The sequence below is a fragment of the Eptesicus fuscus genome, chromosome 20 (genome assembly GCF_027574615.1).
Source record: "Eptesicus fuscus isolate TK198812 chromosome 20, DD_ASM_mEF_20220401, whole genome shotgun sequence".
NCBI lineage: Eukaryota > Metazoa > Chordata > Mammalia > Chiroptera > Vespertilionidae > Eptesicus > Eptesicus fuscus.
In genome coordinates, this window is record NC_072492.1 from 48,354,001 (window position 1) to 48,565,465 (window position 211,465).

Genomic DNA, 211,465 nt, shown 5'->3' on the forward strand with positions numbered 1-211,465 from the left:
TACAAGTATCTGGGGAATTGCTGAGCAAGCCAAAGGGATGGGGGTGGGGGGTCGCTACCCCGCCCATCTCAGAAAAGCCTTCCCAGAGAAGGTGCTGTGGTGGTGATATCTGAGCCGAGTCTTGGAGGACGAGTAGGAGTTCGCTAGACAGAGAAGCGGGGGTGAGGCGTCCCAGGCGCAGGGAACAGCAGCACGTACAAAACGTACAAAGGCACGGAGGAGTGGAGGTGAGAGAGTCGTGTTCCGGGTAATGCTAAGTAGTTGATTCCTGTACTAGGCGGGGTGAGGGCGGGGTGAGGGGGGTGGGGTGGAGTGACAGGAGATGGTGCTTGGAGAAGGAACTCATTTTTCTGTTCCAAAAGCTCTTTCCAATTAAAGGAGAGAACAGAACGTGTCTAATGGTAATGGGCTCTCCGGAAGCCAACAAAATAACGCTGAAGTGAGAATAAGCAAACGTCTGATTCTAGAGAAAACAAGCCCATCGAAAAAAGGAAAATGAATTTTCTTTCACTATTTATTGAGAGTCAACTGCATGCGAGGAGCTATGCAGGGGTATAGATGGACCCCACAAAGCCTGTTTTCAGCGGTTTGTAATCTAGAGGACAGTTGCGTAGACTGAAGGCAAAACAGGGCCCTCTAACTACAAATAGGATCTTGGAGGAGGGGGCCAATTACCTGGTGCTCAAATAATCAGGGCGGATTGGTGTTTGGACTGCAATGTGGAAGCAGGAAAGAAGAGTGATAGAATCAGGCAATGCTTCAGATGGGCCAGAGTTTAGGGTTTGGAGGGAGGAGTAATGAGAGACAAGGCCAACATCTATGGCTTAGGTTTCATTGGCAAGTGATGTGCGACCTCAGGGTTTTTGAGCAGATGTCTGATAGGAGGCTAAAAGAACAAGAGGACTTTTACTTACCACTTGACGTGTACCCAAGTAACAGTCTTTCTACAGAGTAGATCCACTTCCCCATTTTACAGACTCGGAAACTGAGGCTTAGAGCGGTTAGCATCTTACCCAGGGGAACCCAAATATAGTAGACCCAAGATTTAAACAGACACCTTTCTTGTTCTAAAACCCATATATATCCCCCTTCCCACCCCCCACGCCCCCACACACACTATGATACTTTGTTCTAGAATGGTGGCCAGAAAAAAAATAAAAATGAAAGGGAAAGACTTAGTTGCTGAGCAGAGAGGAGGGGGAAGTGAGGGAAGAGTTGCAATTCTTTGTTTTGAGAACAAGAAACGCGTTGGTTGGGAGTAGCTGATTCGGCGGCGGGTAATGGGTGGTTTACAGGGAAGGGGCAGGTGAGGAGGTGATGACCCCATTGTGGAAATGTGGAGTTCATCCTTCCAGGAGACGTGCAGGTAGAAATATCCATTACGCTGCGGGAAAGCTCCGTGCTTCCATTCATTCCCTCCAAACATTAACCGAGCATCTACTCCCCAGACAGCAGGATAACCTGCCACAGAGCGTGCCGCTTAAAGGGGAAGACACGCCTCTAAGAATATGACACTCCTAGTCCTGCGGGCTTTGAGAGCGCACAGTAGGGGGTCTGCCCGGTCCAGGATCAGGGAAGAGAGAGGAGGGAGGTGTAAGCCGAGATCCTGGTTAGGCTGAGAAGGAAAGAGTGTCCCAGGAGAGATACTTATGGAGACAATGTCTCAAGTCCTTGGCAAGACCCTTACGGACCTGGCCTCTGCCTGCCCGCCCTGCCCTGCAGTCTCCAGCCAGCTCCCTCTCCCCCAAAACGACACCACTGTGGTTTCCTGAAGGGGCCACAATCTCTTGAGTGTCCATATCTTTGCATATGCAGTTTCCTCTGCTCAGTTGGCCTTTGTCCCTTTCTTTCGGCCCCCATGTCAGTTTTAGGGTTTCTTTCCCCCAATTCCCCGCTGTACCTCCAATCTCATTGATGCCCCATTGCCTCCCACCCCGTGCTCTGCAAGCTGCCGAAAAACAGGACGACGCCTTTTCACAATTGTATTCCCAGCCCAAGCACAGTGCATGGAGTGGATACATGGATGGATGGAGGGATGGGAGAACAAATAAATCAATAATAGAGGTTGACAAGAGATAAAGACATGGCTGCCTCTCTGTGCAACGTGATATTTGAAGCTAAGGAAGTGGGTGAGATCTCAGAAGAGACTAGATGCCTAAGAGAGAGAGAAAAAAAGTATGCACTTCCTTTTAAAATGCAACCCTGATGAAACAGACTCTGAGTATGCCTGTGTAAAAATACGGGCATATGGGCCAGATTTGGAAGGGGAACATTGAAAAGTAAAAATACGAATCGTGTTGAAATGAAACAAGGGTGGGTGACCAAACAACAAAAAAACCACCACACAACCAAGACCACCTTCAACATCTGTTACACTGTCTTTCTGATTAAAGAATTCTTTTCTACAGACACAGATTCGGCAACTCGAGAGAACGCTGCCCGGGATAATTTTGTGCAGAGAAAAAAGCCACGCTAAGGACAGTAGGATTTTGAATGTGTGTGTGTGTGTGTGTGACTGAGGTTAAATAGCAAACAGAAACTGGAGCAACAGGCAAGTTGTGAAGTAAAAGGTACCCTGGTGTGAAAACCTGTTGTAACTGTAGCAAAACTTGCTAGTGACAAAGTGCTACGGCAGTTACTCCGGAATGCACAAATGAATCACCACCAAGTCCCTCCGTTCCGTTGGGGCTTACGGTTGTTTTTAAGGGTCGAAAAGGGTTTTGCGCTTTGCTTTTGGCGAGTTGTGGTGCTGCCACCTGCTGGTAAGAACTGGGCATTGTCCTGGCCTGTACTGAACCTTGAAAGCCCACAGGAAACTGGCCTGTTGGCCCCCTCCCTTGGGAGCTGCCTCAGGACCGTCTCTGGCGCATGCTCGGAGCCCACGTTTCTCAGTTTCCCTTTTGGGGGAAGAACCAGCTAGCCAGTGACAACCCTACTCCCACCTGCTCAACTCATCTTGGAAGTTTTCGTCTTAGAGTTTCTTTGGCTCAAGTGGTGAGCCAAGACTGCCTACCCCTCTCAGGCTTGGAGGGTGGCCTCTGATGCTGAGCCTTCCCTTCTTCTACCTCTTGACTCCATCTTCACCACCGGATCAGGCCCGCACACCATCCTTCCTTGGGGGCTGCCTACTGATCACCCCCGCCCCCCAAGTCATTGTCCACATTGCAGCCAGAGCGGGCTTTCTAAAATACAGATTGAGCCCTAGCTGGCGTGGCTCCGTGGATGAGCGCTGGCCTGCGGACTGAAGGGTCCCGGTTTGACTCCGGTCAAGGGCACATGCTGACTCGATTCCCAGTAGGGGGCGTGCAGGAGGCAGCCGAACAATGATTCTCTCTCATCATGATGTTCTCTTTCCCTCTCTGAAATCAATAAAAAATATATATATTTAAAAATAAAATAAAATACAGATTGAAACAGAAGGTCACAAGTAAGGTTCAAAGTCCTTAGCATGCCCAGTATGGCCCTCCGTAGCTGGCTCCTGCTGACAGCTCAGCCTCAACATTCACCCATGTCCCTTTGAGCTCTTGTCCCCACTCTTCGGAATGACTTGCGGTTTCCTGGATAACTCCACGATTCTCTTACCCCCAAGTTTTTGTACAAACGGCTCCAGGACCGGAATGCCTCCTCTCCCTGACTTCCCCAACACCACCTAGCTCCCGTCTGTCCTCCAGTTCTCAATTCCAGTGCCACCTCCCCCAGGAAGCCTCCCTGATGCTCTGCTCCCTACAGTGTGTTCTCACAGCTCCCTCAGCAACTCCACCATGGCCGTTCCCAGAAGCCCGTCTGCTCGTCCTTCTCCCCTTAGACGATGAGTTCTTCAAGGACAGGGACCCTGTCCTGTTCTTCCTTGGGTCCCCACACCTAGCCTAGTGCCTGGCAAGAATACACCCCGATAAGTGTTTAACAACCAAGTGACAGGCTGGCTTAAGGCCTGGTAGGAGGATAGAAGGAGCATTAGAGAAAAGTAAATGAAAAAGTAAGGGAGACAAAGGACAGATGAGAAAAGCTGGGAAGAGAAATGAGGGAAGGGAAAGAAGGAAAGAAAAATGAAGGGGTCTGTGTGATGGAGAGAAGTGGCGCTCCTTCACTTTCCTCGGTTACCACTGAGAGACAGGACTGCCAGGATGTCCTAGCTTCTAAAATATTGATCAGTCTCCATTTTTCAGTTATAATTTTGTAATTTCTTTCTTGTCTACCTCCTTTCCACACTCTCGTCCCTCACCTCTTTTTTCTCTTTGGTCATTCCCCAAGTCAGTTTTATCAAACATTATTCAACTAATTTCTTATGGAACACTGTGTGCAAGGTTTAGAACTAGGGACGGTGGTGGATAAGCAGAAAACGGAATTTTTAAAAATATATATTTTATTGATTTTTTACAGAGAGGAAGGGAGAGGGACAGAGAGCTAGAAACATCGATGAGAGAGAAACATCGACCAGCTGCCTCCTGCACACCCCCCACCGGGGATGTGCCCGCAACTAATGTACATGCCCTTGACCAGAATCGAACCTGGGACCCTTCAGTCCGCAGACCGACGCTCTATCCACTGAGCCAAACCGGTTTCGGCAGAAAACTGAATTTTTAACAAGTCCGTGTCCCTAAGGACTCTATAAACGAACAGTGGTTGTAAAGCCTGACTCCAAATAGTGTGATACAACACGACAAGTGCTTTAGGAGCGCGGGCACTCGGTGTTAATGGACTCCAGGAGAGAGAGTCCAAGAAGGCTTCATGGAGGAGGCGGTATCTGGGTTGTCTTGAAGAATAGCTAGCATTCTAATAGGGAGAATCAAGTGGAGTCCCCTTTAGACCAGACAGAGGTTTTTAAAATGGAGAAAAGGGCCAACCATTCTTCTCTAATACAGCAGTTCTTACATTTTAATATACAAGAGCGTCACCTGGGGACCTATGTAAAATGCAAGCCCTCATATCCCAGCGATGTTCTGGGAAGGGCCCTGAAATCAATGCATTTAAGGTAAGCGGCGGCAGGTAATTCTTAGCCTGGTCAGCTTTGGAACAGACTTTGAGCGACAGCGCTTATTGGATCATTGAGTCGTGGGGATTCCGGGGTTTTCCCAGTGTGTCCTCGGTTACAGGGATCAGATTTGCTATGGGCAGGAGAGAAGTTGGGGCCTTGGTCCCCAGGGTTCCCCCTGGGATCTTAAGCTTCCTGCCCGTTGGTGTGGTCAGGGTCTGGGTAGGTGGCGCCTCTCAGCACCACAGTGTAAATAAGAAGTAAAAAGAAAAGCCCAGATAAGCAAATGGACTCTGGCCCCCGACAGCGCTCTGCAGCAATGCCAAGGTCAAGTTCAGAGGAGGCTGGCCCTGCTCTATTCCTTCGGCTTCAGTTTCCAAATCTCTCTTTCATTCGAGCACATTCTGTGCATTAAGGAGACGCAGTCAATTCCACTTTGGCTCTGAGCTAAAATGCAAGTGATATATCCAAAGGGTGGAAATTTCCCCACTGCTCCTACGCCCGCGAGAAAGAAGCATTAGCCGTTTTAATAATAGGACGTTTCTCCAATATTGGTTTTATGATACTTAAAAAGGAAAACATTTCTACTTATGAGACTCTCCCTTAACATTTCCCTTTTAAAAAATTCATTTTGAGCCTTTGATGCCCTTTTGCTTTTGAGATTTATTTTGCAAATTAACTTTTACTTAGACATGAATTCTCTGAATCTGTTCTCCCGTGAAAGATGAAAACACTAAGTTTCAGGCCAGCTGGCAGGTACTGAGCACTAACTTGGGGCCAGGAGAAGTCTGAGAGCAGCTATCCCATTTGGTCCCCACAATAACCATACATGGCAGACATTATGACTAAGCCCATTTTATGGATGGGGCAGTTGTTTCCATAAGGAGGGACAGCCAATGTCACTCAGGAGGAGGGACAAGTCCAACCAGCGTGGCTCAGTGGTTGACCTATGAACCGGGAGGTCGAGGTTTGATTCCCGGTCAGGGCACAGGCCCGGGTTGTGGGCTTGTCCCCAGTGTGGGACGCACAGGAGGCGGCTGATCAGTGATTCTCTCTCATCATTGATGTTTCTATATCTCTCTCCCTCTCCCTTCCTCTCTTAAAAAAAATCAATAAAAACTATTTTTAAAGAAAAGAGGATGGACAAAATGAGGACAGAATCAACCCCTGACCCTGGACGAAAACAGTCCCAGTAGCATGGCGGGGTGAGAGGTTGGAGGAGATGGAAGAAAGAATCGGAGGAAAAGAGAGAATGGGAAGTGAGGGAGGGCAGGCAGCAGGCACAGGCAGCTCTTTGTCCTGAGTTTTGCGTTGACGCAGAGCAGAGCAGAGCAGAGCAGAGCAGAGCAGAGCAGAGCAGAGCAGAGGGAAGAGTGAGCTGGGAGGGCAGGGAAGGGAGTTTAAATATGGGGCCTCTCAGGGCAGGCTGTGAAGGCTGAAAGGAACCATCTCGCAGGGAGGAAACTTCAGGGTGCAGGGGAGAGGTGGGAACTGGGGAGCAGAGTTCTTGCCGCTCACCCACTTTCACGGGCCAGCAGCCACATACGTGGAACTAGATGTGGGCTGTCGGGAGGCGGGGCGGTGGGAAGATGCAGTCTTTCTGTATTCCTGGCTTCTGTTCTCTCAGTAAGAGGGGTGGGCTCGGCACCCGAGGGGGTTTGTTCTGATTAGAGGGTGTGAAAGTGAACTTTTGGACTTTGGGGGTCATATCACTTTAAGAAACATTGCAGACGGTGCTAGGGCCCCACTCAGATTTGTGATTGTAACTTTAAGAGTCTACTCAGTCGGGTCGCATGCTTTTGTTTGTTTGTTTTTTTTGTTTTTAGAGGAAGGGAGAGGGAGAGAGAGCTAGAAACATCGACGACGAGAGAGAATATTGATTGGCTGTCTCCCGCAGGCCCTACACTGGGGATGGAGCCCATAACCTGGGCATGGAGATGGATGGTGGCGATGGTAGCAAAACAAAGGGAATGTACTTAATGCCCCCAAATGGCACACTTGAAATGGTTAAAAATGGTAAATATGGATATGCTACCATGATATAATATTTTTTTAAAATATTGACTACTAACAAATATTGATACCTGACCTAATCTCAGATCAATTAGAACCTCTGGTAGTGGGGCCTACACACGAGTATTTTAATGGACTATGTAATTGCTGAATTAGCACATCCTCTTTCATTCATTCATTTGTTCAACAAGCACACATTGATTGTGCACTGTGAGCTAGGCACTAGGGGTGACCGTTAACTTCCAAGGTCAAGGGTCTGCTCTCATAGAGCGTTTCATCCTGTGGGGAAGGGTGGACAACCACCTGCAAACACATACATATCTAACCACAGTTTCAGAAGCCTGTCTCAGCCACCTCGGGGAGCTTGGACGAGGATGGGGTGTTGGAGGCGGACGGGGGCTGGGAGGATGGACAGACTTGAGATGTTTCCTGCAGGGGGAAGCACAGGCCGCAGCGATGGGGCGTGGAGACCTGCGGTTGCACGTTGCTGATGGGTTGGAAGTGAGCGGTGAGCGAGAGCGAGAAACAGAAACAGAGGATGACCCTGGGGCTTCCAGCCTGAGGAGGGGGGGGATGGAAGGGGTGGGGAGGGTGGAGGGGCCCTCCTGAGGGACACAGGAGAGATGGCTCCAGCGGTGGCCTTCCCGCTCAGTGCCTGTGTGATCTCTGACGTGTGAGAGCCCCTGTTTGTGACTTGGTATCTTCACCTGGAAAAACGGGGACCATAATACATCTTAAAACAGAGTTGTTAAAAAAAAAAAAAAGTATGTTACTAGTAAAAAGGTTGCAGAATGTTTCTTAATCAGAACCTTTTAGGCAGTCACCTCTCCGTTTCCTCTTTCTTCATCTTAGCAATCCCACGTGGATCCATTTCCACAGTGTCGAACACAAATGAAGCCAAGTCTTTTAGCTGCACCCTGATCCCCAACCGTCCAGCGATCTCAAAGCGGTTTAGTAGGTTATCACCATTATTCTTCTCCTAAAGTCTTAAGGCCCCTCTAGAGAGGGAGCATCCCACGGCCATCCCACAGCCACGCAGGATGGACCCCTGGTAGACAAGTGTCTCATCCCATCTCAGGACAGTCACTGCCAAGGCCAGGAGGTCGGGCACATCCAAACCCATTCGGTGGTTTCACGTTTTACGTGAAAGCATGTTCCACGGTTTGCATCAGCAAGTGGATGACTTCAGCTTGCTCACGTTGTCCACCCTCCTTGTCATCGCCAACCACAGGGTAATTCATTAGCGAGGGAAAGAATCAAGAGGCTTCTGTTGAGACCAGAAGTCCATTTCTAGGGCGATTCCTACACAGGCTGGGAAATTGGGCAATTCCTGGGGTTGCCAGTAGAGGTCACTCTAGACGGGCCAGCTCTTCCCCGGGAGGTTGGAGAACTAACTGGAAAGGAATGCTTGGCTTTTGGCTCCAAAAAAAAAAAATTTCGACCTGGCTGCCTGGACTCGCCTTGAGTGCCAGGAAACGTTGGTTGCTAGTTCCCAGCCACGGAGCGTGGAGGAAATATCCAGTTGCCTCCCATACAATGAAACCCCACTTCCCCGGAACTCAAACAGAGCACGGCAGCCTTCCCCTCTCACCCTCCCGAACCCCTGAATCGCTAACCACAAGTTTCCATTCTTTGCGGTTACCAAAGAACAGAAGTAATATTTTCCGATTTGTTTCATGAACCCCCAACGTGGCGTTTTCCTTGCCTTCTTCCCTGAACCACGTCGCCCACCTCTGCCAGGCTGTTATTTGGGTTTTATGGCCCAAGGGCGTAAGGTTATGGACTTCATTCTCTCTTCGCTTCTCAGACTTCTTCCAGGTTTAGATGGTTCGGCTGCAAGGTATCCGGGGTCCTCCCCTCTGGCACAGATCCTCGGCGTCTGAACATTCTGTCTCGGGAGCCTAAGTGGAATAAAGCATGCAGTGTGCTGAAGTCGGGGCCTGGCCCTCAGCTCTTAAAAACGTCCGCCGTCGTTATTATTACTGTTATTATGGCGTCTGGGTTATGACGCTAAGAAAATGGTCAGCCAGGACCCAGAGGAACGTGACTGGTTGCAGGGATGCGGTGTGACCCCCAGGCCCCTCCCAAGGTGGCCGGACAACCTAAACCAGACTGCTCCTGGGCACAACCCCTCCCTGAGCAGCTGGACCACAGGAGGAGGTGAGGTGGCGTGGCATCATGCAGCCCTGTAATTTTGGTGCTAATAGACGCCAGTTACGGCCTTCGTTTTATATGACCACGGAGCTGAGAATGTTCATTGGCAACCAGAATAGTGGCGACTGTATTGCTCCTTTAACTCTTCCTGTTATCAGCAGGACAGTTCGGAAGAACTAACTTGTCCTGGGTGTGGGCTCTGTCTCAGGGCCCGTGCTGGGTACTTGGGCACAATTCAGCTCATCTAACCCAGCTTCGGAGTCCTCGTCCCTAAGGTGGCTAGGTGTTGCGAGGAATACTTGATAACGTATCTTTTCTGCTTTCTTTAGTCTCATTTAAGAATAGTTTTAGGCCCTAGCCGGCTTGGCTCAGTGGATGGAGCGTCGGCCCTCCGACTGAGGGGTCCCGGGTTCGATTCCGGCCAAGGGCACATGCCTCTATTGAGGCCTGATCCCCAGGAGGAGGTGTGCAGGAGGCAGCCGATCAATGATTCTCTCTCATCATTGATGTTTCTATCTCTCTCTCCTCCCTTCCTCTCTGAAATCAATAAAGAAATATATATTTTTTAAAAAGAATAGTTTTAGGATTGCTTATCAATCAAGTCTAATGCTTTCTCCTTTCCCAATCCCTTCCGAGTATCCTTGTTTCTTGTTTCTGTCTAGCTGAGTGTGTTAGGAGACGTCACCCAGTTTCAAAACCGGGTGCCGGGTGCTGTCTCCGTTCTCCTGCTCCGAGCTCCAAAGCAAGCAAGCAAGTGGCTTCGAAGCCTGGCCGGCTGCCTTTCTGGGGCTAGGGATCACTTCGGCTCTGCTCCGCCCTTTCCCAAAACGCCGTGAGCGTCCGGGCTTCAGGACAAGTCAGTTTCTACAAGCATCACCTGGAGCGACGATCAGTGTAAATAACAGCACTGCTTAAGGCCGGGGAGCAGCATTACTCACTGCGCTGGCAGTTAGGGATGGCAGGGGGCCTGGCTCTCGCTTACAGGGCCGCCCCACAGCGGGCTGAAGAGGAATCGGTCGGTCGGGCAAGCGGCTCCAGAGGCCTGTGGGACCCCAGGGGCATGGGACACAGAGAAAGGGATGCTGTCGGGGTCCTCTCTGATGTTCTGCACGGGGCAGGTCCTTGACCAGCCCGGCCAGGTCAGGAGGGACACACACCTGAGTCCCAGGCGTAACGGAGGGGCCGGAAGTGGAATGCAGGTGGAAGATGAAAGAACGCGAAGGGCTTTCCTTTACTGTGAAAGGGACCAAGTAACGAGCGTCGTCGAGCACATGGAGGACGCTCACCCCGATTTTCCTGAATTGCGGGCTACCAGACGAGCCCCAGCTGAGTGACTTCGGGTTTGCTTCGAGTGGAAACTTCTGGACGTAGCGCTAAGTGCTGGAATGTGCTTCCAAGGTCGGGGTGATTAAATGCTCGTTTGTCGGACAGAAGACTGGAGGCCAGGGAGCTGTCTTAGCTCTATATATACACACAGTCACCCTCTTAACGGACTGCAACAAAACCCCCTGTGTGTCCAGTGAACAGGTGCGTCCTAGGACTTGAGCAGGTTTAAATTTACCAAGTCGGTCCTGGATAAATATAAGATCTGTGCATTTTACGGAACAGAAACTGGACTCCGGCGGGCGGCCGGCCGGGGGCAGAATGCAGGAAGGAACCTTGGCCCATCTCACATGGCCCCGGGCCCCGTCTCTCCAACCTGTCCTTGGGACCCTGCGGCAGCTGAGGGCGAAGCTATGTGGCCTAAGTCCCCCGGGGAATGTGGGCAATGTGGGCTTGGCAAGTGGGAATGTCGGGAATGAGTCCACAGTCCAGAGTTCAGATCTCACGGTTTGGCTGCGCCCTGCCCCGACACCCTCCCTTGAAGACGAGGGCTCTGTGCTCCGGGCCCTCTGAATCCTGCCTCTGAATCAGATTGCTTTTCTGAGCCCGTGTGTCTTATTATAGCTGCAAAGACGGCACCCAGTCTGGCTCAGGCTGCAGGGCACTAAATGAGCTATTAAAACACCCCCTAAACTTGGGGTCCAACAAGACCACACGTGCAGTTGTCTTTATTATCAAATTGCTGTGCCTACTGTGTAGCAAGCCATCCCATCGCTGTGTCCTTCAAGACTAATTTCCACCGAAACCGGTTTGGCTCAGTGGATAGAGCGTCAGTCTGCGGACTGAAGGGTCCCAGGTTCGATTCCGGTCAAGGGCATGTACATTGGTTGCGGGCACATCCCCGGTGGGGGGTGTGCAGGAGGCAGGTGGTCGATGTTTCTCTCTCATCGGTGTTTCTAGCTCTCTATCCCTCTCCCTTCCTCTCTGTAAAAAATCAATAAAATATATTAAAAAAAAAAAAAAGATTAATTTCCCTCAGGCCCGGCCGGCGTGGCTCAGTGGTTGAGCGTCGACCCATGAACCAGGAGGTCACGATTCGATTCCCGGTCAGGGCACATGCCTGGGTTGTGGGCTCGATCCACAGTGTGGGGTGTGCAGGAGGCAGCTGATCCATGATTCTCTCTCATTATTGATGTTTCTATCTCTCTCTCCCTCTCCCTTCCTCACTGAAATCAACAAAATGTATTTTAAAAACCCCACAAAACGAATCTCCCTCATAAGTCGTTTTCAATGACGATACTTTCTCGGAGGATGCGCAGGAAACTCATATATTAGTTGCCTCCGGGAAAGGGAACGAGGAGGTAGCAACGGGGGTGGAGGGAAACCTGATTTTCACTGTACACCTCTTTGTTCCTTTTAAATTGTTTATGCAGCCCTGACCGGTTTGGCTCAGTGGATAGAGCGTTGGCCTGCGGACTCAAGGGTCCCAGGTTCGATTCCGGTCAAGGGCATGTACCTTGGTTGCAGGAGGCAGCTGATGGATGTCTCTCTCTCATCGATGTTTCTAACTCTCTATCCCTCTCCCTTCCTCTCTGTAAAAAATCAATAAAATATATTTTAAAAATAAATAAATTGTTTATGCACGTATATTACCTATTCCAAGATAAATCTGATCATTTTTTAAGCATGAGGTTTATAAAACTCTGTGTGGAATTTAACTTAGTTCCTTTTCTTCCAAATCATCCCCCCCCCCTTTTTTATTCAGTTCTCCATTGCCTTAATGATCACAATGACCGCGTGTCCCTTTTACTGTCCACTTCCTGTGTGTGCACCAGCCACGGTGCTCAGCATCTTCTGTTCAGTATCTCAGCTAACAAGCCAACGAGAAGGTTCTTCTGTTACCCAGACAGGGAAACTGAGGCTTAGAGAGGGGTCCCATGCCCTGTAAGCGTCAGATCTGGAATTCAAACGTGGGTTTATCTGACCAGGCCAACTCTCGTCATCCCTACGGACTCCTGCCTCAGCAGCTGCAAGTACATTGAAGTGTTAACTGCTTATTAGGAACTTTCTCACAAATTCCTTTGTCGGCCAAACCCTTAAACCCTGAAAAGGCACAAAAGTGAGGAAACAAAATCGATGCACGTTCTTTGCCTGATAGCAAAGCTGGGTTTTCAGTATTCCCCCCCCCCCGCCCTCCTCCCTGGCCCCCCCCCCTTCATACCGGGGCAGGGGGAGGGGGGCACAGATTACTCTGCGGAATGACTGACTAGCCGGCTCATCAAAGTGTGAGGCCCCTGGTTGCCCCGCAAGGACCGTCTCAGTGGGACGCATCTTAAGCAGCATTCAAATGGAAAAGGGTTTGAGATACCACCAGTAAGTACAGCAGCCCTATTTCTGGCTTAAGGGGGAAGCTCTTGGGCTCAGAGCAAAGCTGTGAGGCCCCACGGAGGGACAGGCCCCTGCATTGCTGGTAGTTCCTATGGACACGAAAAGAAAGGGAGGACTGCAGTGAAACATAACTAAGCAGCCAGCAACTCGAGACAAGGCCGCAGAGGCCAGGTGGAGTGACAGCTGATAATACACTACGCGCTCTCACGAGCCCTTGTCACCCAAAGATAGAAAAGGGAATAAACAGCCATCAACGATTCCAACTTTTGGGGGTAAAAATCAAGGCAGGGATCTGGTAGTTGTCCTTAAATAAAATTGCCTTTTTAAAAAAATATATTTTTATTGATTTCAGAGAAGGGAGAGAGAGATAGCGATAGAAACGTCAATGATGACAGAGAATCGTTGATCAGCTGCCTCCTGCATGCCCCACACTGGGGATCGAGCCCAAAACCCGGACATGTGCCCTGACCAGGAATTGAACCGTGACCTCCTGGTTCATAGGTTGATGTTCAACCACTGAACCACTCCAGCTGGGCTTTATATATATATATATTTTTTTTAATTGATTTTTTTACAGAGGGGAAGATAGAGGGATAGAGAGTCAGAAACATCAATGAGAGAGAAACATCGATCAGCTGCCTTTTGCACACTCCCTACTGGGGATGTGCCCGCAACCAAGGTACATGCCCTTGACCGGAATCAAACCCGGGACCCCTCAGTCCGCAGGCCGACGCTCTATCCACTGAGCCAAACCGGTTTCGGCTGGGCTTTTTTTTTTTTTTTAATATAAAAATTGCCTTCCTTCATGTAGCTTATTCACACAGTTAGGAGGATTTAGAATATAGTTCATATATTTGGCAGTCCAAAAGCATCTTCACATGCATTATCTCCTCTGATTAAGTATCTTCACAGACCCGATCACATTGATCAATCAAGGATCCTCGTCTTCTCTAGTCCTGGTTTCCAACAACCTCTCTGTCCCACTCCCTCCCAACCCCCTGCAACAAGCAACCACGTCCGGTGGGCTGCTTGGAATAGCAGGTTCTGGGAAGCAGCAGCCACAAGGTTCTAGCAGGTTCTGTCTAGGGTCAAGTATTTTTGGACATATACTAGGTCTTATTTTGATTTTACTTAATATATTTTTATTTATTTCAGAGAGGAGATGAGAGGGAGAGAGAAAAACATCAATGATGAGAAAGAATCATTGATCGGCTGCCTCCTGCACACCCACACTGGGAATCGAGCCCACAACCCAGGCATATGCCCTTGACTGGAATCGAACCTGGGACCCTTCAGTCCGCAGGCCGACACTCTATCCACTGAGCCAAACCAGCCAGGGCGACACATACTCGGTTTTAAACCACGAGGGTCATGTTCAGTGCTGGCACTAGAACAAAACTGAAGCGTCATTTCTCCCACCTTCCTTCCCAACGTTTGCATTCCTGACGCTCTTGAAATTAACCACCTGCAAGCGAAGCAACCAGCGGGGAGCCACGTGGCTGAGCAGCACAGGAGGCAGGACAGGGAGGGCCCGAGCCTGGGAGATTTTGTTCTTTCTGAGCGCTCACCCATCTCTGCCCGACAAATCCCCACAGGATGCCGACCTCCAGATCACGCAGGACTGACATGGCCATAATTCCAATCACATGACCCCGGGAGTCTGAGTCCCAGTGAATAGTCAAGACTTCCAGAAAAGATCAGTGCTAGCCGCGTGCTTGGGCGGGTGGAGACTTCCGGGGAGAAAGCGCCTCCTCATGGAGCAGGCTTTTAAAACTGAAATTTGGCCCTAGCCGGTTTGGCGCAGTGGATCAGCCTGAGGACTGAAGGGTCTCGGTTTGGATTCCGGTCAAGGGCACATGCCTGGGTTGTGGGCTTAATCCCCAGTAGGGGGTGTGCAGGAGGCAGCTGATCAATGATCCCCTCTCATCATTAATGTTTCTCTCTGTCTCTCCCCTTTCCTTCCACTCTCTCTCTAAAAAAAAAAAAAAAAAAAAAAATGGGAAAATTAGCAATGGGTGAGGATTAACCAAACATAAAGGAATAAACCTTTGAGATTTTGTTATTCTTTCCTCCAAAAGAGAGAAAGTACACTGAGTTTAAATTTTCCCTCATGAGGAAAAGTAAATACTAAAAAAATAAGATTTTGAGCTTTGGAGGACCATCAACTATTATAATATCTAAGATTTTTTTTTTTCTTCCAAGAACTGGGAACACTGTCCCCGTCGAGAACGTATTTCATAGAGGAAATTCCAATGTTTACCTTTTAGGGAAACAAACTCTCTTCCTAGAGGGCCATGGATGCACCATTCTGAACTTGAAAAATTGTGAACGAGATCAAGCAGCTGGCAGGACAATGCTGTGTATTTTCTCTTGTGTAAAGTTTTTTTTTCTCTTTTTCTCTCATGAGGTCAATTTGGTCTTAACGACTTTTTCCGTTTTTAAACCTGCGGCCTACAGAACGACAGCTTTGGTCAACTTGCAACTCTGGAATAGCCTGGAATAGCCTGGCCAGGGGTAAAACACTAAAGCTACACACTGTACCTTCAAGTTAAGCTCGGCCTGTTCCTTCTAGTCTAGACGCTGGAAGGGCACGTTCCAGTCGGCTGGGGTCCTGGGGGTGGGGGTGGGGGGTTGGGGTGCAGGGTGTGTGTGCGCAGCAGGCATCTGCTCCCTACAGCTCGCGCCCCTCCTCTCAGCCTGCAGGGGAAAGGCAGCTTGCGCTCTCCTGCTGCGGGAAGGCTGCGATGATGAGTGACAAGCTTAGGGCTCATTTTCAGCTTCGACCCACAGCCCTTCACTGTGCGGTCCTGAGCAAACCACCGTTCCACATAGCTTCTAGAATACGGATCTGATGATACGGACTCTGCACATTTCCCAGGGAGGTCCTAGGCAGGAGGGAGGTCATGAGTAAAAAGCTTGGTGAGAACCCAGGGTTTATTACCAGGACGGCAAACAGATCTGAACTTCAGTCCGGTGAGGACATTCAAGGAATACTAAAGTTCACTTGGGTCTCAACAGCCAGCTACCAACACCCATGATAAAATCAAAACAAAACCAAGGCAACGACCTGTGTGCGCTGGCCTTTGCCCCCCCGAGGGCTGCCTGGCCCGGGGCTTTCTCCACGGAGCACGCTTTCCCAGGGAGGGCTCTGTGTCTGTTAGCTGGCCTGGGTCACACAGCCATTACCTGCCAACAGGGGAGCCTCAGGGGCTGCCCTCAGACAAGTCCCAAAGCAACCCCCCTTCTAACCCCCCCCCGGCCCGCTGTGAGGCTTGCTGGTCTTGTGGATTCCACAGCAAGCTGTGACAAGCTGCCTGGGCCAGGGGAAGACCCGCCACAGTGAGTGGATGCGGCCTCTGACCTAAGGTGCCGTGAGAATGGGCTAAAGGTCATGAGACTCCGTGGCACTTGGTCCCTAAAGTCAGCAATTTTTTTGAATAAGAATATTCCATTCTCCCCTAGCTGGCTTGGCTCAGTGGATGGAGCGTCGGCCTGCGGACTGAGGGGTCGCGGGTTCAATTCCGGTCAGGGGCATATGCCTGGGTTGCTGGCTCGATCCCCAGTGGGGGGCGTGCAGGAGGCAGCCAATCAGTGATTCTCTCTTATCACTGATGTTTCTATCTCTCTCTCCCTCTCTCTTCCTCTCTGAAATAAATAAAAATATATTTAAAAAAAAAAAGAATATTCCATTCTCAGCTATGGATAGTACCTCCAGACACTATCCAGCCACCTCACACATTTCTTAATCAGGAAGGGCCATGGATGAAAAGGGTGCAGGTAGCCGAAACCGGTTTGGCTCAGTGGATAGAGCGTCGGCCTGCGGACTCAAGGGTCCCAGGTTCGATTCTGGTCAAGGGCGTGTACCTTGGTTGCGGGCACATCCCCAGTAGGGGGTGTGCAAGAGGCAGCTGATGGATGTTTCTCTCTCATCGATGTTTCTGACTCTCTATCCCTCTCTCTTCCTCTCTGTAAAAAATCAATAAAATATATTAATAAATAAATAAATAAAAGGAAAAAAAGAAAAGAAAAGGGTGCAGGTGAATGGATACAGACCTCCTACTTCCCTTGGACAAGGAGCCGGCATCAGCCTAGTGGGGGTGGGACCTCGCAGAAGGTATTTGCGACTGGCAACAGTTTTTGCTCTGGGGGCATTTGCTATCATTTCAGCTCCAGGGCAACCCCTGACCTCTTCTGTTTTAGGTCAAATGATCAGGCCCTCAGGCCATGCAGGTGCCAACTGTGCTAAGAATCTCAAGGCTGAGGTGTAAAACAAACTGGTCATTTGGGTCAGAGCAGTCCTTCCCTACGGAAGGCTGCGGAGCGGTGCGTTGAAGAACCTAGTGTCGTATCCACACAACCAGGCAGTTTCACTCCTACGTATCTACCCAAGAGAAATGAAAGCACATGTTCGTACAAAAACTCAGGTACACGTGTTCTGAGCAGCATTATTCATAACAGCCAAAGAGCGGAAACACCCAAACGTCCATCCTCTGATGAATGGATAAACAAAACGTGGTCTCTCCATAGCATAGCATGTTACTGAGTATTTAAAAGGAATGAAGGGCCAGTAACATGTTACAACATGGATGAACCTTGAAAATAGTGTGCTAAGTAAAATAAGCAAGTCACACAAAAAATCACCTATTACCTGATTCCATTTAGATGAAATGTTCAGAGTAGATAAATCCATAAAGATAGAAAGTAGACTGGTGGTTGACAGGCTGAGGGAGGGGGTTGGTTGGGGACAAATGGAAGTGACCACTAGGGAGTGCAGGGTTTCTTTTTGGGGTGCTAAAAAGTTCTATAATTGGTTGTGGTGATGGTTGCACAACTCTGTGAATATACTAAAAGCCATTGAATGATACACTTTATTTTTTAATGTATTTTATTGATTTTTTTAGAGAGAGGAAGGGAGAGGGAGAGAGAGAGCTAGAAACATCGATGAGAGAGAAACATCGATCAGCTGCCTCCTGCACACCTCCTACTGGGGATGTGCCCACAACCAAGGTACATGCCCTTGACTGGAATAAAACCTGGGACCTTTCAGTCTGCAGGCTGACGCTCTATCCACTGAGCAAAACCAATCAGGGCGAATGATACACTTTAAATAGATGAATTGTATGGTGTGTGAATTATATCTCAATATAACCATTAAAAAACAACAACAGACAGCCCTGGCTGGTGTGGCTCAGTTGGTTGAGTGCCATTCCACGCATCAAAAGGTCACTGGTTCAATTCCTGGTCAGGGAACAACAACAACAAAACAAAACAAAAAACTCCTCCATCAAAACACCTGGTCTCTGGACCAGACCTCCTGGCTTGAATCCTGCTCTTCATATTTTAGCTGTGTGACCCGGTGTCAAGTTACTTGGACCCTCTGGGCTTCATTTTTCTCCCCTGTGAAATGGAAATGGTAATACTTCTATTCTTATAGGGTTATTTTGAGGCAGTATTATGTAAAGCACTTAGAACAGTGCATCGTATATAGTAAACCCTACATAAGACTTAACTGTTACTGATATTATTATTCTTCACATGTCTCCCACATGTTCCCTAGCTGGTTTTGAGGACCTCAAAAAGCTGAATCAGAATGATGCTTAGAAAGCATGAATTCAGCCCTGGCTGGGTAGCTCAGTGGGTTAGAGCATTGTCGATATGCCAAGGTTTTGGGTTTGATCCCTGGACAGGGCACATACAAGAATCAACCAATGAATGAATGCATAGATAAGTGGAACAACAAATCCACCTCTCTCTCTCAAATCAGTTAAAAAAGAAAGCAAGCATGAATCCAGAGGTGGGTGGATACTCGGGGGCGGGGGGGAGAGGGGGACTTCACGAGACCTTGGAAAGCCTCCATTCACTCATTTGTCAAAGCCTCTGAGTATGTGCCAGGCACTGTTCTCAGTGCTGGGAAGACAGCAGTGACCAAAATAGATATGATTTCCTGTTCAAATGCAGCTTCTGTCCGAGCGGAGGAGACGGACGACGAACAAATAAACAAGAGAACATAGCAGACAGAGATCAGGACTTTGAAAAAAGAAGGAGCTGGGATGGTGATGACAGGGGGCATGCTAGGCTGGGGTTCAGAGGAGACCTCTGAGAGAAGGGGACCTTCTGATTTTGAAAACCTCTTGGGGAGGGGCATTCTGGCTGAGGGAACAGCGAGTGCAAAGGTCCTGAGGCAGGGACATAAGAGGTGTACTGGAGAAAAGGAAAGAAGGCCAGCGTGGCCAGAACATGATGAGCAGCGAGGGGCGCAGTGGTAGGAAACAAAGTTGGAAATACGGGTAGGGATCAGATTATGGAGGGTCTTGTAGGCAACGTGTGACAGCCAGCCACCTAGGTGGTTCCCAATGATAAGTTCCTGAGTGGTCCCCTCCTCCACTGAATAGGGCTGCCTTGTGTAACCAAAAAGATATTATAGAAATGGCTAGTAGCCCAGTGCACGAAATTCGTGCATGGCGGGGGGGGGGGGGGTGTGTGTGTCCCTCAGTCCGGCCTACACCCTCTCCAATCAGGGACTCCTTGGGGGATGTCCAACTGCTGGGATCGGGCCTAAACCAGCAGCCTGACATTCTTCTCGCAATCCAGGACTGCTGGCTCCTAACTACTCGCCTGCCTGCCTGCCTGCCTGATTGTCCCTAACCACTCTGCCTGCTGGCCTGATTGCCCCCTAACTGCCCTCCTCTGCCAGCCAGATCGCCCTTAACTGCCCTCCCCAGGCAGCCTGATCACCACTAACTTCCCTCCCCTGCTGGCCTAATTGCCCCTAACTGCCTCTGCCTCAGCGCCCACCGCTGTGGCTTTGTCCAGAAGGACATGCAGAAGATGTCCAGTCTAATTAGCATATTACCCTTCTATTAGTATAGATAGGGAGATAGAAATGTGGGCGTCATCAGCATGTCTATGGGATTCAGGACCCCAGGACCGGATTTGGCCACCTAGAGAGACGGTAGCAGAGAAGAGAGGAGGCCCTCCCCACTCCTACATCGAGGGACTGGTCAGAGAGGGAGCGAGCAAAGGGGAGCGAGCAGGAGTAAGCAGCGGGTGGGTGCGACCAGAAGAGAGTGGCCACCCAGAAGCCAGTAGAAGAAAGCCTTTCGAAGAGGGAGGGGAGCGAGCCGAGAGGCGCTGTTCATGTTCCCTCCGTGTCCCGACTGTTGACTGACAAAGAGCACTGGGCTGCAGGATGTCCCACTGTTTCTTTAACGCTCTCCACCCTGTTGCAGCGATTGGTCCCCCTCTATAGATCAGCGAATGTCCCGCTGCCCTGGGAGGAAGCCGGCTGCCTCACGCGGTTCTAGAGGACCCGGGAGACAGCCGGTGAGTGTAGTTTGGACACAGCGGGGCACTTCCTTGGTCCTTCCAGATCTAGACGACATTATGTGATATCCCGTTCGAGAGAATCCTCTGCAGGACCTTACGCTCTCATGGTTGCTTCTGGTTCCCAGCTGAACAGGATTCTCCCACAATCCCCCTGGTGTCGTCCCTTATCCAACAGCCACCGACCAGGATGCGAAACATACCTCTGCCCCTTACTGTTTACTAAAGCAACCACTCACACAGGCACCTACACATGTCGATGTTTCTGGGGAGGGTGGGGGGGTTGGGGAGGTGCAAGAATGTACTGCATTGTTGAAATGCGAGCAACTTTAAAATATATATTTTATTGATTCCTTACAGAGAGGAAGGGAGAGGGATAGAGAGTTAGAAACATCGATGAGAGAGAAACATCGATCAGCTGCCTCTTGCACACCTCCCACTGGGGATGTGCCTGCAACCAAGGTACATGCCCTTGACTGGAATCGAATCTGGGACCTTTCAGTCCACAGGCCGACGCTCTATCCACTGAGCCACACTGGTTAGGGCAACACGAGCAACTTTAAATCCCTATCAGGGCATTTTTTCCCCCTTAAAGTGCCTCGGCCATTTTCACAGTTCAGGCTCCGGCCCTGCCTCCTCATTGCTCAGCCTCCCTCTCTGCTCGCTGCTCGTTCTCAGCCTTCGCATCACAGCATTCGGCACCAGACGATTCTTCGGTGTGGAGGTCCGCTCTTCTGTGCACTGTCCGGTGTTAGCAGCGTTCCTGGCCTCTACCCACCGGATGCCAAGCGTGGCCCCCAGCTGGGACAACAAAAAGATGTCTCCAGACACCCCTAAATGGCCCTGGCAAAATCGCTCCCCGTTGAGAAAGAAGAGCTATGCCATATTGGGGTGTGATTTAAATACACACAAACAGACACATTTTAGGTGGATCGTGGGATGAGTTTTGATAAATCTGCAAACCTATGTAACTCGCACGCTAATCGAGAAGAGACATGTCCTTCACCCCCTGCAGTTTCCCTCATGCCCGCCCCTTTGAAGTCAGGCCTCACCGCCCCCATCCCGGTCCGAGAAGTTCACATGAATGGCATCACCCGTTGTAACCTTTTATGCCCGACTTCTTCCCATCGGCCTCCTGTCTGCGGAATGCGTTCCCACTGGATGTGTGTCCACGGTTCATTTCTTTTTACCGCTGCGTGGCGTGCCCTTGGATGGATATACCACCGGCTGTTTGGCCATTCTCCTGTGGACACTGGGGCCGTTTCCCATTTGGGACTATTATTGACAAAGGGAGGTCAGAGCCTGAGCTGAGGGAAATCACCAACAGCCTCAGCATCTTCAAAGGACACCCTCGCTACCCCCTTCTCAAGGGGAGGCAGCCAGGCGCTCAGCTCGTGCTGGGAAGGTGTGCGCCATTTCAGCACTGCTCCTCGGAGGACCAGCCGGTGTCAGGACTGCCTTGTTCTCAGGATTTACAGCCAGGACCTCCTGGGTGGATCATCAAAGGGCTCGAGGAGAGGCGACTTCACCTGCTGCAGCTACAGGAGCGGCTTCTGCAGATACCACTCCCAGCTTAGAGGAAGGGCGCCTGCCAGCCGAGGGAGAATCCATCCACAGCTCAGACCATTTCACCAGGCCTCCCTCACATGCCCGGTCCTCCGTCATCACCCCACATGCCGGCCCGGCCGTGGAGCCCTCTTTCACAGCTTCTGGGCCATCGCCTCCGCCGCTGTCTTCCTCCGAATCTGCCCCCTGTGCCATCCTGCAGCCTTGCTTCTTTGGGAGGAAATCTCCAACAGCCTCAGCATCTCCCAAGGACCCCCTTTCCCATGAGGAGGCCACGTTCCCTGCAGCTCGTGAGTGGAGGGAGCACCTCTCCCAAACCAAGTAGGTGGGGTGGGGGGGGGGCAGCAGCACGCTGTTCCCTGCTTTTGGGCCTATTTCCAGATCAGCGTGCTTCCTTCCCCGTGAAAACTCCTTTTGAGACACCTGCCATCTGGCAATAACTGTGACCCCCATATCTATACTCTGCTCCAAGCTCTGCCATGACCCTCACAGGTAACCCTTATGATAGCTTAGCTTATTCTTTCTCTGGCCACCCCCCCTCCCCGCCCTTTTTAAATTGAGATCTAATTGGCACATAACATTGTGTGCGTTTGTAAGTTTAAGGTGTACCCCCCCGCCACACACACACAATTGATCATTTCATGGTCATTATTTCCTGCTGTCAGATTGCGCAGCAAAGATGTTGTAATAGCCCAACTGGCATGGCTCAGTGGTTGAGCGTCGACCTATGAACCAGGAGGTCACGGTTTGATTCCCGGCCAGGGCACATGTCTGGGTTTTGGGCTTGATCCCCAGAGTGGGGTGTGCAGGAGGCAGCCGATCAATGATTCAATGATTCTCTCTCATCACTGATGTTTCTATCTCTCTCTCCCTCTCCCTTCCTCTCTGAAATCGATAAAAATATGTTTTTTTAAAAAGATATTATAATCATATACATTGAAATAAAAATAATGTATAAATGTATGAGTTTATGCAAACCACAGCATTATGAAATTTTATTATTTTATCTAACTGAATAGGTGAGAAATGGCACCTGTGTTCGTTTTAATTGAATGTTCTTTTCTTACTAGTGAGATAGAAACTTTTCCCCAAAAAAGCAATTCCGGACATTCGGAATTCTTCTTGTGTAAACGGTCACACGCTCTGATCATTCGGTCCATCGTTTCCAAGAGCCTGCAAGTGGTCTGGAACTTTGGCTGCAACAGCAATCGATACTTATCAGCCATTCGAAGAATGTGGGTCCTGACGCTGAGATTCCTGGCAAGGGACTCTAACTCGAATTGTGATGTTCATCTCAGCCAGGTTAAAAGAATTTCAGCCCGGGGACCTGACACGATCACCAGTTCACCCTGCCACCTTTACACAAATGATGAGGCTGAGAGGCGGCCCGGCCCAGGGTGCTGGAGTGGGAGGGGAGAAGCTTGTTGCTGCTTGGATGCGAGTCAGCGTGTCGCTCCTTGTTCAAAAATTCTGAGCAGCCCTGCGGAGTTACGCACGTTTCCTGACTCACCCCTCCTATCTCCATCTAGATAAAGGGAGGCCTTATAAATGCACAGGTATGTCTTCTGCTCTGCTTAGTACTTTGCTCTAAATTGGCCTTTTGAGGCACCTGGAGCTGAACAGAGGCGCTTTGTTTTTATACCTGACACCCTAAGAGATCCCGGCTGTAGAAACCTCCCTCTTTGTCCCTGAACTTTAGTCCAATCAATCACTCAGTTGGCCTAGTCTACCTGCTAAATCTCTCTGGAACATACCTATGTCTTGCCAACCAGGCTGCTACCACCTCAGCACAGGGGCTGTGTTGCTCAGATTCCTGCCAAGCCTCTTCTCTGGGCTTCTCAGAACTGTTCCTGCTTCTCTGCCATGCATTCTCTACTCAGCAGCCAAACTGAGGATTTTGACAAATGCCAGTCAGATCAGGTCACTCTGAAGCTTAAAACCGTCCAGTAGTTTTCTGATGCCCTCAAAAGTGTTTTTTACAAAAATATTTTTATTGCTTTCAGAGAGGGAGAGGGAGAGAGAGATAGAAACATCAATGATGAGAGAGAATCATTGGTCTGCTGCCTCCTGCACGCCCCACTCTGGGGATCGAGCCTGCAACCCAGGCATGTGCCCTGATGGGAATTGAACCTGTGACCTCCTGGTTCTTAGATTGCCGCTCAACCACTGAGCCACACCAGCTGGGCAAGCTCAGAACTCTTAACCTGGTGCAGAAGACACCGCATGAGCTGCCCCTGAGTGCTCCAGCCTTGCTTCTCATACTGCATGCTTCCCCTTTCCTGTTCCAGTTGCATAGGAATCCCCTTTAGGTCCTCAGTCTCCTACCCTCCTTCCCCAGGGCCTTTGCACTCACCGCTCCCTCCATCTACAATGTTTGTCCTTCCCCCCCCCCCCCCACTTTTTAAAAAAATATATTTTATTGATTTTTTACGGAGAGGAAGGGAGAGGGATAGAGAGTTAGAAACATCGATCAGCTGCCTCCTGCATATCCCCTACTGGGGATGTGCCCACAACCAAGGTACATGCTCTTGACCGGAATCACCCAAGATGTCCCTCCAGAGCAGAGCAGACCAGCACAGGCCAGCAGGGAGCCCACCACAGCAAAGTGGGGCAGAGGAGCACAGCACAAAGCAGACCAGCGAGGAGCACGGCAGAGCTGGCTAGCCAGAGGGGGGCCTGGCTCAGGGCTGCCTCACAGCCATGCTGTATCACAATGGAGCTGTTTTGCCCCGAATAAAGTGTCCTTCTTTACCACATCCCAAATTGGGGATTCTTATTGGTGTTGAATTGGTGCCAATGACCATCTGTTAAGTAGGAAAGAACCTTCAAAGCACAGGGAACCTCTTGGGCAAAGGAACGAAGTGGGAGGGTCCCAGATGCATTTAAGACAGCACTTTTCAACTGGTGTGCCACAAGAATTTTTAAAACATGCAATACCTGACCTGCCGGTGTGGCTCAGTGGTTGAGAGTCTACCTGTGAACCAGGAAGTCATGGTTCGATTCCAGTCAGGGCACATGCCCTTGGATGCAGGCTCAGTCTCCAGTAGGGGGCATGCAGGAGGCAGCTGATCACTGATTCTATCATTGACGTTTCTATCTCCCTTTCATCTCCATTCCTATCTGAAATCAATAAAAACATATTTTTAAAAAATATATTTTATTGATTTTTACAGGGAGGAAGGGAGAGGGATAGAGAGCTAGAATGTCGATGAGAGAGAAACATCGACCAGCTGCCTCCTGCACACCCCCTACTGGGGATGTGCCCGCAACCAAGGTACATGACCTTGACCGGAATCGAACCTGGGACCTTCCAGTCCGTAGGCCGACGCTCTATCCACTGAGCCAAACCGGTTTCGGCAATAAAAACATATTTTTTAAAAAATGCAATATCTGACTATTTAGTCAGGGCACTGACCTTTTTTTAAAAAAATATATATATATTTTTTATTGATTTTTTACAGAGAGGAAGGGAGAGGGATAGAGAGAAACATCAATGAGAAACATGGGTCAGCTGCCTCCTGCACACCCCCTACTGGGGATAAAGGCACTGACCTTTTTCTTCTTAGATTGTCAAGTAAAAAAATGACAACAGCCAACACAACAATAGATGTGAATGAATCAAAATTATACCTATTTTTTTTGGCAATAATATAGTTTTTGGTGTGCCACAGAATTGTAGTAATTAGTTTATGTGCCATGAGATGAAAAAGACTGAAACCCACTGATTTAGGGGATGGTGGTGAATCTGTGTGGCTGCAGGACAGTTTAGCCTGTGGGGAGTGAAACCTGGAGCTAAGTCTGAGTTGATTTAGGAGGACTTTAAATGACAGAGAGATATGGACTTGGCCTATTTGCAGAAACAAACTGCAGAGGATTTTTGCGAGCAGGAGAGTGACATGATTCTACCAGCTTTTTTTTTTTTTTTCTACCAGTGTTTTAGACAACAGCGAAAAGAGTTCAAACATACAAGATTAGGTACTCAAATGGCATCTTCTAGTCCAGCTGAGACGAGAGATTTTTAAACTCCATAATTAAATTCACTTAGGGGGAAAGGACTCTTATTTCTCAGAGCCACATGACCCTCTTCCAATTTTATAAACAGATTAAAGAAAAACAACACACCACGCAAAACAAACAAATCTCCAGACTTGGATCTCTGGGAAAACAGAAGTAAATACTGACACAGGCTTGCTTTGTTTTCCCAAGGGAGGTCTCCTAGGCAATTTCTCTAATTATCTAGGGAAAAAAATTTCACTTGCTTTTTCCCTTTTGAGGGGAGAGCGGCAGTGTTACCTCCGATTCGCCAGCTTTAGTTTGGACGCAGTATTAGTCCCTTAGGGACTCTCTCCAAGGTCTCTGAACAAGGTGTCTCTAGGCATTTGTTCCCAGCAACAAGGAGGAAGGTTAGAAGTAGGAGACTGGGGCCCTCTCCAAAGGGCTTATTTGAAAAAGACAAAAACTAAGGCGGTGCCCTAGCTGGTTTGGCTCAGTGGATAGAGCATCGGCCTGCGGACTCTAGGGTCCCGGGTTCGATTCCGGTCAAGGGCATGTACCTTGGTTGCAGGCACATACCCAGTGGGGAGTGTGCAGGAGGCAGATGATGGATGTTTCTAACTCTATCCTCCTCCCTTCTTCTCTGTAAAAAAACCCAATAAAATATATTTAAAAAAAATCAAGGCGTGCTGGGGGCAGGGAATAATTCCGTAAGCATACCCATAGAGGCGGAAGCTGTGCCCGCACCTCTGGTCAGGACCTTTGAACCTTGGTGATACGCCCAAAGATGCACAGTGGTTGCCTGCTCTCCGGCTGGCTTCACTGGGCACTTAGTTCCGCCAGGCTCCCAAAGGGGCGGTTGCAGCTTCAGCCTAGCGTGCCGCGCAGCCAATGAGAAGCCAGGATTCCCCGCCCATCACTAATGCAGACCAATGGGAGGCCAGGACTTTAGCTTGCTCATGGCGTCTCTGTAGTCAGAGAAGGGAGCCAAGCCCCCTTCGAGTTGCCAGTAACCGACATGGCTGCGTCCCTTGGAGGAGGGGACGCGAAGTGAGGAGGGGGCAGGGAGGGGAGTGGACGCAGGCGAGGAGGACAGACCCCCGGGCCCGGGTAAGTACCAGCAGGCCCGTGGCCCGAAGCCAGGGAGCAAGGGGGCGTGGGGCTCCGCCTTCCGCGTCCTCTGTATTCTTGGCCCAGGCGATGGATTGGAGTCTGGGGTCTGCACCCAGGGAAGGGCCTGGGGGATCCCTTCGGAGGGGGTGTCAGGGGACTGGCTCTTGCCTCCAGCTCCTGGTCGTTTCCTTCCCTCAGCTGCTCACGCTTGCCCTCGGCCCTGGCTAGGCCCATGGAGTGTCCCGCGTCAAATCTAAACCTCCCGCCAACAAAGAGACCCTGCCCCCGGCTTGTCGGTGCGTCGCGGCTGGGCCCGGGCCCAGAGGGCTCGCACCGTGGACGTCCCGTGGATGTACCGGCCTCTGCGAGTCCCCGGCCCCCGCCCCACCGCGACCCCAACACACACTGTTGTCTCCCGGGCGCGCGCCCACAGCTGCCGCCCCGCCCTGCCGCTGACTGCGCCCCGGCGCCCCGCTGGATGGGCTTCTCCACCCTGAGCAGCGACGTTGCAGTTTGAAGCATGCCCTGCCTTTTTTTTTTTTTTTTGCTTTTTGCTTTTTTCTTTTCTTTCTACCTTTCCAGACTCTTAAAGACTCATTAGAAACCATCAGAGGACCACAATGCGTGGCATCCTATAAACTGATTTCAGTGCTGTGTTCGCATTCCTCTGCCACGCACCCCTACAGTCCAGTTCTTACAGTCGGTGCCACGGGGCGAGCCCCTGCCTGGAGCCCCGCGTCAGATACGGGGGAAACCCTGCTCCCCTTCCATGGGTGTGTAACCGCAGGCGGCACGCCAGCGTGTTCATTGACGTGGTCACGTGATGCTACATCCCACTCTCTCCGGAGTTTTCGGGTGGCTCTTGGGGGGGGAAAAAAGGAGGGAGCTCTGCATTGACTCTGCTTCCCTTCTAGTACGGGAGTTTGCGTGTTGGGGGAGAGGACAGTTTTCTCAGGCTTTATCCAAGACTCTCAGCTCCCGTGGCATGGCTCAGTTATGCCTGGGCACTCCTAGAGGATGAGGAGAGGGGAGGTTTTTTGTTTTTGCTTTTAACACATGTGTATTTCATGTGCTTTGCATCGTATCTGTGAGCTTTGAACTCTGAGAAGAGGCGAGTTTCAACGTTTTCATTTTAAGTGTTGGAAGAGGCAAAGAGGCAGGGCAGGGGTCACCAAGAGCAAGGGGTGAGATCCGTCGAGATCCTTGAGTGGTTTGTCTACGAGAGCCAGGTGTGAGCAGAGGAACTCACGTTCCCTAACTTCTCTGGGCCTCTGGCAGGGTAGTTGGGAGCTTTAAATGAGATGCTATATAAGGGGTCTCTAGCATGGGGCCTAGCACTTACTAGGTTTTTAATACATTTTTGCATTCATTAATTTTAAGTAACCAGCAGGTAGGTAGTTCATTGGCTGATTGCTTGTATAAATATTTCTTGTGGTCTCTCTCTCTCTCTATTTTGGGCCATAAGTGATTACCATGATTCTCAGGGAAAGGCAGGGAAGGGCGGAGTCAGGGCAAAGTAGCCTCTTCCTCCATTTTCGGGAACCATTATGGTGTCATTAGAGATGTTATTAAGGGGCACGTGCTGTGTAAGAACAGGGCAGGGGCCTAGGAAGGTTGAGAACCCCCGAGGAAAGAAATATCACTGTGGTATGTCTTCCTAGTAATCTTGGCAAGAGAAGAGCTGGTCTTAGTATTCCAACGAGATAGTTTAAATTTCTTTGAAAAAGAAAACAACAATGGCACAAAAGAATCAAATAAAAATGATCTGTGGATTAAAACGTTTTGAAAATCACTGGGAAGATCAGAACACATCAGAACGTAGACTGTCAGTAAGCCTGTAACTGGGGGGGGTAGCATTAACTCCCCAATATTCTGCAAGTCTTATTTTAGCTGCCATGTCAGCTTTAGCTTCCTTGCTCACGGGTTCTTTTTGTCAGAACTACAGAAAGGAGCCCTGGCTGGTGTGGCTCAGTTGGTTGGGCGTCGCCCCGTGCACTGGAAAGTTCAATTCCCAGTCAGTGCCCACGTCCAGGTTGTGGGCTCCGTCCCCGGTAGGGGGCATGCAAGAGGCAGCCGATCTATGTTTCTCATCTGTGTTTCTCTCCCTTCCTCTCTCACTAAAAATCAATTAAAAATCTTAAAAAAATAAATAAAAAGAACTACAGAAAGGAAAACTATGTGTGGTTGGATACCATGGAGTAGTGCATTGACCAGGGAGGTGGAGGACAAACCACCCCCTTGGTAATCAGCTGCCAAATAATTGGGAGTTAACTGCCCTTGAACCCCTACCCCCACCCTGCCCCTTGTTTGTGGTGACCCGACATCAGAAGATTAGTTGGGAGAGCCAGGACTGGGCCTTGAGATGCAAGAAAACAGAAAGCCTTCACATTTCTATTTTGAGAAGTTGCTAGGGAGAGCCAGCTCAGAGTGTTGAGAATCAGCCTTTTGGAAAGCTTAACCCCTTCAGGACTAATGAGAAATGAAGGTGGCAATCCTTGGTTCTCCCCCCCCTCCCCCCCCCAAACCCCGCCATGTTCTTTCCCGCCATGCTCTTTCCTTAATGCTGGGCTTGGGGGGCAATTTCTATAGGGAGAGGGAGGAGTGCTAATGTAAATATTGCCTACACCCGAGGCTTCGTTGAACCTCATTAGGCAAGTCAAGTATGAGCTCTTCCTAAGCAGCTGGAGCCGGGAAGTCACAAAGCCTCTAAACCCTTTCCTGGCGTTCAGATGAGAAGGTTCTAGGTCATGGATGGCACTTCTCCGCTGGTAGATGTGTGTCAACATATTTATTTTCTTTTTTTATTGAATTTGTTGGGGTGACATTGGCTAATGAAATTATATGGGCTTCAGGTGTACGATTCTGTAATACATCAGTATGTCAATATTTTTTTTTATCTTGTTATCGGGTCTGTGTTGTTTCCAGGACAGTGGTTTTCTTTACTTAAAAAGATAGGCGCCTTTAAAGACATTGTTTGCGTCCCGGTTTCCCAGGAGGCCCAGATCTGTTGACAATAGCACAGGTGAACTAAAGGACACCGAAGCTAGGCCATGGCTGTGGCAGGGACGTTTTTCTTCCGAATGGACCTGCCAGCCACATTGTGTGGTTTGGTTGATAATCAGGGGTTGGTGTAATAATAAGCTTTGCCCGAGACAGTAGTAAACAGTGGGTCACATGGCGTGGTGAGTAGGGGAAGGGCCAGATTTAGACTCGCACGAGGCCTGCATCCGCCTGAGCGCATCGCACACTGATGGCTTTGGGTTTTGCTAGCTCCAGAGGCCAAAAGTGACCGAGGAGAGGGCCGCCCAAGGGGAGGAGGCCCTTTCAGGGCCTCGGGGAAACTAGAAATCTTAGTGTAATCAGATGAGTCCAGTTTTCTGAATTTCAGGATCCTCTTGAAAAAGAGACTCATGGTAGAAGTCGTCCTTAGTAGAACAGAAGAATATTGGGAAACACTTGGAAAAGACGCATCCTGGAGAGACTCAGAGGTGTCTTTACACAGAGCATAAAACATCCTCAAGTTGACATGGAGCATCTTTTTAAAAAAATATATATTTTATTGATTTTTTACAGAGAGGAAGGGAGAGGGATAGAGAGTTAGAAACATCGATGAGAGAGAAACACCGATCAGCTGCCTCCTGCACACCCCCCATGGGGATGTGCCCGCAACCAAGGTACATGCCCTTGACCTGAATCGAACCTGGGACCCTTGCAGGCCGACACTCTATCTACTGAGCCAAACCGGTTAGGGAGTCATGGAGCATCTTTTCATATGCTGAAGCCACAGGGTTTCTTAGTTTCTAATCTCTCAGCGTTGGAAAATACCATTAAAAAGTCATCTGTTTCTCACCCTGGCAGGTGTGGCTCAGTTGGCTGAATGTCATCCCATGCGCAGCAAGGTCAAAGGTTCTTGGTCAGGGCACACGCCCAGGTTGCAGCACATGCTCAGGTTTTGGGTTGTTCCCTGGTTCGGGTGCATACAGGAGGCAACCAATCGATGTTTCTCTCTCTTCCTCTCTCTCTACAAAAATCAATAAAAACATTTGAAAAAGTAGTGTTTGTTTTTTTAAAGTCTTCTCTTATTTGCTATCTGATGTATTTCTTATCTTCACAATTTCCCAGCCTCTGCTTAGATCTCTGCAGTGACAGGGAACTCATTGCCTCTTAGGGCAGCCTATTTCTATTTAAAAAATATAGTTCGAATTATGTAAAGGATGAAGCTCATATCGAGTCCCAAACTGCCTCCTTATCTCTTCCCCGAGCTGACCTAGTCCCTGTTTTTAGAGCCTCCCAGAGGAAGCTGGGCCTCCTTCCTCCTGGCAGCCATCACACTCGTCTAGCCCTGCTCCCACCCGAGGGTTGTGGTGTGCTGTCTACTAGTAAGTGTCTTCAGTTCTCCCCACCATTTCTCATGTGATAATTTCTCCAATCTGACTGCTGCTGTCTGGCAGCATGCCAGTTTTGTCAGTGTCCTTCTTACAGTGTGTGACGTACAAATGAACAAAATATTCCAGGTGGGAGCATTTTGGTACGGATAGGTTCCGGAAATCAGACTTAGCCTCTCTTTCCAGGGACATGGCATGTCTGTTAATGAGGCCTAAATGTGAATAAAATTTGGACAGCTGTGCCACTTGTATTGAAATTGCTTTTATAGTAGTCTTACACAATGGCTTTTGAACCTAAATGCAGGACTTCATATTGAAACGATTACAGTTAAATTGAATCTATTAGATTTGGCCCATTATTTCAGCCTGTTGAGATCTTTTTGGATCTTGACTTTAGTCTACTTTCCAGGTTTATGCCATCCAAGAATTTGATTAGCATACCATCTGTTTCCTCACTCAAGTCATTGATCAAATTATCGACTAGGACGCCACCAACATAGAACACTGAGGCTTGTTATTAAAACCCTTACCCCGCCTCCCCCCAAAAAAAACCTTCCCTCATGCCCAGCAGGTGTGGCTCAATGGTTGAGTGTCAACCCATGCACCAAGAGGCCACCGGATTTCCGGCTTGATCCCCAGCAGGGGCTGTACAGGAGGCAGCCGATCTATATTGATGTTTCTCATCTGATGTTTCTATCTCTCCCTCTCCTTTCCTCTCTCCCTAAAATCAATAAAAAAAACCCAAAAACCTTCCCCCAGCAGAACATCAATCCATCCATTAGTACTCCTTGAGCACAGCTTTTGGATGAAAACAATTCCGCCAAATTGCGGTTTTGGTATGTTGGGCGTGGCTAGAATGCAAGCTCAGCTAATGAGGATTGTATTAGAAGGGCGAAGGACAGTCCACCCCTTACCTCACCTTCAGCCTGAACCTTGGGCGCCCACGTGGTCCTTGTTTATGCTGGTTTCCGAGTTTCGCAGCAGGAAGCATCCAGTCCTTTATGTTCATGGCTTGTTTGCTGCCTTCGCTCTAACCAAACAGGTCACATCAGCATCTTCCAAAAAGACCCTGCATTTCTTTGGTGCCTTTGGTGGTTCTCCCTCTTCTCACTCAAGGTTTCTTAAGGGCACAGTTCAGGCCTTGCTTCTTCTGGGAGGATCCCTGGCTCCCCTACCCCGCAGTGATCTCTTTCTCCCAGACACCCCGCAGCACCTATTGGCAATTCTCATTTAGTATTTTAATGCCCACTTGAATTTTTGTTATCCTTTTTCACAATAGCCCCAAACTGGCTGTATTATGTAAATCCCTTGAGGGAATGGACCACATCTAATATTCTTTGAAAACGTGATCATTCCTTACACTTATTAAATATATGCAGTATTTTCTTTTATGAATCATGGTTGTTGTTTTTTTGTTCTAAGAAATCTCTGCTTATCCCAAGATTACCACCCCCCCCCATATTTTCTTCTAGAAGTTTTATGGTTTTAATTTTTGCATTTAGATGTGTGATCTATTTTGAGTTTATTTTTGTGTGTGGTATGAGGTGAGGGTCAAGGTTTTTCTTGACTTTCTTTTCTGTCCCATTGAGCTGTATGTCTCTCCTTACACCAATGCCATAGGTCTTGATTTCTGTAGTTTTAAATTAGTCTTAAAATCATGCAGTGTAAGTCCTCTGTTTTTCTTTTTCAAAATTGTTTTGAAAAAGAAAAGACAAGAATCATTTACCTTTCCATATAAATTTTAGAATCAGTTTGTCAATTTCTACAAAAATGTCAGCTGAGACTTTGAGATTGTATTGAATCCATAGGTAATTTGGGAGATAATTGACATCTTAATACGGAATCTTCCAATCCATGAACATGGTATATCTCTCCATTTATTTAGGCCTTCTTTAATTTATCTCATCAGTAAACAGGTCTTATATATATTTTTGTTAAAGTCATCATTAAGTATTTCATGTTTTTTGAATATTGTGATATTTACATTTTCCATTCTGTATTTCATAATAGCCTATCAACATTTAATTTATGTTTGTATTTTGTATTTTGACCTTGTGTCCTGCAACGTTGCATGTTTATTTTTTATAATGTCTTATTTGTGTATTCCTTAAGATTTTTTATACATACAGTCTAGTCTTCTGCAAATACAGTTTTACTTATTTGATTACCATCTTTATGCCTTTTCTTTTTCTTCTCCTTACCTTTGAGTCCTCATTTTTCACCTCAGCAGTACTTGGATCATATTTCTTGTTTGCTGATAACAGTAATGACAACTATGTATTAAGACCTACCATGGCCCTGGCCGGTGTGGCTCAGTTTTTTGAGCATCATCCCCCACACCAAAAGGTCACCATTTCAATTCCAGGTCAGGGCATATGCCCAGGTTATGGGTTCCATCCCGGTCGTGGTGTGGTTGGGGTGAGGGGGTGAGTGCAGGAGGCAGCCGGTCGATGTTTCTCACATCAATGTTTCTAAAATCAATAAAAACATTAAAAAAATACCTACTATATATCAAATACTGTTCTAGGTCCTCTGCATGTAATATTTTACATAGTTCTTGCTGCACAGCTGTGAAATAGGTATTATTGTTTCCATTCTATGAACAGGGTCATTGGGGCTCAGAGAGACACGTCATTTGCTAAGATCAGTTAGCATTTGATACGTATTGGAGTCAGGATTTGAACCCAGGGGTATTTGGCTTTGTGCTCCCCCTCTCCCCACCCCGTGGGCCAGGCACTGAACTGGCCCTTTAAGGACACGGCTACTGGTTTCAGATCAGACAGTTGAGGACAACTCTCTCCCAGAATCCCATGTATGGCGTGATGGGAAAACAGAGACTCTCAGAAAAATGGCCTGCTCCTGGCTGCCCTCTCTGGACCTCTGTGGTTCCAGCTGGCCGCAGAGTTATTTCCCTCCTTCATTGTTGGCAGGAGTTAAGCACAATTCCCATCCGGTGCCTTTCCCTGTGTGGCAACTACCTCATCCAGCCCCTGCTGGGATGGGGTGTCATGGGGACCTTGAGCTGTACTTGTAAACAGGGCCCGGGCGGCCTGAGTCAGAGCGGCCTTGGGGAGAAGTGGATTCGGCCTCAGGATCCCATTGCAGCCTGCTGCCAAGACCCAGTGCCCCTGCACGGCCAGGCTGCTCCCAGCGCCGCTGGCTGTCTCTGACCCTGGGGCCGGCTCAGCTTTGAAAGCCCTGGCGGGAAAGGCAGGGGTGGGCAGAGACTTGGCAGCGCAGGCCGGGGACGTCGGCACTGACGCCGCCCGGTGCGGAATTGGATGGGACTTCAGAGAGGAGCCGGTGGCAGCCGAGCCTGGGCCTTCTGGCTGGGCTCCTCCGGACACAGCTTTTTTTGTTTCTAGACAGCGCTTTTCTGGATCATTCTCCGGGCTTCTGACGAGCTCTTCTTAACGAGGCTCTGCTGCCGGCCCCAGGGAGAACTGGTTTAGTCAGCGGGTTCACGCTTTCTCCAGGAGCACCTGGCACCAAAGCCGATGACTCAGTGGCACTCTTACCCAAACACGCCCCGGCCTGAGATCATGGAAGTGCGTTGGCTGCAGGATGGGCGGGTGAGGGTCAGGGGTCGCGTGGGGATTGTAGTCAGACTGGATTGCATGTCCTTGAGGACATCTGCCCAGGTGCCTGGTGGCACTGCCCTGTCAGCAAACCACACGAGGGCCCGGCTGTCCACGGGCACGTGTGCGTTGGCATGGGTGCTGTGGTTTCCCAGCACGTGGACATAGATGGGTGCCGGGCTCCTGGGGGCACCTCCGCTGCCCTCCCCACCAACCTCCTGCTTATTCCAGTGGTATCCAGATTTCCGGTTTACCGTACAGCTTACCTTCACTTTCTAAAAAGCTGATAAGCCAAAGCCTTTTCCTGCCTGAGTCAGCGAGTGAAAGTGTACAGATGGGAGGAAACATATACGCCTCCAAAAATGAGAATTAAAAGATGGACAGCTTGCACCCCCTCCCCCCAGCATCCTGGCTGATGGCCCGGGAAGCTGGGCTCTGGAGCTGGGCTGGCCAGGGCCCCTGTGGGCAGGGCACCACCTCTCCATCCGCCGCTCTGTTGTGTAGATGATCATGTTGTGTTTCACAATAGCCACCTGCTCCGGCAACCCGGCCTGATGTGATCTCTTTCTCCTTCCCTCCTCCCCCCACAGATGCCGTGACTGTGACAGAGTCCCCGGGTTTGTACATGTCGGGGCGGAGCCTTCCTTTCGGGGGTGACCACACTCACCTGGGCATGCCTGCAGCACTCGGGGCCCATGGACCTGAAGGAGAAGCGTGCGGTAGGCCACGTTCGGGTCCCTTGTGGGTATTGTCTGGGTGTCTTGTGGACTCTCCCTATTTGTGTTTGCCGGGGAGGTCCTCATTCGGGGGCTTTAAACCACAGGTGAGAGACGGGCGGGGCTCTGGGCCTGGGGGGTGTGAATGCGTCCCCGCAGAGAGGGTGCTGTGCTCGCTGAGAGGGTGCTGTGCTCGGCTGGACAGCAGAGCCTCGGGGAGCCAGTTGGGGACAGAGATGGACCAGGTAGCATGACTGCAGGGAGCAGGTTTCTGATGTGGGTTGGCTCCGAGCCAACCTTTCACTTCTTGCCCTGGGGCGTGCGATTTTGTTTGTTTGCTCTTCGCTAGGGCTCTGTCCCAACCTGCCGAGCCCGGCTGAGTACTGTGGCACCATCTCTGTGGTTAGAGGAAAGCTCCCTGGTCAGACTGCAGACACAGCTGCGCAGTCAGCTGCAGGTGAGCAGCGGGAGGCCAGGCCGCAGGTGCGCCGCCTCCAGGCGCACCGGCTCCGCATCGGGTCGATTTGTCATCGGTCAGTTTCCCTCTCCTGGGCGAAGGCTGCCCTGGAGGAGGTCCTTTCGTCTACTGCCTGGACTTCCGCCACACTTCTAACAGGTCCCTCTGTCTCGGACTCCTACTCGGCTGTCAGAGAAAGCTGTTCAGGACGCAGAGCTGACCTTCCGTCACCCCCGCTTGGAAGTCGCCAGTGGCTTCGTGCCACCTGCTGATACTGTCAGTGTGGTGTACACAGCCCGCCGGAGTCCCCCTGTGGCCATCGGCCCCGCGCCCCCAGCCTCCCCTGCCTTGGGCACACACTCCACATTTAAGCAGTGACCCTAAAATGCTCCCCACCTTTTTTCCTGGCAGACTCCTCCTATTCTTTCTTCAAGACTCAGTGTAAGCATCACCTTCTCTCAATAAATCCTCCTTCCCCTCTCCCGAGGTCCCGCTTTTAGCATCATAGACCTCCGCCATCGTACTTGCTACACTGCATTGAATAATCTGTCCCTGGCTCTTAGCGTAGTTCCTGGAATAGTAGCAAGGGCTTGGTCAATGTTGATTCACTTGAACTTCTGGATGGTGATCTTCCTGCCCAGGAGATCTTGGGAAGTCTGGAGAGGGAGCTGTGGCCGCTGGGGATGCCTGGCTGAGGGCTGACTTGGTCAGCTCCAGGCGCCACGTGGACCTGAGCTTGAGGCAGGTGTGTTCGGCCTCCTGTTCACAGATGCTTGGCTGCTCTGCAGGCTGGCGCAGCCGTGCTCGGCACACGGAGAGCACACTGGCCTCTCCCCGGGCCTGGGTGCGCGGCTGCTGCATGCAGTTGCAAGGGGTGCGCGCTGCTCAGTTCCAGGGAGCACCCCTGCCTGGGTGAGGCCGACTGTCCGCAGCACAGAGGACAGTATTGTGCTCCGGTTCCAGCCTGTTGCTAGTGAACTGGGGGAGCAGGGCTCTGTGACCCAGGGGGCTGGCTTCTCTCTCAAGCGGGAGGGAGAACACTGGAGGGCCCAGGCTGGCTGGTTCTCAGGGGCCACTTTTCCTGGAGGATTTTTCTTCATTCTCCTCTTTCTCTTTCTGGGTAGCTGAGGGCTGAACTCAAAAGCATCAGCACCATCAGCAGCTGCCATACCTATGGAACACTTCCTCTGGGTCGGTAGCACTCTAGCCATCGGGGAGGTGGCCCTGGCTTAGAGGCTTGGAGCCCAGTTGAGCAATTGATAGCACAGGCAGCTGATAGGACCCGCTGGGCTTTCCGCCTGAGCTCCCTTGCGAGTTGTATAACGGGGCCTCCCCAGGTCATCCCTGTGGCCTCTGCCGGTCAAGGCTTCTTGGAGGAGTGGGGGAGGGAGAGCCGATGTTGGTAAGGGGCCTGTCATCCCTGCGATAGCCCAGGATCGGTTTGGCTGTTGCTCATTGATTTTCTGCACCCTGTTCCCCTTCTCTTTGTGACCTACCGTCCTCAGGGTTCCCTTAAGAGCCCCCCCCCCCCCCCCGCCCCGCCTCCAGCCCTCCAGCCCATAGTGGACTTGCTGTAGCAGCAACGGTCTGGGTGTCTGCCTCTTAGATGCAGAGCTGCCCTTTCGCTCGCTGACGTGGGCGGTGTAGGGAGGGTTCCCGCAGAACACGGGGCCGGAGGAATCTGTGCTGCCTTTCCAGGGCTCCACACAGGAGGGAGAGTTTGCTTAGTTGTGGGTCCCAGGGAGCAGGCCTTGGAGAGAGCTAAAGGGGGAGCGGGAGCAGGGGACAGTCCGGCACCTCTCTCCTTGCAGTTTGCGGAGCTGCCGCGGACTCATGGGCAGTGGCCAGGAGCTGCTCAGAAGCTGATCCTGCCTCAAGGAGACTTCCTGCCCTTAACCTCTGGACTGCCGGCCCCTCCTTTTCTTTCCCCGCTCAGCCCCGGGTTTGGCAGGGGCCCTCAGGGAGCTGGCCTAGAGGAGGGGGAGGGGAGAGGCTGGCTGGAATCCCTGCTTCCCTGCAGCTCGAGATGGAGTGTGTCCTCTAGGAACCCGGGCCCCGGAGCAGCAGGCTCGGGCTCAGGCCACGCTCCAGGGTCACTGGGCCGTTAGGCTGTTTCCTCTCCCTCGGGTTGTGCAGCCCCATCCCAAGGGCGGCCTGGACCTGGGCAGCGAAGCTTCCCATACAGTCCCAGGACCTGGGCCCTCCTTCACCGGGGAGGTGCTGACAGCGTCCTGTATGTCCACCTCGGGGCCCAGGGCGATGCTCAGGCGCTGCTGCTGCTCGGGAGGTGCTGCGTGGGAGCCCCGGGTCACTGCCTCCTCTCTCCGCCCTGCGGCCTCCCAGTCCCCGCAGCACTTCGGCAGGTGTGTCTGAATGCCCGGCGTCCATCAGCTGCTGGCACCGGAGAGCGCTGCTGGGGTCCCAGCACCCGCTGGGGGCCGGTGTTGGGTCCCAGATGTGGGTTTCCTCTGAGGCCCTTCCTCTGGGGCTGGCTTTCCCTCTTCCGCTGGATCCTTCCGCTCGCTCCCGGCCCCGCTCTGCCCTGGAAGCCCGGCTTCAGCCTTCCTGGTCCTTCCCCTCCTGCAGGATGTGCTGCTATTAATAACCCGCAGGGCCCTCTCCCCGCTTCCCGCAGCTCTGACTGGAGAGCTGTTGTTGGCCTGGCTCCACGCTGGGAGTCCCAGTGATTTGGGGGAGCCCTCCTGATGGCAGGCTCTCCACATGGGGCTCGTACCCTTGCCCAGTGCCTGGGGCCAAGGAAAGGTAGTCTGGGAAGGAGCCCAGGTGCTCCTTGATGCCGGCTGTTGCCCTGACAACAGCAGCGGTTCCTGCACCGGCCCTCCTTGCCGCCTACCCGTTGGCTGCACGTCTGCCCTCTGCTCGCCCCACAGTGGCCTCCTCTGACGAATGGGCCAGCCTCCGGGGCATCTGGCAGAGCATCTACAAACTTTCTCCTCTCAGCCCCCTCTCTCCTCCCTCCCTCTCCCTCCCCCCCGGCTGCTGTGCAGCCTGCCTCCTCCTCTTCCCTCCCTCAGTCTGCAGCGAGACTGGAAATAGGTTGAATTAATCAGCAGATTGGAGCTCCACTGGGCTGCACGCGCGGTCGCTGCAGCACCAGCTCCTGGCTCACACGCTCTCTAGCTCTCCCCTTTCTTCTCTCTCTCTCTCTCTCTCTCTCTCTCTCTCTCTCTCTCTCTCTCTCTCTGTCTCTCTCTGAGGCTGGTGTTGGAAGTTCTGTAGCTGACTCCTCGTGGCTCATGCTCTTTAAGCAGGCAGAGCTATGGATGCCCCTTCAGGGCAAGCGCAACAAAGTGAGTATGCCAGCGTGGGCCACATTTCTGTTCAAATGCCTTTCCCTGCTTTGTGCGAGAGGCTTTGGGGTAGGGTGGCCCCAAGTCTGGATGCCACAGGGGCAGCTCGGATTACCAGGTAGCTGGGACCATGGAAGGGGCTGGGAATGGGAGCCAGAAAGCCAGTGTGTTTCAGGATCTGTCATGGCTCCCAGGTCACCCAGAGCAGGACCGGAGCCGAGTTTCCCAGTGGGACCTGGGTCTCCTGGGTGCTGGGACCTGGGTCTCCATGCAGAGCTGGCGGGCAGCTCCGGGTCTGGGTGCCGGTCCTCCTCGGGGCCAGGAAGGGCGCTTTTCGCACTGGACCACATGGTGACCTGAGACAGGGGCGACCAGAGCTGGGTCTTGGTGGCTGCGGGCGGGAGAAGATGGTGGAGGTGCCAAGGTCGGCCTGAGCCTGGAGAGTGAGGAAGGGACGGAGCTGAGGCTTTGATTGGCCTGGTTACAGGCAGTCGATTCGTGTCTGGCCAAACGCAGAAGAGATTTATCACGACTGCTGAAAACACCTGGTGTCTGGTGGCCGAATCGCGGCTTCAGTGATTCAGGCTTTGTGTGGCCTCCAGCTTTGGGTCCCCTCCCCACCTGCGTTGGCCACGAAGGCTGTGACGGTGGGGACCTGGCACAGTTCTAATGAGCGGTGTTCTACTGTTGCTGAGGCCAAGGGTCAAGGGCTAAATCCATAACCTGTCTACCTGGGCCTCGGGCTGTGATGCTGCTTGCTCTCAAAACAGGCGCGGCGGGCAGGCAAAGAGCGGCTGTGCTCACCTCTCGGAGGATCCCCAAAGGACAGGGGGTGGGCGCTTGGGGGCTCTGGCTCTCGGCCGCCTGAGAAACCGGAGGAGGGGGTGCAGGAGAGCACAGGTGTGCTGGCCCCTTAGACTGACCCCCACGCTCAGCTCTGGGCCCTGAAGAGCTGGTCCCGTTCAGCAGCAGATTCCGTGTGGTTCTGACGGACAGTCCTTTCAGCACCTGCTGCTCCCGAACCCCTGCCCTGCAGCGTCTCCCTTGGATGAAGGATCAGGGTGATGCGGGTTTGCTGCCCGCCTCTCCTGACCTGGGCTTCCCAGAGCCTCAGGTTGCTCTCTCTTGGGTCCGGTTGAGCCCTGAGCAGTTAAACCAGCGGGACTGGGGTGGTTCTACCTGCAAAGCATCAGTGTAAGCGGGGAAGCAGGGCCTCGCCCCCTCCGGTGGAGAGGCTTCGTGTAGCCGTGGCTCTTGCCCCGGGGACTTCTCTGGAGGTGCCTGCTGGTGCGGTTTGGGGTTTCTGAGCGTCTGCGAAGCCAGAAGTGCCTCTGGGGCCTTAAGGCCGGGGCAGATTTTCCTCACCCTTCTGGGCCCTGGTGGGCAAGAAGCCAACCTCAGAGTGCGCGTGGGCGCCTCGGGTCCCTGTTCTCAAACAAGCCAGACCCATCCCCGCCGTCTCCCTGCTGGTGCCCGGGCACACTGGGTGCCCAGCCTCGCTCATGCTTTGAAGAAGGTTGGCAGAGCCCGCTTGCCCACCAGCCCTTCCTGAACTTCCCGGGGAAAGGGTGAAGGGCTTCCACCAAGGCCTTCCTCAGCCTCGGCCCTCGCACCGTGAGGCAGAAAAGCATGGCCATGGGGGAACGCTGACTGTCCCCGGGCCTGCGCCCCTCCTGCAGGGACCTGGGGTGGGTGAGTGGCTGTGGCAGTTGGGTAAGCGAGGCTGGGCATGGAGAGTAGGCTGGCTCAGCAGGCTGTGTCCTTGCCCAGGGCCAGCCTGTACGGGCAAGCATTTTTGGGGGCGGCATGTAATTACAAAACGCCTTACTTTTCCCTGCCGCGCTGTCTCTAATCGTTAGTCTGGAGCTGGTGCCCCTGGCCAGACACAACATGCGGGGGCGGACGTGCGCAGTCAGCTCTGCAGGCACCTCCCGCCTCCGCTGGCCCTGCCCAGAGCATCTGCCATCCTGCGGCCCAGCCCTCCCGCACCCAGGCCTGGACTGCAGCAGCCTCGGGTTCTAGGAACCTGGGGCAGAGCGCGCGCAAGTGGATGGCTGGGCAGGAGGAGGCCTGGGTTTGGGGTGGCGGGAATAGGCCGCAGGTGTCAGGACAGCCACACAGCAGAGGGAGATTGCTGAGTGCCCAGCTTCTAAAGCCTGGCGAGAGGAGGGCCACTGCCCAGGCTCGCAGGCGGCTCCTCTCAGCCTTCCCCTGGGTCCTCACTGCAGACCCAGCAGCACCCCGGGGGACCTGCAGCCCCTGGGACTTGGGGTTTGTCGGGCCTGGGGCCTGTCCTTTCTCCTGCCCACTCCCTGTCTTGTGGCGTGCAGTCTTGTTACCTCTGCAGGCCGGACCTCCCCTGCCTCCAGGCCGTTTCTGGAAGCTGGCGGAGGCAGAAACATCCTAGGAAGCTCACAGTTACCCAGGCTGGGGTGCGGCCGGGCCCCTGCCCGGAGCGCTGCGTCTTCCCGAGCTCAGATAAGCAGTTGTCCCCTCAGGGAAGAAGCAGCTCTCATCTTCCTCATCCCCCAAAGCCACAGGGAGAGTGGGCTTAGCTGAGCTCTAGGCAAGGGCTCGGGAAGTCTTTGGGCCAGGCTCCCTCTGGGGCCGGCCTCGGCCCTCAGGCCCAGGAAGCTGGCAATAGGCCAGGTGGGGGCTCCACTCTGCAGTAGGAAATGGCCCCCAGTTCAGCATCCTCTTCTCGTCCTGGAGATCTGTGTCCTGTGAGGAGCGAGGCTGCCAACACGGAGACGGGCAGGAGGAGGAAATCCAGAACGTTAGTGGGCAAAGCCAGGGCAGATCCAGGAGGGCAGATGGGGTGATGGGCATGGAGGTGGAGGGCAACAGGCCGAGGCAGCCAGGGCGTCGCCAGCCAGGTGACATTGGTCGGGCTCAGTAGATGACCCCCAGTCCCGGTCCTGGTGCCCCAGGCCTCGGGCTCCCCTCGCTCAGGACGTGTCCTGGTGGAAGCTCACGGTGCTGCTCTTCAGGTGGCCTTGAGATGGACTCACGCCCCCTCCAATCACTGCCTTTCCTGGGGAGGCCGGCTTGTGTTCCTAGGACCCGCCCCCCTCCCAGCTGGGGACCTGCGCATCGGAGGCTACCTGGGGCAGGCCTCACCCCCAGGAGTTCTGATTCAGTAGGTCTCGGGTGGGACCTGGACATCCACGTTGTTAAAAACTCCAGGTGTTGCCGAAACCGGTTTGGCTCAATGGATAGAGCGTCGGCCTGCGGACTGAAAGGTCCCAGGTTCGATTCCGGTCAAGGGCATGTACCTTGGTTGCGGGCACATCCCCAGTAGGGGGTGTGCAAGAGGCAGCTGGTTGATGTTTCTCTCTCATCGATGTTTCTAACTCTCTATCCCTCTCTCTTCCTCACTGTAATAAATCAATAAAATATATTAAAAAAAAAAAAAAAAAAACTCCAGGTGTTTCTGATACAGATCCTGGGTTGACAGCCCCTGATAAGGTGTCAGTGGGATCTGTGAAGCTACCTGTGTGCGCATTCATTCATTCAGTCATTCATCATTCACCATCCACTCAGCAAGTATGCGCTGAGCCGCCGCTGTGTGCTGGGCACTGTGTCAGCAGTGGGCGGGAGGGTGTGGAGGTGGAAGGAGTCAGTACCTGTTGTCCAGGAGCTAGGGGTCTAGTGGGAGAACCAGGCCAGGCAATCTAGAAGGACGGTTCTGAACGAGGCGGACCGTGAGCCAGGCTGCCCAGGGTGCTGTTGGATGCACACACACACACACACACACACACACACACACACACCCGTAAGCGCAGCCCTGGGTTTTGGGAACGTCTCCTAGAGCCGGTGATGTTTGAGTCTTGACAGAGAAGTAGCAGTTGTCTGGGGCGAGGAGTGTGTTCTTGGCTGAGAAAATACAAAGGTGTGTGCACAGGAGCGGGAGGCGCGGCTGCATCAGGAATGGCAGGAGGGAGGCTGGGGAAGCCGGCAGAGTGCGGGGTGAGCTCTGGGCTCTGACTGGATAGTAAAGGTCAGGGGTCAGGTGATGACACACGCCTACTCCGTGGGTGTTGCTGTTGGTTTGGACAAGGTAGAGGCTGAAGGTGGCAGTTGGGGGGGTGGGAAGGGGAGGCGGGGTCTGGACGAGGGGGATTCCAGCTCTGGCCTGGGTGCCTAGTGACATGGTGCCTGCGGGAGGGTGGCCTCGGGCGGAGGCCAGGAGGCGAGTTCAGGTTTTGGACATGTGGACTCAGGCGCCTGGGAAACAGCTGGGAGGCAGTTCAGTCCGGTCAGATGTGGCAGGATGGACTGTGGGGTAGATGGAGGGAAAACAACAGAGTCAGAGAAGGAGGAAACAGCAATGGGGGTTTCAAGCAGGAGAGAGGCGGGGCGGGGGTCACATGGACCGTAGGTCGTCCGCAGTGTCAGCCGGGGACCCTCCTGCCCACCATCCTCGGAGAGACGGGAGGAGGCGTAGCTGGTTCGCGGTCCTTTCTCGGGCACAGCTGCCTTTTTCCCCGAGATCGTGTCCTTCCTGGTGTTGTGTGTTGCAACCCCTCTTTTATGAAACGGTGGTTACGGAAGATGGGTTTTTCTCCCTAAATTTTCCTCTAGGAACAATGAAGTGCTAGTATCTCCCTGTTAGTCCCCCCCTCCCCATGCCCCCGCCCCCCCAATAATGGAATCTGAAGTGGCAGCGGTGAGGCAGACTGGGAGGGCAGCAGTGGCGGCATCTGAGTGGGCTGGGAGGTGCTGGTGGCAGTGGGGAGAAAGTCAAGTGAAAGGTGGGTCTGGGTCAGAAAGCACCGAGTATAGGAAGTTTTGTTTTAAACTTGGCTTTGAAGAGCAGGAGGCTGTGTACTTCACTGTCCTTTAGTTCAGTGGAGATTGGAACGGGCTTACACCCTGAGGGAAGGGCTAGCGGAGGAAGAGGGGAGGATTCGGGAGGAGGGAGGTGGGGCCTGGGATGGGAGAGACCTCCGGGGACATGCTGAGCGCTCTGGCTTCCCTGCAGGGCGAGCCCCCCTTGGCCCTGGGCCTGTCCACGCGGAAGGCCCTCAGCATCCTGAAGGAGCAGCTGGAGGCGGTGCTGGAGGGACACCTGAGGGAGCAGAAGAAGTGTCTCACCTGGAAGGTAGGCCCAGCCTGGCGGGGATGGCAGAGAAGCCTGGGGCCCATTCTCACGGCCCCGAGGCCCCACCGAGGCATCACTGACAATCCGGAAGAAGCCGGGCTTCCTTCCAGAGTGATGTCCTGACCCCTCCTGCTGCGGGAGCCCAGCCGGCTGGACCCAGCCAAGGCCAAAACGAGAAGACAGAGGCAGCCACGGGCTGGGTCGGCGGGTGTCGGGGGAAGGTGGCCCTTCCCACGTCCTTGTCCCGGCCTCTCACCCCTCGGCCCCTGTACCCCCCCCTCCAGGAGATGTGGCGGAGCAGCTTCCTGCACCACAGTAACCGCTGCTCCTGTTTCCACTGGCCGGGCGCCTCGCTCATGCTGCTGGCGGTGCTGCTGCTGCTGGGCTGCTACGGGGGCCAGCCGGCCGGCAGGTACGTGGCTCCTGCCTGGCCTCTCCTACCCCGGGCTCTGGGCCTTCCCTCTCCTGCCTCGGCCGAGTCTGCCGTCCCATGTCCCACCTAAGACATCCCAGGGGAGATGGGCTGCTCCCCCGGAACTGCCCCCACAGCCGGCGCCTGAGCTGTTTAGGGATCCTAGTCCCTTGGCTAGTTGGTGGCGGAACCAGGCTGGACACTCTTTCAGGAGGGACGGGGTGGGCTGTGACTGTGGAGTCCAGGGCCCTGTGTTGGCTGGGCTGGTGCGAGTAGCCCTCACCTTCCCGCCAGCCATGGGGTGGAGCTGGTGAACGCCTCGGCGCTGTTTCTCCTGCTGCTTCTCAACCTCATCCTCATCGCACGGCAAGATCGGCTGAAACGTCGGGAGGTGGAGTGGAGGCTCCGAGGGATCATCGACCGAATCCAAGGTGAGACCAAGGGTCAGGGGAAAGGTGCTTTGTGATGGGTCAGAGGAAGGACTCCCCTCCTGAGCCCCAGCACATAGGCGTTGCCTCTGGTCAGCATCCTGAGGGCTCTGGGCATCAGGCGAGTTAGCAGGATGCCCTGCGCTCCTTTGAGCAGGACAGTGAGAGCCGTGGGGCCGCTGTGGGGTCCGGGCAGGCAGGAAGGCTAACAGCAGCCCAGCGGGCTTGCCGGCTCGCCGTCCGTTGGGAGACTAACCGGGAAGACCCTCTCCCTTGGCAGGAGGACAGTCCAGGTTTTCTCTTCCACGTTGGCCCTGTCTGCTGGCTCTGGGCCGGGGGAGGTGGGATCATGGACCAGGGAAGCCTGAGATTCGGGGCTGGGAAGCGAGCCGGGAGCCCAGGGTGGGGCAGCCCAGCTCCTAAAGGAGAAGGGAACTGCGCAGGCAGGCGGGTTCCTGCTCATCCCGCCGCGGCCAGTGCTTCTGCAGCCCCGGCCGTGGGCGAGGACTGCGCCAGGCTCTTTGGAGACAGGGGTTCCTGCTTCCCGGAGTGTGTGGTCTTGAAGAGAACAGCATCTCCCTCATGAGACCTTCCTCTCCTGGGCAGCGGGGGTCGCAGTCCCGAGTGAGAACGTGGTATGATTCCTCATTGCAGCCTTGTAGGCACTGGGAGTTCAGCGGTGACCGGGAAAGATGGCCCTGCTCTCGGGGAGCTCGTCTTTGCTCAGGAACCATCAGTGGCTCCCTCTTGTTTATCAAAGCCGTTGTCAATGGCTTCCCAGAACCTCTGGCACAAGCTCTGACCTTTTTCTCCAGCCTCTTCTCTTGCTCCTCATCCTCACGTTAAAACCACTCCCCACTCCCCACTCCCCACTTCCCAGCCCACTGAGGACTTCCCTGCTCCAGTGCCTTTGTCCTGCTGTCCCTCGCCTGGCATGCTTTTCCCTCACAGTCTCCGGCCGACAGAAATCTCGCCATTCTTCAAGGCCGATCCTCAGCGCTCCCTCTTCCATGAAGCCACCTCTGATTGCCCCAGCTCTGTGCTCCTGCAGCTCCGGGACTTTCCCTAACACTCTTAGCCCGTGTGTTGGCCTTGTTCAGAGTTATCTGCCCATGTGTCTCACTCCCCCTCTTAGGTGGTGGCTCCTCAAGGCAGGGACTGTGTCCTCACCTTTGACCTTTGCATGGGGCTCAGCACACCCTCAGCAATGGTTGTGAAATGTATCTGAAAGGAACAAGGATACAGAGAATAAGAGCTTCGGTGTTCAGAGGAGGAAGTGCCTGGGCTGAGTGGTTAGGAACGAGGGGAAGTGTTGGAAAGGATGCGGGATTTCAGAGAGGCTTCACGTGTAGGCTAAGCTCTGTGGGGTGCGCTGGTGCCCTGGGTCAGGTGGTCTCCCTCTTTCCATTCTCGTCAGATGCCCTCAAGGATGGCAAGGAGATCAAGTGGCCAGATGCCATGTACCCCGACCTCCACATGCCCTTTGCACCGTCCTGGTCCCTGCACTGGGCCTACAGAGATGGACATCTGGTCAACCTGCCAGTTAGCCTGTTGGTGGAAGGAGACATCATAGCTCTGAGGCCCGGCCAGGAATCGTTTGCCTCTCTGAGGGGGATCAAGGTAGCGCGAGGCTTTTCTCTTCCCTGGAAATGCAGCGGGAGAGTCCACAGGCCGCGGTGGGAGGGTCCGAGTCTTGATCCTGAAGCTTCCGGGAGGCCAGCTCATAGCTTCTTGGGGAACAAAGAAGGGCTGGGACGTCTCTCCACCTTGTCCTATTCTTTCTTCTCTGATCCTCAAACCACCAGGAATCCAGTCCTACAGGCCCCACCCCAGCTGACGCTGCTAACTGATGGGCCCGAACCCCATGAGATGTCCCCACTTAGCTGGAGTTGTCAAGGAAGAGTGGCTCCGATAGCAGCCTTTCATCACCCCCCACCCCCCTCTGTCCCGGCAGGATGATGAGCACATCGTCTTGGAGCCCGGAGACCTGTTTCCCCCTTTCTCTCCCCCGCCCTCCCCCCGGGGAGAGCTGAAGAAAGGGCCACAGAACCCCCAGCAGCACCGGCTGTTCCGTGTCCTTGAGACCCCCGTGATTGACAACATCAGGTAGGGGTGCTGCCCTGCCTTTCTCCTGCTCCCCCCACCCCTGACCTCGCCTCTTCCCCCGTGCCTCTGTGAGCAGGGGGTCGGGGACAAAGAAGGAGCCTGTCCATTCTGAGGCCCCTTAGGCCAGGCCTCTCTGGAGGTTCCTCTCTTTAGCATCTTGTGAGCACTCTGGGCCCAGTGATTGCTCCCCTCCCAGGTCTAACTCTGAGGGCATGGCTCTGGAGGCCCGCACAGGCCACCCTCCCCGGGCCACCTGGCTGGGGCTGAGGAATCGGAGGGAATCGCAGGCCTCAGAGATGCTCAGTGAAGGTGCTCAGTGAAGGTGCGGGTCTCTGGCCTTGCCCTTGAGCATAGGGTCACCTCTTTCTGCAGGTGGTGCCTGGACATGGCCCTGTCCCGCCCCATCACTGCTCTGGACAACGAGAGGTTCACGGTGCAGTCGGTGATGCTGCACTACGCCATGCCCGTGGTCCTGGTGCGTGAGGGGGGGCGCCGGGGCAGGGGAGAGGGAAGTGGGGGAGCCTCAGGGCCAGCCCAGGTGAGTGTGTGAGTGGAGATGGGGGTCCCAGAGTGAGCCAGCCAGTGTCGGGGGGTGAGTGGGCAGAGGAAGGGGAGCCTCAGAGCCTGGGTTCTTCTCTGGGGTTGGGGGGTTAAGGCTGCACCTCTCCTCCTCCCAACAGGCCAGCTTCCTCATCACCAACGCCCTGCGCTTCATGCTGAACGCCCCCGGGGTCACGTCCTGGCAGTACACCCTCCTCCAGCTGCAGGTGACCACCTTCCTCCCTGCATGCTTTCCTCCTTCCCTGGTGGCCGCGTCCCCTCATGTTCCCTGGCTGTGCCTCCCCCTCTGCAGTCAGGGCCCTTAGGCTTCAGCTTAAGAACACCTGCTCCCCCTTCCTCCCTCCCTGCCCCGACAGCTGTCCTGTCCCCTCACCCCAGCCCTGCCCGCCCTCCCTGGGGCCAGCCGCTCTTCCAGAGCCCTCAGTGTGGCTCCCTCTCTCGCAGGTGAATGGCGTCCTGCCCATCCTCCCCCTGCTCTTCCCAGTCCTCTGGGTCCTGGCAACCGCCTGCGGAGAGGCCCGGGTCCTGGCCCAGATGAGCAAGGGCTCCCCCAGCTCTCTGGTAGGTTCTTCTGAGGCATCTGGGGGCACGTGCAAAAGGAACCGGGACGGGAACTACAGACGGAGTGGGCTCTGCCCCAGTGACCAGGGACAGGAGTGGGAGTGCGGGCCCCTTTGCACCCAGAAGAGCCTCCAGGCCAGGCCCCGGGGTGGGGAGTGCCTCGGCTCTCAGCACACAGGGGGACCGGGGGCTGCCCAGATGTTGGGAGCCCTGCTGGTGTGGGACCCCACCTGCCAGCTTGGAGGCCTGTGTGAGGGCAGTGTCCTCCCTGAGCTCCCCCTTCTCTCCGTGCAGCTGGCCAAGTTCTCGGAGGACACTCTCAGCAGCTACACAGAAGCCGTGTCCACTCAGGTACACTCACCGGGCCGATCCTGCCCCAGGTCCCTTCTGGAGCCCTGGACGCCCCACTTTATGACCTTCTAGCCTCCAGTGGGCTCTCAGAGCCCGAGTCCTCCTCCCACACGGGCAGTGTGTCACTACCCTGCCCGGACAAAGGCCTCCGCAGCCCAGCTTCCGGGTGCCCCTGGGCCGTTGCGTCGGGTGTCCCCAGCGGCTCTCTCCTGGGAAAGGTGGCCGAGTCCCAAACGGCCTCATGGCCTTTCTGCCACCAGGAAATGCTGCGCAGCATCTGGGGCCACTTCCTGCGGGTGATCCAGGGGACGTCGCCAACGCTGAGCCACAGCTCCAGCCTGCTGCACAGCCTGGGCTCCGTCACGGTGAGGCCCTGCGGGAGGCGAGGCCCGGCCTCGCAGGCCTGCTTCCTCTGCCCCTGGGTGCCTGTCTGCCACTCACCGGCCCCTGTCTCCCGCCACCTCTCCCTGCAGGTCCTGTGCTGTGTGGACAAACAGGGGATCCTGTCGTGGCCAAATCCCAGCCCAGAGACCGTGCTGTTCTTCAGCGGGAAGGTGGAGCCCCCGCACAGCAGCCACGAGGACCTGACGGATGACCTGTCCACCCGCTCCTTCTGCCACCCCGAGGTGGAGGAGGAGGTGCGGGGCCTCCGGGAGGGCGCAGGCTAAGGGAGAAGGAGGGTCTGCCTCTGAGCAGTGCAGGCGGAGCCCCCACAAGGCAGAGAGGGGACGTCAGCACCCTGCCTCCCTGGTCCGGGCAGCCATCGGGGCCCTGGTCTGAGGCCTGTACCCCTTGTCTCCTCAGCCCCACGAACGGGATGCCCTCCTGGCTGGCTCCCTGAACACCACGCTGCACCTGGCCAATGAGCAGGAGCGCGACGACTGGCCTGCTGACGGCCCCAGGGTCCCCGAGCCCTGCTCTCACCACAGAGGGCACGGCCACAGCAAACACCTGTCCGGCTCGAACGTGAGCTTCAGCAGGGACCCAGAGGGCTGTGAGGATGAGCCCGGCAAGGTGAGGGGGGCGGAGAGCAGCCCTCGGTCAGGCTCAGGGCGTCCAGCCTCCCCTGCTGCAGGGGCCCGAGGGGTGCAGCCAGCCTGGTGGGCGGCGCCTGAAGCACAGCCTCTCCGGTCCCCAGGCTTGGCCTGGCAGGGCACCTCCTGTGGCTTTGTCAGCCCTTGCCCCTCCCTGGATCTCGCTGCTGGTCATGGGTGCGGGGAGGCCCCTTCCTCCTAGGCACGGCCTGCCAGTGGCTCCCTCGGAAATACTTTCCCCGAGAAAAACCCTTCATTGTTTCCTCCTTGGTCTGCTCACCCTCTTCTTAGGTATTGCCCGTGTCTTACAAGATCTAGAAGCAGCCAGGAACTCAAGAAAGACAAGGAGGGGGTTTCTGGGAGGGATGGGGAAGCGTGAGCATGCTGTGGTGGGAAGGGGGGTCTTCTCTCAGGAGCACCCACAGCAGTCCCAGCCTGAGGCCCCCTGTTCCCTCCATGTCGCCCCCAGACGCAGCAGCCTGGGCTGGAGAGCGAGCCCTACGAGGCGGAGGACTTCGTGTGTGACTACCACTTGGAGATGCTGAGCCTGTCGCAGGACCAGCAGAACCCGCCCTGCATCCAGTTTGATGACTCCAACTGGCAGCTGCACCTCACCTCCCTCAAGCCCTTGGGCCTCAACGTGCTGCTGAACCTGTGCAACGCCAGCGTCACCGAGCGGCTGTGCCGCTTCTCCGACCACCTGTGCAACATCGCCCTGCAGGAGAGCCACCGCGCCGCGCTGCCCATCCACGTGCCCTGGGGTCTCTGCGAGCTCGCCCGCCTCATCGGTGCGTGGCCACCAACTCCAGACAGACCAGGCCCGGGCATGGCGTTTACCGAGATCGCCGGGAACCCTTTTAGCTCCTGGTCCTTCCCCTTGAACAGGCAGTGCTGTCTGACCGTGCTTCCCAATCTGGGGACAGAACTGGGTGGGGGGGGGAGGTGGAAGGGGCCAGCCAGCGTGGATTTCGTCCCATGAGGTGGAAGGGGGCGCGGGCGCAGTGGCTGGGCTTCCTCCCAGGGGCCCTGACTGCTGCCCTCCCGCTGCAGGCTTCACTCCTGGGGCCAAGGAGCTCTTCAAGCAGCAGAACCACCTGGCGCTCTACCGCCTCCCCAGTGCCGAGATGGTGAAGGAGAGCTCCCTGGGGAGGCTGTCCTGTGTCACCAAGCGGCGCCCCCCGCTCAGCCACATGATCAGCCTCTTCATCAAGGACACCACCACCAGTGAGCCTCCCGTGCTTGGCTCCCATCAGGACAAACCTTCCAGGAGCTTGGGCCAAGGCTCTGCCCTCCTCATCCCTTTTTGGGATGAGTAGATGAGCACCAGGCAGCTTCTTAAGACCTCAGACGTGGCAGGGAGTGGTTTGGGGAACCGGGCTGGGATGGTGGCGGTCACCGAGGATGGGACTGTCTGAAGGGTGGGCGGCTCAGTGCCTGCATTACAAGCCCAGCGGCGTTCTACACAGGCTCGCTACGGCGGGGCCTGGCCAGCTCCCTCCACCCCAGGCTGGCAGTGCTCCCTGTGAGGCAGCGTGAGCAGCAGGGGTGGCTTGGGGCACTGATGGTCCGGCCTTTTTGTTCACCCCCCTCAGGCACAGAGCAGATGCTGTCCCACGGCACCGCGGACGTGGTCTTGGAGGCCTGCACAGACTTCTGGGATGGAGCTGACATCTACCCTCTTTCGGGCTCCGACAGGTGGGTGAGGGGCCAGAGCGTTCGGCTCAGGCGGTCTGCCTGCCTGCTCACAGACATGGGGCGTCCCAGGACCACTCGCCTCACTTCCACCCTGCTTCCCTGGCAGAAAGAAAGTGCTGGATTTCTACCAGCGGGCCTGCCTGTCTGGCTACTGCTCCGCCTTCGCCTATAAGCCCATGAGCTGCAGCCTGTCCTCCCAGCTCAATGGCAAGTGCATCGAGCTGGTGCAGGCGCCGGGCCAGAGCAGCATCTTCACCCTGTGCGAGCTGCCGAACACCATCCCCATCAAGCTGGGCACCCGCCACAACAGCTGGAGCTCCGATGGTACCGTGCGCGGCCGTCCTGTGGGGGCCAGGAGCGGGGAGGGCTTCCCGGGGGCCGCGGAATCCATCGTAGCAGAGGGGACAGTGGGCACAGCCCTGGACCTGGAACGCCCAGGGGGGCAGTCACTGTCCGGTGACGTGGGGGAGTCCCGTGGTCTCCTGTATAAACTGGGTGCTCCCTCTGTCCTCCTCACGGGTTCCTTGTGACACTCCAGTGGGACAACGTACAGAAAATGGCTTTCTTTGGAAGTTATACAATAGCAGCGGTAGGGCATGAGCCTCTCTGAGCAGACAAAAGGCCAGGTCCCAGACCCTGCGGGAACCGAGGGACTCAGCTCCACTGACCCCCACCCTCCTCTCCGCCAAACACACGGGGTCTTAGGACCTGAGAGACGATGAATTGAAGCCGTTGCCAAGGGTAGGGCCAGCCCCCTGCCCAGACCAGGGCGGGGCTGCTGTCACTCGGTGGGACTGTCCCCGGACTGATGAGTGCCTTTCGTTGTCTTTTCTCTTGTGTCTGTTGGCTCCTCCGTGCGTCCCGGCTGTGTGCGTGCATGGCTGTGTGTGGTCCGCTGGGGCCTGTGTGCGCTTTGATTCGGGTGTGGCCTCTGTGTGTGTGGCCCTGGGCTGCCTCCTGGAATCTGCTGGTTCCCGGGTGTCCTGACTGGGCCGCGTCCTGGCTGGTCTTTGTGCCGTGTGCCTACCTGAAGAAGGGATCGGGGAGGTGCTGGAGAAGGAAGACTGCATGCAGGCCCTGAGCGGCCAGATCTTCATGGGCATGGTGTCCTCCCAGTACCAGGCCCGGCTGGACGTCGTGCGCCTCATCGACGGGCTGGTCAATGCCTGCATTCGCTTCGTCTACTTCTCTTTGGAGGATGAGCTCAAAAGCAAGGTGGGGAGAGCCACCCCCTCTGCCGCCACTGACCCTTGTTCCCACGGGCTTTGGGGCCCATCTGCTCATTGCCGTCTGCCTTCTGCAGGTGTTTGCAGAGAAGATGGGCCTGGAGACAGGCTGGAACTGCCACATCTCCCTCACACCCAATGGTGACATGCCTGGCTCCGAGATCCCCCCCTCCAGCCCCAGCCATGCTGGCTCCCTGCACGATGACCTGAATCAGGGTGAGGGCAAAGGTTTGTGGTGGGGACAAGGTGGGTGTGGGGGACTCCCCCGACCTTGGGGCTATTCTAGAAAGAGCCCCATAGAACCCTCCTGATACATACATTCCCTTGGAAAATGGCTCACACCTCCCTGTGCTAACAGCAGCTGACGGGAGGAGAGGGGACCTGTGGGCAGGAAGTTCCATGCCACCTGCAGGGCAAGGAAAGGCCTCCAGAAGGCTGGCCGCAAGGTGAGGGACGGGCTTTTGTCCCCACAGTGTCCCGAGATGATGCAGAAGGGCTCCTGATGATGGAGGAGGGCCATTCAGACCTCATCAGCTTCCAGCCTACGGACAGTGACCTCCCCAGCTTCCTGGAGGACTGCAACCGGGTACGACAGCGGGGTCTGCACCCCAGGCCCCTGGAAGTGGCACATGGCAGAGAAAGGAGGGTCACGGGACCCTGGTCCCTGACCCTGAGGCCATGGGCATCTCTGCTTTTTCTCCAGGCCAAGCTGCCCCGGGGCATCCACCAGGTGCGGCCCCACCTGCAGAACATCGACAACGTGCCCCTGCTAGTGCCCCTGTTCACTGACTGTACCCCCGAGAGTGAGTACTGTGGCCACAGTGCCTCGGCAGCCTGTTCCCTTCCACTGAGGCTGACAAGGCCTGGGATCCCGTGCGCTCTTGAGGAGATGTGGGTTCCCACGCAGGAGCAAAGGCTCCTGGGCTGGGAGGAGCTGGGGAGTCTAGTGGGCTGGAGCCGTGGGAGTGCCCATTCGGGGAGTCAGAAGTGTCGTAGGATTGGGTAGGATAGTCACAAAGGGGAGTCCACTTCCCTGTCTCCTGTCCTGGGGGTCTCTGCCCAGCGCCCTGCATGGGGCTCCGCCTGCCTGATCTGTGACCGACTCTGCCCTCAGCCATGTGTGAGATGATCAAGATCATGCAGGAGTACGGGGAGGTGACCTGCTGCCTGGGCAGCTCTGCCAACCTGCGGAACAGCTGCCTCTTCCTCCAGAGCGACATCAGGTCAGGCCCCGCCTCTGCCTCCCGGAGGCCCCAGATTGGGTTTCCATGGGGCTGGGGCATATATGATGGCCGACCCTGCCCTGGTTGAGGGGACCACGGGACCTGGGCATGGTGGGGAGAAGAGGGAGCCGGCGCTTGCCCCATGCTGTGGGAGATGAGGTCTCTCGAAGTGCAGCTGATGGGTACGCTTCCCCCTGTGCTGCTCAGCATTGCCCTGGACCCCCTGTACCCGTCCCGCTGCTCCTGGGAGACCTTCGGCTACGCCACCAGCACCAACATGGCCCAGACCTCGGATGGCCTTTCTCCCCTGCAGCTCTCAGGGCAGCTCAACAGCCTGCCCTGCTCCCTGGCCTTCCGCCAGGAGGAGACCATCAGCATCATCCGCCTCATCGAGCAGGTGGGGGCTTGGGCTGGTGGTGGGAGCGGGGGTGCAGGGCATACTTGGGGTGGGGGGTTATCATGACACAGGATCCATCTGGGTTGCCTCCAGGCAAAGCTCTCCCAGGCAGCTTGGTTTGCAGGAGCAATGGGGCATCTGGCTCCTGGCTGAGGTTTGGCAGCTACAGGGTCTGAGCGAGGCCACATCTGTCCTTCGGTCCCTAGGCCCGGCATGCCACCTACGGCATTCGCAAGTGCTTCCTCTTCCTGCTGCAGTGCCAGTTGTCCCTTGTGGTCATCCAGGTGAGCCGGGCAGCACAGACATCGTCCCCTCCCGCCCGCTTCTTTGCTCAAGGGCCAGTCAGGGTCTGAGGCCAGTTGGGAGGCTGGGAGGATGCAGCGCAGCCTAGGGGCCCCCAGCGCCCCTCTGACACGGCTGGGCTTTTGGAGATGACCCCTGAGCAGAACAGTGTCCCTCTAGCCCCAGCTCCGCTAGGCCAGGACGTGAGCGTCCGTCTGGGCCCAGGGCGTCCTCCTGTTCGTCAGAATCTAACCGTGCTCCCTGGGCTCTCCTGGTCCAGTTCCTCTCTTGCCTAGTCCAGCTGCCACCACTGCTCAGTACCACCGACATCCTGTGGCTGTCCTGCTTTTGCTATCCTCTGCTCAGGTGAGAAGCCGGCCCTCCCTCTGTGCCCAGGCAGGCAGGGTGGGAGGTCACCGAGCACCCCAGGAGCCCGGGTTCAGGGAGCATGTGTGTGTGTGTGTGTGTGTGTGTGTGTGTGTGTGTGTGTGTGTTGTGGTGGATGTCCCTTTGTTTCACCCTCCTGCCCACCAACCCTGCCCGCACTCCCGACTCCTAAAAGGCTTCTCATGGGAATTGGGAGACAGAGGGTCATGCGGCCGCCCTTCACCCGGTCTCTGCTTTTCAGCATCTCTCTGCTGGGGAAGCCCCCCCATAGCTCCGTCATGTCTGTGGCAACAGGGAAAAACCTTCACTCCATTCCCAAGAAGGTAGGCGAAGTGGAGCCTGTGAGCCTGGGCCTTTCCCAAGAGGCTGGTCCTTGAGGCAGGGAGTGACCAGGTGGGGCCTCCATCACACCAGAGGGAGGTGGTGGGACAGAGCTGGGGAAGATCCTCGCCGGGGCGGGCAGTCCTGCTCCTGTTCCCCCATCCGGGCTGCCCATTCACTGAAGAGCCTGCTGAATCCGAGTGCCGGAGGGGCCGTGGCCTCCGGAGTGACGGGCCTCCTTCCTCCCGCAGACCCAGCACTACTTCCTGCTCTGCTTCCTGCTCAAGTTCAGCCTCACCATCGGCTCGGGCCTCATCTGCTTTGGCTTCACACTGCAGAGCTTCTGCGACAGCTCCCGGGCCCGCAACCTCACCAACTGCTCCTCCATCATGCTGCCCAGGTGAGTCCCGCCCCGCCCCGCCCACCTCGCCCCCGGCCACCTCCGCAGGGCCCAGGGGGCTGAGGGCACACCTTGCTTTGGCAGCCATGCCGACACGGCTCCAGCCTGGTTTGGTGACTTTGCCAATGGGCTGCTACAGGCTCAGAAGCTCACTGCCGCCCTGATCGTCCTGCACACTGGTAAGGGCTCCCGCAAAGGGGGCCAGTGGTGGCTGGTGGGGTGCCCCCGGGACCAGGCCTTGGCGGTGGCAAGTCTGACTCCCCCTCTGATCCCGTTCCCTCCAGTCTTCATCTCTGTCACCCACGTGCATCGCACCAAGCCCCTGTGGAGAAAGAGCCCCTTGACTAACCTCTGGTGGTCCCTGACGGTGCCTGTGGTGTGAGTGTGGCTCAGCGGGAGGAGCGGGTGGGGGCTCTGGCAGGGCTGTGACCTGAGGGTGGGGTTTGGGCCGGAGATTGAAGGGTGCCCTTCTTGAGCTACTGCTGTACTGAGAAAAGCGAGGAAGGGAGCGAGAGGAGCCAGGCTGACCCGGCGCTGCCCCCTCCTCCTGCAGGCTGCTGGGGCAGGTGGTCCAGACGGCAGTTGACCTGCAGTTGTGGACGCACAGGGACAGCCGCGTCCACTTCGGCCTGGAGGACGTGCCTCTGCTGACGTGGCTCCTGGGCTGCCTGTCCCTGGTCCTCGTGGTGGTCAGCAACGAGATCGTGAAGCTGCACGAGATTCGGTGAGCCACCAGCAGGGCACTCCCTCTGGGCCCGGGCATGCTCCCTAAGCCTGTCACCCCCTGGGCATCATTCCCCTGCCTCCTGGCTACCCATCCCTGCCTCCTGACCCCTGATTTAATCTCCTGCCCCTCCGCCCCCCCAGGGTCCGGGTCCGCTACCAGAAGAGACAGAAGCTGCAGTTTGAAACCAAGCTGGGCATGAACTCTCCCTTCTGAGCCATCGGCCACGGTGGTCACAGTGGCCCTGGTCCCCAGGGGCCAATACCAGACCCATTTCTGAGTCTGGGGAGTTGGTATCATGGATGATTCAGGGTTTGCTCTTGTGCCCCATGGCACTGGAGGCCCAGATGCCCGTGCCAGACCCAGCTGTCGTCTTGACCCCCAGGGCTACTGTGGAGCAGCGAATGAGCCAAGGCCGTGTCAGGACAGCCCTGCCTCTTCCCTGGCCTCACCAGGGCATTCTTGAATGTATGACCTCATGTGCTTAGCAAGGGGCTCCCAGCCCTCTCTTCCTGTGGGCTGTCCCTCTTCAGGGTCCACTAAGCCAGCGCCCTGTGCTCTGGGACCCCTGGGCAGGGCTGTGAACGTGGGGCCAGGGCCTCAACCTTTTTGAAGGAACACTGGCAGCAGCTGTGGGGGGTCCAGTCAACTCTCAAGGTCGCCGTTGAAGGCCAGGGTGAGGGTGTATCCTCCCTGCGCCCTCCATGCTGTCTTCCTGGGACAGGGACCTGGATGTGGCCAAGCACCTCCCTCCTCCCTCTGTTGGGGATCCTCACAGCACCTGACAGTGAGGGCCCCCCTCACCCTGGAGCCTCTGTGCCTGCCTCGAGCTGGCCCCCAGTCAGTCTCGGGGACATGGCCCAGGGCTCCTTCCAGCCCCTGCATAGTTCTGTGAGAATGTTTTTACTGGTGTATATTTTTTACTGGAAATGAGCCTTTTAGGAATGAATGTAGACTGGTTTGTATTAAAACTTATAAATTGCGTAAGAAAGACCTGTGGCTGGTCCATGAGGCAGCCACAAGGGGAGGAGAGGCGGGCTCGAGCCTTCCTCCTTCCACAGCGACAGAGCCCAGGGCTCCCGCCGAGGTCCGCGGCACAGACCCAAACACACAGCGATCACGTGGAATGACACTTTCATTGGCGTTAGTTTGGGTAAGAGGTTAATTTACAGAGCCAGGGCCCGCCAACCAGGTCAGGCTGGGCAGTGGGCACTCTTGCTGTGGCCGGAAGCCCCTCCCCACTGCGTCTTCTCAGGCAGTTATAGAATAAATTCCATTTAAAATATATGCATTTCTCTCTGCTTAAAAAATAACATTTACAGTTGAAAAAGTTTGGACTCTGGGGGTCTGTTAATCCCACTGCCCCCACCCCCGCCAGCTTTGCCTCACTGGGGCAGGCAGGGGAGGAACCGGTGTCTGGCCTGGGCACTGCCCCCTCCGGCAAGCAGGCCCCTGATGGTTTATTTACATGTCCTATGTACACCTGCGGGGACCCGGCCAGACACACCGCTCCGCCAGCCTCTGCACCCGGACAGCACAGCAGGTGGCAAGAGGACCTTGGCACAGGAACTTGAGACACTTGTGGGGGGCGGGGGGGGGGGGGGGGGCAGAGAAGCTCTGCCATCACCTTTCTCCCTGGGCGGAAGCTCTTACCAGGGTCCCTGACCAAAGGGTAGGGCTCTTTGCTCAGGTTATACACTGGGAGGGGTTCCGCTGAGATATCAGGTTCTGCCAAGCTCCCTTGGCCCCCCCGGGGGGCTGCTCCCCTGGAACTGCAGTGCTGACAGCTACTGGCTTGGAGCAGCAGGAGGGACCCTGCTGGGGCGGCAGGAACTTCTGTGCTGGGGCAAAGGCAATGGACGCTGCAGGTGGGTCTAGCTCAGTCCAGCATGGCATCCAGCTGGTCAGCCAGGGCGTCGAACATGGTGCTGATGTCATCCAGAATGTGCTTGGTGGAGGTGCTGGGGGGGCTGCAGGGGGGGCACTGGGTCAGATCGGCCAGTAATCAGATCGCCCGCCAGCCCTGGGCAAGGGCTGTTGGTGAGCGCCTGGCTGGTGCCAAGTGCTTTCCAAGAAGGAAGGTGTCCCTTCCGTACACCCGTGCACTGGGGCTCAAATGACCTGTCCAAGCTCACGTGCCTCTAAGTGGCAGCAGCCAGCTTCCCTGCAGGTCAGACCTAGGTGACTCCCAAGACCTGGGCTCCTCCCATTCCAACAGGGGGTCCCCAGACTGAGGATCTGCCTGTGAGGTCCCTGCCCCCCAACAACCCCAGGACTCCCGGAAAGAGGATATGGGAGGAAACTTTCCCTATGCCGCCACCTTCTCCCCCTCCCTGCCCAGCAGCCCTCACCCCTCTCGCTCCTCAGCGCCAATGCTCTTCTCTGCGGCCCGCAGTGCGGCTGCGAGGGACGAGCTGGTCCGTTCCAGTCTCTGCTGGGCCTGGCCGGAGCCCACAGGCCCCGTGCTCTCTGGACGTGGAGGCGGCACAGGGCGGGGGCCAAGTCGGGGAGCCAGCTTAGGGCCAGAGAATGCCAGCTGGGTGCAGGCCACAGACACAGGCTTGGGAGCTGTTCCTGCAGAGACAGGTTGGCTTGTGACTCAACCGGGCTGGACACAACCCCTGCCAACAGTGCCCGGCCCCGCACCAGGCCCTGCCTCACCTGCTCCGGGCACCTTGATGAGGGCGGCGGGCGGAGCGGGGGGCTCCGGTTCCCCACGCTGCCGATGGCCTGCCGAGTTCTCCGGCGCTGGCCCGGGGCAGGGGGGCTTGGAGGGCTGGCTTGGAGGGCTGGGAGCAAGAGGGGCTGGAGCTCCTTGAGTTGGAAGGCTGCTAGGGTCTGGCTGAGGAGGGCTGGGAGAAGCCACAGGGGACTCGCTGGGGGTCTGGGAGGGCATGGGGACAGAGGGGCTGGGCATGGCGGTGGCCACTCCAAAGGCCAGAAGCGCCGTCTGCAGCGGCTCTCTCTCCCGGCACTTGGGCCTCCGCTTAACAGTGTCTGACTCTGTGAGGTTGAAGTCGAGGCCGGTGGGCACTGGCGTCTCGCGGGATGGGGGACCGGCCGGCTTGGGCCGCTGTTTGATAGTCAGGTTCCCCTCCTCTGCAAACGGGAGCCCCTCCCCTGAACTGCCCCGGGATGGGGGTGTCCCCTCAGGCCCCGGATCCTCCTCTTCCTCCGTGTCTGATGCGGGGCCCGCTGGGGCAGGTGGGCCCGGGGGCTCTGATGGGCCAGCTGGTTCACTCAGTGTTCGCCTTCGGGGCGCGGGGGCCCCCTCTTTGGGCCCGAGGCTTCCATCTAGTGGAGGTGGCTCCGGGGTGGGGCCAGAGACAGAACTGAGGCGCTTTGGAGGAGGTGGGGGGGGGCCTTTGCGTCGGGCCCGAAGGGCAAAGGACTGGCTACGGGGAGCTCCTCGAACTGGGGTCTGGCTAGGGCTGGTCCGGGCTAGGGCACTGCGTCCTGGTCGCCGGGTGAGGGTGGCGTAACTGCCCAAGGCACTGCCCACCGGCCCTTCGGCCTCCCCCTCGGCCTCCCCCTCAGCCGGGCCCGGGCGGCTCAGGCTGTGGGACCGGCGCTTGGGCCGAGGCGGGTCTGGAGGAGCAGCAGGGGGGCCAGCCAAGTACGAGAAGGCTCGGGGTGCACCCGGAGGTGGCCCTGGGGCGGGGCTGGAGGGTGAGCCCTGAGGGCACATAAAGACATAAGCAGGAGGCCCCTGGCCAGGAAGGGGGGAACAAAGCTTAGGGGGCCGCTCTGTGCCCTCCGGAAGGTTCCTTTCCTGTGGGGTGCTGGGGTCTCCACTACTGGGCTGAGGGGCAGGCTGTTCCTGTGAGTGGCCAGACCCTCGTGAGCGAGCTCCAATGCTCTCCTGGCTTGGGGAGCGGGGAGGGGGCAGGGGGAGTGGCTCTGGGCCACCCCCAGCCATGGCTGCCTGTAGCTCTGGGCTCAGCTCGCTGCCCTGAAAGGTGAGAAGGCGTGGGCCAGCCGCAGCAGGTCCGTCCCCATTCTCCAGCCCCTCGATGGCCATCAGCTCTGGGCCCCTGGCCAGGCGGCGGCCGCCCTCGCCTGGGGCCTCCCCGTGCAGCAGGCCGCGCCGCAGCTCGGCCAGACGCTTCACCCCCAGCATGAGCTTCTTCTGATGACCTGAGGGGTGGATACGGGGCGGGGCAGGGTTAGTGGGGCTGCAAAGGGTCACCCCAGTTCCCCTCGAACTCCGTTCTCTCTTCTGGGCCTGGACCCTGAAAACGTTTTGAACACCCTTGGCGGCCGGTGGGTGCCTGGCCAGAGGCCCCAGTGCAGCCGGGGCTCACCAAGCTTGTTGACGCCGATCTCCTGCAGCTCCTCCCAGGTGAGGTCGGCCACCAGCCCCATGGAGTCGTAGCCGCTGCTCAGCAGCTTCTTGTGGTACTGCGGCAGCCCCAGCGCGCACAGCCACTCCAGCAGGTCCGCCTGCGAGAGCACCAGCGCCGGTCGGAGCAGGCCCCCCCGCCAGCCTCGGCCCCCAGCCCGGAGGCGCCACGGCCACCGCTGAGGGTGGGAGCTCGTGCCGGCCGCCCACTCACCGGGATGTAGTTGGGCAGCCACTCGGTGATGCTCAGCTGGGCGATCTCCGAGGCGATCTTCTTCCTGTGCCCAGGCTTGGTCACCCCGATGGCTGTCAGGTCCTGCCCCAGATGGTGCCGTTAGCCCCTGCTCTGCGTGCTGGACCCTCCCGCCCTCCCACAGGGAGGGCATGGGGACAGAGGGGCTGGGCATGGCGGTGGGACACCCACCTCAGGCGTCATGCGGCTGATGGTTGGCACGTCGTAGCCGGCCTGCAGGAAGTGGGCGGTGTAGCCCTCCAGCTGGAACTCACTGAGCCAGTTATAAATGGCCTGGGCGTCCTGAGGTCGGATAGGGCTGACATTAACGAGCCGTGTGCTGAGCAGGGGCCGGGGCCGGGGCCGGGGCCGGGGCCGGGGCCCAGCCAGCCGCCCTTAGGGGCCTGGCCTGAGAAGGGACTTAAGTCCATACTGAGGCCCGTGCAACCCCCACCCTGGGCCCGCAGCCCCCTGCCCAGTGGAGGCCACACCTTCCCCTCCAGCAGCTGCTCCGGCCTCACGTCCTGGGTGAAGAGCTGCTCCCCAGAGTGACAGTTGGCCAGAGGGCGGTGGCTCAGGCTGCCTTTAAGGAGGGACAGGAATGGAATCAGGGGTGGCGGGAGGAAGGGTGCCAAGGCCTCAGCACCTCCCCTGCACCTCTCCCAGCCCATCCAGGCCCCATTTACCTTTCCTACCTGCCAGGGATGGGGGGTGCAGTCCCGGCAGCCCCGGGTCCTCTCCGGCAGAGGGAAGCGGCTGCACACAGGGAAGGAGCGACTCAGCGTTCGGGGAAGTGGCAGCAGGAGGGGGAGCCCTGCCCCCACAACACCCCCTCCCTCGTACCTGGGCGTTCTCGATCAGGAGCCCAGGGCCATGGCCGTTGGTGCCCTCGGAACTCTGCCCGCTGCCAGCACTGCGGATACTGCCCACACTGCCCTCACTACCCACGCTATTCCTGTCACCTGCTGGAAAGGCAGGAGCAAAGGGGTTAGAGTCCCAGTTGGCCCTGCCAACAGCTGACTGGCAGTCAGACGCCCACCCTGGTGCCAGGCTGCCCTCCAGGAGGATGTACCTGGGCTGTCTGGGCTGAGGCCCACCCGAGGGAGCTGGCCATAGGTGAGAGGGTGCAGGGAGTCGTCAGCAGGGGGCTGCGGTGTCCGAGAAAAGTTCGGGCGCAGGGGTGTGGGTGCAGAGGGGAGGCGGGGCGCAAGGATGCCCACCCGCTTGCTGACCACCTCGACAATGCCAGGGGGGAAGTAGCCCACACGGTCCGTGCCCCTCTGGCTCTCGTGGATGTGGCCCTTCCAGCGGCCATCAGGGTGCTGCTCAAGCACCTGTGGCAAATGGGGGACGGGGAGGCAGTGGTTACTTCCTGTATCAAGCCCGGGCAGGCGGCCAGCCCGGGAGCTGCGGTCCCCTACCCCCAGGAAGTTGGTCTCTGATGCACAAGTCAGCCCACAGTTCTGCCCCTGCCGTCAGCAGCCAGCCCAGGCCCCCGGGTGCCTCTAGAGCATACAAACGAGTCCTGCATCAGCCCGGGTTGACATCCCAGCTCCACTGCTTGCTAGCTATGTGGCCTGGGGAAGTCACTTCCATTTCTCTAAGCCTCTCTACAAAGAGAAAGGTGACAGCACCTGCCTCCCCGGGCTGGAGAGAAACCAACGATACAGTCCTATCAGACCTTAGCACAGAGCCTAACCACAGGAGGTCCCCATCAAGTAAGTGACAGCGACACTTGTATTCGCAGAGGAATGCCTGCACCAGGTCCTCACCGTAATGACGTCCCCGGCCCGGACATTGAGGGCCGTGGGATCGTGGAGGTTCCAAAAGTCCTTGAGCGCTCGAACCTTCAGGATCCCCGAGGCCTCTAAGAGAAGGGGGAGGACTGGTGTCATCCCGGTCCTTAGGACGCCTTCCTGCCCCTGATGTCCCCTCAGGCCCCTCCCAGGTCCCTGCCTCCTCCTCCCCACAGCGTTCCCCCTGAGGCCCCAGCCCAGGAGTGCGACTCCACTCTCGCTTCCTGTACCCACTGGACGGAGGCCCCCGGGCTGGGTCACACACACACACACACACACACACACACACACGCACCCCGCAGCAGCTGCTTGATCTCCCGGCTGGCCTGGGAGGTGGTGAACTGATTCACGATGTCCAGGGCCGTCTGGTTGTACGTGTTCCGGATGTTCACGTCCACCCCGCCCTGGGGACACAGTGCGGAGTGAGCATGCACTGAGCAGCTCGCTTGTCATTCCCACAATCCTCACGACTGCCAGGAGGTAGGTGCTAGTTTCATGTTTTACAGGTGAGGAAATGGAAGCTCAGAGGGAGGGTCAAGGACGAGCTCAAGGTCACTCGGTAAGAGGCAGAAGTGGGACTTGAACCAGGTCCATCTGCTGTTGGTGGGGGACACCCCTCAGAGCCTCCACAGCCGGCCTCCGACCCGGCATCTGGTGGGGCTCTGTGGGCACCTGCGGGCTGACCGGGCGCCCACACCCACCTCCAGGAGCAGCCGCACCACCTCGGTCTTGCCGTACAGCGCGGCCTCGTGCAGCGCCGTGCCCGTTTTGGTCTGGCGGTTGATCTCAATCCCAGCTCCCAGCAGCTGCCTGTGGAGGCAGGGGAGTCACAGGGTGGTGGGGGCAGGGGAGGAAGCCAATTGCTGGGGACCAGGGTGAAGAGGTCAGCAGGGCAGGGCACTGAGGGGACACTGCTGGCTCCCCAGGAAGGGGATGAGGAAATGGAGGTGGGGGGAGCGATGAGTACCTGATGACCTCTCTGTGGCCGTTCTTGGCAGCCAAGTGCAAGGGTGTGGTGTAGTTGGGATCACACGGGTCCTTTGCCTCGCCCTCCAGCAGGGCCACACATAAGTGGCTGTTCAGTAGCAGCTGGGCCACCTGCAATCAGCAGCACCCAGGTAGAGCCTCCTCTTGAGACGCCCCCAGACGCCCAGAACCAGCCCCCCAAGGGCTGCAGGCCTCACCTTGAGCCGCCCAAACTCGCAGGCCAGGTCCAGGGGCGTCTTCTTGGCCTTGTTGACCAGGCACGGGTTGGACTGATGCTGGAGGAGCATTTCTGACTGGGGGCAAAGGGGAAGCCGAGTGAGGGGTCTGGCCTGGCCAGCCCCTCAGTGCCAGCCCCGGCCCCCTGCCCCAGCGCCCCTGCGGGCGGGCGGGCGGGCTCACGTACCACTTCGTAGTGGCCATACTGGGCAGCCAGGTGCAGCGGGATCTGCCCGTCCAGAGACGCGGCGTTGACGGCCGCAGAGGCCCGCAGCAGCAGCCTCACGGGCTCCAGCCGGCCCTGCCAGGCGGCATAGTGCAGCGGGCGCATGCCTGCAGGAGGGAAGGGGCTGCTGAGGGGGGCCTGGTCAGTGCGGGGTCAGGGAAGGGAACCGAGCAGGGTCTGGAGCCACGCCAGCGGGAAGGGAGACAGACGCGACGCAAGCGATGCTGGCTGCGCCTGGGCTTGGCCAGCAAGAGGTCCGCCGTACCCTGCCCACCATGGTGACCTCCTGACAATGACCTCCCCTGGAAACTGGGTCGTCAGTACCACCCACTACCCCACATGTGATGGAGACTGAAGAGGTGAAGCATTTGCAAGCCCCGAGAAACGATGCCAACATCTATTAGCATTGCTGCGCTGTAGCGGAAGCCAGCTCCGACTGCAGGGTCGGGTAGGGGGCTCCCTGGGGGTCTCACCATTGCTGTCCTTGATGTCCACAGTGGCCTGAGCCTCCAGCAGCAAGGCAATGAGCTCCAGGCTGCCCCCCAAGGCGGCATGGTGCAGAGCAGAGAATCTAGCGTGGTGGGACACATGGTGGGGGTGTCAGTGAGTAGCCCCTACCCCCCAAATCCTTGTCTTCCACACCGGACCCATCCGGGGGGCTAGCAGGGCTGGGTTACTTGCCCACTGTGGGACCCCCCCGGCCGTGGGAGCGCAGAGCAGCCGGGCAGCGGCATGAAAGGGCTCAGTGTCTGGGCTGAGAGGACTGTTTGTCTGGCCTGCCCCCCCAGCCGGCCCAGGGGAGGGGGCCGTGGGAGCAGGAGCCCGAGGGCTCCTATCCTCTAGGGAGAAAAGGGGGCCTGGCAGGAATCTGACCCAAGGAGGCCCCTCAGAGAGGCACCAGGCCCCTCCCCTCTCTCAGGGGCAGGACCCCCCCTTCCCACCCTATACAGGCAGGCCGGAGCTTTCAGCAAACACACTTCAAGGGCCAAGTTTGAGAGGGGAAGGGGCTCTAGGCCCAGGTCTTTCCCACTCGTCCCTCCCCCACGGCACAGCTCCCAGGAGGTGCGGGGCTCACTCACCCATCAGCGTCCTGGTAGTTGACGTTGAGTCTCTTCGTGGAGCCGAGGAGCTCTGGGGGTCAGAGCAGGAGGCGTCAGGACACCCTCAAATGATCGCCCTTAGCCACACCCTCACCCAGTGCTCCCTCTCACCCACCCCCCAAATCCAGCTGACCTCTCGGTGTGCAGAAAAGCACCTGCCCCATGGCCCCTTAGCGTCCTGTACCTCTGGCTCCGCACCAGGGCCCACTGGCCCATCAGCTCCAGGGCAAGGAGTGCAGGGAGCGAGCTGCTGCGGCGGTGGCCTAGCTTTCCTGGGCCCCCAGCCCAGCTCGTTTATAGCGCCAAGGGGGCGGGGAGGGGGGCACTGGCATGCCATGCCCTCAATAGACAGGCCCACGAGCACATGGTTAGCATTCCTGCCTGAACGGGCCAGGGAACGAGTCTCATTGTCCCGCTGGGGTGAGGGGGCTGGGAAGGACAGGAGAGGGGCGCTAGAGGCTGGAGAGTGGAAGGGCAGATGCCAGGGCCACAGTGCCCAGCCCTACCGCACCCCTGAATGGAGCATGGAGAGCAGGTGGTGCCAGACACACCTACACCATGCCCTGGCTCGGCCGCGTACTTAGCTGTCTGATCTTGGACAAGTCACAGAGTCTCTCGGACTCAGTGTCCTCATCTATAGAATGGGCTGATCACAAAACCTGCGCACAAGGGCTGCGGACCCTGTCAGCATGCAAAAGATGGGAGCTATCCCCACTCAGCACTCCCTGCACATCAGCCATTGTCAACAAGACGCTGTCCTTCAGCAAAAGCTGGGACAGTCCCCGCCCTGGGCCCAGGCAGGAGACTCTGCTGGGTGGTGGCAAGAGGAGCTAGAGGCATGGGCAGGATGCTGCTTCAGCCCCTCAGGGGCAGGACTCAGGCAGGTGTGTTCCACTCGTGAGCCAGGGTACAGGAGGGGGTGGTCCTTGGTAAGTGCTGGGGGGGGGGGGGCAGAGGGGAATGCCTGTCACAGGCGGCCCTGCCTTCTGCTGAAACACACCCCTGCAGGGAAGGAGGAGGCTCAACCCGGGCAGGCGGGGTGCCAAGCATGCTGGTCCAGGCCTGCCCCCAGGCCCTGGAGGGCCCCTGAATACCCCAGCAAGACAGGGCCCGCTTCCAACAGGGAGGGACCAACCCCGAAATGACGAGCGTGGGACGGGGAGGGAGGGCACAGCTACATTTAGGGCTGAGCTGAATTAGGCTACTGCCGAGAAGGCAAAAAACTGAACCAACGAGGGACTCTGGTGAGGAGGGAGGGCCCCCGAGAACAAGCGCAGGCCTCCCAGCCTTCCTCCGGCCCCACGGAAGTCCTGGTCCCACAGAACCAGCCGGGGTCTTGGGAAGCAAGGGCTCTGGAAGCAGGAAGGGCCTGGCTCAGCTTCCTCCTGGCGGAGGTACCGCTCTGAGCCTCAGTGAAGATGACCCAGAAGATCCCTCCACCTGCGCCAGCTGGACAGCCAGGGACGGGGCAGCGTGGCGGCGAGGGGCAGCCTCTCCGGGGAGTGACAAGACAATGTGACAGCAGAGACAGGAACAGGGGCCGGGCAGGGCCAGGCTGGGTGGCTCTGTTCTCTCCAGAACAATGGCCGGAAAGGCGGTGGGGGAGAGGCTCACAGTGACTGGGCTGGGGACCTTGGTGGGAGGGCGGAGGGTCCTGGTTCTGGCACGGCTCCAGGCACTTCCCCTTCAGCACAACCTTCTTTCCCGGCCTGGCTGAGGGTGGAAGGGTCACTCCTGATTTAGGCTGGGGCAGAGGATGTGAGCTCAGCGGGCCAGCCCCAGCCCACTCCATTTCCTCTGGCCAGAGGAGACAGCGCGAAGAGGGAGTGGGGGAAGGAGGGAGTGAGCGCGCCCAGAACAATCCTAGGTGATTCTGATGAGCAGCCAAGTGTGGGAGCACAGGCAGAGGGCACGGCTGGCCTCTCTGCCGCACAATGGCTGTGTGACCTTGGGCTCTCTGGGGGTCAGGTTCCTTATCTGTAAGTGGGTGTAGAGGCAGGGAGTTAAGGGGACCACAAGAGTTCATGAGCTGTAGGGTCTGCACAATGTCACCTGCTGATTTCCTTTTTTTTTTAAACCAGCTTTCCCATCTTCTCAGAGGTCTGGGGAGGGAGGCACAGGGCCAGGGCCTCACGAGGTGTCCGTCCCAGGACCCTGTCACGCTGCCTGCGCCCACTCTGTGCTCACGTCCCTTTGGGGGCTCGGGGAAGAGACTGCTTCCCCGACAGACATCTCCCCCTGACACAGGGAACCTTCCGGGAGCCCAGGAGCCCCGCTGTGAGGTTCCCACCAGCCGCCAGACCCCACCCACCTGTCCTCCTTTGGACTCACTTTGAGGCCCCAGGGCTCTGGGGCCAACGGCGGCGCAACCAAGGCCCCACTGGGCAGGCTGCCAAAAACAACACAGAGGTGAGGGGAGAAGGGTGAGTGGCTCCCACTCTGGGGGCTCCAGGGACCTCTTTAGCGCCTTCTCCCCATCGTGCTCACCCTGCACCCACTTCCCCAGGGCACAGAGACACCCCTACAGCTTCATCTCCCTCTACTTTGGGTCTCCTGCCCTGGCGGGAGCCTTAACATCCTTCCTTCTAGCGCCCACACTAGCAGGTGTGGGAGGGGACAATTAGATGTTTTCATTAGCCAAAGTGGATCTTGGGGCTAGAGGCCCAGCAGTCTGGGGGGACCCTCTCTCCTCCAGTCCCAGTGTGGTGGCAGCAGCCACCTCCCGCCCCTGCTGGTACAGGGGCTCCAGGGGACAAGTGTAGCGTCCTCCTGGGAAGGCGCGGAGAGCTCGCCCTGAGGCCCAGAGGTCTAATCTCCTTGGGGTCTCACAGCAGAGGTTCCCAGGAGATGGGGCCCAGGTGTGGCCACCCATGCACGAAAACCCCACAACCCTGTCAAGACTAGTGACCCCAGGCTCTGGAGAAACCTCCAGCAGATTAGCTTAGGCCACATGCCACCAGGGACACAGGCAGGTAAGGCAGGGGGAAGGGGCTTTAGCAAGTGGTTAGGTAGTGCCGGCCTTTGTTTCAGGCAGCAGAGCTCTGTTTAGAGCTATTTTATGGACATGCCCATTAAACTAAGACTTCATCGCAGAGAGGAGCTGGTGGAAGCGGTGTGGGTGGGGGCGCAGCTCTATCTGTCAGTCTTTCCCAGCCCATTTTCGGAAACCCCATGGCTCCAGAGAACAATCTGAAAAACCACCTGCTGGAAGAAAACCCCGCGAGGGCAGGAATTCCGGTTTGTTTCATTCACGGCCGAGACCCAGCGCTTCAGAGCGCGGCCTGGCTGGCGCACAATAGGCTCTCAAAACTCATCTGAATGAGCCCTGGCTGGTTTGGCTCGGAGGTTCGGTTCCTGGTCAAGGACACGTTCCCCTGCAGGGGCGAGCGGGGAGGCAACCAATCGACGTGTCTCTCTCATGTAGATGTTTCTCTCTCCCCCTCCTCCCTCCCTTCCATGCTCTCTAGAAAGCAACGGAAAAAATATCCTTGGGTGAGGAATTAAAAAAATAATACTAATTTGAATGAATGTACTCCAACCTTTTACTTTACAGGTGAGGAAACTGAGCCCCAGAGAGGTTAAGTGATTTGCCTAAGACACACAGCAAGGGGGACCCAACTTCCTCTCTGGCTCTCACACACAGAGGCACTCCGTGTATAGAACAAGACAGTTCTCTCCCCCCCTCCCCAGGCCCCCGTGATACCTCCCCCTCCTCCCCCCCCCCTTTCTCTCTGCAACCTGAGCACTCAGAGGAGGGTCTCAGCTGGACAGTCCCCCCATCAAGTACTCACTTGTCTTTGCAGCCTTGACTTTAGCCACCAGTTTCTGCACACCAGTCACATCTCCGTTCTTGACAGCAAGGATCAGGTCCTGTTCACGACCCATCCTGGTCCCCAGGCTGGGCTCTGGGCTCGGAAGTCCAGGGGAGCGGCCCGAACACTGGTCTGCGCCAAGGCGTCAGGGTGCCATGCCTCGGCCCTCTGGGGGGCCCGGCGTCCTGGGGAGCGTGTCAGGCACTGACAGGTAGTCCAACAAGGTGCTTCGTGAGCTGCCGCCACAAGCAGGAAAGCCGATCTCCGAGGGGGCGGAGGCTGCTCGGAAATCTGGACAGATATCAGCTTGCAGCTTCCGACAGCCCGGGATGGGCCGGGACTGGGCGCGCCAATCTCCCCAGCGTGGCTCAGGAGCACCGGTGCCCACCCAGAGAGCCGCCAGCATTCCCTCGGGCCTCGGGCGGCAGTGGTGGGCAGACAGGTCTCGGGGGGTCTGGAAAAGGAGCGGTGCTTTTGCTGAGGGCTAGGCCCGAGCCTGCGAGGGTCCCCGAAGCAGGGCTCTGAGGAAGAGTAGTTCAGGGCCTCCAGGGAGCCCCCCAACCACGCTGGCTGTCCTAGGAGCTAAGGGAGGGGCTGGCCACTCAGAGCGGGAAGGGAGCTGCCATGCATGAGAGGACTATCTGGAGGGGGGAGAGGTGGCATTCTGCGAGGGGGGCTGAGTCACTGAGGCCCCAGGGCACCTGGCAGCATCTCAACCTGGGCAGGCTGGGCAGCGGCCTGTTCTCCACAGCCCCAGGGCTGACACCCACGGACAGCTGCGTGCCAGGAGGTGGGGCCCGGGAGGGTCGGGCGGGCACAGGCAGACAGGAGGGTCACTCCCTGCCGAAGGTGCCAGCCCCCAGACTCCTCCCTCCCTGCGCTTTACTATAATAGCTGGAGGCCCTCGCTGCAGGGCTCTTGATGAATTCAGAGTGGAGTGGGGAGCTTACGGCCCCCCGTTTCTGGCGGGGAGATTTCACAGCACCTGTTGCTGACCTATCCTCACGCCTTGTGCGGGTTGGAGAAGCAGCTGGGCAAAGAACAGAGACCAGCGCTGGGGCACTGCTGGCAAATGGGGCTGCCTGGCCCCCCAAGCCTGAACCTGAGGCCCCGAGCCCCAACTTCACTGCAGAAAAGCTTACGTCAGTTCCTCATGGGCCACGGATTTGCTGCCCGAGTCCTGCGGCATGACACCGGCATGATTCCCGGCAGGCCTGGGGCTCTGGCTGGGAACCCCTCGCTCCCAAAACGTCCCAAGCCCCGTCCAGATGGCACTCCCTCCGATGGCACTCCCTCTGATGGCCCGCGGCCGACATGGGGGGAGGGCGCCCCTGGCAGTGCCTGGGGTCGGGCAGGCTCCCCCGCCCCCCGGAATGCCCGCCCAGCGCCGCGCAAACCCCCAACCCCAACCCAGCCCAGGCCGACCTGGGGAACAAAGCGGCGGGAGGGACGGATTGGGACCGGCGCTGGAGCGATTGATGCGGGAGGACGGAATAAGGAGGCGCGAAGGAGGACGGAAGGAGCAAAGAGACGGAGGCGCCCGCTGATCCCGCAGGAAAAGTTAGTTTGTGCCCGCCCTCAAGGGTCCTGCCCCCCAGCTCGGGCCGCGCCGTCTCACCTTTCCCGGCCGCCCCGCCGGGGGTCCGGTTGGCCCCGCGCGGTCCCTGGCACTCTGGACGGCGGCTCCCACTGCCCCCCTGAGCCCCTTTCTCCTCCTCCTTTTCCAAGGCCGGCTCGGCGCCTCCCGCAGGAAATCCCGCCCCTCCCCCCTCCCTCCCGCCGGATCGGGAGCGGAGGGACCGTCCCGGCCGCGCAATCGGGCTGTCAGTCAGCGCCTGCGGCCCCGCCCCTCCCCGCGCCAGGCCCCACCCCCACCTCTCCTGCGGAGCGGAGAAGCTGGCGGGTCAGCGCATGCGCCCAGGTGCAGCGGAGGTTGTTGGGGGGGAGAGAGCTCGTGTCCCTGAGTTCCAGTTGCGGAGCCGGGGCGACCTGGAGATCGAGTTTAGGCCGAAAGGTGTGTGACTGGGTGGGACAGAGGACGTGATGTGGAGTCTGGAAACCGGGGACCCCACTTGGGAAGCCCCCCTTGGGAAGCCCCCTTGCTCTCCGCCCCTCGCCCTTCCCGGGACTCCCGCAGTGACCTCCCCCCGCGTTCCGAGTCGTCGATGCACTGGCTGATCGGAGCAATGGTGCCACCTAGCGGACGGTATTGGAGCGGCCCACGGTGGCGGCGGGGTGGACCCCAGCCTCGAGGAGGTGCTAATGACAGACTGGGGTGGCGCTTCAGCACCATCACGGGCCGGACAGCGCCTCCCGCCCCCTGGGCTCTTGAAACCCGGCTTCCAACCCCCTCAGAAGGGACCGAACGCAAGACCCTGAAGGAAACCCGAGCTCACCCAGCCCGCACCTAACAGCCCCCGGCGGCCTTAAGTTTGCGGAGCCGGAATTGGGGAACCCACCGCTCTCCCTTCTCTAAACCCCCTCTTTTTCCGTCCTTGTCCAGCCAGATGGTGGGGACTAAAGCAGCCCCGGTCTGCGGAGAGGAGGGTCACGCATTTGACTCTTCCTACCACACTTTCAGACGCCACGTTCCTCACGTTTTACCAGAGGGGAGCCCCGAGGAGGGCTAGGGACAGTGGAGGGAAGCGCCTACACATCCAGAAACCTGCGAACGCTCTGCCCCCGGAGCCGAGGCACAAGTCTGCGCTGGGAGCCGGGATCGCAGGGAAGGCGGGGAGCCGCGGGTGGAGCGGGAGACCGGGGGCGCGGAGATGCGATCCGCCGGCGCTAGGGCCGCGCGGAGTCCCGGCGGTGGGCGGAGCCTGGGTGGGGCGCGCGCAGGCGCAGGCGGCGGCCCGATGGAGCCCGAACCAGAGCCCGCAACTATCGAGGTGCCTGCGGGGCGCGTGCTCAGGTGCGGCGCGGCCAGGCCTGGAGGGCGCGCGGGACCGTGGGGTGGGCGCGGGGAAGGGGACGGGGGTTCAGGGCTGGAGCAGGCGTCCCCGACGCGCGGCTCTGACCCGCGTCTCCTCTTGCCCCAGTGCCCGGGAGCTCCTCGCCGCCCGCGCGCGGCCTCAGAAGCTGCCCCAGCGCTCGCATGGCCCCAAGGACTTCCTCCCCGACGGCTCGGAGGCCCAGGCCGAGCGGCTGCGCCTGTGCCGCGCCGAGCTCTGGCAGTTGCTGGCGGAGGAGCGCGTGGAGCGCCTGTGAGCTGGCCGGGCCGGGGGCGGGGCCGGGGCGTGCGGGCCGGACGGGCCAGGTAGGTAGACCTTCCCGGGAGACTGAGACCCACTCTTGGCCAGGGGCAGTTTGGTGGCCGCCGAATGGAGACCGGAGGAGGGGTTCGTGGAGCTGAAGACTCCTGCGGTGAGCGGCGGTGTTCAGGGGCGGGGAACTGCCTCCTCTCCCCTCTCGGCTCCGCTGTGACCGGTGCTGTGGGTCCCGCACAGGGTAAATTCTGGCAGACCATGGGCTTCTCAGAGCAGGGCCGGCAGCGGCTGCACCCCGAGGAGGCGCTGTATTTGCTGGAGTGTGTGAGTGGGGCCCCAGGACGGTGGGGAAGGGGTTGGGACCGAGGAACCGGAAGAGCATGTGTTTTGCTTTTTGGAGAAAAGGTACACACGACTGAGCATTCAGGGAGCTTGTAAGCTGACTTCTAGAGCAGAAGACAAGAACGCCGTGCAGGGAGCAGGGGTTCCCGTGCATGTTAGAGTTGCTGCTGCTCCCCACTTCCTGGTTGACTATATCCTTGCTGTGATGCTGGGCGAGGGGGCGCGGGGCGCACAGGTATTGGAGTCAGGAAGTTGCTCCATTGGCTGTGCCACTGCAGGGAGGGCTTACAAGCTGAGCCGTTGGCCCCACTTCCAGGGCTCCATCCAGCTCTTCCATGAAGACCTGCCCTTGTCTATCCAGGAGGCCTACCAGCTGCTGCTGACGGAGGGCACTGTGACTTTCCTGCAGTATCAGGTATCCGCCGCCCGTCCACTGAGTTAGTATTTACAAGTACCTACGAGGTGCTAGCCACAGAGCCACATGCTGGGGCTATGAGACAGGCAAGGCTCTGCTGCCATGGTGCTCACATCCTAGTGGTGGCAAGGAATAGTCAGCATCAAAGGAAAGATTGACCTCATAGACTGAGTGCCAGGAAGAAGACAAAGTGGGGGACTCACATAGTGTGGTTATCATGAGCACATGGACGGTATTTATACCTTTAAAAAAAAAATGATTTCAAAGAGGAAGGGAGAGGGGGAGAGATAGAAACATCAGTGCTGAGAGAGAATCATTGATCAGCTGCCTCCTGCATGTCTCCTACTGGGGATAAAGCCTGCAAGGTGGGCGGGGGGCGCGGGACACGGGGAATCGAAACCTGATCTCCTGGTTCATGGGTCCTGCTCAACCACGGAGCCACGCCAGCTGGGCAGCACATGGAGGGCATTTAAAACCAGGGGGCTGTAGGAGTGTGTGGCCAGAGCGGAGGGCTGCATCTGAGACCCAGGGTACTCCAACATGAGGGGGTCAGGGGTCAGAGGAGACCAGGAACGGAGCCTGAAGCGTGTCTAGCAGAGCAGCGCAGGAGAAAAGCCAGCAGGGGTGGCATCACGGAAGCCAGCAGAGGTCTTTCAAGGAAGACGTTGTCAATTACGTTGAAGGCTGCTGAGAGGTGGAGCACGATGGGGGATGTCCCTGCATACGTCTCTCTGGTGTGGACATGGGGACAGGAGGATGAGCATCTCTGGAGGGTGGAGCGGGGCGTGCACCACCGTCTGCCGTCTTGTCTTGTCCACATTGTGGTCAGGAGCTTCACTCTGGCAGCTTTAGTATCAAAAAATTTTAGGGCATACGTCTTTGCCTGGCCCATCAGCTATCAGCTTTTTGAGATTTGCATTTAAGTCAAGAAACTGCTCTGTGTACTTTGTGCCAAGTAAGGTAAGCAAGAGACAGGAATTCATTCATACTGAGACCTTAGTTTGGGGAGGGTGTTTATCACGGAGTGTGGTCCGACCAGTTCCCAGGTTTGGAATTGGGGGGGGGGGGGGCGGCTTCTGTCTGGAGAAACTCTGTGGTCTTTTATAAAGGACACAGAACCTTTCCTTTTTTTTTCCTTCGAGGTCTTCAGCCACCTGAAGAGACTGGGCTATGTGGTTCGGCGGTTCCAGCCAAGGTAAGTCCCTATTCCACTTCCCTCCTGTCTGTTCTAGTCCAGGGCCCCAAAGTAGAAAGTGGCCTCTGCTTACCTGGAGTCCTTGGCTGGAGCTACAGCTCCTGGACGTGGGCTGGGGCCTCTGCTGGAAATGCTCTGTTGAGAGGATCTGTTGCTTGCCTCATTCTCGCCCACAGCTCCATCCTGTCCCCTTATGAGAGGCAGCTGAACTTGGACAGCAGGGCCCAGTGCTTGGAGGATGGGATTGGCAAGAGGAAGAGGAGCTCCAGCTCTCGGTAATGCTCCCCACCCGGCCACCACCCAGGGAGCTGAGGGCCAGAGCTGTGGAGAGTGCTGGTTTGGGGACCTGGGAGAATGCATGGGTGGGTCTAAGAGCTGGGCTTGGGCAGCTCCTGTGTAGGCTCGGAGGCAGTGGGGCACGCGTGGGACGTGTGCACCTCAGCAACCAGGAGCAGATGCGCTGCGTTTCCTCCCCTCATCCCTCAGGTCCGTTAATAAGAAGCCCAAGACCCTGGAGAACGCCCTTCAGGGAGTGGATGGGACACCCGAGAGCCTGGGAACCTCTATCCCACCTTCCCTCAACCAGGACAGCCGATGCCCAGAGGAGAAACCCCAGGAGTCGAGCCCTCTAAAGGGCCCAGCGGGCCTCTCTCAGCCTTTGGGCTCCCTGGAGCCCTGCCCTGGCCTGGCCAGGGAGGTGGTGGGATGCAGCCAGGAAAATGGCAAAGTGGAGAATGGGGTCAAGGGGACTCGGAAGCCACGCTGGAACTTTGAGCAGATCTCCTTCCCCAACATGGCCGCAGACAGCCGCCACACCCTCCTGCTTGCTCCAGCCCCCGAGCTGCTCCCGGCCAATGTCGCAGGGCGGGAGACAGATGCTGAGTCCTGGTGCCAGAAGCTGAACCAGCGGAAGGAGAAGCTGTCCAGACGCGAACGGGAGCAGCAGGCAGAGGCCCAGCACTTGCGGGAGGATGTGAACGCGGATCCCGAGGTGCAGCTCTGCTCCAGCTGGCAGGAGTACAAACAGCTGCTGCAGCGACGGCACCTACAGACCGCCCAGAGCCGCCCCCAGCACCTGTGGGGCCAGCATGTCACCCCCTTGCTGAGTCCCAGCCAGGCAGACTCCCCAGGTACTGCCTCACCCTGCCTTTAGCCCCATAGGCCACTGGCAGCTAAGAAATCACAAAACTTTGAACAGGGCATGGATTGAACACGACTGACTGAGGCTTAAGAAAGATGAGGGAGGAGAGCTGTTCCGTGAAGTGGAACTCTCGGGGACAGTCTGTTCTGGAAAGCACCGAAAGGACCCATGTGGGAAGGTTCAGAGGTGGTGAATCAGTGCCGGAGGGGGAAAATGAAAACTACGACCACCTTAACGTCATATGCAAGATGCACGTGGATGGCTCTGCCACCAGTTCGCTGTGATCCCATTCCCCCTACGCTGTTAGAGGGAACAGGGAGGGGATACGTTGGCCAATAAGAGGAAGGTTTACTGCATGCCCTGCAGTGTTAAGAACGGAACTGATAGGGCAGTGATTTTCAACCAGCGTGCCGCAAAATTTTTTACTTTATTTTAGAGGAAGAAACATCGATTTGTTTCACTTATTTGTGCATTCATTGGTTGATTCTTTTATGTGCCCTGACCAGGGATTGAACCTGAAACCTTGGTGTATTGGGTTGATGCTCTAATCCATTGGTCGGTAAACTCATTAGTCACCCGAGCCAAATATCAACAGTACAACACTTGAAATTTCTTTTGAGAGCCAAATTTTTTAAACTTCTTCTAATGCCACTTCTTCAAAATAGACTCGCCCAGGCCGTGGTATTTTGTAGGAGAGCCACACTCAAGGGGCCAAAGAGCCGCATGTGGCTCGCGAGCCAGTTTGCCGACCACGGCTCTAGTCAACTGAGCTACCTCGCCAGTGCAAAAATTTTTTAAATATGCAATATCTGACTAGTCAGGGGCACTGACCTCTTTTCCCTTAGATTGTCAAAAAGTGACAGCTGCCAACACAATAGCCGTCTGGTATGGATGAATCAAAATTATACCTTTTTTGTCAGCTCGGCAAAAGAATGTATTTTTTGGTGTGCGGCAGAATTTTAGTAGTTAGTTTAGGTGTGCCATGAGTTGGGAACGGTTGAAAATCACTGTAATAGGGCAAGAACAGTATTAACGGATTCAGAGCTACTTACAACCCTTATGGGAACATGGCAGATTAGGGTCGCACGATCAGTTATATTTCAGATAAACAACATGGGACATACCTATACTTACAAAATCTGCTAAATCTGGGAACCCTAAACTAGATGGCAGATTGAGAAATGTCAGGGGAGTCTGCAGATGGCTGCGCTCCCCAACAACTTACGTTCCCTGTCCTTACAGCCGCAGTCCTTCAACGTATCTCTGTGCTGCAGACGACACACCTTGCTGATGGGGGTGCCCGGTGAGTTTCCGGGTAGAGCCTGTCTCCACAGTCCTTTGGCTGCCAGCAGGAGTTGGCAGCTGGGATTTGACTCCTGAAGTTGGGAATGAGCTGGGGGATCATTCCATGGACCCCCAACCTGGCTAATTCCCTTGTGACTAGGGGAGTGGGACGAGTGAGAGACAAGAGGTGCGTTTATCCCTAGGGTTCTGAGATAGGCAGCTGGGCCTCCCCCTGCCCCTCACGTGGCACCTCACCGCAGGACCCCAGTTCCCCTGGACAGGCTGCTTCCTGGAACTGGCGGTGTGGGAAGAAAAGGTGGAACAGGAGAGCCCCTGAAGTGTCTCACTGTGTTCTCAGGCTGCCGGAGAAGTCTGGGAGCTTGGAGATCAGCTTTGATGTTTACCAGGCTGACGCCGTGGCCACCTTCCGGAAGAATAACCCTGGCAAGCCCTACGCCCGGATGTGCATCAGTGGGTATGAGACCAGCAAGCACTGCCCCCTGGCTGCTGCTAGTCCTATAAACCCCGGTGGACCTCTTCATGCCCCTGACCAGTTTGCCAGTCCCTGAAAGGTCCAGAGAGATTATGTAACTGAAGTGAGGCCATACAGCCTGTTGGCGCTGTGGGAACCCAAGATTCCCAGCCCTCGTTCCTGGCATTTGCAGGTAGTCTCTCCTATGCCACGTTGGTCCTGAGCTCAGTGAGAACCTCCCTCTCCCTAGCCCCCTCACCCAACCAGGACTCTGGGTTTCTCTTGAACTTAGCCATGCAGTATGCAGAGAGGAGAGCCCAGGGCCCAGACTTCCTGCTCCCCCTCCCTGGGAGCCAGAGGGCTGGGGTCTCAGAGCCGGTGGGTAGGCTATATCCAGGTCTCAGTCTCACTTTTATCCCTGCAGATTTGATGAGCCAGTCCCAGACCTCTGCACTCTCAAGCGGCTGTCCTACCAGAGCGGGGATGTTCCTCTGATATTTGCCCTGGTGGATCATGGAGACCTCTCCTTCTACAGCTTCAGGGACTTCACACTGCCCAGGGATCTGGGACACTGACCAGCTCTGGCACGGCCTGGGGCCTGCTTAGGGGGGGTTGGAGGGGCTTGGACTGTCTACTCTCAGGGACCATCTCAGCTGCCTCCTACACCCTGTAGCTGCAGGGCTAGTCTGGGCCTTGGCCCCGGGTATCTGATGCTTGCAGAAGAGCCACGCTGAGCCCCCCACCTGGCTGCTGCAGCGCTTCCAAGCCCCAGGACTGCCGCCCGCCTGCAGTGATGTCCTTGGAACTCAGCACTGGATTCTAGAGACCCAGCGAGGTGCGGCAGAGAGAGGACTCTGTGCCTTGAAACGAGAGGGTGCCTGCTTCCTGCGATAAAGCCAAAAGCCATAGCCATTAAAAAAAGATTCTTTTTCTCCTGTGGCTGGATGTACTGCACAAGCCCCCCCCCGGGAGCCCCAGCCCGGTGTCCTTGGAGCTGGACCCCAGGCCCGAGCCTCTGCCCACCCACCGAGAGTGCTTTTTCTCTGTTGTGGGGACTAAGAGAAGTCCGCGGCCCCGCACCTGCAGGGATGAGAGGTCATGGGCCTCTCGTCAACTTCTCTCTCTGCAAAGTAGCCCAGGGAGGGGAGCGGCACCCCACGGGCCTTTCCCTGAACGCAGCGGGTCCGGGTAGAAGGCTGGCCGAGAGGCGCCCTGTCGGTGTGGTTTGAACCCTGGTCACTCGGAGTTGTGCGGTGGAGCCCGCCATACACGCCTCGGGCCTGGCCCCCGCGCCCCTTCCGCTCCCGCCTCTCGTTGCTCCAACCCCCTTCATCGTGCTAAAAACGCCCGTCACTGTGGCGGTCCCTCGGGGCCTCGGGCGCCGGCCAGCCGACTGGGCCTCGGAGGCGGGGAGTCCAGGCTGGGAGCCCGCCCCGAGGGGAGGCGCTTCGCGGCGACGCCCCCGTCCTCACGCCACCTCGCTCTTGGGTCCCGAAACCTGGCCGTGTACCCGAGGGTCACCCTCTCTGCTGGGGGTGGGCGCGCTCAGGAGGAGCCGGCCGGCTCTGCCCCTCCCTCAGCGCCCAGGACGGGGGTGGGAGGGACGGCGAGGAGGCCCCGGCCGCTGCGCGTTCCGGGAACTACTTCTTCCAGGGGAGGCGGCGGGACACTAGGCGCGGCACGCCTCCTGCGCCCAGGTGCGCGCAGGTGAGGCCGGGGGCGGGGCGGCGGCGCCTCGTGCATATTCACGCGGGATGAGGCCCCGCCCTCGCCCCGTCCGGGGCCGCGGATTGGCCCGAGCGCGGTCCCCGCCCCCGGAGAGCGCCCGCGCTGCGCCCCCGGCGCAGGGCGAGGGGGCGGGGCGGGCCGGCGCTCCGGGTTCCGCGGGCCCCGCCGGCTCGCCCTTTATGTAAATAGAGGCGGCTCCGCCCCCTCCCGCCGCGCCGGAGGTGAGCAGGAAGGAGGCTGCCGCCCAGCTACCCGTGGGCCCGCGGCGGAGCGAGCGGAGTCGAAAGCGGGCGCTAAGAGACACGGAGGCCTCGGCCGGGGGCCGGCCGGGGGTTCCAGGTGAGGCGCGGGCTCGGGCCCACCTAGCTGGGCCCGCCCCCTCGGGGCGCCCTCCACTCGGGGCGTAAAGGCTCGGGAGGGCCAGGACCCCGGGCTTCCCGGGCGGGGCGGGGAGGGCTGCGCCCAGGTCCGCCTGCCTCTCCCCGATCCCGTCGCTCCGCCGGTCTGGGGGAAAGACACCCGTAGGAAGTGCCACTGGGAATTCTTCTCTCCCGGGCGCGCCCGCGATTACAGAATTTGGGTTCAGAGTTTGCACAATAGTGTTGGCTTTGGGGAGCGGGGAGACAGGTGCCCCGCCCGGCCGAGTGCGAGGGTCCCCGCGAGCGGGGTCCCCGGGCCTGGATCCTCACGTGCAAGGGGTCTGGCCGATGAGGCCGGCGACGCGCGTCTCCGGTGGCCTCTCTCCGCGAGCGGCGACGGCGGCTTAGCCCCGTCGCTGCCATCTGGGCCCTCTCCCCACCGGCCCTTTGTGCCTCCTAATCCCCGGACGCAGAAAGCCCGCGGGAGGGACTTAGGTCCCTGGGCCTCTCTCTGCCTGGTGGCTTTGGGCACCTTTAGGGGACAGTACGGACACCTGGCCTGTTTTCCACGACGGCGGGGGTGGGGTTGCGCTGTGGAACGCTGGACTTGGCGAGGAGCGAACATGTCCGACTGACCGAAGAAAGTGTGCAAAGTTTGCTCTTGGCCTGCTTGGGCCGGACGGTCGGTAGACACATTGAGCTTGGGCTGTGGGAGAACTGACTGTAACCGGAGAGCCCTGGTGTGGTCCCCTGAGGCGTTCACCTGACGCAGGTGAGCTTTGGGTGAGGCGGGTGGGGCTTCGACTCGGGCCCCTTCCCCTGGGGATCCAGTTGCCAGATGCAGGGAGTCTTCACCTGGGCCCAGCTCTAGGGACCTTGTGCAGGGTTACAGCTCAAGGCTGCAGAGGGGATTCGGAAGGGGAAGGGGAAGGGGTGGGGTGGGGGGAGCTGGGAGCAGGTGAGAGTGTCTGGGAGACAGGAAGCCCCAGGTGGGACACAGCAGCAGCAGCAGCATGGAGGACCTGCGGCCCGATCTGGGGACACCAAGGTGAGAAGTGGCTTTGGAGGAAGAGCGTTGGGGTCTGTGAACTGAGGGGGGGGAAGGGCCCGGGAGGTGGTCTGAGTTTTATGGGCAGGGGGTCCAGACTGGGTTTCCTTAAGTGACCTGCCCACAGTGCCTTCCCATAGCAGGCAGGACTCAAACCTGGCCCCGGGGGCTCTGACCAGGGCCGGCTCCTCTGCTCAGAAGTTAGACGGGGCCAGTCTCTGCGGGGGCCGCTGGACAGTGTGTCCAGGGCCGGGGGGCATGCTGCAGCCCTACTGTACTCCTCACTGAGGCAATGGACGGTCCCCTTTGGTGGCAGATTAAGGTAATTTTAGTAACTTAGTAACTTCTTAATACACAATAGCGGTAAAAGAAAAACAGCCATAATTCCCGATGACCCCTATTGGCTTAAAAAATAAAAAGGTATTAGGTGCCCATAGTGGGGGAGATGAAACGTTTTAGAAAGTATAAGAGGGAAAACCGTATCTCTCGCCTCAGTCTTGCCTCAAACATAGTGTTCCTTAAGTGTTTTAGTGTCTCTGCGCTCAGGTCAAGTCTAAATGGTGCCTAGCCAATGTCTTGCTGCATGACCTTGGCTCGGCCAGTTAACCATTGGGAACTCGGCTGAGCCTTGTTTGACAGAGGCTGATGAACGGATGAGAAATGTCACAAACACGTGTGGCCTGGCCCAGCGCCTGAGCGGGGTGAGGGTGTGTCTTAGCGTCTCCACGAGGCATAAACGCCGCGGTTCCCTGTGGGCCTTCGGCAGATGCCTGGGCCTGTTGGATGTGCCCGGTGGATTGTGAGGGACTCTGGTTTCTCTGTCCAAATTTCAGCCAGGGGGCCGTGGTTTCTGAGAGCCTCTGGAGGCCAGCGCTTTTAAAATGAGGGCGGGAGCCGGGAGGCAGAGGTGGAGGGCGGTGGCCTGTCCTAACCTTATTCATTTTCCAGTGGCCCATGGTGATCCTCCTGCTCCTTGGTGGAGCCAGAAGAGGCCCAATGGCCAGACCCCAGCTGGGGGCCTACCCGGGAGGGAGGGGGAAGGGGGTGTAGAATCTGATCTGCTCTGCTTTCTGCTCAGGGGAGGGCTTGGCTGTGGACATTCTGCACCCTGTTGGGGGAGGGGAGCAGATTCCTGGGCTGCTCTGTTGTCATTGAGGAGATTTTCTGAGCACTCCAGAGTGCTCTCTCTCTACCTTAGTGAGGGAATGAGTTCCTGGCCCAGGACCCTCTTCCTAGGAGAAGGTGGTGCATGGAGCTGGAGAGTTCGGAGCCTCTGCCGTCAGTCTGTGACCCCCGTTCTACCCCATTGGAGACATTTAGCATCCTGGGCAAGAGTCTCCAGGAGCAATGTGGGCTGCCGAAAGGGTTACTCGGCCTTCCTGGTCCACCCACATGTGTTGGGAGCAGCTGCTGAGACACCTGAGTTGGGGTGCAGGGTCGGTGGTCCTTACTCCTGGGTTAGCTGCTCTGAGCAGCGTGGGCCACGGGTACTGCTGCCCTTCCCCAGCCCCGGCCCCCGGGCTCCCCCGGCGACACCCTTCCCTGTGCCGCCACCATGGGGCTTTGCCTAGCCCCCTTTGGTGTGACCTTCCCTTCCTGCCCTGCCTCTCAGGGGAAACTGGTCCTTCGAAAAGTCACCTCACTCCTTCCCCTTCCCAGGAACCACGGCGAATTCTTGAGCTAGGAGAGGCTCCTCTGGGCGTGGAGACGGGGAAGCTGCTAGGGACCTGACTCTACCCTTCAGGAATTCAGCAGTGACCGGAGCTACTCTTGAAACACCTGTGTTCCCAGGGTTGGATGAAAGGGATCTCTGGGGACAGGACTGTTTGATATTGTTGGATTCTCCTTGCCAAGGAGCTGGGTGTCCTGGAGCCTCGGACTGAGGCAGAGCCCACAAAAGTGTCCCCAGCAGGATGCCGGCCATCATGTCCACATGGCCCTGGCCAGAGACTTGACAACAGGGTGGGGAAGTTCCCTGAGGGACCCTCTGGTGCCCCAACACAGTGTTCTTTGGGGTTAGTAGCTCCTTCTTGGAGAAGACCTTTGCCTAGTTGGTCCCCATTCAGCCCTAGCTGTTCATTCATTCATTCATTCATTCACCACTCAACAAGTATTTACTAGTACCTCTGTGTGTACAGTGTGATTTAGAAACTGGGCATTAGCCTTACAGAAGGCAAAGATCTCTGTTATCACAGGAGTCGAATGCTACAGGGTGGAGAGCTCTAGTGATAGAAACTAGTGTGAGTAATAAATACTGTGTTAAAGGTGATGTGGGCTTCAGAGCAGCAGGGATAGGACGCTGCCTATGGTGGGGGCAGGTTGCACCCTAAAAGGTGGTCAGGATGGGCCTTGACGAGGTCACATCTGAGCGCAGATTGGCAGCGGGGAAGGGAATCCTTTTTTTTTTTTTTTTAACATATTTTATTGATTTTTTACAGAGAGGAAGGGAGAGGGATAGAGAGTTAGAAACATCGATGAGAGAGAAACATTGATGAGCTGCCTCCGGATGGGCCTGCAACCAAGGTACATGTCCTTGACCGGAATCGAACCTGGGACCCTTCAGTCCGCAGGCAGATGCTCTATCCACTGAGCCAGACCGGTTAGGGCGGGAATCCCTTAAGTAAAACGTGGATGTCTTTCAAAAGGCAGGGCACTAAGCACTGGGGCTACAGCCATGGACAGAACAGGCCCAGTCCCTTCCTCCTGCAGCTGGCATCTTCTAGACGCTCCTTAGGACAGCAGCTCAGGTCCTGAGGCAAGTGGGAGGCCGTGGACTGGGGCTGGATAGGAGGAACCAGGCAGCCTGCCCACCTCCACCCAGGCTGGTTGTCCACCTTCTCCCAGGACGCCTTTGCCCTTCCTTGTGCTCGGCCACATCCATCCATCCATCGCTTCCCTGGAGAGAGTCTGACATTGGATTGCAGAAGGGGACTGAGGCCCCCAGAATGGGGATGGGGGTGGTGGCGCATGCATTCCGACTTCCCACCCATCCTCCCACCCAGGCTGGGGAGGGAAGCCCTGGAGGAGGATCCTCAAGTGCTGCGGGCGGGCGGGAGGGCCCTTGCTGAGTGTGAGACTGGCCCGTGGCTCCGGAGGATGGTAGTGGGGAGGATGGTGGCAGCTGACCTGGATCCAGCTAGAGAGGGCCAGGTCAGGTGGTGGCTGCTGACCCCAGCTGGTCCCACCCTGACTCCTGCTGGCCAGTCCCTTTGTCCTGGGAGAGAGGCCTGAACTGAGCAGAGGGTTGTGCACTCGCCAGAGTTCAGGAACTTGGACTTGGGTTTGGTAGCTCTTGGAATTGGCCATTTCGTAAGTAATTGTAAGAGTTACATGAGATGATGCAGGTCAAGTGTTTAAAGTAGCAGCTGGCCATAGTTTACTTCGGTCCCTTTTATTACCTAACAGCAGCGGCCGCAGCTCTCGGGGTCCCGCCCCTTCTCTGTTCTTTGAGTCCCACCTCCGTGAGGTGCCCTTTCCGCCGAGGTTTGGTTGCTAAGCTGCTGGCCAGGGGCTGCCCGGTGTCTCTACGAGATTGGGGTTCCCAGGGTAACATGGGTGCTTGCAAAGCAGCCGTGGGCGTCTGAGTTGGTGTGGACAGAGGCTGGAGGGGTCAGCAGCTGCCCCGGTCAGGAGAGCCCGGCCCCACCTCTCCCCTGCGGAGAAGGCGGCAGGGGCGGATTCACACCCGGCGCAGACGAGGCCCCAGCCGCACACAGGCCACACAGGATGTCGGGGAAGGAAGGGCAGCTTCCCGGCAGCAGCAGGCTGGGGGGCGCACAGGCCGGGGGAGAGGAGAGCCCGGGACTCCCTGTGTGGCGACTGGCGAGCCCGCGCACAGGTGGGCACGGTGTGGCTCGGCCCCAGAGGCCCAGAGGCCTGCTGCTGGTGCGGCCTCCGCGGACTAATGAACTGCCAGGGGACTGAAGGGGCTCCTGGGGCTCTGGCCCATCACACACCTCCAGGGCAGGCGGGCTGGCTTGGTGTGGCCACGCCTTGGTCTCCTGGGGACCCTTTAGCCCAGGTACCCCAAACAATGCCAGTGGGGGACAAGCAGTCTGGGAATCCCCTTCTCTCTTCCCGGGGCACAGTGGGACCTGCTGCTTCTAATGGCCCAAGACAAGCCCACCCCCATGCAGTGATTCCTTCTTTGCCTCTACTGGTCTCTCTTCTGAGCTCCTGAGGCGCAGGGTCTGGACACACAGGATGGGGGAAGGGAACTCAGGGTGTGACTGTGCTAGCCGGTTGCTAAGCAGACAGCTCCCCTGTTTACCCCTTGCCCCCCGGCCCACCCCCCCCCCCCCGCGGGCACCGGGCTGTGGGGAGCCCGGCGGCAATGTGGGTGACTGGAGCAGTGGGGATGGAAGGAAATCGCAGGTCAGCTGCCCACAGGCTAGTTCCACACACAGGCTCAGACCGTGTAGAAAATGAGTGAGAATCGGCCACAGATCAGCAAGCCTCGTGTGGCCCGGCCCTAACCCCTGAGCGCCCACCCCCAAAGGCACCGAGCAGGGAGAGCAGCTCAGGGTGCGGTCGGTGAGGGACTGAGGGCCGCGGGGCAGTCCTCAGAAGTTCAGGTTGGAAAGGTGTTTCTTTCAGGAAGCCCCTCAGGGGTCGTGCTCTGCAGGCGGCCTCCCTGTGCGGGAAGCCAGGATCCTCGGACCTCCTTACATGCCCCGTGACTTCGCCTCAGACCCTTGGCATCAGGCTTGGGGGCTCCGCAGCTTGGGGGGCTCCTGAACTTGTCTTTGCCCCCACATACCTCTCGGTGGAAGCGGCACTGCAGTGGCCAGCATCCCAGGTCCTTGTTGGGGTCCTGGAGCCCAAGGTCCCATATGGTTCCACCTGCCTGTATTGTCCCTGCCTCTGCGCCCAGGTGGTTTCCAAAGGGGTGTCCTCTCCCCTGTCCAGTTTAACGTGGCTGGAGAGGAAGCCAGGCCCCGAGAGAGCAGGCGGGGCCCCACCTCACACCTGACCACTGGGCGTCCCCCTGCCTGCGAGGCAGGTAAACCAGAAGGGAAAGCACCGACCCCGTGGCCCTTCCAGAGGCTTGTCCCCGTCCGTGAGTACCTTAAAGAGATCCCACCTGCCTCCTGGGGACTTGGCACACAGCCTTCCACGTCCTTGGCGACTGCCAGCCCTCCGTGGCGCTCAGCGCCTTCCCCGGCCCCCTGTTGGCCACTGAGGTTGCTTCTGATTTTTGCCAATAGCTTCCTGGCCAGCCCAGCCAGATCGAGGCGAATATTCTCAGAGCTGAACGGGCGCCCCGTCCACAGAGGGTTCAGCAGAAGGTGTGGTCAGATGCTGAGGGTGAGAGTGGGCAGGCGGCGAGGGCATTCGGAAGGCGGTCTTTGATGTGCTGCTTGGAGGACAAGAAGCTGTTTCAGCCAGGAACATGGAGGCCACAGTGAAGGGGCCCCGGGGTGGGGGCTGAGCAGATGGACATCGACACAGGCCCGGTGTCGGGGACATGGTGTGGGAGAGGGCAGGCAGCCCACATCAGGCCCCTGCCCAGGACCGCCAGCGGGTTCCAGGGGAGTCACACTGAAGCTCTGTGCTGTGGCCCCCTAGGGCCCCCTTCCCCACCCACCTCATCTCTCCCTGTTGCCCGCACTCTGCCCTCCCTGTCTTCACCCTCCTGAAGCCTGCCAGCTGGTTCTGGCTGCCTGGCACGCCCTGCCCCTGAATCTGCTTCGCTGACCACTTCCTGTTCAGGTCTGGGCGGAGGTATTCCCTCCTCCATCCGTTCATTCATTCCGGCTGCGTGCGGGTGCCACAGGGCCAAAGGGGGCAAAGTCCCGAGTGGGAGTGAGAAGGCGTGTCCTGTGGAGGGTTGCACAGGTCATAAACAAGGCCAGTAAGGAAACTAGGCCAGCGTGACCGGTGCTGAGGAGGAAAGCAAAGCTGGGAGTAGGAGAGAGGATGTCAGGGGAGGGACATTTGAGTAGAGACGAGGGAGGGAGGGAGGCATCCCAGGCAGAAGGCACGGGCCCAGGTACAGGAATGGCCGCTGAGTCCTTCTGACCACAAAACCGTGGTCGCTCTATCTTACTTAGCATCTCCCCTTATTCCTCTGCCAGCCCCGAAACCATTCGCTGACTAATTTGTGAGTCATCACACTCTCCCTTGCAAGGCTGTAAGCTTGGTGACATAAGGGATCTTGTCTGTCATTATTGGATCCCCATCCCAGGACAGTGCCCGCTCCGTGCCAAGCGCTGCGCCAGGCACTCGGCATTGGTCATTGCTCCACTCCCCCAGCAGACCTCTGTGGGAGGGAGTGGGCCCCTCTTTGCAGACGAGCTCGCTGGGCCTCGAGGAGCTGCCTTGGGCGGCCACCAGCGTGGAGGAGATGCGCTGTGGTGGTTGAGCCCTGGCTATTGGCGATGGGTACCAAGCCCCGGGAGTGGACTGAGTAGGGAGGACCCGTCCACACCAGGGACCTCCAGGCCCAGATTCCTGAAGTTTCTCTACAGAGAACCTGCTTGTCCGGGGTGAGTGGAACTGAAGGTGGGTCCAGCCAGTCCCAGGCCTGTCCCACTTCAAGAAGGGGCGGCGGTTTTCAAGCCTTGACCTGGGCAGTCATTTCTGTATTGGGAGCTGCAGTGAGGGGTTGGCTGGAGTGAGGAGCAGATGTATGCCAGTGGGGTCCCAGCCCCCTGCGCAGTGAGCGGCAGATCCATGCAAGACCCCCCCTGCCCTGCCCTGCCCAGCCAGGCCTCATCAGCACCCCACAAGCAGCGGTCAGGCCCCAGCTCCCAACCCAAGCCGCTTGGTTGGCTCCGAGCGGAAGGCATGTAGGCGTGACCGGGCACACGTGTCCGTGCCTTTCAACTGCAGGGGTGTCACTGGGCATTTGCCCCGTCACATCCATCCTGCGCTGCCTCCCAGAGCCCTGAGATTTGGGAGTTCACCAGACCTGGGGTCAAATCCAAGTTCTGCTGGTCTCTCCAGTGACCTTGGACCAGCGGCCCGGCCTCTGTGGTCTTCCTTTCCTGTCTGCCAGGTGGGGATATTCCACTCACCTCCCAGGGAGGCCCGGGGGAGGGGAAGGAGCACGCGGGTCTGGGTTCAGTAGGAGGGCTGCGTTCACAGCGCACAGAGAGCCAAGCAGAGGGGCGCTCAGACGGGTACCCACAGGCCACCTGACTGCCTGGGTGGGGGGTTTGGGAGAGTTTTTCTCCTTGAGCTCGTTTGCTTTTTTAACAGCGAGCAGAGATTACTTAAGCGAAATGTCAGAAAGTAATAAAAATAACCCGCGAGGGCCTGGTGTAGTGCTTGGGAGGCAGCAGGTGCTCCAGGGCATTTGGATGGATGGAGTGTCCACCCTGCCCTCCTGAGTGGGGCCACCTCCCACCCATCCCCACATCCTGTCTCCCTCCCTCCTGCCTGCACCTCCTCCACCTCACCCTCGAGCCTGTGGGTCCTTGGCACAGATGGCCCTGTGTCCTCTTGTCCCCACCCCAGGGCCTGCATGTCTGGAGGACAGCCCAGGTCAGCCTCTCCCTGGAGTCTGCAACCCCCCCCTCCCCCAGCGCCGTCCTCCTCCAGGCCCCACTCCCAGCTTCCTCTGACTTCTGACCCATGACTAGGCCTGAGAGGGGAGAGTGAGCAGCCCCAGGACCTGCAGTGGCTGATTTATGAGCTTGGGCACCCTCTCTCCCCCCCCCCCCCCCGCCCCCCGCCCTGCCAGGCCTCCCCCACAGCTGGAAATTGAGGCCACAGCTCAGCTGTTTGTCCGGAGGCTAAAGCTGCAGGCTCCCAGAGTGGAGTCTGCTCACTCCCAGTTTCAGGAGCCTCAACTTTCCCGGTTTGTTCCCTGAATCTCCTTCAGGGCCTTGGGTCAGGTGGGCACCTGGGAGTTTCCCGACTACCTGCTGTTCCAAAGCGAAGCGGGGCTCCCCGCTCTGCTGTGGCTCCCCCAAAATGTGAAGGCACAAACCTCTCATATCCACCCCTCCCCCTCCCGCAAGTGGCGGCCTTTGTGATGTCCCTAGAAAGTGCTGGTGCTCTGAGTGAGGGCTCTTCTCTGCCTTTTCCCAGTTGGGGTGACACTTGGAATGCCCCCGGATGTGTGTGTCTACCGAGTGGGGTGACCTCTCCATGGTCAGGCCTCAGAGGGAGCCCTGAGTCTGGCCACACAGGGTCCTTTCATATGCAAAGTTGATTGATATTTTTGGTCACTTCCCAAGAAGCCAGAAACTTCGGGGATAACCTCCTTCAGGTCTCGGCTTAGACGCTCTCTTCCCTGTAGGACACCCCCGCACCCCAGAGCGGGCTCCTGGCCCTGCTTCCTTCCCTTTATGGTGTCTCTGCGGTGGGCCTGGGCTCCTGTGTTTCCAAGCACAGACCTTGGTGTCCTGTGGTCAGTGGGTGGCCGCTACTGGAAGCCGGAAGCTGGAGCGCAGATGATCCCCCTCCCCCCCAGGAGGATCCAGAAATAGTTTCCCTCGGATTGGGAGGGCATTCTCCAGTGGGCGGCCAGCTCTCGGGGCCGGTTTCTTCCTGGGAGTAGGTTTCTTCTGACTAGCTTCACTTGGGCCCATGGGGAGGGGGCCTCTCTGAGCGTACCCCACCAGGTCGGGAAGCCTGGGCCAGGGCCGCAGCTACAGAGACCCCAGCAGCCTCGTGGGACAGACCTAGCTCCACCGGGGGTCCCAGGCGTGTGGTGGGAGGGCCCGCACCCCGGACTGCATGCTCCGCGCTCCCCCACCCAGGCTCCTGGCCGCCGAGGCTGGGAGCAGCCTGAGCCGAGTGGCCGAGGCCTGCCCCGAGGTTAGAGGTTAGAGGGCAGCGGCCCAGGTGTGCTGGCTGCCGGAGAGGCTGCTGCCCGGGCCCGCCCTGCCCCCACCTGGCGTGGGAGCCCAGCTGGTCAGCCGGTGCCTTCCCGCCGCCCAGCCGCTGGGGAGAGAGGCTTGTGAAGTTTCCCTTTCTGTTTAGCTGGAGTTTGATGGTTTTTCAGAAATCAGGTTAACAATTAAGCTAATTGGGCCTCCCGTTCCCATAAAGCCTGGATAAATGGCGTCCCCCCCAGCTTCTCGGCTGGGTTTACAAGGCCACAGGTGGCCAGGAGCGGCGCTGGAGCACTACCCAGTCCTGGGCCCTGGGTATGGGGCGCGGTTCCCAGAGGAACCGCACTGCACAGATGGAGCTTGGGGAAGCCGGGATGGCGGAGCTGACCTGGCCCAGGGGCGGCCACCCGCTGGGCTGGGCCTGGCCGGCCGGCCCGGGGACTGGGCTGCGGGTTTGCCTCACCCTGGCGCTCAGCAGCTTGTCCTTCTCCAGGGGCTGCACGCCAAGCAAGATGAGGCGGTTCCTGCGGTCGGGACATGACCCTGCTCGGGAGAGGCTCAAGCGGGACCTCTTCCAGTTCAACAAGGTAAGGAGCGGGAACGGGGAGACACAGCGGGTGCTCAGGTGAGCACGGCGTGAGCAGCCTCCCTCAGGCTGGGGCGCTCGGGCTGCCTTTACTTGATGAAGGTACTTACTGGGCACCGCCCGCACTGCCTCGTGGGAATGGGACTTTGGAAGTGGGGTTTGATTAGAGGGCTTTCCCCAGGAAGGGCAGTGGGGTGCCCAGGAGTTGGGACTCCTTGACCCAAACCTCTCATCGGCTCTGTGACCTCTGCAAATCACCCGGCCTCTTCCAGCCTCAGTTTCCCCACCTGTGGAATGGGGATGAAACAATCCGCCCTGTCTGCCTCCTCACTGGGTTGTTGAGGAGGCTTAGGGACAGGAAAGTTGAAAGGATATCGAAGCCTGCCAGCTGTAATAATGTTCCTGTGACGCCAGGTCCCCTGGGGGCGTGGCCACAGGCCATGGCTGTTCCCACCCTCCTCCAATTGCTGCCTCCAGTGGCCCCCAGAGGCAAAGGCAACTTTTTCTGTAGGCGGGACACGTAATTCCTGGCAGGCTCCAGGCCTGGGTGAGTGGGGAGAGGCACTGCGGGAACTTGCCAGGGTTGGCATTTGACTACCCCAACCCCACACCTGCTCCAGGGCCCCCAAAGCCAGATGACATGTCACCTGAGATCACAGGGAGGGTCCCAGAAACTCCTCAGGGCTCCCCCAAGGGGACAGGTGCCCGAGAAGGCGGGAGCTGTAAACAGGAGCACAGCTGTGGTTTATTGGCTGTGGGGCCACCTAGCAATCTGCAGCTGCTTCGGGGTAATTAGCCCCTCTCACCTCTGCCTTGATCTAGGCCAGGGGGCCTCAAACTTTATAAACAGGGGGCCAGTTCACTGTCCCTCAGACCGCTGGAGGGCCGGACTATAGTTTAAAAAAAAAACTATGAACAAATTCCTATGCACGCTGCACATATCTTATTTTGAAGTAAAAAAAACAAAATGGCAAAAACACCCGCATGTGGCCCTCGGGCCGTAGTTTGAGGACGCCTGGACTAGGCCCTGGGCCTCCATGCCTAGGCTTCCTCTGCCCCAGAGGGTGGGCTGCAGGAAGAGGCGGACTGGGGACCCCTCCAGGGGGTGGTGACGGACAGGGGTCCCCATCAGGCTCCACCACGTAAAGCCGGGTGACCCTGTGCATAGGGCCAGCACAGGCTTGTTACAGGGACACGTGGGATTAGACCGTGTAAGTGTAGACACCGTGTGTTCTTTTCAAAGGCAGCCCCCCCGGGCCTGTGGGAGGTGTGGCTGCCCTCGGCGCTGGCTATGAGGCCACTGGCCTCTGAGAGCCCGGCTTCCCTAAGTGAGCGCCTCCTCCCACTGGCGGAAGGAAACTGTGGGCAGGGCTTTTGGGTCTCGGGGAAATGGGGTGCAGTGTTGGAACTGGGGGATCTCGGGGCCCTTGGGGACCTGCCATTGTTACTCCCCAGGGAGCAGCGCATGGTTGCTGGGTGCCTGTCTCAGAACCTCAGCACCGGCTGGAGGATCCCGGGTGACCCCTATGTGCCTCCATGCCCCCGGTGACGCCAGGATCTCACACCCTGAAAAGGTGGCCAATTTCAGTGGAAACTGGAAAAACAGGCTTAGCAAGGAGGGATGATCCCCCGCCCCAAGTTCCACTGTTCAGCGGGGTGGGGCTGGGGTGCGGCTGGGGTAGAGGAATCATCCCTCCATGTCCCCCAACTGGCAGTCCCCACACCTGGCCACCCTGTCCCCAGGCCTGGTCAGGAAGGGGGAGGGGAGGCTCCTGGAATCCCTTCCTCCTTCCATTCACTTGCAAGAATTGAGCACCTACTGTATATACAGCCCAGGTCTGGGGCTCCGGGAATCTCAGATAAGACCTTTGCCTTCCTGGTGGGAGGGAGGGGGCTGATAGTCTGAAATTCCACGGGCTGGGAGTGGAGAGGAAGAAGGGGAGAATCTGGGCGTGGGGATTCCTCTCTTCTAGGCTCTGGGTGAACGGTGGAGCCTGGAGGGTTGGGATTGGAGGGTGAGGCCACATCCTGGAACATTTGGGAACCTACACGGTTCCACCCATACCAGTCCCTCCCCAGGCTTCCCCCGGGCTGTTGAGTCCAGGAAGGCTGGGACCTGGGAGTCTGGGCCTGACCCAGCAGAGCCCTGGGTAGAGAATGCTCTGGAGGGGCCTGGCACACGGGTGCCATACCAGGGTTTGCCTCGTCCTTGGGACGACTCACAGATGGGTGCTGTTCCCATTGTGCAGGTGAGGAAACTGAGGCCTCCAGGGCTGGCACGTTGTGGAGGGCACTGGCCGGGAATGCGGACCCCCGGCTACATCTGCCAGCCAGCTGTGTGGTTGGTAACTTCACCCCTTGAGCCTCCGTTTGTCCGCCTGTGAAGCCGTGGTCTGTGGTGTGTGGTGGGTCCTCCGCTGTCGGGAAGACACATGAGTCAGCTGGCAGGATCGATGGAGGGGACACAGGGACCCCATGGCACCTCAGTAGAGAGGCAGTGACTCGGAGGGACAGAAGCTCATGTCCTCGAATCCCTCCTGGCCTTTCTTTCCCCGGATGAAACCGACCAGCCGTTTGCTAAGGGTGCCTGGCCCTTCCTGCCCGGCCCCTCCTCCACCCGGGCCCTGGACAGACCGTGTGCCTGCCTGGCTGCCCCGTCCAGGGCCAGGCTGTTTTGTCTTGGCTTTTTCATGGCTGGGCCCCTGGTGTCAGGTGACAGCCACACCGGGCAGGCCAGGTTGCTGCCACCGCCAGGAATCTGAGCTGACCACACCCGGTCTGGGGCAGTGCCGCCCCGCCACCCTGGTGTGCCCCCGCTGGCCCCGGCAGCCCTCCTTCCCATCACCCCACGCTCTGGGGACTCCCCAGCCCTCAGTCTTGGACAGGTCCCCCCTTGCCCAGGGCAGGGTGAAGGACCCCCATGCTCTCTGACCAAGAGCCTTTGCCATCTCCCTTCCGGGAGCCTGGCCCGGGGCCCGGAGCCGGCGGGAGGCGGGCGGGCTTTCTCCCCGCGCCGGGCTAGTGTTGCGCTAGTGTTGCCGTTTGGCGGCTCCTGCAGATCTCTCCTTTCCCAACTCCGTCAAAGGAGTTCATTGTTCTCTCCTCCCTCGGCAGAGGTCACCTGAGCCAGGAGCAGGGTGGGGGCAGGTGGGCTGGACGCTGAGCTCAGGGGGTAGGGGAGGTTGGCTGCCAGGCATTGGCCCTCCTTCCAGCTTGAACCTGAGTGGGAGAAGCTGGGAGAAGCTGGGGTCCGGAGCTTGGAGGGCCGTCCTGGAATCCGTGCCTGCTGTCCCACCCCCCTCTGCCCCGCAGGCCATCTACCCTCCCTGCTCCGGGACCTGGAGGGAAGGTTGCTGCTCGTGGGCAACTTGCGTGTCCAGTGGGAAGCTGAGTCTTAAAAGGCTGTTGGGAGGGTCAGGGAGGGACAGCCAAGGAGTGGGCAGGGCACCTGAGGTTGAGGGGACAGCAGGACACAGGCCAGAGGGGCCTTCACCCGCCCTGCTCCCGCTCCCAGCTTCCCGCTCTGCCCTGTCACCTCCCTTTACTGAGCTTGATCCTCTCCCCAAATCCAAGTCCCTTCCTGATTCCTAACACAACCCTCCCCCACCACCACCACCTCTCATACCTGCCCAGGGGCCCACACCTCCTTGCCTAGCCCAGGTCTCTGCAGCAGGACTAGCTTTGCCTCATTCACGGATTTGGGGGCCTTATTCGCATGTTGAATTGGCACTGCCACGGCTCCTCCCCTCCCTGGGACCAGGGGAATCCCGTCACCACACTATTCTCATTTGAACCCACTCTCTTGGCCCCTGGCCAAGTAGGGTCATTGTGAAATTTCCCTTATTTGTGTTTTTTTTTTAATATATATTTTTTTATTTCAGAGAGGAAGGGAGAGGGAGAGAGAGATAGAAACATCAATGATGAGGGAGAATCATTGGCCAGCTGCCTCCTACACGCCCCACACTGGGGATGGATCCTGCAACCCGGGCATGTGCCCTGATCGGGAATCGAACCTGTGACGTCCTGGTTCATAGGTTAACACTCAACCACTGAGCCACACCGGCCAGGCCCCTTATTTGTTCTTCAGGGAGCCTTGGTCCCCCCAGAGTTGTCAACTTAGAGAAGACCCCTGAGGGAGACAGGGGACGAGGAGAGCCTGGGAAGGACGCTGGCCTCAGTGGCAGGGCCTGTGTGCTCTGTGGGGTGAGCTGAGCCTTCCGGCCGCCGCAGGTGGTCTTCTTAAGGTTCATTGTATTCGGGCCAAGGTCAACCCTGGCATTGTCCCATTTATCGGATGTGAAATGAGGCTCAGAGAGGCCGAGTGGCTTGCCCAAGTCCACACGCCTTCTAGTGGCAGAGGCGGGTTCAGAGCTTAGTGGGCCCGACTCGGTCCCTGTCTGTCTAGGTCGGCTTATGGAATAGAGGGTAGGGAGGGGTAGCACAGTGACCCCAGGACCCTAAAGGACATGCGGAATCGGTAGGAGTGATTGAATGGTGGGCCCCACGTTTGTGTCCCTCAGGGTTAGGAAAAGGAGACCGCTCCGCAGTAGGAGGGACCGGGAGGTCCCGGAGCACTGCCCGCCGGGGAGTCAGCCTGTGTTCTCAGGGCTGCGAGCCTGACCGGAAGCTGCAGGCTGCCTTCTCCGGCGGGACTACCTGCCCGCGGCCTGAGGCGGCCTCGTGTAGGGCAGCTCTGGTCCCAAGAGGAAAACACTAAGAGCCACATGTGTGATTTGAAAGATTCTAGAAGGCCCACCACAAAATTCTTTTAACAAGTGGAATTCATTTTGATGATAAATTCTGTTTAGCCCACTTTATTCCAGATGCTGTTTCAGTATAAATTAATGAGACTTTTAGAAAGTCTTTGAAATCCCAGGTGTGTTTTACCCTCACAGCACATCTCAGTTTGGACATTAAATTTTCTTTGGAAATATGTGGTCTGGATTTAGAGCTAGAAGATTTACAGTTGAAAAAGGAGACCCAGCCCGGCCGGCGTGGCTCAGTGGTTGAGCACTGACCTATGAACCAGGAGGTCAGGGTTCAATTCCCAGTCAGGGCACATGCCCGGTTGCAGGCTCGATCCCCAGTGTGGGGTGTGCAGGAGGCAGCTGATCCATGATGCTCTCTCATCATGGATGTTTCTATCTCCCTCTCCCTTCCTCTCTGAAATCCATTAAAAAATATATATATTTTTAAAGAAGATCCAAAGCGTGGTCTGCCCGACTCCAGCCCCTGTCGCTTTGAAACTCAAGAACATTCCTACAAAGTTTTCTAGTAACTGAAGTGAGCGTCCGTTCTGAAATGCAAGTTAGTTAAAATAGAATAAAATTAAGAACTCTGCCCCTTGGTGGCTCTAGCCACCTTGCAAGTGCTCAGTGTCGCCTTGTGACTGTGACTGTCGCACTGGGTACCGCCGGGCGCAGGCCGCCTACTGGCCACCAGGCTCCTGCAGGACGTTGCCCGCGGAGTCCTCCAAACCCCAGCGGCTTTGCCCGAGCTGCTGCTGCCGCCGTGGTTCTGGGAGAATGCTCCCGTCCCAGGAGCGTCTTCCCGAGCTCTGGCTGCGGCCTAGTGGGGGCCCCTGGGGAAGCTGGTCCCCACACCCCTCCTTTTCCTGGGAAATGTTTGCATTCCAGACACTCACTATCTCCCCAAGGCTCCTCCAGGCTCTGCATTTTTTACATAGCTGAACGGGACCTGGGCGGCCAGGGGGCTCCTGCTGGGTCGCTGCTGCCCTCCCAGCCATTTTCAGGGCAAAGAGCCAGGCCTGAGGACGCCTCCCACACCTGGGTGTCCCCAGAAAGGCCCTTTGAAGCTGCTCCCTGGCCTGTCCCCAGCATGGGGCCTCCGACCATGGACCACGGGACTGGACAGCAGGCGGGCAGCCGTTGAGTTTGCTAAGTTACCATTCAGCTGTCAGCAGGGCTTACCTGTCTCTCTGTTCCCCTGAGGCCTGACTGGGTAGCCACCCGAAGCCCAGAGCAGAACCCTGGGCCGAGGGAGAGCGGCCTTTTCCTGCAGGGCCGTCTCCGTGGTTTCAACCGGAAGAAATAACTAGACTTGGAAGCAGGTGCTGCCTCCCTCTGCCTGCTGTCATCTAGGTCTGCAGGGTCAGTGTCCCCTGCGAGGGAGGTGAGGGTAGGCTTAGCTGATAGAGAAACAACAGAAGCCTTCCCGGAGATGGTTTGTCCGAGTCAATCTGTAGGGTTTCTATCCGTCCCTTTAAATCCTGGAACTCCATCCCTGGCGCCTCTGCCTGCGGGAATGCTCAGAGCTGCAGGCGAAGATGGGAGTCCAGGAGGGGCCATAGGTCAAGTGGCAATTGCAGAACCTCTAGAAACAAAGAATGTTTAACAACAGAGGCCTGGTGAGTTAGGCACCTCCACAGCGGATGTTCTTCATTCGCTGTTGGGTCATTTCAGTGCTTGGACAACCTGGGCTGGCCTCAGGGGGAAACGGGCTACGGGGCTCCTCGGTACAGGGGTATCAGGTGGTATGGCCCCAACTAGGCCTCTGTGGGTTTAGTTTTAATATTACTTTACTGATTTCAAAGAGGGAGAGAGAGAGAGAGAGAAACATCAATGATGAGAGAGAATCATTGATCACTGTCTCCTGCACGCCCCATGCTGGGGATCGAGCCCGCAACCCGAGGATATGCCCTTGACCGGAATTGAACCCAGGACCCTTCAGTCTGCAGGCTGACGCTCTATCCACTGAGCCAAACCGGCTAGGGCAGGTCTCTGTGTTTTAAGGCATGACACACGCATCACTCACAAGCACGGGAGACAGACACACACAGATGTTAGGGAGGTTTACTCCCGGTTGTAGGAATGCAGGTTATTTTTGTTTAATGTGTATTCTGTCCTGAGACATGAGCAAGAGCATGTGCCTGCACCAGCACCTGGGAGCTTCCTCTCTGGGAAGACGGAGAGCTCCCCGCGCTAGGAGGGCCCTGGGCAGAGCAGACATCAGGGCTGGGCGAGCCTGGACAGTCAGGGCTGGGAAGGGCCACCGTGGCTTCTTTCGGACCCCAGTGCCAGGCCCCCAAAGCTTCCTGCACCCCCCGTAGGAGGGCTGGGGTTGCCCACAGTACACCTGGTGGAGGAACAGAGTTCCTGGAGACCAAGAGGCCAGTGTGTGTGTCAGGGAGAATGAGCTCCCGGGGATGGATGGTCAGGTGGCCGAGGACAGGGTCAGACATGGGCCAAGGGGGGGGGGGGGCGCACGGAATGGTCCACACATGGGTGTCTGGGTGGGAGCCTGAAAGGGACTCGGTGCCCCTTCCTGCTGGGGTGGCTCTGTGCTGCGGCTTCTTGGACGTGTCTGTAGGCCCGTGTGGCTGTCATTGCAGACGGTGGAGCATGGCTTTCCGCACCAGCCCAGCGCCCTCGGCTACAGCCCCTCCCTGCGCATCCTGGCCATCGGCACCCGCTCCGGAGCCGTCAAGCTGTATCCTTTCTGTGCTCCCAGCCCTCCCCCCCCTCCACCCTGGGAAGCCCTGGAAGGGGCGAGGACCCCCGCCCTCCAAGAAAGAGACAAAGCAAGTTGGGGTGGCCCTTCTTATTCAGGGGTGTCCCAAATAGCCTCCCAGGAGTCAGCCCTGAACGCAGTCCGAGGAGGCAGGTGGTGGGCCAAGCTTTTCCCAGTGGGAGTCAGTGGACTGGCCCCGGGCTCTTTGCAAACCAGAGAGCAGTGCCGGGAGCCGCTCTTCCAGGTTCTCCACCCCGCACGCGCCCCACGCACGCATACACACACACACACACACACACACACGCACGCACGTGCACCAGAGAGAGTAAAGTGGACTCCCGATTGGCAGGGACGGCCCGCCCTGGCTGAGGCTGGGTAGGTTCCGGTTGGGTTGTCTTTTGTCCGAAGCCTTAGCTCTGGGCCCTTTCAGAGGCAGCTGTGGGTCCAGTTCAGAGGGTCGCTGCTCAGCCAGGCCGTCTGGGCTACAAACCTCGGCACACTCCTGCCCCATCTAACCTGAACCCCCAGGGTGAGCCCCCAGGACGAGCCCTCAGGGTGAGCCAGCGCCCTCTCTGCCGCAGCAGAGGCGGGAAGGCTGGGTGCCTGCAGCCACGGGGCTGGGCTGGAGGTGGTGTAAACACAGCAGGGCAGGGGCGCAGTCCCACTGCTGGCTCAGCCCTCCCTCGGCCGGTTAATCATTGCCAGGCCATGGCCATATCCTGGTGACCAATCCCCTTGCCCAGACTCCTGGTCACAGCTCTTGGGGTTGGGCCCACAGGGGTACCCGCAGCTTCTCACAGGTGCCACCAAGTGGCAGCTGATGGGTCTGTTGCAGCTCAGGTTGCAGGGTAGGGGTGAGGTGGGAGGTGGCGCTGAGCAGCCTACGTTGCCAAGGGGTCACCCCTACAGTCACCCCCACCTGCCTGGCTGGGAAAGCTCTCCCTGGTCGGCTGTTCCGTCCCTTAGGGATCAGGTCACTGGCCAGGGCCCGCCTCTTCCTCCCAGGCCTGCTGTCTGGGGAAAGGGCGAGCCACCGTCTGCTACACGCCTTGCCACGGGGGCCCAGTCCCCGCTCCCGGGCAGGCGAGGGGTGGCGTCTGCCTTCTGGAGGTTTTCCTGAGCCTGCCGCTCCCAGCTACGGCGCCCCAGGGGTGGAGTTCATGGGGCTGCACAGGGAGAACAACGCCGTGGTGCAGATCTACTTCCTGCCTGGCCAGGTGAGGGCCCCTCGCGCCCTTCTTACTCCCACATCTTCAGAAGGAGACAAGATCTGGGTGTGGTGCTGATGGGAGGACCTGGGACCACCACCCCTCCCCCTAAGAGTAGGGGGCCTTTGGGTTTGGGGCTCTCTGAGACCGCCCTGGTGTGTAAAGGCCACACGAATGCCGGCGCTCCCGGGTCAGTGAGACAGCACGCTCCTGCCCGTCCCCTCCCTAGTGCCAGCTGGTCACCCTGCTGGACGACAACAGCCTGCACCTGTGGAGCCTGAAGGTCAAAGGCGGGGTGTCCGAGCTGCAGGAAGACGAGAGTTTCACGCTGCGGGGCCCCCCAGGGTAAGGATTCGGCCCCCTCGCTCTCCCAGCCCCAGGGTGGGATCACCCTTCGAAGGTCCTAGGAGCCCTTGGGGGTCCTAGCAGGCGTCTGAGCCCACACGCTCCACCCAAAGGTGCTCTGGGTGGAGTGGGCAGGGATGCGCAGGAGGCTCCCGGGGGGTCTCTGCCTCCTGGGCAGACTCCGCCATCTGCTTCCTGTCTCGGCAGAACGTAGCCGATATCTTAGTCCCGGCCCGAGACTCTGGACTCTGTTAAAAAAGACCGCACAGCCCGCTTTCCTAGGAATGGCCTTCCCCGGGTAGGGAGGGACGCCAGGGTCAGAAGCCCACACGTGGGGGCCCTGCCCGGGCAGCGGCCAGCTCACAGGTAGCTGTTCCCCTCTCAGGGCTCCCCCCAGCGCCACACAGATCACCGTGGTCCTGCCACACTCCTCCTCCAAGACGCTCTACCTGGGCACCGAGAGTGGCAGCGTGTTCGTGGTGCAGGCCCCGGGCTTCCGCACGCTGGAGGACCGGACCATCAGCTCGGACGCCGTGCTGCAGCGGTGAGCGCGGGCCCCGTTGTTAGAACCCGTCCCCCTGACTTGGGCGTGACCCTCACCCTTTGGTCCCGGGAATGTGTCAGGAGCTTATCACCTCTCTCCTGGGGAGTCTGTGCGGACGGGAGGAGAAGCTCAGCTGCTCACCTGTCCCCCAAATGGAGATGCTTAGAATGTATCAGCTCTGAGCCTCTTTGCCCCGGTGCCATGTATTTCACAACCCCTGGGCTCCGCAGGGGGCAGACGCGACACACACCGCCCCACGCCCGCCGGGCAGCTTCTGCCCGTGCTTGTGCCTTTGCGTCTGTGTGGGTTTCCGTTCGCACGCAGGCCCCGTGGCCAGAGGTCCTGACAGCCACGCCCGGGGTGCTGAGATCGGTCCAGCAGCTGTGCTCCAAAGCTTTGGTGTGGCGTCCACAACAGAGGGCGGCGGATCGGTGGGGTCCGGTGTGGGTCAAGAGGGGAGCAGATGAGGGTTGCAGCAGGAGAACATCCTGCCGTTCTGAGGGGGAGGGGGAGGCTCGGGTGTGATACTCTCTCGAAGGAGCGGTCTGAGGGAGGTCCCCGGGGGCGAGTGGCATCAACCCTGCCGCACAGCTTCCTTTGATAGTATTCTTTTTTTCTCTCTCTTTTTCTTTTTGATATTGTTTCTTCTCTGTATTTTCCAAGGTGGCGTAATTCTCACATTGCTTACTTTTCAGTGAAGGGAAAATGTTTAATTGTATAAGTAGTAGATCATTATAGAACCCTTCCAACACTGAGCCGTTACAGATAAGGACACAGGGAGTTGACCGCCCACTCCCGTTTCCAGAGGCTGGTGCTCGCAGGGCTTCTGTAGGGCACTGGGACGTGGGCTGTGCATAGGCACGGAGGGCTGTGGTTTGGGCGTAGAAATGCCCTCCGGGTCCAGGCTGTTTTCATTTCCTGCTGACCATCTCTTGGTCCCATGCCTGCCACCTCCTGGCCTCCTGTTGGCTGCAGCAGCTCCCGACTTCACAGCAGCATTCCAGGCCCAGAGACGGAGGGGAGAGAGAGGGTCAAGGCTCAAGGCCAGGCCAGCTAATAGAGAGCTTTGTTCTGTGGGTCTTAAGAACTTACTTTGGTGAAATACCACCTCCTTGCAGAAATGCACTCACTGTGAATGTGCAGGTTAGTGGATTGTAAAGGAAGCATCCCTACAGCCGCCCCCGGGCAGGGAAAGAGAGCCCGCCGCCTCCCCGTGCCCTCCCGGTATGGGCTCCCTTCCCCCCGCCCACCACACCGATGTTTCTAGAAACCACTTCGCTGCCCTTCCTTATCGCTGTGCTGCCGGCATCTACATCCTAGCAGAGCATCCTCTCTCCCCGGGATGATGTGATCCCGCAGCTTCCCGTGCTGCACGTTCAGTGCCCGCGGCCACGTGGGGTGCCGGGGGCAGCTGTGCCCGGGGTGCACGTCGGTGTGGGCTAACGGTGCTCCCCTCGCCCAGGCTGCCCGAGGAGGCCCGCCAGCGGCGGGTGTTTGAGATGGTGGAGGCCCTGCAGGAACACCCTCGAGACCCCAGCCAGGTCCTCATCGGCTACAGCCGGGGCCTCGTCGTCATCTGGGACCTGCGGGCCAGCCGCATGCTCTGCCATTTCCTCAGCAGCCAGGTAGGTGGTGCCTGGACGGGGCTCTCCCAGACCCCCTTGTCACATACAGCCCCTGGGCCGAGGGGAGGGGGTGGGGGTGTCGGTATCGGGACCGTCGCCCTGACCCCAGCCTGCGCTCTCTCCCTCTCCTCCCCCGAAGCAACTCGACAGTGCGTGCTGGCAGCGGGACGGCCGCCTGATTGTCAGCTGCCACTCGGATGGTAGCTACTGCCAGTGGCCTGTGAGTCCCGACACCCAGCAACGGGAGCCCCTGCGCAGCTGCGTGCCTTACGGTCAGTGCCCCGCCCGCCTGGCGGGGGCCTGCCCCTGCCCTGTCACTGGGCCTGCCTTTACTGTGCGAACCAATGTCCTCTCTGCTCCCAGTCGGCCTTCCCTGCATTCAGGTGTAGGCACCCCACTCAGAGAACTAAAACCCGGGGCCCAGGGAGGTGACGGCTTTGTCCAAAGCCCCACGGTGGGCTTCCTGGCGCCTGTTGTGGCTTTCTCAGGGCAGAGCTCCTGAGCATAGGTCTGCGGAGAGGGTGTGGGGGGAGGAACCTGCGCGTGCAGACCCGTTCCAGCTAATTCCTGTTCTTGTAGGTCCCTTTCCTTGCAAAGCTATTACCAAAATCTTCTGGCTGACCACCAGGCAGGGGTAGGTACCGGTCTCTGTCCTTTGTCCTTTCCAGATTCTCCCTGGAGAGCTGGAAGGCCTCTGTGGGGGGCGGGGGGCGGGGGGCGGGGGGGGGACTGTGCCTTAGGGTCCCACGTTGAGGTCTCAGACTCCAGGGAAGGAGAGGGCTGCTCATACCTCAGGGCCAGGTCCTGAGAAAACATTCCCCTTCTCTCCCTTCTGCCCCCGGGAAGTGGTTCAGGTCTGCAGGTTTCAGACCGTGTCAGCAGCAGACCCGTTTCTTCAGACAGTCACACAGGGAGGCCCGTGTGTAAGCAGGAGGGGGCAGCTCTGGTTGGAGCAGGAGTGGCTGCAGACTCACCCACAGCCTGCATGCCCCCCTCGGCCCCGAGGTCCCCTGGGCTGCTGCAGTCAAGAAGAGATGGGGTCTGGCCTGTTGACCCCCTCCTGGGGACCTTGAGGGGTCACTCACCCTGAGACGAGCCTCCCTCCCGGCCCCTGCACAGAGGCCAGTCCCGGGGAGCCCACGCCGCCAGCTCAGCCAGTGGCTGGCTGCTCTTGTGTCGAGAGCCCCAGCCCACCGCCTTCTCCTCTGTCCCTGCAGGTTGCCCTTCACCATCTTTCAGGGCGGCATGCCTCGGGCCAGCTACGGGGACCGCCACTGCATCTCCGTGGTCCACAACGGCCAGCAGACAGCCTTCGACTTCACGTCCCGGGTCATCGACTTCACCGTCCTCTCCGAGGCAGACCCTGCGGCGGGTAGGCGAGCTTAGGAGTGGTGTGGGGAAGGCTGGCCACGGGGGGGTGTAGGCAGGCCGTCCTGTCTGTAAATAAAGAGGAGGGGCCTGCACAGAGGTCCCCAAACCGGCCACCCCCTGGATGCCCCTGAGGCAGCAGCCACAGTCCCTCTCTCCCTGTCTCTGCCAGCCTGGTGGCTCCATCCTTGCTGGCCACACCTCCTGCCCACTCCACTCTCTGCCGTTCCCTGGCTTCAGTGGGATTTGGGCCTAAGGGGGCAGCTCTGTACTATTGGGTTTAATGCCCACCCAGCTGAGGAAAAGGGGCCTGGTGTGGACATGGTGAAGACCTCCTGGGTTGGGGCAGGGTGCACAGCATGGGGCCAGCTCTGAGCCGGCCTGCTGGAGCTCGACCAGGACAGCAAAGCTCTGGGTCAGCCTCATAAGAAAGGGCTGCTGTCAAAACCTGGAGAGGAGGCCTGGCGGGCGATGTCCGGGAGGCGGGCTTTCTCTCCACCCGACTCTGCCAGGACAGGCCTGGGGCCGCCAGGTGAGGGCGTTGGGGGGGGGGGGGGGGGACTCCTCACTCCTGCCACAGGGTGCTGGGAGCAGGGTCCAGTTTTTTTGTCAGTACTTTTGGTTTTTTTGTGTGTGTGTTTTTGTTTTTTTAAATATATTTTATTGATTTCTTACAGAGAGGAAGGGAGAGGGATAGAGAGCTAGAAACATCGATGAGAGAGAAACATCAATCAGCTGCCTCCTGCACACCTCCCACTGGGGATGTGCCCGCAACCAATGCATGTGCCCTTGACCGGAATCGAACCTGGGACCCTTCAGTCCGCAGGCCAACGCTCTATCCACTGAGCCAAACCGGTTTTGGCTTAGTCAGTCCTTTTGGATTTTCTACATAAATGATCCTGTCATCTGTGAACCAGGACAGTTTTATTTCTTCCATCCCAGTCCGCACACCTGCGTTTCCCTTCCTTTCCTTACTGCCTTAGCCGGCACCTGAGAAGGAACCTCGTTCCCGCGCTGAGTGGGAAGGCTTTGTTCCTCACGTGATGCTGTGAGCTGCAGCTTTCTCATAGGTGTGCCTCGTCCAGTGGAGGACGCTCCCCTCTGTTCCCAGTTTACCGAGAGTTTTTGTCAGAAATGAGTGGGCTTGGGGTTTTGTCAAAGGCTTTTTCTGCCTGTGATCCTGGGGCTTTTCGTTGGCCTGTCGATGTGATGGTTTTTAAAGGCTGAAGCAGCCTTGACACCTGGGGTCAATCCCACTTGGTCGTGGCGTGTGTTTCCTTTCATACATGGTTCGAGTTCGAGCTGCTTTTGAATGCAGATTCCCTGGCTCCAGCCCTTAAAGCATCAGATTCCACCGGGCCAGGCTGGGCGAATTGCTTCCTGCTGGCTCCGGCAGCCCCTGACCCTTGGCCTGTCCCCAGCCTTTGATGACCCCTATGCCCTGGTGGTGCTGGCCGAGGAGGAGCTGGTGGTGCTGGACCTGCGGACGGCTGGCTGGCCGCCGGTGCAGCCTCCCTACCTGGCCTCGCTGCACTGCTCCGCCATCACCTGTTCCCATCACGTCTCCAACATCCCCCTCAAGCTGTGGGAGAGGATCATCGCCGCCGGCAGCTGGCAGAACACTCACTTCTCCACCATGGTAGGTCCCGCCCCCGCCCCGGCCCCGCCCCACCCGGGAGCCAAGCTCCGAGCGCACTCCTCGGTCTCCTCCTCTAGGAATGGCCTATTGACGGCGGCACCAGCCTGGCCCCAACCCCGCCCCAGAGGGACCTGCTGCTCACGGGGTAGGTGACCTGTGCCGCTCTCCTGCAGAGTAGGGTGTGCGGGGTGCGAGCAGCCCTGGCGCTGCCCGGCATCCTTCTCACGGCTCTGCCCACAGGCACGAGGACGGCACCGTGCGGTTCTGGGACGCCTCGGGCGTCTGCTTGCGGCTGCTCTACAAGCTGAGCACGGTCCCTGTGTTCCTCACCGACACGGAGCCCAGCGAGCACCTCAACGCCCAGGGCGAGGACGAGTGGCCCCCGCTCCGCAAGGTGAGGCCAGGAGCCCGGGCGCCAGGAGGGCGGGGGCAGGCGGGGCCCGGTGCTCATGGCCACTCGTGGGCCTCCTCTCCGTTAGGTGGGCTCCTTCGATCCCTACAGTGACGACCCCCGCCTGGGCATCCAGAAGATCTTCCTCTGCAAATACAGCGGCTACCTGGCTGTGGCAGGCACGGCAGGGCAGGTAGCAGGCTGGGACGGGGTGGGAGCAGGGGGAGGAGTGATCAGGCGACTCGGGGTGATGTCCAGGCCCATGAGCTTCCTTCTCAGGATGAGGGCGCGGCAGGACAGGAGCCGGCCCCCGCCCGCACCCCTAGGTGCTGTCCCGGGGTGCTGGGTTGGCTCAGCCCCCTGCCATCCCGTCCAGGTGCTGGTGCTGGAGCTGAACGACGAGGAGGCAGAGCACGTGGTGGAGCAGGCGGAGGCTGACCTGCTGCAGGGCCAGGAGGGCTACCGCTGGAAGGGGCACGAGCGCCTGTGTGCCCGCCCGGGGCCCGTGCGCTTCGAGCCCGGCTTCCAGCCCTTCGTGCTGGTGCAGTGCCAGCCCCCGGCGGTGGTCACGTCCTTGGCTCTGCACTCCGAGTGGCGGCTCGTGGCCTTTGGCACCAGCCACGGCTTTGGCCTCTTTGACCACCAGCAGCGGCGGCAGGTCTTCGTCAAGTGAGCAGGCTGCCCACGGTGGCGGGGGCCTGGGGCCTGGCGAGGACCCTCGGGCCCTGGCCGTGCTGACGGCCTGATGTTCCCCCCCAGGTGCACCCTGCACCCCAGCGACCAGCTGGCCTTAGAGGGCCCCCTGTCCCGCGTGAAGTCCCTAAAGAAGTCCCTGCGCCAGTCCTTCCGCCGGATGCGTCGCAGTCGGGTGTCCAGCCAGAAGCGGCGGCCCGCGGGGTCCCCGGGAGAGGTGAGGCCACCCGAGCTGAGCTGGGGGCAGCCAGCAGCGAGCCGGACTGCCCCTCGCTCCCGCTTCCTTTGGCTGCAAGCACAGGCCCTGAGCCCACCCATAGGCTTCCATCCTGCCCGCTGCCCGCCAGTTACGTGGCCTCAGTTTTGCCACACTGCTCCTCCGTGCCTCCGCTTCCCCAAGTGTAAGAGGCAATGACTGTAGCACCTTAGGGTCAAGTCCTCAGTAATGTTACCAGGCAGGGAGTGGCGTGAGCTGGGACCAGTCTCCCCCTAGAATGATGGGCGTTGAGAATAGACGCCTCAGGGAGGTCAGGCCAGAGCCCACCCTCAGGCTGGTCCCACCCCGCAGGTGCCGGAGCGGAGCTGCCGGACGGAGCGGACGGGCCTGCAGAACATGGAGCTGGCGCCCGTGCAGCGCAAGATCGAGGCCCGCACGGCGGAGGACTCCTTCACAGGCTTCGTCCGGACCCTCTACTTCGCCGACACCTACCTGAGGGACAGTGAGTAGCCAGCCCGGTGGGAGGGGCCCAGGCATGCGGCCCCCTGGCATGAGGGCAGGTTGGAGGGCCCCTAAGAGGGGTTTCCCTTTGTGAGCGGGTGGAACCAGGGCCTGCCTCTCCCTCCCCCGCCTGGGCCTCCAGGTCCCTTTGTCCTGGCTTCCTGTCCGGGCTCCACCGCTCTCTAGAAGATGGCTCTCAGCTTGTCCCCCTGTAAAATGGGGGCATGTCTTCCTAGAATGGCTGTGGGGTGGGACATGCCTGCTGCTACGCCATGGGCCTACACAAGCTCCCTCATTGTCTCTCCCCTGCCCCTTCCTCCCCTCCCTACCCCACCTACCCCCTCCTGCTCCCTTCTGCCCCCCCCACCCCTCCTGCCAGGGTACAGATGGGGCGTGGGCTGTCCCCTCCTGTATTACAAGGGCCGGCTGTCCCAGGCTCAGAACCATCAGTGTTTAGGGCCTCGGTTGTCGGAGAGCCTGCTGAGCCTTCTCCCCATCTACACCCTGGAGGCAGGCAGAGCCCACAGCAGCTTCCTTTTACAGAGGAGGGGAGTGAGGCTCAGGGTGTGCTGACTTGACCTTGGAGTCACACAAGTGACTGGAAAGGCCAGGACGTAAGCCTAGGTCACCAGGCTCCACCTGACCTCCAGACCCAGGGTTACATGTAAACCTTTGCCTCTGGGCAGGCTCCCGCCACTGCCCCTCTCTGTGGGCCGGCACCAACGGGGGTACCGTCTATGCCTTTGCCCTGCGTGTGCCCCCGGCCGAGCGGAGAATGGATGAACCCGTGCGGGCAGAGCAGGGTGAGCGCCGAGCATGGGGAGAGCGGAGGGTGCTGTCTGCCTTGGCTGGGGACAGGGTGGTGCTACCGGCCTCGCCCTTCGCCCGCCCACCAGCCCCATCGCCTGCCTGCTTCCTCCCCGTAGTCAAGGAGATCCAGCTGATGCACCGAGCGCCTGTCGTGGGCATCCTGGTGCTGGACGGACACAGCGTGCCCCTTCCCGAGCCCCTGGAAGTCGCACACGACCTGTCGAAAAGCCCGGACATGCAGGGGAGCCACCAGCTGCTTGTCGTGTCAGAGGAGCAGTTCAAGGTGCTGCACGGGGGGGCGGGGTTCCCGGGAACCCTCGGGCCATTCAGGGGCTCACACCATGGGCGCAGTGACAGTGGCTGGGACTCGCCCACAGTTGTGTGTGCAGTTGGCATGTGCAGTAAGGGCTGCAGAGGCACCGGGAAGGAGAGGGGTGGGGACACTGAAGCAGGACCTGTCTGTGGGAGGGACAGAAAGTGCAGACGTGGAAGGAAGTGGCCCAGCACCCTACGGTGGACGCAGGGAAGCGGGGCGTGGGGCCTGGCCGTGGGAGTGACCGCCGCCCCGTGCCCCAGGTGTTCACCCTGCCCAAGGTGAGTGCCAAGCTGAAGCTGAAGCTCACGGCCCTGGAGGGCTCGAGGGTGCGGCGGGTCAGCGTGGCCCACTTCAGCAGCTGCCGAGCCGAGGACCGCGGGGAGCACCACCTGGCTGTCCTCACCAACCTGGGCGACATCCAGGTGGTCTCGCTGCCCCTGCTCAAGCCCCAGGTGCGTTACAGCTGCATCCGCCGGGAGGACGTCAGCGGCATCGCCTCCTGCGTCTTCACCAAACACGGCCAAGGTGGGCAGGTGGTGGCTCGTCCCGCCTCTGCGAGCCGGGCTGGGCGAGGGGCTCCCGCTGTGCTGCAGGGGCTGCTGGGAAGGGCAGCCGGGGGGGTGCGGCCAAGGCCAGGCACTTTGAGGGGAGCTCTGGCCCCATTGTCCCTGGTTGGAAGCCCCATTGTCGGCAGCCGCAGGTCCTGAGAGACCAGGCTGGCCTCGCCTACTAGTCTCTACCCCCCAGGTTTCTACCTGATCTCGCCCTCGGAGTTTGAGCGCTTCTCTCTGTCCACCAAGTGGCTGGTGGAGCCCCGGTGTCTGGTGGATTCTGCGGAAACCAAGAACCACAGTCGTCCCCGCAATGGGTCAGGCCCTGAGAAGGCCTTGGGCCGAGCCAGGTGGGTAAAGGGCAGGTGGCCTTGGCCTCAGCTCCTCACCCTCACCCTCACCCTCACCCTCCTGGTGCGCCCACTGGGAGCTGCCACACTCCCCCTCCCCTGTGAGCTCAGCCCACCCTCCTGGCTCTGGCTCTTTGTCCCCCTTCGTATGCCCCTTCCTCCCATGTGAGCTGCCACCCTGGAAGGGGCTTGGCTTCCCTCCCAGGCACCCCCCGCTCAGGGCAGGCCTGGTGAGCTGACCTCATGGGGCCAGAGCGGAGAGCCTAGTGCCGCCCATCTTTACTCTCTCTCCCCCACAGGAACTCAGGGAGCCAGAGTGATGGAGAAGGTAAGACGGCCAGGGGAGTGTGTGAGCACACCTGGGCCAGCCTAGGCCCAGACATGGGATGGAAGGAGGAGAGGGGACCCTAGGGGAACAGGGGTGTGTGTGTGTGTGTGTGTGTGTGTGTGTGTATGGGATGGAAGGAGGAGAGGGGACCCCAGGGGAACAGGGGTGTGTGCGTGTGTGTGTATGTGTGTGTGTGTGTGTATGGGATGGAAGGAGGAGAGGGGACCCCAGGGGAACAGGTGTGTGTGTGTGTGTGTGTGCGCGCGCGCGCGCGCAAGCTGGGGGTAGAAACAGCCTCCCCTCCAGCCCTGGGCTCGGGGCTCTCCTAACCTGGCCTCTACCTTCCAGAGAAGAGGCCGGACCCCGTGATGGAGCATGCTCTGCTCAATGATGAGAGTGAGTTGGGCGGGAGTTGGGGGCTGACAGGAGGGATGTTCCCTGGGGGGAGTTTGGAAGGCCAGGGTGGAACTGAGGGGGCAGACCCACCCAGCACCCCATTAGTGAGAGGAAGACAGGCTTGCGTGCAGCCCCGCCCTGGCCTCACCAGCCTCCCTCCCCAGGGGTCCTGAAGGAGATCCAGAGCACACTGGAGGGAGACCGGGGGTGAGTCACTGCCGCCTGCAGGGTGGGCCCCCGGTGCCAGGAGAGCGCCAAGCATGAGTGTGCTTGTCTGCCACCCCAGTCCCCGTGGAGGTGACTGCCCTGTCTTTGCCCATGCAGGAGCTACGGCGATTGGCGTTCCCAGCAAGTGGCCATGAGGTACAGCCTAAGCAATGGGGGAGGTAGGGGCCCTGAGAACTGCTGCGCGTGGGGTGGGGTGGGGGGCGGCTGGGAGGGCATGCTCCTGGGAAGGGGTGGGAGGAAGAGCCCCCATCCCCAAGATCCTACTGGCCAAGCGTCCGTCCAGCCCTGACACATGCCCCAGTTGTCCTGAAAAGCTCCAAGTCTGGGCTCAGGGTCCATGACGGAGGCCCATCCTGCCCATGTCGCACCTGAGGTTCCGTCACTCTCTCCTTCCGCAGCCAAGTGAGCAGGCCCGGTGCCCAGGCTGTGCGGTGAACACACTACTGAGGGCTCTTCCTCCGGGCACTGCCCACCTGGAGAGGCCCATGCCCCGGGCCGGGCTGCAGGCTGGGGGCTCCCTCAGCTTCCACTCTGCTGCTGCTCCTGGCCTCGGGAGAGGAGGGACCCCGCCTCGGGGCTGTCCCTCCCCGGGCCTTGTCTGTCTCGGTCCTTTTGTCAATGTTGCACAGTTTTTATCATCCCCCTCCCCCCTGCTTTTTGTAGTGGGCTGGGTTTTAAATTATAAATTTTAACTGCCTCTGGGTGAAAAAGTTTTTAATAAACACCTTATTACCTCTTCACTGGTCCAGTGACCTTAATTTTTCAATTATGCATAAAATTCCCATATGAAACCATTAGCTGGTTCCTCGCCTCGGGCCCTGGGGTTCGGCCCTGGGACCAGGCTGGCGCTCGGGAGGATCCGCTGCTTCGGCGTTTGAAGCAGAGCTAACGGTCCCTGGGTGTCCGAGCACTGCTGTGCTTCTGTCTTTGGGAATAAAGGGCAGGAGTTAACCATCTGGCGTCTGTCTGACCACATCCCTGGGTCAGGGCAGAGGGAGTCCCCCTGCTGTTAGAAGGAGAACACACCCAGCCTGGCCAGTGTTGCTCAGTGGTTGAGCGTCAACCTACGAACCAGGAGGGTCACAGTTCGATTCCCGGTCAGGGCACATGCCCGGGCTTCGGCTTCAATCCCCAGTGTGGGGCGTGCAGAAGGCAGCATCAGTGATTCTTTCTCATCATTGATGTTTCTTTCTCTCTCCCTCTCCCTCTCCCTTCCTCTCTGAAATCAATAAAAATACATTTAAAAAATAAATAATAAATACAAAAATCCGGTTAGCTAAACTAACACACAAATGAACAAGTGACATGAAGGTTCCTGCCAAGAAGCCGAGAACTGAAGATAATGGTAATACCACAAGCACCAGGAACTCGGAGAACATGGCTCAGCCAGCACTTCGGGGCTCAGGAAGCTTCGCAGTAGCAGCGAGGATCTGGCTAATCAGGCTGAACAAGATGTTCTCTCTCTCTCTCTCCTCTCTCTCTCTCTCTCTCACACACACACACACACGAACTCCTGGAAAGATCACAGGCTCATTGACAATGGATTTATATCCGCACTCATTAAGGATGAGCTTTGTCTTAAGTACACTGTGCTTGGAAATATTAGCTAATGTCGGCTAATATTTCAGTTGGCATGTTTCAGTTCTAAGAAAACATCCTCATACTGAGAGTGTGAGATCAACGGTGTTTACTGATAGCTGCTCCCAAATGGAAGGGCTTGGCATTCTCTGGAAAGTGTGTTCATGAAGCTGGGGTGGCACGGAGAGGGGAGTTAAGGGTCCTTCCAGCCGCAGTCCGGGGGGAGGTGACGGTAGGGGCAAAATGGAGATATTTGAGAGGTTGAATTGACTGCGCCATGGAGAAGGCGAATGAGTGGAGACGAGGGGGTCACTGCCCATTCCAGGGCCGTGGAGATGTTCCAGAGCAGCTGGACACCTGGTCTAGAGACTTGGATCTTGGAAGCCAGGCAGACCCAAGCACTGAACACTGGCTTTGCCAGTGATTGGCTGTATGACCTTGGGTAAATGGCCGCAGTCCTGGGCCTTAGTTTACTTCTCTGTAAAATGGGGCAGAATAATAGGGCTGCCTCAGAGGGCGGTAAGGATTAAACGAAGAGTCTGTAACATCTTCGCACAGCACCTGGCTCCTAGGAAACACCCAACCAAAGGAGTGGGAGTCATTGACGGGGGGTGGGTGAGGCCGGAGACACGAAGTCTATGGTCCAGTTCAGGCCCTGCACCAGCGTCCACCTGTGAGCTGTGCCGGCGCCGCGGTCATGGGAGCTGTGAACACCAGGAGGGACCAGCTGTGCAGACGTGTGGGCAGGACTCTGGACTCACTGTGCAACTGTGGGGTAAATCTAGAATTATTCCAAACTAAATGTTTTATTTTTAAAAATGAAATTGACAGCTCTGGCCAATTTTGTTCAGTGGTAAGAGCATCAGCCCACAGACAGGTTTGCTTCCCAGTCAAGGGCATGTCACTCGGTTGCAGGTTCAATTTCCTACCCGAGTCGGGACACATGTTTCTCACATCAATGTCTGTGTCTGTCTGTCTGTCTCTCTCTTTCTCCCTCAGCCTCAATCCAGCAGCCTGCAAGGAATTCAATCTGACCAACAACCATTGGGTGAGGTTGGAAGCGGGTCCCACCCCTCGACAACCATTGGGTGACGTTGGAAGTGGGTCCCACCCCTCGACAATCATTGGGTGAGGTTGTAGGCAGGTCCCGCCCCTCAGTAGTTATTGGGTGAGGTTGGAAGTGGGTCCTACCCCTCGATAATCATTGGGTGAGGTTGTAGGAAGGTCCCGCCCCTCAGTAGTCATTGGGTGAGGTGTGAGGTGGGTCCCGCCCCTCAGTAATCATTGGGTGAGGTTGGAAGTAGGTCCCGCCCCTCTTGAATCTTCAAATGACCCCCCCACCCACCAGGCACCACCCTGACTGCTGAACCACATGCACATCCCCACTCCACGGAGACAGGAGCTCTCAGGTGTTGCTGCTTTGAGCTGCCACATCGGGGCAGCTTGTTGTGCAGCATGAGGTAACCAACACGGCAGTGGAGTCCTAAGAACAGTGCCCGCCACGCATTAGGTCCTGGAATCGTTGCTAAACACGTCAATGAAAAGAAAGAAAAGTGAATTCTAAGGGAGGACTGACTACTCCAAACCTCCCTTAGGTTAAGGCAGGGCACACATTAAGTGCAGAAATACCGACCTCTCTGAACAACCCCCCTTTAGGCCCAGCCCCTTTGGCTGGTCTCCGCCTCCTCCTCACTGCTCATGCGCAATCTACCCTCATCGACAGGGGGCAGGTGTGTCTTCCCAAAGCACATTCGCCTCCCCGCCTCTCCCACCCCCTTCAGGGCACACTATGTGTCTCTTTTCCTACCTCATCCAATGGTTGTCAAGGGATGGGACATACTTCCAACCTCACCCAATGGTTGTCGAGGGGCGGGACCCACCTCCAACCTCACCCAATGGTTGTTGGTCAGATTGAATTCCTTGCAGGCTGCTGGATTGAGGCTGAGAAAGAGACAGACAGACAGACAGACAGACAGACACAGACATTGATGTGAGAAACATGTGTCCCGACTCGGGTAGGAAATTGAACCTGCAACCGAGTGACATGCCCTTGACTGGGAAGCAAACCTGTCTGTGGGCTGATGCTCTTACCACTGAACAAAATTGGCCAGAGCTGTCAATTACATTTTAAAAAATAAAACTTTTTATTTTGGATAATTCTAGATTTACCCCACAGTTGCACAGTGAGTCCAGGTTCTTTCGCACACGTCTGCACAGCTGGTCCCTCCTGGTGTTCACGGCTCCCATGACCGCGGCGCCGGCACAGCTCACAGGTGACGCTGGTGCAGGGCCTGAACTGGACCAGAGACTTCGTGTCGCCTCGTCTTTCACCGACAGCCCTTTTCTGTTCGGGGATCTAACCCGAACCCCGCACTGCGTTAGCCCCGTCTGTGCAGTGTCTCTCAGTCATCCTTGTTTTTAATGACCTTGATGAGCTTGGAGGGTGCTGTGTGGGGCGAGGCTACAGCGTTTGGACAGGTTCATGCCTCGGACTAATGAGAGGGCACAGTCCTCTCGTGGCCACGTGCAAGGCCCAGCGTGGAGAGCAGAGCCTCCCAGCACAGTGATCGCCAACAGCTGGAGTTGTCAGCGTGAACCTACGGTCCGAACACGTGGCCCCACGTGGCTGAGGGATAGAGGCTGCAGGTAAACAAAGCTGGATCAGGTGCGTGTAGTTGAGTGGGATCGAAACCCTTGAGAATGCTGTGAACATCTTGACCACGTCCTTCCTCTGCCTCGTGGCATCGGCTATAAAGTAAAGACTCGGCTTGTGGGCGTCGGCGCTGTCTCTCAGGGAGCAGCGTCCCGCCCGGACCCAGTTTCATTCTCTGTTCTGTCTGTTCTAAGCCTTTCAGCCGCCCCCTCTCACGGTCACCCTTGGCCGAGCGGGCGGCACAGTGCTGGTCCTGTGTTTTGAAGGGTGCCTTTTGGATTCTCTGTTTTCCTCATAATAGACTGGGGTTTGGGGAAGAGCACCACCGGTGTGGAGCATGCTCAGTGCATGGAGTCAGGGCACGTGAGAGCAACACGATTCATCCCCGGATCCCTGGTGATGTTGACCTTGGTCACCGGGATCCTGGGGTGTCTGCCAGGGTCTCCACTGTACACTGGCTGTGATTTCCTTCCCACAGTCTGAGCGTTGGGAGAGAGACACGTAGTGTGTCCTAGGGGGTGGGAGAGGCGGGGAGGGGAATGTGCTTTGGGAAGACACACCTGCCCCCTGTCGGTGAGGGTAGATTGCGCATGAGCAGTGAGGAGGAGGCGGAGACCAGCCAAAGGGGCTGGGCCTAAAGGGGGGGTTGTTCAGAGAGGTCGGTATTTCTGCGCTTAATGTGTGCCCTGCCTTAACCTAAGGGAGGTTTGGAGTAGTCAGTCCTCCCTTAGAATTCACTTTTCTTTCTTTTCATTGACGTGTTTAGCAACGATTCCAGGACCTAATGCGTGGCGGGCACTGTTCTTAGGACTCCACTGCCGTGTTGGTTACCTCATGCTGCACAACAAGCTGCCCCGATGTGGCAGCTCAAAGCAGCAACACCTGAGAGCTCCTCTCTCCGTGGAGTGGGGATGTGCATGTGGTTCAGCAGTCAGGGTGGTGCCTGGTGGGTGGGGGGGTCATTTGAAGATTCAAGAGGGGTGGGAGCTACTTCCAACCTCACCCAATGACTACTGAGGGGCGGGACCTGCCTACAACCTCACCCAATGATTGTCGAGGGGCGGGACCCTCCAACCTCACCCAATGGTTGTTGAAGGGCAGGACCCACTTTCAACATCACCCAATGGTTGTTGAGGGGCGGGACCCACCTCCAACCTCACCCAATGATTGTGGAGGGGTGGGACCAACTTCCAACCTCACCCAATGGTTGTTGAGGGGTGGGACCCACTTCCAACCTCACCCAATGGTTGTTGAGGGGCGGGACCCACTTCCAACTTCACCCAATGATTACTGAGGGGCGGGACCCACCTCTAACCTCACCCAATGATTGTGGAGGGGTGGGACCAACTTCCAACCTCACCCAATGATTGGTGAGGGGCGGGACCCTCATCCAAGCTCACCCAATGATTGTTGAAGGACGGGACCCACTTCCAACCTCACCCAATGGTTGTTGAAGGGAAGGACCCACTTCCAACCTCACCCAGTGATTACTGAAGGGTGGGACCCATTTCCAACCTTACCCAATGGTTGTTGAGGGGCGGGATCCACTTACAACCTCACCCAATGGTTGTCAAAGGCAGGGGGACCCACTTCCAACCTCACCCATTTTCCTGGGTTCAAGTTGACCAGCTGAGGGTGTACATTTGTGTTGTGCTGGTTTCTTTCATTATATTTCACAACCTCAAACGACAACACACTAACAAAACTCATGCAGTGCAAAAAATAAAAAATAAAATAAAAAATATAAATAAATAAATAAACTCATGCAGTGCTCACTGTGTGCCAAGCTCAGCCTAGGCCCGGTCTTCTGGGGCAATCCAGGGGCTAAGGGAGGCGGTGGGTGCCCCCGAGAGCCCAGGGACTGAGAGGGGGGCCCAGACAGGTCCTTTCCGCACCCCTCACCCATGCCCCGCAGCAGTGAGGCCGCGGCCGCTCAGTGTGGCCTGGTGCCAGGCCGGCCCTAGCAGGCAGTGACTCCCTGGTGCAGTGGTCGGCAAACTCATTAGTCACAGAGCCAAATGTCAACAGGACGATTGACATTTCTTTTGAGAGCCAAATTTTTAAACTTAAACTTCTTCTAACGCCATTTCTTCAAAATAGACTCGCCCAGGCCGTGGTAGTTTGTGGAAGAGCCACACTCAAGGGGCCAAAGAGCTGCATGTGGCTCGCGAGCCGCAGTTTGCCAACCACGGTCCTGGAGGAACGGTTGCCCTGTCCTCGGCCTTTGTCCGCCGTGGCAGCAGCATCTCCTCTTTCCGGCGAGGCTCTGCTTCATTGTAACCGGCGGGGTCAGGACCCACAGCCTCCTGCATTATTGATGCTCACCCTAAGGCGGGAGAGGGCGGGGGAGGTTTGAGGCCGTAGACCCCCCAGAGCAGAACCGGGCGGTGCAGGCAGAGTGCTGACGGCGCCGGAGGGCTGCGGGAGTCCAGGGCAGCCAGATCGCAGGGAAGGGGAGAGGAGGCGGCCACCGGGAAGCCCTCTCCACTGCGGCCGTCATGGGCGGGAGAAAGGGCAAAGCGCCCCGGTGCCCCGAGGGACCAAAGAGGCGGGACTCGGGGGAGCAGGAGTCCGGGTCTGCCAGCGCCGATGGCGCGGCCAGCGGGGACCGCCGACAGGGCCGTAAGGCTCGAGGCTCGGGACCTGTCTCGGATCCCGCCGCCGCGGGAGGCCAGGGGGCCCCCGGTGGCCGCGGGAAGCCCACCGCAGAGGGGAAGGGCGGCTGCCCGCGGCCAGCGGCTCAGGGGAGGCAAGGCAGTGCCCGGCCTCGGGGACGCGGGCCCGGGGAGAGCCGTGAGCCCGGGGACGGCCGTGGGGGGCGCCTGGAGGACAGTCTCCCCCGAGGAGAAGGGAGGACAGGCGGGCACGGCCGCCGCAGGAGGAAAGGAAAAGGGCGGGGACCCTCGGCGAGGCGGGGACGCCGAGCGCCTCGGAGCCCCGGTGGGGACACGTCGGGCGGAGACCGGGGCAGCTCCTGCCCGGACAGCGAGGCCCACGAGGACCAGGAAAGCGGCAGCCAGAGCGGCGGGACCCCGGAGCCACGGCCCAACTCAGAGCAAACGAACGCGAGCTCGGGAGACCCCCAAACCGGGCCGGCGGCAGCGCTGGGGCAGGGCGAGCCCCCGAGCAGCGACGGTAGGAGCAGCGACGAGCCCCACTCCGAGCCCCGAAGCCGGGGAGGGTCATCATGGATCGGGCCCCAGAGAGCGACGGCGGATTCCGGGTCAGACACGGACTGGAGGCGGGAGGAGGCCGGACCTGAGCCGGGCCCGCGGGCAGCCCCAGAGTCAGGGAGCCGGGCCACGGAGGCCGAGCCGGGCAGGACAGCCACGACCTCCAGCCCCCTCGAGGGCAGCCCCGCTGGCGTCCCCAAGAGCTCGCGGGCTTCTCGGGACACGAGTGACGACGGGGCGCAGCCAGAGGCTGAGCCCGGAGGAGCCGAGGCCTCGACGGCCAGGGCTCCGCGCCGCCAGGTCGGAAAGGTGTTGGGGAAGGTGCAGGCGGCGGCGAGCGAGGGCGCAGCAGAGGGTGGAGGGGGAGACGCGCCCGGGGACCCAGCGCCGCTGGCCGCCCTCGTGGCGCTGCACCGGCTCCGCGCGAGGGCGCCACCCGCTCCCGCTCCCCAGGCTGCGGGTCCCCGTCGCCCAAGCCTCAAGAAAAGGCTCCTTCGCGTGGCCCAGGCCCTGGGCCTCCTGCGGTGGCTCTGGCGTCTGCTCGGGCTGCGCGGGGGCGAGGGGCCGGAGGCGGAGCGGCCGGCCGGCGAGGAGCCGGGGGCGGGGGCGCGGGCAGGCGAGGGGCCGGGGCGCGCGCGGGGCCTGCGGCGCCGTCTAGGGCAGCGCCTGGCGGGCGTAGTGGGGCTACGGGGACGGCCGAGGGCTCCCCCTGCCGGCAGCCCGAGCTCCCTGCAGGTCGCGAAGAGCCCAGCCTGCCCGGACCCTTCGAAGAACCAGGACCCGACCCCGGATCCCAAGTTCGCGGTCGTGTTCCCGAGGATCCACAGGGCGGGGAGGGCGCCGAGCAGCCGGAGCTCAGAGGACGCGTCCGAAGGCGCACCCTCCAGGGAGGGGCGCGTTTGGCCCTGTGCAGGGGCCCCGAGGGACGGTGAGGGGCGCTGGGAGAGTGGAGAAGGGGAGGCGGGACCCCCGCGGGACGGGAGGGGCTCCAGCAGCGAAGCAGAGCCCGAGACCTCGGAGGCGGGGGCTCCGGTGCACTGGGCGCAGGACCCCGACGCCCGCGAGGACCCCGGGCCTGGCGCAGACGCGCTGCTGCCCCAACTCACCTTGGAGAAGCGCCCAGGCCCCTACCGGTCCCAGAGGGACCCCTGGGAGCCGGAGGACGAGGCCGAGGAGGCGCTGGAGAGGGACCTGGAGCTGAGCCTTGGGCCAGGCCTGGAGGCGCCGTCCTTCCCGGGTGCCGAGGGCGGGAACCCAGGGACCCTCCTGGAAGACACCGAGGACCTGGCCCGGCTGCGGTGAGGCCCGTTCCAACCTGCCCGGCCTGGGGCACCTCCTCGTTTTTGTAACATGCACAGGGGTCGTGTCTCACTAAAGTGGCCAGGCTCAGGGGCAGGTGGGGGGGTGCCCAGCAGATGTCCCTGCTTGGAACTTCCTTCTCTAACCCACACAAAGCTGGCCAGTTTGCCAGCCCCTTGGGTGGGTCGCTTACCTAGCAGCCAGCCGTTATGGATGGGCTCAGAGAGGGGCACAACTTGCCCAGAGTCTCTGCAGCAGTGGCAGAATATCAGTAACCTGGGGCCTCCTCTTCCCCCCCCCCCCCCCCCCCCGCTGCTGCCCCGCCTGCCCCGCAGCCCGCTGTGTGACAGCTCGGTTCTGCTGTGCCTCAAGAAGAGGTTTCGCCTGGGCCGCATCTACGTATGGGGGTCCCCGAGGGGGTGGAGGGCTGGGACTCCCTTTCTCCTGGGATCAGAGGGCCCTCCAGCACCCAGAGCATCTCTCCTCTTCTCCTTCCTGGGCTGGGCGCCGAACCCGCTCTGGGGCCCCACAGAGCGGGGCCGGGGTCTGGGCGGCAAGCATCCGAGCCGCGTTCCATCTGCCTCTCCTGCCCCCTCCGTGTTCTGGTGAGAGCTTGTGCTTCCTTCCCCAGACCTTTGGGGGGCCCCTCCTGCTCGCTCTGAACCCCCGCTGGCCCCTGCCTGTCTTCTCGCCTGAGGTCCTGGCCAGCTACCGCCCCAGGAAGGCCCCCAGTGCCACCCCGTAAGTGACTTTCTCCACCAACCTTTGTTCAGCCCCCCGGCGGCTAAGCCCTGGCAGGTCCATTGACTGGGGTCCTGGGGTCGGTGGGCGCATCCTGCCTCCACCCAGGAGGGCCCAGAGGCCCCTGCAGCCTTCTCACCTGCCCCCACCCTCTTTCCCCAGACACATCTTCGCCATCGGGGCATCAGCCTACAGCCTGTCTCAGAGCGCGGGGCGGGACGCAGGCATTCTCCTCAGGTGAGGGGTGGCTGCCTGCCCGCCGCACCCACAGGCCACACCGAGGCTGGGACGGGTGGGCGAGGGCTGTGTGGAAACGGCCGCTCTGGACGCTGAGGGTTGTGCTCCTGGCTGACGTCACCACATGTGCCCTTGAACGAGGCAGCCCGGGGACTTTTTCTGTTTGGTCTCCATGCCCGGGACTACCTGCATTTGGGGCGTGTCCCCACTGCATCGGCTCAGGGGGATTATGCGATGGGCCCCTCCCTCCCTCCCGCAGCGGGCACAGTGGCTCAGGGAAGACAGAAGCCGCCAAACAGATCGTGCGGTTCCTGAGCGGCCTGGAGCAGCAGCAGACGAGGGACGGAGGATGTCAGGTGGGGGCAGCTGGCCATTTCCCGGGACCACCCTTCTCCTTTGGGCCAGGAGGGGGTCTTCGGGCCCCTGGCTTCTCCTCAGGGACAGCCCCAGGCATTGCCTGCTGTGGGGGCACCAGCCCAGTCCCCGGCACAGAGTGCCCGCAGCCGGGAGGCCTGACCAGGGGGCTCGTTGCTCTGCGGGGGCGATTTGAATGCCCTTCCCCATCAGCTGGACGGCGTGCTGCCCTGGCTCGGCAGCTTTGGCCACGCCAAGACAGTCCTCAATGCCAACGCCAGCCGCTTCGGCCAGGTCTTCTGTCTCTGCCTGCAGCAGTAAGTGAGGGGGGTCCAGGTGGGCACAGGGGCCACCCACCATCAGTTCCCTAGGAACCTGAGACTGCTGCCCATGGTGGGTCCCATTCTGAGCGGGGCCCCTGGGTTGCATGCACCTGGGCACCCCCACCCAGTGTCCTGTGCGCCCACAGGGGGGTCATCGTGGGAGCTTCTGTGTCACATTATCTGCTTGAGACCTCGAGGGTGGTGTTTCAGGTAAGACCCACCCTACAGCTCACCCCTTCCCAGCTCCTAGAGTGGGAAAGAGGGAGGGGCCACGGAGGGGGGGACGGCTGTGGTCCCTAGGCCCCCAGGCCTGCCTTCCCCAGGACTTGTCCTTGCTGCCCTGGGGCACAGGACCAGGCCACTGTCCCCCCTAAGCTAGGCCTTCTCTGCCAAGGCCCAGGCTGAGCGGAGCTTCCACGTTTTCTACGAGCTGTTGGTGGGACTGGACCCCACGGAACGGGAGCAGCTGTCCCTGCAGGAGCCAGAGACCTACTATTACCTCAACCAGGTGGGGGCAAGGTCCGCACAGTGCGGGCAGCAGGGCCTGCCCAGGGAGGGGTCTTGGTAGGGGGGTCTGAAGAGGAGCTGGGATAGAGCAAGGCTGGGGGACCAGGCCCTGCTGCCCACCCCTGCTGTGCTCTGCAGGGCCAGGCCTGCAGGCTCCAGGGCAAGGAGGATGCCCAGGACTTCACAGGACTGGTGAAGGCCCTGCAGGCGCTGGGCTTGTGCCCGGAGGAGTTGACCGCAGTCTGGGCCGTGCTGGCTACCATCCTGCAGCTGGGCAACATCTGCTTCTCCTCGTCAGAGGTGGGCTCCCCTGAGGCGCTGGACCCTTGTGGCTTGTTTGCATAATCAGGGCAGCAGTAACGATGCCCAAGCATGTGTGTGGGAGACTGCACAGCCCTGTACCAGCCTCGGGCCTCCCAGCTGCCCTGGAAAGCAGGCAGACCCCCCCTGGCCAGATGGGCAACAGACCTGGAGTTTTGGTATCTGTGCCACTGCCTGTCCCACTCAGCTGCCACCACCGGAAGCACACCTGGTACTAACTGAGCAGCTGTTATGTACCAGGCGCTGTGTAAACCACCGTACGTACGTTTTCTAATTTGGTTCTCAGGACAACCCTGGAACATAAGTGTGCCGCGTCAGCACAGCCATGGGTGAACCTGAGGGGCGGGCAGTGAAGGATTAGAAAATGCAGATAAGAATAAAGCTGGGGCTGAAACCGGTTTGGCTCAGTGGATAGAGCGTTGGCCTGCGGACTCAAGGGTCCCAGGTTCGATTCCGGTCAGGGGCATGTACCTTGGTTGCGGGCACATCCCCAGTAGGGGTTGTGCAAGAGGCAGCTGATCGATGTCTCTCTATCATCGATGTTTCTAACTCTCTATCCCTCTCTCTTCTTCTCTGTAAAAAAAATCAATAAAATATATTTAAAAAAAAAGAAAAAAGAATAAAGCTGGGGCTAGGTGGGACACTGCCTTCTGATTAGAGAGAGACAGTGCCACGGCCTGCAAGCCCAGTCTTTATTTTATAGCCAGATTCCACCAGGCAAAGTAAGGGCGTGGTCAAGATGTTTACAACGTTCTCGTGGGTTTCAAATCTACTCAATTACATGCACCTGATCCAGCTTTGTTTACTTGCTGCACCTCCCGCAGCCCATATAACTCAGCCACCTGGGAGCCGTTCTCCACAATAAGGGGTGTGTTTCCCCTTTTGCAATGAGACAGTGGTGATTCAGAGAGGAAAGAGACTTGTGAGGCGGGCCAGCTAGTGAAGAGGTGAAGTTAGGACTCACACTCAGGGCCCTTGGACTCTAGAGCGGGCTCCTGCGGCCCAGACCCATCTATCTACCCTTGGGTAACGGGGCAGCTGCTGTGCAAAGCAAGGCCCGGCCTCTGCCCTGTGGGACATGGCCGCTGCCCAAGCAGAGCGCTCCCTGCTCCCTCCTTCCTCTGTCCAGAGGGAGTCCCAGGAGGTGGCTGCCGTGTCCAGCTGGGCCGAGATCCACACAGCAGCCCGGCTGCTGCGAGTGCCGCCCGAGCGCCTGGAGGGGGCTGTCACCAGGCGGGTCACGGTGAGCTTGAGGGTTCCGGGGAGGCGTGGGCACGGCCGGACCACCCGATGGCTGGCTGAGTGCCCATGTGGGCCTAGGCCTGACATGCCACGTGCACACCCTCTGCCCCCAGGAGACACCCTACGGCCCGGCCTCAAGATCCCTGCCCCTGGAGAGGGCCATTGATGCCAGGTGCCGTGGGGGCAAGAGAGAGCCATAGCCTCGCCTGGCACTCTGCTGCACATGGCTCACACCGCATGTCCACAGGGACGCCCTGGCCAAGGCCCTGTACTCGCGGCTCTTCGCCTGGCTCCTGAGGCGGACCAACACGCGGCTGGCCCCACCCGGGGAGGGAGGCAGCACGAAAACCATCACTGTCGTGGACGTCTATGGTTTTGAGGTCACCCCTGGCGGTGGGGCCCACTTCATCCTGATTCTTTCCGGGGGCCCCAGTAGTGCCAGCTTCCCTGTGAGGGGCACTGCCAGGCCCTAAGATGGCCCATGAGTCAGCTGCACACTCCGTAGGGGCAGCCCTTCTGCCCTGCTGGGTCCAGGCCTGACATCGCCTCTGGGGCAGCGGGAGATAAGGCCCCAGCAGGGGGCAGCCCACAGCCTCGCCTCCCGTGCACCAAGGGCCCTCCGATCACCCCGACTTTCACAAGCTCTCTGCCCCTTTCCGGGGATCCTGCCTCCTCAGGGCAGGGAGGAGGGGCTAGAACAAGAGGTAGCCCCACCCTGGACGGGCCCTGTTCACTGTCCGCCCCTCCAGTGTGTCCTTGGTGACCATGACAAGTGTGTGCGCGCCTGTGTGCACGTGTGCTCTTGTGTGTTTAAGAGCGTGTCAAAACCCTCTATTCAAAGCTACAGGAAGTGGGGGCTTTGCAGGGGGGGGCACACAGGAAGGAGTCTGTAATCCCTACAGGAGGAATATCGGAAGGCTTCTTGGAGGCAGCAGCCGGGAGCCCTGCTTATGAGGATGTGGGATTCTGTTAGCCAGCAAGCTAGGTCGTAGGCAAAGGAGTTTGTGGCTCATGCTGAGGCAGAGGGCAGGGGTGTGGAATCCTAGGGGGAGGCCTGACTGGGGCCTTTGCACTTGACCCTACAGGATGCACCATTAGCTCTGGGGCACCGCTCCTCCCTGAATGCTGGGGAGAATGCAGGCAGCCTGTGGGAGGGGGATGAAGGGCACCAGGCCTGTGTGCCCACCCCCACCCCTGCCCGGTGCCCTCATCTCAGGTGGGTGCCCACCTCACTGCCCATGTGCCCCCAGGCACTGCGGGTGAATGGCCTAGAGCAACTGTGCAACAACCTTGCCAGCGAGCGTCTGCAGCTCTTCTCCAGCCAGATGCTGCTGGCCCAGGAGGAGGTGAGGGGACCAGGGCGTGGACAGGGCCGGGGGACACTCAGAACAGAGGCCATCTCTGCTAAAGGGAGGGCACTGCACTGAGAGCTCTACCCCAAAGCCCGCTTGCTATGGGCTGTCTCAGTCCTTCTGAACCTCAGTTTTCTCATCTGTAAAATGGGAAGGCCATCCCTGCTCTGGCTCAGATGAGGTCGCCCATGAATGTGGGGGGGCTCCATAAACGGCCAAATGCTGTTCCCAGGAGGAGTGTCGGCGAGAGTTGCTGCCCTGGGTGCCCATCCCCCAGCCTCCGAGGGAATCCTGCCTGGACCTCCTGGTAGACCAGCCCCTGAGCCTCCTGCGTATCCTGGATGCCCAGACATGGCTGTCCCAGGTGAGCCCCCAGTGGCAGGACAAGGAGGGGAGGAGCAATAAGGTGATGGGGTCCAGAGACCCTGCCCACACACCTTCAGTACAGCTTGGGAAGGCAGTGGCCAAACTGGGTTCAAACCCTGTGCTAGGTGACCTTGAGCAAGAGGTCTGACCTCTCTGAGGTTCCTCAAGTCCTCGCTGCAGAAGGGAGGCCATCATGCCTGAGGGGCATGGAGGAGGGGACTGAGCAGGGCCCCTGGGAGGTGAGCAAATACTTCCTGCCTTCCACCCACCGACCTCAGCTCCCTGCTGCTCCCAGGCTGCTGCCTTATAAGTGACCACACTTGTGTCCATGGCAATGGCATTGCATATTGACTCACTGACTCTCCTGAGGTAGACTGGGCCCTCCTCTGAAGGGTTTCAGCCCTGTCTCAGCGCCTGGCACATGGTTCAGGGGGCGCTAAATATTAAATGAATGAATATCTGTGCCAGGAACTGTGCCAGGATGAAAAGGTGAGCAAAATAACCCAGCCCCTCCCTCAGAGACTGCAGTGTAGCAGGAGAGAGGTGTTAACACACACGCCGCGCACACACACCACACGGTAAGCCACACCTGCATGGCTCGGTGCATGGCTGTGCAGGGCCACGAGAGCACGTGTGCAGCGTGGGCCTCCTCTGGCACGTGAGGCCATTTAAGCTAATTGCACCACGACCCCGGATAGAAGGTGACACCTTCCCGTTTTCCCATTTCATTAGAGGCTGAAAATGATGGTGAAAAACAGTAATAAAGGACTCGAATGTGGTAATATTTCACTGATCAATATAATCTTAATATAAAAGTATTAATATGTAGCCCTGGCCGGTGTGGCTCAGTTGGAGCGGCGTTCTGTACACCAAAAGGTCCCGGGTTCAATCCCCGGTCAGGGCACATACCAGGTTGCAGATTCAATCCCCAGTCAGGGTGCATAGGGAAGGCAACCAATGGATTTTTCTCTCATATCAATGTTTCTCTCTCTCTCCCCGTCTCCCTTCCTCTCTGAAATCAATAAAAATATATTAAAAAAATAAAAAGACTGGTGTAGAAACACCTGCAGCTGTGCGTGCCCGCAGGCGTGCCCGCTGCACCTGTCTTAAAGTCCCCGCACCTTTAAGTGATGGGTGTTTATTGACGGAGGCGGTTTCCGTGTATGAGAAGCTGTGTCTTTCTCAAACAGCACTTTGTTGTCCAAACAGTCCCTGGGAAGAGAGAGGCGCCCTTCACAGGGACTCTGGCTCGCAGCGACTCCTCCTATGGGGCGTCTGGGGAAGCCGCAAAGCCGCCTCGGTGCGCTGTGGCACCTGGGCACGGGCAGGGAGGCGGGGCCTGAGGGAGCCATCTCTCCTGTCAGGCCACCGACCACACCTTCCTGCAGAAGTGCCACTATCACCATGGCGATCACCCCTGCTATGCCAAGCCCCAGCTGCCCCTTCCCATCTTCACCGTGAGACATTACGCAGGGACCGTCACCTACCAGGTATCGGGGCATCGGGGAGGGCGCTGGGACCCTGGTGCTTCCTTTCGGAGCTGAGTCACCTGACAGGTGACAGGAGCGGGGGAGGGGAGGCCCCTTCCAAGGCTTGGCCATCTTTGGTTGTAGAAGAAAAAATACAAACTGCCCCAAAGCTAACCCAAACAAACAAAAGGAATATGTCAATTATACCTCAAAAAAAAAAAAAAATCACATCAAAAAAAGAAAAAGAGAGAGAAACACATGGTGATTGAATAAAAATATAAAACTGTATTGAAGGTCACAAAAGATTTAAAAATGGAGGGACAGCCCGGCTGGTGTGGCTCAGTAGTTGAGTGTCAACCTATGACCCTGGAGGCCATGGTTTGATTCCCAGTCAGGGCACATGCTGGTTGCAGGCTGGTTGTAGGGGGAATGTGAAAGGCAGCCAATCAATGATTCTCATCACTGATGTTTCTCTTTCTCTCCCCTCTCCCTTCCTCTCTAAAATAAACAAACAAACAAAAACATAGAGGGACAAAAAAGAATTAAAAATATATATATATATGTAAATGGAGGGCCAAACCATGTTCATTTTGGGAAGCCCTAATATTGTTCATTCTTTCCCATTTGATCGATACAAGTAGTGCAATTCCAGACAATACCCCCCTGGGAGGAGGAGGAATGTGTTTTGACGAAATTATTCTAAAGTATCATCTGGAAAAGAAATGCACGAGAATAGCCAAGAAAATATTGAAAAGCAAAAGGTTATGGAGGAATTTGTTCTAACAGAGATTAAACCATATTCCCAAGCTCCGGTAATTAGAAGGGTATGGTGCTCCTAAGGAACAGAGCCATCCATGGGACAGAATTAAAAGCCCAAAACAGACCCCAGGGTATATAAGGGAGCTGGGCACATGACCAAGGTGGCCTTAAAAATGTCATAAACTATACATTACATCAATTTTACCATTTTTTAAATGTTTTTATTGATTTCAGAGTGGAAGGGAGAAGGAGAGAGAGAGAGAAACATCAATGATGAGAGAGAATCATTAATTGGTTGCCTCCTGCGCAACCCAGGCACATGCACTTGACCGGAATCGAACCTGGGTCCCTTCAGTCCACAGGCCAACGCTCTATCCACTGAGCCAAACCAGCTAGGGCCATTTTTTACCATTTTTAAGGGTATGTGGCTTTGAGTACATTTACATTATTGTGTGGCCATCACCATTGTCCCCTTCCAGAATTTTTTTAAAATTTATTTCAGAGAGGAAGGGAGAGAAAGAGAGAAACATCAATGATGAGAGAGAATCATTGATCAGCTGCCCCACACTGGGGATTGAGCCCAAAACCCAGGTATATGCCCTGACTGGGAATGGAACCATGACCTCCTGGCTAATAGGTCAACACTCAACCATTGAGCCATGCTGGTTGGGCTCCAGAAATTTTTCATCATCCCAAACAGAAACTCTGTACCCATTGAACACACCAACTCCCCATCCCCCCTCCCCCCAGCCCCTGGTAATCAGACTCTCTGTCTATAAAGTTGCCTATACTAGGTATCTCATATAAATGGAATCAACACACACACACCTTCGTGTCTGACTTATCACACTGAGCATGTTTCCAAGGCTCGTCCACATTGTAGCACGTGTCAGAGTCTCCCTCCTCTTATGGCTGAACAAGACTGCATTGTGTGTATAGACAACCCTTTGTCTACCTTCCAGCCGAGGATGGGCACGGGCCAAAAGCTTCTACCTTTTTGGCTGTGGTGACGAATGCCACTGTAGACACAGTGTGCAAGCGTCTGTTCGGTCTCTGCCTCCAGTTCGTTTGGGTCTATTCCTAGAACCAGAATGGCTGGACCTGATGGTGGTTCTATGTGTCGACGTTTGAGGAGCCACCAGATGGTTTTTCCTCAGCGGCTGCCCCATTATATGTTCCCACCAGCGCGTAGGAGGGTTCCAATTTCCCTACGTCCTTGCCAAAATGTGTTATTTTCCATTTAAAAAAAATGATAGCCGTCCTAGTTGGGTGTGAAACTGTATCTCATTGTGGCTTTATTTGCATTTCCCTAATGACCGGCGATGTTGAGAGTCTTTCCATGCGCTTCCGGGCTGTTGGCACAGCTTCGGAGAAATGTCTACCCCAGGCCTCTGCCCGTTTTTGAATCGAGTTGCTTTTTTTCCGGTTGAGTTGTAGGAGCTCAGGGTAGTCATCCCTTATCTGCTCTGCAACCTCTCCTCCCGCTCCGTGGGTTGTCTCTTTGCTCTCTAAGTCGTGGTTTGTGATGCACAGAAGTTCTTTCTTGTGCTGAAATCGAACTGAACTGCTTTTTTCTTTCTCTGTCTGTGCCTTTGGTGTTACGTTCAGGAAGTCCTTGCCAAGTCCAATGTCATGACGCTTTCTCCCTGTGTTTTCTTCTTAGCGTTTTACAGTCCCGGGTCTTCCATTTAGGTCTTTGATCGATGCGTCTGGAGTTAACTTTTGTGCCTGGTGTCAGATAAGAGTCCAGTTTTATTGCTTTGCATGTGGGTTTCCAGTGTTCCCAGCACGGCCACCTAAAGAGACAAAGGCGCCCTTTAACTCTGAGGGGAGAGGCAGATATTTGGCAAAGGGACGGCCTCCACACCCTCGGCTCCCCCCCACCCCCCACTTCCCCACGTTGTCTTTTGCAGGTTCACAAATTTTTAAACAGAAACCGGGATCACCTTGACCCTGCCGTGGTAGAAATGCTTGCCCAGAGCCAGCTCCAGGTGCCCCTGCCAGCCCTCCGGCCCTGCCCCTCCGCACTCTGTCCGCCCCCCCCCCCCCCCAATTCCGCCTTTCTTGCCGGGACACTCTTGCTCAAGGGGCTTGCCTCAAGGCCCTGGCACCGTGGGCCATGGCCTGAGCTTACCAGGGTCTGGGTGCTGTGGGCTGGTCCACCCTAGCTCCCCCAGGTGGGGCAGGCTGGGCTGTGGACTACCCTCCTCTCTCCCCACAGTTGGTGGGCAGCCTGTTCCAGGAAGCGGAGCCCCAGGGCGGGGGAGGGCAAGGCAAACCCACCCTGGCCTCCCGGTTCCAGCAGTCCCTGGGGGACCTCATAGCCAGGCTGGGCAGGTGAGAGCAATGCCCCCGAACCAATGGCAGGGCGTTGGATGGGAGCCTGATCTGTACCTCAGGGACCCCCCCTCCACCCATCAGGAGCCGTATCTACTTCATCCAGTGCCTCACCCCCAACCCCGGGAAGGTGAGCTCCCCCAGCACCTGGCCCAGAGCCCTCCCCCGCGGCCCGCCCTTCTCACCCCCTCCCCCTCAACGTGCCCTGCCCTACATTTCCCGAAACTTAAGCCCCTGACTCCACCTCTTGTTGGCTCTGTCCCTGGGCCACAGCTTCCAAGCCTCTTTGATGTGGGACACGTGGCAGAGCAGCTGCGCCAGGCAGGCGTCCTGGAGGCCGTTCGTTCCCGCAGTGCCCACTTCCCCGTGCGCCTGCCCTTCCAGGCCTTCCTGGCCAGGTAGGGCTCCAGGATGGGGGCAGCCAGGGCCCATGCCCTTCAGGGCTAGGACACACGAGAGAGGCCCCCCCACAGTGACTGGTCCACCTGGGGCTCCTTCCCCGTGGCGGTGCACCGCTTTCCCAGGGACCTTGGGCCTGGCACCTGATCCTTCCTCTTGTCATTCTTCTCTCTCCTCTCTCCCGCCATCTCTCTCTCCTTTCACGATTCACTGTCCGTCCTCCCCTCCATGCCTGCGGGAGTTCATCTCCCCCTCCACCATTCAGCAAAACTCTCCCAGGTGCCCAGCACATAGTAGGTGCTTTCCGAATCATTGTCGAATGACTTAGCGACTGAATGGACACCTGGAGGCTCGGGTGTCCAACAACTGTGGCGGGAGGTTTATGCTGCGCCTGCTCCAACCTTGACTCTGTCCTCCTGGCAGGTTCCGGACCCTGGGGACCGGGGGGCAGGGAGAGCCCTCTGACCAGGAGAGGTGTGGCGCCATCCTGAGCCAGGTGTTGGGGGCCGAGTCGCCCCTCTGTCACCTTGGAACCACCCAGGTGAGGGGGGTGTGCCGAGGGGCAGGCCTGGCTAGAAAGGGCGAGGAGGATTTGGGGACAAACCCAGGGTTTGGTGGTCCTTCTGGGTGGTCGGGAGATGGGCTGGGGCTGGGTGGCAGGTGTCCTGGGCACCTCGGGAGAGGAGATCTTCTGGCTGAAGGGAGGAGGCACCCACACCCGGCCTGCTCCAGCCCCCCCTCTGCCCCAGGTCCTGCTGCAGGAGCCGGGCTGGCAGCAGCTGGAGCAGCACTGGGCCCAGCGGCGTGCCCAGGCCCTGCTCATCCTGCACCGGGGGCTCCGGGCCTGCATCTCCCGCCAGCGCCTCCGCCTCCTGCCTCGGATGCAGGCTCGTGTGCGGGGGCTCCAGGCCAGGTCTGCAGGGGTGGGGTGAGGCCCTGGGCCTTTTCAAGGTGGTGGGGCAGGTTGGGGACACATAAGGTCTCAAGGCCTGCCCAGTGCCCCGTCCCATCAGCACTGGGCTCTCCTTACGGCATCCCTGCCCATAGCCATCGTCTCTGCATGAAGACCCCCAGTCACAGGACACGTGTGATCTGTCGAGGCCACCCAGCCTGCAGTCTTGACTCCTTGCGTGTCCTGTTTTCTAGTCTGTTCTTCACTGTGCAGCAAGAATGGTCTTTTAAAAGCATGGGTCGGAAAAAAAACACAAAAAATGAAAAAAGAATAATAAATTTAAAAAATAAAGGCATGAGTTGGCCCTAGCTGGTTTGGCTCAGTGGATAGAGCATTAGTGGTCATGGGTTCAATTCCGGTCAAGGGCACGTACCTCGGTTGCAGGCTCAATCCCTGGCCCTGGTCAGGGTATAGGAGGCAACCTATCATGTCTCTCACATCGATGTTTCTCTCCCTCTGTCTCTCCCCCTCTCTTCCACTCTCTCTAAATATGATAAGTAAGTAAGTAAGTAAATAAATAAAGGCATGAGTCAGACTTGGGCTCTGGGTTCCCCGGTCCTACAACGCTCCCCCCTCCCCCTTTCTCACCTAATAAACTCCCAGTGCTCATTCATCCAACAGCTCTTGCCTGACCTTCTCCACCCACCCCGGCCGGATGCTGGCGGCACAGTGGTGAAGGCCGGGAAGGTGCCTCCCAGGCAGCTGGGGAGTCAGATGCAGAGGGTGAACCAGCGCCAGTCACCCCAAAGGTGATTGCTAAAGCGCTGAGAACAAGTGAGGGCAGGGGCACCAGGGAGCCTCCGGAGAGGGGGCACCCGTCACCACTACCTATTTCCAGGATGTTTCCATCACCAACAGAAACTGTACCATGAAGCGATAATTCCCCCCTCCCTGGCCTCCAGCCCCTGGTAACCGCCAGCCTACTTCTGCATCTATGACTTGGCCTGTTCTAGACCCTTCGTGTGAGAGCGCCTACAGTTTTCTTCTCTGTCTGGCTTATTGCACTAAGCATGGCGTTTGCAAGGTTCATCCGCGTCGTAGCATGTGTCAGGACGTCATTTCTTCCTGACGGCTGAGCCACGTTCCCTCGTGTGGATGGACCACATCTTGTTTGTCCACCATCCTTCGGGGCTCGTGCGGGTTGTTCCCACCTTTTGGCCGTTGTGAATGATGCTTCAGTGAACATGGGCGTGCACGTGTGTGTGCAAGTCTCTGCTTCCAAGCCCTTTGGGTCCATGTGAGGAGTGGAATTGCTGGGTCACGTGGTAATTCCATGCTTAGCTTTCTGAGGGGCCGCCAAACTGTTTTGCAGAGTGGCTGCCTCATTTTACGTTCCCACCAGCGGTAAAGAGGGTTCCAGTTTCCCTGTTTGCCAATACTCATTTTCCTTTTTCTTTTTAAAATAATGGCAGCCCTCCCAGGGGGTGGGAACTGGCCTCTCACTGTGGTTTTGGTTTGCATTTCCCTGAGACTAATGATGTTGAGCTCTTTTCATGTGCTTGTTGGCCATTTGTGTATCTTCTTTGGACAAATGTGTATTTAAGTCCTCTGCCTGCTTTTTAATTGGGTTCTTTGTCTTTTTGTTGTTGAGTTTGGGGAATCTTTTTTTTTTTTAATATATTTTATTGATTTTTTACTGAGAGGAAGGGAGAGGGATAGAGAGCTAGAAACATCGATGAGAGAGAAACATCGACCAGCTGCCTCCTGCACACCCCCTACCAGGGATGTGCCCGCAACCAAGGTACATGCCCTTGACCGGAATCGAACCTGGGACCTTTCAGTCCGCAGGCCGACGCTCTATCCACTGAGCCAAACCGGTTTTGGCTGGGGAATCTTTTTTTAAAATATATTTTTTTATTGATTTCAGAGAGGAAGGGAGAGGGAGAGAGAGAGGGAGAGAGAAACATCAATGATGAAAGGGAATCATTGACCGGCTGCCTCTTGCACGCCCCACACTGGGGATCGAGCCCCCAACCCAAGCATGTGCCCTGACTGGGAATCGATCTGTGACCTCCTGGTTCATAGGTCGATGCTCAACCACTGAGCCACACCGGCCAGGCGCCTCGGGTCAGTTCTTACATGCTTGTCTTGGCGTGGAGGATTCAGGAACTGGGTGTAAGCTTGGGCTCCCCACCCCTTTCCCGGCTTCCAGGAAGCGGTACCTCCGGCGCCGGGCGGCCCTGGGACAGCTGAACACAGTGCTGCTGGCGGCCCGGCCCCTGCTCCGGAGGAGGCGGAGGCTGCAGGTGAGGCGCCGCGGCACTGGCAGCTCAGGCAGAAGCCGGGCATCTGTGCCCACCCTCCGCGCCCAACCTCACAAGGTCAAGGCCTCAGGCCATTGCTGGCTGAGCTCTTCCCACTTCTGTCTGCCTGGCCAGGGCAGGCTGGGGCCTCGGGAAGCCATTTGCCTTCCTTCATCCCTGCCCCCGCCCAAGGCCCCTGGCCCCTCCCTGCCCGACGTGTCTTCCCATCCCCTCCGGCCCTCCGGGGGCCCACCTGCTCCCCTCTCTCTCCTGATGACTCCTAGTTGAGGCCATAAAGCAGCTCAAAGGTCAGTGCCCACACACTGCCCCCTCCCGGCCCCTCCCTGGCTGGACTTTGCCCCCTGAGACCATTCCTTCCTGTCTTCCTGCCCTCCTACCCTCTCCTGTGCCCTGACAGCCGGGCAGGGACGCCCACTAAGGCTGGTGAGGGCTCCGGGGAGCTGGGCGCAGGCAGCTGGCCCCTCTGGGTCTGTGCTTGCTCCTCTGTCCGAGTCGGGGCCTCCAGGGGGCAGGCGGGGCCGCTGAACTGCCTCGCTGGGGAGGGGCCCCTCTTGGGACATCGGCTCCTCCTGCGTCTCCCCTGACAGCTTGGGCACTGGTGTGGCTGGCACGGCGGTGGGTCCTCGGAGAGCGGGCCAAGCATGGTAGGTGGCCTGGAAGCTAGGAGGTGTTGCTGGTTATGAACCTGATGAAGCCAGCACGGCTGAGGGGGCACATGGGTGGTGTGGGTCCTGTCCCTCAGGGGCATCTGTGTGTGCGCCCAGGGTCTTGGGAGGGGAAGTCAGAGATGGGGGAAGGACGGACTCCGGGTGCCAGGGCCCCTTCCTCACCGGGTCCATGCCCCCCCCCACCCCCAACAGGAGCTGGCGCGCCTGGAGATCCCGGCCGAGCTGGCCGTCATGCTGAGGAAGGAGGAAGGTGAGTCCTGCTTGCCGGGCGTCACTCTTCCTGGGACCCCTCTCCAGCCCCTCATTGTGTGAGCGGTCCGTCCCTGTGGTCCCTCCCTCTGCTGCTCCAGGCCCCCGAGCGCCTCCTCCGGCTCCCTCTGCACGGGGCCGGGCTGATGGTGAGGGCTGGCGGCGGTGCCAGAGCCGGGCGCCTGACCCGGGCACCTCTGGGCTGCCTCCCGGTGCTGTCCCCAGGCCGCCAGCACTCGCTGGCCCAGAGCATCACTGAGGCCAAGCCCCCGGAGGTTCCTGCGCGGCCCCGCCTGACGCTGCCGCCGGACATCGACCGCTTCCCCTTCTCCAGCTTCATCTCCATCGGCTTCCAGGTGGGTCCCCAGGCCGCAGCCCTCCCTGGTGGATCCCACAGGTCCCCGATGTCAGCCCCTACCAGGCAGCGGCCGGCTGTCCATTCCTGTCCCCACCCAGCCTCCTCCCTCCCAGCCTGGGCCTGTGGACACAGCTGCCTTGCTCGGAAAATACTCATCGAGCCTCAGTGACTCACTCGCCGGTGTTGTTCACGCTGCGAAGCCACGCCTGGTACACCCGTGCCGGGCCCGCTGCCGCCGGCGTGTGTTAAAGCGTGTGTGACGGCCAGGGCCGCTGTCCCGGCTGCAGTGTGCGCTTCAAAACTGCACACAGAATAGAATCTCGGTTCGTAGAAACCACAGCGGGGCGGTGATGGCTGTATTTGCGCCGGAACTAGGAAGTAGGACTAGAAAGAGAGAGGCCAAGACGCCAACTGGCTGTGCCTGGCGGTGGAACGCGAGGAGTGGTTTTTATTGTTTCTCTTTTTCTGTGTTTTCTGAGTTTTCCGCGTGCATGGGCATCAATTTTCTAATCAGAACAAGCAATGAAGCCTCATTTTAAATGTATGTTTTTATTGATTTCAGAGAGGAAGGGAGAGGGAGATAGAAACATCTATGATGGGAGGGAATCGTTGATCGGCTGCCTCCTGCCCGCCCCGCACTGGGGATGGAGCCCGCCACCCGGGCATGTGCCCTGACCCGGAATCAAACTGTGACCTCCCGGTTCTTAGGTCGATGCTCAGCCACGTTGGCCAGGCTAAGCTGCACTTTAACGATGGTCTTCCACGCCAGTCCCTCCTTCTCCCCCCACCCCTCCCAGAGAGCTGCTCCCTGGGCTCCCCGCACTGTCTCCAGCGAGGCCAGCTGCTCAGGCCCTGGGTCGCCCTCCTTCCTTGCAGGAGCCATCTCTGCCCACGCCTGGGCAGCTGCTGGACAAGCCCCTGACCCGGCTGGACGGTGAGAACCCTCAGCATGCCCTGGATATCAACAAGGTGGTGAGTGACACACCGGGGAGGGCACAGGGCAGGCCTGCTCCTAAGTGCGGGCCGGGACCTCAGAGCCCCACGTGCCCTGCCCTCGCCTGGCCCTGCAGATGCTGCGGCTCCTGGGGGATGAGTCCCTGCCGTCCTGGCAGGAGCAGACCATGGGCACCTACCTGGTGAGGCAGGGGCAGCGCCGGCCGGGACTGCGGGACGAGCTCTTCAGCCAGCTGGTGGCCCAGCTGTGGCACAACCCCAATGAGCAGCAGAGCCAGCGCGGCTGGGCCCTCATGGCCGTCCTGCTCAGCGCCTTCCCCCCAGCGCCCACCCTGCAGAAGCCACTGCTCAAGTAAGAGGCCTGGCAGGTGGAGTCCCAGGACTGGGGGGCACAGGTGGAGGCCGGAGGGGGGCTCAGGTGGAGGCTGGGGGGGTCAGGTGGAGTCTGGTTGGGGGGCAGCGGCTGCCCCACCCCCACAGCCTTGGGCTGTCCCCACAGATTTGTGTCAGACCACGCCCCCAGCGGCATGGCAGCGCTGTGCCAGCACAAGCTGCTGGTGGCCCTGGAGCAGGCACAGCTGGCCCCTGAGACCACACGTGCCCACCCCCCGACTCAGCTCGAGTGGACGGCCGGACGGCGCCGAGGCCGCATGGTGCTGGACGTCTTCACGCTCAATGGTGATGCCGCCCGCAGTGGAGCCAGCCTGCCCCTCCCACTCCCTGGACCCCCTCCCTGCCACACCCCAAGATCCTGCTCTCCCTCCTGTCCTGCTTTCGGACCCCCTTGGGGACAGCAGCCCCTCCCCGCCAGGTGAACGCTGCCGTCTCTCACTCTCGTCCCCACCCCTCGTCCCGCAGACGAGTGCCTCTCCGCAGAGGTGGAGTCCTGGACGACGGGGGAGCAGCTCGCCGGGTGGATTCTGCAGAGCAGGTGCGGGGGGCCTGGGCTGGGAGGGTGCAGCCAACACTGAGCGTGGGCCCGTCCTCCTCAGGAGCCCCCCATCCTCCCAGCCCCCTCTCCCACCATGCACCTCCTGCAGCTGCCCCCCGCCCAGGGCCAAAGCCTGCGCCCTTGGGGGTGGGGGTGGGGGGGCTGGGGTAGGTAAGTGGGCAGGGTCCAGACAAGATAGGGAACAGGAGTGGAGATGAAGCCTACGGGCCGGGTTCCAATTAAATAGGTGAATGAAGAAACGTGTGCGTCACAGCCGACAAGTAAGTGGGAGGGTTGTGAGGTGCAACCTGTCCGCGCCAACCGGAGTCTTCACCCAGGGTCCTGTCCCCTCCGCAGCCCTCACCCTTGGCCCCCCTCAGGCCCTGGCCCTTCTGGAATGTTCCCCTGCCCAGCTGACCACACCCCTAATGCACACCTCTGTCCCGACCAGAGGCCTGGAGGGGCCCCCCCGTGGCTGGTCCGTGTCACTGCACTCCGGGGACTCCTGGCAGGACTTGGCTGGCTGTGACTTCGTGCTGGACCTGATCGGCCAGACTGAGGACCTGGGGGACCCTGCTGATCCCCACAGCTACCCCATTGGCCCCCGAAGCTTGTAGGTGCCGCCCCTGTCCCCGGCCTGCCCCTGTCCCTACCCTGACCCCCACTGTATCACACCTGGTGGTTACAGGGGCTGCCACAGACCCAGTCCCCCCCCCCGACTCCCACAAGCCTCTTCCCCCTCCGTTGGGACACCCCCTCAGCAGCTTCTACACCTTGCCTCAGCCTGGCGCTGCCCCCAGCCAGGTACCCGCTTAGTTGGGCCCACTATCTCCTGCAGAGCCGAGGACATCCCTCCCGCCCCTGGCGTCCAGGCCCCCTCACTGTCCCCAGGTCCCCCTCCAGGTCCAGCCCCAACGCTGCCTAGCAAGGACCACACAGGTGAGGCTGGGAGTGGGCACACTGAGGTTGGCAGAGCTGGGGTGGGGGTGTAGGGAGCCCATGCCCCAGGCGGTGACACTGCCCCTCCTCCGGCTCCACAGGTGAGCCCCGGGCCTCGGGGAGCCTGGATAGCTACCTGGACCACATCTTCGAGCCAGTCCTCTCCCCCGGCCTCAGCGTGAGTGTCCTGCACGCATGCCCCACCCCTGCCCCTACCCCATCCTACTGGCGCCTCTGCTGCCCCTCCCATCTCTCCCAGGGCTCTAGCTCCGACCTTATGACCTGTGACCTTTGTCCCTTCAGGATCTGGAGCAAGCCAGGGCTCTGAGCAGCCGCATGAAGGGAGGGGGCGGCATCGGGCCCATGCAGCAAGGAAGCTACCCTATGGGTGAGTAGGGGTGGAGAGCACAGGCGAGCATGGCTCGGACCCTGGATCTGGGGTCAGAGCTCCAGCCAGCACCCTGGGCCTGAACTCTTGGCCTGGAGCTGGAGGGAGGTGGTCCATGGGCCCAGCTAGGGACCAACCTGGGAGGGCCCCGTTCCCTCAGTGTACCCAGGGATGATGCAGATGCCTGGATACCAGCCAGCTATGATGCCTGCACCCATGCCCATGATGCCAGCAGTGGGCACAGTCCCTGCCATGCCAGGTAAGGCTGGGCTGGGGCACCGGGTCCCTTCTCAGGTAGGGTCTGGAGGGCACAGTGGGCAAAGGGCTTCCAGCTTGGCCCCCGTGCTCACCTGCCCCGCCCACCTGCCACCCTGCAGCCATGGTGGTGCCACCACAGCCGCCGCCACAGCCCCTGCTCCCCAGCGTGGACGCAAGGCAGCTGGCAGCCCAGCAGCAGAGCTTCATCAACCAGCAGGCGCTGCTCCTGGTGAGGGTGGGCAGGGCCCCCAGGTTGCCTGGCAGGGACAGGCCTGTGGGCAGGGCCAGGCCAGCTCTAACCTGGTCCCCCGCTCCTCCCCCTCAGGCCCAGCAGATGACTGCCCAGGCCATGTCCCTGTCCCTAGAGCAGCAGACTCAGCAGCGCCAGCGCCAGGCCCAGGCAACCTCAGCCATGGTCCCGAAGCCCAAGACGCCCCCGGCCGCCGGGGAAGAGCCGGAGCCGGAGCCAGAGCCGGTGGGTGTCTGCCTGAGGGAGGAGTGGAGACGGCAGAGGGCAATCCCGGGTCGGGCAGCGGGCTCCAGGGCTGCAGGGATGAAAGACAGGGCAGGGAGCAGGAAGATGCAGAAAAGATGCCGTGGGGCCCCAGTCCCAGGGATTTGAGGGGTTCACCATGAGAGGGGCAAGTTGGCTGGCAGGGCTGTTCCCTCACTTCCCCTTCCTGCCAGGAGACCCCGCAAGAGACCCCGCAGGAGACCCCGCAGGAGATCCCTCAGGAGACCCTGCAGGACGAGGAGGAGAGGCACAGGAGCTTCCAGCAGAAACGGAACTATTTCCAGAAGATGGGTGAGGGGACTTGGGGTGGCAGGCCCACGCAGGAGTTCGGCCCCCGCCCCAGCCTGGCCAGGGGACAGCGGGTGCCCTCTGTCCCCTGAGTCTGATGTGGCCTGTCCAGGGGCATGGATGGGCCGGCCAGGTGGAGGGTGACGGGGCCATCTGGCACTTACAGGGCAGCAGCAGATCAAGGTGAAGGTGGTGAAGCCTCCGGCCAAGGTGGTAAAGCCTCCGGCCAAGGTGCAGGTCCCCCAAGGGAAGGAGCAGGAAGAGGAGGAACCCCGTGCAGGTGGCAGGGAGAAGGGGTGCGGGGGTGGGGGGCGGGTGCCTGGCTCTGCGGTTTTGCACAGGGTCTCACGTGTTTTCTCCTGGGCAGTGCCATCTCCTCCTCCCGCCCGGGGAGTGAAGAAGCCACTGACACCAGGTGGGGCCAAAGCTGTCCGGAAGGCTGAGGCGGAGCCGGCCCAGGAGGCGGAGCCTGATGGTGACGCGGTGCCCAGCTCAGAACCCCCCCGGGTGCCCAGCAGGGAGATCCGCAACATCATCCGCATGTACCAGAGCCGCCCCGGCCCCGTGCCCGTGCCCGTGCAGCCATCCAGGTGGGCCCGGGACCCGCCGGCGCTGCCCACTCCCCAGGGAGAAACCCGCAGACTCCTGACCTTTTCCTTCTCTCAGGAAGCCCCCCCAAAATTTCCTGAAGAAAAACAACCCTAAGGACGAGGCTCTGGCTAAGCTGGGGATCAGCGGTGCCCACATGCCCCCCACGGTGAGGCCCGTCCCATCCCATCCCATCCCATCCGGGGTGCGGCTGCTCTGCTCAGGAGTCCGAGGCCCTCAGGGGTCCACGTGGCCTCCTCCCCAGACACAGCTTGTGTTGTGCGCGCTCTGTGCCTCCGCAGCCGCTGTCCCCCAGCCCGGAGAAGGGCCCTCCGCCAGCTGTGGCCGCTCGGCCCACGGCCGCACCGCGGATGAAGACCTCCAGCACCATCCGGGAGAAGCAGGGGCCCCTTCAGGAGCTGTTTGGCCATCGCCCACCCACTGCCCAGGCACCCCCACTTCCACCAGCGCCCCCACTGCCTCCACCCGGGGACCCGGGGACCCCTTCAGCTGAGCCCCGCGGTAAGGAACCCCACGACCCCATGCAGTGGGCTTCCTTGGCGGGGAGGGGTGGAGGGGGGCAGGATTCCCAACAGCCTCTGGGCGCTCATGGCTGAGGTCAGCTGCTCTGGCTCCCACGTTCCCGCCCAGGGCAGGGCCCGGTACCCCTAGGACCTGTCTGGCACCGAGGGACTGTCACACACAGGGTGTTGTCCTCGATGCAGAGCTGACAGCTCAGTCAGAATTTAATGGTCCTGATGAGGTGGTCTAGGACCCCGGGAAAGGCTGAGGCAGGAGATGGGACTGGGGGCGTGGCGGGGGCCGGGGCCGAGGGGCGGGGGCCGAGGGGCGGGGCAGGGCGGCGGGGTGTGGCGTGGGCTGGGCCGGGGTGGGCTGGGCCGGGGTGGGCTGGGCCGGGGTGGGCTGGGCCGGGGTGGGCTGGGCCGGGGTGGGCCTCCCAGGGGCTGGGGCGGTGAGGGTCTTCCCTTCCTGAGCCCGTCATTCTGGCTCCGGCCGCTCCTCACCGGTGCTCCCGGCACCTCCTCTGCCAGGCTCTCTGGGGTCCATGGGAGATCAGGGGGTCAGCACCCAGCTACTCGTGCCCATCGGCAGCGTGTGCTTCTCCTACACCAGCGCGCCCTGGAGGCTGTTCCTACGCAAGGAGGTGGGCATGAGGGCTGGGGAGGGGGTGGCAGGCGGTGTGGGACTCGGCTGGGGAACCCCAGTATCTGCTCCCCACGCACAAACACGGGGAGCTGCCGCCCCACGACCACCTCGGGGGATTTTCTGTCTGGCCTGGAAGGTAGGGGGGAGGGGCGGGAAGGGGCTGCGCCGGACGCCATGCCCACCCTCGCTCTCCATGCCCTCCTCCAGGTCTTCTACCCCCGGGAGAACTTCAGCCACCCTTACAACCTCCGGCTCCTCTGTGAGCAGGTGAGAGGCAGCCCCCCTGCACCCACACCGGGGCCGTTCCCCCCGTGGGAGGGCAGGGTAACAGCCCGCACCTGTGGGGGCCTTGTGTGGTTCAAGCCCCGCCTCCTCTACGTAACCCTCACACCCGTGAGGAGGGACCATTGTTGGCCACGAGGATTCGGGAAGTGTACTCAGTGCCCGACAGGCTGCAGCACACAGTAGGTGCTCACCGGTGCTTGCTCCTTGGCCGACTCTGGATGCTCCCAGGACCAGGCCTGTCCCCCGATCTCCATGCCTCCCCAAGTGGCGCTGCTTCAGGGAGGCTGATTCCCGCCGACCGAGGAGCAGCTGGCACTGGGGGGGGCAGGCGGGGCTCTGGGTGGTCGAGCCCTGGACTTGGAAGCCCCATGTTTCTCCTGCTCCGTCTCCGCCCATGGGCTCTCCATCTTCGGGGTGTGTGATGCTTTCGTGCGGGGCTCTGGCCTCGGCACCTGGTGGTGACCACCTGGCTCTGCCCCCAGATCCTGAGGGACACCTTTTCCGAATCCTGCACCCGGATCTCCCAGGACGAGCGGTGCAGAATGAAAGACCTGCTGGGTATGGTCCGGGGACCCTGGAGCCAGGGAGCTGGGGTGCTGGGGTGCTGGGGGCCGGGCCTGCGTGGAGGGAGAGAGCAGACTCTGGGGTTCGCTCTGCGGGGAGCCTCAGGACAGGCTGGGGCCGTCCCTGCCCACAGGAGACCTGGAGGTGGGCCTGGACTCACTCGGCGCCGCTGAGGACAGTGTCAAGAAGCGCATTGTGGTGGCCGCTAGGGACAACTGGGCCAATTACTTCTCCCGCATCTTCCCCGTCTCCGTGAGTGAGCTGGGGGCAGGGCTGGGGATGGCAGCACCCAGTCTGGACCCTGGGACGCGGCCCGGCCCTTCTGCAGCAGGGACGGGAGTAGGGGGTGGGGTGGGCCCCAGAGGAAACATAAAGGCATCTTGGATAGCGGAGGGGGCCCAGCAGCCGGTCTGTGACCCCCTTTCTGGGCAGGGCGACAGTGGCAGCAACGTGCAGCTGCTGGGCGTGTCCCACCGGGGACTGAGACTGCTCAAGTGGGCCCGAGGCCCCGGCGTCTGCCTCCACCAGCTGAAGACTCTCTGCTCCTACAGGTGGGGCTGGGCTGGTAGGGGGCTGGGCTGGTAGGGGGCTGGGCTGGTAGGGGGCTGGAGGGGGCAAGATGGCCCCCAGCTCACGCCCCCACCCTGTGCACAGCTTTGCCGAGGTGCTGGGCGTGGAGTGCCGGGGGGGCTCCACCCTGGAGCTGACGCTGAAGAGCGAGCAGCTGGTGCTGCACTCGGCCCGGGCAGGGGCCATCAAGGCCCTGATGGAGCTCTTCCTGAGTGAGCTCCAGAAGGCAAGTGCGGCTGAGAGGCGGGCGGGGCCTCCGCTTACGCTCCGTGGGGCCTGTCAGCCAGGCTCCTCCAAGCTTCCTGGGTTGGGGCTGGGTCCCTGAAACTCCGGGGTGCTGAGGTGGGAATGGGCCAATGGAGGGCGAGCAGGTAGGGCGGCCGGGCAGGGGTCACCTGCAGGCTGGCCACTCCCTCGCCCGCTCACCCTCTCCCCCTCCTGCCGGCAGGATTCCGGCTACGTGGTTGCCTTGCGAAGCTACATCACGGATGACCGCAGCCTCCTCAGCTTCCACCGTGGGGACCTCATCAAGCTGCTGCCGGCCATCGATCCGGAGCCAGGTCTCTCCAGGGCCAAGCAGGGCGCTGACCAGGGAGGGTGGCACGGTGCCGGGGCGGGGGGGGGGCGGGGGGAGGGAGAAGAGGACTCTGAGGACAGAGGGGCGGGTGGGTAAGGCGCTGTCCTGGCGTGTCTTCCAGGCTGGCAGTTTGGCTCTGCCGGGGGCCGCTCCGGGCTCTTTCCCGTGGACATGGTGCAGCCGGCTGCTGCCCCGGACTTTTCCTTCTCGCTGCGCAGAGAGCCGAGCCTGGCTCAGCGGGAGAGGGGGTTGGAGGTGAGGAAGTAGAAGCTGAGGAAGCAAAGGGCTCGATGGCCCCAGAGCAGTGAGGATCGCCCTGCCCCCTCTTCCCAATGCCTCCCTCATCTCTGCAGCAGGACTGGGAGCTCCCTGCGGGCGGGCGGGGCTGTGCGGTCCCCGGGGGTGCTTGTTCGGTGCTGCCCTAGAAGATGCTCAATAAAAAGCTCTTGACTCTCCTGACTCTGGTGGTGTGCTCACTGCAGCTTCTCCTGCTCCTCCCGGCGGGGCTGGGGCGGGGCTGGGGCGGGGTCTCCGGACAGGCCAGGTCTCGGGGTGGCACCAGGTCTCCTGTGCTCCCAGGGCCCCGCCAGACGCCGGAGCCAGGCACACAGTGACAACTCGGAGGCCAGCAGCCTGCCCTTGTCCGAGGTCTCTGCCCCTCTGTCCGTCGTCTCCCACAACTACACCATGCAGGACTTTGCCCTGAAATACTTCCGGAAGCCCCAGACCTTGTGAGTGCCCTGAGCCCACCCGACCCGTCTGTCCTCAGCTTCTGTGAAGCGGGCTCCCTGCTCAGGGCCGCCAGGCCACAGCCTGGGACGGGGCGGAAGGGCCGAGCAAGCAGGGCTGTGCTCTCTCTGCCCCTCAGGCTGGCTCCGGCAGGTGGAGACACTCAGAAAGCCATGGCCAGCCTGGTGCAGTACACCAAGGTAGGGGGCAGGCGGGGGAGTCGGGCCAGTGGGCCTGCCCCCTGGGTCCCCCAGACCCAGACCCACAGCCCAGCCTCTTGGCCTGCAGGCCCCCATCCAGGAGTCGCTCATCAGCCTCAGTGATGAGGACGCGAACAGGCGGGCTGTGGAGAGCTTCCAGGGTGAGTGGCCGGCTGGGCCCACGTCTGTGGTGCCTTGGACCTAGGCACCCGGCCGCCTTCCCGTGCGTTCGCCCCTGCAGGGCAGCTCAGGGTGGTTCCTGTACCCCGGCGGCCTTCACCCACTTCCACTCCTGCCCAAGAGGCGGTGGGTTGTGTAGATTCTGGGCCGGAAGGCAGTGGCGGTGCACCGTGGGGGCTGCGGGCACCCACAGAATTCCTGACTGTTTCCCCATCGGGAAAGCCGTGTTTGCCGCCTTACCTGGCTCACACACATTTTGAGAGCGAGGCACCAGATGGCGGGGGAAAGCCCTGTGTGGGGACGCGTGGGCCAGGGCCAAGCCCCCGCCCGGCTCCCCACGCTTCTCGTCCTGCCTGTAGTTCTGATGCAGTTTATGGGGGACCAGCCGAAGCCCCGGGGCAAGGACGAGATAGAGCTCCTCTATGAGCTGCTGAAGGTAAGCGAGGGCCGTGTGCGCCGGGACCTGGGGCAGACACCCTTGGTCACTATTCACTCGAATCATCCACAAGTATTTATTGAGCACCTACTAGATGCTGGCGGGTGTGGCAGCGAGCCAAGCGACCAAGTCCCCGCAGAGCTTATGACCTAGGAGGAGGAGACAGGTGCAGTGTGTCGGGCTGAGAAGCGCCGTGGGGAAGGCAGGGGAGGGGCTGAGCCAGTGCAGAGGCTGACAGGCCAGCAGAGGGAGGGAGGCTGTGTGCACTGGGGCAGCGCATTGGACAGAGGGAGGCCTGGGTGACGTCCTGAATGGAGGGGGGCCTCAGCACCAGCAAGGCCGGCGTGGCTGGAGCCAGGGGGCGAGGCGAGAGTGGAGGATGCGGCCCCGGGACCGACAGTGGGTCCAGGTCACGGCAGGCCTTGCAGGCCATTGTCAGGACTTGGATTTATTTCAAGAGAGAGAGAACCCCACGGGAGGGTTTTGAGGGGGGATGTGGCTTGTGTTTGCTGGGGTGGCTCTAGCTGTGGCTTGCTGTTCTGGGGGCCTAAGGGCAAAGGAGGTGATTATAGTGATGCCAGTTGAGAGGCGGTGCCGGCGGGGGGCTGAGAGGTGGCAGCAGGGAGCAGGAGACTCCGAGCACCGGGTTCCAGGAATTGCATGTGGGGTGTGAGAGGGGCCAGGGTTGCCACAGGCCCTGGCCGTTGGATAAGGAAGCCCCGGGGAGGAGCGGGCCTGGGCTGCTGGAGGAATTCGGACATGTGAGGTCTGAAGTCCCAGACTTCCCACGGGAGGGCTGGGGTTCAAGGGAGAAGTGTGAGCTGGAGGCAGGTCAGCAGCAGATGGGAGCAGCTGAGAGCATCCGGGAGGAGGACACTGCAGCCCTTAGAGGTCAAGGAGGCAGCTAAGAGGGACAGAGAAGGCGGAGGACAGGCCAGGCAGGGCCGGAAGCAGGTGGAGACAGTGCCTTGAGTGAACAGTTGTGCAGACACCATTACACCAAGTGAGATGACAGAGAGATGACCACCGCCTGGGCTGTCACCCCCACTTGGCCCCCAGCCTCTAGCCTTCCGCTCCCACGCCACCCCTCACTCCACTGCACTCCGCCCGCCCCCCGGCTGCCCCTCCCCCGCCCACCTGCCCTTTCTGTGCCGTAGCTGTGCCGGGAGAAGGAGAACCTCAGGGACGAGATTTACTGCCAGGCCATCAAGCAGGTCACGGGACACCCCCGGCTGTGAGTGTTGGGGTGCAGGGTGGGCGGCGGGCAGCCCGCTGCGTGGTCCGGCAGCCCGAGCCCAGGCTCTGTGCCCCGCAGGGAATTCTGTGCTCGAGGCTGGAGCTTCCTCAGCCTCCTCACCGGCTTCCTCCCGCCGTCCCCCACGCTGATGCCCTACGTGACCCAGTTCCTGCAGGACGCGGGCAGGACTCAAGGTGCCTGTGGGAGGGGCTCCCAGGCTGGGTCTCGGCAGCGTGGGGAGGGGTGGAAGAGGCTGCTGACCTCAGCCTGGTCCTCTCTGCAGAGCTGGCCCGCAGCAGCCAGGAGCACCTCCAGCGCACGGTCAAATACGGGGGGCGCCGGCGGCTGCCGTCCCCGGGTGAAATGAAGGCTTTCCTGGTACTGGGGGTGCGGGCGGCGGGCATTCTGGGTCTCCCTCAGGAGGTGGGGGGAGCCAGGGCCTTTGTCTAGGGTGGACTGACCTGCCACGTGCCTCGCAGAACGGGAAAATGGTCCGCCTGCTGCTGATTCACCTGCCCGGAGGCGTGGGCTACAGGACCAACATCGGGACTTTCACCGTGAGCTCCCGAGAGGGGCTGGGAGAGGCAGGGAGCTGTGGGCATCAGTCCTGGCCCCGCCCCCTCATGCCCTGTCCGCATGCCCAGGTGGCAGCAGAGGTGCTGGAGGAGCTGTGTGAGAAGATGGGCATCACAGAACCCGAGGAGGTCCAGGAATTTGCCCTGTTCCTCATCAAAGGCGAAGGTGAGTCGTGGGGGGAGGACGCCAGGCTGCATTCAGGGGGCTCCCCTGCCCAGCCCACCTTTGCGCCCCCGGGTGAGGCAGGGACGGGGCCTGGGCAGAGGGCGGGGGTGAACCCGAGCTCCCTTGCAGGTGAGCTGGTGCGGCCCCTGCGGCCCCACGAGTACCTCAACAGCGTGTTGGTGGACCGCGAGACCAGCCTGCACAGCCGGCGGCTCGGCTGGGAGACCCGCCTGCACTTCGATAACCCCACCTACATCAGCACCCACTACAGCCAGGTCAGGCTGCCGCCACTGCCTGGGCGGGGCCCTCTGCACCTCCCTCCCCTCCCGCGAGGAGAAGGGAGGGTGCAGGACTGTCCGGGGCTTTAGGGCACAGCTGCCGCTCACTGCGCTCTGCCCTCAGGTGCAGCGAGACTACCTGCAGGGGAAGCTGTTGGTCGGCGCCCAGGCAGATGCCCAAGTTGCCAGACTGGCTGCCCTTCAGCACGTCAGCAGGACCCAGGAGGCGCCCCCCTCAGAGTGAGTGTGCACATCCCCACACCTCCTGTCACTTCCCTGTCCCTCCTGGTGCTGAGGTCCGCCTCAGGATCCACCCCAAGGTCAAGGCCACGACTTGTACTCTCCTGGGCCCTAACCAGATGGGGCGGGAGCAGTGGAGGCCCGGGTCCTCCCCACCCCAAGCTCACGGGCAGGGACACCTCATGGGTGTGTCTGGATCTTCGGTCTCACCCACAGTAGCCACTGGTTCACTCACCGGGCGCTGGCTGTGCCCAGCCTTGACCCACCGCTGTGTCCTAGGCAAGACCTGCTGGCGTACCTGCCGAGGCCGCTGCAAGGCCAGGTGAACGTGGCCACCCTCCGGGGCCTGGTGGACCAGGAGCTGAGGCAGCTGCAAGGACGCAGCGCCCAGGAAGCTCAGATCGGCTTCATCGGTGGGTCTGGGGCCGGGGGCAGCTGGGGAGGAGGCAGGAGGTAGAGGCCCAGGAGGGAGGAGGTGAGGGTGGAAGGGCCGAGAAAGCTGCTCCACCTTCCCTGTCCCTCTCACCTCACCCGGGGGCCAAGGAGGGCAGGTCCCCAGGGGCCAGAACTCCCATCTTCCGTCTCACCCCTCCACCCCCAGAGGCGGCGAGCCAGCTGCCCCTCTTTGGTTACACGGTCTACGTGGTGCTGCGAGCGAGCGACCTGACGCTGCCCAGACCCAGCCTCCTGGGGCTGAACCGCCAGCACCTCATCCTCATGGACCCCAGCTCCCAGGTGGGCGGGGCTCCTGCTCCAGGGCGGGCCTGGGCACCTGGCCATTCCCCTCCCACCACCCACACTGTCCCCCGTGAGAGGGTCCAGCCCTGTCCCTGCTGCCCCCAGACACTGTGCTGCTCCATCGCCCTGCGGGACCTGCAGCGGCTCCACCTGCTGAGCCCCCTGGAGGCAGACAGGCCCCCGGGCCTGGAACTCAACTACGGCTCCGTCGACAGCCCCCAGACCATCTGGTTCGAGCTGCCGCAGGTGAGTGGCCAGGGCCTCTGACCACCCTGGGAGGCTGGCGTGCCCGGAGCCTGGGCCCAGCCGATGCCCACTGCCCAGGCGTGGTGTGGGCGGGCAGCGGGGGGCGGGCTGGGAGTGTCCTCACAGGCCTGTGCCCCGCAGGCCCGGGAGCTGCAGCACACCATCGCCTTCCTGCTCAACAGCAGCGACAGCTCCGTCTAGTGGCCGGCCTCACCCCGGAGGAGAGGTGGAGGGCGGGAGAGGAGGAAGGGCCCCTCCCTGGACCCAGTCTCACCCGATGGTCTCCCTTGGGTGCTGTCAGGTCACTTTGGTTTGGACTTGGTGGCTTGGCTGTTCTGGACCCTGCCCAGCACAGCCCGGCTGGCCCACATGGAGGTCACAGGCAGGGGCTGCTACAGTGACATCAACGGGGGGGAAGATTCCAAAGATCTCTTCTTGGGGGCGCATGGGGCTGTAGGAACTCAGCTTGGGCAGCTGATGTTGCCCGGTCTGGGGGAGATGGTACCTGGCCCCCTCAGGATCAGCAGAGCCCAGACCTGGGAGCAGCAGCTGGCGAGGAAATAAAGCTCCCGAGAGAAAACCTGTGTGCGTGCACGTGTCAGAACAGACTTTATTCCTCTGGGAGGCGCCTCGGTCCAGCCTCGCCTTCCCGAGCAGGAGCCGAGAAGCAGGGCTGGCCACTGCCCTCACCCTCAGCCCTGCACTGGAGCCCCGCCGCCTTGCACAGGTGGGCCTCCCCCGGCTTACAGCTCGGGTACAAGAGGTGGAGGGACCATTTCTTCTTCCTGTTCCCCTGGCAGCAGCCACGCCACCCACGTCCTTCTAAGGTGGGACTCCGGGAGGCCAGGAGAGAGAGGGCCTCAGGCCTTGCAAGTACATAGGAAGGTGGGCTGACCTCTGGCCTTGATTTGGGAGGTGTCCGGGGCCATCTCCACAGCGAGGTGTGGTGGGAAGGGGGAAGGACCCTGAGAAGAGATGCCCCTGAGCAAAGAGATGCCGCTGGCGGCAGCAGGCCTGTCCGCCTTCCCATTCCTGAGTCAGGCCCAGCGGGCCCACGGTAGAGTTGGGGGGAGGGGAGAGGGGGACACTGGTCCCGCCGGGCAGCAGTCGGTCATCTCTGTGGGTCACACAGGCCGTGCCAGTCAGCTTCACTCTCGCAGCGGGCGCGGCCCCGGAAGAACTGCTTGATGAGGTGCTGGGCCTCTTCCTTCACTAGAGAGTCGGGGTGGGGGAGTGTGAGGGCCGGTCGCCTCCCTGCAGGGCCCCCAGTCCCGCCTGGCCGGTGACCCAGGCACTCACCGCTCCTCCCAGGAGAGGGTTTCTGAGCCAGCGAGTGGGAGAGGTGGCGGGCAAAGGCTTTAAACAGGTCCTGCGGGTGGAGGGTGAGGAGCAAAGGGCTCAGACCCCGGCTCGGCCCCGAGCAACCACAGCCACGACCACAGGGCAAGGCAGCCGAGGGAGAGGGCCGCGGGCCGGGGCTCGCCTGCTTCCCAGTGGCTCCCAAGCCCTGCCCTCCCCGCACCGTGCCCAAGGCGCCGGGGAGGGCAGAGCCCACCCACCTAGCCTACCTTGGAGGCAAACTTGCCCTCTTTGTAGAAAGGGGTCAGGCACTTGACCACAATGTTCGCAGCCACCTTCAGGGAGGTGCCCGGGGCCGCGAGCTGGCAGGAGCCCTGGGCCGCGCGGCTTATGGTGCTCTGACCGCTGGCCAAGATGTTGTCGTTGGCCTCGGCTAGAATGGAGGCACTGGCTGAGGGGTGAGGCTTCTTCCGAGCCTGGCTCTCGGGGTTCTCCTGGGCAGGGCCATAGTGGAGGGTCACTCTTGGCTCCCTGTCACCGGCCCCTCCCCTGCTTCTGGAAGACTGGCCACAGCACGTGCTGCCTCCCTCCCGCCCAGCCCAGCCCAGCCCCCCTGGGACGTAGAGACAGAGCAGAGCGGAGCCGGCCTGGCCCACAGCCTCCCTCCCTGGCAGTACCTGCTGGGGCCTGGGCCGCTTGCCCCTCGGGGTCCCCTCCGGGAGGGTGAGCTGGCCTTCAGGGGGCCCCGGGTCTCGCAGTGGGCAGGCACTGGCGAGGAGAGAGCAGGCGTCAGGGCTTTAGGTACCAGCTGTGCCCTCGGCCGGGCAGCCCGCAGAGCCCACTGTAGGAAGTGGTCACGAAGGCCCGTGAGCGAAGGGGATTCCAGAGGGTTCCGGGACTGCCCTGCCCTTACCTTGGCCCCTCCCTGGTGCACTCAGTCTGGGGGTGAGCAGCCAAACGTCCCAGGGCTCCATCCTCCTCCTCGGTCCGTGTCTCTGGGGCCACAGGCAGGGGCCCCCGCACCCCAGCACAGGAAGGGCTGGCACCTTCTGCCCCGGGGGCTGCAGCCAGGACAGGCGGGCCCTCGGCCCTCTGGCAGAAGCGGGCGATGTTCTGAGAGTCCTTGCGGGCCGCAGCGGCCAGGAGCTGCTGCTTCTTGTTGGCCCGGGCCTTGGCCGCGGGGCTGCCCCCAGAGGGGCCCTTTGCCTTCTCAGGGGAGGGCCCCCCACAATGAGCACTGCTTCCGGGGGCCTCTCTGAGCCTGGGGACAGGCTCACTGCTTTCCTCATCCTGGAGGCCACACGGCTGGCTGGGGGACTCCTGCTGGCCTCTCTGCTCAGGCGGAAGGGCCCTCATCTCCTCCATCAGCTGTGAGGCCGTCTGGAACGGGATGGAGCCTTTGGGGAAGCCGGCTCCCACCCGCTTGGGTTTGAGCTGTGAGGAGGAGAGATGGTGCTGACCAGCAGGCCCCTCGAGGGCACCCCAAGGCTGGTCCAGGTATGGCCGTGTTTGTGGCGATCTGAAGGGCGGGGGAGGGAAACCGGCACCAAACCCCGGGGTCAGGCTGTGGGGCTGGAGAGACACAGACGGGGAGCAGACAAGCTCGCGGGCCTGCCTGGGGGGCACCCGGGCGCCAGGACTGCTATGTCAGGGGAGGCGGGGCTGTCAGGGGAGGCGGGGCTGTCAGGGGAGGCGGGGCTGTCATAGGGAGGGCCGTCAGGGGGCGGGGCCGTCGGGGGAGGCAGGGATGTCAGGGGGCGTGGCTTTCTGGGAAGGCAGGGATGTTAGGGGGCGGGGCTCTCCGGGGAGGCGGGGCTGTCAGGGGCGGGGCCGTCAGGGGCGGGCTGTCAGGGGAGGAGGGGCTGTGCCGTAGCTGAGGACAGGGAAGTGGGCCCGTGCCGTCCCCAGCGTCCCCAGGCCCGCTCACCGAGTACACCTGGGAGGCCGGCAGGATGTCGTGCTCGTTGGGCTCTGGGGGCTCGGCCTGGGCACTGCAGCCCTTGGCACCGCCTGCCGGGTGGTAGAGCTGCCCGTCCTTGGAGGTCCTATGGATCTCGGCCACCTGGGGCAGGGTGGGCAGGCTGGGCAAGCATGCTAGGCACCCACAGGCTCCCGGCAGCCCCGACCCAGGCTCCCACAGGCGGGCTATGTGGCCCGCGACTGTAGGCAACTGGACACTAGACAAGGTCCAGTCCTCAGGGGCTTGGCTAGAAGTGCCTCCAGCTGGCAAAGGGGGGAGTGGGCTCCCCCAAATGAGTGGCTTCTGGTGAGGAGTGGATTCTGGGCGGTCTGGGCCGGAGGGTGGCAGCCAGCCTGGGAGCGAGGAGGGGCTACCTCTTCCACCCTGACCTGAGCAAGCTCCGCCCACCCGCCCCCGCCCACCTTCTTCAACACGCTGGCCTTGTACAGGTTGGCAGCCTTGGCATTTCGGAACATCTCATGCTCTAGCTCCACAGCCTTGGCCTGCAGGTCAGGTCTGAGGGAGGGAGGGAGGTGTCAGGCCGGCCTGAGCCCTCTGCCTGCTGAGCTCCGGTGGGTTCTCCTGGGGGACCCTGGACATGGCTCCGGGCCTGGTGGGATTCCCCTCGGGGTGACCAAGCCTGCCCTGTGGGGGGCTGTAGGGAGCTGCATCCCCTGGGAGTAGTATGGGCCGCAAGCAGGGGAGGGAGCTCCCAAACAGGCTGGGGACCCAGAGTTCCAGCAGTTTCCAAAGGAACAGGACGTGGAGAACCCCTGCCCCCCCCCCCCCCGTGACTGGGGACACTCACCCCTGGGTGGCACCTGCAGCCTGGCAGTTACTGCCCAGGGCCTCCTCCAGCAGCCCCAGGCAGTGCTCACGGGCCTGCAGAGGGAGAGCGGGAGAGGTCGGTCACACAAGCCTGAGGCTGGGGGCAGGGGTGAGGAGCCGCTACCTCTTACCTTCACAGTGAGCCTGGGGATCTTCCTGCTAGAAGCCTCTTTCAGGGGACAGTCCTCATCTGGGGGGGAGGAGAGGCTCTCCACTCTGCCTTCTACTCTCTGGAGTCCCCAACCCCCCAAGGAGGCATCCTCCATCCACACCCTGGAAACAGCCCACAGCCCCTATACTGACCTGGGGGCACAAATTCTTCTGTCTTGGGGTCTCTGCCCTGGAAGAGGACAGGAAAGGCTGGTGAGGCATCCCGCCCGCTGCAGGACAGCACCCAGGTCAGCACAGGGAAGGGGGTGCTGAGGGTGTGAGTGAGCAGGAGGCACCTGGACCCCACAGAGGCCCCACCCCCGTCACCTTGCGCAGACTCATCTGCTTCTGGTAGAAGAGGTTCCACTCCCGCTTGTGGGCCTCATCTCGGCCCTCGTCCCCGCTGCCTCCAGAACCTTCGTCATACCTAGGGGACAGGCTGGGCATGAGCAGCCCTGCCCGGCCTTTACCCGCCCCCCACACCTCGGGAGGCCCTGGCAGCCCCAGCATGGCCCATGGTGCAGAAGGATGATCTGGCCGTGGCACCAGGGAGAGAATGCCAGACCATCTCCAGTGGGCGGGGGCCCGGCTTCATGGCCCCTCACCTGCTGAAGCCCCCGTAGCCCCTGCGGCCGCCCTCATACAGCTCAGGGTCGAAGCCATTGCCCTGGGAGGGCCCGATGCAGGTCTTGCTCCAGCTGCTGCTGCGCTCCAAGGCGTCCAGCTGCTTCCGCACAGCCGCGGGGTTCTGGCAGTGGTCACAGCCTCTGGTGCAGGCGGGGGGTGCATCCCCAAAGTACTTGGCAATGGCGGCATGGCGGCACCTGGAGCAGGCAGCATGGCAGAGACAGGGGTGAGGGCCCAGGCAGTCCCTGAGCTCAGGCTGAGCATTGCTCCGTGTCGGCACTGTGGTAAGCATCGCAGACTCCTCATCTCATAGGAGCTGCACAGCTCTGTCAAGTCCCTTACAAATGGCCAGTCCAGCGGCAAGCGTGTGTGTGCGTGTGTGTGTGTGTGTGTGTGTGTGTGTGTGTGCAGGCAGAGCTGTCCAGGTGCCCCGTCCCAGGGACAAGAGGAGCTGGTGCGAGAAACCCCTGAACAGCTGAGACCCTGAGGAGCAGGCTTCAGGACCAAGAGCTGACTGTCACCCAGCCCCTAGGAAGCCGGTCTGGCTGCCTTTAGCTGAGTGGAGGATGCACGCTGAATGGCCAGAGACGGCAAGGAGGCCAAGGCGGCCACCAGAGGGCGCTGTCGGCGCTGCTCTGAAAACCAGTGTGTAACGTTCTATGGCCCAAGCCTGTACCTCGGCACAGTGGCTGCCTGTCCGGCCTCGGGAGGCTCTGGCATCCAAGTGGTGTGGCCGCAAGGTTGGCTTCCTTACCCCTCCCCTCCCCCAAGCCCTGACTCACTGGGGTTTTGTGCTCACACTCAAAGGGCTCCATTGACAGCTCGGAGACGCAGGCTGGGGTGGGCTCCTGTCCTGTTCCAGGCACAGTCTGGTCGACGGGGTGGCACAACCAGCCAAATGTCAAAGGGCCCGGCCTGGCCTGGAGCCTGCCCCGACAGCCGCCCTGAGTGCAGCCACAGCCTGGCACGCTCTTTGGCAAGGAGACCGCAGGATCCACTCTCCTCTGGCCCGTGGCACACGAGGCACACCCCCCGCCAGCAGGCCAAGCACAGCCACTCCCAGGTCACTGGGACTCCTGAGCTCTTCCCCAGAATTCCTGGTGGGGGGTGGGGGGCTGGCTTCTTGGGTGGTCTGGCACCTCCCCCCACTATTTACTCTTTCCCTAGAGAGGCCCAGCCCGGGAGTGGCCTGAGGTTGCAGGTTGGGTGGTGGGGACGTGAGCCAAAGGCCCTCCTGAGGGTAGGGCAGGAGCCCAGGAGCTGGGCGTGCGGGGGGCCTCCCTCCCTCCCTGCCCACTCCACACCTCAGCGGGAACCTCCCTGGGGTCATCTCGGCTGAGGAACAGAGAACCCTCCTCTTTCATCAGCTCCCGGCCCAGGCCCAGCCCACGTGGCTTAGCACACACCCACCAGGAGGCAGAGGAAGAGGAGGAACAAGCAAGAGACAGAGCTCAGAGCGGGGCCATTCCTGGGACCTCCCAGGGCAGGGCAAGTTCTCAGCAGGACTCCCCGCCCGCCCCGCCTGTGGCCGGCTCCCCCTCAGTGGCCGCCCCGTGTAATTTGACACTTGGATCTCCTGGACGACCAACAACAAAAAAGCTGAAGCCCAGATAGCAGCTGGCTGTCAGCACCAGAGGAGCGCTCGCTGGCTCGCAGGAGGAGAGGCATCCAGGGAGCAGCACTGGGTCACCAGAGAGGCGGGTGACAAGGAAGGCGAGGTGGCGGGAGGCCGAGGACAGGCCCCAGGAGAAGAGGCCGGGCTGCCTGGCTCCCCAGCACCTGCGGCGGCGGCACCCGCAGCTCCAGCACCTGATCTCCCAGGTGAGTGGCCACAGCTGAGCGGGTGGGGATGGAGGGAATGGAGCAGCAAGGTCCCCGCCTCATGGACGGAGGACCACCCTTCACCATGGGGGACACACTTGGTCACCGTCTGCGGACGGCCCCCAGTTCCAACCCGGGCTCTCCCTGCTTTGCAGCCTCCCAGCACCGGGGACGCGGGCAAGGGGCAGGGTGCCTGCTTACTCTGCACATTAGTGTAAGCTCTTTGCATTCAGGGGGCTTACACGAGGCACGTGGCTGCCGGGCTTGGGAGAGGAACGTCGCCTGCCCACGGAGCTCCCCTTTCCCAGGACCCAGGCAGCGCCCCCCTGGCTGCTTCCCCCAGCCCAGGAGGCTCAGGGCAAGGCCCCCCCAGCCATGTGGCCGGGCCCAGGCAGCTCTGCCTCTCTGTGGCCCAGACCAGAACCGCCGCAGCCACCTCTCGTGGGGGCTTGGCCTGCTGACCACCAGTGTCCTCAGCCCTGGGCTCCGCTCACGTGCTCCTCCCGGGCCCGCTGAGAGCCCCACGAGCCCGCATCTCCCTAAGGCTGCACAGGAGTGAGAGGGCCGGTCTCCCAACCCGGGCCAGGTGGGGAGAAGGTGAGGACGGTGGGACTGAGGTTCAGGGGAGGGCAGAGAGGGGGTCCCTAGTGCCTGGCCCTCTGCTGCGCCACGGTAACACTGTCCTTAGCCCGTCCTCCAGGCAGCATGGAGAGCGGCCCTGCCCAGGAGGCTGACGCCCGCTTCCCTGTCCTCAAGCCAGGGTTAAAGTCCCCCCGGCCCTCCGGGTGCCTCCCCCAAAGCAAACAAGCCCGTGTCTACTTAGAAACGCGGCCCACGGCGACGCGGGGCCAAGGATCGCCCAAGTGTTCCGGGCTGGGCAGAGGCTGTGGGCTTTGGCCTGGCGGGTGGCTGGGGAGACTAGGTCCTGCAGCGAAGGGCAGCCCCCGGGAGGAGAGGGAAGACGCCGGGCTGTGCTGGAGGCGGCGGGTAAGGTGGGGAGGGAGGGACCCGTGTCTACTTCCCAAGACGGAGCCGAGACAAAAAGGGGTGACATGGGGCGGCTCCCCACGGCACACAGGGGGCAGGCACCTCTGCCCTGCTGGCCACACAGGTCTCCCACACATTCAGGTTATTATTCATTCTAGCTCTTTCTCCAATGAGACAATGCCCTGGGGCAGGGTGGCTACAACACCCTGACAGGATAACAGGCTGAGCCAGCAGCCCCGGGGCCCTGTACTTATCAGTCACAAACACACCCGCCGTTTCCCTGGGGAGTTGGGTATCAGCTTTGCGAGGAGGAAACAGGGAAGCTGTGTCCCGAGTGGCAGGTGTCTGGACGCCTGGCCACTCTGTTGCAAGGCTGTCTGTTCCAGATGACACACACAGGAATGTTTCCCGTCCGGCCAGCTCGGCCAGCTTTGCCCTCTGCCCTGCTCACTTTCCCCTCCGCTGGCGGCCGCTCCAGCGGGGAGCACCCTGGGAAGGTCCAAGAAGGGCCAACGCTTGTTCTGGCTGCTTCTAACTGACGCCCTGCACCCCCCCGCCCCCCATGGGGTTGGGAGGGACACTGGTTCCCTGGTTCATAGGCAGAAGGTACAGTTTTACAGAGTTTGGTGGACCTGAGACAGAAAGATCAGAAAAACGGAGAATTCTCAGTAGCCCCACTAGACTGGCCTGCCCCCCTCCCTCCAACCTGGGAAGGTACCGGGAGGAGAGGCAGCCAGCCCAGAGCACCCCTCCCCCCTCCCCCCCAGGCCACAGCTGGAAACTCGAGTAGGGCTCCCTCCAGAGCAGCAGCTGGGGCACCAGCTCATGGTCACCTGACGGCTGCTGGCTATATTGGGCACCAGGCGGCAGGCGCCCCCTTGGCCTTGGCTTTAAATAGCCCACTGGGAGGACCGCCTGGGACCTGCTGGAATGTGCCGCCTCCCTCTCAGGAAAGGGGCCCCTCCAGCTCCCCGGTGGCCCCCACTGAGGCTCCTGCTCAAGCCCAAGCTGGAGACGACAAAGCGCAACTGAAAAGCCGGGGCTGCTATCGGTCTCTGGGCCAGAAGAGCCGCGTGCAGCAGCCCCATGCCTTTTCCGGCGCAGATGGGGCCCAGGGAGCAGCCCCGATGGGCGAGGCTGGCCAGCTCTGGTCTCCAGAGGCCCTGGGTGCAAAGCCAGCATGCCATCCAGGTCCACGCCTGCTGCTGCTACTGCTGCGGACCCAGTCCTCCCAGAGGGGGCGGGGTCCTCCGGGCAGGGGTCTGCACTCTCTGACATCCCTGGAGGACGGCTGACTTTAGAGCTGAGGCTTCGGATCAACAAACCCGGCCTTTCCCAACCTGGGCAACCTTCCTCCTCCCCACGCCCCTCCGCCCGGCCTCCCTGCCACACCCTCTGAGCCCTCCCGGGGCTTTGTGGGGGTGGGAGCACAGTGAAGAGCTGCTGCCCCCCGGCCCTCCGTCCACCTCTTTTAAGGAGCGTGTCTGATGGATACATTAGGCAGTGCAGGCACCGGGCCAATCAGGCTGAAAAAGCCGACCGAGTGCGGAGGAAGAGGGAGGGAGAACAGCTCCTCAACCCTGTGCTTCCCCCTGGAATGAGACCTGAGGGTGGGAACCTGGGGGCGGGGTGCCCACCGGCCTCGGAGCAAGGGAGGGGCTGCTCCAGGGTCAATGGGGGAAAGCGGTTCAGTGTGCCCACGGGAGGGGGCCTGTGCTCTGGGAGGAACATGAAGGGCTGAGACGCAAAGACGTGCAAGGTCTGTCCTTCGGGGTTCTCGCAGAGCAGGTGTGGCTGGGCCTGGGAGCCGGGCCTGGTGAGAGCAGAGTCCCGGGCCCACGAGGGTGCGCTCCGGCTGCCCTGCAGAGCCCACCCGCTCCCCAGGGCCCAGGGCACTGAGCCGAGCCGCCGCTGGGCAGTGCCCTCGGCAAGCTGCTCGTGAGCGGGCTTATCTTGCTGGTCAGAGAGGAGGCTTCCCAGGACGGGCCTCCCCTGAGACAGGATGGGGCAGCACAGGGAGGGCTGGTCAGACCTGTCCGGCCGGGTGACCTCGGGAAGTCACTTCCTCTCTCGGGTCTCGGTTTCCCCATTTGTAAAAGAAAGGAGGCAGGAGTGATGGCCTGTGGCATTCTGGGCGTCTGCGCCTTCGCACCTTTGAGAACCGGATCCCAATCGACTTTGCGGAAGCGTGCTGCCCCTGGAGGGGGCTGAGAGAAGGAAGGGTCCCGCTTTTGACAGGAAAGCAGCTGATTTTCCAGGGAGCCATCACTGCCTGCCGCCCCAGCACCACTTAAAACGGCGCCGTCTCCAGCCCGCCTCCCCTCCCTCCCCTCCCACGCCACAAACATTCCAGAATGAAGGGCGCAGTGAAACCCCCCAGGTGCTGCAGGAAGGTCCCTACCCCCAAAGCCACCTCAACTCTCCTGCGCTGGCCAGACCCCACCCAGGGGGGAGTCCCATGCGCTGGGCTCCTCCCCGTGCCAGGCTCCGTGCCACCAGGTGGCCGGTCCTCCCCCAGCCTCGAAACACTGGCACCTCATCCTCACATAACACGAGAGAGACTCAGAGGAGACATCAGTCGCCGAAGCAGGAAGGGGGACAGCTTCAAATCCAAGACGGAACAGACAGAGCTACGGAGGGCAGCTGGCGCAACCGCCAGAGAGATGACTTGGAGGAGGAGACGCAGGCCTAAGGGATGGAGGCAGAGAGGGCACAGGTGTCCTCAGTGACCACAGCACGAGGTCCCGCCTTCTACAGTCCGCGCTGCCCGAGAAGGACCGGGCGGCTGTGGTCGCTGTGGGTCCCTCCTCACCCCGAGCGGCTCAAGCAAGGGCTGCACAGCACAGCGAGGCGGGAGGCGGCCCAGGGCAGAGGGCGGCTCTACGGAGGCTGGGCGGTGGCACCACGGGAGTGACGGGCTTCGCAGACCTGCCACCCCCGGAGAACCCTGGCTGACACCGGGACGCGGCGGCAGTCACCAGAGCCCCAGGTCTGGCACAGCCCCGGCCACCTGTCAGCCGCCCTGGCATTAGAGCTGCCTTGGAGAGCAGGCTCAGGCTGGGCGGGCACGCTGTTGCTGGCCCCTGTCCTAAGAGGCCAGGCTCCCTGTGGCCGCAGGGGAGGCGGAGGGCAGGGACCTCAGCTCTACAACATGCCCGACGTGCAGGCACGCTGGCCCTTCGCTTCGCGCCCCCCCCCCCCACCTCCGTTCTCCCTGCCGGTACCCCAGTCCTGAGTGACCCAGGGCCGCCAGGGGAGCCGCCAGTGCAGGGCACCTGCAACACCTAGGACTGGTGTCTGAGACGAAGCAATGTGAGCGTGAAGTCACCCCAACACAGAAACAACGGCCAACCTTGGCGGCTGGAGACCCCTCCCGTGCCCGGCGCTACTGAGCAGCTCCCAGCAGGGCCTCAGGCTGTCATCAGCAGCTTCCCTCCCCGGGCAGTGCCAGCTGTGGGGGGCTGGGGACCACCACTGAGCAGGGGCCCACGGGCTCCCTCCCTCCTGAGCCACCAGGGTGTGACGAGTGGGGCGAGAGGGTGAGACCTGACAAACTCGTTCTGCGGGCCCAGGGGAGCGGGAGGGTGGATTCTCGGAGCCGCCCGCCCGTGCCCGTGGGGACTCAGGTGCTCTCTCTCCGCAGCACAGCCGGCAGGAACCCGGGAGCTGGCCCAATGGGGGCCGCCGACTTCGTGCAGGAGATGCGCTGGGTGGGGGAGAGGCTGCTGCTTAAGCTGCAGAGGCTGCCGCAGGCCGAGCCCGTGGAGATCGTGGCCTTCTCGGTCATCCTCCTCTTCACAGGTCAGTCGGGCTCTCGGGTTCTCCTCGGCTCTTCCCGGCACCCGGGAGGCGAGACCACGGCGCTGGCCGGGGGGGGGGTGGGGGGGGGGGGGGGTAGGGCAGCCCTGGCGGAGTGGCTCGGTGTCTCCCGGGCAGAGGAGGGGAAGCAGATGTCCCTTGGGGGAAACGAGGCATTTCCCCTGGGCCTGGGACATGCCTCAAGGGATGGGCTGGGTGGTGCTGGGACCAGAGGCACCCAGCATCCTGCCCCAGGGATGAAGGGACCAGAGCTCTGGCAAGCGGAGGAGGTACCACAGGGAGGAGGTCCGGCTCCAGTGGCCGGCATGGAGAGCCTCGGGTATTGCTGCCCAGCGTGTCCAGCTTGGGCAGAGGCCCTCCCACCCCCAGAGGGGCTTCTGGGGAAGAGGTGGGCATTCCTTCTCTTCCCACCTCAGAGTTCGGTGCCTCTGCCTCTCCCCGACCCTCCAGGCACCGTGCTGCTGCTGCTGCTGGTGGCCTGTAGCTGCTGCTGCACTCAGTGCTGCTGCCCCGAGCCCAGGGCCAGGAAGGCCCAGGTGCGGCCTGTGACCCCGCCATGAGGGCGGAGAGCTGACCGAGAAGCTGGAGAGACTATGACGCCACACCCGGGTGTCGGCCTGGACCCCCAGCCCTGACTCCTCGAGACCAAGTCCACTGTCACAGCTCTGGCCCCGCCCAGGACCCGGGCACGGCACGTGGGGGCTTGTCATGGAAACAAGGGCCGTAACGGTCACAGGACCTCCCCCTGCAGTGAGCATGAGCACGGTGCCGAGGAGGAGCCACCACTTCAAGGACAGAGTCAACCACCGGGGATCTTGGCCTACCTGCACTTTTTAACAAAACACGCAAGCGGGGTCCCCAAACCTCGATGGAGAACAGCCCGCACCTGGGGGAGCTGGCCTTGGGGTTCTGCTGACCACGCCAAAGAGGAGCCGCCCAGTCGCGGGGACTTTGTGCAGGAGCTCCTGGGCCCACGCTCCCCACCAGAGAGGGAGCGTGTCAATATCCCAGCCCAGAGTTTGCCTGTTTCTTTCCCAGTAAAAGCTTTTTCATGATATGTTTCTGGGCATCAGACTCGCTGGGCTGGGTTCTGTGCATGAGCAGCGCCGCGTGCCAGAGATCCAGGGCGTGCCCAGCGCGCTCCCTGCGCCCGAGAAAGCGGGAGGACCACGCAGGCGGGATGCGGTGGGACCAGTGGCGGGTGCAGGGCGATGCCTGTCAAGCACCCGCTGCTGACGAGCTCTGGCTCCCAGACGCCCACTGGGCAGCGATGGACGCTGCGTGTGTCCCAGGCAGGTGCTGGCTCAGAAAGGCCACTTAGCAGTTGCCACTGCCATTAACTTGAGCCTGCACCCTCGCGCTAGAGGCTCAGGCCTCTGGTCTCCCCCAACGGCCGGAGTAAGAGAGGGGCCGGGCCCCAGTTCTGTCCACACCTGCGTCCCGACGCCTTCGCCCTTCCCCGTTTGTGTGCCCGACTGCCCGGTTCAGACCCTCGCCCCAGCCTCCAGCTGTGGGAATGCAGGTCAGTGATGCGACCCTCCCGAGCCGCGCTTTCTCCCTGGGAAATGGGCTAGTCCTGGTCACTGCCCCCTGGGGTGTGCTCGTGGGATGCCCTAAGATGGCCTGTTGAGCCTGGCACAGCGCGGGGCACGTGCTAAGAGCTCCGCTCCACTTCAGTCCGCTCTCTCTTCCGGAGAACGTGGCACGTGGGTGCAAGCCCAGGATGATGCAGGGGAGGCAGGGGCTCCGAGGGCACCTCCCCTCCGTCCCCACTGGTCCCCAGAGCCATACAGAGGCCTGCATATGCCTCTGCCACCTTGGCCGGGCAGCCCATGCTCTGGCCGCCTGAGAGCAGAAGCCCGTGGCCCAGAAAACGGGGTGGGGAGGGGACGCCAGCCCTGCCACCACCGCCCCCTCCAGCTGGCAGGGGGCGGGCGGGGGAGCTCTCTGGCTAGTTTCACTTCCTGGTGTCCAGGGACTTGTGGGTTTGGTTTCGATGGAAGATTCAGAGAGGAAGTGCTTCTGTACAAAATAAAAGAAATCCAAGAACCTGCCGTCTCCTCAACCCCGCCCCGCCCCTAAGAATGGGATTCAGAAAGATGATGACAACAATGATGGTGTGGCCATAAAGGCAACAAAACCCACTGAGGCTCGCACTGGGCATGCTCAGGCACTGTCGTAAGAGCTTGGCTGCATCATGTAATCATCGCAGTGACAGTGCTGCAGATAACACTAGCGCCACTTTTTAAAGATGAGGAAACTGAGCCTCAGTGATGCTAGACAATTTGTCTACGTTCAACCAGCTGCAGAGTGGCAGAGCCGCCTCTGGGCCCAGCCCGCCGGCTGCAGAGCCCCCCCCTCCCCCCCGCCACACCCAGCCGGGGCCTCCCATAGGCGAAGGCTCTGATTCCATTATCTCCACCAACCAACCCTACATCCCAAACACCCACACCCTGAACTGTCTCAGAATAACCTCCTGGGAGCAGGCGGGGCCCAACCAGGTCTCCCTCCCGGAAGGAAAACTCCAGGAGGAAGGCGGGAGGGGCGGCCCTGTCTCCCTCAGTCCCTGCACCACCGCCACCCACACCGGCTGGAGGGTCCCCAGGAAGCCCCGGTCCAGGAGCTGCTCCAACAGCGCAGCGGCCCAGTCCCTGTGCGACTTTTCACCCGCATCAAGGATGTCCCTTCCCGTGCTGGCTTTGGCAGCACAGACACGAAAATTGGAACGACACAGAGAAGATGAGCATGGCCCCTGCGCAAGGATGACACACAAAAATGTGTGTGTGTGTGTGTGTGTGTGTATAAAGGATGTCCCTTCCTGGGGGTGGCTGGGCCTGAAGCTCTTTGTTAGAAAAGATTCTAGCTTCCTGGTCCAGCTGCCAAGAAGTGGAGGACACAGGGACAGCCCTGATACTGACGGGCGGGCTGGCTGGTTTATTTGCATTTTTCTCCGCCAGGCCACGCAGTACCTAACTGCTGTGTCCAAACAAGACATGTCCCTGTCCTCAGAGGGCTGGCTCCTCCCCATTCCTTGGCAAACGGGCACACCCTGAGCCCTCCCCACCCCCCACCAATCGGGCCAAGCCCCAGGCTGGCTTCAATCGCACCCAGAGCTGCACCAGCGATGGCAGCTCCCAGCTGGGTCTCTCCGGGCAGGTGGGATGGAGAGGCCGCAGCAATCCCTCCCCCCGCCCCCCCCCACCCCCCGTGGTGGGAAAGGAAAAACAGGCACAGCAGGGTGGGTGGTGGCCCTGGAAGGGGCATCTTCAGGTTGTCTTGGGCCCCGAGACCAGACCGTCTGGCTGACTCCAGACCCAACACTTCTCCATTCCCCTCTGGACCGCAGCCCCCTGGACCGAGCCGCCGCCGCCGCCTGCCTGCGGTCACTGCCCGAGTCTCAGCGGGCTCACGCTCGCCCGGCAGGCTCTCCGTGCCTCCCCCTGTGGCCTCTGCGCTCTCGGTTCCTCAAAAGGGCCTCACTCTGCACTGAAGGCCATGCAGTCACTGTCTGCACAACGTGCCTTTTCAGACGCCACCGTGCAAGAGTCTCATTCAAGGCTCTGCAAAATGTGGCGCAGAGCCTGCAAACCGGTTTGGTCCTGCAACTTGTCTCTCAAACATTAACTACTGAAAGCAATCCACAACCCAATCTTCACGGCGACGAGCCCATTGGCTTGTGGGTAAAACCAGTTCCAGACCATAAAACACTGAGGCAAATTAATTTGTCCTTGAAGACAGCTCCTGCCCCATCCTTGGGGCCCGCCGCCTGCCACAGAACCCAACGCCCAACCCTAAGTCTGACCGAGCCTCCATGTCTCCACGCAAACATCTCTCCTCCAGGGCGTCCCCTCAGGCCCCGGCCAGGCTCCACCACAGGCACCGACAGCACCCTCCCCCTCCCGGCCCACTTCTCTCCATGGCGGTCCCTTCAGCAGAATGTTCTGGTCCGGGCCAGCAAGTGACTAAAAAAGGTGGCGAAAGCAATGGTCTTCCTGGCGCAGGTGGGGCCAGGGTCTTCTCCTGGCCGGTGTGGCCTGCTGCCCAGAGCTCCTGGATTGTCTCATTTGGCTTCGTGGAAGCAGAGCAAGAACTTAAAGACACCCCCAAAGACACCGAGTGTGAGATCCTCCTGCATTTTTACGAACTGTTTACGACGGTCCACACCGCGGTGATATGTGGGCAGGAGCATTAGGTGAGTGATTCCAGAGTCACTCCGAAGTGGTCAGAGAGGTACTGACGGGAAGGGGCTCCCACGCACTGAGGTCCGCACAGTCGGACCTGAGATGCGGAGCGGAGTTCACACCCAGCGCACTCCCTCCCTGGCTCTGTGAGCGTGCCGGTCCCCAGCTGTGACACTGGGGCTTCGGCTATCCTTGTTGCCTCATTTTCCACGTAATGTTAAGCGCAATTATGTAATTACAATGACAACCGCCACAAACAGGTTTGGAACAACCAGCTGATTCTTGATAAGCATCGACTTCACGGATGGAGCGGAAGTACAAGGGCATCCTAGAGACCTGCCCGCGGGCTGGGAGCGGTCAGCAGGCCAAGGGCATTAGTCAGGTCGGCCTGGGTCAATTAAGCCCGTGACTGCTAAGAGGGACTTGCACCTCACCCGCCTCCTTGCACCTGCTGCGCATCCGAATCACCTGGCCAGCTCTTCCAAGCTGGGGGCCGACACGCCCAGGGAGTGACGTAAGTGGTACGAGACGCGGCCTGGGCATGGGCGCTTAGAAAAGCTCCTACAAGCTGGGTGAGGACAGTGCGCTAGAATGTCAGCTCTGGGAGGGGGCCTGCCTCTCCGATTCACGCTGGGCAGCAGCGCCTGGCACAGCGGAGCTTGACACCTGACTTGTGGAGTGAGTGGTGGCCGTCAGGCATCACTTGCCAGGGCACCGGCCCGTTCCCACTTCCTAGCTGCCTGGCACACCCGTGGGCAGGAACCAACCACACGAAGCAGCTGCAGACAAAGGCCCGGGGAGAAGGTAGGCCCACAGCACCCAGAGCCTCCATGGGGGTAAACACTTCCACCCAGAAATGAGTTCCAGGAGGTGCCAGCAGGAGGCGCAGTGATCCATTCGCCCTGCACCGCAGGAGGGAGCCTGAGGGGTGGTTCCAGCCCCAGGGCTTCTGAGCTCCCGGCAGGTCCTTTCAGGCCACAGTTCATCCTGACAGAGGGAGGCAGGACCCGCTTCCGGAGGTAGATGGAAGGCCTGGGGCAAGGGCCCTGGCTCCAGTCTCCTCCCCTACTCACCCCACGGCTGACTTCTCTTAGCGAGGACGTCACCACACGTGTGCCCTGAGCAGCGCCCCCCCTCCCCATGACATCAGAGCAGGACGAATGCAGCTGAGGGAGGAAGTGTGCAAGGCAGAAAGGGACCAGAGGTTGCTAGGCAATGGGCTCTGGCCCACCTCTGTCACCTTTGTGACAGCAATGAGGTCTGGTCAGGGCCACCTGGCACTGAGGACACCTTTCCTCCCATCAGCTGCTTCTCTGAGTCAGAGCACAGCTCTGGTCACCTGCTGGCCTCTCCAGCTCATCCCCCAAAGTGTGGGCCCCTAAGGGTCACCCCGTCCGCCCTCTCAGGACTCGGGAGTGTTAACAGCAGAGTCAGGTAAGACTCCTTCCTTCTCTGCCCTGACTCCCCTCTGTTGGCTACAGGCTTGCCTCCAAGGAAGTTTCCGGAGGTCTCCGCTCCAGGCTGTCCACTCCTCCGCAGCCATGCTGATCTCTCCCAATGTGTGCCAATTGAGGCAGGAAAAATAGGATCTAGACCAGGGGTCCTCAAACTTTTTAAACAGGGGGCCAGTTCACTGTCCCTCAGACCGTTGGAGGGCCGGACTGTAGTTTAAAAAAAACTATGAACAAATTCCTAGGCACACTGCACATATCTTACTTTGAAGTAAAAAACCAAAACGGCAAAAACACCCGCCTGTGGCCCGCGGGCCGTGGTGTGAGGACGCCTGGTGCAGAGCGGAGCTTTAGCCGAGCAGGTCTCAGGCTGGGAGAGGAAGTCCTGCCCACGCCCCTGAGAATCCAGAGGTGGCCTCCACAGGACCCAAAGGCCCCTCGGGGGAGCCAGCCCTCGCCCGTTCCCACAGGAGGCATCGAGCCCAGAGACCCCTTCCTGCGGGTCTCGGAGATGGCCCAGCGGGTGAACCTGGGGGCGGGGCGGGGCGGCGCCTGGGGGGGGGGGAGGCCCTGCACCCAGTGCCTGTCCCCCTCACAGGTCCACATGGACACACTGACAGCAGACCAGAGGCGCCTCTGGAAGGAGGAGTTCTGGCAGAACCCCTGGGACCAGGGGGGCCTGGCCGTGATCAGCATATTCGTCATCACCGTCCTGCTTCTCATGCTGTTCGCCATTGTGTTTGGGGCCCTCCCTCCTCCTGAGAAGGTGGACCAGTCTGAAGAGTCATGACCTGACTTTCGGGGGGCCAAGGAGGGGGGCCACCTGTTCTACACTCTCCAAACACCGTGGGCCTTTCCCTCAAAGCCCCTTGAACAGCCTGGATTATACATTTTATGTGATTCTCTGATAAGCGTCTGTCTTTCTCACTGAGCCGAGCCCCATAAAGCAGGTCCCTTCGTGCTCACCACTGAGTCCCCCCCGGCTCCCCAGAGCCCAGGTCAACCTAGGCCTAAACACAGGGAGGCCTGGAGGCCGGAGGCCGCTTCAAACCTAATTGCCATTCCTTCTGACACTAGTAGGGAAAGAGCCGGGTCACCAATAACCGAACACTCCCATGGCCGCAGCTCAGAGGAAGCAGAGGATGGAGGAGCATTTTAGACCGAAGGGCTAATAACAAGTGCAAGGTGGTCCCAGCTTGTCCAGAGCCCCCTGGACGTTCCGCCCACACCGCTCACAGCGCTGTGCTCGGAACCTGCCCGCCCGCCGCCACCTGCCTGTCACTGCAGCTCCCGGGCTCCTGCAGATGAGACGGGTGAGTGAGTTCCCAGTGGGCAGGCTGGCGCGATGTGAGGGGAGCTGATCTCTCTCCAAGCCCGTTACGCACCCCCGCCGAGAGAGAAGCCGCGCCACATGCCTATTCGGGTCCAGGCTGAGGGCGGCTCCTCCAGTGAAGCCAGAGGCCCTGCTCAGCGGCACGTGATGACCACAATGCCAGGGGCTCAGGACTGAGCTGCGCATGGGGCCATCCATTCCAGAAGGGGATGAAGTAGGGTGGATGGACGACGACCCAAAATATTCAACGAGTCCTCACGCCGTCCGTTTCGGGGGCCTTCCACGAAAGAAAGGGTCCCGACTTCCAGGTTGCCTGGCCGGAGACACCCCATGCAGGCAGGGTCCCCTGGTGGCCCGAGAGTGGCCCCATGTTAGCTGGTTAACGAGTGGGTGCGGGGCGTGGAAAAGATCTCAGTAACATTTTGTTCAGAAACACGCGAGTAAGTCACTCACCCCAGTTCTTCACAGAAGGTCACCAAGGCCTCAAAGGCCAGGAGGGCAGCTTTATCAGAGGCTTTGTTCCCCCTCTTTTCCTGGAGACAAGAAACGACATTTGTTCTGGTGGTTACCACAGAGAAAGGGGGTGGGGAGGTGGAAGAGGGTAAAGGGGGGATAAATGAAGGAAGACTTGACTTGGGGTGGTGAACACACAATACAATGGGCAGATGATGTATTACAGAACTGTACACCTGAAACCTATATAATTTTATCAATCAACATCGCCCCAATAAATTCAGTAAAAAAAAGGCAACGACCATTTAGCAAAAGTCTTCCATAGGTGAACTACCTTGTAGCTCAAAAAATGAGAGAAAAACATCAAATGAGAGTAAGAAAGCCACTTACAAAACAGTGTCCCCAAACCTGACCGTGCATGGGTAACTGTAAGGGGGACGCGGGCCCATCCCCGGGCCACTGAAGGGTGTGAGAGCTCGTTCACACACGTGCCAAGCCTTTCACTTAAGTTTGCATTTATGTGGTCACTGATGAGTGCATGTCTTCAGATGAGCTTTTCTCACGTCCTTTGTTTTGTGCCAGGGGGTGGAAGCTCTCTATTCAGTCTCAACTCCAGCCTTTTGTTTGCCTTCTACATTCTGTATTTTTCCAGATCTACTATTTAGTTTATGGTTTCTTTTTCATTTCCATTCCTAGGTACTTATGCTAATGCAGAGAAAAGCTGCTGCTTTTAAAAATGTCTTACATTCATCCGTCTTGCCAGGTTTTCTTTTTAATTTTTTTTTTTTTCAGAGAGGGAGAGATAGAAACATCAGTGATGAGAGAGTATCATTGATCAGCTGCCTCCTGCACGGCCCCTAGTGGGATCAAGCTTACAACCCGGGTATGTGCCCTTGACTGGAATCGAACCTGGGACCCTTTAGTCCACAGGTTCTACCCACTGAGCCAAACCAGCTAGGGCTTGCCAGTTTTTTTTTTTAATAAATTCTTATAAATGGGCAGATATGCATTGACATTTCTAGCTCCTGATGTCTTCTTTCCTGTTCTCCTTGTCCCCGTAAGTGTGTGTGTGTGTGTGTGTGTGTGTGTGTGTGTGTGTATAGTCGTTGTGTTGTCCTTTTAGTGGGACTAGAAATAAGTACTTGTATTTCATCGTTCTTTAGGAAAAGTCTACATGTATTCTTTTGCAACTTCACACATTATGCTTTGGGGGATTGATCCACGTTGATTCATGTAGATTTACTGGGTCAGTTTTCTGTTCTAGCCCATTGCCCTGTGACTAACCCACCGTTTTCTTATCCAACACTCTACAGAGGAAGAGTCTGATTGACTATTAGGTGCTGCAGCCAACATCCCTGTACATCCCTGTACACGTGACAGGTTGTCTACGCAGACGTGGGATTACCGAATCACAGAGCACCAGCATCCTCCACTTACGCGTTATCACCTCCTCTCTCTTCGAAGCAGTCGTACGAGTTTACGTTCCTGACAGCACTGTGAGTTACCCTTCCCACGTCCCCACAAAGAGGGTGTCCATTGCTGCCAGTCTGGTGGGCGGAAGCAGCTGGTCATCTAGCCTGCGTCTCTCCCACCCCTCCGTGAGGTGAGCATCTCTTCACACGCTCACTAGTCCGGCTCCCTTCCCTGTGACACTCAGACTTCCTGCTCTCAGCTGCTGCCTTTCACTCACCTGTAAGAGTTCCCTACGTGCTCAGTCACTTACGTACGCTGCAAGTATTTCCCCAACAACGGCTCCTTTATCACTGTGTTTATAGAAATGTTTAGTTTGAATTTAGTCAAATAAGAGTATCGTCCTTGATGGTTTCTGCTTTTCAAATCTTGACATCCTCTTCCCTTCCTCAAGGCCATCAAGTACTTCTCCCCATTTTTACAGTTTTTTGAGGTATTTAATCCATCGGTAATTCGCATGTGTACGGTATGGGAGGTAGGAATTTAATTGTATCTTTTCCAGCACCAATTATTCAACAGTTCATCCTTTTTCTATTGATTTGCAACACTGCCTATCTTACATCCATTTTCCACGTGGGTCTGTTTCTAGGCTCTGGACAAAGAATGCATGATTTTTTTTTAAAGACTAAAGAGAAAAAAAAAGAACTTACATAAAAATATGAGAAAATGCTTATGTAACAATGCTGATTAAAACAAGGCAGGATTGATCTTGACTATGGAAAAGAACATGCACACACAAGACCGTACTAAGATAAATTAAACATAAAGAAGTCTAGCCCGGCTGGTATGACTCGGTTGGTTGGGCGTTGTCCTAGCACCGAAAAGTTGCCAATTCGATATCCTGTCGGGGCACATGCATGGGTAGGGGGCGTGAAGGAGGCAGACGGTTGATGTTTTGCTCTCACGTGGATGTTTCTCTCTCTCCCTCCCTCTCTAAAAATCAATTTAAAAATCTTAAAAAGAAAACAAGTCTAACCTAGCTTGTTGCAATGCCCATCGACCAACATACAATTCCCCCTTGCTATACCATCTGGCCCCAGGAGCGCCCCTCCAGCTTACAGAATCTCCATCTGAGTTCAGATTTAAGCTGCGCAAAATCGGAGAGCTGTCAGTTTGGACAGAAAGGGCTACTACTGCCTGGGACTTACCTGGAGTTTTGCTACTTCCTTCCTGATCAGGAAGCTGACTTGGTCCCGGTCGCTCCTGGAGTAATAGAGGCGGCACCAGGAAGGCTGCCCGTCCCTGCCCGCCCGGCCAGACTCTTGGTAGTACCCAGCCATAGACTTGGCAATATTCCAGTGGGCGACAAACCTGCAGGACCCAAAGGGGCAGCAGCATGAGACGTGGCAGGAGACCTGAGGGGAGGAGTGATTCTGAGCAGGTGGGGCAGGGCTCTCCAGTGAGCAGGGCTGGGTGGGCGAGCAGGCAGAGAGGACCCCAGGGTGAAGTATGGCTAGGGCAGTGGTCTGCAGACTCATTAGTCACAGAGCCAAACATCAACAGGACAACGATTGAAATTTCTTTTGAGAGCCAAATTTTTTAAACTTAAACTTCTTCTAACGCCACTTCTTCAAAATAGACTCGCCCAGGCTGTGATATTTTGTGGAAGAGCCACACTCAAGGGGCCAAAGAGCCACATGAGGCTTGCAAGCCGCAGTTTGCCGACCACTAGGCTAGGACACCTGCAGTCCATCGGCAGGCCTCCCTGCCATGGAGCAGCCCAGGTCAGAGCCATAGCAGTCAAGGGGCAATTCCAACCCATACGAGAGACAAAAACCCTGGTCAGAGGTCCCGTGGGGAAAAACATACTGGACTTAAACAAATCAGATTAGGCCACTTAGGAGCCCCACAGCCTTGATAAAGGTCCTTGTGGATCTCTCTGGAGAGGGAAAGGGATAACACTGAGTACCTGCTAGGAACCAGCGGACATATTTGTCTCATTGGATTGTTACAGTCACCATCATGGGAGGCAGCCCCGTGCCAGAGACAACGAGCGTGAGATGCAGAGGTGAACTGTACAAGGGGACACAGCAAGGGGACAGCAGAGCTAGAGTCTCAGCCTGGGGGTGTCTGACTTCAAAGTTGGCCCCTAACAAGACACAGCCAACCCAGCATCCAAACTCAGGTTCCCAGGTCCGTGTTCGGAAGGAGACTGGCCTTTGGGTGGTGAACACAATACGACAGACAGATGATGTATTGTAGAACTGTACACCTGAAACTGTATGTAATCTTATTTACCGATGTCACTCCAGTAAAATCACTAAAAGTCTAAAACATAAAAAAATGTCCGTGTTCTCTCAAATGCAGTCCGCAGACTGATTCCTACCCTGACCAACTCAGTCACTGACAAGACCGCGTGTGCAGAAGAGCTCCGCCAGCCAGCACGGCATCACTGCTGGTGTTATTCCGAAGCCAGCGCTTCAGTCTGGAGCCCAAATGTCTCCCCAAGGTCAGAGCAAACCGCCGCCAGCGGGGCCTGGGAGGCCGCTGCACTCGTCTCCTCCGGCCCGTCAGCCGGCAGTAACAAGCAGCGATGGGAACAAGCGCTTGGCCTCCGACTTCCCGCAGGGAGCAGGTTAAGATGGTCATTCCACCCCTCACAGGGCCCTCCGCTAGGACGTGAGTGAGCGGCGCTGTGTTAATGAATGAGCCTGGTGGTCTGAGTGCGGCCCATCTCCTGGGGATCAGCAGGACGTGCTGTGCCATCACTGTGGCCTGTGACCCAGGGACCCTCCCCTGGGGCCTCCTTCCCCGCTGGCGCTAGAAGGAACACAGGGACCTGGTCCTCCTGGCAGCCCACGCCCAGCCAGGCCCTGACCAGGAAGGGAAGACAAGAACCAGAGCTCACCTGACGTTGGCTTTGTCCACTCCCATCCCGAAGCTAATGGTGGCAACGATTACGGGGACCTTCCCCTCCATCCACTCGTTCTGCACCAGCGTCCTTTCAGAGGCCTTCAGCCCTATAAAGGGGGGAAGGTGGAGAAGGGAGCTCGCATTTCCCTTGGGGTTCCCTTGGGGTCTGTCTTGGGTTTGACACTATGTCGGGCACTGTACACACACACCCCCTGAATCCATTACTTACCTGCTGTGTGACCATGGGCCAGGCACTTAGCCTCTCTGAGCCTGAGCTAATAAATATAAAGGCCCGGCCTGCGTTCTCAATGAATGTTAGAGCCAAGGTTCAAACCCAAGTCCGCTGGCCTCCAAAGCCTGTGCTCTTTCCACACCAGCAGCCGGGCTTTAACAACTCCTCCCCGGCTGCTGGGCACAGGGCGAGAGAAAGCGTCCCGGAGCCCCGGTCTCATTTTAGACCCATTCTTGGCCAGACTCCTTCTGGTGGATGTGAGTGAACCACTTTAGCTCTGCCTGGGAAGCTAGACCAGATGGCAGACCACCTGATTTCTCAGGAGCCACAGGAACAAGACACGCGCCAAGAGGCCTGTGAGAGCGGAGCGGACCATGTGGCCCGGGCGGCCCTCACCTGCGTGGTAGGCCTTGGCACTCAACCCCCTGGAACTGAGCTCTATCGCCAGCTGTTCACAAGCCTCTCTGGTCCTGCAGTAGACGATGCCGCAGCCGGACAGCACCTGAAGGCGAAGACAGGACAACGGGAAGGAAATCAGCGCTGGGAAAGCGAGCCATCAGCCCGTTGTCCTGCGGCCTCTGTAACAGGAGCTCTGCACCGTCTCCCATCAGCCCCACGTCTCCCTGAGGCAGGCCGCCCAGCAGGGCTCTGCCCCTCTCACAGAGCAGGACCGAAGCGGCTCAGCGCCCCCGAGGCCCGGCCAACCAAACTCCTCTGCCTCCTCCCTCAAACCCTGACTAAGTCTGCAAAGGCCACAGTCAGAGAATTTCCGGACAAGGAAAGCCCAGTGAGGGGACGCCAGGAAGCCAGAGGGACGAGTCTCTGTGCTTTAAGCAGCTACAGCTCGTCTGGGCTGAGGAAGCCAGAAAAAGCAAAGGTCTTAGAAAAGCAAACCCAGCTCTGGGCTCCCCAGAGCTCAGTGCCCTCACCCCTTTCCCAGCCTGCTGGCCAAGCGCCTTAAGGCAGAAGTCCCTCAGGCTCCCGTAGGGATCCGAAAGCAGTTCCTTGAACTGCACGTCGTAGAAGAGATTGGCCCGGAAGCAGGGAGTCTTGAAGGCAGCAACCGGCTGCTTGAGGTGCAGAGCCGCAAACACATCCTCACGGACCTGCGGGGTGGCCGTGGCGGTCAGAGCCACACACGGGGCATGTGCCAGGCGGGAGCGCAGGGCACCCAGGCGCAAGTAGTCGGGGCGGAAGTCGTGCCCCCACTGAGAAACGCAATGAGCTTCGTCCACCACCAGGTAGGAGAGCAGGTGGCGGGACACCAGGGAGTTCAGGGTGGGCTGGAAGGAGGCGGAGGCTGCCATCTCGGGCGTGATGTACAGGAGTTTGGTCTGGGGCTTCTCCTGCTCCAGGTCGGAGAGCAGCTCCTTTTTCTCCTGTGCCGAGAGCTTCGAGTTCAGGGACCGCACTCGCACCTTCAGGGCCAGCAAGTGGTCCACTTGGTCCTGAGGGCAGAAGGGGAGACACACTGAGGGGAGTCAACTGGCCCTCAGCATCTCGGGGGCATTTCCCAGTCATACAACGTCCTCCTCCCACCCTCCAACGTGTCTCTTCTTTGCCTGCAAGAAGGACTGAGGGTGACGTGGTTGAGAGGACAGGCTCTGGAGCCAGACAGACCTGGATTATTTTTAAATATATTTTTATTGATTTCAGAGAGGAAGAGAGAGAGAGAGAGAAACATCAATGATGAGAGAGAATCACTGATTGCCTGCCTCCTGCATGCCCCCTACTAGGGATTGAGTCCACAACCAGGGCATGTGCCCTGACCGGGAATCAACCGTGACCTCCTGGTTCATAGGTCGACTCTCAACCACTGAGCCACACAGGCCTGGCAGACAGACCTGGATTTAATCCTGGCTCACTTACCTGCCACATGTTCTTGGGCTTGTTCTTAACCTTAGCCTGTCCATTTTCTCACTCTCTTTCTCGCTCTTCTATAAAAATAGTGATACCTGCCCTGGCCGGTTTGGCTCAGTGGATAGAGCATCAGCCTGCGGACTGAAGGGTCCCGGGTTCAATTCCAGTCAAGGGCACATGCCCAGGTTTCGGGCTTGATCCCCAGTAGGGGGCATGCAGGAGGCAGCCGATCAATGATTCTCTCTCATCATTGATGTTTCTATCTCTCTCCCCCTCTCCCTTCCTTTCTGAAATCAATAAAAATATATATATATATTTTTAAAAATAGTGACACCTAATAGGATTGTTGTGAGAATGAAATCTTATGTCTCAAAGGTGTAATGAATGCACATAAAGCTCCAGCATAAAGCCCCAGCAAACACCCATTAAGCGCTCTTATCGTTCTTTCCTGTCTCTTTCTTCACAGTTGATAGCTCTTAACCACTATTACGTGGCTACACTTCCTCATTTCTGATTCTAGCAGCCCATTGCAGGCCTCAAATATAGTCAGAAGTGCAGAGCAGGTGTTAACAACATCCCAATCGGCCTCTCATCCCTTTTTCTTTCATAGGTGCGCCCTTGCCAGAATAAAGCAGGACACCAGGGATCCCCCATCAATTTAGCCCTCTACCCATCTGCATGCATGTGCACGAGACAGTTCCACATTCGTCTGGACAAAAAGTAACACAGGAAGGTAAGAGACCACACAGCACTATGCACTAGTGGAGAAGCCTGCGTATGGGCAATTCGGGTACAGAGAGGGGGATAAGCAAATCAAAGAATGTGAGAGGCAAAAGACCAAAGAAAGCAGAAGTGAAATTTCCAGCGATAAACAACCTTCCCCTAAACTTTCTGGGCCAGCATCTTCATTTCCCTAAGCCTCACCTGAATCAGTGCAATGAGAGGAGAGATGACCACGGTGATGCCTTTGGCCAACAGAGCAGGGAGCTGATAGCAGAGGGATTTTCCTGCCCCTGTGGGCATGCACACAAAAACATCCTTGTCACCTGAAAAAATACAAGAAGACAGCATCTCAATGCCTTCTGCCTTTTATCTTTCCTTCGTCAAAGGCTGTTAGGAATTAAATGAGAGTGTAGGAAAAGCCCTAGCAGAGTGTCTGGTACAATGGCGGGGGGGGGGGGGGGGGGGGGGCGGGTCTCAATATATTCTCAATTCCCTTCCCATCCTTTCTATGAAAAGGGTTACAGGGACATTTGGAAAAGCACACGAACCATTTCTGATCAAGGCAATAACAACTACAATGTTTCAAGTAGCCATGAAAGCTGATGCTTCTACATGAGTGCGCATATCTGTGTAGACATGGAAGCAACATCGTTCAGATGTCTTGTTTATAAACATCACAGTGTAGTTAACTGTACACAGCTGCTCCCCTCTTGACAACCTCCATGTGTCAACAAATCTCAAGTGGATAATATTACGAATCCTTCCTTCCCTAGTTGGGACCCAGGCCACTCAATCTTTAACAAAGGGATTACCTAGGTCAGCGACTGGATGAGGCCTTTGCGGCCACTCCCACACAAACCAAGAGGCATCTGTGAACTGTTTTCAAAGACAGTCTGTAGCTCTGGCTATGAAATGTAAGAAACAGAACAGTTGGGTGGTTCTGCCCATAAAACGGCAAGTTTGGGGTCGATCAGATTTCCAAAACCGGTTATGGACCAAGGGTGGGGAGGTAGGAGGGGTTAGGAGGAGGGTGTTGGACGGCAGTGCTATGGTATAGCTGGGGTAAATGTAAACACAGGAAGTGTGGCCTTGTTACCTTTCACTACAGCCATGGTCGCACTCTCCTGTAAAGGTGTCTTAAAAGAGTCAAACCCGAAGACCTTCTTCAATGTGCTCCGGACTCGACGCTCAGGGTCAAAGGGAGAGGAACGGTGGGTGCTCATCTTAGCGACAGACAGTAGCCAAAGGTTAAGGCCAAGGTGATGACCACAGGGTTGTGACAAAAAACCCTGTTCTGCTTTTAAAATACTGCTTATTTTTTCTCTTTAGTATAAATTTGCTTGATTACACTACTCAAGCAATATATCATTTTCAAGTCATACATCAATACATTCCTGGGTAATTAACATCTCCACGTTCACAGCAGTGAAAATAAAAACACTGAACTATCCCCGGCCACCGTATGCACAGGGGAGCCAGATATCAGACGAGCAGAAACACAGACGTCTTCGGAATCGTTTGGAGAAGGTGGAATTGGTTAAGTTCCACCTTCTGCTCCTTCTATAAGCATAGCCATGACGCCCATTCTTTTCCCCCCAGACCCGGATCCCTTCTTCCCAACTCCCGGAGTGAGAGCTCCTCCCCTTTCCTTCTCTGAGCCCCCGATCCGCTTCACCCCAGGATATCAGAGCTGGCCGTGGGCCGCCCGGGAGCGGAGGGCTCTAGTTCGGGGGGGGCGGCCGACGCCTGCAGGCTCGGGAACTACTCGAAGACCCCCATCGCCACCGCCAACTCTGAGAAGCCAAACAGCCGGACAACCACAGCCGGGCGAAACCCCAGCAACCTTGTTTCCGTCGTGCCGTAATGACGTCGCGCGAGCGCTGTGTGAGGGGCGGGGCCAGGCGCAGAAACAGCCGTCCTGATTGGTTCCCGGTTTGGAACGGGCGCGGGGCCTTCTGGGATCCGGAAGAGGTCGCCTTTCGGTGCGGAAGTCGGCTCGCTGGAGTCAGCGCCGTGAGCCGCCCCGCGGCTGTGGGAATAAGATGGCGGGGAAGAAGAGCGTCCTGTCTTCTCTGGCAGTTTACGCGGAAGATTCAGAGCCCGAGTCGGACGGCGAGGCTGGAGTGGAGACGGCGGGCAGCGCGGCTGGTGAGGCCCGAGCGGGGGAGGCGGGCGGGGGGAGGGGAGAAGCAGGTGTTCGCTCGGAACGCTGCTCTCCTTGGGGGGCGGGAGGGAAAGCGATGGGCATTGTGCGCCAAGTATCGGGCCCCCGAACCCCACAGCGCGATCCGAACACTCGGTGGGTAAGAATGGGTCCTCTCCTTCCGCTGGTTCGATTATTCTGCTGAAACTTACTGAAAATCTCCGCGCCGGGCATCCTGCTAGGCAGAGGGCTGGACAAAGGGTGGAGAGGGTCCAAGGCTGCGGAAACACTACCCATTCTCTCCGAGCGTGTTTGATGGGAGAGAGGGATGAGTGAAACGTAGGTGGAGGGTTTCTTTTTACTTTGATAACTTTTAACTAGCAATGTGCCTTAGACGCATCTCGGAGCTTTTAAAACATATCTGGTCTTCGTTGCGAGGTTCTGTAGATCTGGGGAAGGATCTGGGCTACAGGGAGAGGGATAAGCAAGGACCCTCGGGATTCCATTATTTTGTGAGTTGTTAAATCCCCTCTGATTTTGTTGCCCTGCTCAGGTTGAGAATCACCATGTTAGGAAGTGGGCACAGATTTACATGGGAGCAGAGAGAGGCATGAGTTACCTAATACAGCTGGGCTTTGGTTTCTTCATCTGGAGAGAGGGGGCTTGGACTAGGTCGGCTCCTCTCTGTTTCGTGTGGTCTTGGCCAGTCAGAAGGTTCTCTGGTGGTTTCCCAGTCATTTGTATTGTTTGGGGGAGGGTATGTGTGTGTGTGTTTTGTCTTGAATGTAGAAAAAGATTGTTTCTCAAGTAGGTATGATTGGGAACCCCTTGGAGTACCCCCGTTCAAGGTCCCGTTCCTAGGGGAGGACACACAAAAATGAGGACGACAGAGTCCTTGTCCTGTATGAGGAGATGAGTTCGCTGGTGCCTGTGATCCAATGTAGACATCACTAGAGGCTCTCAAACAACAGAATCTAGGGCCTGAGGTCATTTAACAGGAGACTCAGGTTCCTTTTTTACCTTAAGATATAATCCTAGTCACTCACATCACCGAACGGTTTTCTTGCATCCCCCCCCCCCACCCCCCAATCTGTTCATTTTTATTTTTTCCCCTCTGTTGAAGAGGAGAAAGGCGGATTGGTATCTGATGCCTATGGAGAGGACGATTTTTCTCGCCTCGGGAATGATGAAGATGGCTATGAGGAAGAGGAGGAGGAGAACAGCAAACAATCGGTAAGTAGCTCTGTTCCCAAATCCAGAGCCGCTCATAGCACCATTCCACTTGTTAGAAACTTTCCGAACTGTTCCAGCAGCGTTCCATTTCATACCTGATGTCGTCCCCTCTCCTCCCACTCTGTTTGGTGTTAATTAAGGAAACTGGGTTGGATATTGGCAGTTCTGTTTGAAAATCAAATTTGTTTTCACCTGGACCATTTTGTATTTATCTTTGAACTTAAAATTTGGGGGGAAAATAGTGAATTATTTTATTTGACCCAGATATCAGTGGGTGTTTTATGTTCATTTTCCCTGTTTAGATCATTTATTCCATTTGCAACAGTATAGTCATTCTAATTGGTGTATCATTTATATCTGCAATCAGCTCTATTATTTTTAATCTTGGTTGGGGCTCATTCAAATCTATCCATTTATTCATAAGATTAGGAAAGAAAATTATTATTGTGTGTGTATCATTTATTCCTTAACTTCTTTCTTGACATTTTACTTGGCACTTTTTATCACAGTGCCGGCTCCGGATCACCAGTCTTGCCTGAAATTTAGTATGCGTGGCTAACAAAAGAGAACTTGTGTCTTTAACTAGAAAGACTTTAGATACACTATCGCATAAGCATCACGAGCCAGAATTTAAGTTTTGGGGAAAAACAAGGATTCCGCTGGTGCTTAGCACAAAAACATACAAAGTTGAATGTGGATATTTGACAACAGCCCTAATTGAAACATTCATTGTACTCTTATCATGTGTTTGAAGACTTTGCTACCTGTTGAGATTTAAATGTTACCATTAAAAATGCTTTCCAAGTTAAACAAAACTGTACTTTGTATTTTATGCTCTTTGGAAGGTATTTTCATGCCCTGAGCCCCACCATCAATGCTAATAATCCAGAATGGACTGAAACTGGTTAGAAAAGTTTTGCAAGTTATGTTCTTTCCCTGACTTTTCTTATGTGCAAACATTCTGGCTATTTTCTTCCATAAATCTGCATAGTGTGTTTGGAAGTGTTACTCCACATTTGCTTTGCTTAGGATTTTCATCATATTTAAGCTTTATTTCATATTTTAGTAAAATCCTTTCATCAAATCCCAATATAGACCTTCTAAAATGTGATTGTATTTGGCTGAGCCACATCTCTGATACTTGTCCTGATTGGATTCGTTTTAAGGAGATTGCATTTAAAACCGTTGGCTCATTTAAAACGCCTTACAGGACAGTGAAATCTCAAACCCATCAGTATAGTTTATTCACGTCTCTCAGGTGATGTGTATGTTAACATCTGGACTGCTGTTTAACGTGGGGGTTAAAATGTAGCTCGATTGAAGAAAAAGTTTCAAATGACACTTAAGTTTTTCCTGGTGGTAAGTTAAAGGACCACACGTTGGGGGGTTCCGGGTAGTGGCGCTGTCTGTGGCCTTGGTTCGCATTCAGGGGCATGGTGGGCCTGCTCTTGGAGGCCAGCGCAGGCTTTGGAGAATGGTGCTTTGTGTGGAGCAGGCCATTTGGATAAGGAGCAAGGCTGGGTAGAACGGTAAAGGCAGTTCTGGGCGAACTTGGCTGGAAGCAGGGCGCACTCACCTGGGACCCAGAAAAGGCTGGGCACTGCTCTGTAGTCATCCCTTTCCCGAGTCATTTGACGCCTGGGCATTTGATGCCTACCTTCCTGGTGTTCATGTTGGTGCAAACAAATGCTACTGGGTTGGACTGCCGGGGTACAGGTGCGTGGGGGTCACGGCACTCTGGCAGTGATCGGTGTCATGGTCTGAGTCAGATTATTTGTGTATATGAAAAGCAAAGAGGAAACCGCTTGTGTTTCTGGTTTTAAGTGATGGATATTTCATTGGGAACAGTATGTCTTTATCCTGTGGGGCCTGACCTTACCCTTTTCTGAAGCATCTTGTGGCCTTGCCTCCACTTTTCTGTTGGCGATTTTTCATCTCGTGTAGACGACGGTACTGCTGGAGTATCTACTTTGAGCTGCTGATGTTCTTTCTCCCCCCAGAACATCTCCTCCTTCAGTTCTGGGTCATATGGAGGGGAGGGGTCTTGGTGGGATGACCCAGGCTAAGTTTGCTCCAACCCCTAGTTGTGCATATGTGAACCCTCAGGCCCGCTCCTTTAAGCTTAATCCTCTAAATTCTTTGTCTTGTAGGAAGATGACGATTCAGAGACTGAAAAACCTGAGGCTGATGACCCAAAGGTACTTGGTGTTGGCTGTGGTGGGTGGCTGGATGCGAATAAGGCATTTTAACATTGTGGCTCAGTTCATATGTCTGGTCAAGGTCCGTCCCGCTGACACACTGTGCAACCATGTGTAAATGTTCTGGGATGAAATCAGTTGCATGAAGAAATCTGGAGGCCACTCGAAGGAGTAAGTCCTGGAGCAGCCTGGACCTCTGGCCTTGTAGGTAGTGCCCCATCTCCAGCTAGAGAGCCTGGAGGCCTGGCTGAGCGCAGCAGCCTCCCTGTGCTCTGCAGAGTCCAGGTGTGCTTTGTGGGTCCCTGCTCCCGCAGGGTCAGATGTGAGGATGTTCCCAGAGTCAGGAAGCACGAAGGGCCGCCTTGTATACTCTGTTCTCTTCAGTTGTCTAGACGTGAAGACGGGCCTGAGAGGGTGAGACAGAATGAGGCCTCTCCCTGCTGTTGGGGGTGCTGAGCCGAATCATTGTTTCCCAGGCTTGTGCCCCTCCACTCGGGGGTAAACCATACAGGATGGTCCCTTGAAACAACATAGTTTCTTATAGTTCATCCAAATAGCAGCTGAGAGTAATTACCACACTCCTTGACTCTGTCGTGATAAAGGTTAAGAGTAGGTTTGCCGTGCTGTGTGCTGAGCATCAGTACAAGTGTACCTGCCAGGGAAACATTCTTTAGGGACAAACTTTTTTTTTTCCCCCCAAAGAGAAAAAAGGCTGATTCCATCACTCTGGGCCTGGGGAATAGGGACCAAGTTTTGTGACTAAAAACTGCTTTAAACCAGCTGAGGCTGGCACACCCCCTCCAAGAGCATGCCCATCCCTTTCTTTCCCCACAGGCCTGCATCTCCTAAACTCTGAGGGTCCCCACGAGACTTGCAACCAGGGGAGCAGTGGGCAGTGTCACCTTGTCGCAGGCTAACCCCTGAATCGGTCTCCAAGGCCCCCTTTCCTCTGACTTCCCAGTGAGCCAGAGCAGCCCGCCTGGGCTCTCCTGTGGCTGCTTCTGTCTTAAGCCCCTCCTGTTTCCCTGTCTCCGGCTTTAACAAATGCACTCTCAAATACTAAAAGCAAAAAAACAAAAGCCCAGCGGAGGCCTGTAAGGTGATTTAGTGGAACTTAGGAAAATTATACCCAGTTAGGACCTAAAGTAGCATATTTGAAAATACAGCATCAGTTGTTCCAACTTTGAACTGACTCTGTGATTGGATAGGACTTTGTGCAGGCACTGAAGTCAACCCATGAAAGGCTGGGGATGATGCAGAGAAGAAAACACTTTACCAAGAAGTGTTGGCATCAGCAGGAGAAACAAGGTATCCTAGGGACCGCAGACGCAGGCTCCTTTCTGTGCTGGGGAGGAGCCCAGGCCTTCTCGTCAAGCAGTGCTGGCGAGAGAGTAGGCTGTGGCCTGGAAGGAAGGGAGAGCTCCCTTGGGCTGGCAGAAGAAAGTGGTTAGTAATGTTAGTATTTGGCTTCTGTCTTAGTTTTTGGGGTGTGTGGGCCTTTGGGCTCCCCAATAGGGACAGGAATTGTTTCTTTATGCGTGGTCCTTGGCAGGAGTCTTTCTGTGCCCGATTTCCTTATAGGGCCCTGACTTCCTCGCTAGCCTGCCATCAGCTCTTCCTGAGGGGGCCTCCACTCAAACCCCTCTCAACCCTCCCTCTGTTCTGGCACATTTAAGCTTTATTTCAATTGATATTTAACAATGTTTTTGTATGCTAAACCTTTGTTTTCAAACTAGAGGCCTGATGCACAGAATTCGTGCAAGGGGCTCGGCCCTCACAGCCGTGGCGGCTTGCCTCGGCCCTTGCAGCCAGAGCTTCATCTTTAAGGTCGCCCGGCTGTCCAGTCTAATTAGCATATTACACTTTTATTATTATAGATGTTTCTGCCTTAAGTATGTGACATTTCTAACAATAGGATGTCATTTATTTTGCTAACAAGTGGATTGATGTCACATTTGTCTTTTCCACTAGATGGCACTCCTTCCTACTTTGGCTTTTAAAGATCTGCTTTTGGTTTTTTGCTGTGGCAGCTCTCAGAACATTTTGGCTCCTTTACATACACAATTAAAAGTTAGGATCCCATAGAGCTTTTCTTCATTTTGGCTTTGTCTGTTGACAGTTTCTGAGCAGTTAAAACAGAGGAAAATGTTAAATATTTATTTTAAAATAACAAGCCTATTTAACATAAATAACATTCTTATGGAAAATTACTATTTCCGAAATTTAAAAAAAGTTAGTACAAAGAGAGGAATCGTTTTACTATTTTACAAGTTTCCTTGGTGTCTAAAGTCTAGCTTAGTAGACAGCTAGGTTCTCGTCACTGCTGCATTCAGTCTGTTGCAGTCTGCTGTTTAGGTTGAAGTATTTGAAGAAACTGTCTTCACACAGACAGGTCGTTTGAAAGAGAAGTATTTTAATAGATACTCGGGTACTTGTGGATTTTCTCCTCTGATGCTTGATCAAAGCTCAGCAAGCAGTCATTTTCTAAAGGTTAATTGGTTGCCATGTGGAACGGGAAGCCCAAGTAATGAACTTTTGTACTCTGCTGCATTAAAACCACGGTCTCTCTTGCACTTGGATCGGCCCTTTCCCCAGGCACGGTACCACATCATCGGACACTGGCGATTTGGAAGGTGGTTCACTGAGTTACGCAGATCTCCTCGATGCTGACACATTTGCTTCTATAGTAGCCCCCCAAATCATATTTGACAGTGACATTACTGACCTCGGCAGACAGGCCATTGAGTGTTAGGGAGCTGGCTTGCTCACAGCGGGGAGGACACATTTCCCCAGATTCTAGCTTTTGCTGGAGAGCTGGGATGTTATCATTGCCAAGAAGTACTCTCAGTGTTCCTGGAAGTGACAGGCTTGGCTTTTGAGGAAATGGCGGCCAAACTCCCGCCTCGGAGTGACCGTAGTTTGTCAGTCATTCTTTCAGGTAAAATGGTGTTCTGGGGAGAAAGCCGCTAGGTCAGCTTGGAACGCAAATAACCACATTGGGTGCTTGTCCCTCGATGTCCAAGTTCATGCACAGCTCTCGTCATCATACAAAATGCTAAAAAAAAAACAAAAAAACTAAAGCGTCAAGGACATGCAGAAGTGAAATGGGCTTTTTTTTTTTTTTTTTTTTTTTTTAACTGAGAGTATGATTCCTGCTAGAATTTGGTGCTGCTGCCTTGATTTGTTCTAAAGGGCCAACAAGTTGACCCACCATTGCTCCTGTAAATGTCACCACGGTGAAACAGGTAAATGTCTTCATGTTATGAAAATACTTTCGGCCTTGCAGACCTCCCGGGGTCCACAGCTCAACTTTGAGAATCACTGTTCTTCACAAACAAGATCTTGGGTGGGTAATATAACATAACGGTGATAACTGCATTCATTGCTCTGCATGTGTCCATGAAGCTGCTGATACCCTTAAGGGGCCTTGAGCTGCCTGGGGCCAGTAGAGCCCCCAGAGGAAGAGGAAATGGCCCAGGTGGTGGGGAGAAGGTAAAGCCCTGGGGTTAGAGACCTGGTTTGAATTCCAGCTGTCCTTGGGGAAGTCCCCTCACCTCAGTGTTTCTCATCTGCAAAATGGGCATCATGATCAAATCGGCCTCGTTTGTCTTACAAGGCGTAACTAAGTAAAATGTAAAGAAATACTTAGCTCCATAGTGTCTGGCATGTCTGTGTTCAGTAGTGTTAGGTACAACGACCAGTACTCCTCTGCTCCCTCCCCAGGTGGTCACTCGTGTCGTTGAGGCGTTTTTTGGAATATTGAATTCCGCATTTAAACTGGAGTACACTCAGAGGAGCGAAAGCTTCAAGGTGAGGGGACTTAAAACCACATCATGTGAGGACAAGTGAAGGAGCTGGGAGGGGGAAGATGGGGAAGAGCTGGTCGCTCTGTCTGCTGTTTGGAGGTCCGGTGAGGGAAGGGAGGCGGCGGCCACATGAAGCGAAGCGTAGAATTACACGGCAGATGTTCACTGTCGTCTAGAACGATGAACTTTCTGTTATCTCTAGCCAAAAGTGGGTCGAGCTGCTTCTGGAGGTAGTGAGCTCCCTGTTCCTGGACCTCTCTGACAGGTTGAAGAAACCACTTGTCCACTGTGTCCTAAAAGAAATGTGTGGGCTGGGGCTGGACCAAACCCCCAGAGGGTTTCCTGGGGAAAGACCAGCATTGTGGATGAGCAAAGCTGAGTGTCCCCTGACTTCCTTCTTCCCACTCTGATGTTTGGGGTTACCAACGAGTGCAAAGTCCCATATTTGGGGGTTTGAGTAAGAAATGACAACTCCACACCACCTCTCAGGGGAGCCTTTGGTCCTGATCCATCGGCCTGGGGTGTCAGGGATGCTGGGGTGGCTCTGGGTTTCCTGAGTTGGCCCTGAACTAGAAATGGAGGCTGGAGGAGGTGGCCGAGCGTTCCACGGAAGCAGAATGCTTTGGCACCTCTGGCCGTCATATGTCTTCTCTCACTTCAACTTTCTGGTCTTACCTCTTTAGTAAGCAGCCGACTCCGATGTTCTGATTACTGAACAGAAGGTGGCGCTGCTGTCCCAGGAAAAGCAGACAAGACAAGGAAGCCTGGTCCAGCTCCTCACCTCAGGGGCAGGGTGCCTGCTGGCTTAAGTGTTTCCTGCATCTGTTTGCCCTTGGCACACCAGCTTCCCTTTTCACACTCTCCTTTGTCCGGGCTTTACCTCGGTTGCCCTGGAACATTTTCCCTTGTTTATTTTTTTCTCCTGCGCACAATTCCTGTGGATGAAGGTATTTCCACTCACTTACTGCCCCTGACACACCCTTCCTTTGAAAACAAACACGGGCATCAAGGGCCTGGCTCAAGATAGCTGGAGTGGCCCGTCCAGCTACCTGGGTGGGCTCGGGGCTCCCCGAGGTGCTGTGTTAAGGCTGCGACCCAGGGAAAGAATCCTCCTGGCCCAAGGAGCTAACATCTGTCAAAACAAAACTGTCTCGGGTCAAGGAGGTGGCACATGGTGTGAGAACAATTGTTCCAGCATTTTTTAAAAGGCGTGTATAACCCCAGTTAAAAGAAAACATTTAAAAAGTCCTGTAGGCCCAAAAGTCATGCAGAAATGTGGAGTTCAGAGCTTGGAGCCAGTCTCGTGAACTTGGAGTCGGAAGGCCTGGGTCAAGTGTGGGTGTGGCCTCCCTGCAGCTGTGGACCACAGGCCCACGACGTAACCTGCGCTCGCTGTCTGTGGAGCCAGGGCTCCGGGCCCCCTTTGCCAGCTGACCGTGGCGGCGGCACGGGAAGATGTGAACGTGCTCTGGACAGTCTGACCTCCAGTATCTGCTGTGGGTTTGAGACAATGGGGCCACGTGTTACCAGATTAAGGAAACGTGTAAAATGCAGTTGTTAGCATTTCTTAGCCTTTCGACCCAATCTCCCGCCCTCATCCTGTGGGTCAGAAGTTGCCACGTTTCTTGGTTCCCGGCACCCTCGGGGATTTTGCACAGAACTCCTAGACCCAAAAACCCCTAAATTCTGCTCCGGTAACTGGCTCCCACAGTCAGCATTACTGTCCACACCTCAGGAGCCGCTGGGAACAAATGGTCCGCACGTTTGTGCAGAATCTGACAGATGCCGAGTAGCGCTCTGTTTCCCTGGACATTGTTAAATGTCACGGCACTTTTGTGAGTTCGCTGTGGCACCCTGGGGTGCCTTGGTGGGCGGTTTGGGAACTGTATGGCAGTTTGTTTTAGAGTTCTATAGTGGCGGAGCTTGTAGAGTTCTCACCCTACCCAGCAGGCCTGGCCAGCCAGGGGATGGGCCTCTGCCTCGGCGGCCGTACAAACCTGAATTTCCCATAAGGTCGGGTGCTTCGGCTGCCATGTCATTAGTGGACTCCGAGTCCAGATGAAGGATTTGTGTTGGGCAGAACTGACCCAGCAGTACTATTGGTCTTTTAAAGTCTCAGAATCAAAGATCTGGAATCTGAGGACTGCCCGAGGAGCTTGTCTCCCAGGAATTTGCTGTTGATGTACTGATTTTCGGAAGAGCTTTCAGGAGCCTGCCAGCAGTTGCGACATGTCAGGTGGAAATCTTACATCTTTGTTGACCGTGTCAGGAAAGAGGCTGCAGGCGTGTGCCAGCTTCTGCAGGGTCACCGAGCCGGTGTGGGCTGCGTGCGCTGCGAGCTGCTTGCTGAGCTGCAGGACCCGAAAGCAGAAAGGGCGACGCTGAGGCTTTAAACACTCAGCTGAGCCCTGACCGGTTTGGCTCAGTGGATAGAGTGTCCGCCTGTAGACTGAAGGGCACGGGTTCGATTCCGGTCAAGGGCATGTACCTTGGTTGCGGGCACATCCCCAGTAGGGGGTGTGCAGGAGGCAGCTGATCGATGTTTCTCTCTCATCGATGTTTCTAACTCTATCCCTCTCCCTTCCTCTCTGTAAAAAGTCAAAATACATTTTTTTAAAAATAAACACTCAGCTTAGGGTTCTGTTCAGCCAGAAGGACGCTTTGGGGGGCACGTTGCGTGGTGTGGCGTGGAAGCCGAGTCCCTTTCCAGCCTTTGAAAATGGCTATGTGCCTCTGCGCGGGGAGCTTCTGGGGGACCCTCACTCGGGGGGTGTTTTACTGAGAGCTGTTGTACAGGCTGTGACAGCAAAGGTTGTCTGTCGGAACTTCCACTTGGACTTTTCCTTAGAGGTCTTTGACTTGGAAAGGGTTATGTGGCCCTTTTTTCTGGTGTTAACCTGTGGGGTTTGTTTTGTTTTGTTTAAATACCTTTGACGGAAGAACGGTCCTCTCTATCGGGGAAGGTCGTCCTCTTCACCCGAGCGTGGAGAGACGAGCGTGGAGAGACGCACTGGGCGCGGTGAGGGAGGGAGGGGCAGCCGAGTCAACCCCAGCAATCAGTGGGGTGACAGACGGTCCCAGTCAGATCACCCTCGCATCCTGGTTTGTTTTTATATCGCACATATTTTATTGTCAAATAATTCTTATAGCAAGATTGACTGTTTACAAAAGGAAGAAGCCTCCTAATTCCACAGTCCTCACAGTGCAGTCATCTGTTCTCACATCCTTCTGTTTGCCGAATAGCGAGTGTGTATTTTCTATCCAGCTTTGTTTCCATGTGTATTTTAAACCTCTTCAGTGTTGCTGCAGTCTGGGTAACTTAACATAATGACACGAATGAACAATTGAAAACGAAACACTTAAGAATTGTGTGATATGTGAGGCATATCTCAATAAAACTGCCCAGAAAAAAATTATTTTAATTTTTTAAATACTTCCATAGGAGGAAGTATTTAAAAGCTGAAGTTGAAATCTACCAACTTTTGTTCTAATACTGATACCAGTCATTAGCAGCACAATCTCCCACATCCATTTCTTTCCTATTTTCAGCCAGCGTGGGTAAAGCCCAGAATTAGTACACTGGTGTAGAGACTGAGTGTGTTGTTGTGGCTGTTACTGACTAAAGTGCTGTGTGGGTCGTGTCTTTCCAACGAGATTCTCAGAGACAGGAAACGTGCCCTGCTCTTGACATGGGTCAGAAGAAACAACAACTCCTTTAAAACTTGAGTTCTCATTGGAAGTGCCCATGATTGTTCTCCCAGTAAGGGAGAAGGGCTTAGTAGAAGCTGGGGTTGGGTAGCATTTTTTCTGACACCCCCAGGAAGTCTCTAAGCGTAGGACAAGGGTGGCGGCACCCACTGTTTATATGATTAAGTCTTGTGGGCCAGCCCTTCCATTCAAGTCACCTCAGACATTACTCATTGGGGCATCATAGAATCTTGAGCTGTTTCGCCTGATCCTTAGAGTTAAAAGGTAATAAATTTGGCCCTGGCCTGTGTGGCTCAGTTGGTTGTGCGTCATCCTGTGCACCGAAGGGTTGATGGTTCACCTCCTGGTCAGGGCAAATGCCCGGATTGCGGGCTGGTCCCTAGTAGGGGGTATGCAGGAGACAGCTGATTGAGGTTTCCCTCTCACACCAGTGTTTCTCTCTCTCCCTCTTCCTTCCTCTCTCTCTAAACATCAGTTTAAAAAGCTGTTTTTTAAAAAGGTAATAACTTGGGCCGACTTCCCCTTAAGTTGAAGGTTGAACCCCTGCTTTGCTCTGTGGCTGGCTGTGGCGTCTTCCTGAAGACCCTTTCCCTCCTCGGTCTGTGATGTTGGCTTCCCCAACGGTTGAACCAAGGGCTTCACAGAAACTGTTATTCTCTGCAGCCTCCTGGTCCAGAGGGAGGAGGTGAGACATCGGAAGGTGGTATCCCTGGGCTTGGGAGTCCGACAAACACAGGTCTGGATTTTGGCGTGGTCCTTTGCCTCCGTTTCTTACTCATCTGTAAAATGGACATACTGAGGTCTGCCTCGTTGAGTTTAAGTGCTGGTTATTAAAAACTTGCAGTGTGACTCACCTAGGACCGGAAAAGGAAATGGCCCTTGACCTTTCTGGATTGGGAGCCATCCGATCTGAACTTCTCGCTGGATGTTGCCATGCGGCCTTTGAACTGTTGAGGCTGATGCCAAGCCTGCTTAGCCTTTGGCATTTCCTTTCTCTCACCAAAGCGAATGGCCTTCTTTAGACTCACTTTTAACAAGGCCAGGGTTGCCCTTGCAGAAGTGGGTGACATGACATTTCTGTGCTGGGAGAACTTACCCACCCAGGCTGGCCTCTGCCGGGGTGTCTGGGTGGTGAGCTGAGCTGAGCAGCCGACAGGACAGAGGTGGGGCCGCTGTGGGAGTCGTTCCTTTGTCGTTCAGGCTGAAGAAATCCAAGCGAGGTCCTTTGTCTTGCCATCTTCCAAAGGAGGCCTGGCGACATCTTAAGCTGAGCACTGCTGGTAGACACCTGTCATTGCTGGAAGTTGTCACATGCCAAGGGGACGAATGACCATTATTCTCCCTCTGACACCCCCTCCACCCCCCGCCCTTGGCTCCCTCGCAGCCAGCAGGGCCTTCTTGATCGCACTTGCTCCAAGTCAGCTGGAGCTCAGATTCCCAAAAGCCCCACCCGCTCCTGCATGGGCTGGTCCTGTAGCCAGAAGGAGCCGTGCCTGCCCAGGCTGCCCGCCCCCTCGCCCTGCAAGCCCCAGCACTGTTCCTTCCCTGTGGGCCCAGATGCCACAGATTGCTAACCGAGGTGTGGCTGCCCCTCCTTCCCGGTTGGGATTTATCTCTTTGGAATTATGTGATGCAGAAAGCAAGCTGTCTGTCCTCAGGGAGTCCTGCTCTCCCCTCTTGGTTCTGTGTTTTTCATTTTTTGTTTTGTTTTGGAATATTTTTATTTATTTTTACTTCTGTATAAATGTCACTAATTGATAGGTACTTTTTATGATTGCTACTCAGATGAGATCATGATGATTTAAAAAGGAACAAAGCAGAATATTATTTGATTCCTAAGTTATCAGTTGGGCAGCCCCCTCTCAGAAATGGAGTTATTACTTGAAAATTATAAGTGGATTGGTTGTCTGAAACTTGGAATATATTTTCTAATATAAACAACACCCTTTAAAAAAAGATTAGATGCCCTGGCCAGTGTGGCTGAGTTGGTTGAGCGTCATCCTGTGCACCAAAGGCCACCGGTTCAATTCTCAGGCAGGGCACCTGCCCAGGTTGTGGGTTCAGTCCCCAGTCAGGGTTCGTACGGGAGGCAGCCAGTGTTTCTCTTACATTGATGTTTCTCTCTCTGTGTGTGTCTCTCTCTCAATCTCTAAGAAAGCAATAAAACCCTAGCCCCGTGGTAGGCACACTGCGGCTCGTGAGCCACATGCGGCTCTTTGGCCCCTTGAGTGTGGCTCTTCCACAAAATACCACGGCCTGGGCGAGTCTATTCTGAAGAAGTGGCGTTAGAAGAAGTTTAAGTTTAGCCGAAACCGGTTTGGCTCAGTGGATAGAGCGTCGGCCTGCGGACTCAAAGGTCCCGGGTTCGATTCCGGTCAAGGGCATGTACCTTGGTTGCGGGCACATCCCCAGTAGGGGTTGTGCAAGAGGCAGCTGATCGATGTTTCTCTCTCATCGATGTTTCTAACTCTCTATCCCTCTCTCTTCCTCTCTGTAAAAAATCAATAAAATTAAAAAAAAAAACCATTCTTTGTGTTATCTCTACTCTTAACCCTTTAAAAAAAAAAAAAAAAAAAAGAAGTTTAAGTTTAAAAAATTTGACTCTCAAAAGAAATTTCAATCGTTGTACTGTTGATATTTGGCTCTGTTGACTAATGAGTTTGCCAACCACTGCCCTAGCCGGTTCAGCTCAATGGATAGAGTGTCAGCCTACAGACTGAAGAGTTCTAGGTTCGATTCCAGCCAAGGGAACATGCCTGGGTTGCAGGCTCGATCCCCAGTAGAGGGTGTGCAGGAGGCAGCCAATCAATTATTCTCTCTCATCATTAATGTTTCTATCTCTCTCCCTCTCCTCTCTGAAATCAATAAAAACATATTTTTTAAAAAACCAATAAAAACATTTTTTTTAAAAAGTAGATAGCAAAGGGCATTCAATCAATACTTATTTTTACCCTTGACACAGCTGAGATGTGTTGTACTTGCTGTAAACAATATTATTATAAAATAGTACTAAATAAAATGGACAATGAAATTTGAAAACAAAAATCCTCTTAAGATCTAAACTTATCAGCAGCCATGGAATGGTTCTAAAAAAACATATGTTCTGGCCTGGCAAGTGTGGCTTAGTGGTTGAGTGTCATCCCATGCACCAAGAGGTCACCATCAGAGCACATGCCTGAGGCAGCAAATCGATGTCTCTCTCTCCCTCTCCCCCTCAAAAAAAAAAATCAATTTTTAAAAAGTAGGCTCCTAAAGAACAATGTTCCTTCTTAAAGAGCATTCACACAAATGGTATCATACCTCAACCAAAACAAACTAAATGTCACACATAATGCGGTAAGATGCAAGTGTGTGCAGGAAGGGTATACACAGTTATTTTTGAAAAGGCGCGTGGGATCCTTGAGGCACATGGGGGCTGTATCTATAGCTGTAATAGCTGATTACCGAAGGAGGAAGGAGGCTAGAGGAGGAAGAGAGGAGAAGAAAAGGAGAGGAGAGAAAGCTGAAGTATTTTTAAATGCTTATATTTAACAGCATTAATACACTTGATACAAAATTGGCAATGCAGTATAGTTAATGACATAAATCACAGGAGAATTAGAGGCTTTCTTTGAGAAGTACTCGTAGTATTCTCTGGAGTCTAGACTGTTGGTCTGGGATGGCATTTGGAAGTCGGGTGGCAGAGTCTCCCCTTTGGAAATGCTCCGACCAGAGCTGTGCGTTTACATTGAAGTCTGGCTGGTCCCTGGGGTCAGCGCTGTGCTGAGCAGTGCGGGCTTTGTTGCAGCAGATCGTTCAGATAGAGAAAGAGACCGTTTCCTCCCATCTCCCTGCCTTTTCTTCGGCTACCGGGCCAGTTCCAGAGCTGGCTTCATTTGTTTTGGCAGGCGCCCCGTTAACCCTTTCCTGTAGAGACCTCCTCTGCTTGGGGAGCTGAGCCTTCCCGTCAGGACCCTGGGATTGAAGGCGGTTCATTGAATCTAAAGTAGCCCCACCGACTTCCGCCCATTTTTCTGTAAATCGAGTGTTTCCATCCCAGGCAGGCAGCAGGCCATGGCAGTGGCCCGTCCTGGCCAACAGGATACAACTGAAGGAAATGTGCTGGTGACGGGCTTTCTCCGGCGCTCTCCGGTGCATGTGGTGAAACAGCCCACGCAGCGTCTGCCATGGGGCCGTCCCCGCAGCGTGGTCTTGGTGACTTCCTTGGAGCCTTGGGGTTACTGACAGCTCTCCATCCTGTCTGTCAGGCTACAGTAATTTTGTTCTGGAGCTTGGAGGTAAAGGTTCCAGAATTTTTACTTTTTTATATATATATATATGTGTGTGTGTGTGTATATATATATATATATATATATATATATATATACACATATATATACATATGTATATATATATAAATTATTGATTTCAGAGAGGAAGGGAGAAAGAGAAAAACATCAATGATGAGAGAATCACCGATTAGCTGCCTCCTGCACATTCCCCCACTGGGGATCCAGCCCAAACATGGGCATATGCCTTGACCAGGAATCAGGCTGACCTCCCTGGTTCATAGGTCAATGCTCAACCACTGAGCCACACCAGCCAGGCCAATTTCTGCTTTCTTGGCAACATGAAGGGACTCACATCTCAGAAAACTGTCTTGACTGTCATTTTGATGCCTTCCCAGGCCCATCAGTGGCTTCTGAAGCAGCAGTATTGTGCCCACAACTTCATGGGTTATTGTGAGAATTAAAGTGCTTAGCGTCATGCCTGCAATTATTCCCCTAGGTTGAGCTTTGTCTATATTACATCCCCAGTGTTTGGCCATTGCCTGGTCCATAGTAAATGCTCAATAATTATTTGTGGAGTAGATAAGTGAGTTAACTATATAATAATTCTGTCTTTTTGTTTTAGGATTAGGAGTAGCAGGCTTGATGTATGTTTTTTTCCAGTTCAGTATTGATACCTCTCCCTTCCTTCTGCCTGTCCCCTATCAGCCTTTATTGCCAGTCCAGCCCCTTCATTAGTCCTCTTCTGCCGCCTCCCTTTCTGATACTGAGTCCGCACCGTGAGAGTAGCAATGGACTTGAACAGTTTGGAGTCTGGGGAGATCAAAGTTCTGCTCTGTAGCTGAAGCTGGCTATGAAATCCTAAGCTAGCCCAGCCAGTGTGGCTCAGTGGTTGAGCATTGACCTACAAACCAATAAGTCACAGATTCCTGGTCAGGGCACATGCCCAGGATTCAGGCTCAATCCCTAGTAGAAGTCGTGCAAGAGGCAGTTGATCAGTGATTTTCTCTCATCGTTGATGTTTCTCTCTCTCTCCCTTTCCCTTCGTCTCTGAAATCAATAAAAAAGATAATTTAAGAATAAAAAGAGAGAAACCAAGATGGCGGCATAGGTGAAACACCTAACCTGCAGCCGGGCACAACAATTTCAAAGGCACAACTAGAGGTCAGAACGGACATCGTCCAGAACCACAGGAGAGCTGGCGGACTGAAATGCCCACAGCTGGGGGGAAGGAGAGGGCCACGGGGACAATCGGGGGAGCCGTAAAAGCCTGAGGTATGGAGAAACTGGCGGAGACACGAGCGCGCGCGCCTGCGGGGAGGATGGAGCCGGAGAGGAGGGGGCGGCTGACGGCCTGGCCGGCGTTCACTGGCAGGAAGGAGATAAAGGCTCCGGAGTGCGCTAAGCGCCGGCTCCGACTGCACTGAGCGCCAGTTCCGGGCGAAACCCTGGGAAGTCAGGCGCAGGCTGGGGGAATGAATCTGGGCTGTGGGGCGCAGGCACAGAGGAGCGGGGGAAGGCAGAGCTCCAGAGGCGCGCACGGGAAGGGGCGCAAAGGACGGACTGTTGCCTGCGCCACTGAACTGCCCTAGCGGGAAGGAGACATAAGCTCAGGACCGTGCTGAACCCCAGTTCCGACTGCACTGAACCCCAGTTCCGGGCGAAACCCTGGGAGCCAGGCACACGCTGGGGGAATGAATTTGGGCTGTGGTGGCGGAGGCACAGAGAAGCGGCGGCTCCAGACTCGCGCACTGGAAGGTGCGCAGAGGACGGACTTTTGCCTGCGCCACTGGGTGGCCCTGCTGGGAAGGAGACAGGGACGCCAGACTGCGCTGAGACCCAGTTCCAACTGCACTGAAACCCAGTTCCAGGCGAGAATCTGGGAGTCCAGATTCATTAGGGGAGGGACTGGACTGTTTGGCAGTGGGCGAAACTCCAGGGCACGTTTCTCTCAGAGGTGTTTGCAAGGAATACAGAGGGACACAGACACAGGAGCCTCATAGGGCGGGGCTGACAGGAAGCCAAGGTTGTAGGCTCCACCCTGTAGCTCCGCCCCAGCCAAGCTGAGCAGAAGCTTTTTCCCGCTGAGTGCCTCAGGTAGTGGCTGACCCACACTGCATTGGAGACCCAGAAACGAGGGCATCTAGTGGTTGTTGGGAGATGACACCAGATTTCAATCACTTGCATAAGGGAGGCATTCTAGAGGCAGACTCAGTGAGCGCCAAGGCATTGCTGCATCAAGACCCGGCCCACAAACATGTCTCCTGCACAGCAACTCTTCCTATATGGACAAAGAGGGTCCTCACGGCCAATTGGCCTGGAGGACAATTCCTCCCAGTGACACCAACAACAATCAAGACTTAACTGTACAAAGGAGGACCAAGATGGAGACATAGGGCGGCAGCCTGATCGTTGCCTACCACAACAATATTGAGACTACGACGGGAGAGCAGAGCAGACACCAGCCAGAAAGACCGGGGGGCTGGCTGAGCAGATGCTCTACAACTAGAATAAAAGAGAGGGGTACGCAGGATGATGCTGATGCCGGTGACCCAAAGTCCACACTTTAAGAACTATGGCTCAGGCGACACAATGGTGGCCTGGAACGTGCTCGGCGCAGTTCCCCCGGCGGTCTCCGGCTGAGGGAACGGCTCCACTCGCTGCCGAGCACGGACAGACGAGCCCCTGGGAGACATGGGGTGGGAGACTCCGTGCTTGCTGACCTCCGAGTCCTTCAAGAATCTCAATGCCCCGAAGTGGCCAGGTGCGCACGCTCAGCGACTGGCCACCGTTGCAGACCCAAGGGCCGACGCAGCGACACCGGACCAGCCCACCGCCAGGCACCGGGCACACCGGAGCCTTGCCGAGCCCGCCGCCCAACGAGTTCTGCAGCAGCCGCCCTGGAGCTCTGAGAAAATGACCGAAGGAATTGCTGAGAGGGAATTGACCAACAGGAATTGGGATCAAGAAGACGAAACCCCGCTGAGACCCAGTCCAGGCGAGCCTGCGAGCCTCTGGGCTCAGATGTGGTCACACGCCTCTGGGTCTAGGTGAGGCCTCACGCCCCTGGGTTTGGGTGAGGCCACACGCCCCTGGGTCCAGGTGAAGCTGGATTCCGGGTTCGGGTGAGGCCATGTGCCCCTGGGTCCGGGCGAATCTGAACCCTGGGTCCGGGTGAGGCCGTGGGCCCCTGGATCCGGGTAAGACTGGGTCCCGAGTACGGGTGAGGCCGTGAGCCCCTGGATCCGGGTGAGACCACGCGACCAAGGGTCTGAGAGAGGTAACGCGCCCCTGAGTCCGGGTGGCTTCGTGCACCTAGGTCCAGGTGAGGCCACGTGCCCCTGGGTCTGGGGGAGGCCAGGCGTCCCTGGGTCCGGGTGAGACCGTGTGTCCCTGGATCCGGGTGAGGCCTCGTGCGCCTAGGCCCGGGTGAGGCCACGTGCCCCTGGGTCTGGGGGAGGCCAGGCGTCCCTGGGTCCGGGTGAGACCGTGTGTCCCTGGATCCGGGTGAGGCCTCGTGCGCCTAGGCCCGGGTGAGGCCACGTGCCCCTGGGTCTGGGGGAGGCCAGGCGTCCCTGGGTCCGGGTGAGACCATGTGTCCCTGGATCCGGGTGAGGCCGCGTGCACCTAGACCCGGGTGAGCCCAAGTGGCCCTGGGTCTGGGAGAGGCCAAGCGTCCCTGGGTCCGGGTGAGACCATGTGTCCCAGGATCCGGGTGAGGCCTCGTGCACCTAGGCCCGGGTGAGCCCAAGTGGCCCTGGGTCTGGGAGAGGCCAAGCGTCCCTGGGTCCGGGTGAGACCATGTGTCCCTGGATCCGGGTGAGGCCGCGTGCACCTAGGCCCGGGTGAGCCCAAGTGGCCCTGGGTCTGGGAGAGGCCAAGCGTCCCTGGGTCCGGGTGCGACCATGTGTCCCTGGATCCGGATGAGGCCTCGTGCACCTTGGCCCGGGTGAGCCCAAGTGGCCCTGGGTCTGGGAGAGGCCAAGCGTCCCTGGGTCCGGGTGAGACCATGTGTCCCAGGATCCGGGTGAGGCCTCGTGCACCTAGGCCTGGGTGAGCCCAAGTGGCCCTGGGTCTGGGAGAGGCCAAGCGTCCCTCGGTCCGGGTGAGACCATGTGTCCCTGGATCCGGGTGAGGACTCGTGCACCTAGGCCCGGGTGAGCCCAAGTGGCCCTGGGTCTGGGAGAGGCCAAGCGTCCCTGGGACCGGGTGAGACCATGTGTCCCTGGATCCGGGTGAGGCCGCGTGCACCTAGGCCCGGGTGAGCCCAAGTGGCCCTGGGTCTGGGAGAGGCCAAGCGTCCCTGGGTCCGGGTGCGACCATGTGTCCCTGGATCCGGATGAGGCCTCGTGCACCTAGGCCCGGGTGAGCCCAAGTGGCCCTGGGTCTGGGAGAGGCCAAGCGTCCCTCGGTCCGGGTGAGACCATGTGTCCCTGGATCCGGGTGAGGCCTCGTGCACCTAGGCCCGGGTGAGCCCAAGTGGCCCTGGGTCTGGGAGAGGCCAAGTGTCCCTGGATCCGGGTGAGACCATGTGTCCCTGGATCCGGATGAGGCCTCGTGCACCTAGGCCCGGGTGAGCCCAAGTGGCCCTGGGTCTGGGAGAGGCCAAGCGTCCCTGGGTCCGGGTGAGACCATGTGTCCCAGGATCCGGGTGAGGCCTCGTGCACCTAGGCCCGGGTGAGCCCAAGTGGCCCTGGGTCTGGGAGAGGCCAAGCGTCCCTCGGTCCGGGTGAGACCATGTGTCCCTGGATCCGGGTGAGGCCTCGTGCACCTAGGCCCGGGTGAGCCCAAGTGGCCCTGGGTCTGGGAGAGGCCAAGCGTCCCTGGGTCCGGGTGAGACCATGTGTCCCTGGATCCGGGTGAGGCCGCGTGCACCTAGGCCCGGGTGAGCCCAAGTGGCCCTGGGTCTGGGAGAGGCCAAGCGTCCCTGGGTCCGGGTGCGACCATGTGTCCCTGGATCCGGATGAGGCCTCGTGCACCTAGGCCCGGGTGAGCCCAAGTGGCCCTGGGTCTGGGAGAGGCCAAGCGTCCCTCGGTCCGGGTGAGACCATGTGTCCCTGGATCCGGGTGAGGCCTCGTGCACCTAGGCCCGGGTGAGCCCAAGTGGCCCTGGGTCTGGGAGAGGCCAAGCGTCCCTGGGTCCGGGTGAGACCATGTGTCCCTGGATCCGGATGAGGCCTCGTGCACCTAGGCCCGGGTGAGCCCAAGTGGCCCTGGGTCTGGGAGAGGCCAAGCGTCCCTGGGTCCGGGTGAGACCATGTGTCCCTGGATCCGGGGGAGGCCTCGTACACCTAGGCCCGGGTGAGCCCTAGTGGCCCTGGGTCTGGGAGAGGCCAAGCGTCCCTGGGTCCGGGTGCGACCATGTGTCCCTGGATCCGGATGAGGCCTCGTGCACCCAGGCCCGGGTGAGGCCACGTGCCCCTGGGTCTGGGAGAGGCCAAGCGTCCCTGGGTACGGGTGAAGCCAGATCCTGGGTCCGGGTGAGGCCGTGCGCCCCTGGATCCATCCGGGTGAGGCTGGGTCCCAGGCCCGGGTGAGACCACGCGCCCCTTCGGTATGGGTGAGGCCACGTGCCCCTTAGTCCGTTTGACGCCATGCCCCTGGGTTCGGCCGAGACCAAACCAGAGGGAATCGGACCTCCATTACCACCATTTGTCCACCATCCAGAGCTGAGGGGTCAGTGCTGACATGTACACATAAGGAACTACTGGACATTGAAATTGGGTCTCAAAAGAACTGTTGGTCCAGGGGGAAGCTCGCTACAGATTGATTCATTTGCCTGTCAGCATAACTATTATTGCTCGTCTCACATTCAGTTCTTATTAGTATATATCTAGTGACATATGATCTCGCTCATCTAGGGGAAATGATGAACAACATAGACTGAGGAACAAGAACAGAACCAGAAGCAAGGAGGCATCGATCGGACTATCGGGCCTCAGAGGGAGGATAGGGGAGGGTAGGGGGAGGGTGGGGGGAGGGGGAGAGTTCAACCAAAGGACCTGTATGCAGGCATATAAGCCTATCCAACAGTTAAGTTCAACAGGGGATTGGGGCATGCGTGGGGAGAGGGGTGGGATGGGAATGGGGGGATGAGGACAAATATGTGACACCTTAATCAATAAAGAAATTTAAAAAAAAATAAAAAAAAAAAAAAAAAAAAAAAAAAGAATAAAAAGAAATGCTAAACTGGACTGAAGAAAATCTGACCACTGGCCGGCTAGAAAGGGCTGTGTGTGCGGATGTGTTTGAGTGTGTGTGCCTGTGGCGGGACGGGGAGTCAATGTTCGAGCACCTGCTTGGGCAGGGCACTGACTGACTGCAGGTGCTGGGGCCACCACGGTAAATGGGACAGGGAGTGCAGGGTGGGGCGCTGTCCTCGTTGGCTGAGCTGGGTGGGGTAATAGAAGGCTTCCTTCAGAGTTCTGAAGTCTGAATGGGGCTTACTAGGAGGAGACCGGAGGGGAGATGTTCCAGGGAGCAGGCTTTGTGAGCACACACACACCCCAGCTAGCACCCTGCGGGAGGAGGAGGCTGAAGTGGTCACAGGGAGTCCCCCAGGGCCTGGGCCACAGCCAGGATGGAGGATGGTTTATAAGCAGGTGGTCTGCTCCGGAAGTGAGGTGTAGGCAGCCCCAGGTCTGAGCACGTGAGGGTTGGAAGGCACTGTTTACTAATCTCCCTCTCCAGCTGCCTCCTACTTGGGAGACTCTGATGACATCACCCAACAGAGAAAACGTGCAGTCTGTGGCCTTCTCCCCCTGGGGGCGGGGGTGGGGCTGCCTTTTGCCCTCTGTGCCTAGGCTTTCTCTGTGCCTAAGGCTCCCAAGGCTGAGGAGCTAGGCTTGGCACAGCCCAGTGGAGCTGCCTGAGGCTGGTTGCTTTGTCTCAGTTGGACCCTGGACCTTTGAGTGTGCTCTGTGGGGCAGGTTCCAGGAAGGACTGGTGAATCATTGGCTGCAAATAACCCTCCCTCCCTCCCTCTGCTGGGCCTGCCCTGAGTCCATCCTCGAGTCCATCCTCGCAGCTCACAGCCTGGCCCGCTTCATGGGGCGTGTCATTTCCACCCCGTCCTCTGCCTTAGCCTCAGTGGCCGCTGGACTTCGTATTCTCTGCAGGGCGACCAAGTCCACGTTCTGTCCTTCCTGAACAGGAGGCCCCTGCTGGGAATGCTGCATTCTTACAAGTCTCAGACACGATTGATTGAGAACCAAAGTCTAGCGGGTTCGAATCCGTGCTCTCCAGGGACAGCAGGCCTGCTGCACAGCCTCGCGCCTGTGGGCTCGGGCTGCCTGGGGAGGCTGGCGGGCGGACAGACGAGGGGCCTGCCTCCGAGTTTGGTTTCTCCGGCGGTTCAGTGCTCTCGCTCCTCGTCCTCTTGGCTTCTTAGGAGGCGGTGGGCTTTGTTTGGTTTTTCCTGGTGTCTGAGTTGGACTTGAACTGTAGCTGAGGCCGTTTACCTGGTCTTTCTCCAGGAGCTGCGAGGTGAGGCGCTTTGTTTTCACCTTCCTCGTGAACTGGGAAAGCCCTCAGCCCCCGTGCGTCTGAAGGGCGCGGCTCGGTGTCCAGGTCTGTCCAGGTCTCGGCCCATCCCTCCCAGCTGACGCAGACACTCGTGTTGTGGTAGGCCTCCAGACTGAGTTCAGACTTTGACCAACGGCAGTATCTCCCTGCAGGCCGCGAGGTGGATTCCTCCAGTCCAGGTCTGTCCCTGCGCGTACAAGTCAAGACAGGTGTCCCTGTGCATTTCGAAACCCTGCCTTGGGGAAGAGGAAGAGAAGGAACAGTGGTTCCTTGTTGCCCTTGACTGCACCCCTCACTGCCCCCTTCCTGCCTGTGTGAGGGCGCAGAGAATCGCCCGACTGCAGCTTTTACCAGACCGGTTTCTTGAACTACCGACGGTTGAAGAGCGTGAACCTTTGTCTACGGTTGAAGAGCGTGAACCTTTGTCTGTCATTTTAAACACTGTCACATGTTTGTCCTGACACCCAGGCTGGCTGCCCAGATCGCTGTCGTGGGCGCTTGCTTCTTCTTTTGTACCGAATTCCTGGTACGTGACTGGCCGTGACTGGGAGGAGGCTGTCTCCGTGTCTTCATCGTGCGTGTGGACACCCTTACCCCACCCCCAAGTCCTGTCCTCCCCGGAGGCTGCTTTCGTTGGCTGAAACTGACCTCAGAGGCCAGTGGTGCGTAATGGTTCTGAAGCGCATAGTTTGGGTGTTTGACACCTGTCCTCACCGGTCTCACCAGACACTCTGACTCCTTCCTCGTCGCTCGAAGGCCTGGGCCCAGCTGATGGGGCTGCAGGGCTGGGCTGTGGGGCATAATCCAGCCTTTTCCTTCTCGTGCTCAGGGCAGGGTGTGGGGTTAAGCAGCATTAGGGTCCAGAAGAACTTGGGTTGCTGGTGTCCTTGTTCAGGGACCCGCTGGTACAGTGACATGAGCCGGGAGCTCGCCACCCAGTGTGTGTGTCAGGGGGAAGAATTCTCTTCTGAAACAGGACAAGGTGTGGCCACCGGGGGGCACGGGTTCCCATTGCTTGAAGGATCAGAGAGCTTTTCCTAGGCCTTAGACGTCCCACCGGTGCCTGTGACACAAACAGGGAATCCGCACAACCTGAGATTCCAAGTGTTCTCAGGAGACGGTCGTGCAGAATTGTGGCTTCTCACCTGTGGGGGCTCATTTACACGTTTGGCTGTCAGGGTTCTCTTAAGGAGGACAACCTTCTCGCACTTGGCACTGGGTCCACGCCCGCTGGTTGGTCCTTTGGAGTGACCCTGGAGCTGGATTCCGCTGCGGAGAAGTTGGGGTGGGACTTGTTCCTGGGGACATGGGGTTGTGATTTAGAGTCCATAGCTCCATGGGGCTCAGGGTACACTCAGGGCACGCATCGTGTGTGTGTGTGTGTGTGTGTGTGTGTGTGTGTGTGTGTGTGTGTGTGTTTGCACATGAACATTTTGTGAGGGTAAAAACAAAGACTAGACTAGCTGGCAAATCGAACCAGCTGTTTTTATTTTGTGGGAGCAGAGTGATTAATTTGGGGGGATGGGGAGCCAAGCCACAAAAGGAAAGACGAAGCCGCCTCAGCTAAGCCAGGCGAGGACCTTGTGAAATACAGGGATTCCCAGCCTCCCGCCTCCCATTGCTCCGGATCGCAAACCTACAAGAAGCCCCAGGGCGGCTCAGGGCCTTTCACCTGCCCAGGAGCCTCCAGAGTAACCAATCCCCTTTGAAGAGACGCACCTGTTTGGTGCCTGGCTTCCTGTGCCTCTGGAGGAGACACCCAGAATTCCAACAGTTCCCACCGGACAGCTTGCCTCCTTCCTGGGCTCTGCATTTGGGGCTTTGGAAAGAGCCCCCAGGCGGCCTTTGAATGGCCAGCGGGTCAGTACTCCTGTGACCAGCCCGCTGGCCCCGGGGAAGAGGTGGGATGGACCGAGCTGATGTTTTCCCACAATGAGCACCCAGAAGGCTGTCCCCTACAGGGAAATTTAAGAGCCTCTCCCCCATTTCGTTACTGTCACGCTCTCTAACATTTGTTGCCCCGGAGTCCCTGCCACAAAGGGGTTGTTGTGGAGCAGCTGATGGATGACCAGCCTGGATTAGGCATGGCAGTCCTCCAGGCACGCCTCCGACCCGCTCGGTCCCAGCACAGGCCGCGTTCCTCTTTGCCCACCTGATTGGCAGGGGTGAGGGGTAGAGAGAGAAACAGGTTGCTAAGCAGCCTGGTCCGGACATGGTGCCGGTCCAGTGAACAGCCGCAGTGTTCAGGGGAGTGGGAGGGTTTGGGCCTGTCCCACACTCAGGAGGGACTTTTGGGGGAAGGGGCTGAGGTCTTCTAGTCTGGCTTTAGCGTGGGACCACGGCGTGGGAGGTGAGGTGGCCTTCTCGCACCCCACTTTCTGACACGGTATCTTGGTGTGAGATTTCCTCATGAGTGGAGTGCAGAGCTCTGCTGCTGTTTCCACGTGCCAGCCTTGCCCAGAGCCCTGCTGTCTTATCTCCTCCCTCCCCGACCGGAGCGAACGGAAATGGGGTCCAGCAACTTCCTGGGAGCCCAGCGTCCGCCACGTTAGCGTGTGGTGGCACTTGAGGGCTGAGTTTCTAACTGTTCAAGGGGCTGAGTTTCCCCAGAAATGGAGAGAGGAGGGTCCCTGCGGTGGACATTTGGGACAGCGCAGCCAGGGAAGGCCTCCCTCCCCGCTGGGCTTGTGACGCGGCTGGGCCCTTCCTTCGCCAGGTAGACCCAGGGAGGGGAAGCCCCGACTCGGCGGGAAATGCGCAGCAAGGCTAGGACACCTCTGCTCAGGGACCTTCGCTCTTAGGGTTCTGCGCTCGCCTAGAACCAGGGCCATGGAAGTCGGTGTGGGGGCAGTAGTTTGCATGAAGGATCAGAGAGCTTTCTTTAGCGGGAATATAAAGCCGACGGGAAAGAGCAAAAGGGGAGCAGAGAGAGCCAGGAGAAGCGCCTCCGGTTAGTCACTGTGATCAAAGGCCGTCCGGGCCTGCTCCGGGTCCATGGGCTGCCCCCTGTGATGAAGTCTCCCCTTTTTTGCTTAAACTAAAAGTTAGAAAAAATCTCTTCTGAGTAGTCTTTTGTGTTTAGTGTTGGTATTTCATGTTGTAAAGTAGCCCCCTCTTGCTTCCTCAGTACCAGGTTGGGGTGACTGTGTTCTGGGGTGACTGGCCAGGGGACAGCATCGGGAGGGTCCAGGTGTGCGGGTGACACTGGCTGGCGTTTGTTCTCCGTCGTGGTGGTATTGGCCCTGCTGGAGGCCGTGAGGAGAGACTGGAGCATCCCAGCTGCTCTGATGAAGGAAGAAGGGGGGTCAGGGATCCCCAAAGCCCCTCCCCCCAAGCATCGCTCACTCTTGGGATGCCTTCACCTTCTTTCCTTCCTCGATTATCCTGAGCGGTCTCTGCGTACAGCAGCTGTGGGCTGGAGCCAGGCTTACCTCCTTGTGTTTCTGTTTGTCTTTGCAGGATAACCCAGAAGTAGAAAAGCGGGATCCGCAGGAATTAGTTGGTAAGTTCCCAGGCAGCCTCGGGGCATATTTCTGAGCCTTGCTGGGGCCTGTGGGCATGGCTCCTCTGCTGTGATCCTTGTCTCTCCTCCTCTCTCTCATGGCCTTTGGCATTTCCTACAATGTCCTAAGACACCCACAAACAATTCTTCTTTGAAAATCATAGTCATGTGTGTTTCACTGGCTCTGGTCAGTTGCCAGTGCTGTAGGGGGGACGCAGGGCCCCATTCAGCCGGGAGCTCATTCCCCTGTTGCCCTGGGCCCGTCCTCCGTCCCTGTACCCCCTTCTCGCCCTCTGCTGGCATATTCATGTGCTCAAGGAGCAGACACGTGGCCTCTGCTGGCACTTGGCTCTGTCCCCGGGGGAGAGCATGCCTCCCAGTCCTGGAGTCCGGGATCCTTTGTGACTGGAGAGCAGGGCAGTTTACATTTCTGGAAAATGGCATCCAGGTCTGTTAAACCCCAGCCTCCTAATCCTTTTGCAAGCCCCTCAACTCCTTCGGCGTGGCCTGGACTTCGTACCTGCTCTCCCAAAGCCCGGCAAGCCTCACCCAGGGGTGGCCGGTCCTCCCTGTGGCAGCCCTTTTCTGCCTGCTGACTCTTCACACCGCCTGGAAACACTGCTTCCGGCCGCGCCTCCCCCGTCCTTCCCTGGACAGGGTCCCTTCACCGGGGGTGGGAGGTGAGGACCCATTCTGGTTTTCCTACTGGAAGAACCGAAAATGATTCCTGTTTGTCTTCCGAGGAAGGATTGGGTAGGAAAGTGACCACTCTGAGTGGCCCTTTATTCCTGAATTCTCTGATGGAGTGTGAGTCCTTCAAATCCTGTGAAAATCACACCTTTCCTAAGACCTTAGGGTTTGCTCTTTAGAAAATGGCGCTGTGGGGGCACTAGTTGGCTTGGTGGCAGAGGAAAAACAGCCCCTGCCAGGATGCCCGTGGCCTCCCCGAGTGGGTGGTCCCTGGTGAGGACAGACTGGAGCCCCTCCTGCGCCCCATCGTCTTTGCTGTTTACTACCAAGAAACTGGGGGGGGGGGGGTCAGAGAGCAGCCCAGCCCGGAGCCCGAGGCCACATTGTCCTCCGGTGGAATGTGTGTGGGCATCAGCCATGTCCGCCCCAACTTCCACGACCAACTTTCACTTTTTCTCTCCTTGCCATTTTAGAAAATAGCTGTGTTGAGGTTGACTTACCCAGAGTAAGACTCACCGGTTTAAGGTGTGCCATCTGGTGCGTTTCGACAGGTGGTGCAGTGGTGAGCCCCACCACAGACGTGGTACAGAACACCTCCGTGACTCCACAGTGTCCCCTTGTCCCCTCCCTCAGCCCAGGCAGGCAGGGCCTTTCTTCACGGTGGTTTTCCTCGTTTGGAAGGTCACATAAGTCAGGGTTGCTCAGCCTCGGCACTGTCGACATTTTGGGGCTGGATAACTCTTCGCTGTGGGGGCCTGGCCTGTGCATCGGACAGTGTTTTAGCATCACTGGTCTCTCTGGACTAGATATCGATAGTGCTGCCTCCTCCCGGCCCGCGTGTGACAGTCAGAAATGTTTCTAGACATGGCCAAACGTTCCCTTGTTTTTGTTTGTTTTCATTGTTTCGTTGTCTGCACCATTTCTGCGATCCCTTCACCTGTGGAGGACACAGATCTTTAAGCCTCGTTGTTTTGGTTGCCGTTACCCTTTCTCACTGAGGAGGCGCAGCTGAACACAGTGCCTGTACCCCCTCCTTTTGTCCATTCTCTGGGTGGAGGACTCAGGTTGCTCCCCTAGTGGGAAAGCATTTCATCTGTGTAGACAGCCCAGGTTTAATGGAGCAAGTGACAGCAGAGGAGCTGACCTATCGGTCTTTCCAGCTGCTTGAGCACACTCTCCGTCCCCTCCAGGTGCCCACCAATGCCCCATGGGCGTGCCTGGCACCATGGCACCGGGGTGGTGTTCTTCATGTCACTTGTGAGCTAGTGCCTCCTGCCCACAGCCCCACAGTACCCTTCAGGCATCCTTCCCTCCCTTGTTACTAAGCCAGCTGACTGGCTGCTCCTGCTAGGTTGGCACCTGGCAGCTATGGGTGCCATCGCTGTTTCATGACTTGGGTGTGAATCACCCCGAGGGCAGGCTTCTCAGATCCTGAGTGTGGCCGCCTGTCAGACCTAGGAGGAGCCAGACACGGCTGCCCCCCGGTGCTGGGCACGTTTCTCAATGTGTTTCCTGGGAAAACGGAGGCTCTGGCTACGCAAACAGCCACATAGGTGGGTCTGATGTCTTCTTTCGATTCACCCTGGGACTTAGGAATGAATCGCTAAAAGGTTGCTCCTGAAATCAAAGGGATAACCTTTATCTCGTTTCCTGAACGAATCGCTTCATTTATCAGCTGCTTCCTAGGAATTCTCTTGTTCTAACCCAGCATCTCCAGAGGGGCTCTCCCTGCCCCTGCCATACTGTGTACCATTTGAGCCCAAGTGTGGTTGGGTTGCTGTGGCAACACTGTCACACCCTGTTTTTCCTAAAGGCTTTCCTGGAAAATGCCAAAGGGCATTCTTTGTCTATGTGTCACGTGCACATATGCACTGTCCACGCCAGGGAAGAGTTTGCCCCTCCCTGGCGTGTGCCCAAAGCCTGCCCAGGCCCTGCTCGCTCTTGTTGCTGATGCTCATGAAATCGGAGGCCCAGCTCACCCCAGCCATTCCCTCTCGGCTGGACTCTGCAGCCTGCTTGAATCTGGGCCTTCGAACTCCAGTTTCTCCAGGGCTGGGAGGAAGGAGGAAGTCAGAATGAGTTTGAACTTCAGCCAGGCTGGGTGTCACCCTTGCTGCAGGAGGCAGGGGGAGGTGCTGGGCAAAGAGTAGCACGTGGTTCCCTGATGGAAACGGCTCTGAGGCTGCACTGCCGTCTCGGGTCCACAGCAGGATGTCACCCAGGCACGGTCCTCCTGTCCTCGCCCCACATGGCAGCTCTAGTGCTCGGATCTTGGGCGGTGGGCACCTGGGGCGGCCCACTGACACGCAGAGAGGGGACACCCTGCCCTGGCTGAGCCCAGTCTCGGTGCTGGCAGTGTGTGCGGGCGTGTTCGGCCACCCCTGAGACTGGTTAAGCCAAGGAGCAGTACCCTCCACTGGATCAGCACCGAGTTCTTCACAGTAACAGTGGAAATCAAAGCACCTTGTCTGCTGAGACACATCTTAACCCAGCCTTGGAGAAGGGGAGGTTGTGCCAGGCCACCCCCAGGCAGAGCGCAGCCATTGGGCCAGCCCGGCACACAGAGGGTACCCAGTGAGTGCCTGCTGGGTGTTGCTGGTGCTTTTTGTTCATTCTTTCTCTTCATCCTGCCCCACCCCGTTCCGCCTGCTGTTTTGCTCATTGTATGGTCCTTTTCATGAGCGAGTGTTTTAAAGAGCACAGACAGACCGCACAACAAGCAGTGCATTGTCTGAGGGATCCAGAGCAGGACTGCGGTCGCAGGGGCGGCCGGCCGGGGAGGGGAGGGGGAAGGGGGGGGACTTGGGTGGGCAGTGGCAGGTCTCCTTGGGAGTTGTGGTTCTCCACTTCAGAATCAGGCCTTTTGTTCCCAAGAAAGAGGTGGACCAAAGAGGGTCCATCGGTCTGTTTGTTTATTTTTTAAAGACCCTAAGCTAATTTCTAACAGGTAATTTTTTTAATGCCATTTATGCACAAAGGAGCTTTGAATGCTTGGAGTCCCCAAATCTAGGGAGCCTCGTGCCCTCTTTATCCTTTATCTTAGGATGAGAAGGGTGGCATTGAGCAACTCTGAATTTCCAGAACCCTGGGAGGCTGCTTTAAGGACACGGCCAGTGGAGGGCTGGAGTCAGCCCATGTGCACATCCCTTCCCGGCCCGGGTTCAGCTACTTCACATTGGTAGCTTGCCCTTGGCATGGCAGAGTTTACACCACGGGAACTGGCAGGTGCTGCAGATAGTGGCTGTTCCCGTCCCCACCTCCCATTTGCCAGCACCCCCGGGCATACTCTTTCCTTGAAAGTTCCTGCTGTGACATGTTGGCATGCATTCTTTACACTTACACCCTCTGCCTGCACTTTCCTTCCTCCAAGTGGGCACATGCTGGCTCCTTCTGGTCACATGATCTCAACTCAGATGACACCGCCCTCTGAGAGGCTACTCTGAACACTCCCATAGCGTTTATCCCTCCCTGAAAACATTGTATGTGCTTTCCCCCCATTGTCCTTGTGTACCCCCATTGCCCATATGTAACCCCTATTCTAACCCCCACCTCCCTACAGAATTTTCCTCTGTTCTCTCAACACACAGCCTCCTTTTCGGAAAGAGTCCGGAATATGTCACCTGATGAAATCAAGATCCCGCCGGAGCCCCCGGGCAGATGTTCAAATCACCTGCAGGTAGGCACCGAGCTTGACTGCTGTGGCGGGGCAGCGGTCTGGCTTGGTCTGACTTGAAGAGGCTTCTGTCAAAGAAACACCCAGGTGGGAAGGAGCCTGCAGTCCTGGTTACCTCCCTGACCTGCTCTCAGGAGTTGCTGTGTACTAACTGCCACCCTCCACCTCCTCACCTGGTGCTGGCTGTGTACTAACTGCCACCCTCCGCCACCTCACCTGGTGCTGGCTGTGTACTAACTGCCACCCTCCACCACCTCACCTGGTGCTGGCTGTGTACTAACTGCCACCCTCCACCACCTCACCTGGTGCTGGCTGTGTACTAACTGCCACCCTCCGCCACCTCACCTGGTGCTGGCTGTGTACTAACTGCCACCCTCCACCACCTCACCTGGTGCTGGCTGTGTACTAACTGCCACCCTCCACCTCCTCACCTGGTGCTGGCTGTGTACTAACTGCCACCCTCCACCTCCTCACCTGGTGCTGGCTGTGTACTAGCTGCCACCCTCCACCTCCTCACCTGGTGCTGGCTGTGTACTAACTGCCACCCTCCACCACCTCACCTGGTGCTGGCTGTGTACTAACTGCCACCCTCTGCCACCTCACCTGGTGCTGGCTGTGTACTAACTGCCACCCTCCACCTCCTCACCTGGTGCTGGCTGTGTACTAACTGCCACCCTCCACCACCTCACCTGGTGCTGGCTGTGTACTAACTGCCACCCTCTGCCACCTCACCTGGTGCTGGCTGTGTACTAACTGCCACCCTCCACCACCTCACCTGGTGCTGGCTGTGTACTAACTGCCACCCTCTGCCACCTCACCTGGTGCTGGCTGTGTACTAACTGCCACCCTCTGCCACCTCACCTGGTGCTGGCTGTGTACTAACTGCCACCCTCTGCCACCTCACCTGGTGCTGGCTGTGTACTAACTGCCACCCTCCACCTCCTCACCTGGTGCTGGCTGTGTACTAACTGCCACCCTCCACCACCTCACCTGGTGCTGGCTGTGTACTAACTGCCACCCTCCGCCACCTCACCTGGTGCTGGCTGTGAAGCCATGCCACCCTCCGCCACCTCACCTGGTGCTGGCTGTGTACTAACTGCCACCCTCCGCCACCTCACCTGGTGCTGCGCTGGCTGGAGCACCCTGGCTTGCCCTCCATGAGGTCCTGTGCTGGTCAGAGAAGATGACATACCTTTTCTGTGCAACCCAGCTGAGCCAATGAGAACATTTCAGAAGGAACTTTGTTAAGAAACCGAGGGACCCTCAGAATGTAAAATAAATTATAGAAATGTAAAACACAAGCATTTTTTACGCATAAAATTCCCATGCTCACATCCCAGCAAAGCCCGCTCACTAGCTTCTGGTCGTACAGTCTCGTACAGACCTGGGCTGAGGTTTTGAAACCCAAGGACGTGGAGCAGTTGCTGCAGTTCTCCCTTGGGAGCAGGCCCTCGGGGTCAGCTGGGGTTCGGCCTTTTTAGCCTCTGAGATGGTTTCTAGTCCCTCTCCAGGTCCCCAGTGAGTGGACCTGTGACAAACAATAGGCAGACACCCACTGCCGGGTGGCCACAGGGCTAGCTGCTCTACCTTCGACCCCAGAGAGTCTCCTGGAGCCTCTTGCTGCTCCGCAGGCCCACGCACCACCCTCACGGATGGATGACTCACGGGACCGGGCTGCGGAATGCAGCGGGCTGGGGCTTCGCGCAGTGAAGATTCTCTTTCTTTTCCGGAAGTCTCCTCCCTCTGCTGAGTCGTCAACCCCCTGCCCGCCACCCCCACGCCTAGTGTAACCTCCACACCAGGCAACAAGTCACAGCCTGTCAGGACAGTCTAGCCATCTGCCCGGCACAGCCATCAGCCGCTCGGGCTGAAGTCAGGATATTTCTCCTCTTAGATCCTCCTAATGGTAGAGAGCATGACGCAGCACACCTTCCAGGTCACCCGAGATGGGGGAATCGTCTTCTGGCCCAGGAGACCCAGAAAAGTCCTCTGTAAGATGGGGCTGCCCCACAGGCCGGCCTTGACCGTAGACTCAGGTCTGTCCCTCGCGGCTCCTCTCTCTCACTCGGTGCTTCCGCTGGCCACGGCAGAAAGGTGGGCCTTCTCAGTCACCTCTCCCAACATCCCCAGGGAGCATCCACGGACTTCTCACCCCGCCGCCTCCTCTCACAATGAGAGCTCAACTCACCCCTGCCGGGGCCTCTTGATGAAGTGGAGGGGACCAGCCACCTGGGAGCCTCCCCACAAAGACATTCTAGGAAGTTTGTGAGGCCAAATCCAAAAACCTCTCCTCCTGCCTTCCTCCGAAAGGACACAGCCTTCTGGTCTCCCGCTGCGGACTTGCCCCCGTGTTAACATGTAAAACCAGCCTCCAGCCCCTGCCCATCACCGCTAGTGCCTGAAACTCCTCTGCGGATGATTCAGGAGCTGCCGAACCAGGTGGGGACTTGTCCACGGTCTTCTCCGTGGCTTCTCAGCCTTGACCTTTTTACTGCTCCCTCTACCAGCTCTCCAGAGGGATCAGGAGAAAGCGTGGTGTAACAGGCTGCTCGGTTCAGAGGCTGGTCAAAGGCTGGGTGGAGAAAGACTGGCTGGAGCAGGGCTTCAGGTGGCCCTGGACCTCCTGTGTCCGTGTGTCCATATAGCCCACGTGACCACAGACTGGGACTGGGGGCACTGTGGGGTCACAGGGCCCTGTTTCTCTTCCGTAGGACAAGATCCAGAAGCTGTATGAGCGGAAGATGAAGGAGGGAATGGATATGAACTACATGATCCAAAGGAAGAAAGAGTTCCGGAACCCCAGGTGCGTTTCCCATGAGCCTGCAGGGTTGGTTGAGTCATTGATGTTGGACCAGGGACTGAGGTGCCCCCTGGATGTGGCAAGAAGAGACCCAGCTAGGATCCCACCTGAGCCCAAAGGGACCGTCAGCCAATCTGCTATCCCAGCGGGACATTTACCGTTTCCGATCCAGGCTGAACACAAACCAGTGTGTGGAGCGGGAGCCAAGAGGCCAGGCCTAGAATGCGGCCCGGCTAGGTTCTCATCCCCCCTCTGCTCCTGAAGCACGTGACCTCACAAGGCCTCGGTTTCCTCATCCATGAGTGAGGAGGTTGGACTAGACCAGTGGTCGGCAAACTGCGGCTCTTTGGCTCCTGGAGTGTGGCTCTTCCACAAAATACCACGTGCGGGCGCGCACGTACAGTGCGATTGAAACTTCGTGGCCCATGCGCAGAAGTCGGTTTTCGGCTCTCAAAAGAAATTTCAATCGCTGTACTGTTGATGTTTGGCTCTGTGGACTGATGAGTTTGCCGACCACTGGACTAGACCATTGTGGGTTCTTCTCTCACCTCTAAGAAGTCCCTGGTTCTGTATGTAGGCAACAGGCTTTAGGACAGAGCTCTCTGGTCTTACTCTGCCCAGTGCCTGAGCAAGGGGCACACCTGGGAAAGTGTGGTGTGCCAGCAGCAGGGACCTGCCCTGGCCTTTGTGTGGGCCTGAATGTGGTAGCCCCAACCCAGCCACAGCTGGAGGCCAGGTGTCCAGGTCAGACCCCAAAAACGCAGCCCTCAACTCGACACGGCTCAGCCCGGCCCTGGCTAGCCGTGCATCCCGCCAGAGTGGCGGGCAGAAATGACTGGTCGTGTCATTTGCCGTGCACATTGCCCTCCCGCCGGGAAGCTTCCCGAGAACAGTCCCGCTGGGTTTGAAGATTTTGTCTGAGCCCAGGAGCTGGGTGGTGGTCATCTCTTAAATTCTGGCGCCCCGCGGGGCCACGGGCCTGCTCAGGGCCTCGTCGTTTTTTTCTTTCAGCATCTACGAGAAGCTGATCCAGTTCTGTGCCATTGATGAGCTTGGCACCAACTACCCGAAGGTACGTCCCGCGCGCGGAGGCTGAGCTGCGGGAGAGAGATGGCCCTTACTGACTAGTGTTAACCTTTTCTTTTTCAGGATATGTTTGACCCCCATGGCTGGTCTGAGGACTCCTATTACGAGGCATTAGGTAAGTAGTCATCGTCTGTCCATCCACCTGCACACCCATCTGTCCCTCCATCTGTTCGTCTGTCCGTGCAGTCATTCAGTCACCAGGCAACATGCATTTCAACATGCATTTCAAGGTCTCCTGTTAGTCCCTGTCCACGGAGCTGGTGTGCAGCCTGAACAAGACAGGCCGCATCCCTGGCTTAGGAGGCTTATGACTCAAAGAAGACAGAGGGTTGAAGGGGAATTCCAGCAGTGCGTGCTATGGCGATGGGGTGCAGGCAGGGCCGCCTGACCAGGCCAGGGGCTGGGCACTGAGGAAACACGTTCAAGCAGAGGTTTGACGATGCCGAGGCCAGCCCAGCAGATGTAGACGGGTCGCAGGCAGGGGGGTGGCATGTTGTGAGGCCGCGAGAGCACAGCTTTTTCTCAAGGGGGCCCGTTGCGGGGGACGGGGAGGAATTTCAAAGGGTCCATGCCCTCAAGTGACCGGTCTCAAACCAGCAGCCCATGGACCACTGCGGCCTGCAGACGGGTTTGGCCCACACAAATCTTGTCTTGCTTTCACTTGAACAGCTGACAACATTCTACCTGAAAAACCGTGACTCCAGCTTCTCGTGGTCACTGGGAAGGTAGTCCATGCTGGGCCTTCTGTATTCCCACACGGAGCGGTCAGCGCGTGCGCACCTGGGCCTTTGGGTTGAGGCCCTGCGGGCCTGGAGGCCACCTTAGTGCATCAGACAAGCTGCAGGGAATGCAGCGAGCGCTGGACTGAGGTCCCTCAGCCTGAAGTGTGGGCGCTGTTCCAAGGCTACTTTTGTAACTGCTTCTCTTGTCTTTGTAGCCAAAGCCCAGAAGGTTGAAATGGACAAATTGGAAAAGGCCAAAAAGGAGCGAACCAAAGTGAGCGATGGGCAAATGTCCTGGATGAAAGGGGAAGTGTTTGGAGCCTGTGGGTCCTGCCGGCTGAGCCCCAAGGGCTCCGGTCTGCTCTTCGGTCCGCTCTCCGGCCCTGCCCCCTCCCCAGTTCATGCCTGGTGGTGCTCGGAGCAGCCTGAGGGGTGCCTTGTGGAGGGACAAGCCTTGCTCGCTTTCCCGCCTGTCTCAGCTTGAAGTCACTTTCCAGTTGCTTCCGTTTGGTTTCTTGGATCTTGTCATTGCTGCCTTTGTCCCTCCGTGCCCTCCCCTTGCAGCTGCAGAACCCTGGTGGCTCTCTCTCTCGGGCCACCGGTGTCCTCCCGGGCCTGAATGGAGGCCAGTATTGCCTCCTGAGAGCTCTGGTCGGTGCCTTTCGTGGCCTCCAGAGCTGACCTTGATGGCGCCCAGTGCTTCCCTGTAGGTCCCTTGCCTGACGGCCAGGTGCCCCCTCACGTTAGGGCCCTGAGTGCCACTTCTTCCCAAGCAGGATGGGACCTTTGGGGAACAGAATGTGGCTGTGAGCCCACATGTCCTCCAGCACTTTATGGTCAGAGTCTCCAAGAGAAAGTTCAGGGCAAAGCCCCTCCGCCTTCGGTGTGGCCTGACCCTCCTGCAGTTGTGGCCGCCAGGACACCCCCTCGCCCCCCAGGCAGAGGAGCTGCTGGCGGCCTCGGGAAGCTGTGCTGGGGGTCGTGGGGTTTTCTCGTTCTTAGCCCTGGATTGAGTTTCTCTCCTTTCCCTCCCCCTTCCCAACCCAGGCTTGTTGCGGCGTGTGCGCAGCACCTGGGGTCCTGAGCTCCCTTCCCCTGTGCTGCCGGCACCCCTTCCGCGCGGGTGTGAGGAGAGGGCCTGGGCATGGGAGGTGGGGCGGCGGGAAGGGGTTCCCCTGGCGTGTGCAGAAGCCTGGTGATGCCGGGGAGGATCCAGTGTCTGTCTGGGGAATTTTCTCCCGAGTCGTAAAAATCCCCTTCGGGCGCCTCGAACACCTCCCCTCCCCCACAGTCACGATGGAGCTGGTTCTCAATGCCTGCTTTGTGTGATGCCAACCACACGCCTGTCCCCCAGGGGCAGGTGGCTGGCACGAAGGTGGGACCGGCAGCGTGGCCCAGGTCTTACTCCCTCCCCTCTTCCCCTCCAGATTGAGTTTGTGACAGGCACCAAGAAAGGCACCACCACCAACGCCACGGCCACCACCACCACCACGGCCAGCACAGCTGTTGCAGGTAGAAGGCGCTTGTCGGTTCCCAGCTGCACCGCGGATGAAGCGAGGGGATCCCCACGGGGACCCAGGCCTCGCACCCCCTCCCTGTGCTTTTCTCTGAGCCCAGAGATGGCGAGCCAGCCTTGGAGGCGGGTGGGCTCCCAGTTCCCGGGCTGCCCCGTGGCTTCCTGTGGCCGGCCCCGAGGCTGCTGCTCCCTACGCTCTGGCCGCTGGCTCCCGGAAAGGGGGTGGTGCTGTTTGCTCTGTCCTGGTCCTGACTTCTCTCTCGCTTTGTTTCCAGATGCTCAGAAGAGAAAGAGCAAGTGGGACTCGGCCATCCCAGTGACAACCATAGCCCAGCCCACCATCCTCACCACCACGGCCACCCTGCCCGCTGTCGTCACCGTGACCACCAGTGCCAGCGGCTCCAAGACCACCGTGATCTCTGCCGTGGGCACCATCGTGAAGAAGGCCAAGCAGTGACCCAGGCACCGGCTCGGGGGGGCTCGGACATTCCTTCCCTTCGAGGGGGGAGCCGCTCCAGGGCTTGATCAGAGATGAGACTGCGCCCAGTGACGCTGCCGCGGGGCGCTGCCGCGGTGTGTGTCTCAGGACTGGGACCGCTCCGAGGCCACCCCGCGAGGAGCCTCTGTGGCCTTCCAGCCAAAAGGATGTGGCTGCAGAGGCGTGGGCTGTGGACAGGGTCCTCCCGCCGCCCAGGCCCATCGCCCTATTAAAAGTGCGGTGTTCTTGCATCTTGGCATCTCAGATGCATTGGGCTCCTACAGTCTGTTTGCAGGCGAACACGGAAGCTCGGGTGCCTCTCCGTCTTCCGGTTGGGGCTATTACTCAGTGTTGAGGGGTGGCCCAGGAAGATGCCGTGGCAGGAGGGGGCCCAGACAGTGGGTGAGGCCCCGTGTGGCTGCTGCCTGCTGTCCCGCTTCCAAAACCCAGCCGGTTCTCATACAGGAGCGGAGGCCGCTGTTCCCTTGGGGGTGATTGAGCTTCCGGACCCCTTGGACACACCCACACTTGAAAGTCAAGCCAGTTCCCAGGAGGGCTGGGGTTGATCCCCACCCACACAGGGAGGGGCAAAGCCTTGGCTCCTGGCCGCAGCTGCCTGGTCCCTGGGTACCACCCCCCCCAGCACTGCCCGGTGCGGCAGG

At 58.3% G+C, this 211,465-nt stretch overlaps 9 protein-coding genes, 1 long non-coding RNA gene and 1 other non-coding gene across 25 annotated transcripts; 8 read left to right on the forward strand and 3 right to left on the reverse strand.

Annotated features, from left to right (window-relative positions):
• The first annotated feature begins 26,744 nt into the window (after positions 1–26,744).
• TMEM94 (transmembrane protein 94) lies at positions 26,745–57,495 on the forward strand. Its single transcript, XM_028130584.2, has 32 exons — positions 26,745–26,842; positions 35,399–35,527; positions 44,277–44,396; positions 44,681–44,808; positions 45,103–45,239; positions 46,654–46,856; positions 47,191–47,342; positions 47,715–47,817; positions 48,023–48,109; positions 48,348–48,464; positions 48,759–48,815; positions 49,076–49,180; positions 49,289–49,453; positions 49,620–49,829; positions 50,319–50,637; positions 50,900–51,073; positions 51,442–51,544; positions 51,651–51,868; positions 52,578–52,759; positions 52,848–52,998; positions 53,244–53,356; positions 53,474–53,573; positions 53,885–53,993; positions 54,201–54,390; positions 54,597–54,674; positions 54,953–55,038; positions 55,301–55,382; positions 55,632–55,780; positions 55,865–55,959; positions 56,065–56,158; positions 56,334–56,504; positions 56,648–57,495. Exons 2-32 carry the CDS (start codon positions 35,504–35,506, stop codon positions 56,718–56,720), a joined length of 4,095 nt encoding a protein of 1,364 aa, XP_027986385.2. The 5' UTR covers positions 26,745–26,842; positions 35,399–35,503; the 3' UTR covers positions 56,721–57,495.
• Positions 57,496–57,560: 65 nt separating this feature from the next.
• On the reverse strand, positions 57,561–70,917 carry CASKIN2 (CASK interacting protein 2). The gene is made up of 20 exons (XM_008155061.3): positions 70,834–70,917; positions 69,195–69,669; positions 65,383–65,434; positions 64,777–64,874; positions 64,265–64,410; positions 64,059–64,154; positions 63,842–63,972; positions 63,576–63,684; positions 63,170–63,278; positions 62,851–62,945; positions 62,151–62,412; positions 61,922–62,043; positions 61,774–61,834; positions 61,570–61,661; positions 61,271–61,381; positions 61,061–61,162; positions 60,809–60,947; positions 59,166–60,641; positions 58,856–59,078; positions 57,561–58,474 (listed from the first exon to the last, which is right to left on the reverse strand). Exons 2-20 carry the CDS (start codon positions 69,286–69,288, stop codon positions 58,384–58,386), a joined length of 3,609 nt encoding a protein of 1,202 aa, XP_008153283.2. The 5' UTR covers positions 69,289–69,669; positions 70,834–70,917; the 3' UTR covers positions 57,561–58,383.
• Positions 70,918–72,052: 1,135 nt separating this feature from the next.
• On the forward strand, positions 72,053–78,188 carry TSEN54 (tRNA splicing endonuclease subunit 54). Of its 5 annotated transcripts, none has more exons than XM_054709715.1 (11): positions 72,053–72,129; positions 72,257–72,421; positions 72,518–72,581; positions 72,665–72,748; positions 73,083–73,181; positions 74,324–74,376; positions 74,553–74,651; positions 74,863–75,506; positions 76,760–76,820; positions 77,160–77,276; positions 77,698–78,188. In XM_054709715.1, exons 1-11 carry the CDS (start codon positions 72,074–72,076, stop codon positions 77,846–77,848), a joined length of 1,593 nt encoding a protein of 530 aa, XP_054565690.1. In that variant the 5' UTR covers positions 72,053–72,073; the 3' UTR covers positions 77,849–78,188. The 5 variants fall into 5 exon arrangements, with proteins under 5 accessions (XP_054565690.1, XP_054565691.1, XP_027986398.2 ...); XM_054709716.1 differs by having other exon boundaries at positions 73,128–73,181; XM_028130597.2 differs by having other exon boundaries at positions 77,160–77,272; positions 77,698–77,846.
• A 1,039-nt stretch (positions 78,189–79,227) lies between these two features.
• On the forward strand, positions 79,228–109,663 carry LLGL2 (LLGL scribble cell polarity complex component 2). Of its 5 annotated transcripts, none has more exons than XM_028130561.2 (26): positions 79,228–79,340; positions 89,688–89,781; positions 97,132–97,229; positions 98,386–98,467; positions 98,688–98,803; positions 99,189–99,347; positions 100,810–100,972; positions 101,112–101,244; positions 101,552–101,606; positions 102,190–102,344; positions 103,762–103,979; positions 104,057–104,124; positions 104,220–104,373; positions 104,459–104,563; positions 104,747–105,039; positions 105,130–105,280; positions 105,632–105,782; positions 106,468–106,584; positions 106,708–106,874; positions 107,168–107,432; positions 107,655–107,808; positions 108,108–108,136; positions 108,485–108,532; positions 108,697–108,739; positions 108,857–108,918; positions 109,159–109,663. In XM_028130561.2, the coding sequence occupies exons 2-26, from the start codon at positions 89,707–89,709 to the stop codon at positions 109,164–109,166; spliced, it is 3,069 nt and encodes a 1,022-aa protein (XP_027986362.2). In that variant the 5' UTR covers positions 79,228–79,340; positions 89,688–89,706; the 3' UTR covers positions 109,167–109,663. The 5 variants fall into 5 exon arrangements, with proteins under 5 accessions (XP_027986362.2, XP_027986359.2, XP_054565533.1 ...); XM_028130558.2 differs by having other exon boundaries at positions 108,857–108,895; XM_054709558.1 differs by lacking the exon at positions 108,697–108,739.
• Positions 109,664–115,489: 5,826 nt separating this feature from the next.
• On the forward strand, positions 115,490–145,704 carry MYO15B (myosin XVB). Its single transcript, XM_054709446.1, has 64 exons — positions 115,490–117,462; positions 117,799–117,862; positions 118,095–118,204; positions 118,367–118,441; positions 118,701–118,797; positions 119,009–119,112; positions 119,265–119,328; positions 119,513–119,626; positions 119,764–119,925; positions 121,076–121,189; positions 121,302–121,360; positions 121,436–121,568; positions 122,439–122,534; positions 122,773–122,904; positions 124,271–124,396; positions 127,048–127,125; positions 127,356–127,471; positions 127,556–127,601; positions 127,745–127,869; positions 128,294–128,411; positions 128,620–128,783; positions 130,975–131,068; positions 131,674–131,730; positions 131,947–132,004; positions 132,229–132,359; positions 133,238–133,333; positions 133,432–133,667; positions 133,815–133,993; positions 134,174–134,246; positions 134,698–134,859; positions 135,085–135,185; positions 135,287–135,363; positions 135,489–135,573; positions 135,734–135,832; positions 135,951–136,060; positions 136,157–136,306; positions 136,519–136,636; positions 136,800–136,929; positions 136,975–137,223; positions 137,300–137,390; positions 137,524–137,743; positions 138,274–138,386; positions 138,596–138,655; positions 139,156–139,231; positions 139,371–139,489; positions 139,670–139,788; positions 139,892–140,033; positions 140,256–140,367; positions 140,506–140,639; positions 140,964–141,115; positions 141,253–141,313; positions 141,402–141,474; positions 141,853–141,929; positions 143,087–143,163; positions 143,245–143,360; positions 143,450–143,544; positions 143,646–143,723; positions 143,811–143,907; positions 144,037–144,182; positions 144,310–144,425; positions 144,705–144,838; positions 145,027–145,160; positions 145,269–145,409; positions 145,551–145,704. The coding sequence occupies exons 1-64, from the start codon at positions 115,490–115,492 to the stop codon at positions 145,608–145,610; spliced, it is 9,018 nt and encodes a 3,005-aa protein (XP_054565421.1). The 3' UTR covers positions 145,611–145,704.
• A 298-nt stretch (positions 145,705–146,002) lies between these two features.
• RECQL5 (RecQ like helicase 5) lies at positions 146,003–173,303 on the reverse strand. 2 transcript variants are annotated; one of them, XM_054709121.1, is made up of 19 exons: positions 172,553–173,303; positions 171,658–171,779; positions 169,803–170,321; positions 169,270–169,375; positions 168,637–168,748; positions 166,937–167,099; positions 164,319–164,398; positions 150,252–150,470; positions 149,974–150,073; positions 149,800–149,836; positions 149,628–149,686; positions 149,477–149,550; positions 149,091–149,184; positions 148,636–148,770; positions 147,622–148,142; positions 147,386–147,476; positions 146,978–147,202; positions 146,709–146,778; positions 146,003–146,621 (listed from the first exon to the last, which is right to left on the reverse strand). In XM_054709121.1, the coding sequence occupies exons 1-19, from the start codon at positions 172,677–172,679 to the stop codon at positions 146,521–146,523; spliced, it is 2,955 nt and encodes a 984-aa protein (XP_054565096.1). In that variant the 5' UTR covers positions 172,680–173,303; the 3' UTR covers positions 146,003–146,520. The 2 variants fall into 2 exon arrangements, with proteins under 2 accessions (XP_054565096.1, XP_054565095.1); XM_054709120.1 differs by having other exon boundaries at positions 146,003–146,778.
• Positions 151,701–157,955, forward strand: SMIM5 (small integral membrane protein 5). Of its 3 annotated transcripts, none has more exons than XM_028130577.2 (3): positions 151,701–152,094; positions 156,725–156,882; positions 157,351–157,955. In XM_028130577.2, exons 2-3 carry the CDS (start codon positions 156,756–156,758, stop codon positions 157,458–157,460), a joined length of 237 nt encoding a protein of 78 aa, XP_027986378.1. In that variant the 5' UTR covers positions 151,701–152,094; positions 156,725–156,755; the 3' UTR covers positions 157,461–157,955. The 3 variants fall into 3 exon arrangements, with proteins under 3 accessions (XP_027986378.1, XP_027986379.1, XP_054565097.1); XM_028130578.2 differs by having other exon boundaries at positions 156,730–156,882; XM_054709122.1 differs by lacking the exon at positions 151,701–152,094 and adding an exon at positions 154,831–154,840.
• LOC114227634 (U6 spliceosomal RNA) lies at positions 159,591–159,697 on the forward strand. The gene has a single exon (XR_003613718.2). It is a non-coding gene; the product is annotated as a U6 spliceosomal RNA (small nuclear RNA).
• Positions 162,355–163,432, forward strand: SMIM6 (small integral membrane protein 6). The gene is made up of 2 exons (XM_028130580.2): positions 162,355–162,515; positions 163,131–163,432. The coding sequence occupies exon 2, from the start codon at positions 163,137–163,139 to the stop codon at positions 163,320–163,322; it is 186 nt and encodes a 61-aa protein (XP_027986381.1). The 5' UTR covers positions 162,355–162,515; positions 163,131–163,136; the 3' UTR covers positions 163,323–163,432.
• Positions 173,304–173,413: 110 nt separating the features above from the next.
• On the forward strand, positions 173,414–211,054 carry SAP30BP (SAP30 binding protein). 2 transcript variants are annotated; one of them, XM_028130575.2, is made up of 12 exons: positions 173,414–173,604; positions 174,723–174,832; positions 176,983–177,030; positions 180,754–180,840; positions 199,796–199,838; positions 204,116–204,204; positions 206,913–207,004; positions 208,013–208,073; positions 208,151–208,202; positions 209,025–209,083; positions 210,237–210,321; positions 210,601–211,054. In XM_028130575.2, the coding sequence occupies exons 1-12, from the start codon at positions 173,499–173,501 to the stop codon at positions 210,780–210,782; spliced, it is 1,014 nt and encodes a 337-aa protein (XP_027986376.1). In that variant the 5' UTR covers positions 173,414–173,498; the 3' UTR covers positions 210,783–211,054. The 2 variants fall into 2 exon arrangements, with proteins under 2 accessions (XP_027986376.1, XP_008153278.1); XM_008155056.3 differs by lacking the exon at positions 180,754–180,840.
• Positions 197,803–204,486, reverse strand: LOC129147337 (uncharacterized). 3 transcript variants are annotated; one of them, XR_008554711.1, is made up of 4 exons: positions 204,199–204,486; positions 201,045–201,465; positions 199,768–199,963; positions 197,803–199,581 (listed from the first exon to the last, which is right to left on the reverse strand). It is a non-coding gene; the product is annotated as an uncharacterized LOC129147337 (long non-coding RNA). The 3 variants fall into 3 exon arrangements; XR_008554710.1 differs by having other exon boundaries at positions 197,803–199,620; XR_008554709.1 differs by having other exon boundaries at positions 197,803–199,963.
• Positions 211,055–211,465: the final 411 nt, after the last annotated feature.

Coding starts and splice junctions, on each gene's coding strand:
- RECQL5 (XM_054709120.1), bottom strand. CDS start 172,679: ATGAGCACCCACCGTTCCTCTCCCTTTGACCCTGAGCGTCGAGTCCGG. Junction 167,100..168,636: donor GTGGACAAAGCCAACGTCAG/GTGAGCTCTGGT, acceptor TGGGTCCTGCAG/GTTTGTCGCCCACTGGAATA. Junction 146,779..146,977: donor AGGGCAAGTTTGCCTCCAAG/GTAGGCTAGGTG, acceptor CTCCACCCGCAG/GACCTGTTTAAAGCCTTTGC.
- CASKIN2 (XM_008155061.3), bottom strand. CDS start 69,288: ATGGGTCGTGAACAGGACCTGATCCTTGCTGTCAAGAACGGAGATGTG. Junction 63,973..64,058: donor GCGAGTTTGGGCGGCTCAAG/GTGAGGCCTGCA, acceptor TGCTGATTGCAG/GTGGCCCAGCTGCTACTGAA. Junction 62,946..63,169: donor GATCAAGCAGCTGCTGCGGG/GTGCGTGTGTGT, acceptor CCCTTCTCTTAG/AGGCCTCGGGGATCCTGAAG.
- TSEN54 (XM_054709715.1), top strand. CDS start 72,074: ATGGAGCCCGAACCAGAGCCCGCAACTATCGAGGTGCCTGCGGGGCGC. Junction 72,130..72,256: donor CCTGCGGGGCGCGTGCTCAG/GTGCGGCGCGGC, acceptor CTCTTGCCCCAG/TGCCCGGGAGCTCCTCGCCG. Junction 76,821..77,159: donor CTTGCTGATGGGGGTGCCCG/GTGAGTTTCCGG, acceptor CTGTGTTCTCAG/GCTGCCGGAGAAGTCTGGGA.
- SAP30BP (XM_028130575.2), top strand. CDS start 173,499: ATGGCGGGGAAGAAGAGCGTCCTGTCTTCTCTGGCAGTTTACGCGGAA. Junction 199,839..204,115: donor GGATCCGCAGGAATTAGTTG/GTAAGTTCCCAG, acceptor CTCAACACACAG/CCTCCTTTTCGGAAAGAGTC. Junction 209,084..210,236: donor CCAAAAAGGAGCGAACCAAA/GTGAGCGATGGG, acceptor CTTCCCCTCCAG/ATTGAGTTTGTGACAGGCAC.
- SMIM5 (XM_028130577.2), top strand. CDS start 156,756: ATGGGGGCCGCCGACTTCGTGCAGGAGATGCGCTGGGTGGGGGAGAGG. Junction 156,883..157,350: donor GGTCATCCTCCTCTTCACAG/GTCAGTCGGGCT, acceptor CCGACCCTCCAG/GCACCGTGCTGCTGCTGCTG.
- MYO15B (XM_054709446.1), top strand. CDS start 115,490: ATGGGCGGGAGAAAGGGCAAAGCGCCCCGGTGCCCCGAGGGACCAAAG. Junction 131,731..131,946: donor CGGAGAGCGGGCCAAGCATG/GTAGGTGGCCTG, acceptor CACCCCCAACAG/GAGCTGGCGCGCCTGGAGAT. Junction 136,637..136,799: donor GAACTATTTCCAGAAGATGG/GTGAGGGGACTT, acceptor TGGCACTTACAG/GGCAGCAGCAGATCAAGGTG.
- SMIM6 (XM_028130580.2), top strand. CDS start 163,137: ATGGACACACTGACAGCAGACCAGAGGCGCCTCTGGAAGGAGGAGTTC.
- TMEM94 (XM_028130584.2), top strand. CDS start 35,504: ATGGACCTGAAGGAGAAGCGTGCG. Junction 50,638..50,899: donor CGAGCTCGCCCGCCTCATCG/GTGCGTGGCCAC, acceptor CTCCCGCTGCAG/GCTTCACTCCTGGGGCCAAG. Junction 52,760..52,847: donor AGGATGAGCTCAAAAGCAAG/GTGGGGAGAGCC, acceptor TGCCTTCTGCAG/GTGTTTGCAGAGAAGATGGG.
- LLGL2 (XM_028130558.2), top strand. CDS start 89,707: ATGAGGCGGTTCCTGCGGTCGGGACATGACCCTGCTCGGGAGAGGCTC. Junction 99,348..100,809: donor TCGGACGCCGTGCTGCAGCG/GTGAGCGCGGGC, acceptor CCCCTCGCCCAG/GCTGCCCGAGGAGGCCCGCC. Junction 104,125..104,219: donor AGGGACCTGCTGCTCACGGG/GTAGGTGACCTG, acceptor CTCTGCCCACAG/GCACGAGGACGGCACCGTGC.